The sequence below is a fragment of the Leptopilina boulardi genome, unplaced genomic scaffold (assembly GCF_019393585.1).
Source record: "Leptopilina boulardi isolate dan_hultmark-lab unplaced genomic scaffold, ZJU_Lbou_2.1 LbouV2_273, whole genome shotgun sequence".
NCBI lineage: Eukaryota > Metazoa > Arthropoda > Insecta > Hymenoptera > Figitidae > Leptopilina > Leptopilina boulardi.
Window position 1 is genome coordinate 4,679,930 of NW_026137833.1, and position 216,083 is coordinate 4,896,012.

A 216,083-nucleotide genomic window follows, 5' to 3' on the forward strand; every position below is an offset into this window, starting at 1 on the left:
TACATACATATAAAATCTCTCTGATCAACCTGTAAATGCACTTTTTTTTTCGTTAAGAAACAATTGGACAAAAATAGTTAAAACATATATAAGGTAAATGCACTAGTAATCGTCATCTTAAGCCGAATTGACAACTTTAATTGTGTATTAAACAATGTTAAACGGTATTTCTAAACTAATAATTAATATTTAAGAATAAATTATAGTCACAGTTTTCCTAAAAGTATCAAATTGAGACGAAAAATTGCATCAAATCTTTGCAACGTTTTGATGCACATAAGTTATATCAAAAAGAGATCGTTTTGTGTATCATTTTTAGAAATGATACACGAAACGGTCTCATTTTTTGATGCAAAAAATTTAATCAATTTATATCAATCATGGCCGAATTGAATCGACTCAAAATTAAACGAATTTTTTTCAGATATTTTGGTAATAGTACAATTGCGGAGACCATTTCACTATTTAATTTGAAAATGAAAATAACAGAAAATCAAAGACAATGTGCAATTCGATAATTAAAAAGTGACAGCTTATAAACATAACCTAAAATGCATGAGAAAAAATTTCTCGATAAAATCAATATAGCCGAGCGTTTTAGAAGGTAGATGACAGCACTCATCTATTTTCTTTCTTTAAATTTTTTCTGAATCGTTTTTATAAAAAGCAAAACTGCCATCTACCTTCTAAAAAGCTCGGCTATATTGATTTTATCGACAAATTTTTTCTCATGCATTTTAGGTTATGTTTATAAGCTGTCACTTTTTAATTATCGAATTGCACATTGTTTTTGATTTTCTGTTATTTTCATTTTCAAATTAAATAGTGAAATGGTCTCCGCAATTGTACTATTACCAAAATATCTGAAAAAAATTCCTTTAATTTTGAATCGATTCAATTCGGCCATGATTGATATAAATTGATTAAATTTTTTGCATCAAAAAATGAGACCGTTTCGTGTATCATTTCTAAAAATGATACACAAAACGATCTCTTTTTGATATAACTTATGTGCATCAAAACGTTGCAATAGAAAAAGTTACAACCAAGTTTACTGTGCGTCTAAAGAAGCATAATTAACTCTTGTTTTTTAAAAATAGTATTATTGTTAATAATTATTTATAAATAAAGTTCGTAACATGCAAATGTGTTAGTTATCGGCTAGGATGAAAACTAATTGCCTTAGTGATCGTCAAGTAAAAGCATTAGTAATCGTCAGTAATATTAAAATATGAAAACAAACTTTTTAAATTGATTTTCTTATATATTATAGTATAATAATTATAGCAATTCACTGTTAGAAAAATCTGTATTAAATTTAATATATATTGTATATGAAGCAAATATGCAATACTAGAAATTGAAATTTAATATACATTTACATTCAATTTAAGGTTATGTGACTGTTAGGTATGTAATGTTAATTTTCAGTAACTTTTCTCATAAAATACTGAATGAATTGAGTTGAAATTTATAATTTGAAAAAAATATGAAATTATGAACAAATTTTTAATATAATAAAACATATTTAACATTAACAAAAATATTTTTTTTAATTTACTTTTTAATTAAATTTAATAATACTTCTTTTTAAATTAATTAACTAAGAAATACTACACAAAACCTACATGTTTTAGTTTTCGACAGCCTCCTGCTTTAGTTATCGTCATAAAAGAAAATATAAAATAACTTTCATTTCATCCAATTTTCGGTTGACGATAACTAAAATCTATTAATATTATAATATACAAAATTTATTTTTACATTGAAAACAAAGGTTTTTAACATCACTCAATAAAAGAAGTCAGTTGTTTATGTACTTAAAAATTTTTAGTTATCGTCATCTCTGACAATTACTGACACACGATGAATTTTGAGTTTTAGTTATATCGTTTTCCTTAATAATAAAATAATAATTTAAATGTTAACTTATTTTTTTTAATCCATCAATAGTAGTTTCATTACTTTATGATAAAAACATAAGCTTAACTTTCAATTCACTTTACACTACTAATCACAAGTTACTGTAAGATTACTGTAATATTACGAATCTTACATGTAATATTATCTTGATATTGAGGTTATATTACGTGCTTCTTGGAAAGTAAGAATTTTTAAACAAATTTTCTGTTTCTTTATTATATTTTTTAAAAGTTCTAACATTTTTTTAATTGTTAAAAATTAAATAATATTGTAAGAAAATTAATTTTAATGAGAATAAATTAATTTATTTAATTTATCTAATCCAATTTATTTAATTTATTTAGTAAGAGATTAGTTATTATATTTTATAATTAATTAAAGGAAATTAACAATAAATACAGCTCTAAGCTGAATTGTCTGAGTCACAATACGGACATTCGAACCAGGATCCGCAGATTTTGGCGCAATTTAAGTGCACTTCTCTCTCTGACAGATTCCAATTCTCTATTGATAACAACACAATTTCAAAGTAAAAAAAGAAAAAAATTTTAATTATGAGGCTTAGAGCATTATTAAGAAACTGTAACATTGAAAATAAATAAAATTAAGAAATTAAGGTGTGATGTCAATCTTAGGGCCAATGACTTCATTTTTTTGGCGTAAATAAAAATTATTTACAACACACAGTGTCAACCCAATCATTTTAGAATACTATTATACGATAAATAAATAAGGTTATTACGTTATGCATCCATTCGAAATCAAAAATATAGATAATTTTACCGACTGAAATAAAAACTGTTACAAAACTTTTTAAAACGAAAAATCCACGTGATATAGTTTCAAAGAAAATTTCTTTGATTTAAAGAAATGTTCTTTGAATGAAAAAAATTTGTGCATTTAATCAAAGAAATTCTAACATTGATATAGGATCATAGAAACATTTATTTGAATTAAATAAAAAATTTCCTTTTGAATCGGAGATAATTTTTTTTTTTTTAATCAAAGATAATTTTTTTGAAACAAATAAATTTTCTTTTGTATCAAAGAAATCTTTTTTCTGGGTGTAAATCATAAGGACCCTAAAAACCACTAAAGATTAAATTAAACAATTTTTAACATAGCAATTGAAAACGCATTAGAAAGACATTTATTAGAGGTTTAGAAAGATCAATAAATTCGTTGACATACTCTCTAAATCTGAATCAGTGAAAATTTCGCTGATTTTCTCAGTGACAAAGATTTTCACTGAGAATCAGCGACTATCACTGACGAAACAGTGACTTTACTGAAGTTGCTTCTGCGCCGACGCAGTAAATTTCAGAGCGTCATTTGGTGCAAGAGAAATCTGGGCAAGTTAGGTTAAAAGTTATATCAACATTTGCGTTTTTTAAGTGAAAAAATTGTTTAAATACTTAGTAAGTACATATTATACACTATTATTTACCTTCTGGATCATAAGTTCATATACAGTAGTTGAATTTATATCAAAATTTGATCAAAGATTACTTTGGTTTATACAGTGTTATTTTTAACTACTTTATAATAAATTTAACAAAATACGTAATGATTATAATTAATTAATTAAATTTTCTTTGTTTTATAGATGGTTTCGATTATATAAAATTCATAAATTGTTCAAATTATCATTTGAAAACTAATTCGTTTTCGTTTGACACGAAACATAACCTCACTTATATTTTTCATGCGATATTAATATTTATCACTATTTTTGCGCATAATTTTAACTATATCGACAATTGATTTTCCCTTTAATTACTTCTGCTTTGTATTTTGTAGATTACACTTTTACTCGGAATCAGCAATAATTTCAATAAGATGGATTTATCGAATATATCTACATTGCCCTTAGAATTGTACACCAAGTTAAGGGACAATAATATTCCAGAGGAAATATTTCAAATTTTAGAAGGTTTGTGTAAAAAGATTTTAGTTAAATCTTTTTACACAAACCTTCTAAAATTTGAAATTTTCTATAATTTCATTGAAAATTATGTTTATGATCTTCACACGGGAACTCGCAGTGTAGTTACATCGATGCACATCAATGTGTGCAACGTTATCAACGAAGAATCGTCAAATTAGTTTTATAGTTTATCAAACAAGTCATTGAAACTTCGATTAATGTGTTTTCTATTTATTTTCAATGGATGTTTCATTTTTTATATTTTTGTGTTTTTATTCTACGTTTTAAACTTACGTTTTCCTAATATTAATTTACGAATAATTACTAAATAATGTTCAGTTTTCCTAATTGATGTACGTGTTTCAATAAATATAATATTTTTCATTAAACTAATATTTTATCTTTTGACACAGAAAAAACTAAGAAATATTTAATTCACTGAAAAATCAGTGAAAAACTACTAATTAGATCAGCGAACTTTCACTGTTTAAATCAGTGAAATAATTCCTCGCTGATTGAAACAGTGAAATTCCACTGATTCCCAGTGGTATACTTATAGCTATTTCAATCAGTGACTATTCACTGAGAATCAGTGGGATTTCGCTGATTCAGATTTAGAGAGTAACTTCGAACTAAAAATTCTTTTTATTTAGGGTAAGTGCACCAATTACGGCGCGTTCATAAAAAAATAACTTTTATATTTATTATAACTATTGCAAAATGATTTTAAAAAATTATTATTTTAGTCTTTTATGATTAGAATTACTAATAAAGATGCACATTTAAGCAATGATTAATTAAATTATTTTCTGAGATCAAATTTTTTTCCCTCGCCGTATAGTTGAAACATTTTTAAGATTTCCATTGACTCCAATTACGGTGGGCAAAGTATCTTCAAAATACGCACGTAATTTTGGTCACTGTAATTGATACATCGAAACTGATACAAACGCGCCGTAATAGAAAATTACGGTATTAGTTTTAATTTCTCATATTAGTTTAAATAATCGATTTTTATAAAGTTCAAATTTTTTTTTAATTTCTAAATAACATATAACCTTTTAGTTTAATAAGTCTTAAATTGACTTCATACAATATAGAAATGTCGAATTTTCTATTCACACTTGGCTTCAAGTAGATTTAGGTTTTGCAAAAATGGTGACGAAATCGGGAAGTGGCATGTTATTCCTCTTTATTTAAAGGTTTAAAAAACGTAAAGACCAAAATCTTAGCTGATCCTTTTCTCAAGTTATTGTCAAATTAATATTTTTTTAACGAAATTTATATAAGATAATAAGAGAATAATTATTGCACATTAGTTTAATTAAAAAATTTAATGTTTTAGTAACAATTAACTATCTTAAAAATAACAACGAAGATATTTTTCTTAATTATTTCAGTTTTAATTAACAAATTTAATACATTGGAATCATCAAAAATTTTCTCAAAGGTATTTTGAAGAGAACTCGAATACTGCTTTTTTGAATCGAATTAAATAGGTAGGATCGTCAATCAAATTAATTTTCTAACGCTCCCAAAACTTTAAAAATTCTCGGTGAATTGATTCACCAGCCTGTTCTGACCACAAACCTAAACCACGATTTCCTAAAAAACTCAAACTTTCTTGAATGTGTGAACTGCGACATGGATTTTTAAAGTTTCGGTAGCTTCCGTACCTCTAAGAGCAGTTTTAAACTCGTGGATGTGTTTATCCAAATCAGGGCCAACTGTTTTTGCAGAAAAACAACAATTAACCACTTTATCCATGGCCTTAAAAGCAGATATTAAAGGCACTAAACGCAATTGACCTACATCTTTATAAATCTCACAATCCAAAAGTTTGTCCGCTTCTTTTAGGAGCTTTCGACAAGCATTGCCCTCAAAAATTTCACCCTGGTAATTCTTTGGTATCAATTTCAATTTTTTTGGCCAAAGAAGCGCTCTTTCGCGACCAACGAGTGGTACTAGAGAGTTCAAAAATAAATGATTGACGACACCTTGTAAAATGTTTAATTCAGGAACATCACATTTTTCAATTACGTATGTGTCATCTTTTTCGTCAAATAAAGGAAGCCAAAGAATTACCAGGGTGAAATTTTTGAGGGCAATGCTTGTCGAAAGCTCCTAAAAGAAGCGGACAAACTTTTGGATTGTGAGATTTATAAAGATGTAGGTCAATTGCGTTTAGTGCCTTTAATATCTGCTTTTAAGGCCATGGATAAAGTGGTTAATTGTTGTTTTTCTGCAAAAACAGTTGGCCCTGATTTGGATAAACACATCCACGAGTTTAAAACTGCTCTTAGAGGTACGGAAGCTACCGAAACTTTAAAAATCCATGTCGCAGTTCACACATTCAAGAAAGTTTGAGTTTTTTAGGAAATCGTGGTTTAGGTTTGTGGTCAGAACAGGCTGGTGAATCAATTCACCGAGAATTTTTAAAGTTTTGGGAGCGTTAGAAAATTAATTTGATTGACGATCCTACCTATTTAATTCGATTCAAAAAAGCAGTATTCGAGTTCTCTTCAAAATACCTTTGAGAAAGTTTTTGATGATTCCAATGTGTTAAATTTGTTAATTAAAACTAAAATAATTAAGAAAAATATCTTCGTTGTTATTTTTAAGATAGTTAATTGTTACTAAAACATTAAATTTTTTAATTAAACTAATGTGCAATAATTATTCTCTTATTATCTTATATAAATTTCGTTAAAAAAATATTAATTTGACAATAACTTGAGAAAAGGATCAGCTAAGATTTTGGTCTTTACGTTTTTTAAACCTTTAAATAAAGAGGAATAACATGCCACTTCCCCACGGAGAGAAGAGATTTAGTCTATTCTACTAAACACGTTTAGTCCAGATTCTACTAAACAGCGTAGTCAGAGGGACTACTATAGTTCTGTCACACAAAAAAATTTACCGACAGAATAAAAATGCACAAATCTGATTGGTTGTTCACAATTAACCAGATTGCGGACATCCAATCAAATTTCTACATTTCGTTTCTGTCGGTAAATTTTTTTCTATCGATAATCGTGTAAATTTTTTTACTAAACAGTATCGTTCATTTAACTGAATGTTTAGTCAGTCCAAAATGAACGACACTGTTTAGTAGATTTAACTGAGATAGTAGTAAGATCTACTACGCCCTTCTCTCCGTGCCGATTTCGTCACCATTTTTGCAAAACCTAAATCTACTTGAACCCAAGTGTGTATTTCAAAGGTGTTTTGACTCGAATCGCACCGCAATTATTGCATTTACCCTATTTATTTTTTATTCCTTTTATAAAAGTATTTGTTTTTTTCTTTTTCTTAAATCAAATATTATTTAACAAAAACTAACGAACCAATTTTAAAATTAATTGTCAAATTCGTAATCAAAGAGAAGAAAAATTTTATTTTTTAATTCATGTTTACATGTATATTTATTTAAGTATTATATCTTTTTAAAAAAAAAATCGGTTATTATAATCTAAATTAAATATATTTGATATATTTGGAAAATTATAAAATTTACATCGTCATTAAATAAAACTGCATCTTCAAGTTATAAGTTAAAAACATATTTAAAAATGTTAAAGCAAGTTAGATATTATTCAATAAACAACATTTTATTTGATATATAAATTATATTCGAAATTGCATAAAAATTGAAAAGTGACAAATTCGAATATTTATATAAATTTTCAAATACGTATCATTTTATGGTGATAGTGGTCATAAAATTATTTTAAAGCTATATATATATATATATGTTCCGGGAATTGAATCACAGAAACTGGTACATTTCAATATAGAGAAAGTAAAAAGAAACAAAACAATCTCTCCTGTATTGAATGTATATATATATATAAGATTAGTGTTTTATAATCATAATAAGGTTACGAAAAGTTTTGTCATTCAAACTTTTGAAAATTAATATTAAATAAATTAAGAAGGAAAGAAAATTATTAATAAATTAAAATTGAATTCTACTACATATAAATGATAACACACAGGTCAACACAGATTTTGGTGCAGCAAATGACAAAGCTGCGTTTCTGATAGGTTTTTTCATGCTGAATACGAATCCATAAACGAAAAGTTTGACAAACTTTCAGTACCTCTTGCACTGAAAGAAAAAGTCGTAGAACCTTCCACTCGGGCTTAAATTGAAGCTTAATGTTTTTACTACAATCCCCAAAAGCACCATTCACCATGACCTCAAAGTCATTTGTATTACATTTTTGAGTCGGAAAATTTAATTTTGGAAAAATTTGTGCGCATACCTTTAGCAATGAAACAAAAAGGCCATAGTACCTTTTATTTGGGCTTAAACTAAAGTTTAAACTTTAGACTACAATCCCTAAAAATTATATTGATGCAACAATAACCTCAAAAATTGTTGGTAACCATTGTTAAAATAGCTTCCTTTGTTAAAAGTAAACAATTTATTACCAATGACTTTGAGGTTAAGGTACTGGAAATTTATTTTCAGGGATTGTAGTCTAAAGTTTAAATTTTAGTTTAAGCCCAAAAAAAGGTTATATGACCTTTCATTTCATCGCTGGAGGTATACGCACTCAAATTATTCCAAAAATAATTTTTGCAACTAAAAAATGGATTACAAATGACTTTAAGGTCTTGGTTTAAGAAGGTGATTTTTGGGAATTATAGTTGAAACATTAAGCTTCAATTTAAGCCCAATGGGAAGGTTCAAAGTTCTTTTGTTTCAGTGCTATGGAGGTACTTAAAGTTTGCCAAAAACGCGATGTCTTGACAATTTTGAACCGCAGTTATATTCAAAAACTAGAGCTGATAACTTTTCGTTTACGGATTATCGTGTTCAGCATGAAAATACCTATCAGAAACAACTTTGACATTTGCCGAATCAAAAAAAAAAATTCCAATTTTGTTGGCCAGTGTAATAAATAAAAATATATTATTGTTTGGCCTAGTAAATTATGCATATTTTAATATTTAAATATCCAAAATATGACGCATTTCGATTCAGCATACTGCATCTTCATTAGATCTACAAAGATTCCCCCACAGCACCGAAACTTTCCTAAAGATTTTCTAAAAATTTATTTGAAATGTTCGGAATATTTAATTGCAATGTTTAGTGAAAATTGTGTAAAGACTTAAATGTCCCACTTGAATAAATATGTTTAGCGCGAAACTTTCCTGAACATTTAAATGAAACTTTCGCCTATAATTATAATTATAATTAGGCGAAAATTTAATTTAAATGTTCAGGAAAGTTTCACATTAAACATTTATTTAATCGGGACATTTAAATCTTTACACAATTTTCACTAAACATTGCAATTAAATATTCCGAACATATTTCAAATAATTCTTTAGGAAATCTTTAGGAAAATTTCGGTGCTATGGGAGTTATAAATTTTACAGAAATTATCAAACTTAGGACCAGTTTCACCAACTCTGGTTAAAAGTTAATCAGCGATTAAATCCCTAACCGACCAATCATAAGCGATTAAATTGGCTTTAATCGTTGATTAACTTTTAACCGGAATTAGTGAAACTGGTCCTTATAATATCTGTAAAATTTATAATCTTATTTGTATATATGATGAGGATGCAGTATTCTGTATCGAAACGTGTCATTATTTAATACTGTCTTTTTAAATTATTTTATTAGTAATTAAGAAAAAAATCGAAAATAAATTTCTATAATTGTTTAAGTCACGTGACAGAAATCTATATAATATTCTGAGAAAAATCACAATTTTTAGGGCCCAGTGTAGAATAATTATCTAATTACATACATATTACACAATCTATCTCTCTCTCTCGTTAATTGCACACTTGGTACCATAGGTAACGCGAGATTCCTCTTTAGTTAATTAGCATTTCATGGCCCAAGTAGCGTGAAAAGCACGTGAGTACTGGAAATAGCTGGAAATACTTTGGAGACGCGGCCTCCAACAGCTTTAACATAATTTGTGAAAGTGCTCTTCCGTGTTTGGCGACGAGTGAAGTTTAAAAAGGGATTTTAAACATCGCTTAAATAACAAGCGTCATATTATTACTTTTTTCCTGTTACAAACTATATATATATGTATATATACAAACATTTTTCCGTCGATTCATCCGTTAACCATATATCTTTACAATTTTTAGTCATTTCTGATGATTTTTTTTAAACTTTCAAAGCACTGTGTTATAACTCATAAAAAAAAATCTTGTAATAAAATTTAAGCATATTATAAAATTTTTTTACAGAATTCAAATGGAGACTTAATTATTAAGGACTGATTGATGTAAATTCCATATCTAAATATTTTCCGTATATTTTCATTGTAAAATTTAGTATTAATATTTAAGAGTAACAACACAGAAAAATTATAAGGCATTAAAATAAGCTGCAACGCTTATTATTTTAATCCAATTTTGCTTATTTGAATACCAAAATGGATTAAAATAAGCAAAATTGGATTAAAATAATAAGCGTTGCAGCTTATTTTAATGCCTTTTAATTTTTTGTGAACACAACAATTAAATACCAACACTGAAAAAATTATGGTGCAGCAGTTGTCCCAAAAGAAAAATTTCTATATTCACTGAAAAAAATTCCTAACCCCCGTATACCAAGAATTGACTAATTTGCCTGGTTACGAGAGGAACCCACTAGGCAATCTTGGTCACAGTTGATTTCAACAATTAGTTGGAATGACTAGGGAAGCTTATCAGAATAACCAGGTATCTTATTTACATTGGCTAGAATAACTTTAACTAAATAAACTTTAGCAAAATTGACTATAGATACATATCATATTAACCAAAAATCTTAGTTAATATAACTATGAAACAAGGGGTCAACACAGAAAATTAAAAGGCATTAAAATAAGCGTTGCAGCTTATTTTAATGCCTTTTAATTTTCTGTGAATTCTACTACCTTTGACAATATTAACCTTGCTACATAACTGAATTGACTAGGATTCTTGGTTACGCTGACTAGATTTAAAGTTACTATGGTTAATAGTCATTAATGCGAAGTAAATTTTTTTCAGTATTCAATTAAATTCATATTTAATATTTACCATATGAGTTTTTTATGAGTGAAGTTAACTGAATATAGAAATTTTTCTTTTGAAGCAGCTGCTGCATCAAAATTTTTTCAATGTACTCTATTTACATACACTGTAAAAAAAAGGAGTTGAATTTCAACTCCCTAGGGGATGCTATAAAAGTCCCACCCTTTTAGAGTTGAAGCGAAGGGAGTTAATGTTTTACGAGTTAATTTTATACCTAGGGAGTTGGTTGTAAGAAGTTAATTTAATTATTAACTCCCTTTTTGAGTTGATTTTTAACTCCCTAATTTTTTTACAGTGTATTTAAAGAATAAAAATTTTGACAACATTGAATTAGAGGAATGTAGTCACGAGTTGACCACGTTTTGTTACAAGTTATATTGCATACTGGAATATATCTTAGAAGAAAAAATTGATACTTTGTACTTTATTAAGTGTTACAAATATATTACATTGCTATAAATAAAATTGAGACATCTTCAGGATGCTTGTAATCAAGAGACGCCTTTCTGACATTAGTATTGTGAAAGTGTGTATATATGAAGGTATGTGCGTAGGATATGAACAAGATTGCAAAGTGGGAAGGTAGTTCTTATATATATATAAGTATGCGAACGAAATTTCAATCGTAACACTGGGTTGTTCCTTTTAACAATAGAATTGTTTCATTATAGGAGACGATTGCGCAATAATTATATTTAATGACGTAGAAAATTAGACGTTTAGGATTATTGAGGCAAGACCAAAGTGTATCATGTTTTTCAACAATGCATCGCAGGAAGCTTATTTGTTACAATTTGTTTGTCACTATTTTCTTTAAACAATATATATATATATATATATATACTTTTCTTAACGCGCTGCAGCAAATATATAATACATTTTATCAATTTTTATCAAAAAAAGTACATTTAGAAATATTTTAAAAAATCCTTTAAATACATAAAACTGGTAGAGATCTAAAATTATGTAGAAAGAACATATATGTATTTGATTCAAGCGATTCCAATTCAAGTGTTATTTAAAGAATAATAATACATCTTTTAATATGAAATATATGTTGATGCTGTTATTTTTACGCATTTCAGTTAATTTACGGATTACATCAACGACAAACGATGTGGCTACAATCCTATTGCTAAACTACAAATGTTTTTTAGAATGCATAATTAATAATACGTTTCCTGTTTCATAAACTTTTTTTTTCTAACATTTAATATCTTATTTACAAGGTAATCTATTTAAATCTGCAATGCACATTTCTGGTCAAATCAAATTTGAGTCAAGTGATAACATTTGCGCTTCTTTAAAAACATTATTATTTTATTAACACTGTAAAAAGAAAGGTATTAATTTAATACCGACTTCAGGTACTAAATTGTTATTTGGTTCTATTTTGATACCTAAAATCGGTACTGTTTTAGTACTTTCTTTTTACACACAGAAAAAACTTAAGTCTCATTTTGATATGCAGCAAAAATGAGTCAATGCTAAACGACATAGACAGTGGCGCCACCAACCTGACTCATTTTTGCTGCATATCAAAATGAGTAGCATAAGCTATCATTTTGAGTTCAGTTTTTTTCTGTGCAGTGAACCCTTTTACACACTAACACTCTAAACTTTAAAACACAGGGTGTATAACAAATTACGAAAGAACAATTCCCTAACTTTTCCATGTCATACTTAAAAGGTTAAAAATTAAAAAAAAGAGGTTAGAATCAAAAACGGTGCCATTTTAATTTCTGCTCTAGTTTTTTTTTTTTTTTTGTAAAAACAGAGCAAAAACAACGTGATTTTAATTTCTGTCCTATTTTTATGAAAAACTAAAACAGAAATTAAAATGACTTTTTCCTGACCTAATTATTGTTAAATTCAATTTTAGATTATGTTAATGGGAGGCACCATCTTTATTTTAAGTCCTTTAAATTTCAGTGATGACTGCGGAAGTTATTTTTTTTTCTTGCATCTTTCAGGTTCTGAAAACATAGAGAATGGTCAAGAAAACAAAATTTTAATTTTTTTGGCCATCCTGTATGTTTTTAGGATCCAAATGATGCAAGAAAAACAATTTAATTTCCTGCGATCATTAAATTTAAAGGACACAAAATAATAAGGTGGTGCCTCCCCTTAAAGTAATTAAAATTTCAGGTAACTAATTTAATTAGTCAAATTTGATTATTTGTTCAGTTATTTTTCTATACTGAAATTTAGTTACTTTTTTACAAATAATAATTTTTTTTTACTAATTGATGAAGCAAAAAGTCAGCCAAGATTTTACTATAACAATTAGTTATTTTTAAATAATTTAAATAATTTAGAGATTTTTTTAATACAATGTCATATGAATGCCAAGAGTATAAAATACAAAGTATGATATAATAAAAATATATTCTGTTCAACACTTGTTTATTTACAATCACGTTGATCACGTCTTCACAGGTCAATACACGAATTGCAACTAATTAAATTATCTTTGAGATATTATGACCTTTATAGCTTAAGGTATCCTTTGCGTATTACTTCAATGTAAACATAGATCTCGGGATGCAGGTATAAAGATAATTTAAAAACCACTTCGACACATTTTAATATAAATATATATTTTTGAATTTTAATTTTCAATTAAAATATTATTTCTATTTCCTTATCTGTATAAATTAACTTACTACAAAAAACTGACCAACACTGTGTTTTTTGTTTTTATCGCAAATTAAAAAGATTAAAAGTTTCGAGTACTGCTAAAACTATTTTGTTTTTAAAATTAGCAAATTTTCATTCAAGATAATATTATCACCACTCAACAAGCGAGGACACGAATTTCAAAAATACAAAAGTAAAAGTTTTATTAATTAATTATTATTATTATTTAAAAAGAAAAAAAATTTGACAGTACCTATATGAAATAAAAAATAATAGTATAGTTAAAAGTAAACAAAATTTAGTACAGTACGGTTTGAAATAAAATGCCCCTTTTTTGTACCATATTTTCTGAAGATTTTAATAGAATTTGAATTTTTAAGATAAATATAGGTAATTTAAAAAAAATATATTATGACCATCAGAATAACGAGAAAGCAAAATGTTCATGAATTGAAATTTATAAAAGTTACCGTCAACTGGGGCAATTATACCCACAAAAAAAACCCCAGAAAAAATTTAAGACTTAAAAAAATTAACAAGAAAAACATGATTTTACAAATATATTTAAGGAGCCATTTATTAATTTCACTATTGTAATTAATAGAATACTTATATCACTGGATTTCGCCTTTTCTTGATTATCACTGTAAAAAAAGGAGTTGAATTTCAACTCCCTAGGGGATGCTATAAAATCCCACCTTTTTGGAGATGAAGCGAAGGGAATTAAGGTTATACGAGTTAATTTTATGCCTAGGGAGTTAATTTAATTATTTACTCTCTTTTTGAATTTTGATTTTTAACTAGAAAAATTTAACTTCCAATTCCCAGTGCTGTTAACTCCCTAATTTTTATACAGTGATATTAATCTCCAATTGTGTTGAAAAAATTAACGCAATATAGGCGGATCTTCAGCAAACTGATGTTCAGCATTTCCAAAATAAAAGCCATCATCGAGAGACTATATCCAATACTCAAAACATAACTAACAATCAGAAACAATTTTTCCTCAGAAACATTGTCTGGTGGAGGCGGTGGATTTCTTAGTTCAACTGTATCATTTTTCAACAATCTTTTCAATACGCCAGATTCTAATGCACGCAGAATTATTTCATTGAAACGATCAACGTATGGCGAATTCCATCTTGAAAACCAGGTCTCTATATAATAAGCCAATGGTTCTTGAAGAATTTTTAAGTTCATTTTTTGTGTTTCAACCTTAAAATTATTAACATACTCTTCCGTTTTAACTAAAATGCAAGATACATTTTCATTATCAGCCAAGTATTCAAGACAGGTAAATTCAACTCCATTACCAAGAATTGGAATGGCTTTTTTGCCTAATTGCCGAATTTCAGATGCTGGACTAGTTTGTATGAATTCTATTATATATGGACGTGCCATTGGTATCAAAGATGAGTTCAACAGTTCTTTGAGTGTAGTTATTTCTGGATCAGAACGCAGACTAAGGTCCAAAATCACTGAAAAAAAGTAGCTTGAATAGGCGATGCATGTCAGCATTAGGACACCAAAAACTATTCTTTCGGCCAACTTTTCTGGTTCGTTGACAATAGACATTCCCATTATAATTTGACTGATATTAAACGTTTGCCATGTGTTTCTGCTGAATTTTAATAACAAGACTGTAATTTCAATAAAAGCAATTGCAACAGTGGTTATAAGTAGCATGGCAATCAACTCGTGTGAGATTACGATAACATTGCTTAATCCTTTAATTTTTGGAATTGCAGCTTTCGCAGAACTTAATTGCGTGATTCGCAACAGTGGATTATTCTGAATTCTACTACTGTGGGCTATCAACAATACGGGTTTTAACGATATTTCCATTCGGTTTTCATAAAGAATTGTAGGAATCAACAAAATGTTTAAGTTATCAACATAAATTATTTTCCGATTACAATTCATAACATTTGAAAATAGATCTGCAAATTTTTCAATCTTTTCCATTTCTGTTTTAGTAGCAACAAAGTCAAATGACTTAAGGAACAAAAATTTTAATTCGTGTCCACGAAGATTTTGCAGTTTATTTGAAAACCATTTTCTGACGTTTGTTATTTCTTGTGTGGAATAAGTCCTGGCAAAAGGATTTATCTCGTGCAAAATAAATTGATTAAAATTGACTACAGTTAAAATTTTTGGGTATTCATTTGTTTGCGTCATTATAGAAATATCGAGAAAATCATTATGCCAAAAAAAATCATACATTTCTTTGATTAATGACTTATTGCTTGGCATAAAAATGTTTAACAAACATTTTGGTTTTGACTCTCCTCGAGACAAACGATTGAATTGTTCATTAATTGCTTTTAGCTGAATCCATATCTCAATAGGATTGTCATTGAGAAAAAGAATAAATAATGTTGTTTTCCTAGGTCGTTGTATTTTTGACAAATATTTAGTTTCGTTAATTTTTAATTGAAAATTTTCGAAACTAATGCTCAATGTTGGAAAGTGCTCCGATACTTCTTGGGCAAGAGAATTTAAACTTGAGCTTGAATTGGTCAAGTGATCATCATAGACAAACATTACCTAATACAATTATAGTAATTAGTAATCAACATAAATTAATAGCTCAATTATTATTATTATATTGTAACAATAATTTTTATGACAATGCAGGACAAATGTTTCTTATACATTTTAAATTACCTGATACAATTTGGATTCTTTTTTTAGATATTTTATTAGTCCTCCTAGGTTATCATTTTTGGATGCATCTCCCAGACAGCTTAATCCAATAATGATTAAGCACAAACTGTACTTTACAAACTTCATGTGGATTTGAAAATTTAAACTCACTGAACGATCAATTCCATTAGGTTAGCTATAATATGCAACATTTACCGTCAAAGGTCGAGTTGTAGCTGTAATATAGATTTGAAAATGGAAATTGACTGAACGAACAATTCCATTAGGTTAACAGTAATATGCAACATTTTACGTAGATGACATTGTTTATATTGTGAAAATAAGGTTTAAACAATATTCAAAGAAATCAATTCCTTTCTGTTAGTTTTCTATGCCCTTGGAAAGTTAAAATTGTAACTTTTACTTACACTGGGCAACAGAATTTTATTTTTTTTATTTCTGGGACCGCATAAGAGTGATCCTTATAGGTTTATTGTCACTAAACACGAAACCGTAATCAGAATTGCTCCATCACCCTAGGTTTTCGAGTAATTTGACCATGAAAATTAAAAAATGCCGTTTATGTTCTTTCTGTTTATATGGTACTTTTTGATTTTTATAACAGTACAAAAAATGTTTTTGTTGTTTTCCTGATATGCATATGAAAGTTCATATCCTTCCTAACAATTTCCAATTCAGACCTTTTAAAAATATTTGTTTTTGTATGAGTTATCCTTGTTTGAATTTTGCGTTGCAACATAAAACCAGCTCTATTGCGCTGTAGCGGGAGTTTTATGTAAATCTTTTTTTAAAAGTCTCTGCATGTGAATGAGGAGGAGGATATGAGCTTTCACATGCTTATCAATGAAAAGTGAAATAAAATTTGTATACCGCTATAAAAAATAAAAAAGTACCCTAAAAATGGTTTTTTTTCAATTTTCATGGTCAAATTTCTCGAAACCTAGGGTAATGGAGCAATTCTGATTACGGATTCGTGTTTAGCAACAAAAAAACCTATAGGAATCACCCAATGCTGTCCCAGAAATAAAAATGCTGTTGCACCGTGTTATTGCTAAGGTTTGTCAAATTTTTCAAAAATAATATAATAGACAATAATAACTAAAGAATATATATGTTAATAGATGGGTTATTAACATCACTAATTATAATAATTTTAAAATGATAAAGATTTAAAAAAAAAAATTTTTTTAATCAGGTTTTTTAACACTTTTAATTTTTAAAAAGTTAATTTTTGATAAAATATAAGTAGAGTATTTTGCAGGTTAGTGAAAAAATAAGTTTAATGAAACTGAATAAAATAAAAACTTTAATAATAATTACCCTGTTCTATTGCTCTATATATGAGGACAGCATGATCCAATAATTATTAAGCACAAACTGTATTTTTCCAACTTCATGCGGAATTAAATTTCATTCCGATGAATGTTACCTTAAATCCTTAGAGGACGATGGTAGAATACATTTAACTTCGTAGTTGTAAAATAGATTTGAAAATGGAAATTCACTGAACGATCAATTCCATTTGGTCGGCTGCAATTTTCAACATTTTACATAGATGGTATTGTTTGTATTGTGAAAAGAAGGTTTAAACCACTGAAAAAAAAGTCTGGTTAAAATAACCAGAATTCTGGTTAATCTAACCAGAATAAAAAGTTATATATACCCTTACTACTTTTTCTGGTTAAAAGTACTAGAAAATTTGGTTAAAAAATTCTGGTTAATTTTACCAGAATTTCAAGTTAATCTTACTAGAATTTCAAGTTAATCTTACTAGAATTTTTCTAGTTAAAAATTTTTGGTAAAAAAATTTCTGGTTGATCTTACCAGAAATTCTAGTTAATCAGAGAATTGATTAAATTTATTATTATTATATTATATTATAAAATATTATAAAATATGAATTAAAAAAATTTGTATTATGTACATATAAATGCAATCAAACAATAACACCTTTACACTGCAATTCTCTTAATAATGTTTATTTAAATATGATTATTCAGAACTAAAATTCTGATAAAACGTGTCGAGCACGTTTTCAACATAACCTTTAAACTATTTTTCACACGAACGGGTTTGCCGTTCGTCAACAATTTTTTCACTTATATTATAAAATTAATTAACCAACCTTTAAACAGATCTTTTAATTCTCCCAAACCCCAATTTTCCAGAGCTTGCATGGTTAACTTTTTCATCCATTCTTGCGATCCGCACGATAAACTATTCGAAAAAGAACAACAGACGCTATGCAGTGTCCGCGAACGCGCGTTTTTAACCAGAATTATTTTAACCAGAATAATTTAACCATACTTATTTAACTAGAACTGTTTAGTCTTTTTAACTATATTTTCTTGTTAAAATAACTAGAAATTTTTTAACCAAACGCATCTAGTAACTTTAACCAGAACTTTTTTTTCAGTGACAATATTAAGAAAAGGCAATTCCTTTCTGTAAGTTTTCTATGTCCTTGAAAAATTTTTTATTGTCACATTTACTTATTGCTAGGGTTTGTCAATTTTTTAAATAAATAATATGATTGACAATAATAATTCATCTAAATATGTCAGTAGATGCGTTTTTAAATATTCCAATTACTATGATAATTTAAAAATTACAAAGATGACAGTAGAAAATTCTTCGGTAGATAAAAAATGAGTTTAAAAATGTCAATAAAATAAAAATTTCAATAATAATTCTACTTGTTCTATTTTTGTTTCCGATTTTTCTTTTTTTTTTTTGTTTATTAAATTTTTGGTTTTAAATAATTGTAGGTACCAAATATAATTTTTTTTTTATTATTCTTCAAGATATATAAGTTATAAATTAATGTTTATTTTTAATATTTAAATGTGTGCGCAATCAGATTTTGTTCTAAAAAAAATAGTTTTTCAAACTTTAGGACCTCATTAGAAATTAATGAAATTTTAAAGATGGAATTTGCTCTTGTTTTTAAGCAATAAATTTTTAAAGTTGAAAATACATTGTTGGTTCGTCGGCAGCAACACTATTACGCTGAGACACAAAGCAGATTTAATTTATTTCTGCGGCAATGTAATTTTTACTTTGACAATTTATTGTTTAAAAGAAAAACAGATGCCATCTTCAAAATTTTATGGTTTTTTTAATGACGTCTAAAAGTTTGTAAAAATATCTTTTTTAGAATAAAATATGATTGCGCACACATTTAAATATTAAAAATAAACATTAATTTATAAATTATGTATCTTGAAGAGTAATAACAAAATCTAATTTACATTTGCTACAGTTATTTATATGACCTAAAATACAACTTATAAACAAGAAATAAGAAAAATCTGATACATGAGCCATAATTCTCCGGCGAAATTCCAAATTCTAATTAGTGTCTTCGGAATATTCAGTGAATTTCAACTGCCAATTCAATGGCACTTCAATGATAAAATTATTCTCTAATTGCGTTGAAAAAATTGACGCAAAATAAACAAATTTTCATCAAACTGATGTTCAGAATTTCCACAACAAAAGCAATCATCGAGAGAGTATATCCAATAGCCAAAACATAACTAACAATTAGCAACAAGTTTTCTTTAGAAATGTTTTCTGGTGACGGTGGACTACTCAGTATAGTTTAGTTGAATCAATTTCCACCAATTTTGTCAGTATGCCAAATTCTGATGCACTATTCAGCAAATTTTACTGGTTCGTTGACAATCGACATTCCATTTATAATTTGACTGATTTTAAACGTTTGCCATGTGTTTTTGCTAAACTTTAATAACAAGGCTGTAATTTTAATGAGAGCAATTGCAATAGCTGTTATAAGTAGCATGGTAATTAACTCATGTGAGATTAAGATACTGTTACTTAATCCTTTAAGTTTTGGAATAACAGCTTTCGTAGGCATTAAATTTCTGATGCTCAAAAGTCGAGAATTCATAATTTTATGATTGCGGACTGGCAAAATTATGAGTTTTAACGATATTTCCATTCCAACATACATTATTTTCCGATTACAATTCATAACAATTGAAAACAGATTTGCAATTTTTTTTAATCTTTTCCATTTTTGTTTTCGTAGCAACAAAGTTAAATGATTTAAGGAACAAAAATTTTAATTCGTGTCCACGAAGATTTTGCAGTTTATTTGGAAACCATTTTCTGATGTTTGTTATTTCTTGTGTGGAATAAGTCCTGGCAAAAGGATTTATCTCGTGCAAAATGAATTGATTAAAATTGACTCCAGTTAAAATTTTTAGGTATTCATTTGTTTGCGTCATTATAGAAATATCGAGAAAATCATTATGCCAAAAAAAATCATGCATTTCTTTGATTAATGACTTATTGCTTGGCATAAAAATGTTTAACAAACATTTTGGTTTTGACTCTCCTAGAGACAAACGATTGAATTGTTCATTAATTGCTTTTAGCTGAATCCATATCTCAATAGGATTGTCATTGAGAAAAAGAATAAATAATGTTGTTTTCCTAGGTCGTTGTAGTCTTGACAATAAATAGTTAGTTTCGTTAATTTCAAATTGAAATTTTTTGAAACTAATGCTCAAAGTTGGAAAGTGCTCCGAAACTTTTTGGACAAGAGAATTTAAACTTGAGCTTGAATTCGTCAAGTGATCATCATAGACAATCATTGCCTAATACAATTATTGTAATTAATAATCAACATAAATTAATAGCTCATTTATTATTATTATATTGGAACAATAATTTTTATGACAATGCAGGACAAATGTTTTTTATAAATTTTTAATTACCTGATACAATTTGGATTCTGTTTTTAGATATTTTATTAGTCCTTCTAGGTTATCATTGTTGGATGCATCTCCTAGATAGCTTAATCCAATAATTATTAAACACAAACTGTATTCTTCAAACTTCATAATGAATTAAACAACAATAGCAAAACTGTAATCTTACATAGTCAAAGGAAGAATTATGTATGATTTTTATTTTTCTATGTCTTTGGAAATTTAAAAATAATACAATTAATACTTATTGCTTAGTTTTTTCAAGTTATGTTTAAAATTAATATGGACATTACTAAATAACACAAATAGATCAATCGATGCATTGTTAAATTTTGCGTTTATAAAAAGTCTAAAAAAAACTCAATAAAATAAAATCGTGCACAATTTTTCTACACTTTATCTTGAAGATTGTATATAAAATTCTTGTAGAAATTCTATATAGAATTGTTCTAGTCATATTCGTGCAGAATTTTTTTTTTGACTGGGCATGGATAATATTACTTTGTTCTATTTCTCTATATAAAATAGAACTTGACTCTGAATACAACTGAAATATTTCACTGTAATACATGTGATTCCTTTCCTTGAAATATACATAAAATAATAAAAATGCTATACGATATAACATTGATTGAAAAATTTGCATCTAAAGACACCAAAAGAGCATAATAACTTTGACTGGAAAATATATGGGCATATCTCTAAAACTTTTAAACTTTGCGATAGTAGAAAAATTAATTTTTTTTTCAGGGCACATTCGTGAAACAATTTTATTGTCTTTAGTATTGATCAAATACTATAAAAAAATTTGCGTAACTCATTTTTACACATTGTTACGCAGCACAGTGGGCCTTAATGCAAAAAACCTGCCCAAAATCTCTAGATGTGTTTAAAACTGACTGAAATTTGTAACTCGCGGATTTTTTTGGTCGCTGATTACAAATCCGACGTTAGTTTTTCAAAATTCAAAATGGCGGACGACTTTTAAAAAAATTGATCGAATTTGTCTGAAATTTGTTACTCAGGGGTTTTTTGGGTCGCTGATTACGAATCTGAACTTAGTTTTTCAAAATTCAAAATGGCGGATCCAATATGGCGGACAACTTTTAAAAAATTGATCCAATTGGCTTAAAATTTGTTACTTGGGGGTTTTCGTAGCTTAGGTTTTGTAACCATGTACATAAAATTTAAAGTTTCATTACTAATATTTAAAATGGTGTATCAAATATGTCAGAAAGATATTTTTCAATTATTCAATTTTTATAAAAATTTATGCCTAAGGTTTTCTGAGGTCACTGATTACGAAACTGAACTTATTTTAAAAACCAAATATATTATTATAATATAAACTAACACTTTATGTTACCTTTAAAATGATTTATTGCTACAGTTTCGAAAATTTTATGTCCTATGGCTTATTAAGTCATAAGTAAATGTAGTTTATAACAATTTTTGAATTTTTTAAAAAAATTTTAAAAAATTTTGTTTGCAATTTTGGATCCACCATTTTGAATTTTGAAAAATTAAGTTCAGATTCGTAATCAGCGACCCTATGAACCCCCGAGTAACAAATTTGAGGCCAATTGGATCAATTTTTTTAAAAGTCATCCGCCATATTGGATCCGCCATTTTGAATTTTGAAAAACAAAGTTCAGATTCATAATCAGCGACCCCAAAAACCCCCGAGTAACAAATTTGAGGCCAATGGGATCACTTTTTTAAAAAGTCGTCCGCCATATTGGATTTGCCATTTTGAATTTTGGAAAATTTTTAAATTCAGATTAGTAGTCGCAGCGACCCCAAAAACCTTCGAGTGAGAAATATCAGCCAGATTTTAACACATATATTAGTTAATACTTACTTTTCTTCACAAACTATGCGTCGGACAGTTTAGGTTTACATTCATTATTAATTATACAGTTTTAATGAAGTGTGCAAAGGTTAACGATTTTTCTGTATACTTTTATAATGCATGAGAAGAGATAACAATGAGTTAGGAGCATTTAGCAGCAAAATTCAACATGTGCTTTTCAAATATGTGGTTTTTTGATATGAGTTACGTTTTAAAATTTAATGTTTAAAGTCATTGCATTCTTTGTGTAAAGGAGGCACACATTCCTGTATGGGTTCAAATTACTTCTTATTAGGTAGATAATATAATCCCGTTGTGCCGTTACTCAAAAACCTTCGTTAAAAAAGTTATATCAGTTTAACTGCTAACTTGTAGAAATTTTGAAAAAGTTGTCTCGCAAGTGTGAAGCTACATAGTTTTTATTCAATTTGAGGCACATCATTGTTTCATGGATTTTTTAGTTCTTTACACTCCCACCTACTTCTATTGCAAGCCACAAGACACACAATGTTTCGTTAAAAAAGTTACAGTCTATAAACTAAAAACAAACAGTCAATATCACACAATAGAAACTGTCGATGTCACTTCTATAACTTACGTTCGTCATTTCCTACATAATTAAAAAAATTATATAACGCATGATACATTTAAAAAGCCCTACAATTGATCAAATTATGGTATTGAAAAATTATTAAAAAAATTCTTAAGGTATCATAATGAGCGATAACATAAAGTTTAAAAGTTCTAGAGATATGCCCATATATATATATATATATATATATAACTGTTCAAAATAAATAATTCATGATCAGGCATACTTATGTATTGAAACAAGAAATAACTAAAGTCTATAATTTCTCTATGCACTAATTCTAGGTTTTGAAATTATGTACAATATTTACAAGACAATGTTTAGCCCCAAGGACAATACTTTTTTTTCTACATTTACCAATAATTTGTATTTAACGCGAAACGTCAAACACAATTTCAAGAATACAAATAATATATATATAAATATATATATATATATGTGGAAAAAAAATAAATATTAAAATTATTTTCCTCGGGGATTTCTCTGTCGTTTATATAATTTTCAATAAATATACTTCTGCGTTTCTCGTGAGAGATTTATTACATATGCAAAAACATTTTTTTTTTTTTTTTTTTTTTTAATTTTAGAAATAAACAAATCACTATTTGGCTATCATCCAAAATCCACTTTTCTAATTCAAGAATAAAATCTTCTGCAATCTTTCTTTTTCTATTTATGGCAAAAATAAGACAAACGGTCATTAAAAAATTGTATTCTAATTAAAAGAAAGTATATAAAAATTAATATTGAAGATTTGCTTTTTAATGAGTAAGGCAAAGAAAAATATATCTTAATTCTAATTAAAGGATAACGAACTATCAGATAAGAATTTTGATTTCTTAAATGAAGTCAAATTGTGATGAGTTAAATTTTTTTTTAAAGTTTGTCCATGAATTATTAATTTTCATAAAAATATAAAAACATAAAAATTTGTTTACGCATTCATTTATCATGCCGTCTATATTCATGAAAGGCCTACGAATCGACCCACACGTATTAGACAAGATTTTGTACCGACATAATCTTTCAAGGTAGAAAAGATAGGATTTTTTTTTTAATAAAAAAAAAAAAATGTGCGTAGGTTTTTCTTTCGTGTGCCGTTTAATGCATCTATCTTTAGTGGGTGTAAAAAACGTCTTTAAAGATTAATCGTATTTCATAGGGACTCATTTGCCTAGTGACTGTCCCCTTTTTTTTCTCTTGTTTTCTCTTATTGAACAAAAAGAAGAAAAAAATAAATTCAAACTCCGGAATTAGAATTACTTTTACTTTTGTAACACTTAATTAAATTAAAATTATAATTATTTTTTAAATAAAATATTATTATATGGTACAAATTATATTAATAATAAAACATTTTTAGGACACAATTTTTATCTAATATCTGTCCAAAAAAAATGTTATTTAAATTAATTTTGTATGTATTTTTTAATGTTATTTTATATTAATTTTTTTAATTAACTGAAATTAATTATTCTAATTCATATTTAATTTACTTTCTAGGTTTATGATAATATGTAACCAAATTAATTTTTTTAATTGTAAACAATTATTTTTAATTTTTGAAATTTTGCATTTGATTATAGAAAAAAGTTATTTGCTTTGCAACAAAAGAATTAGTTTCAGATTGATTTCAACACTGCGTAGTAGCAGAAAATTAATTAAATATTCAAAGTACTTGTAATGAAAATAAAAATTGATAAATAAAAAAAAAATTATACTATTTTTCTTAATGAAGTCATATAGTATTATGAAAAAAAAAACTTCATTACAATCAGTAATGAGATTATGATAAACCGAAAAATAACATCAATTATTAATTGCATTTCAAAGAAGAAGAAAAAAAAAAAGAAATCAAGCAAACATAAAAAAAGACAAAGATATAATTGAAAGCGGAATCTAATTAAGATATCGAATATATTAATTGATTAATAAATTTTAAAATAAAGTTGAAAAATACCTGTTACACATTTTTTGAAGCCTAACTTCCACCGTATCACTTGGAAGTGCCTGATTCGTTGAACTCAATGTTGAAACAGGTTTCGGTCCCATTAAACAACATCCCACACCATATTCTTCTGAAATAAAAAAATTTCCATCAATACAGATTTTATGTGTAAAAAAAAAAAAAAAAAATTTCTGCATTAAAGGAAAACAATAATTTCAAACTGTTTATAGATAAACTAATATGTCTTTAATGAAAAATATATATTTGATTTTAATTAACAATATTGGCTTATAAAGATGTATCTGTTGATGGAAAATTATATCATTTTATACTTACTCTCTCATGTTATACTTGAACTCCAAATTATTGCACACTGTATAAAGGAATTGACTTTCATATTTATCCATAAGATGCGAGAATGTGCACTGTTTTCCATTTTAAGAAGAGCAAATGATGCAAATCTTTTATCATCAAAACCATCAAACAAATGAGTACAGGGAAAAAAAAAGATTCCACTGATTGGATTACTCGTTTCCTGTATTTTTTTTCACAATTTTTCGAAATTTTCATTTTCCCATTCAAATTAAACATTTTCTTTTAATCAGGGCCGAATTCTCATCTACGGGGGTCCTAGACAGAAGTTACCAAAAAAAGGGGCCCTAAGCACTCAGCTCTTTTCAAATTTGAGATAAAAAAAATTGACAACTTCACATCAAAAACTGACGAAAATTTTATTACAACGTAATAAAACACTTTTTAAAACAAATGTATTTTCTATACCTTTAATTCAATATATATATATCACTTTCTATATTATAAAAAGATATCGCCGCAGCCGCCGCCGCTGTTTCAGAAATTTTGACCTAGGAGTCAAATTAGAATTAGATTTTATATATTATTCAGTATCATAATATTGTGGCAAACAAGGTATTAAGAAAATTTTCTTACACCTAAAAAAAATTTTATTTGAGTCAATTAAATGGTATTTGTTTTAAATACAGAAATTATTGGTCCAAATATAGTTTAGTTAATTCAAATAAGAATTATTTGTTTCAAGTAAATATTTATTTAATAATAGCCAAGTAACTGATTATTTGAATCAAATAAATTTTTTTTTTTAATGTAACCTCTAAAGAAATCACTTCAATAACATTTTAATTTATCATGTATTTACAATTTTATAAGACTACAATGATCAAAAACAGGAAAGCTGCCTTATAAGAACTATTAGCAATAAATAATAAATCTTAATTAAAATGATGATTAGTTCGAATGTTGTCAAGGTATAAATACAGGTAGAACATGTTATGTGTGTGGTACATCGTTAAACTGGAGTTTAAAACCCCGTTAGTTGAAGATACTTGAGGACGAGACCATAATGAAGCCTGAGGCTTTATTTGTGTACTGAGCACTTGAAATTTTTGGTAAATTTAACCAATTTACGGTACCGTCAGCCGCGGTTATTATGATACAAAAATTATAATTTTTTTTTGTTCTATGCTTAACTAAAATTTGAGTATTTATATGAAAAATATTTCAAATTATTAAGTTGTGTTATGGACATCCCCCTAAAGATTTTCACTAAAAGTTTTATTGAGGAAAAAAAATTTTTTATATCTGAGTTACGTAAACTCAAAGTTTTTACCATAATAGCTCCGCGGTTGGGGCTATATTATGGTACAAAATTTGTTTTTTGTTCATAAGATAAAGTAAATTAATTTTCTTCGAATTAAACTGCAATGATTTTTGGTATTCGTTTGATTGCGTGATTATAGCAATGTCGAGAAAATCATTCTTCCAAAAATGTATCAGCAATTTTTTCATTGATAAAGACTTGTCGTGCGGAAAAATGTTAATCAAACAATTTGGATTTGATTCTCTAAGGGACAAATATTTGAATATCATAATTATGTTGTTTAGTTGAAGCCTAATTTCAACATTGTTGCCATTGAGAAAAAAAATAAATACTGTTGTTTTCCTTTGCCGTTGTAGTAATTGACTGATAGTTAGTTGTGATAAATTTAAATTTATCGATACTAATGCTCAATGTTGGAAAGTGCTCCGAAACTTGTTCAACAAGAGTATTTACTCTTGAGTTTAAATTCATCAAGTGATCATCATAGATAAACATTACCTAATACAATTATTGTCGTTAATAATCAAAATAAATTCCCAGTATAAATTACTCTGTCCAACAAAATTTCGTCATCTAAAATGTTACAAAAATATTAATTTGTAATTTTAAAATTTTGAAAATTATTTTTCCGTTTTTCTCCACAGCGACTTTTATTTTGTCGGTGTCTTGTTTTACAAACGTTGAAAAAATATCAAAATTCTATTCGAATTGACTGTTACATTTTTGAGCAACATAAAATTAATGAAATTTTGTTGGACTGTGTAATTATTATATGTTTACATTCTTATAATATTAGGTGTTTTTTTATAAATTCTAAATTACCTGATACAATTTGAACTCATCCTTCAGATACTTTATTAGTCCTTCTAAGTTATCATTATAAGTTGCAACTCCCAAAATTCCTGTTCCAATGATTATTAAATACAAAATGTATTTCGTAAACTTCGTGAGGAATTAAATTACATTAAAGAAAGTGTAACTTTTCCTCTTTCAAGGAGGAGTTATGTATGTATGATAGAATCTTATTCTGTAGAATAGTTTTACTTTTGCAGAATGTTAAATTGTTAAAAATATTCATTTTGCAAAATTTTCATTAAACCGATTATTACATATCAATGTTGCAGAAATTTTATTTAGACGAACATTATAATTTGGCAGAAACGTAGAAGTATAAAGCTGGAGTAGAAAAATACGTATAATTTTTACTTTACAATTATAAAATTCCTTTCTTTCATAAATTTTCAACAGAGGAAACTTTCATTGAATTTTCAATCGTTGTAACGTTGCAATTTTATATCAAACGTTGTTCCTTTAAAAATTCAATAAATATGATAAAGTTACAAGGATTGGCCAATTAAATTTCCTTAAATTTAGTAATATTCATAAATCGTTCCTATATTAAAGTTTTACACATTGCATGCAAAATTTAATATAAATTTCTTACAGTGCAACTAAATTTAGGTTAAGGTACCGCCATGGCAGTTAAGCTTACAGAGCCAGGACCGTAGTTAGATTTTTCTCTGGGGTACTTTAGTACCCCAATTATATTACCGTGGATGTCCCAGTTACCGTCCACCTAAGACCTAGTTTCCGTCCAGTTTAATTTTCAAAATAACATTTATAAAAAAAATTATTTTCTTTTATTTGTTTACTTAAACTAATAAGTCGATTGTGTGCCAAAAGGAATAAATTATTGTTAAAAAATAATTTAAATTACTATACGAGATATTTGTAAAATGGACGGAAACTGGGACATGGACGGTAACTGGTACATCCACGGTATATGGAGTTAATTTTGTTAAAAAAAAAATTAGAATATTAATTTTGCAGAATACTTATTTATTTGAATAGGGGAATAGTGTCAGGGTTGGACACAGTTTTGGTTTTTTGTTTATAAATATTTTGTTTAGATAAATTCAGTCAATTGTGGTATATAGGTGGAAAGATCTACAAAAGAGGAACACTTTTGCTGTGGACCGTAAATTGATTGGTACAAAATTAAAAAAGTTATAAACATTTAAAAAAAAAATCTAGTCAGGGTTGGACACTTTTTGAAAATCGAAACGCATTATTGGTAAAAACGTAAAATAACATTTGTAATGTTTTTTATTCTTATTTTTTCATGTTTATCTTTACTTATTGTTTGCAAATTGTAAAGCTTCATGGGTTTAAAAAAGGAATGAACTCAAATTACAAAAAATAACGCTTTATTGTTCCAAATAACTCAATGAAATGATGAACAAAATTTATACAATTTAAGTATTATTTTTCTAATATCTTTGGCACAATTTTGCACTGAAATATCAATAAAATAAAATTTATTTATAAATTGTGTCAAATTCATAATTAATATGGGTGTTCAACCCTAACTGTATAAAGTGTCCAAACCTAACTAGAAGCATCATTTTCGAATTCTGCTAACCATAACCAGACATGTGTCGCGATTCGATTTTTCACTTTTTTTCTTCTTAAATTATGTACCCCACAATACATTCAATAAGCTTACCTTACCGAATTCTTGCGTTTTTTACACATTTTTTAGGTTTATTCACAAGTCAAACAAAACTTTTTTTGTCTCTTCGATTGCACCGAAGTCACAGGAGACGCTACTTTTGATTCTCCAAAAATGTAATGCCACAAAAAGTTAGGTTACACTACTAGAAGATTCGTCACGTACGCACACAGGTGGCGCTAGTGTTCTTATTTAAAAAAAGCCAAGTGTCCAACCCTGACACTATTCCCCTATTAATGTTCTAGAAAAAATTCAAATGGTCAAAAATCACTTAAACAAAATTTTTATTTAGGCAAAAAATTAATTTTTGTCTAAATAAAAATTTCTCCAACATTTATAATAATCGGTTTAATGAAAATTTTGAAAAATTAATAATTTAACAATTTAATATTTTGCAAAAATAATATATTCTACAAAATCAGATTCTATTAAATCATAATTTTGAAAAAATTGTTTTAAGACTTTATTCATGCGTCCCAATTCATATAGCAAAAAGTCATTGATTGAAAAGTAAAAAAAAAAAATTTTTTTTACTAATTTAAATTAAGAATGATAGGAAATCGATCAAAGAGAAGGTATCATAATTGCGTTATGGTGATTAAGAGAAATCTCCCACGAGTATTTCCTTCTATATGCTAAGTATAAAAACCTACACGTATATTCATTGGTCAACGTGCGAGTTACCGTTGTGACGTCACACAGACACATACGTTTCCCCTTAGAAGGATCGTTGTGAAACATATATATATATATATAAATAAGGTGGGTGTAAATGTTATAAATTATCATTTTTTTCATTATTTTTTGCAATAACATTCTATCACAGTGCATCGTAGGTCTGCGAGACCTTCCAATTTCTAAATGGATCGTGTGCCACCTAGATCAATGAGAGCGTGGGTGCAATACGTATATATATAATGCGTTTACTGTCTACCAGCAAATTCCTGACGAGGACTTTCAATTTCGAGGACGTACAAGGGCACGTACACGTATATACAATCAATTATTCACATTTGCAATTACTCTGAAAATCTTGATCGTTTTTTTTTTTTCATTTGTCTTAAAAAAAAAAGAAAATTTTTTCGTAGCTCTATGGTCAAGTGTTTTTGACCTTGTAGGTGGAAATTATGACCGGTTAGAATAAGACTCGCACCTATCCAAAATCAGCTGGTAGTTTCAGCCCACACGTCAAGATGACTGATTCTACATAATTTGTGTATTATTATTATTTTTTAAAACGACGCAAAATTTAATTTTCTAAAAACAACGCAAATTATTTATAAAATATGCGTCAAAATTCTTTGACAAGAGTCAATAAAACCGCAATATTAATATACACAATTTTATAGTTCACTAACCATTTTAAAAACAAATGTCAAAATAATGTTTAACTTACTTTGAACGTAAAAAAAAAAATAAATTCAACTCATAAAATTTCCTCAGTTGTCACGCGTATATAATACAAAATGCATTTTCACAATATTCGTATATATATATGCGCTATGCACACTCAAAAAGTGAAACAAGGAAATGTTCAATGAATTCAATCGATTCTTATCTTCTTATATATGACAGCTTTGACACTTTAATGGAAGATATAATTTCACCGTCACTTGTGTGGGTGGTTAGAGAATTTCGAAATTATTTCTAGTTAGAATTTACACTGATTTTAATGATCAGCTCTCGTCGTTTTTATTTTCATTTTTTTTTTTTTTTTTTTTGCGTGGGCTCATTATTATACTGAAATTTTTTTTTTTTCCTTTACTTGGAACAACACTCGAGATCCGGTGTGTTACCAAGAAAACACAATTATACGTTTATAAAAATAAAAAAAAAAGAAATTTCTTTTCTATACTAAATAATTCTTATTTTTCTCTAAAGAGATGAGAATTCGTTAAATTCTTAAAATTTGTTAAAAATATATTTTAACTACAATCAAATTTAACAAAATTATTAATATAATTTCCAATTATTTTGTGTTCAATAACAAAAAAAAAAAAAAAATGTATATTAATAATAAATTTATTTCTATTTTTACAAATTGTAACAAAAAATGTTATTTCTCGAATTGGTGATAATGAAATATTATCTTGAGAATTGTCGACCCTCATTACCACGTTTTCCACCTTGATGAAAAATTTTTTTACGATGCATCTGCTTTCCACCATTGGGATTGTTCATATTTTTAAAATATCCAAAACCACCACCTCCAAGTTTTTTTCGTGGTCTTGTATCTTTACTCAATCCCACTTCTATAGTAAATTTTATTAAGGAAAATAGAAATATTATGGATGAATCTTCAGAAATTAATCACTATCAAAGGAGAAATATTTTTTTAAAAAAGTAACAGACCTCAGATCGACTTTAAGGTGCAAAAAAAGTCGATTTCTTTATTTTAATAAAATTTAAGGTACCCGTAGACTCTCATTTTTAAATTTTCAAAATTCCCTGACTAATTTTTCTTCTTCCCGTATTTAAGAAATTTTTTAATAATTTAAAACCTTGAATTATTTAAAGTTTAAAAAAAAAGTCTTATAATCCGAGGCCTGAAGTAACTGTAAATTTCGAAATTAAAAAAAAATAATAATTCAATTATTTGATATAAAAACAAAAAATTGTTTTCTTTAATATTAAAAAAAAGGATACTTAAATCTACTGCTGGTGGATTAAGAAATCCAAATGATTTTGCCACAGCAGCCAAATCTAAAGTTTCAATATCAAAAATCTGCTTCAAATGATGTGAATCATAAGCTCGCACATAAGCTTTATATGCTTCCTTCGCTGACATATTTAAATAATAATTTTTTGCAACTAATTTCTCCAACTGAAATAAATGGTAAAATTTTTAATTATTCACCTGTGAAAAAGAAAAATATTCTCAAAATAAGAGGAAAATAATAATAGATTTTCAGGTTCCTCTCAAAATAAGAATATTGTAAATATTTCTCTATCTATATATTTTCATCGCATAAATGATAATGCGTTTTATGTGCGATTTTTCACTTCCACAGTATTTTATGTGTGAATTAATTGAATATTTAAGAATTTTTTTTTTTATCAATAAATAATTAATTAAAATCATTGGAAGTAGATTTTCGGTAAAACTGTAAAAGAAACACATGAATATTCTCCAAATTTCAAATATATATACTCACGAAAAAAAATATCTTCACCTAAAATAGAGATACTTTTCACTAAAATAGGGAAATTTTTCAATATTCTAGAGAAAAATTTCGCTGTTACAGATAAAGATTTTTTTCCGTGTTTAATTAGAATTCAATGCCCACAAACATCATGTGGTCTAATATTTATTTAATCTAATTCCTATTTGATCTAATAATTCTGTAAACTAATTTTTATTTGATATAATCTTGATATCTAACCGAAGTATTATTTGGCATAATATTTATCTGGCCTAATTCTTACATAACCAAATTTTTTTATGGTTCGTTCCCACTCGCCAAATTCCCAACTTGCCATTTGTCATAATTCTCGTCAACTACCGCACCCTGCTCTAGTGAAAATTTAGTAACTTTATACTAACTTTCAATTTTAACAATAAAATCACTAAATTTTCATTAGTGCAGGGTGCGGTAGTTGACGAGAATATTATGTCAAATGGCGAGTGGGGACAAAGGAAACCAATCTTTATATGAATGCAAAATAAGCAGCTGCTTAAGGCCCCCAAATTTTTGTAGGGCTAAATTTTTTTTCAAATTTTTAATTGCAATTATGTCTCGCACTCACTTCAATAATTTATTTGAAAATAAATAAACAAGAACATCAATTTTTTCATTATAATTAAAATTGTTTGCATTTTTCTATACAGACTTCTGGTCCTCGATTAATTTCAATGCAATTTGTATTTTTCTTCTTCTTATAATCTCATTTCTCCTTATAATTCAGCAAAGAGAACATTAGTATATAATGACATCTACATTGGTAACGAATAACTATTTCAAAGCTTACGCACCAAGATAGCTCAGCCCTGCCATGACTATGTTGATCAGCTGGTATCAGAAAATCAACATGGCGCATCAGTATTAACATGAAAATAGTTTATGTTTATTTCAATTATAGTTCAATCGATTAGAAATTAGTAACAATAAATTAGTGTTATTCAAACGCTTACACTTTATTTTTCGTATTGGTTACTTAGTCAAAAATATCTTTGTCAAAGACAACGAAGCGGGTAAGAGGCCCATTCTGCAATTCGTTTATAACCTGAAAAGACTCATTTTGTATATAAAAATAGTTCTTACTTTTGATCTATTTTTCCGACTTTAATGTGACACAATTGCAAATCACTCAGTTCTTTTTGTTAATATTCATTATGTTTTTTACATAATTTGTAATAGAATTTGTTTATAATAAGTAATAATTTGTTCGGAATTTTTCACAGGCAGAATTTTGGTTATAAATTTCGATCCTAAGTAATCTTGTAAAAATACAAGTTTACTGCATCATTTTAGAAGCAGTGTTGTTAATTTAAATATACAAGGTGTTCCAAAGTTATGGAAACTTGCAATTATCTCGAAAAGTACAAATTTTCTTAGAAAATTGTTCAACACAAAAGTTGTTCCAAACAAAAAGATGTACATTTTTGAAACCAAAAAATTGGGCCCGGAGCCCAACGTTGGGCCTTAAAATGAAAAAAGTGTTTTCTTAAATGAGACCACCAATTTTTAGTATCAAATTCGTAATCCCCATGAAATTCTGCGTTCAGACATGTGGTATAAGTGCCCAAAATATTGGGCCCAATCTAAGATAATGGGCTCAAAAATTTTCTACAGATAAATAAATTTTGAAAAATCAAACCTTAGGGGGGGTTTATGGAGTCACACACTGTAAAAAGAAAGTACTAAAACAGTACCGATTTTATGTAGCAAATGACAATTTAGTACCTGAAGTCGGTATTAAATTAATACCTTTCTTTTTACAGTGCAGGAGTAGAAATTCGAAGATAATTTTCAAATTGGGCACAGAGCCCAATGTAAGATGCCGCGGCACAATGTGAGGCCCAATTAAAAAAATTTGTTTTCTTAAATAAAATCCTCTAATTTTCAGTATCCATTTCGTAATCTTAGTCTCATTCTCACTTCTTTACCCACCCTTCTCTCTTTATCAGATTCACAAACTTGATACTAATTTTAGTGATGTCATTTTAAAAAAAAAATTTTTTTTACAGTGGGCCTCAAATAGGGACGAAAAATTTTACATTTAGCTCTAAGCCTAATTTGAAAATTAGCTTCGAATTTCTAATTCTGTAACTCCAAACCCCCCCCCAAGATGAGATTGTTTTAAATTTATTTGTAGAAAAATGTTAGGCCCAATGTCTGGGATTGGGCCCAATATTTTTCACATTTGTACAACAAGCTTAAACCCAAAATTTCATAACGATTACGAAATGGATACTGAAAATTAGAGGGTTTTATTTAAGAAAACAAATTTTTTTAATTGGGCCTCACATTGTGCCGCGGAATCTTACATTGGGCTCTGTGCCCAATTTGAAAATTATCTTCGAATTTCTAATCCTGTGACTCCAAAAAACCCCCAAGGTTTGATTTTTCAAAATTTATTTATCTGTAGACAAATTTTGGGCTTATTATCTGTCACGTCACCGTAACTTTTACATTCATAATTATAAGAATTCTTTTTTTTAATCGATACTGAGTTGTATGTCTCTGCGACAAACACCCGTGTTTTTGTTACGCATCTAAAATACCTTCCACTTAAATGTAAAACTCCCACCCCTTTATCGCGTGGCTAAACATATTTTCTTTCATATATATAAAGACCCTTGCGTTTTGTATCCTTCTACGTTCATATATTGTATTTCTAAAAATATATAATTGGAAGCGAGAAACTTAGTATTTCCTTAAAAGGGCATAAACGAATGTCCCTTTTTTTGACACGAAGGCGCTATCTTTCTAATATACTCATATACTACCCTTGTAGTGTTTCTCGCTTACACCTGCGATTTCATGACAGAGGTGTGCTCTTTCTAAATTATGTATTTTAATCAGACAAACCCTCTTTGTGGGTAATAAAAAAGAAAGAGATAGAACTAGCGACACAAGACAATGGAATTATATAGTCTCCCTTATGAAAATTTGATATAAAAGAACTAAAATTACCACCGATACCGCCAGTTCAGAAATTACCACCGATACCGCCAGTTCAGAACTTTTCATTATACACGTTACTTCTACTTCATATTTGGTACCAGTTCACATACGAAATCTAGTACAAGCATTGTTACTCTGCTCGATTTCATACTCAAGTTCGACTTAGAAGAAAAACTGTGTCAAGTGTTAAAAGTTAATACGTCAAGAAGAGCTGATTCAAGTATTCAAGGATTTGACTTCCCATAATGTTTGGAAATCATTTTTTCTTCTGGAAGAATTTAACTGTTTGTGTTTCATTACGGTCAACTGAACTCCGGACCTGTGGTCATCACCAAGGCCCGTCAACACAGCAGTGGTCCTTTTTCATACATCTTACATCTAAATTTTCAAGGTAAGTTGTAATACTTTTTATCTAACTCCTTATAAAAATTTTTAGTAACCTTTACATTCCTTGTTGCAGTGGAATGCTGACTTCCCCTTATTTCAAGAATAGTTGCTTCAGGATACTCTCTCTCAAAGATCAATTTTATAACTCTAAATGTTTGTCTAAATAAATTTGTAACCTTGTCATTAAAAATCACTATTCTCTTTCTTTCCTGTACCCTTAGCTCAGAGCCTTCTAAAACAGGAATTCACTGAATCACCGAGCGGCTATAAATAAAATAAAATATTATTTCGTTAGTTATTTCTCTATTTGAGACGTAACATATCTTAGATTGGGCACAATATTTTAGGCACTTATACCACATGTCTGAACGCAGAATTTCATGGGTATTACGAATTTGATACTGAAAATTGGTGGTCTCATTTAAGAAAACTATTTTTTTCATTGTAGGACCCAACGTTGGGCTCTGGGCCCAATTTTTTGGTTTCAAAAATGTACATCTTTTTGTTTGGAACAACTTTTGAGTTGAACATTTTCTACGAAAATTCGTACTTTTTGAGATATTTGCAAGTTTCCATACTTTTAGAACACCTTGTATATTTAAATTAAAGGTATACAAAATACATTTGTTTTAAAAAGTGTTTTATTACGTTGTAATAAAATTTTCGTCAGTTTTTGATGTGAAGTTGTCGTAATTTTTTATGTCAAATTTCAAAAGGGATGAGTGCTTATAGGGTCCCTTTTTCGATAACTCCTGTCTACGTTTCCCGTAGGTATAAATCCGGTCCTAGAATTTCTTTTTTCTCAATTTTGCATTATTTCTAATTAAATAGATTTCTTTTTTTAGTAGACAATTAAATACGATATTGTAAGTTCGAAACGGAAATCACCTTTAATTCTCCTTGCAAATTGTGTGGGCTATTTTATGACTTTATTATTGGTCGATATATACGCGATGATTCAATATTGATAATATGCGCAGAAAATTTTCATGAATTATTTACCTGCGAGTATATACTTAGGATAAGGAGATGATTCGATATTGCGCGTTTAATAAAAAAAATATATTATTTTATTACTCGATTTTTATATCCTTTAGTAAAAATTAATTTAGTTATTATTTTTATGTATATACGACGAGTGTCAATTATGATGTTGGAACATTTCAGATAATGATATTTTCAAAAGTGACAATAAATTGAGAAAATAAAAATTTTATAGCCAAACCGGGATGTGGAGATTAAATAAATGCAAGTTTTTCTTTTTTATTTAAAGTAAGTTTAAAGATTTTTGAATAATAGAAATATTGTAATCTATTAAATTTTCATTTTATTACCACTGATTTTAGAATTTTGTTCGCATTTAAAATTTTTTACTATCTATTAAAAGTGAAAATTTAAAATAAATAAATAAGAATAATAATAAAATCGAAAACAATATTAAATTAATATAGCTAATAATTATATTTACAAAAAAAAATTGTTTGTTAAGAATCTACAGCAACAATTTCCTGGTTAATTGTTGAAAAATTTTCGTTTTCTATAAGATACAAAATCTCACTTTCTGCATTCTTGACAATCAAGAATAATTACCGGTAATTTAGACTTTATTTCCCATTGCAAAAATGTGTCTCGAGAGTAAAAATATATTAAAAAAAAAGAAAAAATTTATAATTAAAAGAATACATGTAATGTAGGTGTTTATAGTGGAAATGAAAGTAGAATAGGAAGAATACAATGATTACATAAAAAGAGAAATAGAATTCTTGATAAAAGTGGTTTTTAAAAATTTTACAAATCTCTATACAGAAAGTTATAAGGTATTAAAATAAGCTGCAACGCTTATAATTTTAATCCAATTTTGCTTATTTTAATACCTTTTAATTTTCTGTGTATGTCAAATATTTGAATGGTTTTTTATTTTTATTTATTTCAAAAACAAATAATAATAATTATAATATTATTTTTTATATTATATAAGTAATTAATTTTCATTGTTTAATCGCGTTTTTTTTACTCCTACTCTCTAATGAGCGAAAAGACGAAGAGGACAAAATAGTATATTTGTGCGTGTATTATGGGGGTGGGAACTTGAACATTCTTTACATTTTACACGCTTTAAGATTTCAAGGCTTTCACCTATAAGTGTAGATGTATACAAAGCCTCACCTTTGAGACCTTCTAGTTGTGCTGTTTAGAAAATTATTTAACTATTTCACGGATGAATTACATTTTACTTTTTTCTTCTTCTTCTAAGATTCTAATTGAGTTAAATTGATCCTTAATTTGTATGTGAATTTAATGAAAGTTTATACTTAACACGCATGATGACGTAAATCAATCTGATAATAAAGGTTCCTGATAATCACATGTAATTAAAATCTTATCCTCTACTATGTATATTATATATTCTTGAGTTATTTCGCATCGACAGATTGAGATAAAGCGTCATGTTTTGTCTTAATTATACTGTTTATTTCTGATCAAGCTGGGTGTACCTATATTTATTAATTTTTTTTTTTAAATATATTACTGTTAATTAAAAAAAAAAAGAAAAATTATTTTATCTGTCATTATTTTCAGGTGATTTATTCAAAATTTCAGAATTTAATTTTTTTCAGTCTAAACAGAATCTATTTATTATTTGTCTGTATCTTTTATGTGGACTAATATTTATTTTAACCTAATTCTTATTTGGCATAATTTTTATCAGGTCTTACATATTTGGCCAGATAAAAATAGGGGCGTAGCTTTACACCTACGGGGGCCCTAGACAGGAGTTACCAAAAAAAGGGGCCCTAAGCACTCAGCCCTTTTGAAATTTGAGATAAAAAATTAGATAACTCACATCAAAAACTGACGAAAATTTTATTACAATGTAATAAAACACTTTTTAAAGCAAATGTATTTTGTATACCTTTAATTCAATATATATATATATATATATATATATATATGTGTGCTTTCTAAATCTGAATCAGTAGAAATTTTACTAATTCAATTAGTACTTTTCATTTTAACTGAAGTTTCAGTTATTTTTTGAAATTTACTAATATAAATAGTGAATATACAAGCAATATAAAATAACTTATGTAAAACAGTAATTTGTATATATATCATAACCTTTAAAATTAACTATTAAATCAGTAGATTTTGCGGCCGCCGCCATATATTTATATTTACTGATTCAATCAGTAATTGGTATTTTACTAATTGAATCAGTAAATTTCTACTAATTATCAGTTGTTCAATTCTTGCTATGGCAATTAGTAGATTTCTACTGCTAATCAGTGAAATATGACTGATTCAGATTTAGAGAGTGCGATTCCAGGTGAGATTTTGACTTCTTCAGAGTAGGTTAACCGATTGCAATGAAACTTTGGAATTTTGTTAAATATAGTAAGACTAATCTTTAACGTAAATTGCAGCTTAAAATATTTGTTAATTTACAAGATTTGCAATAATAACAAAAAAAAAAATTTAAACTGCTATACACAGTAAAGTTGGTTGTATCATTTTCTATTGCAACGTTTTGATGCACATAAATTATATCAAAATGAGAGCGTTTTGTAAATCATTTTTAGAAATGATACACGAAGCGGTCTCATTTTTTGATGCAAAAAATTTAATCAACTTATATTAATCATGGCCAAAATGAATCGACTGAAAAATAAACGATTTATTTTCAATTATTTTCGTAATAGTGTAATTGCAGAGACTATTTCACTATTTAATTTGAAAATGAATATAACAGAAAATCAAAGACAATGTGCAATTCGATAATTAAATAGTGACAGCTTATAAACATAACCTAAAATGCATGAGAAAAAATTTGTCGATAAAATCAATATATCCGAGCTTTTTAGAAGGTAGATGGCAGCACTCATCTTTTTTTCTTTCTTTAAATTTTTTCTGAATCGTTTTTATAAAAAGCAAAACTCTTACTTGCTAAACGGAAATGTTGGTAAAAAAAAAGATGTATTATGTTATCAAAAAAAGTAATATTGTAATCAATAATATTGGTTTAAATAAGATATTAATTATTTTCAACAATATTTTTATTCAAATATTTAATTATTTTTTATAATATTTTTAATGAAAAAATTAATTTTTTCACAAATATTTTTGATCAAATAATAAATATTGTTTTCTTTAATGTTCCAAAGGAATCCAATTGTAAATGCAAGTTTAACTTATTTAATTTTAATAATTCTAGGACCGGATTTATACCTACCCTACGGGGACCCTAGACGGGAGTTATCGAAAAAGGGACACTAAGCACTCAGCCCTTTTGAAATTTGACATAAAAAATTACGACAACTTCACATCAAAAACTGACGAAAATTTTATTACAACGTAATAAAACACTTTTTAAAAGAAATGTATTTTGTATACCTTTAATTTAATATATATTTAAATTAACAACACTGCTTCTAAAATGATACAGTAAACTTGTATTTTTACAAGATTACCTAGGACCGAAATTTATAACTAAAATTCTGTCTGTGAAAAATTCCGAACAAATTATTATTTATTATTAACAAATTCTATTACAAATTATGTAAAAAAAACACAATGAATATTAACAAAAAGAACTGAGTGATTTGCAATTGTGTCACATTAAAGTCGAAAAAATAGATCAAAAGTAAGAACTATTTTTATATACAAAATGAGTCTTTTCAGGTTATAAACGAATTGCAGAATGGGCCTCTTACCCGCTTCGTTGTCTTTGACGAAGATATTTTTGACTAAGTAACCAAAACGAAAAATAAAGTGAAAGCGTTTGAATAACACTAATTTATTGTTATTAATTTCTAATCGATTGAACTATAATTGAAATAAACATAAACTATTTTCATGTTAATACTGATGCGCCATGTTGATTTTCTGATACCAGCTGATCAACATAGTCATGGCAGGGCTGAGCTAGCTTGGTGCGTAAGCTTTGAAATAGTTATTCTTTACCAATGTAGATGGCATTATATGCTAATGTTCTCTTTCCTGAATTATGAGAAGAAATGAGATTATAAAAAGAAGAAAAATACAAATTGCATTGCGATTAATCGAGAACCAGAAGTCTGTATAGAAAAATGCAAACAATTTTAATTATAATGAAAAAATTGATGTTCTTGTTTATTTATTTTCAAATAAATTATTGAAGTGAGTGCGAGACATCATTGCAATTAAAAATTTGAAAAAAAAATTTAGCCTTACAAAAATTTGGGAGCCCAATTAAACAGAATAATTATAGAAAAGAATTTTTATTTTACAAAGAGAATATATTACAAAGAATTATTATTTCCTATAATAATTTTCATTTTTTTGAATTTTCAATTTACAGAATTCTTAAAACGTCGAATTTTTATTTTACTGAATTTTCATTTATCTGAATAAATATCTGGCAGAAAAATTTTGTCGCAAAATTCGAAAATTGACTAATCATAATTTCATTGATATAACATTTCACTAATTTTAAAATTGTCTGACAATTGTAAATTGTAAATTCGAACAAATGCGAAAATTCTTCTGAAAAAGAATATTTTTGTAATATTCTTTCTGTAAATTAAAAATTCTTTTAAATGCGACTATTAATGAAAATTGGAGTAAATAATAATTCTGTCAAATTCAAATTCGATGAAATAAAAAATCAGTAAAATGAAAATTCATTTAACGGCATGTGGGAGAAACCCACGTGACCTAGTATGGGAAAATGTGTTTTGCAATATTCCAACTTTCTCTAAAATGAAAAAAGATTTTAGGCTAAAATTTTGAGGGTTGATAGATTTGGGTACAATGCACCGCGCTGTTCTCCTGAAAAAACTTAATTTTGCGTTAAATTATTTAAAAACTAATTTTAAAAAGTGACATTTTTAAACGAAAATGACAAAAAAGATGGCGGCGCATACACAGACGTTGCTTGAGTGTGTCAGTGCTCCAGTAAACAGCGCCAATTCGAGCGAGTGGCCGCTGAATGAACTATGATTAAATACATTATTTTACTATTTATTGCTTTATTTTTATTACTTTTACGTAAATGAGGAGAACAGCCCTATGCTTTGCACCCTCCAAAATCAAGTCTTGAATATTTTAACCCGAAATCATTATTTATTTCAGAGAAAGTTGGAATCCACAAAAAAACGTCTATTGCCCACATGGCCTTAAGTAGCAAAATAAAAAATTCGATTGAATGAAATAATTATTAAATAATAATTCGAATAAAAATTCGGTTAAAGGTAAATTCCGCTAAATCTGTTAAATGAAAATTCTAACAAATTTTTTTTTAAAACTTATTAATGCATTCCAAAAAATAAAACTTTATAAATAAATATGATAATAACGTGCAATAAAGAAAAATAGAAATAAAAGCAATTTTTTTTACGTGCTAATTAATTAAACGAGATTATAATAAATAATGGATTCGTTTATGAATTAATCAACGCGTTATAATTGATTTTTAACAACAAATTACGCAAATTTAATTATTATCATCATCAATGTATATCATGTGTGTGTGTGTGTGTTTATGAACACGATAAGAGAGCATAAGTCGTTTAATTTCGTATTGAATTGAAGTAAATCGAGTTTATTCCATTAGGGAGTGGTGTGTGATTCACACAAACATGTAGGCGGTTCTGCCCTCTTTTCCCACTTTATTTCATTTCGATGCTTCCCATATCGTCTTTGCGGAGTAACTTAAACACGAGCACGCGATCACATTTAATGTTAAAGGACCCACCATGGAACCAGTTGAAAACGATAGAAGTGACACAAGTGAAAGAAAGGAGAAAGATAAATAAAAAAAGAAAAGTTATCCTGTTAAAGAGGCTGCGGGATACAGTTATGCGTAGGTACACACACAGATATTCGTATATATATGTGTGTCGTGGATAACAAGACTGATAAAAATCATCATTTTTTTAAAAAAAAACATCAATTTCTTTTTTATTTAAATCTGATTGTTTTATTTCAATCAAATTCATTTTTATTTATGTAATATTTTCCAAAAAGTTTATTTTTGTGTAGTTTAATCTTTAAAACTAGTTTATCTTTAAAAAATACGATAAATTTAATAATATATTTATTTATTTATTTAATATATATATTTATTTAAAATATTTATATTTTCATTAAAAAAAAAAAAAAAATAACATTTTTGAATTAAAAATTAAAATTGTCGAATAATTTTTTCCTAAATAACTCGTTTTGATAGTTTAGATGTAAAAAAAAATTTTTAATTAATTTTTTAACAAATACTTCAAGAAGTCGTGCTTTTTATTTTTTTAAATAAAAAGTTTTTTAAATAAACTTTCAACAAAATATATCAATATATCGATTATATACGCCAATAGATTAAAAGGTGAATTTTAAAACTAAGGATATATACAACATTGTATGTAAAAAATATATTAAATGTAAATTTTATAATAAATATTTTTAAAAAATTTCAAAATTTTAATATAGACTCTTTTATTTAAATGTAATTGACCTTTTTTAATTAAATTGTAATTCAAGTAAAAGTCCATCATATAAGGCATCGAATTAACTTTAACGCGCAAAAAAAGTCGATTTAGAAAAAAAAATTGATTTTATTATTTTAATTAAATTTAATTGTTTAAAAAATATTTTACTTTAAATAACTAATGTTTATTAGATACTAAATTCATTTTATTAATTCTTTAATAAGAATATTATCAAAAAAAATTTATTTCGAATAATTCAGAATCGAACAAAAAAAAAATTTTCAAAATTTTAATTAAGTAGGACAAATTTCTAAAAAAAAAAATTCTTAAAGTTCCATTTTTAACATTTTTTTTAATTCTAATTTAAGGAAATTTATTCAAATTTAAAATTTGGGTACACTTTTAAGTTTAATAATCAAAAGAATTTTGGATAATAATTAAGTTTTACAGATTTTAAAATTAACTTTTTTTGAAATAAGTTTTTTTCAAATTTAAACTGCTATCGTTTTTCTTTTTTAATTTCTGACATTTTATTTTTTTTTTTAATTAATAAATATACAAACAAACAATAAATAATTAAATAAATAAAATTATTATTTTGTTTTATAATCGACAATAATTAAAATTCTTTAATAGAGACTCTCAACAGAAGAATGTACCTAATTCAGACTAATTATTAGTCGACACTTTTTTTTTTTACTTTTAGAAAGAATATTACGATTAAACGAACCATGGTTTTTTTTGGACCCTCTACCCACATACTACTACACATTAATGCACTTATCCAATAAAACGATCGATTATTTGAACCCCAGACTAAAAACAATTGTCTCTAGTAACTGTTCCAATTAACGAGTGTCTAATTTGTCCTAAATGACTTTTAATACACAAAAACTTGAGTAATTTTGTAAAATGAATCAAATCCAATTAATTTTTTTTTTTATTTAGATGACTTTTTTCTGTTTCTAATCTTCTTTTTAGAATAAAAATTATTTCAACATTAATTCTATTTTAATTAATTATTAAATAATAATAAATTTAAAGAAACAATTGCAAAATTTACTAATTGTCAATAAAATTAAATAATTATTTACTAATAAATTGTTTCCATTACTCAAACACAAAAAAAAAAAATAATAATAATAATAATAATAATAATTGTTATGATTGAATAATCAGTCATGAGTTTTTTAAATTCAAGGTTCGCGAATGTGATACAAATTTTTATAACATTAAGTGCACGGAAATAGAAATAGAATAATTAGCATTCAATGTGAATTAATATCACGATTCATTGGTAATTTAACGACATTTAATAGAAAAAACATTACTTCGTTTCAATTAATATCATTTCTGAGATATTTTTTACGATTCCAAGTGTTCAATAATTTCTTCATAGTTTACAATATATTATAAATTGTGAAATTTACGTTTAAAAATGTTTTTGTATTATTTTACAATTTTCATCGAATTAATAGAATATTTAGTGGTTTATTTTATTAAAAAGTAAAAGATTTTTTTTTAAAATATTATAATATTAAAAAATTAAAAAACTTATCTTTATATAAAAATATATTATTTATATAATTATTAATTTTTTAATTAATATTAATATTAATAATAATATTTGCTTCACTAATTTTTCTGCTTCTCTAATAAATAATTTGACTGATGTTAAACATTTCTTATGTATACTAATTTTTTTTGTTCTTTTTTTTTACTATTTACCAACTATCTATTCCAATAATACTTGTCCTTTGTGACTTATAAATTTATTTTCAATCAATAAATCAATAAAATCAATAAAAAATTTTCAAACATTGAAAAAAAAAAAATGAAACTCACGAATAAGCTCTAAAATTAAATTCCATAGAATTTTTGTTTGGCAGAATTTTTATTTTAGTTATTTGTTATTTGTCTGAATTTTTAATGAATAGAATTTTTAAGACGTCGAATTTTCATTTGTCTAAAATTAAAAATGACCGAACAAACAATCGACAGAAAGATTTCGATGCGCAGTTTTAAAAATTTAACCAATCACGATTTTCTTGATAATTTCTAATTGTTCAATTTTTGAAAATTCCGCCAAAATCTTTCTGTCGATTGTTTGTTCGGTCATTTGTAATTTCGGACAAATGAAAATTCGTACAAATAAAAATTCAGTGATTTGGAATTTTTGTCATTTAAAAATTCGAATTATTTAAAATTCGATTGAATGAGAATTCTGTTAAATTAAAACACAATTAAATGAAAATTTCCTGAAATTAAAAAATCATGTAAATTAAATGACTATATGAAATAAAAATTCTTACAAAACAAAAATTTGGTAACTAAATATTTTGATAAGTAAAAATTCGTATAAAACGAATTTTCTGTCAAAAATGCTAATTCGAAAAGTGAAAATTCTTTTTTTAAAAAATAATTATATTTCTAATAAAATTCTTTAAAATGAAAATTCTAATTAATATGACTTTTATGGGAAATTACCCCAGAAATTACATTAAATAAAAATTTCTGTTAAATAATAATTCGAAGAAATAAAAATTCGACTCTAGAAGTAAATTCTAGGTAATTTTTTGTCAAATAAAAATTAAAAAAAATTAATTTTAGAGCTTATTCACGCGTCTAAAAAAAATATATATATATATAAATTTGACTCACCTGGAGTTGAATATTTTTCACTTTATTCCATGAGAATTCAAATTCATTTACAGGAACTCGTGCCTGGCTGAGATAACGCAAAAAACCAAGTTCCTCAGGTCGCAATATCAATAAGGCATGACCGCTACTGCCTTCTCCGCGAGCTGTTCTTCCCACACGATGAATGTATTCCTAAAATTTTTATTATACATATTAAACAATTTTAGTAAAACCAAAAAATTAAATTCCTATTAATTAACTTTTTGTTTTAAAGTTGATTATAGAAAAATGTCAATGTATAAAAAGGGAAAAAAATAGTTTAGAAATTTATAAACATAGAATATCAAATCAGAATTTAATTCTCTTGAAACCTATGTCAGAGTCATATTTATTTTGATATTTAAAAAATTTTTTAATTCAGTTGAAAAAAATTTCTTCATTATTGGTTTTTGTCAATAAATTTAAAATGGAATTCAATAGTATTTTTTTTATTCAAACCAAAGAATACAGTCATAGGAAAACCATTATTGGCACTAAAGAATTTAACATTAAGTAAATTCAAAGATTGGAAAGAAAGGAAATTTTTTACATATTATTCTCAAAAAAAAAAAATATAAAAATTTATTAACAAATCATCTTGTTTAATTTTTCAAAAGTTAAAAAATTAAAAACAAAAAAAATATATACATTATAAACATTGCATGACTTTGATTTTCAAATTTTCAAGGCCACAAGAAACTTACAAGCATGAATCGATTTCAGAATTGATACCCTATATGCTACTTTGTACGGTGTTTAAGACTCATTTTCACCTTTAAAAAGATGGTATCTTTTGTAAAATGTGAAAAATTATGACAAGAATACAGGAATAGAAAGTTCCGTGAATTTCCATTTTTCAAACTTTTTTACAACAGAGAAAACTTGTCCTCCGACGAAGGTACATTTTACTTCAAGTAATGACGTGGAATGTCAAAATTTTAATATAACATTCCTGATGAAGTTTGCAATATACAGTTTGTGTTTAATAATCATTGAAACTGTCATTTTGTCAGTCGCACACAACAATGGTAACCTGAGAGGATTAATAAACTATCTGAAGAAAGATTCCAAATTGTATCAGGTAATTTAGAATTAACAAGAAATTTTGTTTAATAATCATCCGGAATTTTTTTACAAACCTTTAATAATAAATCAAAAAAATTAAAATTAAAAAATAACAAAAAATAAATTTTTAAAATAGAATGCTTTTATTATGGCGTTTTAAAAAGTGGTAAATAAAAAAAAAAATTTATATAGAACTACTGTTTAAAAGTTCAATAAAATCTCAAAAAATTTCAGGATTGCCACAGAACACTGATTTCAAAATTCCATGACTTTTCAAGGTTTTCCAGACCATTTTTTAAAAAATTCCAGACCCAAATATAAATTTTAACAAAATTAATTTTTAGCCAATTATGACAAAAAATACAAAATCCTTTAATTAAATTATTAATAAAATAATTTATTAGGGTCAGTTGGGGTAAATAGAAACAAGGGGTAAATCGAAATAGTAGTTATTTCAGTTAAATAACAAATTTTAAAAATAAATACAACCTTAAACCTTCAACCTTAGATCATCCCCAATAGGTTCTAAATATTCTCCCATTTTCCGTTTGTCAAATTTATTACTAAACTTTTTATTATTTTTTTTTTTAAATAAATTAAAGTTATATATCTTACTATAATTAAATAAATAGCTACCACAAAAATTATATAAAATAATATATTTAGTCAATAAATAGGCTTTATTTGGGGAATCAATTAAGAGTAATTTTATACTATAAAAAGATTAAAACTCTTTCACTTTTCTTAAGTTACTTAATTATATTTTGAACTGTATCAATAAAGTTTAAAAAATTTCTAATTGTTGTTGACTCCATTACAATAGGTATAAATCTATGAGCAATCCCACAAATTTCTGAACATTGACCATAATGAATTCCTAGTATCAAAATATTAACTATTATTTGATTCAACCGACCAGTCCTTTCTTTCCTAAAAACTGGAAATTCGGGGTAAATAGAAACAGAAATTTCAACAATATTTCTTATATTAGAGAAAGAGAAAATTGTTTTTATCAATTTCAACATTATTTTCAGCATTATAAGAATGCATTGAAAATAGTATTCATCTATATTCTCATCAGTACATAGTATTTAACATGGTTTATTTTTAAACTTATGTAATGCATTATTATTTATTAGTTTGAATTATTTTATAACTAACATCATTTTTTTACGTAATTCTTTGTATTTTTTAACATTTGGATACTTCAAATTAATTTTTTCTTAAATTTTCTAAGAAATAATGACTGTTTCATATTTACCCCTAAAGAAAAAAGTTGAAAAATTTAGAGATAATTAGAAACAGTTGATTATTGCGAATTAATGATAACCATATTTTCTACTATCCCATAAAATTGTTCCACGGAAGTTAAATAATAACTCAATAACACAAAAAAAAAACCGAAAGTATAGCGATTTAAAAGAAAAAAATTTATATTATTGGTGAACTTTAGCAAATCTGTTTCTATATTTACCCCAACTGACACTAATAATTTCATATTCATGCTCGATACAAAATATTTATTTAAAACCGAAAAGTTAAAATCACAACTTGAGATTTTTTGATTCACATACTGTGGAAATTAAATTTTTAGGACGAGATTTTATAAAATTCCCTGACAATTACAGGTTTTCTATGACTAAAAAAAAATTCCATGACAATTCCAGGTTTTCCAGGTCCGTGGCAATCCTGAATTTTAAAGAAATAATCCTCGACAAATTATTTTATATTATTTGTAAATATTGTTTAATCCAGATCCAAGTAAAAAAAAATAAGAGAGTTTTGAATGCTTTTATAAAATATTTTTTCTTGAACATAAAATCATTAAAATTATTAGAGATTTTAAATTCTAATAAAAAAAACGGAGTGGCTATTTCGTCCGTCGCGGGCGAATTAATTCATTTCTCTTATTTCGCCCGCGACGGGCGAAATAGATACGATTGTGTGAAGTGGCTATTTCGCCCGTCGAAATAAATGTGTTTTAGAAGACGGTCGAAATAAGAAAAATAGATTATTTCACCCGTCCAAAAAAATCAAGTATTTGCAAGACGGGCGAGTATATTATTTCGCCCGTCAGGTGATAAAACAAAAACGAACGAAATAATTAAAGTACAATATTTCGCCCAACATGTATAAACAGCTGTTTGATATTTGTTATTAAAAATTATTTTTACAATTAATTTGAAGTTTTGAAAAATAATTATTATATTAAATAAAAACTTGATTTAAAAAAGGTTATAAAATTATTGGTTTTTTAATAATATGTGTTGTTAAATTTACATGCACTGAAAAAAATTTATTTGTTTCAAATAATCAATAATAATTTATGTATTTGAAAAAAATACCATTTAAGTGACTCAAATAATAATTATTTAATATAAATAAATATTTATTTGATAATAGTCAAGTGACTGATTATTTGAATAAAATAAATCTTTTTGCATGTATTTAATATTTTTATTTGAATAAATAAAATCAGATACGAAAAAACTATATTCAATTATAAATTGTACAATTAAAAATTAGCGTACATATAATATAATAATTAGGTTAAATACATTTTAGCCAATAGCTTATAAAAATATTTTATTATTTAAAATTCTGAAAAAATTGATTATTTTATGATTCAAGTCAATTAAAAAAAATTACATAATTATTTTTATAAAATTTCTTTAATACACTCACATCTCGAATCAACTTTAAGGGAAAAAAAAGTTTTAATCGTTTTACATTACAAAAAATGTCAGAAACAGTCGATTTCTAAATTTATTTCAAGGGAAGGGACTAGTAAAATTTCAAAATTTATGTAGTCTATTTAATTTTTTTTCTGGCATTATTTAGGGTTTAAAAATTATTCTTAATTATTGAAATTTGAAAAAAAATATTTTTGTCAATTTTAGAATTTTTTTTTTTTAATTAAAAATTTTTAAAACCAGAAAATTATATACTTACAATTGATTGTTAATAATCATAAAAGAAAGTATGTAAAAAAATTGCCCATGAAAAATAATATAAATTGTCGAAGAAGTTGAATTTTAAAAGTATTAACAGTAAAATTTAAACCAATAAAAATTTAAGTTTTTTTTTCATTTTTATAATTATTTTATGAAAATAATTATGTAATCTTTTTTTTTTTACTTACTAGTAGCATAAAATAATCAATTTTTTTCAAAATTTAAGTAATAAAATATTTTTATAAGCTACGGAATATTTCGTCTAAAATTTATTCAACCTAATTATTATGTATGTGCTAATTTTCAATTGAATCTATTTTTTCGTATTTGATTGTTATTAATTCAAATGCGAAAATTAACAACACGTTATATTAACAAACCTTATAATTTTTTATAACCTTTTTTAAATCAAGTTGTTATTCAATATAATAATTATTTTTCAAAACTTCAAATTAATTTTTAATAACAAATATCCAACAGCTGTTTATACCTGATGGGCGAAATATTGTACTTTAATTATTTCGTTCGTTTTTGTTGTATCACCTAACGGGCGAAATAATCTATTTTTCTTATTTCGACCGTCTTCTAAAAGTAAAACACATTTATTTCGGCGGGCGAAATAGATGCAGCCTAAAAAAAAATTATAACCTCTATGAGGAAGCAAAGTATTCATAAAATAACCCACAAAATAAATGTACATCTATTAGAAAGAAAATACTAAAACAAAGAAAATTCAATAATCTAACTTAGCAGTGTTATTTTAATTATTATAATTCTATCAGGTAAGGTTTATCTATGACGACCATTTGATGAATTCAAACTCAAGAGTAAATACTCTTGTTAAACAAGTTTCGGAGCACTTTCCAACATTGAGCATTAGTATCGATAAATTTAAATTTATCACAACTAACTATCAGCCATCACTACAACGACAAAGGAAAACAACATTATTTATTCTTTTTCTCCAAGGCAATAATGTTAAAATTCGGCCGCAACTAAACAAAATAATTATGACATTCAAATATTTTTCCCTGGGAGAATCAATTCCAAAATGTTTGATTAACATTTTTCCGCACGACAAGTCTTTATCATTGGAAAAAATGCTGAAACAATTTTGGATGAATGATTTTCTCGACATTGCTATAATGACGCAATCAAACGAATACCAAAAATCATTGCATAAAGTCAAATTCAATGAATCTATAATACATGAGATAAATCGTTTTGCTAAAACATATTCCAAACAAGAAATAACAAGCAAAAGAGAATGGTTCCCAAATAAATTGCGAAATCTTCATGGACAACAAATGAATTTTTTATTTGGAACGTATTATAAAGAAAATAGTAAGCAAATTGCAAACTTTGTAAAATTTGCTGATCTTTTTTCAAAAGTTATGAATGGCAATTGGAAAATAGTTTATTCCAGAAATATAAACAGGAAAATGAAAACAGATATTTTATATCAAACCGAACTAGAAATGAATTTGATACCCGTAATTATAATGAACTACAATGTTACAAATGTGAACATTCCATTAATGCGCGTCATGTATTTAAGTGCTGTGAAAGCTGTGATTCCATTAAATACAAGATCAACTAATAAAATTGTCGTAGTCTCGCAGGAATTGATTACCATGCTCTGCATTACCGCCGGTGCAATTGCTCTAATTCGAATTACAGCCTTGTTGTTTAAATTCAACAGAAACACATGGCAAACGTTTAAAATCAGTCAAATTATAATGGGAATGTCAATCTTCAACGAGCCAGAAAAATTGGTAGAAAGAATTGTTTTTGGTGTCCTAGTGCTGAGTTTCATTGCATATACAAGCTACTTTTACTCAGTGATTTTGGATCTTAGTCTGCGAGAAGAACCCGAAATATCAACACTGAAAGAACTGATTAGCTCATCTTTGACACCTATGATAGATCCATTTTTAAGAAGCTTTCTGCAGACTAATCCTCTAACTGAAATTCAGGAATTAGGCAGAAAAGCTATTAAAATTCCTGGTATTGGAAATAAATTTGCCTGCCTTCGTTACATGACTGATCATAAAAATGTAACTTGTATTATAGAAGAAGTTGAAAGTAATGTACAGCATTTTAAGACTGTAACACAAAAATTGAATATGAAAATACTTCAAGAATCGTTGATTTATTACACAAACACCTGGCAAGCAAGAATAAATTCACCATACATTGATCGTTTCAACGAAATAATTTTGCATGCATTAGAATCTGGAATACTGGAAAAATTGATAAATGTTGATGTTGTTAAGCAACGGAGTCTTCCGCCACCACCAGAAAATATCTCAAAGGAAAAATTGTTTCTAATTGTTACTTATGTATTGGCTATTGGATACACATTGTCGTGGATTGCTTTTATTGTGGAAATTTTTGGCAACATCAGTTGGCGAAAAATTCGCCTGTTTTGCGTGAGATGTTTTAATTCGATTAGAGAAAAATTTGAATAAGAAGAAATCACACTCTAAACGGGTTTGTCTATTACAATTTTTGTTAAAAATTCGTACTTTCTTCAAAATAATTGCAACAAAAATTGAAATTAAGCAAAACAATAATTAATTTAGGGTGGCCCAAAAAAAATAGTCATGCTGCCGCCCCCCAGAATTGTTCAAAATGGAAAATAAAGAGACCCGTATTTTTTTATTTTGAAATTATTTAATATTTAATGGCGCCGCCAGGCCCTTGAAGTTTCCCATGTATTTTGTATGGAGAAAAGCTGTTTTTTCGCAAAATTGCAATAAAATTGTTAAAAATTAATATTTTTCAATCGGCAAACAATATTTCTTTACAGGAATGCCCAAACTATAAAGTTCTAATATTTATTACAAAAAAAAATTAATTTAACTATTTTCTACAGGGCCGCAAAAAATCCCATAATTGCAAAAAAAGGTAAAGTTCGTGTTTAAAAGTCAGGGTGGCCACTATTTTTAGAACTTTTTCCTCCCGGTTTTCTCCCGATTGAAATTAGAGATTTCTCCCGGTTTTAAAATACATTTTTCCTGTACATTGAAATAAAATATATAACAAATTTTATTAAGTATAGTAGACATTTTAGTAAACATTTTTCAATTTAGGGAAAACGTGTAAAAATAGGAAATATTGATACAAAAAATAATATACTTCTGAAAATATTTTTCAGTCTTTAAGAAATGTATTTCAAATTTTAGTAAATATTTACGAACTTCAACATAATTTATAGTAATTATACAAAATCTTTACTGAGATTTAATATATTTTATATCATTTTTTTCCAGTTTGACACGTTTTCCCTAAATTGAAAAGTATTTACGAAATTTTGTTATATATTTTCTTTCAGTGCAGAATTAAAAAATGTTGTATTGTGAGAAATAAAAATAGTTAATTTTTGTTGATGATATATGAGCAATTCCACCTGATATTGAGGGGTCTATCCTCCGATTCCTTCTATACTACGTTTTTGGGTAGATGTTATGGGTCTAATTGAGTAAAAAAAATTTGAAAAAAATATTTATTATTTTTCGAGATATTTGCATTAAAAAATTAGTGCAACTTTTTTTTCAATTACTCATAACTTTTTCACTTTTAGTCCTAGAAAAAAATTTCCTAAACGTTTTTTGCTCAGAAAATATTGAAGTTTAAGAGAAAAAAAATAATTTTGAAAAATTAAAATTTTTTAATTTATTTATTTATTTAAAAATTAAAATTTGTTTTTAATTTTTAAAATTATTATAGGGCTCCGTTTACTTAGCGGAGGTTTCATACCTTCTCGGCACGGTATTTTTCAGTCTTTCTCTAAATAACATTTTATAATTAATTTTCGATTTTTAGTAATACTTAATATTCTTTTTTTGACACAGAATTAGATTACACGTAGTATAGATGGAATCGGAGGATAGACCCTTCAATCTCACGTGGAATTGCTCATATATTTTACATAATTAACACGAAATTTTAGATGGTTTAAAGTTGAACAATTTTTGAATAATTGTGCGAATCACAAAACCCATAAAATCATGAGCCAAAAGTTTTGAACGTTCAAATGAACAAAATTTGTTTTGTAACTTCTTTAAGTACGAATTTTATTACAAAATATTGTTTTAAATATATAAAAAGAAGTTATTAATTTCATATTTGTTTAATTTACTGTTTTATTTTACATTGACATTATAATTTCTAAATAATTTATAGATTGAAAAAAATATTTTGCTCATTTGAACGTTCAAAACTTTTGGCTCATATAAAATCTCCCGGATTAATTTTTCAGTCCCGGCTTTCTCCCGGTTTTCTCCCGATTCAAATTTCTCCCGGTTCTCCCGGTTGGCTGGCCACCCTGAAAGTGTTTCTAACGATTTTATCGCTTTGTTTTTGTAGGTTTTATTTGTTATCGAGATACTCATTATAACAGATGATTTGATGAACATTTAAAAATTGTTTAAACAAATTATTATTGTTATTATTTAATTTTTCAAAATAAAACTATGAAGATGCAGTTTTTTCAAAATTTTTCAACTTACCTTGCTGACTAACATAATAAATAAAAAGTAATTGTCAAAGTTAACAATATCATTTGTTTAAACAAATTATTATTGTTATTTATTAATATTTTAAACACAAAGCTAAGAAGTCAAAGTTTTTTCTCAATAATTTTAAAACATTCGTTGCTGGCTACAATTACTAGTGATGAAAAATTATCAAAGTGTTAGATTAAAATTTTTTTAAACTAATTATTGTTCCCTCTTAATTTGAATCAGTAAAATTTTCACTGATTTGGATTCAGAAAACGACTTCTGCCTGTTTCGATGAGTGAAATAGCTAGAAGTCGGTTACTGAGCCCAAAATAGTGAAAATTCCACTGATTCAAATTAAGAGAGATGTTATTCATTGATTATTTAAAAAGTTTTTTCTGAATTTTATATTATATTTTGACCTGTTAAATACGATTCTGGCGCATGAAATTTTAAAAGATTGGTTGATTATTATTAGAAAAGCAATGAATAATAACAATAATTTGTTTAAACAAATTTTAATTTTACACTTTGATAATTTCTCAACACTAGTAATTGTAGCCAGCAACGAAAGTTTTAAAATTATTGAGAAAAAACTTCGAGTTCATAGGTTTGTGTTTAAAAGAGTAATAAATAACAATAATAATTTGTTTAAACAAATGACATGGTTAATTTTTGACAATTACTTTTTATTTGTTATGTTAGCCAACAAGGTAAGTTGTAAAATTTTGAAAAATCTGCATCATCATAGTTTTATTTTGAAAAATTAAACAATAACAACAATAATTTTTGTAACTATTTTTAAATGTTCATCAAATCATCAGTCATAATGAGTAACTCGATAACAAATAAAACCTATAAAAAAAGCGATAAAATCATTAGAAACACTTTTAAACACGAACTTTACTTTTTTTTGCAATTATGGGGTTTTTTGCGGCCCTGTAAAAAATAGTTAAATTAATTTTTTTTTGTAATAATTATTAGAACTTCATAGTTTGGACATTCTTGAAAAGAAATATTGTTTGCCGATTAAAAAATATTAATTTTTAACAATTTTATTGCAATTTTTGCGAAAAAGCAGCTTTTCCCCATATAAAATACATGGGAAAATTCAAGGGCCTGGCGGCGCCATTGAATATTAACTAATTTCAAAATAAAAAAATACGGGTCTCTTTATTTTCCATTTGGAACAATTCTAGGGGGCGGCAGCAAGAAAATTCTAAAAAAATAATTTCCTGGCCACCCTAATAATTATTAAAACAATAGTTTTAATTCTATTATAAAATTAGGTAAAGATATAAACCAAAAAATGGGACAGAACGAATGTTGTATATAAATTTGATTGTAAAGACTGCCCTGCAACATATATATAGGAGAAACAAAACGATCTTTACAAACTTGCATCAAAGAGTGTAAAAAAGTCAATGATAATTCTGTAGTTTATCGATATCGAATAGGTTTTAATTATGACTTTAATTGGGTAAATTCTAATTTCTTAGTTGCCAGTGAACTGTTCTCTCAATATAATTTCTGTATGTCTAAATTTTATTTCTATAAAAGTGTGGAACGATTTTTATATTCTTTGACAATGTTTAATTTATTTTTGGACCTTTATATAATTTGAAGTGTAATTTATATATATTTAATAAATTTTTAGCCTGATGATATTGGCAAACCTTAGCCAACGAAATGTCGCTTCTTTAACGACACACTTTTGAATTTTATTCAAATTTTACCTTCCCAAGATCATATTAATTAATTTTTTATCTTTTTAAAGAAGAAATAAATGGAAATAAAAAAGAGTTTTTTTTTTTTTAAATTTAATTCGAGATAATATTAAATAACTTACTTTAGGATCATCGGGTGGATCATATTGTACAATCCAATCAACATCAGGAATATCAAGTCCTCTCGCGGCAACGTCTGTGCACAAAAGAATTCCCGAGGAAGCGTTACAAAATTGAAAAAATGTTGTCGTTCGTTTCGTTTGTTTTTGTTTGCCCTGAAAATTAAAGTTATATAAAAAAATTAATTTAAAAAAAAAAGAAAATTACAAATAAAATTTTTTTTCATTCTTATAAAAATAAAAAAAAAAATTACTATTTTTGTAAATATAAAAAAAAATACTCACGTGAATACAAAGGACTTTAAGATCAATATAATTTAGAAGCTCGTGATGATATTTAACAGACATACACGAACTAAAAAAGACCATAACTTTTTTATTTCGATTTTTGCAAAGAAATGTGAATAATAGAAGAAATCGCTTGTCACTTGGTGCCATCACGTATCCTTGCTCTAAACCATCAACTGTTGCTTGTAATTTCTCATCGTCCACACCAACATAAATTGGCTCTTTTTTTAAAGCTAATTTTGTCAATGCTTCCGTTTTTTTTGTTTGTGTTGCACTGAAAAGCATTGTTTGTCTTCTTTCTAAACAAAAAAAAATAACCGGAAAAGTTTTTATTTAATTTTTTTTTTCAAACATTAATATTAAAAGAAAAAAAACTCACTTGGCAAAAGATTGATTATTTGCTTCATTTCTTCTTCAAATCCAATATCAAGAATACGATCAGCTTCATCAATAATAAGACATTGTAAATTTTTATACAAAAAATCTGTAGTATTTTGAAGATGATCCAATAGTCGTCCGGGTGTTGCAACAATAATATTAATTCCTTTTGCAATTTTTTGAGCCTCTGCTTTTCGATCAGTTCCACCCATTAATAATCCATATGTGTGAAAATGATATTTCATTAATTCTTTTAAAACACCAAATGTTTGCATTGCCAATTCACGTGTTGGTGAAATTATAATACATCCAGTTCCTGGAAAAAAATGTAAATTTTCTAATTATAACAAAAATTCTAATATAAAAAAATTGTTACATAAAATATTAATAAAAGCAACAAAAAAATTTTTTCAATTATTCATTTCATTGTATTAATTAATTTAAAAAGAAAAGTTATTTTAATTAATTTAATGAAACAATAAAATAAAAAATTATCAAAAAAAAATCAATGGCGATAAAAAAAAATAAACTAGTTCCTACCGTTTCGAGGCATAAACTTGAGTTTATAAATGAGATCAATTGCGGGTATAAGAAAAGCTAAAGTTTTTCCAGATCCAGTTTTTGCTGCTCCAACAAGATCTCTGCCTTCAAGTAACGAAGGAATTGAACGTGCTTGTATTTCTGTCATTTTTGTAAAACCCATATCACTAATTCCCTTTAATGTATTCTCACAAATTTTATCCTCCAATGATGAAAATTCTGGATTTTTAAATACTTCTAAACCAACTGAACAACCTGGCACTGTGCAACAAAAAAATAAAGTTAAAAAACGAAAAATAATTAACAAAAATTTAAATTGAAATATTTTTTTTTTTTTTTGAAATACTTACAAGTAAAATTTTCAAATTTATCTGTATTATTTTGTTTTTCTAAATTTTCATCATCTTTTTCTTCATCCTCGGTAATTTCTCCATTTTCTTCTTCCGTCTCTTCTTTTTCCTCCTCATTTTCTTCTTCTTCATCACTTATGGATTCCACTTCTACTTTATTCTTTTTAACCTTTTTCTTTTTTTCTGCAAAAGAAAAAAATAATAATTTAACAAATGAATAAACAAAAAAATTATTTGCATTTTTCATTAAATAAATTTAAAAATAAATTTTCATTAAATAAATAAGACAAATAATAATAAATATTTAAAAGGTAGATTTAAAAAATAAATTAATACTGACTTTTAACTGGTTCAACATCTTCTTTCTTTTTCCTTTTCACTCCAAGTCCATTTGTCACTTTGACTTCTTCTGTTTCGCTTTCAGTGTCTTTAGATTTTTCTTTAAAATATAAAACAATTTTTAGCAAAAATAAAATTTTTTTTAACTACAATCAAAGTGTCCACAAATTTTTGCAGAAATAAATTTTTTTTATTTAAAACAAAGGGAGAATTCATTTTGTAATCTCTTTAATAATCGGTTTCAATTTATTTCCAAATGTTAAATATTTTCAAAAAGAAAAGCAAAAAAAAAATCAGTTTCACAAAAAATTATTATTTTATTTATTATTATTATTCTTGTTTTTCCCGTAGACACCCTGATAAAAAAAATTGTACTTCTTATTACGTCGGTGAAATTCGCAACGTTTATAATCAAGAATTGAAAAAAAAATAGTTTTCATTTGGAAAATAATGAATTTTTTGCCTATAAATTTTTCTATTGAAAATTAATGATCGAGAAACGAAACATTTTTTTAATACAAAAAATTATAATAATTTGAAATATGATAAATTTTTTTTCTAAATCGTTGATAAGAAAAGTTGCGAACTTCACCGACATTTTTTTTTTTTTTTATTAATATGCCTGAACGTTTAAATGAAAAAAAAATGTTGTTTTACTACTTTTTAAACTTCAAATTTTATTATAAAATATTGCTTTCTGTATCCAAAAATAAATTTTAAATTTATTAAATGTTTAATATATATTTTTTTTTATTTTTCATTTTAGCAAGTATTTTTTAAAATTATTTATTGACCAAAAGAAAAAAAAAAATTTCCTTGATCTGAAAATTCAGAACTTCAGGCACATATTTTACGAAATTATAAATTATCAAAAATGAAAAAAATTGTTATAGCTTTAGTAATAGTTTTTTTTTTTAATTTTTAGTAGTATATAAAAATTACTTACATTTAAAATTAAATTAATTTTCGATTTAAATTAATAAAAAATTATAAAAATAATACACAAAAGACGAATATAAACAGAATTCCAAAATAATCTTGTAAAATTGCAAAATATATTTTATATAAATTCACTAATTCTCCTTTTTTTCAAAATTTGTCACATACTTAAAATCAGAACTTTTACAATTTGATAATGTTGAAAAAAATATAAAATGTAATTTTTTTTCAAAACTTTTTAATGAATTAAACAAAATTTTCGTATAAGAATTCACGTCATTTAATTTTTCACAACGCGGTAAAAAAAATATTTTTTCTTTTATATTTAACAAAAAAAACGATAAAAATTCCATAAATTAAATTTCAATCCTTTTTAATATAAATTTATATAATTAATAGGAATAATAAACATTTAAAGGACGAAGAGAATTAACCTCAAAAAAAACATACCATTCTGTTGCTCCTCGGCACGTTGTTTTAAAAATTCTAATTTTTTCTTCTCTCGTTTCTTAATTTTACGCATTAACACTTTTTCAGGGACAGACATTTTTTTGTACAATTTATTTCTATATTAATAATAACTATATAAGAAAAACAATTTCTTAACAAAAAAGCACATGTGACACACGATCAAAAATACATTGATCTATACAACAATGAAGAATGGAAACTGTCTGAGGCATATGATATGACAACAAGCTTTGTTCACATGTCATTTTTGCTGGACAAGTTCTCTGATTGGTTAATTTTCAATATTCGCTCATTTGACTTCAGTGGTTTTCGTATCGAAAATATGGGAGAATTCAAATATGTACGCATATATTAATTTAATTTAAAAAATAACATTATTATTTACATGTCTATCTTTAGAACTAAAAAATACATTAAATAAACTGTATTTTGCATATAAAATGTTTTATCTCTTTATAAATGTTTTACAAAAATATACACATCAATAAAGCCGCGTATTCGACAACAATAACATAACCTAACTTTTCAAAACGTTTTTTTTTTGTTTACATAAATAAGCATGACATGTAAACATTTAAGTTTCACGTGTATTATTTATTTTGTTAATATTGAATAATTTATGAAACTTTGTTTGTAGATAAATAAAATATGGATAACGATATATTTATAAGAGAATTAGAATTGGAAACTTGTAAAAAAACTTTATCATTGTGTCAAGAAAAAATTGGCGATGTTAATTGTGTTGTTTGGGATGCTGCTATTGTTTTAGCAAAATTTATTGATTTCACATGTCGTGATAAAAATTGGTTGTTAGGAAAAAATGTTTTGGAACTTGGTGCTGGACTTGGTTGTGTTGGAATGACCGCTGCATGTTTTGGGTATAAAATTTTTCTTTGAGAACATTTAAATTATTATTATTATTATTATTATTAATTTTTTAATTAACATAAATGTACAAATAATTTAAGAAAAGGGCTGAAATAAATAAAGACAGCCACTGAAAATATTTTCGTCTCTGATTTTCAAGTTTTTTTTTTTTTCCATTTAAATATTTTTCAAAAACATTTTTTTATTTTCGAAGTAATAAGGGATTTAATTTTTTGTTAATGAATTTTTTATAAGTATTTAACAATTACTTGGAAACGAATAAAAATTGTGTAGATATTTTTTTTTAAATTAAAACTTTACGTTTAAATTTTATAATGCAATTAAAGCGATTGTGAAATTAAAATTTTTTTATTTATATTAAATTTTTTTTTAATTAAAATTTTTATTATCTAAATTCTTTTTTTAAATTTAATCTTTAGAGTTTTTTTTGTATCAAAAGAGTATAATCTAATTTTTAAGTGACATTGAAAACATATTTTAAATCGTAATTATTCAAAAAAATTTTTTAATAAAAATTACAAATTTTAATTATACGATTGTGATATCAAATATGTTCTCAATGTCACATAAAAATTAGATATTTGATATGCAAAAGTCTAAAGATTAAATTAATAAAAAAAAAAGTAAATAAAAATTTTAATTTAAAAAAAAGTTAATAAAAATAAGAAATTTTAATTTTACAACAATCACTTTAATAGTAACATATTTAAATATTTAATAGTACAAAATATAAACGTGAAGTTTTAATTTTAAAAAATATCTTTCATTAATTTTGACCCTATAATATTGAAAGAATATTTTTATTTTCAGAGCAAAAGTTTTAATGACTGATTTAGAAAACGCAATGCCAGCATTAAATAAAAATGTAAAATTAAATGAAATTCACTGGCTAAAATCAAATGGTTTAGTTAAAACTGAAGTTTTCGAATGGGGAAAAGAATTGCCAAAGGATTTCATTCCTGAAATTGTACTTGTCACCGATTGCGTTTATTATGAGGAAGTAAGTTTTTTTTTTTTATTAATATAAAAATAGAAAATTAATATTAATTATTAAATTAAAATTTGTTAAATTATTTTACCAAAATAGAAAATTTGATAATTTAATTTTTTATTTTTTATTTCCTGTATACATATAATCTTTTTTTTTGTACGTAAAATAATACACAATTAACTGAGTACATAAAAAATAAAAAAAAATTTCCCATTATTTAAAAATTAAAAGAAGGAAAAATTAATTAATTAACGTTTTTCAGTCCACAAAACCATTATTGGAAACATTAAAATCACTATGCAACATTGAGGGTACCTATATATTAATGACCCAAGAACAAAGGGATACACCAATTCAAATAAAAGTTTGGAATAATTTTAAAAAAGCGTTAAAAGAAAATTTTAACGTTAAAGCAATTCCTCTTGAATATCAACATCCAGTTTATTCTAGTTCGGACATTGATTTATTAAAAATTACAAAACTTTAAAATTTCATCAAAGGATCAAATAAACTATATGGGCAAATCCACAGAACCGGCCGATTTTTACTTATCAAGATGAAAATTTTCCAAATAGCAAGCACACCTTTTATTTATGGTTTACTTTCTTTAAAATATATTCAAGAACAATTATCTTCTTGCGTGATTCATTTTATTTTAATGCCGTTTGAGTTAAAAGCCAAAAACGAAAATATTATTTTTCTTCTGGAAATTATAATTAAAAATGGCATTTCTTTGTTTTTTTTATATATTATTTGAAATATGTGCAAAACATTTTGAATAATAAAATATGATAAAATACAAATAATTAATTTTTTAATTATCAAAAATAAATTATTTATATTTTATCATATTTTATTATATATTTTATTTATTAGCATTTAATTTTTTATTTCTGTAAATTAAATTGTTTACTTACTAATTTTGATATTAACTATTTTAACCAACAAACTGACATTATTGACATCGATTTTGATATAACTTTGAAAATAAAACAAATGAAAGGATAATTCATTTTTCACGATTAACTAGTTAAATTTCGATAAATTTTTTTTTATTTTAATTTTTAGACGTTATAAATTGAAAATATAATTTGGCGTTTGCATACAAGAATTATAATAATGTCTTTATATAATCACACATGTTTTCAACTCATCATATTTTATCCTGTAGTTGTGCTACTGAAAAAAGGCTAAGTTGAAAATGGTTCACGCTTAAACATAGAGTGATAATTATTGGAATATTTTCTTTAATTCTGATTGCACTCTATTCTATGATACATACATTTGTTCGTCTGTTCACAAGCAATAAGCTCCAATTTGAAAAATTCAAATCGAATAATCGCCGCAAAAGATATTTACAAAAATGTATAGACATTTCATTATTATAAAATAATGAGTAACGCTACTTTCAACGACTATCATTTCTTTTTATTTAAGAGCACATATTTTTTATTACTTTCAAAACATTCTTCAATAAGTAAACTATAATTCACCACAGTTTGGAATTGTTCGGATCTATGCCGAACAAGTTATACCTATAAGAATTAAAATTTATACCTGGAGTAACACCGTAAATTTCATTTTTTAAGTTACTTAATTCGATTTTATTTTTTATAAAAGACTAGAAGGTTCACATTTATTCAATTTTCTTATTTCAATAGGTTCTCAGAGATATTACAAAATGGTTGAAGTATGAAAATAATTAATATAATACTTCTAAAATAGAAAAATATATGAGTAACATGAAATCGGCCGGTTCTGTGGATTTGCCCATATATTATATAAAAATAATGTTGACAAAGTGATAATTCAAATGTAAAAAAAATCTGTATTAATAAGATTAATAATATTAATATTAAATAATTACCAGAAGTTAATATTTGATTATTAATAATTGACTTATCATTTTAGTATTCGATATTCATTAATGTCGAGATTAGTTTTATTTTAATTTTGAAAAGAATTATTATCAACAATCATAAATTCAGTCAATTTATATTCCAAAAAAAGTCGATTTTTTTATTTGAACAAAATGTAATTGGCCAATGAATATTTTACTTTAAATAACTAATATTCTTAGATATTAAATTCATTTTATTAATTCTATAATGTGAATAATTTTATAATGAATATTATCAGGAAAATTTATTTTAAATATTTTAAAATCGAACTAATTGTAAGGCAAATTTTCAAAATTTTATTTAAGTAGGACAAATTTCAAAAAAAAAAAAATTCTTTAAGTAGCTTTTTTATAATTTTTTTAAATCTGATTTAATCAATTTATTTGAATTTAAAATTTTGTCATAGTTTTTAGTTTTTATGGTCAAAAAAATTTCAGGTAATACTTAATCATGTTTTACAGATTTTTAGATAAATTTTTTTTTTAATAATAATTTTGGAAGAGTTAAAGTTGAAATTTTTTAGAAATAATTGAATTTTAAAAGATTTTGTTAATTTTCAGAAAATATTTAAATTTTACAGAACTAAAAATAATTTATCAAATAATTTTATATAACATTTTTCAAAAGTAATTGAATTTTCAAAGATTTACAATTTAGATTTTTAAAATTAATTGAATTTCAAGTGATTTTTAATTTAACATTTTCGATGATTTCACTAAAACATTTATTAGAAATTGCAGACAAAAATACAATAATTTGAAAACTTTTTAAGTGAAAAATGGTTTCAGATAGTTAAATTTTTTACGAAGCTGAAGTACACAACGTTTATATAAACGATTTTTAAAGAAATAATTTTTTAAAATAAAAAATTCTTTAATTTTTTGCCTAAAAATTATTTTTTTATAATTTGTTGATTAATAAAAACTACAAGAAATATTTTTTAGACAAAAAATTATAGAATTTTTCATTTTAAAAAATTATTTCTTTAACAATCGTTTATATAAACGTTGCGTACTTCAGCTTCGTAAATTTTTGAAGAATATTATAAAAATCATTAAAAATTATTGAATTTCAGGATAGTTATAATTAAAATTATTAAATTTAAAAAAAAATTTTAAGGGAAATTTTAGAAATAATTAAATTTTAGAAGGTTTTAAATTGAAATTTTTGAAAATAATTGAATTTCAAAAGATTGTGTTAAATTTCAGACAATAATTATAATAAGAGAAATTTTTAGTGATTTTTGTCGATAAAGAATTTATTAAAAATCACATAAAAAAAAATTGAATTCCAAAAATTTTTAATTGAAAAATGCTTTTAGATAATTAAATTTTCAAAGAATATTATAAAAAATCATTAAAAATAATAGAAATTTTTTTGCAAATAATTAAATTTCAAGTAATTTTGAATTAAAAAATTTTTGGTAATTTTATTTGCTAACTTTTTTTAAAATTATAAACAATTATTTAATTTCGTAAAAATTTTAATTGAAAAACAGTTTAAGATAATTGAATTTGTGAAGAATTTCATTAAAATTATTAAAAATAATTAATTTAGTGAAGAATTTTAGTTAAAAATTTGTTAAATAATTGAAATAAAGAAGATCTGAAAAAGATCTGCATTGTATAGTATAAAAAAACGTATTTTGTTTAAAAATTTGGTAAAAAAAGTCGGAAAAAGTCGTATAATTCGAGGCCTGTAATAAAAATAAATTAAAAATATGTGAATAAAAATTAATAATTTCAAATTTAATTAATTTATTTATTCGAATTTAAAATTTTTTTATAGTTTTTAGTTTTAATTTTGGAAAATAATTAAGTTTTACAGCTTTCAAAATTAAATTTTTTTTTCTATAATTGAAATTTTGAAGGAATTATTAAAATTATTAAAAATAATTGAATTTTGAAAGAGTTACAGTTGAAATTTTTAGAAATAATTGAATTTCAACATATTCTGTTATAAATTTTAGACAATCATTAAATTTTATAGAATTGAAAATAATTTATTAAATAATTTTAGATAATCTTTTTTTTAAAAAAAAAAATAATTGTTTATTTTCAAAAGTAATAATTGAACTTTCAATGATTTTTAATTGAAATTTTCAGTGATTTCTGTTGATGAAGAATTCATTAGAAATTACAGTCAAAAATTGAATTTTAAAAATTTTTGATTAAAAAATGTTTTCATATACATAATTAAATTTTTGAAGAATATAAAAATTATTATTAAAAATAATTGAATTTCGAAAGAATTATAGTTGAAATAAATAATCAAATTTCAAAAAGTTTTAGATGGAAAATTTTAGAAATAATTAAATATTAGAAGAAATTTTTGAAAATAACACAATATTTCAATTTATTCAGAATTAAAATTTTTGGTAATTTTATTTTCTGTTTTTTTTTCTTTAATTTTAAACAATTATTGAATATCATAAAATTTTGAATTGAAAAATAGTTTATAATAATAATTTTATTATTGTTTTAAAGTTCAAAAGTAATTTTTCATTGTAAAATAATTTTAAAAATATGTGTCAACAAGCAGATTAATGTTTACGTTATATCATTATTTTACCTAATTATTATTTAATTCTTAGACATTAAAATGTTATTTAATTAAAAAAATTATAGTTTACAAAACTTACTTCACGTTGTACCTATTGTTTGTTTGAAAAATTGAAAAACAATGTAATATAAACATAAAACCCGGGTTAGTCGTTAACGTCTTTAATTTTAACATTGTGATTTAAAAGACCCTGGTGGCATTTTTAATAACTAAAAAGACATTTCACTTTACTCAGCGATTGGTAACTCACTTCTCTAAAAAAAAAATATCATCACTGGGTAACATAGTCTAACGTGCTTCTCTCACCACTCTCAAGATGTCGTTACCAATTTTCGATATTGACAGGTGATTTTCAATATGGCGCCCTAGTGTTTATGACAACTGATTCCTGATTGTGTCCCGGGCTCTTTTTTCATCTCAATAAATGTTTTAAACTAATTACAAATAAAATTTACACATTACTAGATTCAATTTCAAGTTTTGATTAGTAATAGTAAATTTGCAGTCTTCTTTTCATTAAACATCACACTAGTGTGATCTTTATTAAGTGCATGTGACATTTTTATCATCGAAAAAGTGAATATTATATATACATATATATATATATAGTGAATTGTGTTGTGTGTGAATCTGTATAATAACTTTTCGTCTCCAAATTCCTGTTCAGTTACGAGAATTTTTATTAACATCACAACTGCTGTTATAATTGTAAGTAAATTATTTCTTTTACTATATATATTATAATAATAATGATAATTATTTGTATAAAAAATTGAATGACACACGTAAGTTTATTTTTTTCGTGCGTGCTTTTTTTTGACAACAAAATATGTGTTATCTCTATCTATCTCTCTCTCTCTCTTGCTTTTTGACATATACGATAAGAATAAATCGAGGCCATTTTATATAGAAATATATAATCACTTTGCCTGTAAAGCCGGGAAAAGAAATTACACGATTACGAGAATCTTGTTACGTAAAACGTTACCTTTACAATTTTTCTCGAATTCCATTCTTTTTCTCCCTTCTATACATACATATGTATATAAAAGCCGGTATTTCTTTTTACCTGCACGAATGCTATATATTCTTTGCTTACACATAATAATATCTAAACAAAGAAGCGGCAGGTAGCGGTGTATTTCAGAAACTCGAACAAGAGTAAGTGTGTGTGTGTGGGGGGGGGGGGGGTGCTTCACTACTGATTGATTTTTGATGGAAAGAAGCTGTGAGTTGATACACATTTTTTCTTTCTTTGATTTTTTATTGACATTTTATTTTTTCACACTAATTTAAAAGTATATCTGTATAAAATCATAAAACAGGAATTCGTTAATTCCTTTTTATATTTTAAATTGTCGGTTTATAATTTTTTAAAATTAATTATTATTATAATGAATTATTTTCTATTTATAACTTTTTTTTTTTAACAATAGTTATATTAAATAAATAATAGTTTCAATTTATAGGTTAGGTTTTTGAAAATTTTTCAATTTTATTTCTTTATCATTCTGTTTGTGATAGATAATAATTAAGTTTTAATAACTATTTGTAACCAAACTGTTATTCATTTTAAATTGACAATTAATTTAATAATAATATTTTTCTAATCCCATAGAAAAATTTCAATTTAACAAAAATTTCCATTTTAACAAATTCACACTTAACATAATTTTTATTTAACCGACTTGCCATTTAAGCTAATGACTATTTAACCGAATAGATCGTTAAATTCAATTAAATAATTAATTAACATAATAAACCTCAGTAAATTAAATTTCTTCTTAATAGTCATTAAATTTCTAAAAAAAAAAATGACAATTCGGTTAAATAATAATTTGGTGAAATTGCAATACGTATAACATTCGGATTGAATAATTTAAAAAAATTTTTAATTAAAAATTTTCGGTAAATTAATTATTTTAAATAATTTTAATAAAGTTCTTTACAAATTCAATTTTTTATTTAAAAATTTTAAAATTCCATTTTTTTCTTCAATTTTTAATAAATTCTTCAGCAACAGAAATCTCTAAAAATTTCAATTAAAAAACTCATTTAGAAATTCAATTACTTTCAAAAATATTCAATTATTTTTTTTTTTTTTTTTGATGTTATCTAAAATTTTATTTGATAAATTATTTTCAATTCTGTAAAATTTAATTATTATTGTCTGATAGTTAACAAAATCTTTTGAAATTAAATTATTTCTAAAAATTTCAACTGTAACTCTACGAAAATTCAATTATTTTTAATAATTTCAATATTTCCTTAAAATTTTAATTATTTAAAAAAAAAAACTTAATTTGAAAAACTGTAAAACTTAATTATTTTACAAATTTTTTTTGTGAAAATTAAAACTAAAAACTATATCAAAATTTTAAATTCGAATAAATAAATAAAATAATTTAAAATTAAAATTTCTTTAAAAATTCAATTATTTAAAAAATTTTCAAGTAAAAACTCTAAATTTGAATTGTTTTTAGAATTTTTTTTTTTTTTAGAAATTTGTCCTACTGAATTAAAATTAAGAAACTTATGAAATGGATTTAATATCTAATAACATTAGTTATTTAAAGTAAAATATTTATTAACTAATTAAATTTAAAAAAATCGACTTTTTCGACTTTTTTGGAATATAAATCGACTAAAACGACTTTTTTTGTGCCTTAATGTCGATCCGAGGCTTGTAATTTAATTTTTATTTGTTCGAATTAGTATTTTGCAGAATTTTCATCAAAACGATTTTCTATATTACGCAATTTTTATATAACCGAAAATTCACTTTACAGAATTTTTATTTATTCGAATTTTTATTTGTCAGAATTTTTAATTGCTCGAATTTTCATTTAACATAATAGGCATTTAAAGAATTTTTATTGGATAGAATTTCATTGCATATTTTCATTTTATTCTTTCAGATGAATTTCCATTTGTTCGAATTATTATTTGATTTTATTTCCATATAACCGATTTTTCATACTGCAGAATTTTTACCTTACCGAAAAAATATTTAACAGAATTTCTAATTTCGTATAATTTTCATTTGTCCGAAATTGCAAATGGCTGAACAAACAATCGATTTCGGCGCGATTTTTAAAATCAACCAATCACAATTTTATAGATAATTTTTGATTGGTTGATTTTAAAAATTGCACCGAAATCGATTGTTTGTTCGGCCATTTGCCATTTCGGACAAATTAAAAATTCTATCAATTAGAAATTTTGTTAAATGATTTTTTGGTTAAGTAAAAATTCTGTAGTATGAAAAATCGGTTATATGTAAATAAAATCAAATATATTCGAACAAATGAAAATTCATCTGAAAGAATAAAATGAAAATTCTATTCAATAAAAATTCTTTAAAATGCCTATTATGTTAAATTGAAAATTCGAGCAAATAAAAATTCTGACAAATAAAAATTCGAACAAATAAAAATTCTGTGAAGTGAATTTTCGGTTATATAAAAATTTTCTAATATAGAAAATTGTTTTGATGAAAATTCTGCAAAATATTAATTCGAAAAAATAAAAATTCGGCTCAAAAATAATTATGATAAATGAAATTCCATAAAATGAAAATTTTAACTAATGATTTTTAGAATATAATCATGCGTCCCTATTTGATTTATTATTTAAAATTTATTTTAAGATTTATTTATTATAATAGAAAATAGTAATAAAACGAAACATGTTTGGACCGTTATATTATATATATATAATATGTATTATATCGAAGGTCATATGAGGAACTGTTGAAATGCTTTGTTCTTGAGATATTAAATCATTTCACTTGCACTACTACTGCATATCAAGAATGTTTTTGATCCAAACAATAAGATAAAACAAGGTATACTCTCACAATTTTCATGTACATAAACATATATTACTCTCTTTGGGGGGCTTTTGACGATATAATAGTTTGACATTTGCGAGAATAACGCTCATGGGTATAATATGAATAAATTAATATCTGTTCATTGTACTGCTATTTTGCACCTCGTTAAGGTGTCTTCTACAGATATATATCTTCTCATTATATTATTATTATTATTATCATCGAAACCATTACCTTTTCCTCAACTCTGATTCCCAGTGTGTTTATATACACAAGGTTATAGTGTGCACTCGACATTTGGCACGCCTTTATCTGATTCGACTATTTGATAATAAAATAGGATGCAAATTTAAAAGGAATAGAGGAAAAATATATTTTTTTTTTCTTAATCTTCAACTCAATAAATAGAATTCCCGAGGTGATTTATTATGATAAGTATCCATCTCGATTATAGCCATTTATAGTAGGTGTTTTTGTCTGTTGTATATTTGCAAAATATTCCTTTTTAGATTTATGTATTATTTTAAGTTGCGATTGTTCAAGTTATATATAAATATTTTTTTTTATTTATTTTTAAATATTTCTAAAAATTTTACTGTCTATCTTTTAAAAATTATAATAAAATTATATAAATTTTTTATTGTACTCTCTAAATCTGAATTAGTAAAAAAGTTTACTAATTTGAATTAGTGACTCACTTTTTGCTTTAGAATTAGTTAAATTTTACTAATTAAATATTAGTATTATTTTACTATTAATTAATTTTTACTAAGTAAAATTTAATTAATTCTAAAGCAAAAAGGGAGTAACTAATTTAAATTAGTAAACATTTTTACTGGAATTTGAAAATTTTTTTAACTGAATTAAGAAAAATTAAATTTTTCTATAGGGTCAACCGGGGTAAATCCGAACGCTTTTAGTAAGTTTCAACAATAACATAAGTTTTTTCTTTAAAAAAAAAATACTTCCGGTATTCTGGTGCATGAAGTTGTTACTTTACTTCCATAGAACAATTTTATGGGGTAGCAAAAATTTTTGATAAATTACAATCGCAGGAAACTTAGCGTTCGTATTTACCTCGATACTTTGCAACTTTCCTAAAATATGGCGGTAAATACGAACGCCACTGTATTTCAGAAAAATCTTAGGGAAAATAAATTTAAAGTATTGCAATTGTTAAACTTATATAAAAACTCAAAAAATACGATAATAAACCTATTATGTAATAATGCATCATATATAAATACAAAAATCAAACAGGTTAAAAATTAAAATGCATTACACAATTAAAACCTTCAATAACTTTATCAAATCATAACGGATTTTTGCAAAACTTGGTACAGAAAGTATTTTGGAGTGATTGAATGTAAATACAAAAATAAAAGTCAAATTTTTTAAATTCAAAATGGCGGATTCAAAATGGCGGACTTTCTTAAAACTTATTTTTAAAAATGATCAAATTTGCTAACTCCAAATTCGTAATCAGCGACCCTGAAACCCGAGTAACAATTTTCGAGCGAATCCAATGAATTTTTTAATTCTCGTCCGCCATTTTGAATTTTGAAAAACTGACTTCAAATTGGTAATTAGCGACTCCAAAAACCGTAGAATACCAAATTTCATTAAGATCCTGAAAAACTTTTTTCAACAAACCATTTGGCAAAAAAATTGAAACACTCCTTCGAGAGAACAGAGATTAAGTTTCTGCTTATTAATTACTAACGAGGATACGTATAGAAAGAAAAACTTTTTTCTATGTACTTTTATAATGTTAAAATAATAGTGTAATGAAATAAAAACAATTTTGTGTGGCTCTGATGTAAAAAAAAAATGATTGAAAATACCGTTCGGATTTACCCCGGTTTTCCAATTTTCCTGGGTAAATACGAACGGTCTGAAATTATTAATAAAATTTTACAGAAGGCAAAAATCAAAAATAGTTTCTGTTCTAGTATTCATAACAAACTATTATAAATAATAAAATAAATTTTTAGCTTCTTTTTCTTCAAATACGAGACAAAATACTGAAAGAGTGTCATCTTTGATTTTCAATCTTTTTTGCAATACTCGTTATCTTTGTTTATGCTGTTGCTAATTAACAAACGAAAAATGGGATAATACTTAGAATCTCTTGAAGAGGATCTGAGGTAAAAATTCTCATATCGAACTTATTTTTAAAAATTTTAATTAAGCTGAAATAATTAGCGTTCGGATTTACCCCGGTTGACCCTAAATTATTTTTTTACCAAGAAATTAGTGACATTTTTTTTGGAAACTACTCTCTAAATCTGAATTAGTAAAAATGTTCACTAATTTAAATTAGTGACTCACTTTTTGCTTTAAAAATTAGTTAAATTTTACTAATTGTTCGTTAAAGTTACTAATAATTAGTAAAATTTTACTAATTGAGAAGCAAAAAGTGAGTCACTAATTCAAATTATTAAATATTTTTACTAATTCAGATTTAGAGAGTAATTTTCTGATAGTTAAATTTTACTAATTGACCATAACCTTAAATTAAAAAGTAGATTTTTAATCTGTAAATTATTTAAAAATTACTAGAACAATGAAAAATAAAAAAGTACATTAGAAAAAAATTAATATTTTATTATATTATTAATTTATTTTTCCATACAGAAATTATTTCTATTTTTTTGTGATATAAAATTAAGATGATTTTTTTTTTTTTGCAAACATTTCTAATAACAGTTTCTCTTCAAAAGCATCAATATAACGAAGAAAAGAGGGATTCAATCTTAATTACTTTTATCGATCGCTTGACAGAAATTGAAATAACGTTCGCAATTTTCTCTTCTTCCGTTTGCGAAACGAAATAGAAAACAAGCATGTGGATTAAATTCACTTGATTGTGTTTATCATAGTGTTTAAAGAAAATTTTTCATTTCAAACAAATATAAATATATATTTAGCTCTATACTTTGAGGAAAATATTAATTTTTTTATTTACATTATATTTGATTTGAATAAAATTTTTTTCTTCATACCAGAATTATTATTTGTACAAATTGTCATTTGATAGAAATTTTAAAAACTCCGAATTTTCAATTGACCGAACAAATATCCGACAAAAAATGTTTTGGCTGGAATTTTAAAATTAACCAATCACAATTTTTTTGATTTCTGATTGTGGTTAATTTTAAAATTCCCGCCAAAACTTTTCTGTCCGATATTTGTTCGGACATTTGTAATTTCGGTCAAATGAATATTTGCAGTGATTTAATAATTCTCTCAACTGGAAAATTTGTACAAATGAAACTGTCGTGAAATAAAATTTCGATAAAATGAAAATTCTACTATTTAAAAAATTCGACTAAGTAGAAAGTCTATTAAACGAAAAACCTATTAAATAATAATTCGTTTAAATAAAAACTTAAACCTAAAAAAAAAATCCTCAAAAAGTTCAAATTCCTTTTTTGATAAAAAAAAAAATCGTGAAAATAATATTTTATTTGCGAATAATAATTAACAAATTATCATTTAATGATGCGTCTTGGAATGAAATAATACTTGGATGTTTTTTTTAATTTTGTTAATTAACGATGAATTTAAATGCCTATATAGCCTTTGTAAGAAAAAAAAAAGACTTATAAGAATTACGAAACACAATACATATACACTTGCTGACGCTTTTATTAAATGTCTGACCTACCGAATGGCACAATGACTCACTTCGTGTCTCTCGATCCGGCTTTCTTCAATCGAACTCAATCTCAAATTCCGTTCATAATTCCAAACATTCAGCATAATATTATTTTAAAAATTAAAATTTCTATCCCTCTCTATAATGTAATCAAAATTATATAATAATTTCTTCCCGCAAAGAAGTCGGTAAAATTCCACTGTTTCAAATTTCGATGACTTGTGTTCATTTTCTTTTTTTTTTTTTTTGCATACTTCTACTTTTTTGTATTCTCAGTCCAGTTTTTTTTTTTTGCATTCTAAATATTTTTCTTATTTACCTGTAATTAACTTATTTTCTTGTGGCTCATCGTTTCAAACCTTGTTTAAATGGAAAAATATACGAACGCACAAAGTTAGAAAAGAAAAAGTTTATGTATGAAAAAGGTAAATGAAAAAAAAAAAATTGTTTGAAGCCTACATGCAGAAGGCGGTGAAGCACCTACATATTGAAGAGGAGAGGAGCGATTATATGTATACATACGTGGTCGCCAGTAGTTCGCAACTTCTTCCGGTCACGCGATTACCTTTACCTTTAATTAATCGAAGTGGCGTTCCGACAGTAACGCCGAAGAGAGGAAGTTATCGCAAATTCAAAACTCGTTTTCTCTTCAACTTTATACCAATACAAATTAAACTGCCAGAAACTAAAACTGAACAGTTTAACAGCAATGAAGCATACAATTTATATATATATATATATCGTATATTTGAAACCTATATCATTTAGAGAGTGTTTTGTTTTCTTCTTTAAGTATAGTGTATACATCAAGGCTTCAATTTCATTTTTGCAATATATAAATATGAAGTTTCAAACAATGCACGGAAATACATTATGAATTTTATATATCATATCCAAAAGCAATAGCTTATAATATTAATGGATTATTCTATTTTTGTTTTTCCGATAGGTAACTATTTTCAGAGTTACGGATAAGACATCAGAGATGCAATTTGAAATTTTTGTTGTTCATTTTTACTGATTATACAATATATGTACTTATATATTAAATTATCTTTATACGCATTTAGGTTTTAAAAAATATCTTCTGCCATTTTGAATTTTTGAAAACTGAAATCGGATTCGTAATCGCAGCGTCCTCGAAAACCCCTGAGTAACGAGTTTTAAGAGAATTTGATAAATTTTAATAAAACTTCGTCCGCCATTTTGAATTTTGAAAAACTAACAGTGGATTCGTAATTAGCGACTCCAAAAACCCCCGACTAACGAATTTCAAGTGAATCTGGTCAATTTTTAGAAAAGTCGTCTGCCATATTGGATCCACCATTTTGAATTTTTAAAAAGCAACGTCAGATTCGTAATCAGCGACCCCGAAAACCCCCAAGTAACAAGTTTCAAGCGAATTTGATGAATTTTAATAAAATTCGACCGACATATTGGATCCGCCATTTTGAATTTTTTAAATCCGAATTCAGATTCGTAACCAGCGACCCCGAGAACCCCTGAGTAATGAGTTTCAAGCGAATTTGATTAATTTTTTAAAAATCTTCCTCCATTTAAAATTTTAAAAAACTGATACCGGATTCGAAACATAAGCGACCCTGAAAATTTTTTAGGCAAGCGAATTTGATGAATTTTAATAAAATTCTTCCGCCATATTGGATCCGCCATTTTGAATTTTGAATTACTGTTTTATTTGACAATAAAACCTATTTGTAGTTTGAGGTTATGTTAAGAGATTTAATCACTGTAATTCAGTAATATTTCTTAAATTTGCATTCAATGTTCCTAATTGAATTACGTAATAAAAGTGAATTTTAGGTTAGGACATGCGCTCTTTAAAAAGGGACCAAAGAAGCAAAAAAAAAATTATAGATTATGTTTACCATAGTTTGAAGTGAAAATACATACAAGAAGAAGATTAATTCTCAATACAAACCATATTAATATTTAAGTATTTCTTACACCCTAATAATTCAACAAAAAAAACTGATTGTGCTTTCACATATAATTAAAAGGAAACTTAAAATCAATGTAAAATTAAAAACATAACCTATAACTTTTTGTTTCTTAGATCCCTTTCTTCATTACGTATATATAAAACTTCCGTAAAATTTATATAATTTATTAATATATAAATATCAGGTGGAAAAATATAACGTACTTTATAATTTTACTTCTTTAAATGAAAATTGTAATTAGTGATAGAAATTATTATTTTTTTTATATATATATATATATGCGCTAATGGAACTTTCGGTCAATGACTAAACAACCTGTTATCAGACGTAGCCTCATTTTCTCTACTGTAAACGGAAGCACAAAGCGTGTTGGCATTGTTAGTCTCAACTCTGTTTGTCCTTTCTGATAGTTTCTTATCTTATCCCTATATAGCAGAGTGTACACCCGTTGTTAAATACCACAAGGCTTTCATCTTCCATTATCATTTTTTCTTTTTTTAATTTTACTAATTTATTGCAACGACAGCTATTTAACAAAAGCGATAAATTCTCCATTTTTCTAAGAAGATGATTGAAATGCTTGCTATATTATAATAATATATTCTCAAATAGTACTATATATATATAAACACTCTTTTGCGAATGACGTTCTTTTTATTCAAAAATTTTCCATAAATTAGTTTTGCATCCAAGGAGCTTTTGAATTCAAAGAGAAAAATTAAAGGAATTTTTATATTATGTGCATATATGAAAATGATTATGTATATTTAAGGAAACAAACTTTTTCACCTCTGAGTTTTTCCAAATTGAATTATTTTAGTGGTTTCTTTTAATTTTAAGAGAATGTGATTTAAGTTGATCTAACAAAAAAAAATTTGGTAGAACTAACCGAACATTTTTGTCATGCCAAAAAAAAAACACTGAACCAAATCTTTTGCGGTTGATCCAAACAAATAGTTTGGTTGCTTAAATACCAACAAAATTTTTTTGTTGGCCCAACCAAATTTTTGTTCTGACTAAACATTTTTCTCAGTGTAGATCCACAATTCGATATAATAGAAAATTTGCATTTATAAAAGTTTAGTTAAATAGAAATTGTACTAAATCAGAATTTAGTTAAATACACTAAAAAAATATGCTATTGAATCAATAGCATTTCTGTTAAGGGCATAAAAATTATTGATTCAAAAGCATTTGCTATATAGAATCTATATAATTTACAAATTCTATGCAGCATATGCTTTTGAATCAATAATTTTTATGCCCCTTGGCAGAAATGCTGTTGATTCAATAGCATATTTTTCTAAGTGTATTTAACTAAATTTTGATTTAGTAAAATTTCTATTTAACTAAACTTTTATAACGAAGCTGAAGTATACGCAACGTTTATATATAAACGATTTTTAAAGAAATAATTTTTCAAAATGAAAAATTCTATAATTTTTCGCCTAAAAAATATTTCTTGTAGTTTTCATTAATCAACAAATTATAAAAAAATATTTTTTAGGCAAAAAATTAGAGAATTTTTCATTTTAAAAAATTATTTCTTTAAAAATCGTTTATATAAACGTTGCGTACTTCAGCTTCGTCTTTTATAAAAGCAGATTTTCTATTACGGACCTGCACTAAGAAAAATGTTTAGTCAGAGCAAAAATTTGATTGAACCAACAAAAAAATTTTGTTGGTATTTAAGCAACCAAACTATGTATTTGTTTGGATTAACCAAAAAATTTGGTTGAGTGTTTTTGTAAAATTTCAAACACAAAGTCTCTCCTTAATACATCTGTATGTGTATAAAAGTTGGTTATATAGACTTCAATAAAGTAGAATCTTGCACTCTATAATTAATCGGGCGTCTTGACTATTTGAGTTGATCGTCGAGATTCACATATATATTTGCCACTATACAGTCTGACATTGCATTGATTGAATCGATTGTATATATATGAAGACGATTAGTAATTGTCAGGATAATAATGTACCGCGCATATGCTTTGACAATAAGTGTATCTCTCTCACACGAGTAGTATTATGCGCGGTATATAATATTGTATATATATTCCTAACCGGAAAGACATGCCGCATCGTCAGTAGGTGCAACGCTTCTATGCCTACAGACGGATTTAATTACCGTGGTAAAATTACTGATATCATCTTTCTAACGTAAGCATCAAAGTTTCAAGTTCAACTCGCCACAGTTAATGCTTTTCACATGAAATTTGACACATCCAATCCCCCTCGATTTGGAACGTTGAAGAAAAAAAAAAAATTGTCAAATATTTATCCATTTTATATAATTACTTTTTACTTAACATTATATACACACTGAAATTATTATTAAATTAAATACAAGGAAATTAATTAATTTTACCATCATATTTCCGGCTATGTATTATGATATTATTTACAATTTATCATTTCTGTTTAATAATGTGACGCATGAATAAGTTCTTCTAAATTAGAATTTTCATTTAACAGAATTTTATTGGATATAATTTTTATTGAGACGAATTTTATTCGTACTGATTTTCATTTGTCAGCATTTTTATTTTTGCTCAAAATTTCATTTAACATAATTATTATAAATTTTTATTAGGTAAAATTTCTTTTTTTAATTTTTAAAATTCTGTTACATACGCGCCAGTTAAAATCAAAATAAAACAGCCATTTTTTCTTTAGCCAAGTTAAAAAGAAAATAAAAAAACTTCTCTTAACTTCTATGAAGTTTTTATAGTGATGATGTTAGAATGTGGATGATTTCTAAAATTACCAGAGTATCTAAAATTATTTATTTGCTACAGGAACCACTTCTCCTAAACTGAACAGATGAAAATCCACTAGTTAGAGAAATTATAAAAATTGTTTTTCCCAAAAAAAAATAAATAATGCTTTCAAATCCGACAAGGCCGAAAAAATATATTTATGTACATAATAAAAAACCTTGAAGTTAACTCTACATATAAATCAAGTGCCAGGCGCGTCAATTTTATACTAAAAAAAAAATTATTTAACAAACGACAGTGATAAAGTATGGAATGAAATTGAACTCAATTGAGTTCATTTGACAGTCTGAAGTTAACATCGCAAGATCAAATAGGTCTTCAGTATAGTTCAAGTTGCGCTATATATGTATAACATTCTGATTCCTATTTCAATAAATTTAATTTTAGAATATATTCAGTTTTCTGAAAAAAAAATTGTTTCAACAGTCTGTTATTATTTTATTATATTTTTTTTTTCTTCGTGCATGTGTGTGGGTTTAGTGTCCGGTCAAATAGTATATAATTCCCTTTTCCTCAGAGCGAGAGAGATGTATATAATAGGAGACTGCATTAAATTGGTATATAGTTCTCTTCCCCTTTAAAAGATAAGTACAATGTGTATGCCCACTGCCCACATCTAGGCGATGTAGTTAACAACCATCTTCATCATTATCATAGCTATATCATCCGACAAGCACCTTTCTATGCGTGTGATATGCCGCATTCACCTTCACCCCTATTCACTTTGCCATCTTACACCTTCCGTGTATGCTTCTCTACACCTTGTGAATGAAGAGAGAAAGAGAGAGAGAGAAGAAAAAAAGCTCGAGAAACAAGAATCCAACGAGTCTGTCTCGTGCAGCTATTCAGACATTCAGGCCACTTATTACATACAATTCAGTTCTATATATATATATATAGACATACACATGCATTTGAGTTTCCTTCTGCTTCCCTAGATATACCATTTCCTTCAATTTTTTTCTCTTTCCTTATATTTACAATGCATTCATACTTTTTTTCCTGTCAATTCTCACACTTTTGTGCATTTCAATTACGCTTTGAGAAATACAAACTGCCTTTTACAATATATGTTCAAAACATTGTTTTTTATAAATTTTTTGTTACGTCTCAAAAATAGAGAAATAACTAAGAAAATAAAATTTATATTTATTTGGTCCGTTTCGGTGGTTTAATGATACTTTCTGTTTCATTTGTAGAGGTAAAAGGCTTTGAGCTAAGGGTACAGATAAGAAAGGAGAAATATAATTGAAATATAGTTATACATTGAAAAAAATGCCTAGGCGATTTAGCTAGGCTCCTAGTCACGAGAGAAACCCACTAAAAATCAGAGTTACATTAACTAGAATGTTATTATGAGAAGGAATTTATTGGGATAACTAGGAATCTTAGAGGCTGGCTATACCAAGAGCCAATCAGGAGGGTTAAATTTAATCCTCTGGTGTACTAAACAAGTGGACTAAATTTTACGTCTGCGCAGAATATTTGTGTACATCTGCGACCATGGTTGCGATAGTGACAGGTTAGAAAAGTTCGCTGGCTTTGGCGACCACGTGATTGGCTTAATGTTTCAACTATAATCCCCAAAAACCACCTTTCTGACATCATGACCTCAAAGTAATTTCTAATCCATTTTTGAGTTGCAAAAATTAATTTTGGAATAATTTGAGTGCGTACCTGCAGCGATGAAATAAAAGATCATATACCTTTTTTCTCGGCTTAAACTAAAGTTTGAACTTTAGACTACAATCCCTGAAAATTAATTTCCAGCACCTTAACATCAAAGTCAATGGTAATAAATGGTTACCAAAAAATTTATTGAGATTATTGTTGCATCAATACAATTTTTAGGGATTGTAGTCTAAAGTTTAAACTTTAGTTTGAGCCCAAATAAAAGGTACTATGGCCTTTTTGTTTTATTGCTAGAGGTACGCGCTTAAACTTTTCTAAAATTAAGTTTTGCGACTCAAAAATGTAATACAAATGACTTTGAGGTCATGGTGAAAAGTGCTTTTTGGGAATTGTAGTAAAAACTTTAAGCCCAAATGGAAGGTTCTACGACCTTTTGTTTCAGTGCTAGAGGTACTCAAAGTTTGCCAAAAATGCGACACTTTAAACCTATTTTTCTCAAAAACTAGAGCTGATAGAACTTTTCGTTTACGGATTCGTGTTCAGTATGAAAAAACCTATCAGAAACGGATTTGACATTTGCTGTAACAAAATCAGTGTTGACCTGCGTGTTCAAAGTCCAATTGACCGTGACGAAACCCAAATTAGAAGAAAATAGTTCTTCAAGAAATAGAGTAAAGATATTCCTCAAGGATTGTAGAAAAGTAGAGTTAAATCCAAGAGAACTTGAATGGTTTTCTTCCAAACTGTTGATGGAGAACTTCTTCTTTCCGTGATAATAGAAATTCTTCTAAGTCCAAACGAATATAAATTTGGGCAGATTAACAGTACTTGGAATTTTTAATAATTTGTATATGGTGATGATGCGCTGGTACTAAAATCTGAACTGACTTCTCTTGGCATATGTGGTTCTTTTATAAAGGATTTTCACAAAAGGAGAAAAAAATTCTCATCTTTTCGACCTTTTGAAAAAAGAGTGACCACCTGAACGTCGTAAATTAGAGTGACTTTCCTCTCGAAGTGGTAAGAAATCGTGAAGATAAGGGAAGATCAAAGGTAAACCCTCTCAATAAAACAATATAGTCTATTTATAAAAAACCGATCTTATAGTTTTTATTTTCTGAATTCAAAGAAAATCTTAGGGCTGGTATGAATATATTGCCTCATTACAATTGCGTGAGAGAAAACAAAGCATGAATTATGAGGTCATAAATGTTTTCCACCTCATTTGGTATTTTTAGGAAATACAGAATTTGTTAGAAAAGTCAATGTATTGTAAGAGAACTGATAAAATTTTCTATCAGATTAGTAAACCACTTTAAAAAAACCCTTTACAAGCTGATGTTATATAATAATAATTTTATATGTACCTCCAATACAAAATGTCTTCATTACCATTTTAGGTAAAATTTCTAGCAAACTTTAAAACTCGTTCAATACATTCTTTTTTTACTGCGTAAATGTTGTTCTCGGTGTTTCAGGAACCTGTATAAAATCAGAATTAGTTTTATTATTTTTACGTATAAATGGTAAATACATATATACATTTATTTTTCATATACCTATTATTGAAGTTTTTTCTTCGTGCATATAAGTACTCCACAAAATAAACGAAAATTGAAATTGAAAATCCACCAAACAACAACCAAAGAAGAAGGAAGCGTGTTTTTAAAGAATTTGATTTATTACTATCTTGAGTAATTTCTTTATTTGCTTCTCGACTAAAGTCGTTTTGAAATTTTAAATAAATTCCAGATTGATGTAGTTTGTTCATAAGTCTATTAAATTTTTCCACATAGGGCAAACCAGGTTGTATTAAATAACCTTCTATTGTTGTGTATAGAGTTTCTGGTATCAATTTCATTATTGGCCGACCATTAGAATCCTTGTATTTATTTATCCAACGTTGAAGAATTGATTGTCTTCCAATGCATGCCACTTGCATATTTTGTACTGCCAATTTCTCCAAACATACTTCTTCAACAACACTGGTTTGAAATTTTTTATTCTTTTTCAACATTTCAACAACAGATGCATCTCCAGATTTTACTATTAAAGCAAAAGTATTGCCTGGTACAACGACTTCTAAATCGGATTCTGATAATTCTTTTAGCGACTTAATTGCATATTCTATTTCATCATGATAATGGATATCTGTTAAAGCTGCATAAATACATGTTGTGTAGAAGATACTGACAAGAATTATAGTCCCATAAACAATTCGTTCTTTTAATTCATTTGGGCCTTCTGGCATTGTAAGACCCAAAACAGCTCTTAATGTATTTGTATATATCCAAATTTTATCAACAAAGTGAAAAAGTTTTGCAGTCACATACAGCACAAACATAATAATAACTGTTGCAAGTGTTGTGACAATAAATTGATGACCCAATGAAACGTGATTATCACTTCCTCTTGTAATTGGTACTACAGTACTGTAGTATGTTAATCCAAATAGAATAATGTCATTTGCTTTATTATTACATGCAGCACTAACATGAACAGAACGAACATTGACGAACTGTATCAGGTTGTATAACATTTGATAAGTTAAACCTGTTGATTTACTTTTGTCGCAATCAAATTTTCCAAATTCTTCCTTAAAGCTTGGAACTAGATTCATCCTAAAATTTAAAGCCTCGGAAAATATTAGCGAAATACGTACATCAGAGCCATCAATTCTTATAGGATGCCCAGTCGCATTTCGTTTTACAATGGCATAAGAAGGTCGATGGAATGTTCCTAGTTTTATTGTATACTCTTTCATGTCTTGCAGTTTGTTTGGAAGCAAATCAATATTTGATAAATACTTTAGTCTTATATGTTTACCACTGAACGGATTCCAGTAATGCAAGATATGATCTTCAGTACCTTTTGTAATTGGAGAAGGATATATTTCAATGATGCTGAAATCTAGATACAGATCATTCCATGTTTGTAGTAGAAATTCCTTATACTTTGGCGACTGCTTAATGTGATATAAATGAATCACTAAACATTTAGGACGCATTTTTGAATCTGTTAAATTTTTTATCAGTATCGTTGTTTCAGAAAGGTTTGTCGAATTGAATTCCCCTTGAAAATATTCAATTATGATGAACAGTTTTGAACTCCTGGGATTCTGCATTGAAGTCATAGTTTTATTGTCATATTTTCTTAAATTCTTGAAATCAGTAATAGTATTTGGAATACGCCTTCCAATGGTGCTGAGAATTTCTGAAAATCTTATATCTTGTTCATGGGAAATGCAGATAAATAGTATTTCATGTACTTTATATTTCTCCAAATCTGTTACCATTGTTTTCATCCATTTCGAATTTAGATGATCTTTGCAATTTACTTCAATAAAGAAGTATGGTATGAGTATAAATATTCTACACAAAAACATAGTTTACTTTAAAAATATATTTGTTTATTCTTTATTCAATATTATGGTAATCCTTACTTTCCCAATTTTGGTAACTAATTATGTTGTTCAGTTTTTTTTAGTAAGAATAAATTTTCTTTAGCTGAACTGTTGTTATCAACTGTCACTAAGCAACAAATAAATTTTTACATATAGAAACTTTAGATCGATATGAAATTATCTGAATTACGTAGTTTACTTACAGTTGAAAAAATTCTACCCTGTTTTCTTTATACTAATAATGTAAGATAGAAAAGTGTTTGTCGCAAAGTTTTTACAAAAAATTGGATAAATAAGAAAATTATATATAAAAATACATGCACCTTATGGTTTATTTATATTTAAAGAAAATAACCACAAACATTAAACTATTACTCCTCATGTATTTAGTATTTACAAGATTTTAATGTGCAGTTGTACTCAATGACAAATGCGACAAACGAAATTGAATATCCTCCAATCAACAACCAAAGCAGCAGAAGGACTGTACTCAAATGATTTGATTTATTACTATCACTATTAACTTCTTTATTTGAATTTTGACTAAAATCATTTTGAAATTTTAAATAGATTCCAGATTGATGTAGTTTGTTCATAAGTCTGTTGAATTTTTCCACATAGGGCAAACCAGGTTGTATTAAATAACCTTCCATTGTTGTGTATAGAGTTTCTGGTATCAATTTCATTATTGGCCGACCATTAGAATCCTTGTATTTATTTATCCAACGTTGAAGAATTGATTGTCTTCCAATGCATGCCACTTGCATATTTTGTACTGCCAATTTCTCCAAACATAATTCTTCAACAACACTGGTATGAAATTTTTTATTCTTTTTTAACATTTCAACAACAGATGCATCTCCAGATTTTGCTATTAAAGCAAAAGTATTTTCTGGTACAATCACCTCTAAATTGGATTCTGATAATTCTTCTAATGACGTTATAGCATATTCTACTTCATCATAAAAATGGACATCTGTTATACCTGCATAAATAAATGTTGTATAGAATATGCTGACAAGAAGCATAGTTCCATAAACAATTCGCTCTTTTAATTCCTTTGGGACATCTGTCATTGTTAGACCAAAAACTGCTCTTACTGTGTTTGTGTATTTCCAAACTTTTTTATTGAATTTAAATAGTTTTGCCGTTAAAAATAACAGAAGAATAAAAAGGCCTGTTGCAACTATTGTGACAATAAAATTTTCTCCTAACACAAAGTGATTATCTCTTCCTCTTGTAATTTGTACTACAGTACTGTAGTGTGTTAATCCAAATAAGATAATATCATTTGCATTATTTCTACATTCAGCACTAACATGAACAGAACGAACATTGACGAATTGTATCAGGTTGTGTAACATTTGATAAGTTAGACCAGTCGATTTATTTTTGTTGCAATAAAATTTTCCAAATTCTTCCCTAAAGCTTGGAACTAGAATTATTTTAAAATTAAAAACCTCGGAAAATATTTGCGAAATACGCACATCGGAGCCGTCAGTTCTAATTGGATGACCTGTTGCATTTCGTTTTACAAAGGCATAGGGAGGACGATGAAACGTTCCTACCTTTACTGGATACTTTCTCATGTCTTGCATTTTGTTTGGAAACAACTGAACATTTGACAAGTACTTTTGCTTTATATGCCTACCACTGAACGGATTCCAGTAATGCAAGATATGATCTTCCGAACCTTTTATATTTGGAGATGGATATATCTCAATAATACTGAAATCTAGATACAAATCGTTCCATGTTTGAAGCAGAAATTTCTTATACTTTGGTGACTGTTGCCTTCGATATAGATGAATCACTAAACATTTAGGACGCATCTTTGAAGAAGTTAAATTTTTTATCAGCGTTGTTTTTCGAAAAATGTCTGTTGAATTGAATTCTGCTTTAAAAGATTCAATTATGACAAACAACTTTGATCTTGTGGGATTTTTACTTAAAATCATGCTTTTCTCATGTATCATTAAATTCCTGAAATCTGTAATAGTATTTGGAATACGTTGTCCAAGATTGGTGATAATTTCTGAAAATCTTTGATCTTGTTCATGGTTATTGTAGATGAATAATATTTCATGCATGTTATTTTTTTCTAAATCTGTTACCACATTCTTTATCCATTTTGAATTTTCTTGTTTTTTGCAATTTACAACAATGAACAAGATGGTTAATAATGTAAATATTGTTCCTCCGAAAAACATAGTCATTTTGAAATATGTAGGTTGTTTTATTGTTTCTTTTGATTGTATTATTAATTTGTTAACAATAATTTTATTTTAACTTGATAAGTCATGAATACCAAATAATTTAGGTTCTATTGGCTTTGGGGTGCAATAAAAATATAGATGAGTGATTTCTTTTATCAAAAATTTTGTGCCTCATTTATGGGTTTTCGTCAGTGATATGTTTTATTATCTGCAATAAATTTAAAACATATCTGTACAACTCTTGTCATGGGAAAAAAAAATAAAATGGGAAAAATGTGTTGACAATAAAATATCTAACTTGTTATTTAGAAAACACTCACCTTTACATCTGCAAACAGAATTCTCATGCTGCTAAATTTTTTTTTTTCACTCCACTTTTACATTATAGGTATGTAATAATATTCTAATATGCTATGGAATCACGAAATTCACTTTTGTGAATAAGAATAAAGTTTTCGCAAACTGACTTGTTTTAGTTTCTGTTGCTAAGTAACAAAAAAAAATATGAATTTTCAACATAAACTTAAAATGGAAAATACTTTGAAAATCAAGTGAAGTTGGTTCCAATTATCTTTGTAGATAAAAACTGATATTTCCTTTTGTTTCTGATCAACAAGTGCGATACAACAGAAAGTCTATTGTTTATCGATCAAGAATAGATAATAATAGTTCAGAACTAGAGAATAGTAATTTAAAAGAATTTTTATGTTTTAAAAAGATTATTAGAAAGAATTTTTTTCTAGTCGAAATCTGATTTATTCAAATTTACATTTTACCGAATTCTTGAAATGAAAATTATAATTAATTAATAATTGATTTTTCAAAACTAATTTTTTTATCTAACAACTATTTTAGCTTTTTTTTTTGTTCATTTTAACAAAGTCTTTAGGTAAATTGCAAATCTCCCACGTAGTCATTAGGTCATATTCAAAGTTCAACCACTTGCTTAACCCTTTCCGGGTTTTGGCCGTCCGTTTTCCCGACATAATCATTAGGAACATCCTTTTTAGAAAGGCGAGTCCACAATTGGTGTAAAGTGTTCTTCGCACGTGGCTCTCTCTCTCTCTCTTTCTCTTTCTTTATCGCCATTGCTTGTCATCATTATCCGTTCTCGCGATGAAAGTTGCTTGTGTTGCTTGTGGGTGTTAGTTTGTTTTAAATACATGACTCAACCCTGAATACCATTGTAATGTCACAGCAGCTCCCTACTCAAGACATGTAATAACCTCGGTGACAATTTGTCCCAGAGTTTACGATTGTCATAAAATATTTTTTCAATCAGGTGTTCACTGACAGTTAAATTGGTGAGAAAAAATTTCCATGGAAATTGTCAAGAAAATTTTTAAAATTAACTCTTTGAATATTTTTATTTACAATATGGCAAAATATTTCTTTTAATATAGAATTCACTTTTAGTCGATTATATATTTATTTAACAGAATGTTTGCAGGTTGTAATATGAAACCTGTATGGGGTTTTGACTTTTAACCTAATTTTGAGGTTATGTTTTCTGATTTTAACCTCAAACTCAGTGGCATTTTGACTTAATATGACCTACAATTTTGGGCTTATGTTCTCAGGTTTTAACCTTAAACCAAGCTGTATCTTGAATTATGACGTAAAATTTTGAGGTTATGTTCTTAGGTTTTAAACTCAAACCCAGCAGCATCTTGAATTATGACCGACAATTTTAAGGTTATGTTTCCAGGTTTTAACCTATATTTCGAGGGTACGAGAAAAGAAGTTATGTCCATTTTTAACTTATATTTTTTATATCTAACCTTAAACTTTTAGGTTATTTTTGTATTTAACCTATGATTTTGACATATGACCTTGAATTTTGAGCTTATGTTCGTTTTTAACCCATGATTTTGACATTTGGCCTTGAGTTTTGAGATTATTTTTGTTTTAACTCATGATTTTGACATTTGGCCTTGAGTTTTGAGGTTATGTTCATTTTTAACCTATATTTTTGACATGGTTAGTACAACTAAAACCGGCGGCATCGAAATCATTTTATTAGATAGGAAAATGAATATAAATAAAAATAAACTGAAAAAAAAATTTATTTCATCCTAATAATCGGTTACTTGACTATTAATAAATAAATATTTACTTGAACCAAATAATTTTTACTTAATCTAAATTATTTTTATTTGTTTTTAATAATTATTATTTGAGTCTAATTAAATGGTATTTGTTTTAAAAATACAGAAAATATTTGTTCAAATACAATTTATTTAATTTAAATAAAAAAAAAAAAAATTTGGTTCAAGTAAATATTTGTTTGTTAATAGTCAAATAACGGATTATGTAGAATAAATTTTTTTTCAGTGTATATTGTAATAAATATTCTTAATTAGAAATTATTATGAGCGAAAAGTGCATTCTCTTATTAATTTTTCTAAACTAGAGCACATATTTTTTAAATAAGAAGGAATTTTAATTTTTTGAAAAAGTTGAGGTCAATTTTTTCGTACAACATGACATAAACAAATTGATCTTTTCGGTTACGTGAGTGTCAAGGAAGTTCGAAAATAATAGCTCTCAGGAAAACCCACACACTTTGGTGTCAAAGACCTTTTAGTATGTATACATTTCGCAGTATTATGTAAATTTTTTTTCTTTTACATTTTTTTTATTAAAAAATTTATTTATTATATAATTTGTTATTTTATTTTCTGAATGCAAAAAAAAAATTAGGTATAATTGTGATGATTCTATTAATCAAACTAAGAAGAAAAATTACATTAAAAACAAATCACAATTAAAAAAAAAAAAAATTATTTCCTGTCTCTATTATTTTTTTAAACAAATAATATTTGTATGATGTTATTGATAATTTTTTTGGGTCCTTAATTATGGTCCATATTTTTTTTTTTTTTTATCAAAATATAATATATATATATTTAAAGGGAGTCTTTTATTTTGTGCAGACACTTTGTCATTGTTACGTGCTTGAAGCTATAAAAAGAAACGAACTTTATATCACTTAAAAGATAATATGGTTAGTCTGCGCGCCTTGAATATATTCCTAGGAAAAAAAAAGTATTCCTATATATATTTCTAGAAAGTGATTAACTTGAGATCGTTAATCATTTCTTTAACACATTGTGTGTATAGGCAGTTTTAAAAAAAAAAATATGAAAAATGCATCATTTAATTATACTTAGTAATTGCGAAGTTCATCAATATGTATTATAATAGTAGTAATGTATATGTATATATATATATACAAGGTAAAATTGCTAACAATGGTCACACCTTTAAATTACACCGTGAAGAATGGGGCTTTTATTATGTTACATATTGGGGGCAAAATATTATGATTTTATTAATGAGTTTTATAATGAGTATTTAATAAAGAAAAAATTAATTTTTATATTAAAAGGAAATTTTCTTTTTCAAATAGACTCTCACTTTATCCTTTGAAAATATAAGAATACTCACCGTTTAGATTAAATTTTTATTTTATAGTTATTGTAATTATTGCTATTGTTATTATTATTATTATTATTATTATATTATTATTAACAAAATAAGTACTTTCGCCTCTTTTTAACTACACAAAATTTGTTATTTTAATTATTTTTTTGTTATTTTGTTAAAAATTAGTTTGTATATAATAAAAAATAGTTTGGCATAGTAACGTTTGCCATAGTAACGTTTACCATAGTAACGTTTACCATAGTAACGTTTACCATAGTAACGTTTACCATAGTAACGTTTACCATAGTAACGTTTACCATAGTAACGTTTACCATAGTAACGTTTACCATAGTAACGTTTACCATAGTAACGTTTACCATAGTAACGTTTACCATAGTAACGTTTACCATAGTAACGTTTACCATAGTAACGTTTACCATAGTAACGTTTACCATAGTAACGTTTACCATAGTAACGTTTACCATAGTAACGTTTACCATAGTAACGTTTACCATAGTAACGTTTACCATAGTAACGTTTACCATAGTAACGTTTACCATAGTAACGTTTACCATAGTAACGTTTACCATAGTAACGTTTACCATAGTAACGTTTACCATAGTAACGTTTACCATAGTAACGTTTACCATAGTAACGTTTGCCATAGTAACGTTTGCCATAGTAACGTTTGTCATAGTAAAGTTTGCCATAGCAACGTTTGCCATAGTAACGTTTACCATAGTAACAGTTGTCATAGTAACAATTTGCCATAGTAACGGTTGCTATAGTAACGATTATCATGGCAACGATTGCCATAGTAACGGTTGCTATAGTAACGATTGTTATGGCAACGATTGCCATAGTAACGGTCACCATAGTAACGTTTACTATAGTAACGGTTGTCATAGTAACGTTTGCCATAGTAACGGTTGCTATAGTAACGATTGTCATGGCAACGATTGCCATAGTAACGGTCACCATAGTACTGGTTACCATAGTAACGGTAACATTAAAAAAAACATTAAAATTTAATTAAAATTTGTTTGAAAAAATTAGTTCAGTGTATTTTTGGTAGCTTTTCTTGAATGTGTAAAAAATAATTTTTGCATTTTGTGTGCTCCTACTGACATCAAATATATATGTATATATGTTTAAAAAAAGAGGAGAAGAAAGAACGGCAACTTCTTATCTCACATTTAATTTTTTTTTTTTTTTTTAAAGCATACTCGTGAACTCACGCGTGTGGTCTTTTCTGAGCCCTCTACTCTGCCAGTTGATCACTAAACTCCTATATACACTCCCACTGAGAACTTCATGCCCTTTATTTTCCTTCGTATATACTCTGAAGTGCAAAAAAAATTTAACGTTTCGCGATAATGTGTCGTGTGCAATATGCAAATATATATATATATTCTACATCAGTGTTATTTTAATGTAAAATATATATCTATTTTTTTTGCACAATATATGGGTCAAAATTTCTAAAATGATCGAATAGCAAAAATGTTTTTTTCTGCTTCAATTTTCATTTTTTTCTCATAAAAAAAACTTCAGGTACATGGCAAAATGAATTAAAAATAATATTCTAAAAATAAATCTAATTAAAATTTAATAAAAAAAAAAAAAGTGAAAAGAATAAATGATTTTTCGAATAAAAGAACATTTTTTATCCTTCAATAGAAAATATATATAATATTATATAAAAAAGAAAGGGAATATACACAGATGTTACGTCGTAGAGTAGTTCGTGTTTTTTTGATATTAGGTAATAATGTGCGTGTAGGTTACACCCTTTGATATAAAGTTGATGCCATATGCGAACGGCCTTGGCTCACGTGCCTGCACAAAAATTAGTCAGCCCACTTGTTCTAAGTTATACGCTTTCGGATCTTAGATTAAATATCCATTTTAATTATTATTTCGTTCACAAATATAATAATAATAAAAACAATATTTTTTATTTACAAATTTCATAATTTTTAATCAATAATGGGTTTTATTATTATTATAAGAACAATTTTCATTATCAGTATTATCCCAAGTAGAAATATCCGTAGCTCGCCGTAATTAAACACCGGCATGGTACTGATCCAATACTGGCTGTCGGTATTGACTTTCAGTACTGGCAGTGTACTGACTAATACACCGAATCAGTACTATGTCGGAGGTAAAAAAATATTAAAACCAGTACTGGCAGTACACTGTCATTCACACCGAATCAGTACTATGTCGGTGATAAAAAACATTAAATGAAAAAGTCTTTAAATTATTCCAATAGGTAGAAAACGATGATTTTTTATTTAAAAAAATGTATATTAATTTCTTTCGAATACTTTCCCTCAAAATTTTGGATGTAATTGTAATGTATTATTATATACCTATATAAAATATATTTATGTTTTTTTAGTTATTTTAGTACTCATATGTGCATTAAGTTATTTATCATGCATACAATAACAATAAGTTGAGAATTTTTTTCTAATAGTTTTAAAAATAAAGCAAATGTAACTTTTTTAACTGTAATTTTTAAATATTATTAATAATTAAATATTAAATTTAAAAAATTTTTCACCATTCATATTTTACAGTCGTCTTTTATTAACTTATTTTTAATTATGTAATTGATCAATCATTTTTGTCTGTTTTAATATTATTTACGGTAAAAATAATTTATTAAAAATATTTAACTGAAATTGATATCCAGTTTTATTTCATTAAATCTTTGTAAAAATTGAAAAAATTTTATGAGTTTAAAAAATTTAAGAATAAATTCATTTTATTTTCGTGATCAATAGATAATACAAACTTTGAAATCAAAACTTTTGTATTAGGTAAACTACTTTAAGTCAGCACTTCAAGCCAGCGCGGCTGTGCGGTATGCGTATCTGACTTGCGTTCTAAGGGTTTAGGGTTCGATCCCCCATGCGTGCGAGATTTTTCGTTCTTAGTTTTAAGTGTTATAAGTACAATATTTGTTCATGTGTAATATCAATTATTAAATAATTATTAAATTAAGTATAAGTGCAAAGTAAAAAAAATTAAATATTATGAATTTAAAAAAATAAAAAAATTTACAACACAAATTATTTTTTGTAAAATAATTTATTAAAAATAAAATAATTTAATTAATATAAATGATCATTATTATTTTAATTATTTATTGTTAATAATATTTTATATATTCTAAATAACATTAACTATTATTGGCTTCACATTACCTGTTCGTGGTAAAAATGGGAGTAATAAGCTAATAAGGATGAAATTTGCATTGGAAAGCGTGTTTTAGCATTTTGTAAAAAAGTGAGATTTTAAGTCCGGATGAGTACTTTGCCAGTATTATGCCAGTATTATTCTAGTACTACGTTAGTACTGGTGAGCGGGACAAAATCAGTACTGGACAGCGTTACCAGCCAGGGTTGGTCCACTACTGGCCCAGTACGGCAGTCAGTACCGTTATACTAACTGGCAGTGTTGGGTCAGTACTATGCCAGTGGCACATTTCTACTTGGGATTATACTCTCTAAATTTGAATTTATGGAAATTTTAACTAATTTTTAATTTTTAACTAAACCTTTAGTAAATAAAATATTACTAAATTAAATAGTAATCCCTACCAAACAGTGTACTAACGCCAGTACTCCATTATACACCCACTTGGAAAGATTCCACCGGAACTTCCAACGTAATTCCGTCGGAATTCCATCTGAGTTCCAAAGAATTTCCGATGGGATTCCGACGGAATTCCGGCAAAATTAGGGCTCAAAAAAGTTTGAAAAAAAATTAATCGGAATTCCGTCGGAATCCCATCGGAAATTCTTTGGAACTCCGATGGAATTCCGACGGAATTACATTGGAAGTTTCGGCGGAATTCTGATAGAACCTCCAGGAGGCACTTTCCGGGGAATCTTTCCAAGTGCGGGCAGTTTATTTAATTTAAATAAAAATTATTTGGTTCAAGTATAAATATTTATTTTGATAATAGTCAAGTAACCGATATTATTTGAATCAAATAAATTTTTTTTGTCAGCGTAACGAAAAAGAAACTTTTTATCATGGTAAAACTATCACTAAACATAACCTAAAAAATTTTTTTGACATAAGGTCCCTTCACTCGTGGAGCGTCGCATATGTATATATATACATTATAACCTCTCATTTGATTTTTATATAAAGAGTTCAAAAGGAAACGTCTCCTCTGACAACAATGGTCCCATTTGTCAACGGAAATTTCTGACTGGTTTGAACCTTTCGTGACAAGAGTTGCCCCAGATTCTTTACACAAACACACATACACACACTTATAAACTGTGTTAATGCATGAAGTGACTAAAATCTACCCCCTTGAGAATCACTCGAAAGTACAATATATATGTATACATATATGTATATAGTGAAAGGGTAAAATTAACTCGAATGGATGACTAACCGCAAGTATATTATACGCACATATAACACAGGAAAGCATAATAATAATAATAATAATAATTTTGCAGAGAGTAATTATTATTCCATTTTTTTTCAACAGTAATAAAAATTTTAAAAATAAATTATTGCAATTAGTATTGAAATATCGTCTTATAATATTATTTTAAATAGCTAGAAATTTAAAGACTTATTCAAAAAAAAAAAAAAAAAGGTCGGGAGTTAATGCTATGATTTCGCTTCAGATGAACCTCCCTGAAGTTGGCGTCGACGCTCAGCGTCGAAAATATTATTTTTCATGGGACCAAATATATCAAATTATTTTTATAAACGTTTTGGGTCCACATAATACCTTAAAAAGTTTTTCTCAAAACACGGAGAAAAATAGATGTTAAGAACTTATGATCTTAAGATGGTAAAAAGTAGATGTTATCCGGTTTTATCATTATGCTACTCGGTACTATCAAAGATGTTACAAAAAGTATGGTTATATTACCCACTACAATCAAAATGTTACTCTGTACAATCTGGATTGTAACTGATAGAATCTAGATTGCTGTCCGTAAATGTAAGTTCAAATATGATATCTGGTACTATCTAGATAGTACCCCGTACCATCTATTTCTCTCCATGAAGATATTATTTGTACTGAAAATACTTTTTTAATAAAATAATTTGACATTTTTAGTCCTGTAAAAACAATTTTCGGCACCGAGCGTCGACGCCAACTTCATAGAGGTTCAGATAAAGCTGTCGAATGTTTACATTTATTCGCCATAAATACAGTTTTCAGTTTTCTGTGTCATACAAATTTATTTTATTACACATTAAAAAAAAAGTAGAATTTTTACCCCAAAATCGGTATAAGAATTAACTGTAACAAATTTTTGTTTATTGATACGGAAAATGTTTTTATCAGCTCTAGTTTTTGAGAAAAACGGGTTTAAAATTTTTAAGAAATCGCGTTTTTAGCAAACTTTAAGTACCTCTAGCACTAAAACAAAAGGTCGTACAACCTTCCACTTGGACTTAAATTGAAGCTTAATGTTTCAACTATAATCTACAAAAATCACTTTTCTTACACTATGACCTCAAAGTCATTTGTAATCCATTTTTGAGTTACAAAAATTAATTTTGGAATAATTTGAGTAATTTGTATATAACATAACCTTTAAAATTAACTATTAAATCAGTAGATTTTGTGGCCGCCACCGCATATATTTATATTACTGATTCAATCAGTAATTGATATTTTACTAATTGAATCAGTAAATTTCTACTAATTGTCAGTTGCTCAATTCTCGCTATGGCAATTAGTAGATTTCTACTGCTAATCAGTAAAATATGACTGATTCAGATTTAGAGAGTAATACAACTTTGAGTTTATGGTGAAAGGTGCTTTTTGGGGATTGTAGTAAAAACATTAAGCTTCAATTTAAGCCCAAGTGGAAGGTTCTACGACCTTTTGTTTCAGTGCTAAAGGTACTTAAAGTTTGACAAAAATGCAATTTTTTGACATACTTTAAACCCGGTTTTCTCAAAAACTAGAGCTGATAGAAACTTTTTGTTTACGGATTCGTGTTGAGCATGAAAAAAAATTATTAATCAATAATAATATCCTGATAACAATTACTTTAATCTTGGTACCCATTTTTATTCGTAATCTCTAAATCTGAATAAGTGAAATTTCACTTAGAATGTTTCAAAAGTCACGAAGCTGAAGTACGCAACGTTTATATAAACGTTTTTTAAAGAAATAATTTGTTGCCTAAAAAATATTTTTTTATAATTTGTTGATTAATGAAAACTACAAGAAATATTTTTTAGGCAAAAAATTGTAGCATTTTTAATTTAAAGTTGTCAAAATTGCAAAGAACGATCAGAATTTGCCATTTTTTTCTATTTTAAATTTTATCATTATTTTGAATTATAAAATAACATTATAATAATAATTTAAAAAATTTTATACAATCAAGTTGACCAGTGTGATGTGTTGGTAGCGCGCATTTTCGCGCGCGTGTGTTGCTAGTAGAGTAATATACACTGTAAAACAAAAGGTATTAATTTAATACCGACTTTAGGTACTAAATTGTTATTTGGTTAACTATATTTTGATACCTAAAATCGGTACTATTTTAGTACCTTCTTTTTACAGTGATAAGCGTATATCTAAAGAAGTGAAATTTCACTTAGAATGTTTCAAAAGTCTTCCAGGTAGAAGAATAAGTGTATAATGCACTTAAAAATAAGTGAAACTTTACTTATTTTTGAGTAAAAATCATTTTCTTTTAAGTGCATATACACTTATTTTTCTACGTGAAAGACTTTTTGAAACATTCTAAGTAAAATTTCACTTATTCAGATTTAGAGAGTAGGGATTTTCATTGTACAATTTTTCGACCAGTAAATTTCCCTTCGATATAAAATAATAAAAATAATTTCCCCCTTAAAAAAAAATGTAACAATTTTCATATAAATTTTATTTTTCAATCGTTAATCATCGTTTAGTCTTGACAATCATTGAGACCCACGTGGTATTATTATAAAGATGTATAGATATATATACATTATTGGAATCCTCAAATTTGAATTTATCTCAACTCTCAAATAATAATAATAATAATAATCTTTACGTAAGAATATAAATATATATATATATATATATATATATATATATATATATAAGTATAGAAAATCTCTCATTTTTATAAAGTGCTAAAAGAGAATCAAGCGGGGGCGGATGAGGGCGTATATATATATATGTATATGTGAAAGAGGAAGAGAGAAAGAGCGACAAAAAGCATTGAGAAGTGCGTAAGTGCGTGTGAAAAACGGTAGCTTCTTAGAGACTAAGAGACAGTCGCTTGTTCGCTACAAGCCCGCTCGGAACGAAAGCGAGAGAGAATATTATTTTTATTGCCCTAAAAATTATAACCAAAAATTTTTATAGTTGCATTTATTTTGTTTTTTTTCCCCTCTTTTATCTGTTATCAGTTCATGCACCGGGAATTTTCTCTATACAACTTTTTTTTACATTTCCTTTTTTGTAGATATACATATATAGAGCCTCGAAAAATCATATCTTATTTACAGTGTGTGTGTGTGTGTTTGATTGAGTGTGTGTTTATCAATTTGTTGTGTACATATATATATATATATATAGTGTTTTTTACAATACTATATTAAATACTATAATGAGAAATATCTACTGAAAATTAATTTTTAGGTGACACAAACTTTTTTTAAAATATAGTAATTTTTCTATTCGTACCTGTTAGATCGGGGCTATTATTATGATACAATAGGAAATGTGATTTTTCTATTTTGTATTTTATTGTAAATAAATTATAATAATTTAATAATTTGATGCTCTCAAAGGATTATACATTAATTTTTAATTTAAAAATAAAAAAAATGGAAACTTATTTACTCTCTAAATCTGAATTAGTAAAAATGTTTACTAATTTAAATTAGTGACTCACTTTTTGCTTTAGAATTAGTTAAATTTTACTAATTGTTAGTAAAAGTTACTAATAATCGGTAACATTTTACTAACTGTTAGTAAAAGTTACTAATAATTAGTAACATTTTACTAATTCAGAAGCAAAAAGTGAGTCACTAATTTAAATTAGTAAACATTTTTACTAATTTAAATTTAATTGCCTTGCGGTTTGGGCTATCATGGTACAAATTATTATAATTATTTATTATTATTATTATTGCTATTATTATTATTATTATTATTAGTTTTTTATTTTATTGTATTTATACTAAACAAAACTTTTGTTATAAAAATTCCGTATAATAGAAGAAAATTACAACATTATTTTAAGGTTATGTTACAAGCTATATTTTGCAAAAAAATTAAATTATAACACTTTCTAAATTAAATATAAAGAAATAATTGTTTATTTAATAATAAATAATTAATTTATTATTATTATATTATATACAATTTATTAATTGTAATAAGACAATCTTTATATTTTTTATTTATAATAAACGTTTAATAAATAACATTAAGTTAATAATTTATTTATTTACAAGGTATGCGGGCTTAAAAAATATACCTAATAATAATAATAAAAATTATAATAAATAATAATAATAATAAGACATAATAATATTACAATTTACTTTTGTTTAATTAAACTCAGAGTAAAAATAAATTAGGTTAAAAAAAAAATCAAAAATTTTAATTTCATAAAAAACGCAAAATTATAAATATTTTATACATATAAGGGAATAAAAATTATTTAAAAAAAAAATTTTTTTTACTTGTAGCATAATAAGCCTCGATCTACAATAATTTTATATCGTTTTCTATTATTATAATTTTTTGATTTTTTTCTAATTTTCGTAAAAAGAAGGGTGTGACAATGAAAATAAAAGTCACGTGGCGAAAAATGATGTGTTTTTACAGTTCTGTTTATGAGGAAGAGAAAGAGTTGAAGTAGAGCTATGTTAACGATTGGTCGTGCTTATATATATGTATATACTGAACGAGATGCAATATGGGGTGGCATACAGACCATTCCGAAAATACTCGTATGTATTTTTACCTTTACTTTATGCTCACTTCTCTCGCGTTATGCCGCGAACAAAGTAAGTTTTATACGCACGCAAAACAGTTATCAAAGAGATGTCAGTCAAACACACTCTTGTGATAAGAAAAAAAAAAAAAGAAGGAAGAATTAACTCAATTTTTTCTCTCTACTTAAACGAAACTTGTCCTGTATGAAATTTTGGATTTTTTTTTATTATTCTGTTTTTATCGTCTCTCTAATATTGAGTGATTGTATTTTAATTAATAGTTATTATAATTATTGTATTTTTTAATTTTTTTAATTTTTGTAATTAGTATTTTTGTAGTTTTTATAATTATAATATTTTTAATTTTTGTAGTTAGTAGTATTGATAATTATTATTTTAAAATTTTTTGTAGTTAGTATTTTTTATAATAATTATTTTTTAAAAATTTATAATTAGTATTTCTAAACTATATTAATGTAGAATGAGGACAAGTTTCGGTTGAGAGCGTCAATATTGTTTAAGTTGAGAACACGGGGCGGGCGGCGTAAATTGAAGGAGTGGGAGTAGCTAGAACCAATCACTATGCACTTCCCCTCCACATAGTCGATGCGCGCGCACTGTTCTCAACTTCTACCTCACGCTGTACTAATATACGATACATTTTCGAATATATCGACCTAATATATTAAATATATTTTTTTTTATCAAACCTTGTGGTTGAATCAACAAAAATTGCATTTGACTGAATCAATTTTTTTTTCATTCGTAAAATTTATTAAAATAAACCAAATGTTGTGTCTATTAAAATCACAATTAATATTTATTTGAATCAAATATTTTTTTGTTTCAATTTCAAAAAAAAAAAAAAAAATTGGGTTAATACGAAAGAAACGTTATATTCAAAGAATATTTTTCTCTGAGAATTAAAATTTTCGAATTAAATTCGATTTAATAAAATATTATGTAAAAATGTAATTATTATATTGGAATTAAATGAAATTTTTACTTTGTTGTGTTAGGATGTGTCAAAGTTAATTAGTCTGTGTGTTGTGTGACACGCTATTCATGCAACTAACATTTATTTGTGCATGTAACATGCAACGTTCGTTCTTTCGGAAATATGGGAAGAGCCAAGTTATATATAAATAGACAAGTTAGGGTCGACGGACAGTCTAAAGAGAGTAACATAAACCGTGAGAAGATTCATTCACCTGCCCTGTTCAATCGATGGAAATTTATCGGAATTATTTTTATTTTGCATAATTATCATTTATTTATATATATCCACAAGGAAACCATATAATTTATTAGAACAATAACATTTGGCTTTCATTTTTTTTTCATCCCTTTTTTCTATATTTAAAGGCGAAATCATAGTTTAAAAAACTTTATTTAATTATGGATTTAATAAACATATTTATATATTATATGAATATTTAAATATTACATAACAAATTATTTAAATACTGATGGAAATATATTTAGTTATTACATTATATATATATTATTACCTTAATATATTTAGATTAAAATAAATTAATTTTCTTTCCATAAAATTATATTAAATTTTATAGATTCTGCAAATATTTGCTTGTTGTTGATACAAAATACATATATAATAATTAATAATTATTGTAAATTAAAATCCGAAGTAGTGTTGTTTTTTAAAGTGACGGTTGAGAATACTGCGCGCGCCGAATGTAATAAGTGGGGGCAATGATTGCCAATCAGAAAGCGCTACCCCCACTTTTATATGTTGCGCGCGCAGTATTCTCAACCGTCACTTTATAAAAGAACGCTATTCCAGATTTTAATTTAGTGCTAATAACCAGAAAAAATTACAATTTGGTAACAACAAATCACGAGACTAATAATAATAATATTATAATATAATATCTAATATATTCTAATATCGAATAAAATTTCACCTTTAAATTAAAATTCATACAGATTTATAACAAGAAAAAAATTCAACGGATTTATTTCGTCTAATCATTCTACTTACTGACTAATTGAATGAACAATGATTTTGATTTTAAACAAATAGAATTATTTTAATATTTAATTATATGAAATTAATTATCTAATAATCGTTGATAGTTTTTGTTGGATTATTATTTTCGAAATCAAGCGGTTTTTTTTTTTTTTTTGGTTAGAACGTTTACAAATAATAATACCACTGATTTTCACTGAACAATTGAATTAAATTTTTATTATCAAAAACTGTTATGAACACTTTGATGAATTTGGATTAATTAAATTAAGTTTTGTTTCGCCATCCTAAAGAAAACGATAAAGATGCGTCGAACTTACATGAACTAAGAAAAAATAGTAGAAAGGACTCTCACGTCCTCTAGCAAAACTAGTTCTGCGCAACACTATTCGCAGATGGCGCCACTAATAAACGCCCGCGTAAATTTAAAATTAATAAGAAAAACTCTCTAATGTTGACAATTTTTTAAACTAAAATCGTATAAATATTATTACTATTATTATTATTATTATTATTATTACTATTATTATTATTTTTATTATTATTATTTTTTTTATCTGTATTAATATTATTTTTATTTTTTTAAATTTTATTATAATATTTGCAAAAAAAAAAATTTTAACAATCTAATTTCTATTTGAAGAAGAGTTGGTTTTAATTTTTCATAAATGCAAGATATATATATATATATACATTTATAGTGTAAAGGGAGGGGTTATCATTTAAGATTGAAAAAAAAATAAAATGTGTTTTATGGTGTAGAAAACATTTACAAGATGGGTTTTGACATTGATTTATGAGTTCAGTTATAGATCTTTGCGAGTGAAACTTTAATGAAAACGAGCTCAAACTAAAAGGAAGTGTGTAGATCCTTCGTTTGTATTGTTCATGCACTTGATCGATGATCATTATTTATTCGTATACATATATATATATATATTATGTTGAAGGTCAAAGGTTAACTCGTTTATAACAAAAAAAAAAAATTTATTGTCCTTTACTTATTTAAATAAATGTCTCTCACGTCCTTTTGCGCACGTGTATTGTTTTTATAAGTCTCATCTTCTTTTTCTTCCCATATATCAAAACTTCATAATCGGAAAACAATAATTATTTTTGTAATTTGTTTAAAATTTGCTTTAAATTTTCTTCGTCAACATAAAAATTAGATAAAAATGATTGTAATAAATATAAATATTCTTCTTTTAACATTTTTTTTTTTTGAAAAATTTTTGTGTACTTTTAATATCGACTCGAGATTAAATTAAAAAATGGATAATTTTTTTTTAAATAAACCGCAATTGTATCTATGTATTTTTTGTCATGAAACAAAACATCCGGTTTTTTTGCGCGATAAAATATAAAATTTATCTGCTCGTGAGAAATGAAACCGAGTCTGTTGTGTGTGTCTATTTTTAAATATATTATCCGATTAGGAGAAAAAAAAAAAAATTCTTAACCGCATATATTATAGAAGAGTCATTTGTAATTTCTATTAAAGATTCTTGAAATTATATTGTGTTCGTGCCATCCGGGCATGCTTTTGATTCCCGTTAGTCGTTTTATCGAAACATCAATCACACTATACATAGACTTTATCGACACTCTAGGGCATTCTTTGAGAATACTTAAGGACCTCAATGTCGTTGTCTGTCATTGAGTCATCAAGTCACTATCATTCTAGACTTATATCCAAGTGCTCATAGAGAGAGAGAGAGAGAGAGAGAGAGAAAGAGAGTGCGATGATCTAAATTACTGGCACACGCGCCCTATAATCATCCACTAAATAGATTTAATCTAACAAATTACATGCAATTTTCATTGAATATAATTCATCATTAGCTGTTATCAGTCATAATATATATATACTATATATGTACATATATATCTAAATTGTTTTTGATTATTTAAATATTATTTTGAATATTTCAAATAAAAATAGCAAAATTTTTATAAACAAATTAATTTTTTTTTTAATTTTAATACAATTTAAAAAAAAATTCTTTTAAAATAACTGGAACTTTTTTGTTTTTGTCAAAAATTTGCTAAATTCAATACTTTCCAGTCAAAAAAGTTCTATAGAATTTGATTAAAATGATTCTATAGAAATTTACTATCATTGAAAAAATTATATTCTAAATTTAAGAATATCTGCTTCTTGGCGCTTATTTAAACATATTTTCCATATGCATTTTATAAAGTTATAATATTCTTAAAATAAGAAATATTTTTTAAATTAAGAAATATTCTACAGACAAAAGAAAAAATTTTTAATATAAATGTTTCTTTTTTTAAGAATATTATATTCTAACTTTAAGAATAAAATCCCTGCCAAATATTCTTAAATAGGCGCCAAGAAGATATTTTTTAAATTTAGAATATAATTTTTTCAGTGACAAAATGATTCTATAGAATTTCTATAAAAATACATACTATAAAATATTCTGTAGAATTTGGCTAGAAATATTCTATAGAATTTCTACATGAAACTTCTATACGATTTTCAAGAGGAACTGTACAATTGCTTTACAGTAAAATTTAAAACATTTTTAGCAGTAATTTTACTTTAATCGATTACTCCAAATGTGCTCTTTAACAATTTTTAACTGACCCTAAATCTGAATTAATACCAATTTTAATTAATTTGAATAAGTGACTAACTTTCTGCTTTTGAATTAATAAAATTTAATTAATTATTAGCAAAAAAAAAATTTTGTTTACTAACGAATTACTTAAATTTTACTCATTTAAAAGCAAAAAATTGAGTCACTAATTCCAATTTTAGTTAAATTTTTTACTATAATTCAGATTTAGGGTCAGTTAAAAATTGTTAAAGCACACTTGGAATATAAGTGATTAGGGTCAACCGGGGTAAATCCGAACGCTTTTAGTAAGTTTCAACAATAACATAAGTTTTTTCTTTAAAAAAAAATACTTCCGGTATTCTGTTGCATGAAGTTGTTACTTTACTTCCATAGAACAATTTTATGGGGTAGCAAAAATTTTTGATAAATTACAATCGCAGGAAACTTAGCGTTCGTATTTACCTCGATACTTTGCAACTTTCCTAAAATACCGGGGTAAATACGAATGCCACTGTATTTCAGAAAAATCTTAGGGAAAATAAATTTAAAGTATTGTAATTGTTAAACTTATATAAAAACTCAAAAAAAAAATACGATAATAAACCTATTATGTAATAATGCATCATATATAAATACAAAAATCAAACAGGTTAAAAATTAAAATGCATTACACAATTAAAACCTTCACTAACTTTATCAAATTATAACGGATTTTTGCAAAACTTGGTACAGAAAGTATTTTGGAGTGATTGAATGTAAATACAAAAATAAAAGTCAAATTTTTTAAATTCAAAATGGCGTACTTTCCTAAAACTTATTTTTAAAAATGATCAAATTTGCTAACTCCAAATTCGTAATCAGCGACCCTGAAACACCCCGAGTAACAATTTTCGAGCGAATCCAATGAATTTTTTAATTCTCGTCCGCCATTTTGAATTTTGAAAAACTAACTTCAAATTGGTAATTAGCGACCCCAAAAACCGTAGAATACCAAATTTTATTAAGATCCTGAAAAAGTTTTTTCAACAAACCATTTGGCAAAAAAATTGAAACACTCCTTCGAGAGAACAGAGATTAAGTTTCTGCTTATTAATTACTAACGAGGATACGTATAGAAAGAAAAACTTTTTTCTATGTACTTTTATAATGTTAAAATAATAGTGTAATGAAATAAAAACAATTTTGTGTGGCTTTGATGTAAAAAAAAATTATTAAAAATACCGTTCGGATTTACCCCAGTTTTCCAATTTTCTTGGGTAAATACGAACGGTCTGATATTATTAATAAAATTCTACAGAAGGCAAAAATCAAATATAGTTTCTGTTCTAGTATTCATAACAAACAATTATAAATAATAAAATGAATTTTTAGCTTCTTTTTCTTCAAATACGAGACAAAATACTGAAAGAGTGTCATCTTTGATTTTCAATCTTTTTTGCAATACTTGTTATCTTTGTTTATGCTGTTGCTAATTAACAAACGAAAAATGGGATAATACTTAGAATCTCTTGAAGAGGATCTGAAGGTAAAAATTCTCATATCGAACTTATTTTTAAAAATTTTAATTAAGCTGGAATAATTAGCGTTCGGATTTACCCCCCGTTCGGATTTACCCCGGCTGACCCTAAAGTAAAATTACTACTAAAAATGTTTTAAATTTTATTGTAATGTTGTTGTACAATTTCTCTTGAAAATCCTAATAGAATTCATGTAGAAATTCTATAGAATGATTCTAATCAAATTCTATTGAATTTATGAAGAAATTCTATAGAATCGTTCTAGTGAATTTCTGTAAAATCATTCTTGTCAAATTCTATAGAACTTTTTTAACTGAGTTTCAGAGTTATTTATATATTAAATAAAAAGGTCTACATTGAAAAAACAAAAATTTTGGACATTATTTAAAGAACAAATAAATACGTATATCTATGGAGAAAAATATATTTAATTGTATTTTTAATTAAATTTTGATTTTAAAATTTAAAAATTTTGAATTAATTTTTTAAAATTTTGATTTTCATAGAAAAATAAATAATGATAAAAAAGGATTAAAATTTTTGCATATTATTTATAAGATTAGATATATGACGAAGATTGTGTGCCTACGTACATAGAGAATATCGAATTTTTCATAATAAAAATATAGGCATTTCCATATCTAGACACGGATGACAGAAATCGTAAAAATCATGTGGGACTGAAGGGGTCTTTCGTTTATATTACAAAATTCTTTTCTATCACTCTATATAGAAGTGTCACACCTGAGTCGTGCATAACATTCTATGTACATGTATAGCAATCTTTATGTGTCTGACATATACATCATTTTTTTTATAGTACTATTTCAAAATTAATATAATATATTAATAATATTATTAATTTTTTTCGTTTTTAACGTATAATGTATAAAAAGAAATCTATAAAATCGGTTAGTCTCAATGTCAAATAAATATTTATTTGTTTCAAAGTAATTTTATTTGAGCTAAAAGAAAATTGTATTTCTGACAGAAGGACAGCATTTTGGCAATTGTGTGTATATAATTTTTCATTAAATACCTAGTGGATTTGAACAATTTTTAAATTTCGTACCATTTCACAGGTAAACAATGATTTCGGTGAGGCAAATGTCAAAGCTGTTTCTGATAGGTATTTTCATGCTAAACACGAATCCGTAAATGAAAGGTTATCAGCTCTAGTTTTTGATAAAAATGGGTTTAAAATTGACAAGAAATCGCGTTTTTGACAAACTTTAAGTACCTCTGGCACTGAAACAAAAGGTCGTAGAAACTTCCATTTGGGCTTAAATTGAAGATAAAGGTTTTTACCAAAATCCCCAAAAAGCACCTCAAAGTCATTTGTATTACATTTTTGAGTCGCAAAATTTAATTTTGGAGAAATTTAAGCGCGTACCTCTAGCAATGAAACAAAAAGGCCATAGTACCTTTTATTTGGGCTTAAACTAAAGTTTAAACTTTAGACTACAATCCCTAAAAATTATATTGATGCAACAATAACCTTAAAGTCATTGGTAATAAATTGTTTACTTTCAACAAAGAAAGCTATTTTAACAATGGTTACCAACAATTTTGAGGTTATTGTTGCATCAATATAATTTTTAGGGATTGTAGTCTAAAGTTTAAACTTTAGTTTAAGCCCAAATAAAAGGTACTATGGCCTTTTTGTTTCATTGCTAGAGGTACGCGCTTAAATTTCTCCAAAATTAATTTTTGCGACTCAAAAATGTAATACAAATGACTTTGAGGTCATGGTGAAAGGTGCTTTTTGGGAATTGTAGTAAAAACATTAAGTTTCAATTTAAGCCCAAGTGGAAGGTTCTACGACCTTTTGTTCCAGTGCTAGAGGTACTTAAAGTTTGCCAAAAACCTATCAAAAACAGCTTTGACATATGCCGCACCAAAAAAATATTTTTTAATTTTGTTAACTTGTATTATCCATAATAGTTTTTTGTTGCATGCGGTTGGCATTTGCGCTTGTCAGGTTACAAGATTCCTAACCTAAAACTTGTTATCACTATAATAATTTACACTTTAATCTTAAGCATAAAATAAATTTGATACAGAAGTTTGTTGAAGAAAGAATGAGAATTTTCTTAAATAACCCACATGTTTATAAAGATTTTGCAATTTCGGTGACGCCCCCTTAACTCTATCGCTCTTGTCATTTTGTTCTTCGTCTCTTCGTTTCTAAATCTGTATAGTTAAAACAAGTATATACATATAAGAGTCCTCTTCTATATAGATATATATTAGAGGATCGAGAATGAATTTGGCGCAAAGCTGCTAATCTTGAATGCCAGGGCCTCGTTACGTTTTTGACGACGCGAGTTATCGCACTTTTCTTACTTTTCCTTCTTTTTCTCTTCGCAACATTATTTTCTTCTTCTTCTTCTTCGTCATCATATTTATATATATATATATATATATATATATATATATATACTTTCCCTAGACTACTATGCTTTGATCTCAGGCCACTCGTAAATCTCGATTCTATAAATAAAATATCCCTAAAAACAAGAAGAAGATTGTTCCACATATCTTTCTCTCTTGTCGAGAGTGGTCCTTTCTTGGGAAAGGGAAAATTTATTACACAATAATCACCAAATTGGGAATTAAATCTCATTTCATGCCTAGATGAACCTAGAAAGATAATAAGCAACTCTTGTAATGATCTTTTTAAAACTCGACTCCTATTATTATATATACATTGCCTTTCTTTTTTGAACTCTCTGCTTCTGCTATTCTAATTATAATTCCATATTGTAACAGGGAATTATTTTCGTTGCTTTAAAATGAATATACAATTAACTGCTTTTGTCTGAACATCTGTGTAAGGACGTGAAAGAAAAAAATTTTTTTTTTAATGATAAAAAATTAATATACCTAAACTAAAAACTTAAAATTTGAACCAATAAATAAATACAAACTCACACTGGGAATTAAGTAACCATTTGGGTACTTATATTATTTTAATTAAACATTTAAATTAATAATAAAGGTCCCACTTTGTCGATTACAATAAGGATTATATTCGCAAATTAATGTTCATGCAAAAATAATCCTTATTATAATCGACAAAGTGGGACTTTTTCATGCGGACGTCCACATATAATATATAATATTTATTAATATTATAATTTATAATACTATAATTTATTAATAATATAATTTATAATATTATAATTTATTCACATCACCTATATATACTCAAATATTATTATTTTAAATGTTTAATTAAAATAATTTACTTGGTAACCGAATTTTGATTATTCAAATATTTTTCCCCGTGTGACATTTTATTTCTAGCTTTAAGGCCAGGTCCAAGTGAGGCAGCGCCATCTACATTAAAACTATAATTTTGGAAAATTTTCAACAGCCTTCTCTCGAAAACAAGAAGGTAAAATGCGTTTTTCTTTATGGATAAATTGATTATTAGCAAGAAATACACCAGCTAAAACTTTTTTTGGGTTAAAATGATGAAAAAAATTTCATGTCGATAAATTAAATATGAGCGCAGTTTTTTCACAAAAACTGTAACAGTACTTTCTCAGAATTAACAATCAAGAATACAATTTCCATTTGGAAATTAATAAACGTTAAACAATACACCAGCTAAGATTCACCAATCACAAAAATAATAACAAAAAATTTTATTACATATTTAACATAAATGGACACTGTTTTACTGATTGTGACAGCCCTTTGGTAGATTATGCGTAGTTCAGGTGGTTAGCAACAGCGCCAATCTCTTTCTTTCGGCAAAATCGCGAAACGTCTGGTGACATATATATAACCTGCCAAACGGCTGTCATAATTAGTAAAATATGTTATGTTAAAAAACGTTTTTTTTTTTTTGTTATTTTCGTGATTGGTAAATCTTAGCTGGTACGTATTTTTTAGCGTTTATTAATTTTCTAAATGGAAATTGCATTTTTGATTGTAATTTCTGAGAAAGTACTGTTACAGTTTTTGTGAAAAAAAGTGCTCATATTTAATTTATTGACATAATATTTTTCATTATTTTAACTCAAAAAAAAGTTTTAGCTGATGTATTTCTTGCCAATAATCAATTATCCATAAAGGAAAAAGCATTTTATCTTCTTGTTTTCAAGAAAAGGCTGTTGGAAATTTTCAAAATTTTTAGTTTCAATGTAGATGGCGCTGCATCACTTGAACCTGGACTTAAAATCTAACCTATAGGTTTAGTTTTAAGTTTTTAGGTTAGGTATTAATTTTCTATTATTAAAAATTAAATATAAATACCTTGGTATTCAATTTTGACCTTAAAAATTAAAGTCAAAATTTTAATTTGCATAAAATCTCTGAATCGAAAATTGTTTTTTCTTTTTTTTTCAACTGTCTCAATGGAAAGCTTGACTCATTTTCTTCAAGATATGTAATTTTCAGAGTGGGGGATGTGTTTAAAGTTTTTCGAAATATTAATAATTTAATAACCGAGCGCGCTCTAAACGGTGCGGCAGGCAACGCTCTTTACTTGGATAATTAATTGTTAATATCTCAAAAACTGTAAAAGATCCCACTCTAAAAATTACATATCTTGTAGAAAATGAGTCAAGTTTTCACAGAAAATTAAAAGGCATTAAAACAAGCTGCAACGCTTATTATTTTAAGCCAATTTTGCTTATTTTAATCGATTTTGGTATTAAAATAAGCAAAATTGGATTAAAATAATAAGCGTTGCAGCTAATTTTAATGCCTTTTAATTTTCTGTTTTTCATTGAGACAGTTAAAAAAACTGAAAAAACAATTCGATTCAGAAATTTTTATGCAAATTAAAACTTTGACTTTGATTTCCAAGGTCAAATTTTTCTATATAACTTCAAAAATATTGTAAAATTCGTTAATATTTGATATTTAAACTTCCAGTAACCATAACAACATTTTGGCAAAGAACTAATTTTGATTAATTTTAAATTTTTGACTTGGAATTTTGCCCCATATGAAGTATACCTTCTTTGTCACTAATTTATATAAATATATATATATATAAAGTGAATCGAGTTTAAGTGGTTGAAGACCCCGCGATGAGCAGCGGATCGAGTTGCTATGTTTGGTAGTCAATATCAGGTGCAAAACATGCGGGTTGCATAATTATGAAGGTGCAGGTGCAATAGATGGCACGTCTGCATTTTTTTTCAGGCTAACTGCTTATAAGCATAATATGTGACCAGAAGTGCATCACTTTACCTGTATATGCGCATGTGTCACTACGTACAATATATATTCTGTAAGCAAAAAAAAAAAAAAAAAAAAATTATCATCCGTATAGTGAAATCCACGCAGTCAATATTTCCGTTTTTTTTATTACTTCATAAAACATGTCTTGAATACTTTTTTCAAAAAAAAAAATTTTTCAAAAAATATTGATCGTATATTAAAGATGATATAAAAGAAAGTTGAAATTATGTTTTCATGTATCTGATTTTATATATAATATTAAAAATTCAATATAATTAAAAAGAAATTTTTCTTTTCTCTAACATGTTTTTCTGTATTTAGGAAAAAAAAAGGTTAGAAGCATAATAAGCAGAGAGATAAATATATAGATTAAAAAAAGTGAGAAAGCGTCAGCTAGAATTTTATTATCTTTGGAAATTTCTTTTGGTACATTATCTTATTATTTTGCACTTCCTTTGCTGTGTATGTATATATATATATATATATTTATTGTCAAGTTCAGACTGGTAAAACAAAAAGTTTTTTTTTTGTTTAGCACGACTTTGAACTTGCGAACCTGTCCGAGTGCACGTTTAACAATTTAAGTATAGAGTAAGGGCAACACCATTATCCGCGCTCGAGAAAACCGCAACTACATTATTTTCGCTTCTTTCTTTGGTCCAATTAACGAATTATTCCCTTATACTCTTCTCTGACAATAATATTATAGAAGTTCACCAACACAACATTTATCGCTATATATATAATACCTACTTCTACATTTACCAATCATGTGCTTTTAAAAAAAAGACATTGTTTCACGATATTTATATTTTGTTATTTGGATGTAAACACAAATAATTTTGATCAGTTCTTGTCATTTTAGAATTATAATTACGTGTTAGAAGTTTGTTTAAAAATTCAAAAGGAAACGATTTTTAAACTTAGAAATATGTTAAAAATTAATTTTTTTTCAAAAGCAGGTGCTGAATTGTGCTATAGTTGGAGAAGAAAAATTTTTTTACCCTAAAATTAATTTATTAGAATTATTTGCCTGAAATTCTGAATGTATTAAACCCAAATGATTGTTTAAAAAGCATTAATAGCACAGGCATACAAAAGAAATTCTTCTTCTGAGTTCGAGGTCAAACCATGCTTTATGTTTTTGGAATCGCTGAAACCGAATTTAAAGTCAGTTTAACCCTATTATGTCAGGTATTTGACATAACCTCAAAAAATCTTAATATCTAGAAAAATTCGAATCTATAAGTCTTATCATGTCTACTTTGTATTTTTGGGGTTGTTGAAACCAAATTTGAAGTTTGTTCAACCCTAGCACGTCATGCTTTAGACATAACCTCCAAAGAATCACAAAATTTGATTTTTTCATTTTTTTTTTATGTTATGTCAAAAGCCTGACGTGATGGGGCTAAATAGACTTTAGATTTGGTTTCAACCACCCCAAAAATACAAAGTAGATATGCTCTAAGACTTATAAATCAGAATTTTTTGAATTTCAAAATTTTTGGGTCAAATTTTAGAATTTTTTGAGTTTGCTTCAAAAACCTGACGTGATGGGGTTTAATAGACTTCATAGATTTGGCTTCAGCGACAAAATAGACATTGGTAAGACTTATAGATCCGAATTTTTCTATAGATTTAAAAATTTTGAGGACGAATTTTGAGGATTTTTGAGGTTATGTCAAATACCTGACATAGTGGGGTTAAACTGACTTGAAATTAAGTTTCAGCGTCCCCAAAAACATAAAGTAGACATGGTAAGAAATAAATCAGAATTTTTTTAATTTCAAAATTTTTGGGTAAAAATTTTAGGATTTTTTTAGTTTGCTTCAAAAACCTGACGTGATGAGGTTAAAATGACTTCAGATTCGGTTTCATTGACATCGGTATAGTTATTTGTTTCGTACCCTTTTGTTTCGAGCATCTAAAAGTAAATACAAGTTTATTATCACAAAACAGTTGAGAAAAATAATTGTCACATTTTATCATCGGAAACAATTGTCATTATATAAACAATAAGAACAAAAAAGAAACCACATTATACACACAGTATAAAACACTGATTGGAGGGAAAAATATATATATGACAAGATTGTAAACAGCTGCAAGAAATGTTACATCATTTCTGTTTTGATAATAAGTTATATAGCTATATATGTAATTTGAATGGTTCTTTTTTTTCTTCAACTAGAAAATTACTACAAATTAACAGGCGGTTAATTTATTGGTGTGATTTAATCGTCGAAGAATATATGTATATGTGTGTACCTAGAGGAAGGGGAACGATGAGATAGGAAGAGTGTAAAGTGCGATAATTATGTATTCTATTCTCAAACAAAAGTATCACCAAGTTCATCGAACTACACATATATATGCAAGCACAACAGCTTGCGATGCAATAAAAGCATATTGAACAAAATTAAGTTTTAGTCCCTTTTTTTCTATGGGGAAAAATTTTAAAAATTTGTAACTATTGAGACAAATGTCGAAAATTTAGATTCTATTTTGAACCTAAATTAACAAGAGAATCTTATCAGAAGTAAAAATAACTATTTATATTTATTTATATATTATTTTATAATTTTTTTGAATTGATTCGATTTTTTTTAAGCTTTAGCAAGTCAAGAGAACATTGAACATCTTTTAAGAAATATTTTCAGGTCATTAGTGATAAAACTCTATAAGCGATAGTGCAATTTAGGTGCTTGTGATGAGCTGCACTTCGTACATATATGGAACTCTCAGATTCCTCCGTATGTATACAATAATAACACATGAGAAATCTCACGAGTCACTGAACTTTTCATTTGAAAAAGTTATCGTTCTTTTCAATATATATATATATGAGGCTTCCACCTTATTTATTCGACACTTTTATTATACGCAGCCTTCCATGGAACACTTCAATATAATAAAGACTCAATTCAATTATAAATTCTGCAAAGCTTTGCAATTTCTCTCATTATATATATAAAAAAAAACTCTTTCATCACCAGAAAACTGACACACAATTCATGTAAAAATGCATTAATTGAGAAATTTAATTTAAATTCAAAATAAAGAAATTTTTACGCTAATAATTGAGGGATTTAAATTCTTGAGTTTTTTTTTTAAACAGATCTAAATTTTTAGCAGGCTTTATAGCAAATATTTTAGTTGCTGCAACAAATTATTTCAGCAAAAATTCGTTAGAATCTGTAGTTAATTTTCCATGAAGTTAAGGGTAGAGTAATCTATTAGTTAAATCTGTTAAGAATATTTTTTTTTATTATAACTCGATATAGATTGGTAAAAATAAATTTGTGCAATGTTGTGTCATATGTTTCTTTCGGCAAATTACAAATTGGTTGGAATTAAATCGAAATTAAAATTCTTGATTACTGTTAGCGAATGCTATTGATGGTAAAGGCTAAACAGCTGAGGTCAATGGGGTTCAAACAATGTCTCATGCCAAATGAGACACGACCCTGTAAATTTAGAGAGAGAGAGGCCTCAAAGATTCGCAACCTTTATTCGTCATTTTCAATGTCGTTTCTTTTTTTGGAATATCAGCATTTATATTAGGCAATTATTTCAATTTAATATTAATAACTTCTCGCAAGTAAAAATATTGTCTTCTGTTTTCTTTTTTTATCAATATAGTTTGGAAATAAAAACTTCTGTGGTTAAGAACGTTCCTTCGTCTATACTGCTTCTAATGAGTAATTAATTGATTCTCCATAAGGTTTTAGATTGAAGTTCGCATTGTAATTCTATGTAAAAGTGGAAATTTGAACCTGAGCAAGTCGATTAATACGAAAAGTGTGTGAAAAAAGTTTTAAAATGATCTGCATTAGGGCGAAAATATTTCGTAAATTTCTATGCAATCAGTTTGCAATTAATCAACAACAATTCGAATTTAGTTATCCTAACGGGAAAATTTAATCCGTAATGAATCGGTGAATTTTTATGTAGAGAATCCTTAAACAGTATATGCAACAATCTGGATTTCGTCAAGTTAAAAAAACACAATCGAAATTTAACCTGAAATAATTTGTACTGTGTGTAAAAAAAAATCTGGTATTACTACGCAGCAATCCGGAGTACAGAAATCCGCAACAAATACAGATTAGTCAGAATTCAATTAGTTGGATCAAAAAAACGAATCCGAAATGAGTATACAAAATTATCCGAAATCTTTATGAAGGAAATCCGCAACAATACGGATTTAGTGCTATAGTCAAAATTGTAATTCAAAATTTGTATGTTGTACAAATTTAGTATTATAACCCGTAGAAATCCGAAATCAGATAGATCAAAATTTTTCTCCATTTGTTCTAAATAAAATCCTGATTGTTGCGGATTAATACCGGGTTTTTTTTTCCACATTAAAGTTTCAAATTATTGTGTACTCATTTCTCGTATTATTTTTCGGCTGGACTAAATTCGGTTTGTTGTGCACTAATTATAATTTGATTTCATACGAATTTCGCAACAATCCGGATTTAGTGCTGATGATCAAAAATTGTAATTCGAAATCTGTACGTTGTACGAATTCAGTATTAATTCCCCAAACAATTTGGATTTAGATAATAAACCAAACTGTCTGCACTTGTTCTAAATTGTTGAGCACTAAATGTGGATTTGTAAAATATACAGTTTTTCGATTATTTTCGACTAATTTTTGTTTTAGATTTTTATACGTACTGATGATTTTTTACATGCAGATTTTGAATTTTTTTGGATTCATTTCTTATTAGGATATTTAAGAAAATTAAAATCCTAATTGTTGCGGACTAATACGGAACTTTTTCTCATAAATTTTTTAATTATTTTAGACTCATATCGGTTTATATTTTTTGGGCCTGACTAAATTCGGTTTACAGTGGACTAATTAAAAATTGATTTCATAGAAATTTGGAAACAACTGGATTTAGTGCAAGTCTAAAATCGTAATTCAAAATCTGTATGTTGTACAAAAGCATTAATCCACAGAAATCCAGTTGCTGTACCAGTTCTAAATTGTTGAGCACTTAATGTGGATTACTAAAATATATTTTAAAATCCACATTCAATGCAAAATTTTTTTATTATTTCGATCTCATTTTGGGGTCAGATTTTTATACTAACTTATTACTGATTTTTTACATGCAGATTCTGAGTTTTCCATCAAGGATTTCTTTCCAATTAGAATATTTAACAAAATTAAATCCTTATTGTTGTGCATTAATACCGGATTATTTATCCGTAGTTTCAAATTATTCTGTACTCATTTCGTATTATTTTTCGGCTGGACTATAAATTTGCTTTGTTGTGCCCTAATTATAATTTGATTTCATATGAATTTCGCAACAATACGGATTTAGTTCTGGTAAAAAATTGTAATTCAAAATCTGTACGTTGTATACATATTGAGTATTAATTCCCAAACAATTTGGATTTAGATAAAACAAACTATTTGCAGTTGTTCTAAATTGTTGAACATTAAATGTATAGATTTTTTTAACAATACGGATTTTTAATAGACAGGTATTTGTATAGATTTTTTAACGGTACGGATTTTTAATTATTTCGCACTCATTTTAGATTCAGATTTTTGTAGCCAATTTTGTACAAATATAATATTTGTCGTTTTACTATATTATAAACTGTACTTTAATCTCGATATGAAAATAATAATACGATTTTATATTAGTATAAATTTTTAATCTAATACTCGTATCATTGTAGCTCAAAATGCATATAATATATAATGTTAATTTTGATTCCTACATTTTTTCTGTACAAGTTGAAACATTCCTCGAAACGTATTTTCTGAATGAGACACTTGGGGTGTCAGAAATTCCCCCTCATTTTCTCTCTCTCTCTCTCTCTCTCTCTCTCTCTCTCCCTCTCTCTATATATATATGAGAGTGTGTAAATGCGGGTTTGAATACACCATCGCGTTTATCGGCGTTGTATGAAGTGTCATCTTCTATTCACATCTTGGTGCCTCCATAGAGTAATCGTAATAGATTACCGTTGAGCCGGATTTCTATAGGACGACAGCAACCTATATGTCGAATATTTTATGTCGAATGTCGCGCTCCATTTCAACTTTTCTCTCTCTCTCTTTCTCTTTAGATATACGTATATACAAGTTTTGTTCATGAAAATCAATATCAATCGTTGCACCTATAACTTTTATTTACATTACAATCCTTAGTGGATAAATTGATAGTCACCTTTCTCCCATTTATTTTTATCTAACATTTAATACACATGCAAAACAAAAATATAGATTCCGTTTTAATAAAACATGTTTTTGTTGGATATCAAGCTTCTTTTGTTATGTAAATTCAACATTGAAATTCACTCGAGATTTATTGGCAAGAACGAATGATTTTTCATTGAGAAAAAAAAATAAATGCAACAATAATATAACGACTGATATTAAATTACATATACGTGTGCGACTATATTATAACTGTAAAATAAATGCAAATTTATTTAAAAGGTAATAATTATAAATAAATTATTTAATTACCTTTATTATTTTTATTATTATTATTATTACTAATTTATTAATTATCAATATCAATAATTAGTAATAATTTTGAGTAATAATAATAATAAATTAAAAATAAATATTGATTTTAAATCATTTTGAAAAGTACATGTGTTGATTGAACACTTTTATTATTATTAAATGAAAATGGAGTACACGGGTATAAAATAAACAGGGATGAATTAATATAAAATATAGAGAGAGAGTGAGGATATGAATTACATTAATGAATCTAGTTTGCGACAAAGCTTTTATGTAGTATTATATATATATATAGTTGAAATCTATCCCTATTCTCAGCTAGAGGGCCATTCGTTGTGAATCAAGGGGGTCCTCTCTTTTTCTCTTTCTCTCTTGGTAAATGGCTCCCATGTGATGCGTCGTCGCTTTTACGTTAGTCATCCTAACGAATATTCCTGTCGCACACAAAAAAGATTTTTAATGCTCAGGGAGCTAGTATATACTATAAAGTATACACAACCAAGCGCACAAAGGGGGAACTTTTGTAGAGATTTTTATTATCAAATCCATATTTATATCATATATATATATATATATATATAAAGGAGCTTAAATTTTTTTTTTTATATTGAAAAACATTTCCTGCCTTCTAATATAATGAAGAATTTTTTTTGAAAAATTTGTTGTGGGGTCAAAATAGTTTACTGTGAGGGTAAATTTTAAAAAATTAAGACTGATATATTGTTTATCAGAGTAAAATTTTTCGTTGTTATAGGAAAAAATTTAGTTGTTAGTAATTTTAATAGATAGCAAACATTGGTTAGTATCTGTAAGCAATTCCTTTTTTTCCGTGCAATAATAAATTCAGAGGTTAGGATTTATCGAAATGCTATTTTTTCGCTACAACCTGACGAAAGTTTCAGATTGATGCTTTGGTAAGTATTATTCCGAGGCATTTTGAAATTGGTTTCCAAGCCAATCAGTTTTTATCTGAATCAAAATTTCTAAGTATAACTCAATAAAAAAATTCTTTCCAGATCATTCCGAATCAATTTGTTTCACTCTGAATAACTAAATTTTAATCCATATTGAATCCTGAAATGAATTGATTCTGTTTTAGTTAAAACGAAATTTCATGATTCAAAAAAGGATTCAAAACTTAAGCTTTGGATAATGAAACGGATTGGTTTGGAATGATACGGAAAAATTTTTTAATTGAGTTACGTAGAAATTTTGATTCAGATAAAAACTGATTGGCTCGGAAACAAATTTCAATATGCCTCGGAATAAGATGAAAACTGATTGAACATCAATTCGAAACTTTTGTCAAAGTGTTAAATGTTATTTTTCACTAAATTTATTTAAAAAATTATAGTTTTCTATAAGGTAGCATAGTTAGCGGATCTTTAATGCAATTTTTGTCTAAAGCAATAAATAACAGAAATTTTGCCCTACTTCAAAACCAAGAACCTGAATATTTATATACTTTTCCGAAACATTTTCTCGTGCTAAATCCGAATATGATCACAAAATTGACCTAGCACGTCAAGTTTTCTATTCTAACCTAAAAGTGCAAAAAAGAGGTTTTTTTTAACCATATTTGAGGTCATCAATAAAAATTATCCCTTAATGTTTCAAGAGAGATAATTTTTTTTTGATAGAAAATTATTTCTTGAAACATTAAGAGATAATTTTTTTTTTGATGACCTAAAATATTGTCAAAAATTTGCTGCAGCAGCTGCCCCAAACAAAAAATTTCACTCATAAAAAAACTCCTGGTAAATACATATTAAATATTATGAAGTTAATTGAACATAGAAATTTTTCGTTTGGGGCATCTGCTGCACCAAAATTTTTTCAGTGTGTAGGTTAACGATTTCTTGATCCAAGAAAATTTCACTAAGTTTAAAGTAAATTTTCTTGAATCAATGATACTTTTTTTTTTGCATCGTACGTGTAACTGATTTTTTGAAAGGCACGAGGGACATGAAATTGTGCACTATGCGCGGAGAATCACCCACATATATATATATTTTCTATTCGAGAGATCAATTTGCATTTTTCATGTACAATTGTCACTCTGAAAATGTCGAGACGGATTTCCCAGCGTGTGTGTTCGGTTTTTTTTGAAAGACATTATGTGTAGCGCCTGCTTTGCTATACTCGAGAATTAGGAACGTGTTGAGCATTCTCAAAGTGAAAAAAAAGAAGAAGAAGAAGTTCGGTATGCATTCATGAAAAGTGAATTCGTTCCATATTGTTCAGACATACCTCTTTTGTATTCGTTTATATATATATATATATATATAGAACATGAATTTTAAGATTCAAACCATCATTTTCTGCCTCGAAAAAGAAAAGACATAAAATTTAAACAGGGAACACGACAAGAAATACGTGTCGAGGTCGACACATATCCCCCCCCCCTCTCTCTCTCTCTCTCTCTCTCTCTCTCTCTCTTTTATTCTCTTTTGAACGAAACTCTCGTTTCGTCTTCCGCGTAATTAACCACTTTGAATAATCCTAGCTTCGAGGATCCTGGCAAAACCAGTTTCATCCATCGAACCCAAGAGAGAAACTGGTTCGAATACACGACTAAAGTCGAAAAAAAAAATAAAGAATCAAAGAATAGGGTTGCAAATTTCCTAGATTATAAACTATATGTATATATGGTGAAAAAAAAAAATTTCTAATTATGTTTACACAAAATTTTATATGCATGGAATTCATTACATACAAGCAAGAGTCAAAAATTTTTATATGAATATTGATCATTCTAGAATTAATGATAGATGATACGATCTGACGTATATATATATATACAAAAATAAAAGAATCTGTAGAACTATTTAACATTCGTAACTGTTTGTTCTTTCAAAATTATATACCGTATATGCCCTGATTTGAATTTACGAATGTTCCTGGGGTATTATATTATTACTGATACTGATTTGTATAATATTATATTACAAATGATGCGGTGATTTTAATATATAATAACGATTCTGCCATCCGTATAAAAATATGCTCAACAGCATTTCTGACAAAAGTATAAAAAAAATTTATACTGTAGAATTTATATCATATTTTACAAATTCTACAGATTTTTATGCCTTTGGGGAAAATGTTGGAAAAAAGGGTTTGGTTTTGACAAAACGTTTGGTGTTGGTATTTAAGGAACAAAAATGTTTCCATTGCGTCAAAAAAAAATTTTAGTTTGTCCAATCTTTTAATTAAGACAAATTCTTTTTTTTTTTATTTTGGTTTGTCAACCAAAGTTTGATTGAGGCAGTCAAAATTTTGAGGCAAAAAAAAATTATTTTTTCTTAAATACCAAGCAAACGTTTTGTTTGTCAAAATTAAATTTTGCAATGCATGGACAACATTGTTAGTATTTGCAAATGGACTCTATTTTGCAACAGGAAAATATCTTCATTTTGACATCAACCAAAAATATATAAATTAACTGTTTTAAATAATTTAGTTGATAGGGCGTACAAAAAAAAATCTAGTTTCAATATTCTTAAATCAAGGACCCTAAAAAATCACTACAGATTCTATTCAACAATTTCTATCACTTGGATCGTAAAATAGGTTTCAAAATTGTTGTATCTTTTTACTTTCTACCTTGCAAAATAATAATACCTAATAATGTCAATAATAATAATAGTAATAATAATAATAATAATGATAATTTTCCAACCCTTGATGGAAAAGTTGCATATGTAACGGTTAACAGTAATTTGCATCAAATGCATATATTCCTTTAGTTAGTTAACAGAGAATTATTCCTATGCGTATATATGTAGTTAGGTATGCACGCAAACAGGAAGAACGTTCGTTCCATATCGTGACTATAATGGCCATTGGTCACTCTAAATATTTCAGACACTGTATACAATTTACATGTACCTTATATGTGTCTGTCTAGTTCCTGGAATGATAAACTGAAGTTGAATAGTGTGTAATTTTTTTTTTTTTTTTAGATAATCTTGTGATTAATTTCAATGAAAAGAATTCCAAAGGAAGGGGGAACTATTCTTTAATGCCTCTTAGGGATTCATTATTATTTAATTAACTCACTGATAAACTTGTTCTAATGATATATATATATATATATATATACAGTATAGTATCTAATAATAACGTTCACAAATATTCTTTTTTTGAAATACAAAAATTCTCAATAGGGTAGTAGATCTGTAATGATAAAAAAACTTTCAAAAGAATAAAATTGTTGACCCCATTTTTCCAAGTGCGCGCGGTAATTCCCAAGATGTCAATTTTAATGAAGAAAGCCTGTCAATCATTTTCTCTTTCATTTATGTATATCTAATCACATTAATCATATTAAAAACATCAATCAACTCGTTTTTCTGCATTCAATCCTTTATATATATGTGTATAAAATAGAGCCTCAGGAAATTGTCATCATTATCCTCATTTTTCTCACAATGAACGTTTTTTTTTTTTTTTCGTTTCGTCGTCATGTGAACATGAGGTAATTTTTGCACCTGCTTGTATATAGACATGATGAAGATGAAAAACTTCTTCATCCCCCTTTTTCTGACCTTATAGCACGAAAGACTTGAGGAATTTGAGTATATACAACTTTTTCTTAATGTTTTTTTTATTGCCTTTTATATTCTTTCTAAATATATAATATACGTATGCGTACACGCATGAGAAACTTGCGCAGCGTTGCATATCTATATACAACATTGCTATACCAAGTAGAACCTTTGATGTCAAGAAATAAAATCTTTTTAAAACACACACACACATGCCGTATATACTGCGATATGTATCAGAAATTATTTTGTTAAAAATGGACGCATGATTATGTTCTAAAAATCATTAGTTAGAATTTTCATTTTATGGAATTTTATTTGTCATATAATTATTTTTGAGTCCAATTTTTATTTGTTCAAATTAGTATTTTGCAAGAATTTTCATCAAAATGATTTTCTATATTACAGAATTTTTATATAACCAAAAATTCACTTCACCTAATTTTTATTTGTTCGAATTTTTATTTGTCTGAATTTTTATTTGCTCGAATTTTCATTTAACATAATAGGCATTTTAAAGAATTTTTTTTTGGGTAGAATTTCATTGCATAGAATTTTCATTTTATTCTTTCAGATGAATTTTCTTTTGTTCGAATTATTATACATGGAGAGAAATTTCTAGGAATATTTACCGTGCTGCCCCTACAATTTTGCATTACAGATTGTAGAGGCAGCACAGTAAAAACTGTCAGAATGTAATTTGCACTCACTTTCAGGTGACAGCACGGTAAATATTCCTAGAAATTTCTCTCCATGTATTTAATATAATTTCCATATAACCGATTTTTCATACTACAGAATTTTTACTTAAACAAAAAATCATTTAACAGAATTTCTAATTGATAGAATTTTCATTTGTCCGAAATTGCAAATGCCCGAACAAACAATCGATTTCGGCGCGATTTTTAAAATCAACCAATCAAAAATTATCCATAAAATTGTGATTGGTTGATTTTAAAAATCGCGCCAAAATCGATTGTTCGTTCGACCATTTACAATTTCGGACAAATGAAAATTCTATCAATTAGAAATTCTGTTAAATGATTTTTTGTTTAAGTAAAAATTTAGTAGTGTAAAAAATCGGTTATATGGAAATTATATCAAATACTGATTCGAACAAATGAAAATTCATCTGAAAGAATAAAATGAAAATTCTATGCAATGAAATTCTACCCAATAAAAATTCTTTAAAATGCCTATTGTGTTAAATGAAAATTCGAGCAAATAAAAATTCTGACAAATAAAAATTCAAACAAATAAAAATTCTGTGAAATGAATTTTCGGTTATATATATAAAAAAATTCTGTAATATAGAAAATCGATTTGATGATAGTTCTGCAAAATACTAATTCGAACAAATTAAAAATTCGGCTCAAAAATAATTATGACAAATAAAATTCTATAAAATGAAAATTTTAACTAATAATTTTTAGAACATAAGCATGCGTCCTGTTAAAAACAAATTTTACTTGCATCATATATGCGATGATGATGTACAGAGAGACTGTGATTTCAACGAATTTTATAATAATTTGTATGAATTTTTATTTAATAGAATTTTTAAAACGACGAATTTTCATTTGCCCGAAAATATAAATAGCCGAACAGAAAGAATCCACAGAAAAATTTCGGCGTAATTTTTCAAATTATTGACCAATCATGATTTTTTTGATAATTTCTAATTGGTCAATTTTTAAAATTACGACGCGACGGACTCTTTTTGTTGATTCTTTGTTCGGTCATTTCTAATTTCGAACAAATGAAAATTGGGCGTCTTAAAAATTCGTACAAATAAAAAGTAGGGCAAATTAAAATTGGATGAATTGAAATTTCTGTCATTTTTTGATAATTTAAATTTTTAAAAAATTGGATCATTTGGAAATTTGATTTTTAGAAAATTCGGATTTTTAAAAATTTAGTTTTTCAATAATTCGAACTTATAAAAATTCAATTTTTTGATAATTCGTAATTTTGGAAATTCAGTTTTTTAATAATTTTTAGATATTTGATCTTTTGCTAATTCGGAATTCAGAAATTCAATCTTTTTGTTATTTACACTATTAAATATTCAATTCTTTGATAATTCTAATTTTTAGAAATAAGATATTTTGGTAATTCGGACATTTAAAAATTCGATCTTTTTTAAATTCGAGCTTTTAGAAATTAAATCTTTTGGTAATTCGAACTTTTAAATATATTATCGTTTGGTAATTCGGACTCCAGAAATTCAATGTTTTTGTAATTCGGACTTTTCGAAATTTGATCTTTTGGTTAACCTTTTAACTGCGATGACAGAGATTGGATGGCCAAAATCTTCGTCATCAACAGTTAAGGGATTAATTCGGACTTCAGAAATTCGATTTTTTGATAATTTGAACTTTTAGATATTTGATCTTTTGGTAATTCGGATTTCAAAAATTCAATCTTTTAGTAATTCAGATTTTTAAAAAATCGTTCTTTGATAATTCTAACTTTTAGAAATAATATATTTCGGTAATTCGGACGTTTAAAAATTCGATCTTTTTTAATTCGAACTTTTAGAAATTAGATTTTTGGGTAATTCGAACTTTTAAATATATTATCTTTTGGTAATTCGATGTTTTTGTTATTCGGACTTTTAGAAATTAGATCTTTTAGTAATTCGAACTTTTAGAAATTAGATCTTTTGGTAATTCGGACTTTTAGAAATTAGATCTTTTGGTAATTCGGACTTTTAGAAATTAGATCTTTTGGTAATTCGGACTTTTAGAAATTAGATCTTTTGGTAATTCGAACTTTAAAATATATTATCTTTTGGTAATTCGGACTCTATAAATTCGATGTTTTTGTAATTCGGACTTTTGGTTAATTCGGACTTCAGAAATTCGATTTTTTGATAATTCGAACTTTTAGATATTTGATCTGTTGGTAAATTCGGATTTCAGAAATTCGAACTTTTAGAAATTAGATCTTTTGGTAATTCGAACTTTCAAATATATTATTTTTTGGTAATTCGGACTCTATAAATTCGATGTTTTTGTAATTCGGACTTTTGGTTAATTCGGACTTCAGAAATTCGATTTTTTGATAATTCGAACCTTTAGATATTTGATCTGTTGGTAAATTCGGATTTCAGAAATTCGATCTTTTGGTAATTCGGACTTTTAAAAAATCGTTCTTTCAGTTAAAATTCGAAATTTCTTTAATTTTATATTAAAAACAAAAATAAATTTTTTTTTCTAAATTACTTTCAAGAAATATAACAAAGTGAAGTTGTTAGGTTAAAAGGAGGTGGGGGGTGGGGGGGATTTTTGCGCATAGTTGTTGCACGGAAAGTGTGTGTTAGCGATGAGGGGGTTATGGGATTTGGTTGTTGGATAAAGGGCAGAAGGGAGAAAATAGTAGCCGGCTCTTCCATGTATCTCAGGGGTGCCGCCGCATTGAGGGGGTGAAAATAAAGGAGAGAGCAAACAGAGTAAGAGAGGGAGTGAGAGAGAGAGATAGGAAAGGACGCCGGGCGTCGCGGCGCGTTTGCCGCACCCAACAGAGCGCCTGCTCCCCTTAATGCCGGCACACAGTGTTGCTAGGTGCTTGTTTTCCCGGCGAACCTTCTAGTCCGTCCACGCCATGGCGAGATCCTTTTCTCTCTCTAGAGAAGTCTAGACTCTCGTAAGCAGTTTATCCTGCAGAGTCAAGGTCATTTCGATAAAACGCCCGCGGGGCTCTCTGGATACCGCCCAAAATTCCCAAAACTATATATACATATATATATTTATTCTCTCTAGATATAGTTTTCGAGTCATTCGGAACGTGTTTTTTTCAATGTAAAACTTCGCCTGCAGTAAGTGAATTAGAAAAAAAGAAATTAATTGTGAATTGTGATTTTTTTTTTGGGTTTTATATTGCGAGAGTGATTTTTAATTTTTTTTTTTTTTTTATAGTGTCGGAAAAGTTGTGCTTTTCATGGAAATTATATTTGGCGAGTCTTTGAGTTTGTTCCGCGTGTGTATAGACATTGCGCAACTTAATTCTCACTGACCACTGTCAATATTGTCAATTACTTTCTTTTGTCTCTTGTTTCTTCTTTTGTTTTTATTTCTCGAGATGGAAAAATTGTTGCTTTTATTTCAAAAAAAAAAAAAATAAATAATTTTTTTTTTCATTATTTGATTGTTGCAAGTTTGGGCAAACTGATTCTTCCGATACCATATTGTTTGTGTCATTGATTTTTTTTTTCAAATTTTATTTAAATTAAAATATAGAAGAAATAATTTTTTTTTTACTTACAGTTAGTGAGAATTCGTTTGCTAATTTTTAGTAAATTGTTACTATTTTAGTAATACTTTTTTTTCACTAAAGTTTTAGTTAAAAATGTCTAAAAATTAGTAGAAATTTTCAATAAATTTTAGTAAAATACTACTATGTGATTTAGTAATATTTTTCTCTACTAAAGTTTTTGTAAAAAAAAATTACTAAAAATTAGTAGAAATTTTTTACTAATTTTTTTTAGTCAAATATTACATGATTTAGTAATATTTTTTTCTACTAAAGTTTTAGTGAAAAATGACTAAATATTATAGTAGAAATTTTCACTAACTTTTAGTAAAATAATTATAGGTAGTATTTAATTTAGTAATATTTTTTTTTTTTTTACTAAAAATCAAATTTTAACAAATAATTGATAAATTAATTTCTGATTGAATTTTATAAAAACTTTATAAATTCAATTTTCGTAATATTGAGACGAAAAATTTTCTTTTTTATCTCTTTGTTATTATATTGAACGCGCGAAACATATTAAAATTGAAACTTTATAAATGATAATATTATATAGTTCGTGGAAAGATTGTAAAATAAAAATTTTGATGATCGTTTGAACAATCTGTTAACTTTCGAGAGGAGAAATGAAACTTTATATATTATTGGAGTTAAGGGAAAGTTTTCAAGAATATTACCAAATTTTCTGGAAAACTTCACACACTGAGGGCTCTCGAGTCAAGCCAATGACCTTAAAACTCTCGAGAGCAGAGGGAAAATGAGACCCTTATCTCGTTCTCTCGAGTGGTGGATATATACTTATATGGGAGATTTTGTGCAAATTATTATTTTTTTTTTTTGTCACCCTTATTATTATAATTATCTCACATTAATTTTAAAAATAATAAAAAACAATTTTCTTCAACATTCAAAATTTTCAATTAAAATTTAATATTTATTTATTTATTTATTTTTTTAAAATATATATATAATTCTAGGATTTATAATTGATTGTAAAAATAATTTTATTATTTTTTAATATCATTTGGAAAACAAAATTAATTTATCTCTAAAGTAACTTAACTATTATCGAATAAATATTTATTTGTATCATATAAATATTTATATGTGCATAATAATTTTTATTTGAATCAATAATATAAACTGTATTTAATTAAACCAATAATTTTTATATTAAAAAAAAAAAAATTAAATTTATTAATTGATTTAAATAAAAATTATTTCGTTTAAAGAAAAATATTTATTTGATAATTATACATATAGTCAAGTAACCGATTATTTGAAACAAATATAAATTCTTTTTTCAGTGTGGTTATTAATTAAAAATTTATTGCACATAAAATAAATTTGAATTTTTAATGAAAAATTTTTTATGAAATTTTTGTCTCAAAAATATTTTTTGCAAATACTGGAAAAATTTCAAATTTCTGAAAATGCATGAAGTTGAAGTATGCAACGTTTATATAAACGATTTTTAAAGAAATAATTTTTTAAAATGAAAAATTCTATAATTTTTTGCCTAAAAAATATTTCTTGTAGTTTTCATTAATCAAGAAATTATAAAAAAATATTTTTTAGGCAAAAAATTATAGAATTTTTCATTTTAAAAAATTATTTCTTTAAAAATCGTTTATATAAACGTTGCGTATACTTCAGCTTCGTGAAAATGCTACTAAAATTACAAATTTTTGAAATTTTCAATTCAAACTTTTTGCTTTTAAAAATTATTGTATAATTTGTTATAATTGCACATCCAGAGAAATGTTTTATTTGAACAAAATATAATATATTTGAGTTAAATTAAACGTATATTTGTCTCAGAGCCTACTAGCCCATTTATTTGGCGTAAATAAAATTTTATATTTGGTCCAATTAAAATTTATTTAAATCAAATATTAATTTATGTAAATCAAATATTAATTTATTTAAATCAAATAAATATTTATTTGGTTCTGAAACAAATATTATATTATTTCTCTTGGGTGTGAAAACCTCTTGAAATATTTTCATTTGAGATAGGGAAAAAAAAATTTAAATTCTGTCTGGAAATAAAAATATTGTGGCAACCCTGTTATTATTTTTTAATAAAAAAAAAAAAATTTAGAAAAATTAAATTTTTAATTATAATTTAATATTTTTATAGAATATGCCTTTATTGTGTACGATGCAATTAAAGTTCTGTGATCATTTATAACTGAAACAATACATCTAATAATAAGTGAGTCAAGACATTAATAAAAAAAAAAAAAGAGAAAAACACTTTATAATATCCTCAAGTTCATAACGGTTGAAGAATATAAATATTTCATTCAAGAGAGATATTATAAAGAAAATAAAAAGTTTTTTTGTGAGTGTTACTTTGTGGTAAGGAAATCAGTTAATGGACTTATCGAACCGTGGTTCAGTCTTGTACGAGTAATCGATCCACTCCGGTAATGCAGTAACCACGGAGATATAACCCAGAGAGAGAGAGAGAGGAGGAGAGGCAAAAGGATATATACAAAGAAATACAAAATTACAAAAAAAAAAAAAATTGAAAACCAAACACTTTTTTTACAATTATTTTGTATAAAAAGTGTCTGTGCGTGTGTGTGTAAAATTTTAATACAAAAAAAACTGAAAATCTAATGTGATTAATTCAAAAGGAAAAATTTATTTTTCTTGGAATATATAAGTGAAGTGGTTTTATGGGAGTTTGTTTATTGTATTGAATGAAGAGATTATTAGGATGATGGTGGAGCGTGTCGAGGGTCACCTCTTCATGTATCGACGCCCTATTTACAGGGTCTTCCAGTATCTCGAAACCTCTGAGTAAGTAGTTTTTATTTTAATTGACTTTTATGAAAAAAATTACAAATTGTGCCAAGAAAAAATTAATTACAGTTTATATAATTTTATATACGTAAAAAATTTTTTTTTAAATTTTTAAAGAATTTTCATTTTATGGAATTTTATTTGTCATATAATTATTTTTGAACCGAATTTTTATTTATTCGAATTCGTATTTTGTAGAATTTTTATATAACCGAAAATTCACTTTACAGAATTTTTATTTGTTCGAATTTTTACACTCAGAGAAATGGTATATATTTGTCTCCGAGCCAACTATCTCGTTTATATATTTGTTGCAAATATATTTTATTTCATTGAAATAAAAAAATTTATTTGAGCGAAAGAAAAATTTATTTCTGACAAATAAAATTTTTATTTACGCCAAATAAATAAGTTAGTAGTAGGCTCTGAGACGAATATACGTTTATTTAACACAAATATATTTTATTTGATTCAAATAAATCATTTCTCTGGGTGTATTTGTCAGAATTTTTATTTTCTCGAATTTTCATTTAACATAATAGAAATTTTAAAAAATTTTTATTGTTTAGAATTTCATTGCATAGAATTTTCATTTTATTCTTTCAGATGAATTTTCATTTGTTCGAATTATTATTTGATATAATTTCCATTTATAACCGATTTTTCATACTACAGAATTTTATAATTAACCGAAAAATCATTTAACAGAATTTCTAATTAATAGAATTTTTATTTGTCCGAAATTTCAAATGGCCGAACAAACAATCGATTTCGGCGCGATTTTTAAAATCAACCAATCACAATTTTATAGATAATTTTTGATTGGTTGATTTTATAAATCGCGCCGAAATCGATTGTTTGTTCAGCCATTTGAAATTTCGGACAAATAAAAATTCTATATCAATTAGAAATTCTTTTAAATTATTTTTCGGTTAAGTAAAAATTTTGTAGTATGAAAAATCGGTTATAAATGGAAATTATATCAAATAATAATTCGAACAAATGAAAAAAATTCTATGCAATGAAATTCTATACCCAATAAAAATTTTTTAAAATGCCTATTGTGTTAAATGAAAATTCGAAGAAATAAAAATTCTGTGAAGTGAATTTTCGGTTATATAAAAATTCTGTAATATAGAAAATTGTTTTGATGAAAATTCTGCAAAATATACGAATTTGAACAAATAAAAATTCATCTTAAAAATAATTATGACAAATGAAATTTCATAAAATGAAAATTCTAACTAATGATTTTTAGAATATAATCATGCGTCCCCTTTTTTTCGTATTAATCAGTTTTATTTCGGAATAAAATTAATTATTAATATCTATATAAAAAAAATTAATATTATAACAATTCTCTGTTTCAAAAATTATTAGGGGGAAAGCGTGTTCTTGAAATGTAATTTATTGTGACTTTCTAACCGCGCCGATGATATTTCCTGTGATGGGAAATATTCTCTTTTAGAGCGCGAGCGTTACTAAATCTTTTGAACAATTCTAATTTCAACCGCATGACTTTTCAAAAAAAAAAAAAAAAAAAGTTTTTATGAATAGAATGCGATAAATATTTTCCTTAAAAAGTTAAATGCTACGAAAGTTTCACTTACAAAAATGTTGTATTGGAAAATTTTGAAAGAGACTCTTGAAACAGTTTTATATTTGCTATTTCTTTAATAAAACAAAATATATATATTGTTTCGTAAATGTTGTTACAGAAATATTTTTCAGCTTATTTAAATTTAAAAAAATATTTGACTTGAAGTAAATGTAAAACAGAAAATTTTTCCACTTTTGCATTTGTTGTATTTTGAAATTTACTTATTATAATAAATTATAAATCTTTATTTATGTACTTTTCTGTCTTAACGGCATATATTTTCTATGCTTATAACATAGTTAAATTTTTTACACTGATAAAAATATTGTATGATTTACAATATATATTGTAATATTTGCGCAAAAGGCATAGTAACTTTTAATATAATTTTTATTGTAAAGTTTGCCTTCACTGAAAAAATTATATTCTTGATTTAAGAATTTCTTCTTAAATTGGCACCAAGAATATATTACTTATTGTAAGAATATTTCCCACTTAATTTAAGTGGGGGAATATTTTTTGGCGCCTATTTAAGAAAAAAATCCTTTAATCTATAGAATATAATTTTTTCAGTGTTGTGTTTTGACATACATATAATCTATATTGTAACTGTATGTTTACAATCTGCATTATAAAATTACAATTTGTATTTAAAATTTTTTATCTGCATTATAAACATTACAATCAGTATTGTGATCATTACAATCTGTATCGTAAAATTTTCAATCTATATGGTAACCATTATGGAGTGTATTGTAAAAGTTTCAATCTGTATTGTAACCATCACAGTCTGAATTGTACAACTTTCAATTTGTATTGTGATCATTACAATCTGTATTGTAAAATTTCTAATCTATATGGTTACCATTACGGTCTGTATTGTAACAATTAAAATCTATTATGTTTAATTTTCTTTCACTTAATTTCTATCCAAAATAACATTTGATTGACAATTTAACTCACCATCTTTTGGTGAAGAACACTTATTTACCAAAACTCGAGGACTCTCATTGTAATTTCTTTTGTTTAATAATTTTTTTCTATCTGACTTTTTATCATTATTATTACTATTATTATTATTAAATAAAAATGAAGTAGAATTCTTATTTTTTTAAAAATTAGTTAAAATTGGTTTAATAATATTTTGATAATGTCGTCGTTTTTTATCTGTTAATTTTAAATTTGCCTGTTGATCTTTTTTAAATCTTTCATCAACATTGTCTGACATATATGTCGATCCATTTTCCTCTTCATCGGAATATTTATTAATTTTCTCATCATCATTTTTTTCTGATTCTTGTAAAATTTGAACATTATCATTATCGTCATCGAATGTTGATTGCAATTTTGTAAAATCATTTTTATGCCCTTTTATTGTGTTTTTAATCCAATTTAAATTTTTTTCAATATTTACATATTGCCATGGTACCCAACTTTGAAGATCATCACATGTATAGGCAACTAATCCAATCTAGAATAAATTCAGAATTCATGAATATTTCTCATATACATATACATTATATCTGTCGAAATTTTTGTGGTGTCCAATTAAAAATTATTGAATTTTTATTTGGCAAAATTTTCATAAAAAATGCTTTTTTTACTCGGAAATATTCGAACTTAAATTTTCTTTTAAAATTATTATTATTATTATTACTATTTTTATTATTTTTATTACACAGGTCAACACTGATTTTGGTGCGGCAATTGTCAAAGCTGTTTATGATAGGTTTTTTCATGCTGAACACAAATCCGTAAACGAAAAGTTTCTATCAGCTCTAATTTTTGAGCAAAACGGGTTTAAAATTGACAAGAAATCGCGTTTTTGACAAACATTGAGTACCTCTGGCACTGAAACAAAAGGTCGTAGAACCTTCCATTTGGGCTTAAATTGAAGATAAAGGTTTTTACCACAATCCCGAAAAAGTACCTTTCACCATGACCTCAAAGTCATTTGTATTACATTTTTGAGTCGCAAAATTTAATTTTGGAAAAATTTGAGCGCGTACCTTTAGCAATGAAACAAAAAGGCCATAGTAGGGGAATAGTGTCAGGGTTGGACACTTGTCAGGGTTGGACACTTGGCTTTTTTTAAATAAGAACACTAGCGCCACCTGTGTGCGTACGTGACGAATCTTCTAGTAGTATAACCTAACTTTTTGTGGCATTACATTTTTGGAGAATCAAAAGTAGCGTCTCTTGTGACTTCGGTGCAATCGAAGAGACAAAAAAAGTTTTGTTTGACTTGTGAATAAACCTAAAAAATGTGTAAAAAAAGCAAGAATTCGGCAAGATAAGCTTATTGAATGTATTGTGAGGTACATAATTTAAGAAGAAAAAAAGTGAAAAATCCAATCGCGACACATGTCTAGTTATGGTTAGCACAATTCGAAAATGATGCTTCTAGTTAGGGTTGGACACTTTATACAGTTAGGGTTGGACACCCATATTAATTATGAATTTGACACAATTTATAAATAAATTTTATTTTATTGATATTTCAGTGCAAAATTGTGCCAAAGATATTAGAAAAATAATACTTAAATTGTATAAATTTTGTTCATCATTTCATTGAGTTATTTGGAACAATAAAGCGTTATTTTTGTAATTTGAGTTCATTCCTTTTTTAAACACATGAAGCTTTACAATTTGTAAACAATAAGTAAAGATAAACATGAAAAAATAAGAATAAAAAACATTACAAATGTTATTTTACGTTTTTACCAATAATGCGTTTCGATTTTCAAAAAGTGTCCAACCCTGACTGAAAAGTCCAACCCTGACTACATTTTTTTTTTTTTAAATGTTTATAACTTTTTTAATTTTGGACCAATCAATTTACGGTCCACAGCAAAAGTGTTCCTCTTTTGTAGATCTTTCCACCCATATACCACAATTGACTGAATTTATCTAAACAAAATATTTATAAACAAAAAACCAAAACTGTGTCCAACCCTGACACTATTCCCCTACCTTTTATTTGGGCTTAAACTAAAGTTTAAACTTTAGACTACAATTCCTAAAAATTATATTGATGCAACAATAACCACAAAAATTGTTGGTAACCATTGTTAAAATAGCTTCCTTTGTTGAAAGTAAACAATTTATTACCAATGACTTTGAGGTTAAGATGCTGGAAATTAATTTTCAGGGATTGTAGTCTAAAGTTAAAATTTTAGTTTAAGCCCAAAAAAAGGTTATTTCAAATTAAAAGATGTTTTTTTCATTTTGGCCTAAATTTGGCCATTTAGGCCAAAATGAAAAAAACATCTTTTAATTTGAAATATATTGGCTTTAACCTAAAAATTTTAAAAAAAAGGTTATATGATCTTTCATTTCATCGCTGGAGGTATACGCTCTCAAATTATTCCAAAATTAATTTTTGCAACTCAAAAATGGATTACAAATGACTTTGAGGTCATGGAGTAAGAAAGGTGATTCTTGGGGATTATATAGTTGAAACATTGAGCTTCAATTTAAGCCCAATTGGAAGGTTCTACGACCTTTTGTTTCAGTGCTAGAGGTACTTAAATTTTGTTAAAAACCTATTAGAAACAGCTTTGAAATTTGCTGCACCAAAAAATTTTTTAAATTTTGTTGGCGTGTGTTATATTTATAATTTATAGACTTAGGATTGGGGATTTAGATATTTAAAACTTTGAAACTTAGGGAATTAGGATTTAGAATTTAAAAGCTTAGGATTTTAAGACTGAGGAAATAAGGATTTAGATCTTATTGGTTTTAAGCCTTATATGCTTTAGAAATTAATGTCATAAAGACTTAGGATTTAGATAATAAGAATTTAGAAATTACTAGCTTAGGATTAAGGATTTAGATATTTAGAAGAATGAAACTTAGGAAATTAGGATTTAGAATTTGAAAGCTTATGCATAGAATTTAAGGATTTAGGAAATAAAAATTTATATCTTATAGGTGTTAAGACTTACATGATTAAGAATTTAATTAATTTAATTTAATAATTAGAATTTAGAATTTCCAGGCTTAGAATTGAGGATTTTGATTGTAGACATATTAGGACTTATAATTTAGGTCTTAAAAACATAAACATTTAGGATTTAGATAGTTAAAATTGAGAATTTTCAGATTTAGAAAATTAGGATTTAGACCTTAAAGACGTTAAGTTTTAGGATTTAAAAGCTTAGGATTTTAAGACATTGGAAATAAGAATTCAGATCTTACAGATATTGAAACTTATGATTTAGGATTTAATCAAGTAAAGATTTAATTTCCAGCATCTTAACCTCAAAGTCATTGGTAATAAATTGTTTACTTTCAACAAAGGAAGCTATTTTAACAATGGTTACCAAAAATTTTTGTGGTTATTGTTGCATCAATATAATTTTTAGGGATTGTAGTCTAAAGTTTAAATTTTAGTTTAAGCCAAAAAAAAGGTTATATGATCTTTCATTTCATCGCTGGAGGTACGCACTTAAATTATTCCAAAATTAATTTTTGCAACTCAAAAATGGATTACAAATGACTTTAAGGTCATGGTGTAAGAAAGTTGATTTTTGAGGATTATATAGTTGAAACATTGAGCTTCAATTTAAGCCCAATTGGAAGGTTCTACGACTTTTTGTTTCAGTGCTAGAGGTACTTAAATTTTGCCTCACCAAAAAAAAAATTTCTAATTTTATTGGCCTGTGTTATTATATTATAAATTACCAAAGTTTTGTTTATAATTATTGGTGTTCCAAGTGGTGGACAATGAATATATTTTGAACTTGGCTCTGAGAGTGTATTATTAAATAAATTTCTTGGACTTAGTGAGCCATCAATTTCTCGTAAAACATTATCCTTAACTATCTGCGCAATATTGTCCACAAAATTTTCACCAATTTCTCCTTCTTCCTTTGAATTTGGAAAAGTTTTATTCTTTTTTGCCTCGTCTATAACTGACAATACTCGTGACATGGCTTTTTCAGTAATTACTTTAATAAATTTCGAAATTGCTTTCGTTTGCTCTTCAGATAGACCATTATTTTTATTATTATTATTATTTGTATCAATATCAAAATTTCCTCTAAAAAATCCTCTCATTATCTCTTCAGTATTATTCATTGTGAGTTTATTTGAATTATGACTAAATTTTTCTCTAAATAATCCTCGCATTAATTCTTCTGTAATTTTTTCCATTAGTCCATTTTCTGAAAAAATGAAGTTTTCTTCTATGATTTATTTATTTTAGTTTTTTTAATGTTATTAAAATTTATTTTATCTATATAAAATAATAATAATAATTATTATTTTTTATTATTATTACTATTAATATTATTATTAATCTGAATTTTCAGTATGCAGAATTGTATTTAATAGAATTGATTTTAAATGAAATTAAAATTAATTAAGCCGAATTTTTCTATAACAGAAAATGTAAAATATAAAATAAAATAATAATGATATATAAAAATTCTGTAAATTAAAATAATCTCATTACCTGTTAAATTTGTTAGTTGTCTAATTGTTTTATTATCACTATTTTTTTTATCTGTAACATTAAGAAATGTAGCTATAAATCAAAATTCTCTCTCTAAATCTGAATTAGTAAAAATGTTTACTAATTTAAATTAGTGACTCACTTTTTGCTTTAGAATTAGTTAAATTTTACTAATTGTTAGTAAAAGTTACTAATAATTATAGTAAAATTTTACTAATTCATAAGTAAAAAATGAGTTACTAATTCAAATTAGTAAATATTTTTACTAATTTAGATTTAGAGAGCTGTTTTTATTTTTAAAAATCGAATTAAAAATTCTCTTACCGACAATTTCGGTATTTTTTGATGATTCATTATTAAGAAAAATTGGAGGTGGTGCAATTTTATTTTCTCTTTTAACTTTTTTCACAATTGAAATTCCCTTTTTTCTTCTCTCCGAATTATTTATTTCCACAATATCGTCATGCACTGCTCGTGGAATGTACTTGGCATCCATAAGCTGGATCTTGTGTCTATTCTATGGAAATTTTTGCAATTTATTTTAAATTTCGAAATATATTTTTTTATTTATTGAATATTTTTATTTTCTTAAATTTTTAAAAATTAAAAATCGACCACCATGAAGTTGGCGTCGATACTTAGCGCCGAAAATTGTTTTTCACAGGACTAAAAATGTCAAATTAATTTTTTTTATTATTTTCGGTCCAAATAATATCTTGAGAAATACTTTTCAAGGTATTATGTGAACCGAAAACCTTTTTAAAAATAATTTTTGACGCTGAGCGTCGACGTCAACTTCATGAAGATAAAAATCGTTTAATGTATAAATTTTACTTGCGAGAGACTAAATTTCACTTACAGTTGGTGTTTGTATGATTGTCAGTATTTTACAAGTATCTGAACAACACATATGAGAGACATCTTCATATCTAGCCGGAAATGTTGGAATGCTGAGAACTTCCGTTGGTATACTGAAAATTAAACCTTTTTCTGTAACCACTGATAAAACAATTTTTTTTTTCTATTTACAGTTATAATTTTAAAAAATCTAATTGAAACTAAAAGTACCAAATTGATACAAATTTTTACACCCAGTGAAAAGATATATATACTTGTCTCAGAGGTAAATAAATATTTATTTCAAATAAATTTTATTTGAATTAATTGAAAATTTTTATTTGCGCTAAATAAAATTTTATTTGTGTTAAATAAATTTATTTACTTTTTTTTATTTATTTTAACAAATAAAAATTTATTATAGTCTCTGTGATAAATAATATATTTATTTGCTTTAAATATATTTTATTTGCGTCTCTAATAAATGCACAGTGGGGTAGAAACACGAAAACATGCCGAAAACCATATAATATTCATTGCTTTATTTTAAAACTTAAAGTATTTTTGTTATGCCAACAAAAAACACTCAACTAAATTTTTTTTTGTGACTCAAATAAATAGTTTGATTGCTTTAAATACCAACGGAATTTTTTTGTTGGCCCAATCAAATTTTAGTTGCTCTGACTAAACATTTTTCTCAGTGATATATACATTGTAAAAACAATTAAATACACAGTTTCAGAAAAAATATTTTATTTATTTACATACTTAAAAAATCAAAATCAGATATACAGAATAATTTGATTTTAATTTTTTATTCACACAAAGTAAAAATCGAAATACATACAGTTTGATTTTAATCAATTTATCGCAAAACATTAAAAATCGAATAAGCTGCTTTTAAAATCTAAAAAAAAAGAATAGTTTTAATATGTGGTTTACGGTGAAGAAAAAAAAAATTTTTCTTTAATTTTTTAATACTAATTTAAACATACCACAACAAACGTGTGTAACGAAAGTGTTACAAATGGTCCGCCTACAATTTTCATTGGTTTTGATGCTCGTATCATCATAACAAACAATGACTTTCTTGAACTTTTACTGAACATATTCCAATTTAAATTATAATAGGAATTTACAATTTGCGTGCTCTATAAATAAAAGTAAATCATTTTTATTATTTTTATTTTATTTATTTATACAAGGACGGATTTATATGCATGCAAAATAAGTAGGGGAATAGTGTCAGGGTTGGACACTTGGTTTTTTTTAAATAAGAACACTAGCGCCACCTGTGTGCGTACGTGACGAATCTTCTAGTAGTGTAACCTAACTTTTTGTGGCATTACATTTTTGGAGAATCAAAAGTAGCGTCTCCTGTGACTTCGGTGCAATCGAAGAGACAAAAAAAGTTTTGTTTGACTTGTGAATAAACCTAAAAAAATGTGTAAAAAAAGCAAGAATTCGGCAAGATAAGCTTATTGAATGTATTGTGGGGTACATAATTTAAGAAGAAAAAAAGTGAAAACTCGAATCGCGACACATGTCTAGTTATGGTTAGCACAATTCGAAAATGATGCTTCTAGTTAGGGTTGGACACCCATATTAATTATATGAATTTGACACAATTTATAAATAAATATACAAATAAATTTTATTTTATTGATATTTCAGTGCAAAATTGTGCCAAAGATATTAGAAAAATAATACTTAAATTGTATAAATTTTGTTCATCATTTCATTGAGTTATTTGGAACAATAAAGCGTTATTTTTTGTAATTTGAGTTCATTCCTTTTTTAAACCCATGAAGCTTTACAATTTGTAAACAATAAGTAAAGATAAACATGAAAAAATAAGAATAAAAAACATTACAAATGTTATTTTACGTTTTTACCAATAATGCGTTTCGATTTTCAAAAAGTGTCCAACCCTGACTGAAAAGTCCAACCCTGACTAGATTTTTTTTTTTTTAAATGTTTATAACTTTTTTAATTTTGGACCAATCAATTTACGGTCCACAGCAAAAGTGTTCCTCTTTTGTAGATCTTTCCACCCATATACCACAATTGACTGAATTTATCTAAACAAAATATTTATAAACAAAAAACCAAAACTGTGTCCAACCCTGACACTATTCCCCTAACTGCTTAGGACCCCGGCTTGACAGGGGCCCCCAAATTTTTGTAAGGCTAAATCGTTTTTTCACATTTTTAATTGCAATGATGTTACACACTCACTTCAATAATTTATTTCAAAATAAGTAAACAAAAACATTATTTTTTTCAATATAATTAAAATTGTTTAGATTTTTCTATACAGACTTCTGGTTCTCGATTAATCCCAATGCAATTTGTATTTTTCTTCTTTTTATAATCTCATTTTTCCTCATAATTCAGCAAAAAGAACATTAGCATATAATGCCATCTATATTGGTAGAGAATAACTATTTCAAAGCTTACGCACCAAGATAGCTCAGTCCTGCCTTGACTGTGTTAATCAGCGGACATTTTATAATAAATAAATTATTGATAATTATTTGAACCATAAAAATAATAAAAAATTTCCAAGTGTTGTGATTGTCAACTTAACCTTAAATCTTATGTGATAAATATAAATAAAGGTTAGTGTATTTCATTTTATTTCGAAATAAATTTTTTCTTATTTAATTGCTCGCAATTTATAAGTTTTCGCTTCTCTCTTTCTTAAAATTCATAATAAAAGTATTTTTAATATCTGCATATTCAGTGCAGTGAATAGATTAATTAATAAACTTGTCAATAAGAGCATGCCAGCCATGACAGTTATACTTTGATACCAATTCAGGTATCAAAAAATGATCCCATATTCTGGATCATTTCTTGAAAATGATTCAAATATTTGGATCAATTTGATACCTTATATCGAATCAAAACGTTGCATTCCAAAATGATACCATCAAGTTTACAGTGATTCTGATGCGCCATGTTGATTTTCTGATAGCAGCTGATCAACATAGTCAAGGCAGGGCTGAGCTATCTTGTTGCGTAAGCTTTGAAATAGTTATTCTTTACCAAATGTAGATGGCATTATATGCTAATGTTCTCTTTGCTGAATTATCAGGAGAAATGAAATTATAAAAAGAAGAAAAATAGAAATTGCATTGCGGTTAATCGAAAACCAGAAGTCTGTATAGAAAAATCCAAACAAGTTTAATTATATTGCAGGGTGTCTAACGGTCAGGGAAACGTCATGGAATTTTAGTTGGTCAGGGAAATGTCAGGGAAAAGTCAGGGAATTTTAGAAAATTTCATTCAAAGTCAGGGAAATTTCTGTAAATTTCTACAAAAATTAAAATTTTTTGTGAATTTAAAAATTTTTTAATCTAAAAAAACTTGAATGGTTTTTAGTACCATTTGTTACTACCATTAGAAATAAATTTATTGTTAAATATGTCAGTAACCAAATTTTTGTCCAAAGAAAGCAGAAATGAGGTTATTATAAAAAGTCAGGGAGGAATCATGGAAAAGTCAGGGAATATTTTTCTCAATTCTTGTTAGACACCCTGATATTGAAAAAAATAATGTTTTTGTTTACTTATATTTTGAAAGAAATTATTATTGAAGTGAGTGTGTGACATCATTGCAATTAAAAATTTGAAAAAAAAATTTAGCCTTACAAAAATTTGGGGGCCCCTGTCAAACCGTGGTCCTAAGCAGTTGCTTATTTTGCTTATCATGCATATATGTATAAATTTGGCCCTGCTGTAAATAAGTAAAATATTTATTTTTATTTTTTGTACCTTATCAATTAGTTTCTCTCCATTGTAACAAAACATAAAGATTTCAGCAATAAAATTGAACAAATAAACGCACACATACCAAAAGTGTTTTGTAAATAGTTCCACTTTTGTAAAATGAAAAATTATTATACCCAAGCTACAAATTGATATAAAAAATTGAACAAAAACTATTAAATTAAATGTTTTATTGAAATTGTGGACCATTCTGTGAAAAATTGATAAATATTATAAATTATATAATATAATTTTTTATATTGTCTTAATTAATATTTTGTTTTGATACTTACTTGATAAAATGCAAATGAAACTGTAACCAATCCTCTATAATATATAATTCATATTGACTTTTTTCTAATTTAAAATTGTTATTTATTTCTCGTGGTAAAATAAATAAACGGTGATGGAATACTTCTAATTCTGAACAAATTTTGTCAATAAAATGATTTATGTAAATGTCACATTCACAAATAATAACTGATGCAAAAAAAGAAGCCATCACTTGATATAAGTAAATAAATCGATAGTATATTGTACTTTCAAAATTAAGAGGGATCCACACATTTGGAAATGGTAATGCCATTTTATCAGAACTCATTAAAGGTATGAGATATAAATACAGAATGCTAAGATAACATCCAATTCTAAGTGCATTAAATTTCTTTCTGTTAATCAAATATTAAAAACTAATTTATTAAATATTAAGAATTTATTAATTAATTTATAATATTGATATATAACCTGTTAAAATCCTCAGATTCTTTTAATATTAAATTTTCCTTTTCATTTCGTGGTAGACAAATGTTTTCTAACAACATTTTGTGAACAGAAATAATTTCATCTTGTCTGAATTTAAATTGTTGCATTTTTATAATTCCTAGAACAATAGTGATGAATTCTAATAAACCATGTGTAAAAGAATTCACGTCTTTGGAGAATTTAAAAATGTAGATCAATATATAGACTGCAAATGATATTAATAATTTTAATATAAAATAACTGTAAATTGTATAAAATTGTCCCAAAAATTTTGAATTTATTGATTTCGGTCGCCAAACACCAGCTAAACTAAGATAAACAATTTCATCATTATTCACTTTCATTTTTAATGATGATTTTTGTAAATATGAATTTTATTTTACTAGTATAAATTAGAAATTTCACTTCAATTTTCAAAAGAGAAAATTGATATTTCACAAATCGTTACATATAGGAGCGAGACTTCAAACCCGACTAAATATGTTTATATCCCCCACAGCTAGGAACAATGATATACTTAAATTAACTTATAAACATTAAGCAAATATTTATTTTCTAGTTATTAGAACTATATCATAAGGTATCGTTCACAAACTACGTCACACTTCAAGAGGGGAGGGGGGGGGTCAAGTAATTTGTGACGTGGGGGAGGGGGATTAAAAAATGGAATAAAATAGCATGATGTAGTTTGTGAACGACCTCTAAGTTATTAGAATTGTTTTAGTTCTATTTATTTAGTTATTTAAACATATAATTAAACGATTATATTCTCATTTATACTGGTTTATCCCGTTTACTGAAATAAATAAATAAATAATTAAAGGAACATTAAAAACATTTTATATGGGGAGAATATAAATACCAAATTCATTTCAAATCAGGCAGGCTGAAACGTCGTTTATCTAAAATTTAGGGGAAAAAAACTTTAAATTGTTATAACTTTTAAAGTAATTTAGATGTCTTATTTTTTCTTTTTGCATTTGAAAGAACTTTTTTTTTTACTTTCAATATCCGTTGGAAAAATTCAAAAATGTTCAAAAATAACAAAATGGCGGCCATTTTAATAGCGGTAGCTAAATCTTTAACCGGTCGGTCGGTAATATAGAAAGCTATAAAATTTTTTATTTCCAACTTTAAAAAAAAAAGTGTTGCATCTAAACTAGATCGAAAGTAATCGAATAACATAAATTTTATTTTAGGGTTTTCGGTACGTTTTCAGATTTCTGTTCCATTGTGAAACGCCAACAAAATATTTCTCTCGGTGGTATTAACAATTTGAGAATTTTTTTGGTAGATATCAATTTGATACTTATAAATTAATTGTTTTTCTTTAATGGACAAGAAAAATGTGTAATTTTTTATTGATTAAATTAAAAAATGATAATAATGCTATTTTATACTCGCATGCAATTGTAATAATGGCAAGATTACGAAGAGCATAATCCATTGATTCGGCAATATTTTTATATTCCGGATGCATCTCATATTTTTTTACTTTAATAACATAAGCCTGGTTGGACACGGCTCCAATTAAAACTGATAGATTCGCTTCAATGTGATGTCTAAAAAGAAAAAAAAATGCTATATTACAAGAATTGTTCAATTTTTTTTTTTCATCATTTTTGTTTTGATATTAATAGAAAAATTTGTATTGGTGATATTTTTACAATTTAAAAAAAAATATTTATTGTTTCGAAGGAAATTTTTCCAAAATATAAAAAAAAATTGTAAAAAATTAAAAAAAAAATAAATAAAATTGAGAAAAATGCGTTGCGGCTATCGATCAGGAGTGGGGGTAGAGTGACGTGATTGGTCCTTTAGTATTTCTTCACTTTTCGACTGTTGCGCGCGCACTTTTCTCCATGAAAACATTTAAAAAATGTTAAACTGTATCAAAATTATTTTACATAATTTCTCTTTACCCAGTTTTTTATGTAAAAAATTCTAATTTAACCGAATATTAATTTAGCAAAATTCTCATTCAAAAAAATTTTAAACGATTTGAATTTTTAATTACCCGGAATTTCTAATTCACCGAATTTTTATTTGTCCGAAACTACAAATGAACAGTAAACAAAAATGATTTCGGTGCGAATTTAAAAATTGACCAATCACAATTTTTTTTTTTTTTTTTTTTGATAATTTCTGATTCGTCGAATTTTAAATATCGCGGGGAATTATTTTTGTAGGTTATGTTTATTCGGTCATTTATAGTTTTCGGTGAAAGGTAAATTCTCCGTTTTAATAGAATTCAATAAATTGGAAATTTTGGCATTTAAAAATTGGAAAAATGAATTCACTTACTCAAAAATATCCGCATATTGAATACAGGATGCTGTTGTTAATATAAATTTTTTCGTTAAAATAACTCCGCTGCACATGAAGTAACGTGTATTTCTAAAAATGTACAAAAAGAAGGCATGAATTTGTTGAAAATTTCTACAGTGTCGAAATTAATAACCTCGAAATTCTGTTTTCGAATTTTATATAAATTAAAATATATATTAAATTAAATTTTCGTATTTAAAAATTTTTATTTAACTGAACTATTTTTATATGTAATTTATAATTTTCTATTTCTAATTCCAGATAAATTTCAAGTAAAATTGTTTTTGACAAAACTAATAATGACATTTATTTTTCCTTTGTTTCAGGTGAGTTATATTCTTCAGTACAATTACTTTTGAGAAACATATTTGTGAGTAAATATTCCGTAAAAAATTATATTATATGTTTTTAAAAATATGAAATTTTGAAAATCGTAATAATTCATTTGGAAAAATATTTTTTCCTTTACTTTTTGAACAATTTTTCAAAAAAAAAAAAAAAAAAAATTTAGGTCTTTTTTCAAGAAATTAACTATGGTACAAAAATCGCAATTTTTTTTCTTCTATGCTAAACCAAATTTCTAATCTTTATAGAAAAATATTTTAAACTTTTTTTAAATTTTAAGTTGTTTGAATTTTTATTTGTACGAATTTTTAATTGATAGAAATTTGAAGACGCCGAATTTTCATTTGTCCGAAATTACAAACAACACGGATCGATTTTAGCGCAATTTTTAAAATTGCCCAATCTCGTTTTTCTTGATAATTTCTGATTCGTTGTATTTTAAAAATCGCGCCAATTTTTTTTTCTAGGTTATGTTTCTTCGGTCATTTGCATTTTAAAAATCAACTCACGTAAAAATCGATTGAATAAAAATTCTGTTAAATTAAAATTCTTTTAAATAAAAAAATCATCTAAAGAAAATGACTGTAAAATAAAAATTCTGCCAAACAAAAATTCGGTGGCTAAAAATTTTGTTATATGTAAAAATTACGAAGCTGAAGTAAGCAATGTTTATGATAAACGATTTTTAAAGAAATAATTTTTTATTTGGAAAAATTCTATAATTTTTTGCCTAAAAAATATTTTTTTATAATTTATTGATTAATGAAAACAACAAGAAATATTTTTTAAGCAAAAAATTATAGAATTTTTCATTTAAAAAAATTATTTCTTTAAAAATCGTTTATCATAAACGTTATGCGTACTTCACAGCTTCGTTAAAAATTCGTATAAAAAGAAAATTTTAATTCAAAAATTGAAAATTTGTTTAAAAAATAATTATTTTTGTACTTTAAAATAAAAATTCTATTTAATGATTATTATGATTAATTTTACAAATTAAAAACTTGTACCATAATAGCCCCTTGTGTATATATATACCAAAATAGCCCCGTTTGACGGTATTTTACAAAAAGCGAAATTTATATTTTTGATTATTTCTCTGAAAATTTAAATTTTCGAACAAAAAGAAAGTAAAAATACCCTTATGAGAAATGGAAAAAAATATAAATGAAAATTATTTTTCTCATTATGACGGTTTTAACTTTTTTTTAAAAAAATATTACTTACGTGATTTTATTGGCAGAATTTCCACACTGTGGTATCTCTTCATCGCGAATAATGAATGCATGCAAATTGAGAATGTCATCGTAACCATGAAATTCTCTTTGTATCCATAATTCTTGTGCTTGCCTCTTTGCTCTTGTTTTAAAGTGAAGTGATTTGACCTTCCAATGATTTTTTTGATCTGAATTTGTTGAAACAAAAGACAATGTATTTTTCTTTCGTTCATTCATGACAGTAATTTCTTCTTGGTATTCTTCTTTTTTTTCTTCTTCTTCTTCTTCTTCATCATCATCATCTTCTTCTTTTGCCTCAAGTTCATTGGCACTAACGGTGCGCAATTTCTTACTCTTCCGGTCGGATTTTTCCGCCTTATTCAAGATTGACGCCTTGCGTTTCATCCAAAGTGACTGTATATTTAAAAAAAAAAAAAAATTCAAATCACGCTTAGAATTAAAAAATTTCTCTGAATACGCATGATCAGATATTTATACATGAACAAATTTTCATAAGAATTATATACTTGTCGGTATTGATGATTGAGAGGTGTCATTATTGTGGAAATATTTAAATATCCATGTCTGTCATCTTCTTGAATTGCTTTTGGCTCTAAATCTTGAAAATTCTGGAGAATTTGAAATTTTTGCATTATGTATGAATAATTTGGATTTAAAAATAGGGAATTAAAATTTTTTTTATGTTTTGTAAGAAAAAAAATAATTGAATTTATTTTCTATGTAAAATTCGATTTTTTTTTTAAAAGAATTTTATCAGCTATTGAATTTTAGGAACTTTAGACTTAGGATTTCAATTTCACAGGATTTGGGATTTAGAGCCTCAGTACTTAAAGATTTAGAAAATTATAATTAATTAGTATTTCGAATTTGAGGACATAAAAACTTAGGATTTAGATACTTAGAACTTAGAAATTACTTGTTTAGAATTAAGAATTCAGATTTTAGATATGTTAAGACTAATAATAATCTTGAATTTAACAATGTAAACACTTAGGGTTTATTTAGTTAGGTTTTTTTTTTATTTTTATTCAATAACACTGATTTTGGTGCGGCAATTGTCAAAGCTGTTTATGATAGGTTTTTTCATGCTGAAATTGAAGATAAAGGTTTTTACCACAATCCCCAAAAAGCACCTTTCACCATGACCTAAAAGTCATTTGTATTACATTTTTGAGTCGCAAAATTTAATTTTGGAAAAATTTGAACGCGTACCTTTAGCAATGAAACAAAAAGGCCATAGTACCTTTTATTTGGGCTTAAACTAAAGTTTAAACTTTAGACTACAATCCCTAAAAATTATATTGATGCAACACTTACCTCAAAATTGTTGGTAACCATTGTTAAAATAGCTTCCTTTGTTGAAAGTAAACAATTTATTACCAATGACTTTGAGGTTAAGGTGCTGGAAATTAACTTTTAGGGATTGTAGTCTAAAGTTTAAATTTTAGTTTAAGCCAAAAAAAAGGTTATATGATCTTTCATTTCATCGCTGGAGGTATACGCTCTCAAATTATTACAAAATTAATTTTTGCAACTCAAAAATGGATTACAAATGACTTTGAGGTCATGGTGTAAGAAAGGTGATTCTTGGGGATTATATAGTTGAAACATTGAGCTTCAATTTAAGCCCAAGTGGAAGGTTCTACGACCTTTTGTTTTAGTGCTAGAGGTACTTAAATTTTGTCAAAAACCTATTAGAAACAGCTTTGAAATTTGCTGCACCAAAAATTTTTTTAATTTTGTTGGCGTGTGTTATATTTATAATTTATAGACTTAGGATTGGGGATTTAGATATTTAAAACTTTGAAACTTAGGGAATTAGGATTTAGAATTTAAAAGCTTAGGATTTTAAGACTGAGGAAATAAGGATTTAGATCTTATTGGTTTTAAGCCTTATATGCTTTAGAAATTAATGACATAAAGACTTAGGATTTAGATAATAAGAATTTAGAAATTACTGGCTTAGGATTAAGGATTTAGATATTTAGAAGAATGAAACTTAGGAAATTAGGATTTAGAATTTGAAAGCTTATGCATAGAATTTAAGGATTTAGGAAATAAAAATTTATATCTTATAGGTGTTAAGACTTACATGATTAAGAATTTAATTTAATAATTAGAATTTAGAATTTCCAGGCTTAGAATTGAGGATTTTGATTGTAGACATATTAGGACTTATAATTTAGATCTTAAAAACATAAACATTTAGGATTTAGATAGTTAAAATTGAGAATTTGCAGATTTAGGAAAGTAGGATTTAGACCTTAAAGACGTTAAGTTTTAGGATTTAAAAGCTTAGGATTTTAAGACATTGAAAATAAGAATTCAGATCTTACAGATATTAAAACTTATGATTTAGGATTTAATCAAGTAAAGACTTATGATTTAGATAGTTAGAATTGACTAGTTAAGGATTAAGGATTTAGATTCTAGATATGTTGAGACTAATAATCATTTAGGATTTAACAATATACACATTTAGGATTTAGTTAGTTATGTTTTATAATTTATAAATTATAGGATTGATGATTTAGGGACTTTAAAGTTTACGACTAAGGGAATTAGGATTTAGACCTAAGGATGTTTAGTTTTAGGATTTAGAATTTAAAATCTTAGAATTTTAAGATTTAGGAAATAGTGATTTAGATCTTATAGGTGTTAATACTTATATGAATTATAATTTAAGGATATAAAAACTTAGGATTTCAGTAATTAGAATTTAGAATTTCCAGGCTTAGGATTAAGGATTTAGATCTTAGACATCCTGTGACTTATAATTAAGAAACTTAACAACGTATAGACTGGGAATTTTAAATTTATAGAATATTAATTTTAAATTTAAGGGTAGAAATTTATATATTTTTATATACACAGGATTTAGAATGTATAGAGTTAACTTTTAGGATTAAGATACTCAGAACTTTAAGTTTCAAGGAATTTTTATTTACACTTAAGATTTAAAACTTAAGGATTTAGATACTACAAATTTAGAATTTAAAGGTTTAGGAGTTAGATACGTAGAAAATTAGGATTTAAACTAAAGATATTAAGACTTAGAACTTAGAAATTTTCGGCTAAGATAATTAATTGTAGTTTAGTGCAATTTTATTGAATTGAAGTGAAGTATAAATAAATATTTCTTATAATAATAATAATTGTAAATGACAAAAAATAATTTTACCTCTGAAAAATTATTTTGCACAAATCGATGATTCTTCTTTATCCCATTGGCTAGTTTATCTGAAACGAAATAATTTTGAATATTTTTGAAAGAAATTCCTCCAAACATAATTCACGTTAATCAACCTTTTAAAATCATTATCATGCAGTTTATTACCATGATTGTCAGCTTTCTCCGACAGACTGGAACGCATCACTAGTAACAGTAAAAGTATTAACAGTTTTAGACCCATGACGATATCGTTTTTTTTTTTTTTTTTTTTATTTTTTGTTATCCCGTAACTTCATTGGAAGAATAGAAGTTGGTAATTTATCTTTAACAAGTTGGGAAAAATACTGAAAAGCCTATTATATAGTTGATGCTTGTTTAAACCAGCATAAAACATTGTTTCTTGCTGTATATTTTTTTTCCATCAATAGGCATAGTATTTTTCATTGTAATTTTGTTGTTGTTATTATTGTTGACAAGAAATGCTCGTGTGCCACCCTCGAGATATAAAACGACTTTTAATCAATGGTCATTAAAATGTTACAAGTTTGATTCCTTTGGTGTATTAGGAGATATTTACATTTCACTAATGTGTGTGTGTGTGTGTGGTGAAATGATCGTCAATACTTGATAAAGTTAGTGGAAAAGAGCTTTTAACAAACCCGATTAGATGATTGAATTCTTAATATTAAAGAACAGTGCACCGCAGATTTATATATACAGATGTGGATATAAATGTGTGTGTGTGTGTGTAGTTATCAAATGAATGCAAGGCGTGTTTCATTAGCTGGGAACTTTTCTGTAACCTTCATAAGAAATCGTGATTATTTTTTTTTTTTTTTTTACAAATTATCAATAATTTATAGGAAAATATGCAAATCTCAATCAATGTAATGTTATAGTAAATCACGGTTTTTTAATTATAATTGTATCAAATAAACTTACACATAAAAGAGATTTTATAAACAAATGAGAAATTCGGGACGCATGATTGTTCCATAATGTGAATTATTTAGAATTTTCATTTTATAAAATTTTTATTAAATTTTACTTTTTTGGAATTAATGTTTAATTGCATTTAAATTAACCATAATTTATACTTAACAGAATTTCTAGGTAATCAAATTTTTATTATATAATTTTTATGGGTTAATCATGCGCCCCATTTATTCAGCTCCTTGAGACTTTTATTTGAAATTGTATTTTTTGAAATGTAGCGGTAAAAAAGATTGAAATTACCTACAAAAAAATTAATTTTTTGTACTTAGGAAAAAATTTTCTGAAACGTAAATGAAAATTCGCTTTCAGTGCAAGAAATTTATTCTATGTATGAAAAAAATCTACACAAATCGAAGAAAAGTGAATTTTAGTGAAAATAAAAAAGGTTGTTTAATAAAAAATCTGAGCTATACATAATTTAAATAGGTATTTGGAATTCAAAATGAATTTTGTGTTAATAGAAATTCGGATAAATGACGATTTGGTTTAATAAAAATTTTGTCATTTAAAAATTTGACGCAGACGAAATTTTGTTTAATAAGAATATTTTGATAAATAAAAATTCGCGTTAAAAAGAATTCTTTCGAATAAAAAAGTTAGGTGTTAGGGATTTAGGATTCAGAATTTAGGAATTATGGACGTTAGTAGTCGAAATTTTGGAAATTAGGAATTAGAGATTTAGGATTTAGTAACTAAAATAATTAGGATTTAGAGGCTTAGAATCTAGGAATTAGGAACATTATAAGTTGTAATTTAAGAAATTAGAATTTAGTAACTAAGAAATTTAAGATTTTATGGTAAAAAGACACAAGATAAGAGAAATATTTTTTTAACCATATAGATTTTATTTTATTTATTTATTTTGTACAATTATAATGTACATTATTCCACTAATTTCCCCTTTTTTTTAATCGTATATTAAAGTTATTATAAAATTTATTCAATTTAAAGGAAATTGTGTTTTTAATAAAAGAAACTGTTTTTTTTTCTAATAAATAATTGAAAATAGAAGTGATTTTGATTTCAATTATAATTTGTGGTTTCAGAATAGAAAATTCCCAAATAAGCGCTTCTATATTATATTATTAGGAAATGGAACTTTCTATTCACCACTAAATCCATATGTGAAATTAAAGTCATCTATCCTTTAAGTTCTCATTTCCTTTTTCAAATTATACACTCAATGTATGCTTCTCTTTTAAGCAAAATGAAAGGGTAAAAATGTAAATTCAACAATAATACACTTCAATTATTATTTTTTTATTTAGCAATATAAAATTTTTTTCTGAGTGGAATTATTTACTGTATTTATTTACAATATAAAAATTCGTTATTTTAAAAATTCTATTAAATAACAATTTGTACAAATAAAAATTTGGTGAAATGAAGATTCGGTGAATTGGAAATCCTAGCATTTAAAAATTCGAAATAACTCTTAAAATATTCTATATTGAATAAGAATTCTGATAAATTAAAATTCGGTTACATTAAAATTTTTCCGTAAAATGAAATTCTGTAAAATAAAAATTTCTTCCTAAAAATTCTATACAGTAAAAATTCGTTTTGAAATGAATTTTTTTTTCATTTTTCATGAATTTTTATTGGGGGATTAAAAAATCTTCCATATGGCAGAATTTCTATTGGTTTTCCAATCATGGGCGTTTGCCTTATTTCCTGATGCTTGTCTGCCGTTGACTTTTGGAGACGTGCCAGGAACATCCGGAGGTTGTGGAACTTCTTTACTAATGGATTATTATAATCAATACTCGGTTGTGAGTTGATCATCTTTTTTATCATTGAATAATCAAATGCATTCATTGGAGTTTTATCAATTTTTGATTCATGTTTCTTTGATAATAAATTCTCATTCTTGTTTGGTTCATTCATAATTTTTTCACGATGACTGTCTAATTGTAATTTCTTTTCTTTATTATCATCTCTGTAAAAATTTTTCTTTCCAAGATAATCATTTTTATTTTCTATATTGTGAAATCCTTTTTGATTTGTCTGTGAATTTTTATTTCCTATGATTTTTTTCAATTTCTTACTTTTAGCTTTTGAATTTTTGTAATCATTGTTCTTTTGAAATGTTTCAATTGTTTTTCTAAAATCTTTACTCTTGAGATTTTTAACAACTGTATCGAAAATTTTAGCTGGAAGTTTTGCGTTAGCTTTGGTAACATCGGCATCAAAATTATTTTTACTATTTTTGTTAGTGGAATCACTGTTGTGTCTTGTTTTGTTATTTAATTGATTATCAAGGGATTTCTTATTTTTTAGGGTATTTTCGTAAAATTTGGAAAATTTTTCACTCAATGAATTATATAATTTATTGTCTGATATTGAGCGTGAATAATGATTTTTCATATTTTCTTGTTGATAGTTTGATGCACAAATTTTGTAATTGGTTGATTTGTCGTTAAATTCATTGAGATCAGTGCAATTATCTGTTTCATTGGGTCCAGTGAGATCAATAAAGAAATTATAAATACATGTAGTGCAACCCAATGATGAATCAGCACGACTTTTAGTATCATTGTGCCAAGTGTCCGTTTCTTTTTCAATCCAATCGAGATTTGAAAAAATGTCGGTATACTTCCACGGTGTACCTGGTTGTCTATCATCACACGACACTGACACTAAAGCTGCCTGTATATTTAAAAGAGAAAAAAAAATTAGGGCATTGCAGTCATAAGTGGACCGTCTTCATGAGTGGACCACTTCCTGGTTTTTTTAATGTAAAATAAATCTGTGCATAAAAATTTCCAAGTGTTTAAAATAAGTATCTTTTTGCTTTTTGGAGGTCGATTTTTTAATTTGGTCATTTGCAATAATGAAGATTTGATGGTTTAAAAATTTTGTCAAATAACAATTTGTTTAAATAAAGATTCGGTTAATTATAAATGCTGACATTTAAAAATTCAAATCACTTAAAACATGAGAATTATCCTAAACTAAAATTACAAAAAAAAAAATTAATTTTTTTGTAATTAGGAAAAAATTTTCTAAAACGTAATAATAATTCACTTTCAGTGCAAAAAATTACAACTTTATAAAGAAAAAATCAACACAAGTGGAAAAAGTGAATTTTTGTGAAAATGAAAAAAAGGTTTTTTATTAAAAAATCTGAGCTATACATAATTTATTAGATATCTGGACTTCAAAATAGATATTGTACTCTAAATTACTTATGTAATTTAGGCAATGAAATTAATCATGAAAAAACGGATTAGCAAAAATTTTAATGTTTTTTCAAAAAAAGTGTTCACAAAAATGCCGCGTCTATGTTCATAAATGGTTTGATTTTCATTAGTGGACCACCTAAGTTTTTCCCAATTACATATTTGACGTTTGAATAAATATAAATCACTAAATTTAATTCACAATAATTTTTTCTGCATTTTAAAAATTGTTTTTTTTAATTTAAAAATAGGAAAATGTTTTAAACCGTCACGAAACTCCAATATAACGTAATTTAATGATTACAATTTTTTAATTTTATCATGTTCATTAAAAAGTATTTTAAGTAAATAATTATTCAATAAATATTTAAATTCTAAGATATTTAACGAATTTTAAGAAGTTTTAAAATGATTTTTCTAGGGTGGTCCACTGATGACTACATTCCCCTATACTTTTCCAATTTAGAAAAAAATTATATTTTTATATATATATATATATATAATTTTAAAGATTTATTGGGAGGATTTTATTTTCTATTTCTATTCAATTGTTTATAAGCTATTATTAGAAAGAGTTTAGTCATTAATGATATGGTACCTGAACCTTTCCGAACATAACAGGTGATCCGGACTGCGGACATCCTTGAAATCCATCACTGGCTCTTGTAGAAAATAATCGTACTTTGTCATTTCTATCAGAATCGCCTTGAATTGCGTATTCGTCAATAACACTATTATTATTTTTAACATTAGCCGTTGAACTTACTGTAAATTTTTTTTATTTTATTTATTTAAATTTTGAAAACACTAAAAACATTTATAATTTTAAAGTTTATAATTTATTAGTTATAACTTTATAGTTTACTAAAATTTTGTATAGCCTAAAGTTCTAAAATCCTTAAGTTTAACATCTTACAGTAGGTAAATTTTGAATCTTAAGTCTTTATAAAGTACACCATATTTTTTCAAGTTGAAAATTTCTAAACTAATTTGATACTTGAAGTTTAGGACTCAATATGACGTAAACATTTAGGATTTAAATAATTAGAATTTAGAATTTACTGATTTAGGATTTTAGACATATTAGGACTTATTTAGGTCGTAAAACATAATTTATAGAGGATTTAGGGGCTTAGAAATTTAAGACTTAGGAAATTAGGATTGAGGGTTTAGGACTTAGAAGTTTAAGACATAGGGAATTAGGATTTAGACTTTAAAGATACTGTGCCATAGGATTTGGAATTTTTAAGCTTAGGATTTTAAAACGTAGTACATATGGATTTTGATCTTACAGATATTAAGACTTAGATTTAGAATTTAATGACATCAAGTCTTAAAATTTAGATATTTAGAATTTATAGGATTAGGATTAAGAGCTTCTTAGTTCCAAATCACCAAGTCTATAACTCCACGAGACTTAACTGCCTAACTCTAAAATCTCGTAGTTCTTAATTTCTTAATCCAAATTAAAATCCTAAATTGTTAAATCTCTAAATCCAAATTAAAATCTTAAATTGTTAAATCTCTAAATCCAAATTAAAATCCTAACTTGTAAAATCTTTAAATCCTAAATTTCTAAATCCAAAATACTTTAATAGTTCTAATACCAAGTCTTTAAATTCTCAAATTTAAACATTTTAATTTTTTAATTCAAATTCTTTTAATCCCAAGCCTTTTGAAACACAAATCATTGGGAGAAAAAAAATTAATCCAAATTACATACCTTCAGGCACATTTTGAAGGGAAAAATTGCGTTTTTCTTTCACATTGTTTTTTACTGCCATTGATTTTGTCATTTTAGACAATTTTTTTGTAATAGTAGTCTGGCTGATGTTATTGGACAATATGTCTTGCTCTGCGTTCAATTTAAGTGGACGTGGATTTACTAACGTTTCCCTCAATTTTTCTTGAATATTGACAGGTGGTGTTTTCAAATTGTTGTTATTTTGTAATTCTATAGTCGTTTCCGTCAATCCTCGTTTTCCTCTGGTTACGGGTGGTATGTGCTTTGCCCATGTATCGTATATTACATTTGATGTCTAAAAAAAAACAGAAATTTTTTTCCAAACAAAACAAATAAATTGACAAGTTATGAATTAACTTTTTAACATACACAGGCTCTTTTTTTATTTAAATTACTAATTATTTATATATATTTATTATTAATTTAATTTGATAATAAATATTTCGAGGACTTTAAATAATATAATAATAATATTATAATATTATATAGGTGTATAACATTATGTTATTATTATTATAAATATTTAACTAGAAATTGTGACTCTTATTATAGAATTTAACATTTAATTTCAATTGAGTTTAATTAGTAGATAAATTATTTAAATTACTTTCCCAACTTTCCTGATTATAGCCACCATGCAATTATCATTTGGACAAAGTTCTGTAAATGGAGCTCTTGGTAATTCAATCGGTGTAAAATGTTCCGTAGCAATTCTAAAAATTGGATAACAAAATATATTTTTCATAATAATATAATAATAATATAATATATAATATAATATATAATAATATAATACTAATATAACATTATATTATTATTATCATTACTATTATTCTTTTTATTATTATTATTATTATATGTATTAAAATAAAAAATTAAAATTTTTAAAAATTCACTAACATTATAAAAAAATGTAGTAAATTTTATTTATAATTTTTTGTTTTTGTATTAAAACAATACCTGCAGGCTAATTTGATTACAGCAATATTATGCATTGAATGTTGAGAATTGTAAGGAAAGGCGATATGTTGAGGATGAACTTCATAATTGTTAACTCTAATCACTTGCGGTTTTGGCTTTAATAAACCAACAACCACAACAAGTGGAGCTTTCAAATTATGTCTAAAAAAATAAATTTTCGAATTCTTAAATATAATATTTGTAAAACAATTTTACATAATGAAATTTATTTTATTTTTTTATAAAAAAAAAAACTCATAAAAATTTAACCGTTCTTAATTATTTATAAACGAAAAAAAAAATTTAATTAAAAAAAAACAACATTGATTGATTAAATAAATAAATAAAAAATTATTTAATGACAAAAAAATATTTTTATATGTAAAAAAATTATATTTAATAAATTTGTTGTATAAAATTAATTAATTTATTTAAAATTGTAATTAGGATATTAGAATGTTTTTTTTTAATTTTTTTAATAATATTATAAAATTTTATATTAAAAATAATATTAAAAAAACATTTTAACATCCTAACTACAATTTACAAATCCAACAAAAATTTATTTATTTATTTATTAACTATTATATTAAATATTTATTTAATAAAATTGAAAATTGATAAAAGGTTAATTTTAGAATAATAATAATAATTTTTTTTTGTTAAAAGATAATAAATAAAAAAATTTTATTTATTAAAAGAATAAAATTGATATGCTAGACTTTAGCTGGCATGCAAAACCTTGAGGACCAACTCCATAAATGTCGAATCATACCTAATATAAGTAGCTTCTTGAATACAGGTAGCGGATGTTAAGACGTGCTGAACATTCACTATTGAACCAACGCACATTAAATGTCTTTTATTTCTATAATTAAATGAAAAAATCCAAAACATTTTTAAATTTATAAATAATTATTTTTTTTTATAAACAAACTTATTTTTTATTATTAAATAATTAAAACTTACTATTTTTTTATAAACACTTATAATTGTTATATTGTTGTGTTAAAATTTAAATTTTTTTTAATTTTTCATTTTACATTAAATAATGTAAATTAAAATAATAATGAAAAATGTTTAAAAAACAAAATAAATTAATTATTTGAATTTAAAATTAATTTTGTTTAAATTATCTATAGTTATTTCAATTAATTTAAAACAAATTGGAAAATTAATTAACTATTTTTATTAATTTTGGAAAACATATATATGTAAAAACAATACCGTTAACTAAGATAACATTTAAATAATAAAAAAAAAAATTCGCGGGAAATTTTCAACTCATTTTAAATTATAAAAATGAAACTAATTAAAAAGTTTCTCACGTTTTTTTTGTGCCCATCATACAATTGGTCGTTGATTCCTCGTCCTTAGCAATTACAGCATGAACGTCTAAAAGTTCTTTATTAACATTTAAAATTTCCATCATCCAATCTTGACTAACTTGATTAATTTGTCTAACTGTTTCACGTGGATTTCTTTCTTCTCCCATTACTTGTTGGGAAATAATAATAACAAAAATGTATTTGTAATTAATAAAAAAAATTTTAAGAAAAAACATTAAAAATAAAATACAATGACACATTTTTGTATTTTTTTTTATTTTCAAAATTTTTATATTATTACCAATTTTTCTTTCTTGAAATAATAAAAAAAAAGGAAATTAATAAAAAAGAAAAAAAGAATGAAATAAAAAAAAGAGTCGAGAAACAATGAGAAATTTTCAATATCGGATCAAAAGAACCACACGAGTTTGTTGCCACATTTACTGATTAGATCTAAGCAATTGGTAAACCGTTTTGATATTACCATTAAACGCCTTTCTCGTGATAGGCGAATCGTGATTTTCGATTGGCTGTGTCAAAAGTTGAATGCGCGACGACTGAGGAAATTTCATTTTATTCGCAAAGACGATAATCAATTTTTAATTCGATGAATCTTTTGCTTTCACTCAATTTTTTTTTTATAGAATTATATTTTTTTAAGAAATTGGAAAATAATTAAAATTTTTATTTTATTATTATTAATTAATTTCTTTTTCTATCTATTATAAAGCAATTAAAGAAAAATTAAAAAAAAAATTGAAATAAAAAATTAAAAATATCGAATTTGAAAATAACATTTATGTTTTGTTGAATCTAACATTTTTTTTGTATAGTTTTGATACCGAAACGAAAGAAAATTATTATTATTATCATTATTTTTCACCTTGATCTCTTCACTTGAAATCCTTCATATAAAATTTGTAATTAAAAAAGAAATTGTTTATTAAAAATGAAAAAAAAGTGATACATTAATTAAGTAGATAACAATAATATTCTCTCCCGAGTGTGCCACTCAATGTATATATATGAAAGATAAGAAGAAAAAGAGGCAACAATGTGTCAGTAAGTTAATTAAAGTCATTTTTTTTTTGCACAACTGAAAATCAGAGTTTCTTTTAAAGCGATTACAAATTATTTTTAATTCCCACAAGAGTGAGCGTGGACGAATGAAAAAGAAATTACAGTTTGATTCGTAACTATATGGTATACATATATATATATACACGTTTTAACGCGCTCTCAATCAAATTTACGATCTGGTAAAGATTCGAAAGGTCGGTATGTCTTCTGCTGGTGCAATTGGAATTCAGGACGAGCAGGAGCAAAATTCCGGCTCTCTGTTTTTCAGATTGAGAATCGTGCGAGATTCACGAAGTACGATTATACAAATTTTCGCCTCTCCAATATAAATATATATATATATATAACTTTCTCTCTTGATTCGAGCAATATACACAAACAAAAGTTTTCTTCACTGTTACCTGGAAAGTTATAATGATAATTACGACTTCAAATAGGCAACCTTTTTGTTCTTTTCAAATGGCAAAACTCCACTCACCTTGCTTCTAAATGTCGCAGCCGCGCCGCTATATATTGCCACAAGGAATGAATTGTATAAGTGTATATATAGTATTTTTCAACTTTTCTATATCGTTCGCTTTTCTTATACGCGGTGAAATTTCTTAATTGATCAAACAGCAAAAATGTGAGCATTTGATATTTTTTTAAAATTATAACTATCGTCAATTGGGGTTATTTTACTCAATCATCTGGGGCTATTATACTCAGTGCCAGGGGACGGTTCAAATACTACAAATTCTACAATATTAAAACCCTACACGTAAAATTCTACACCGTTAAACAGTACAGAATTTATTTTTTAAATTCTATATATTTAAATTGTACAATGTTAAACTCTACGCAAAACTTATATTATAATATTTAAATTTATTTTTATTAAATTCTACACCGTTAAACACTTCACAAATGTATTTTATAATAGTGTTACGTCTCAAAATAGAGAAATAACTAAACAAATAAGATTTATATCTATTTTGTCCGCTTTGGTGATTCAGTGATACTTTCTGTTTCATTTACAGAGCAGAAGGTTTTGAACTAAGGGTACAGTATGGAAAGAGAATTTCGTCTTTAATAAATTAAATATTGTAAATGCAATTAAAGCAAAGGAAAAGGAAGAAAGAATTGCTAATAATTAGGATATGATAGAATAAAAGGTTAAAAAACGTTAAAAGGATGGTATAAATCAGATCAAAATTTATAGTTAATTTTAGAATGTACTCGAAATATTAACCTCTAGGTTTAGATACTTATTTAAATTGTGTTTAATTTAAAGTTAGGTTTGATTTGTTAAATTCTGAATAAGAGATAAAGTGATCTTTGGCGAACAGTCTTTGTAAACCTAAAGACGAAAACATTTCACAAGGATAAAATTTAAATCACTAAGAAAATAATATAGAGAAATAGAAATGTTCATAAATATTTTAAATAGTTCTTACTTCTATTTGTTTAGACGAAATTCTTACGAAACTGCACTTTAAAACTTGAGGTAAGGCAGTTGGGCCACAGAACCAATTAATGTTGAAGTTTTATGATTTTATCTAGATAGTTTTCGGGCCTCTGGATAACAGTAGGTACCAGTGCTCCGGACTTCGAATTGTCCAAGATTTATTTAATTCTCGCCAAAAGTAGATTATTGTACCAATAGGTTTATTCTGTGCTGTGGGGGTACTTATTTATTCTGTGTTTATTCTCACTTTATTTTGTTTAAATAATAAATTCACGTATTAACAAACCAACTTGCCAAAGTCGTCAGATTAATAGTCGACTTATAATAAATAAATTCGATTCTGATGTCAAATCAGAATCGTTCTGTTATGAAAACTCTCGCGAGGCATTGAGGATTCTCGCCAGGTCACGAAGACGTTGAGGACATCACTATCTATCATTGAAATTAGAAGTCATCAAAGGAAGAGCTTCCTGATGTATACATATATTTGGATGAGAGTCCCGAATATTTAAGAACACTACGAGAACACAAGGAAGACGAAATTGCTGTTTTATTGACGATCTGTCAAATCAATACTGGCAGTCAATTTCTTATGAACTTTTCGCATCAATCAATATAACATGGGATAGTGTAGAGATCTGCGTTACCGACAACTGCGTATCGATTATCGATCACGGGTATTATATTATTGAATATTAATTGATCTCAATGAAACTAGACACTAATACACGTTGCTGTTTAGCGACGCTTTCGAGTTTGACTCGTCAGCCATTTTACTCTCATTCTCATCCTGGTGTTTGTAGAGTCAAGTTGTGTTCTATTCTTTTTCGTGTAAAATAATTAAAATTTAAAATTATAAAAATGAGACGAGGAGGTGTCATCGTCGTCGTCAAATGGACGGTGAGTCTCAATAAATTAATTAGGAGTTGTTTCCCTCAGAATCGATCTCATTATTATTATTAAAGTATAATTGAATAAATAAAATATAAATCTTGTCTTTCGGCCTTCTGCCATTATTTAACTTTTTCTAAAATTTGAAGTGAATATTAATGAATAGTGTTATTGTTATAAATTTTGTCTAATTAATGGTGTTTATCCTTATCCTAAAGACCCTTTCTCACACAGATTATATAACGAGCAGATCAAACTCGGGTCCTAACTATAGATGTTATCTTCATATGTAAATCTGACAAGATGTTCTGTTGTTAGCCTTAGGTGTGCGAAAATTTTTGTTAAGAAAAACTTACGTTATCTAAAAAAATATAAAGAAGCCTTATCTACTAATGCTCTGAGTATTCGGAGCATTTTTGATTCAGACCTTTCATACCTAAGTACTTCAGTAAATTTTAAGAATCGTTCGTATTTCTCCAATGCTATAACCAAGCTTTCCAATCATACTTTAAACGAGAGGGTTGTCAATACTGACATATTTATTTTGGCAAGAAGTACATTTAATTGAATAACCCAATACTTGGTAGCAGGATATGAGCTTTTCATTAATTCGATTTGTCTTATAAGGCAGATTCTTGGTAACCGGAATTCATCTATTTTTAATATTTTAATTACGTAGAGCTATGCAAATTTAAAAATTTTTAATTCCATACTAACTAGACCCAACAATTTTATTGTGTAGAATTTAAAAAACAAATTGTGTACGGTTTAACAAATTTTATTTTCTATTATAAAATAAATTTGTGAAGAGTTTAATGGTGTGCAATTTAAATGTGTGGAATTTTACGTGTAGAGTTTTAACGTTCTAGAATTTAAATCTGTAGTATGAATTATTACTGTCACAAAAAGGTTAGTTTATGTAAGAATTCGTTAGTTAATATATATAAATATATTTCTTTATTTGTTTTTCTAAAAATCAGAATAAAATTTCAAAATTTATCGAATTCAGTTAAATCTCGTCACTCGGGAGTTTTTGAGTCTCTGAATACGAATCTAAAGTTAGAATTCAAAAACGCGAATGCAATATGACGAACAAAAAATTAAAAATTTATTACTTCGATTAACAAAATTATTTTTTTTTCGCATACAATAAATTATCTGAAGCGTTCAGTCATATATTTTATAAAACGGGAAAAGAAACTTCTTTTAAACTATGTATATATACACACATAGTGTGCACAGGAATTTATCGAGTCATCCACTCAAAGAAAGTTGTTATCCATTGTTCCTATTTCCTGGGAATAAAAGAATTGTTTCGTATCGTGAAAACACGCTCGCGTTTGTAATAAATATAAACATACATACATACATACATACATATATTTAAGGGGAAATAATATACCTCCTTGAGTCTTTACCATTTGGAAAGAAAAAATGAAAATTGTTGATGTGATTATCAACGACAGAGAACGATTAATCGTAAACTGTGCTGGATGAGTCAATGCGCCTGATGGTAACACTTTATATTCAGTGTCGAGAATAAATTGTCTTGCGTCTATGCACTCGATATATTGTGAATTCGCACTCTCATCGCCAGAGGGATTGAAGACAAAAAATAAATAAAAAAGAAAAAATGATAAGAAAAAAAACGTCTTTGCTGCTACGGACACATAGGGATGTTACATCGAATAAAATTACCCGTTGCGACACCTGTTTATACGATTTATTACATAGCTGTCTTACAATTTATCACAATTGTTACATTCGATATATAAATAAATAATAAAAGCACACACACACACAAGCGCGAAACGAAATTATTAATGGTAGATTTTCATAATAAATCCCAAGTTAGTAACATTATTTTCATTTTGCAATATTCATTATACTTTTTGCATTTCTGTATGCGAAAAAGCGTTATTTTTTTTATTACTACTTGCAATTAATTTTTAAATTCTTGCTAGTTAAACGAAAAGTAAAGTGAATTATAATTTTTTGTAAAGAGAAAAGTTATATCTTAACTTTTTTCTTATTCTCGGAATAACGCTTGCGAGGAGTGGGGATAGCGTTCATGCGCGCGCCATTTTCCAAAAGAGGGGGACGGCGCAAACACCAATCACAGCGCCTTGCTTGTCCCACTTCCGCGCGCAATTCTCGAATAGTGGGGATGCAAATCTTAACAACCGGGGCTATTATTAAATAAGGAAATAAAAAATGTTATCAGTCAAATAATTATTTATTATTTAACTCGGGGTGAATGATAAAATTTTTTATTTTCATTATTAAAATTAATTTATTAATAACATTTTTATCTATCGAGAATTTTTAGTACGGAAATAAAATTTTTTAGTGAAATTTTTTTTTTGAAATATAACATTGCCCGGTGTAATATAATATGATCAGGTGTGATATTTCATACATTTCTCATAATGTGACGTATATATTCGAGTCGTCGGAAAGGTGGGACAGTCCTTCGTTTTTCACGCGTGTCAGAGGCAATTATTATTTTATTAAAATTAATCGAGTTTTAATAAGACATACTTCTTATTTGTTTTTTATAATTTTTCGATTCAAAGTAAATTCTCATTAAATAAGCAACAATCTTTTTTTAATCAAGATTCTTCTCCGATTAAGGATGGAAGAAAGTAATTTGATACTGCGTTAACTTTTTGAAATTTCCAAGAATATAAATAAATATAAAAAATTAATTAATTAAATTTATAAAAAGAATATAAATAAGAAAATAGAATAAAAAAGACAATTATATTCAATAAATTATAATATAAATACAATATGATAAAAATATAATATTAATTACATAACGAAAATTAATTATAACATTTGCTTAAATAGGATTATCATTTTTTAAATCAAAAATTAATTTATTTTACAATTAGGTAGTAATAATTGCAAGGTGTTTCAAATATATATTTTAATTAATTATTATATATTTTTTAAATTATTATTATTAATTGCACTAATTTGAAAAATTAGTCAAAAATAATATTTAATTAAATAATTCCCATGAGTAATTAAAATAATCGTTCAATTTAATTAAAATATATATTTATTTAATAATATTTATTTGTTTTGTGGCTAATAAGCCAATACAAAGAGGTTGTCGCAGTGTTAGTATTAAATTTAAATAACAAAATTATATAGTTACACATGTAGTCAAGCTATTTTTTTTCTAGAACGGTTTTCATGAATAAGTACAATTTTTCGACAGAGTTGATTTGTGGAAATTCCAATGTGTTTAAAAAGTCTGTTTTTATCGTGTCTTCAAGTAGCGATGAGGATATATACAATGCTCTCTCTAGTGAGTGATTTAGACAATTCATTACTAAGTGATAGAACAAATCCGAGGTCTCTTTTCCACAGTCATCACAGAATCCCAACGCTCCAAGTCTTTATGTTTCCTTTTGGATTGTAAATATTGAGCGAAATTTATTTAAAAGACGGATTTGAGTTATTAATCGAATAATATCTAATGGGATTTTTAGTTTCAAATATTTTTATATATTTATTTATTGTAACGCAGCATTTTGTCCCGTACAAATGACATAAAAATAATAAATTTAAATAAATTGTGTAAATAAACGACGCCATTTTATTCTCATTATCATCCTGGTGTTCGTAGAGTCAAGTTGTGTTCTATTCTTTTTAGTATAAAATATTTAAAATTATAAAAATGAGTCGAGACATCGTCGTCAAATGGACGGTGAGTCCCAATAAATTAATTAGGAGTCGTTTCCTTCAGAATCGATCTCATTATTATTAGAGTATAATTGAATAAATAAAATATAAATCTTGTTTTTCGGCTTTCTGTCATTATTTAACTTTTTCTAAAATTTGAAGTGAATATTAATAAATAGTACTATTGTTATAAATTTTGTCGAATTAATTATGTTTATTCTTATCCCTCCCTCTCTGCCGTCTAGTCTATTGTTGCTGTAAAGTAACAATAAAATTCCTGAGCTGGTTTTAGTTTTTCCTAATTATAGAATTATAAAATTTATTTGTCGGGTTATTTAAATATTTTTTTGGTTAAGTTATTTTCCATAAAATAACTTGGCGTCTTGGCAAAAACAAATAATTGAAAGGTGCAGATAACGTTGATTGTCTTGAAAATATAATAACAAATAATAACAATTTAAAAATAAAATCAATAATAAATTAAATTCAACGTTATATTATACATATATATTTATATATATATATATATATATATATATATATATATTTATTTATATTTAAAAATATATTTAATTATCTTTTAAAAAACACGAACAATAATACTAACAGTAACTAATTAATAATTATCAGTAACTTTATTTCTCTATTTACGTTTTTTAAATATTTACATTTTGAATGTTATAAAAAAAAATTTACAGTCAAATTAAAATTTTTCACGTACACATTGTATTTAATGTTTCTTATTATCGAATTAACATAATATTCCGTTTTCTTATCATACATATATATAAAACATAAAATTATTGTAAAGTTTTCTTCTCTCTTTCATTTTGTTTAACTATAAATGTGAAAATTCTAGTCTCACTTTTATAGGAACGCAAAAATCTTATCTAAAGCATCCGCTTAACACATCTTCAAGGTGAATGCAACGATTTTGTTTTATACGATCAAGAATTTATGACCGTTAATAAAAAAATAATTTACGTGAAATTTTCATGGTTGTCCATTACCGATTTTATTAATTGAAGTATATCATCGTGTTATATAGACTTTTTATCAAAAGCAGAATACGATTATATATATATATATATATATATATATATATATATATATATATATATATATATATAAACAGAAGATTTTTGATAATTTCACGCGACTCTATATCCATAAGCTAAATGTATATATAAATATAAAAGTATTAAAAGTAATTTTCATCAAGACAAAAAGAAGAATAAAAAGAAACATATATATATAGAGTTAGAGTGAAGAGCATATCTACTTCGAGTGAAGCTTCCAATTACGCCACTGGAGCTGAAGAGATTCCTCTCTGAAATATAATATAAAAGGAAAGCTGTTAAGTATGCGGCGTTCCTCGCAAAGTCCAACTCTATCTCCTTATTGCGGTTGCTAAAATATTTTTTAAAAAACACAAAAATACAATAATAAGACTGGTTTTCTTGGCAGCAAGGTCAAATGCATAATGAACAACTTCTTGTGCTTGCTCACAACGTTTAGTCGGCTTTTCACATTTTCTGTACAATCTGTGTTTTTTTTGCAATATTTGCTATATATATATAACTTTAATGATAGCAATTGTTATCCAATTAATGATCACTAATTAATTATTATGCTACAGGGATTAAAATAAAGAAATACAATTCAAAAAAGGAATTAAAAAAATAAAAAATTTCCCTAATAATTTTAATTTCTATTTTTAAATTGTTTTATTGAAATTTATAAATTTTAATTCATTAATATGGAGGAGAAAGAAAAACAAAGTATTTATCTTAAATATTAAAGAAGTTATGTATTTGTTAATTAATATTGCGCTATGGTTAAATAATTATTTTAAACAAATACTCAAAATTGCAAATTTAACAACAATATCTCATTTTCTTTGCCATTTTACTAATTCTTTTCAAGAGGAAAAAAAGTTTTTTTTTTGTTAACAATTATTATTGTTATAAACAATTTTATAAACAAATGAAAACTTTTTACACCCAGTACAATGATTTTTAGTAACTAAATATAAATTATTTAATTTGTACATTTTTTTTCTAAATTATTTGGTTTGTAAATTAATAAAACCAAATAAAAATTTCGTTACTTAACAATAACTATTGTTATTGAACTATTTTTATAAACAAATTATAATTTTTTTCATCAGGAACATTATTCATTAACTATTAATAAATGATTTTGTTGATTAAAGTTATAAACTAATTAAATAATGATTTTTAAATAATCATTATTGTTTACAACAATTGTTATAAACAATTGATTAACAATAACAATAGAAATAAATTAAACAATGGTAAAAAAATTATGTTGTGAATGTGGATGTAACAATTTGGAATTTGTTTATAACAAAGTTTATTATAATTATTATTAATAATTGTTTTTGTTGCATTATTGTTTGTTATTAACAATTATTTTTTAACCGATTATCAACTCATTTATAATGACGAACAAATTACTACAAATAAGAAAGTTGTTTATAAAAATTTTATTTTATTTATTTATTTTCATGAAAATTTGTTTATAACAGTTTTTGATAACTATTGATAATTAACAATAATTATTTTGCATATTATAAAAAATAAGCAAATTTTGTTTTAAAAAAATCAATTTAGTTGAGTATTTGTTAATAAAAATTGTTTATAAAAAATAATGACAAATGTTAATTGAATTATTATTACTTATAATTATCACAAGATGTCAAGTTTATATATGAATTTATTTGTTTGTACTCTATATATTTTATTTAAGTATTCTTTTATTTTATTATTTATTTTATTTATATTAATATTATTTTATTATTTATTTAATTATTTATTTTGTCGTTTAACGTTATGTAAAAAATATCTTCATAAAAAATAATAATTTAAATAAGGATTTAAGTACTGTAAGTGTTTTTAAACACAATTTTTACGTATACTATAAAAAAATGATGTCTGAATTTAAAATTTCAAGATGGCGGACCCAATATGGCGTTGAATTAAAGTAATTATTAATATAATCAATATTAATATTAAATTAAAGTAATTGTTTTATTAATCACAAAAGTGATGACAGATGTATGTCAATAGTTTTATCCAAGGGTTTTGAGGATCGCTGCATACGAACCTGTAGTAAGATTTTTAAAATTCAAAATGGCGGAACCAATATGGCGACCGAAAAAATTAAAATCCATTAAATTCGCTTAAATCTTGTTACTCGGGGGTTTTTGGGGTTGCTGAGTACGAATCTGATGTTAGATTTTCAAAATCCAAAATGGCAATTACAATATGGCGACCGAAAAAATTAAAATCCATTAAATTCGCATAAATCTTGTTACTCGAGGGTTTTTGGGGTCGCTGAGTACGAATCTCATGTCAGTTTTCAAAAATTCAAAATAGCGGATTCAATATGGCGAACTAAAAATACCGAAATCCATTAAAATTGACTAAATTTCGTTACTGGGGGGTTTTTGTGGTCGCTGAATACGAATCTGATGTTAGATTTTTGAAATTCAAAATGGCGGAACCAATATGGCGACCAAAAAAAATTAAAAATTCATTTAATTAGCTTAAATATTGTTACTCGGGGGTTCTTGGGGTCGCTGAGTACGAATATCAAGTTGTATATTCAAAATTCAAAATGGCGGAACCAATATGGCGACCGAAAAAAATTAAAAATTCCTTAAATTTGCTTAAATCTTGTCACTCGGGGGTTTTTGGGGTCGCTGAGTACGAATATGAAGTTGGATATTCAAAATTCAAAATGGCGGAACCAATATGGCGACCGAAAAAATTAAAAATTCATTAAATTTGCTTAAGTCTTGTCACTCGGGGGTTTTTGGGGTCGCTGAGTACGAATATGAAGTTGGATATTCAAAATGGCGGAACCAATATGGCGACCAAAAAAAAATTAAAATTCATTAAATTCACTTAAATCATGTTACTCAGGTTTTTTTTTAGGTCGTTGAATACGAATCTGATTTTAGATTTTTAAAATTAAAAATACCGGACAAAAAAATTAACAATTCATCGAATTCGCTTAAATCTTATTACTTATGGTTTTTCTTAACTTGGCTAAGTTTGAATCTGAAGATAGATTTTAATAATTAAAAATAGTGGCCTTAATATAATTGTAAACAAATTTAATTTATCGAATTCGTCTAATTCTTGTTAACTCAATTTGTAATCGATAATAGTCCACAATTATTATTATTTTTTTTTTTTAATAATTTTTAACTAATTATTTTAATTCCATGAAAATGATAATAATTGATTACAATAAATTGAATTCGTTTTCTTTTTTGTTAAAAAAAAACTTTTCTATTCAATCCCTTGGACAATAAAATATTAATTAAACATTAAAATGAAGAATTATATACATATGAAATTTATAATCGCAACAAGAATTTTATCATTTGAATTATGTATTGTAAATAATACGCGGAAAATAGTGGAATCGCTTTTCTCTAGAAAACAATGACCCTGTTGGCACTTGTCGAATCGGAAATCCGCAACTAACATCAGCAGCAGTAACAGCAGCGTGAGCATCATCCCACGCAGTCATTGACGAGAAAGAAAGAAGGCAAATGATATAGAGGTGACACAAAAGAGAGGGAGAGAGAGAGAAAGAGAGAGAGAGAGTGAGTTGAGAATAGTTCCACACTCTTGTCTCTGTGTGTACGTCGCTGCTGATCAGTTTCTGCTTGACAGCGAATGAGTTCACTCGTATTATATGTATATACATATATATACATACTTAATATTGAGCGTGAAAGAAACTCGGATAAAAAGTTTTGTAAATAAAGTGAGTGTGAGAGAAAAAAAAATTAATACTAATTAAAACAACCAATTTGCGTGTAATTAAATAATTATTTTTTTATTTGTGTGAATAATTATTTTAAGTGATATATTTTTGGTTTTCAGTGATGATAATAATTTACAGTGATTTTTTGTTGTTTGTCAAGTGTCCCCTTGTTAATTAATCTCGAAATTAATTAAAATAATAATACCTAATAATTATAATATTAATTAAAATTTGAATTTTTTAAAATTTTGTTATTAAATACAAATGTGAAAAGAAATTAATTATTTGAAGTAATTTTTTTTTTTAAATATAATATAATAATAGAATAATTTTATAACAATTAAATTTATAACAATACAATTTAATAATAATTAAAATTTTTAATTAGGTATTGTTTATAATAATTTGAAAATTATAATTTATAAAAAATAATAGTACAGGAGAAATGAAAAAAATAATTGAACTAATGAATAAAAAAAAATTAATTAAAAAAATAGTTATTAAATAAACAATAAATTATAAAATAAATAAATAAACAAAATAATTATTAAATACAATGAAGAGAATTTTTCATAATTTAATTATAATTATTAATTAATTATTTATTTAAAAAAAAAAAATAAAAATTTGTTCTAATTAATTATGATGATGAAAAGAAAAAAAAATTTGCTTTCTTGATTTTCTTTTTCAAACGACAATCGTGTTTGACTTGTAAAAAAATTTAAATAAAAATTTGTTTTGCGATTAATTTATATTATGTAAAAGCATGACGAACAGGTAATTTAAAATTTTTTTTTTCTAAATATATTAAATATAGCGATATATTTGTAATAATTTATAACTACATGTCATTGAGCGAAAGGCCAATTCAATTTCACTCTATGTTTAAATATATATGTGTGTGGATTTACAACTAATTCAAAACGGTTAAATTAAATTATCCCGACAAACACGAACAATAAATATTATCAGCTAAAATTACAGATCCTTGTTCATTATAAATTGCTTCAGTAATTAATAAGTACATTCATTAATACTAAACTGAATAATTCAAATAGTTCACGTTTTCAGATTATATATATATATATATAGATTGTGTGAACTCGTAATAGAATTAATCAAACTGTTTTAAATAAAAAAAAAAAATTTTTTTAACAACTTACCTTACAACATTTAATTACAATTTAATAAATATTTAATTAATTACCTTAATGAATAAAATTTAAACATATGAATAACATTTTAAAATCTAATTAACTTGAAATAACTTAAAGTTTATATAAATTAAGTAAAATAACTAAATTGCAATATTAAATTATAAAAAAATTAATTATATATTTGGAAAAAAAATAATTAATCTAAATATTAATTGTATGTAAAAAATTAATTTGAATTTAATATTAATTTTATTTAAAAAATTAATAAAACTAAATGTTAATTAAATTAAAATAAATTAATTAAACTAAATAATAATTATATTAATAAAACAAATAAATTTTTAATCAGGAAATAAACACTGGATAAATGTTTATTTATAAAACATTATATAATCTAAATATTAAATTAATCTAAATGTTAAATTGTATGTAAAAAAAAACTAGCTAAACTAATTATTAATTGTAAATAAAATAAATATTATTAAATAAAAAATAAATAATAATAATATACTTAATAATAATAATATTAATAATAATTATGACCTAATTATTATTTGATTTAAATTTTTTAATTATTGAAATATTTTTCAGTCAGTTTTTTTTTCTGGTAATGCATATATATATTTATATTTCTGTTAAATTATCTTTCTCACATTCTTTCCGTTCTTTGTTATGCGTTTTAATTTATTTTATTAATCTTTATTTTCATTAGTATAGCGATTACATGCGGGATTTTATGAATATATTGATCCCAGGTGTCATTGACTGTCGTAAGCGTCGCGACGCCCACGTTTTAGAATAATATGCATTGACCAATTGATAAATAGTTATATATTATAACTGGGTCCCGGCGCCTGTTTAAAAAAAAAATTGTGTCACTCCAGTTATAAGAAAGAAAAAAAATTGTCCCAATAAAATCTTAAAAAAATATTTGCCATATTTATTTATTTATTTTTTTTTTAATATTGAAATTGATTTAATTCTTTTTATTTAATTAAAAAATTGTTATTTTTATTTTAAAATAAATCAATTAAGGCACTATTATAACACATTTATTATAACTATCGAGACTTAAGAAATAGTCGCGTGGGTTAGGCGGTAAATTTTGAAATAGCGATCATGTGTTCGATCCCAGAGGAATGTGAATTTTTTTTTATAATTGAGTCTTAATAAATAAAATAATTTTAATTATTTATTTAACAAAAAAACAAATCTTAATTATTATTATTATTTTTGTATTATTAATTAATGACAAATAATTAAATTATTAGTATTATTACAAATTATATATGTAGTGAATTATTAAATTATATTGTTATATTTTTTATTTTATTTATTATATAATTTTTTGTATTTTTGAAAATGAAGAGAAATAAATATTATTGACGAGGTCGAAAGCAAAAAACACCGGTTTGATTTTATATATATATAGGACGCGAACTGATAACAAAACTATTGTCTTGAAGGGGAAAAGTAAAAGTTTGTTGATGCAGATGATTCTTTTAATGGATAAATTAATTACTCACTTGACACTACAATTAATCACGAACTGCATTCATTAAGATAAAAAAAAGCAAATGTCATTTTGAATTTCTTAGAAGCGATGACATTATTTATTTTCAAACTTTAACAACTTTATAATTCCATTGTTTTTCAATTTTTTTTATTTATTTTTTTTTTTTTTGAAATATATTTTTTTCAGAAATTAAATTATTTGATAGTTATTTAATTATATAATTTTTTTTCGTTTTTTTTCAAAATTAGATGTTAATTATGATTAATTAAATATATATTTAAATTGTGTAGTAAAGTTTTATAGCCATTTTGAATTATAATTTACTGACACATAATTATATAATTACAATAAGTTTTTAAATAATTAATTTTATTATATAAAAAAAATATTATTTTACTATTTTAATTAATTTTGTTGGAAATGTATAATTATTATTCAAATCAAGTGAGTTTCTCTTTCTTTTGAGATGCTCCGAAACTATAATTCGTTTTCATAAAAAAAGAAACATTTTTTTTTAATTCACACATTTTATGAAGAAAGTCTATAAAATTAAATTTTAAAAATCAATATGATAATCGTTTTCCCAAATAGATGAGATAAATCATTAATTTGAATAATTAATAAGGCTTAAATAGATATCTAATAAGAGAAACACAATTTTCAATATGTAGGTATATATATATATATATATACAATTTGAAATTTGAAAAAAAAACTTTTAAATGTCAAGAGAGACTGAAGAGACTGTGTTCGATAAGATAAAAATAGATACTATGAATTATGTGAGTGCGCGAATGAATATATTAATATATAAAAAAAAATATATATATATATATGTGTGAAAAATGTTGGAACTCGTCGTCGATAATAAAATTCACGGCAATTTAAAGCCATCGATGATGTATCATACGCCAAGTTTGGAAAATTTCGGCAAGGATCCAAAAGATGCTGATTTTTTTCGAAGAAAAATTACACGATCATTTCGTGAGAAGAAATGGAAACGAAATAGTAAAGGATTATTGTGTTCATTGGGTCAACTAGGCTGTCACGATTATTATAGTCCTGACACTATTGGCACGTGGAAATTTCACAGAGTCTCCCGTCAAAGGTACAACTCTCTCTCTCTCTTTTTTTTAATTAAAAAAAAAAAAAAAATACAGATCTATGATATATAAAACTGTAGATCTATTTTTAAACTACAGAATATATTTTATTAATAAAATATATTGCCTATAGATCAATGATCTATAGATCACTGATCGATAGATCATTGATCTAAATTGATCTATCGATATAGGATCTACAATATTTAAAATCTATGAACTGTAGAATATCCTAATCTATAGATCATTAATATATGGATCAATGACCCATATATGATCGATACATCAATGATCTATATGTATATATAAATGATCCATAAATTCTTGACCCTTTGTAGGCCTATCAATTTAGTATCAAAGAACTACAGAATAACCAAATCAATAGGTATTTAATATATGAATCAATGATCCATATATCAATGATCTATGAATCATTGATCCAGCCGTGGATCTATCGATTTAGGATCTATAATTTTTTGGATCTCGGAACTATAGATGTTGCTCATCTATAGATCTTTAATGTATAAATCAATGATCCATAGATCATTGATCTAACTATGGTTCAATGAATAAATTTAGACTTTGTTTAAATTATGGATTTAACTGTTTAACATGATCAATATATCAAAAACTAATATTTCAATGATCCATAGATCATTGATTCAAGAATAGTTTTATCGATTTAGAATAGATTTTAATTATGGATTTAACTATTTAACTATGGATCAGTAAATCTATGAACTAGAGAATATCATAGATCTTTAATGTATAAATCAATGATCCATAGATCATCGATCCAACTGTGGATCTATCGATTTAGGATGTATAATTTTTTGGATCATTGATCCAACTATAGATCTATCGATGTATGATCTATAATTTAGTGAATCTGAACTATTGAACATCCAAAACTATAGATTTTTTATATATATATCAATAACTCATATCAATGATCCATAGATCATTGATCCAACTGTGGATCTGCTGCTTTAGAATCTATAATTTTTTTTGAATCTGTGAAGTAAAAAAGCTACTAATCTATAGATCTTTAATGTATAGATCCATGATCGATATTGATCTATGGATCATTGATCAATCTGTTAATCTATGGACTTAGGATTTGTAATCTTTTGGATCAATGAGAGTATCAGTGAACTATAGAGTTATAGATTTAAGATCTATAAATATTCAATATGTAGATCAATGTACTATATAGATCAATATATTATAGATCAATTGTCTATAGAGTATTGCTTTATAGATTAATTATATATAGATCGCTAATATATAGATAATTGATCCCTAAATCATTGATCTATGAATCAATTATCTATGATCTGTTAATCATACTATCAATGATCTAGAAATTAATGATCTACGGATCTTATAGATCTATTATATCTTTAGGCCAATATATACATGATTTATGATCGCATGGATCAATAATCCACAAAAATACCAATTAGAAATAGTTCTATGATCCACGTTTAATGATTTACAAATTAATGATGATCTATGATATAAGCGGATCAATTAACTATGGATCTATAAATCATTTATTATGTTTGATTCAATGATCAGTGATCCACGATATAAGAATTTTTTTTTATTAAAAAAATATATTTATATTTTTTGTAACATTAACATTTTATTAACATTTTGTTTAAAAAATTTTTATTGAATTCAATTAACAGTTCGAATTTGATAAACAAAATGTAATTGAACAAAAGATAGAAAAAGAAAACAATTAAATAATAAAGAAAATTTTTGTTATTGTTCTAGTTAAAAATTACGACCGTGATGATAGTTGTAATTTATAGTAATTTTTTTTTTTTGTGACAAAAATAAAAAATTACAGGTATTATAGTGACTTTAAAAATAATTTAGAAAAAAATCCTACAGTAGACACACTAATAAGATAAATTTAAGAGAATTTTCACTGGAAATTACTTTGGAGATTTACTTGAAAGTATAATTATTACTGTGGTCGAAAGTTCGAAATACTTAATGTCTTAATAACAGTTATTTACACTCGCTGAAGCACACACTACTATATATATATATATATATATATATATATATATATATTATAAAATTGCCATCTTTAAAAAAAAAATTTCAACTTGCACATATTTATGTCTTTATTAATTGAATTTATTTGCAGTAAAATGAAATTCAAGTTTAAAATTAAACACGCTAATTATTATTAAAGTGCAAGTTATATGGATTTTTTAACGTGGTAAAAAAGTAATATTTAAAAAAAAACAATAAAAAAAAATCATTTGAAACAAATAAAGTTTCATTGCATTTAATTTCCCTGAGTGTATTTAGCTCTGTGACAAATATATATTTTTTTATTTAATTTAAATAAATTTGATTCGAATAAAAAAATTTCTCCATATGAAGGTAATTTAATATATTGTGTAATTTAATAATGATAGAAGTTTTCTTTTTTTTTTAAATTAAAATCTATCTTTCAAGTGATGAAAATTATGAATTTTTGAAATATCTAATTCATATTTATGTTCGAATGGTTTATTATGTAAATTTCCTCAATTTATTTAGAAATAATCTATTTTTTTGAAAATTTCTATTATTATTTTGTAATATATTGACGATGTGCAAAATTGTATTAGAGAAAGTTAGTTACTATATGAAAAAGGTTACATAGGTAAGATGCGTAGGCGAAAATACAGGTGCTCAATTCCAATATTATAGAAGTTGAAAAATCAAATAGAAATTAAAAAAAAAAATTATTTCGATTTTTAAAATCGAAAAAATTTGTTTAAATTTTTTTTTTCATTTAAAAACGATTTTAATAATTTCTTAAACAGCTTTTAAATTAAAAAACATGTTAAATTTTTTTTATCAATGTAAATTTTAATATTTTATTTTTCTAACTTAAAAAAAAGTTTTTAAACGCAATTTATTAACACTAGATTTATAATGTTTGTCATTTTAGATAACTTTAACATTACATGTTTTTTTTCTATAGTCATTCTAGTCTAAATAATACACAATTCATTGCTTTGCAGTATTATAAAAAAATAAGTTTCATATATTTATTTATTTACAAGTTGTATCTGTATAGGTATAAATAAAATGTTGATTTAGAACGTTAATTTTAAATAAGCTTTGAAAAAAAGAATCATTGTTAGAAACGTGTCTTTTGTATTTCGAGAATAAAGATGCTCAGTAGGCCTTTTCAAATGTCATTGTCAATCATTATACTCAAAATAGAAAAGTCACATAATCAATGAGAATTATTGTTGCTATATGCATCGTGTCCTATATTACATCATCATATATATAGATATGAAATACTTTCAAAGTCATACGGTTTTTTTTTGTACCTTAGAAAATTTCCATTATTTAGATATACAAATGACTACAAAAAGAGATCTATGGTTGAAAAAAAACGGTTTTCACTTTTTTTTGCCGATTCCGATAGAAAAAAAATTACATTATTGCGCGTGTATATATTTAAAATAGTTTTTGGGTCACTAATTTCAATATATTTTAAAGATAAATTTAAAAAATTTTAAATGTTGGACTTTTTCAAAATTAATTGGATTATTTTTTTTATCAAGAATTATGTTCATTACGTTTATTTGTTACCTTTGATTACGAATCTGACATTAAATTTGTAATCAGTGATCACGAAAACCCAGTAACGAGTTTTAAGAGAATCCGATCAATTTTTAAAAAAGTTTCCTCCATATTGGATCCGTCATTTTGAATTTTCAAAAACTAACATCGGATTTGTAATCAGCGACCCCAAAAACCCCTGAGTAATGAGAATTAAGCGAATTCAATGAATTTTTTATTTTTTTCAACCGCCATATTGGAGCCGCCATTTTAAATTTTCAAAAACTGACACCAGATTCATAACCAAATTCATTTAAGTTCTGAACGTTTAAATGAACGAAAAATTTGTTTATAACTTCTTTAATTTTAAAATTTATTATAAAATAATGTTTTTGTTTCAAAAAAAAAGTTAATAATTATTATAATTAATTAATTATTTCGTTGAAAATTCGAATTCTATAATTTTTTCTAAAATTATGGATTCTTAGATTCAGCACATGTATTATATTTTTCTATATCAGGTAGACAGGATGAAACAATAGAATATCACTTTTAATATAAACTTGATGCATCAACAGTTTTCAGTAATTCATGACGCGCGGATCTCGACAATATATGTACAATATGGATTGAAAAGAAAAAATTGTAATAAAAAAACTCAATACAATTTAATCATATATTTAAAAAAAATGTTAATAAATTAGATTTAAAAAAAAATTTAATTAAGGATCAGTATTATTTTGACACAAAATTTTGGGTATTATTTTGATAAAAAAAATTTCGTAACAATTGTTATATTGTACTACCGATGATAATTTTATTTTGTACAAAAATCAAAATGTTATTTTCTATACAACTAAAAATTTTTATTTAATTTATTCTTAAAAGTAAAAATATAAAAGTACAAAATAACATTTTGGATTTTAACAGTAGTACAAACTATAACATTATCACCATAATACAACAATTATTACCAAAAAATTTTGTTTTAAAATAATAGAACCAAAATTTTTTGAAACAATTGTTATCTATATTGCACAATATAAAAAAAAATTATAATTGTAATTAAAAAAAAATTTGTGTTAAGAATAATACTGTCCCGGTTTTAAAACTTTTTTTGAAAATCAGATTTAAAAAATTTTAATAATAAATAGTTTAATAATAATAATTTTACAAAAATTTAATAGTCGTTTAAAAACGTTTTTTAATATAGTAAAAAAAATATATAAAAATAAAAAGATTAATTTATTATAGAAACAAAAATTCCGCTATACGTCTAAGCATTAAGGGCCGTTTTTCGGGAATTTTTTTTGGAACTGATAAAATTATTTAAATGAAATGCAAAAAATGACATTATGTTGTACATATATTTAGCTGTCTCTCATAATTTGTTTAAGCTTTTTTATTAAAAATATTCCAAGTTAGCGGCTATTAATTCAAAAACTGCGCCGCCTGAGTTTATGATTGCTGTCCAGTGTAGAGTCCACAAATTTGATCTGAAAGCAAAAAAAAAAAAAATGTTATATTTCATAAAAAATTAAATAACGTTTTTAAAAAACATTTTCCTTCATTAAAGAGGATTTAACAAATTAATAGTGAATTAAAAAAATATAAAAATATTTTAATCCGCAACTGCTCTTTTAATTAGAATAGATTCCTAAATATTGCCTCACAATACTGCAATAATTATGAAAATTATTCCACTCCTTTAATAACGAAATATATATTTTAATACAAAATTCCAAAGATAAAATGAAAATAATAATAATAAAAAATAAATAATACAATGAAAAAAATTATTAAATGATAAAATAATTTTATTACATTTATATATTTTCCCAAGTTCAACAAATATTCAAGAGTTGTATATACTATATATATATTATAAATAAAAAATACTCTCATATTATCTCTCTGAGAATCAGATTCTTTCTGATCAAACTCTCATTAGCATTGCTTATAGCATTTTCACTAATTAGAAAAAAATCGGAAATGTGAAACGCACATATAGTAATTAGGTCGATCTTCCTGGGCAGAAAATAGTTGATCGTGTGTTCTATGCGTTTTACAACACATTTTAAACTTTTATATATATATATATATATATATATAAATGTACATTCTCCCCGCGTACAGTTTGTGCACTGAGTTACGCGTCTCACATTTACTGTAATATTATACCCCATGTTCGTTAATCATTAACGACACGACTATGCGGACACCTGTATATACCGCATTCACTCATCGCGTACAGGTCTATTATTATATTCATTATTATCCTACATATATATATATATATATAGGTGCACCCGTTAATTATACTTGCACTCGAGTTATATGGGCATACAATGATTATTTATATACATACACATTCTGTATCTTTATCACCGTGGCATTATGAACATAACCACTTTTTGACTGCAGGCAATAATTCATTTCAATTTAAATGTTTTACATTTATATATGCACCTTTTGCGCACTTCAACTTATCTCCCTTTTTTTATGAGGGATTTCAGGTGAATTGATCAAGCAGGTGAAAATAAAAGTTAGGTTAAGTAATTTGCAAATTTTCGAATATTTAAATTTATTGTTATTATTATTCAGATTAAATGTATAAAAATAGTTGCTTTTAAAATATAATTATTTAACAATTTCTTCATATTTATAAAATTTGTAATCAATAAAGCAAATTTTTTTTTCAGGTTAGTTTTCTAGAAAGTAAAATATTGAGGAAAATATAAACATATAAAATTTTGTGTCAACTGTATCAGTTTCTAAATATTGTATATTAATTAATTTACTAGTGATATTTAATTCAATATTATTATTTCTATAGTTATTGTCGTTTTTAATAGCAGGTGTCGTTCACTGTACCTTTTACCTTATGTATATAGAAATGATGAATATTATACTGCAGACGACACATAAGCAAAGTTGGGAATGTAAAATTACTATGTTTCAGTAGAACGTCCAAAATGTGACATCTTTTTCAGTGAAGTTTTTTTAAAGGTGCTTCCACACCTGTACTACGAATTTTATGCTTACAATGAAGTACAAAGGGTATACCGTATGCCAAAGATTATAAAATCCCTATAATTAAATCAGTTGCAATTCGTGTATTGACCTGTTTAGACGTTACCAACGTCAATGTAAATATTATAATTATAAAAGAAAAAAATTTTTTTTAAATAAATTTTTTGTTTCGAGAGTGTTTGAAATTCTTAAAATTGCGATCGCTTAAGTTTATAATAGTAAATTTTGTTTCCTAATATTTTTTTAAACGTACTTTCGGGAGTGTTTGTCAAATCTTATCGTCTGAAATTCGCAATACAACGATTGCTGACTAAGATTAGAGATATATTTTTTCATAAATAATAATTACACATTATTGCTTTTTCTAACTATAAACAATTTAATTACATTAACTTTTGATTGATATATTATTTTGTTATCTCGTACATTTATTAAAATTCAAAGTTTTATTTTGTACCTCGTTATATACAACTTGCATTTTCGGGCAAATAAAAATTCGGTCAAATGAAGATTAGGTGAATTGAAAATTCTGATATTTAAAAATTACCCAAAAATTTCGTTTAAACAAAATTAGTTTAAAATGAAATTCTATCAAATGCTGATTAGAAAAATAAAAATTGTTTCTAAAAAAATTATAACATTGACCCTTGAAAATCGTAAACGTTAAGAAAAAGTTAATTTCCACGGAAGTTGCAATTTAACATTTAATCTTTATTTATTATTACATTAAGCTTGAAAAATTCTTCAAATAGCCTCAATTACAAAAATTTCTATCTATGAGAAAACTTATATATATAGTATTATTGTAGTTGTCATTTGAAATTTACTATTTTACCCATTTAACACAAACTAAATCTACTCTAATTATCTAATAATACGCTTATTTAATTTCCCAACAATCATGTAATTGATTATAATACAAATATATGTGTATATATATATATATATATATATGGGCACAATCTTTAAAATTGTTTCGAATGTAATTGTGAAATCAGAACAAGAAAAATGAATGAATGAAATCAAATGAATGAATGAATGAAAAAATTGACCAATCAGAAGCGCCGCATATCCTGTCTGTGATATATAGCATATATTTAACACATAGACATATACCTATATTACATTTATATGGGGCGATGCTTTTTGTAGTCACATATACATATGTGAATATTATTGTCAATAGGATTGGGCACACGTGACACCATTTGTCGGTCACGCTTCGCGGACACACCATAAATGCTCTTTTTGAAAGGACTACAACAGTTTGCTCGGCACGAGGGGGAGAAAAAAAATCTTACATGTGTGTATGTGTGTGTACAAGAACTAATTTATCGTAACGGATCATTTAAGTCACCCGTCAATTATACGTGAATTTTCATTTTTCGATTGTTATTTAACGATTTTACGAGACCTCAAATATATAAGACATATAATATAAATCAAATATAAATTCTCCTCGTCATGTTATAAGTTACACTCTACTGTTCAATTGTTCACTAAGAAATAACGTTAAGTTCTAAATTTTAATATTGTACCTAATAAAAAAAATTGTTTAAACTCATATACGATTAAATTTAATTTCCTTAGTTTAAATTAATTTAATTTTATTAAATTCTACACCAATGAATTCTACCGGGGCTAAATTGCATTAAAAAAATTAAATAAAAAATTATCAAATTCTACACTTTTTAATTACTTTTACTTTCTTAAATTCTACGGACAAAAAAAATTTTTTTTCAAATTTTTAATTGCAATGATGTCACGCACTCACTTCAATCATTTATTTCAATATAAGTAAACAAAAACATGAATTTTTTCAATATAATTAAAATTGTTTGCATTTTTCTATACAGACTTCTGGTTCTCGATTAATCGCAATGCAATTTGTATTTTTCTTTATTTTATAATCTCATTTCTTCTCATAATTCAGGAAAGAGAACATTAGCATATAATGCCATCTACATTGGTAAAGAATAACTATTTCAAAGCTTACGCACCAAGCTAGCTCAGCCCTGCCATGACTATGTTGATCAGCTGGTATCAGAAAATCAACATGGCGCATCAGTATTAACATAAAAATAGTTTATGTTTATTTCAATTATAGTTCAATCGATTAGAAATTAATAACAATAAATTAGTGTTATTCAAACGCTTACACTTTATTTTTCGTTTTTGGTTACTTAGTCAAAAATATCTTTGTCAAAGACAACGAAGCGGGTAAGAGGCCCATTCTGCAATTCGTTTATAACCTGAAAAGACTGATTTTCTATACAAAAATAGATTTTACTTTTAATCTACTTTTTTGGACTTTAATATGACACAATTGCAAATCACTCAGTTCTTTTTGTTAATATTCATTGTGTTTTTTACATAATTTGTAATAGAATTTGTTAATAATAAATAATAATTTGTTCGGAATTTTTCAAAGGCAGAATTTTGGTTATAAATTTCGGTCCTAGATAATCTTGTAAAAATACAAGTTTACTGCATCATTTTAAAAACATTGTTGTTAATTTAAATATATATTCAATTAAAGGTATGTACAAAATACATTTGTTTTAAAAAGTGTTTTATTACGTTGTAATAAAATTTTCGTCAGTTTTTGATCTAAAGTTGTCGTAATTTTTTATCTCAAATTTCAAAAGGCCTGAGTGCATAAGAAGGTTCAACCCATTAACATAACCTCAAACTAAAAAGTATTTTTTAACAGAACTAAAAATATATTTAAAATTTATTACACCCAAATTCAACAGGTCCAATTGTACAATTTTGGAAAAAAATTATTTTGAGTTAAAATTTGTTGTTAAATAATAATTATTAATAAACATTTTGTATTTTTTCTTAAAATTTAGTGAACAATTGTAATTTTTATGCAATTCTTACAAACAATAGCTCATTTTGCTCTTTAAAAGATTTTCTACAATTCTGTATGTTGAATTTTATTAAAAATATTTTGTTGAAGAGTTAATAAATAAATAAAATTTTTATTTTTTATATTCTTTAAACAAATCATTATTAAACAAAAACACAAAATCAGAATTGTAGAGAATATCTTTCAAAGAGAAAAATAAGCCATTTTTTTAATAAAAATTAGAATTGTTCACTAACTTTTAAGAAAAAATATAAAATGTTTATTAATTATTATTTAACAACAAATTTTAACTCAAAATAATTTTTTTCCAAAATTGTACAATTGGATCGGTCGAATTTAAGTGTAATAAATTTTAAATAATTATATATTTTTAGTTCTGTTAAAAACTACTTTTTAGTTTGAGGTTATGTTACACGCTAAAAAAAACTTTGTATAAACTAGCGAAAATAATCTCTGGAATAGTTATAAGTATAGTTAATATTGCCTTAGCGAAATTTTCTACGAGATTTAACTATACAAGTCGACCGCCTCGCCGCGCGCGCCGATATAAAATCTTTGATATTTTTTATCTCGAAAACAAAAAAAATCGGCATTCTGAAAATTTATATACAGATCGGAAAAAACTTCAGCTTTCGTTTGCAATTATTTATTTTAAAGAAAATCGGACCGATTTTAGTGAAAATATCAAATTTATGTTTAATTATAGAAAATCAAGGTGAAAATTCAAAAATTTTAAAAAACGAAATTCACCATTGGAAAGAGCATGAAAAAACCTTCAAAAACATACCTGACAAAATTTTTTTTATTGCATTTATATAGATAGAAAAAATTCAAATAGTAGGCGGTGTCAGAGAAAATAAAATTGACCCCCCTCTATCTCCCCCAAAATTTCAAAAAAGTCAAAAAATTTTTTGCGGATATTTTACTATTAGATAGGACAACAATTTCCCCAAATTTCACTTTTTTTCGTGAAATCAATTTTTTAACTCAGGACATAACACGTAAAATGCCTCATATATATTATGAATAGAATATAAATACAATATCTCTGAAACAGTATTTATTTTAACTATCATAGGAGATATTCAATTTTCTTAAGAAAATGAAAATAGTAATATGACTATTTTAGATTAAACATGTATTTAAACTTGTTAAACGATATAAAGTAATCAATTAAATAGATTTCCTTATTTTATAAATATTGTACTTTTGCTATGTCACTGTTCATAAATTTTTTTAGCCTGTAATATGTTGAACCTCATTATGTAAATAATTATTAAATAAATATTTAGCAATTATTTATTTTAAAAACGATGAACTTTTTATGGTAAAAATTACAGAATTTAAAAATTTTTAATTTTATCATTGCAAAGGCAACAGGAAATTTTAATCACACAGTTAATGGATAATTTTCTTTAAACAAAAATTTTAATAAAATCGACATATTTTGCAAGAATAGAAATAACCACGTTAGAACTTTCTTAATTTATATATATATATAAATGATTTTATAAATCATTATGATTATAAAAATAGAAACATTAATCAAGGGTTCGAAAAATAAAATGCTCACGTTTAATGAATTTTTGTAAAAAAAAAAGCTCACGCGCGCAAATAAACGTTGAATCTTCCGCATTGAAAGTTTAATCTTGATCTAAGATATTCTCATATAGACTGTGAAGCGCGCGCGCACCTATATAGGCGAGTGCAGTAATTATAATCGAGAGAGTCAGATGATGATAACGCCTAAAAATTATGCATTCAAGGAAGAAACTTGTCGGGTACATAACGCTTCGTTAATTACAGGACTAGTCCCTCTCTCTCTATATATATATATATAGAAATATAACTGCACATATTACTACTCTGAAACCACGAAGGAATGACAAGGTATATATAGAAGTGAAGGTATATATATATACAACAAAATAATAAATGCATTATGCAAGTCTCGTATTACCGATGTGAACCATTCAACTGTTACAAATTAAACAAGCCCATATAAATCACATTTATATATATGTATATATAATAATTTCAAAAATGTCTCATTTATATATATATAGTTACATAATTACAAATTACACATAGTTAATATCGTCTCATCATAGATCGATTGCTTCTTTGTAAATACAAACCGCACTCATTAAATTTATGTTAAATACATTTGTTATATTACATTCATTCCATTAATATGTACTATTTAAAAAGTAATAATTTGAACAAATAAAAATTCGGCTAAGAAAAATTCTTAATGAAATTGGAGGCGCATGAATATCCCATAAAAATCATTAGCTAAAATTTTCAATTTTGTATGAATTTCTTTTTAGAGGAATTTTTATTTTTATATATTAACATATTTGAGTTACTTTCTTTGTAAACGAAATTTTATTTAACATAATAATTTTTAGGTACTGAATTTTTATTTAACATAATTTTTAGGTACTGAATTTTTATTTGACATAATTTTTGTATTAACCCATTAACGCCCATGCTTAGACACATGGAAATATCTGCACAATCAAAATTGAAAAGAGGACTGCGGTCTAAAAAATGATTTTTGACGTTAAAAATTGTTAAAAAAAAAATAATTTATTTAAACAAATTGTTATAAACAACTTAACAGAATTGCTGAATTTTTAAAAACTAACAGCGCCATTTTCGATTCTACGGGAAAAATTACTAAAAGAACAAGTATGACTTTTTCGAAATTTTCACTCGCCATTTGTTCACATAATTTGTTTAAACAAATTATTTTTTTTAACAATTTTTAACGTCAAAAGTCATTGTTTGGATCGCAGTCCTCTTTCCACTTTTGATTGTGCAGGATATTTCCATGTGTCTAAGCATGGGCTCTGATGGGTGCATCACAGTGCATTTTTTGTTTATAAATTATTTATAACAAATGGCGTGAAAATTTTGAAAAAGTCATACTTGTTCTTTTAATTATTTTTCCCGTAGAATCGAATGGCGCTGTTAGTTTTTAAAAATTCATCAATTTTGTTAATTTGTTTATAACAATTTGTTTAAACAAATTTTTTTTTAACAATTTTTAACGTCAAAAGTCATTTTTTGGACCGCAGTCCTCTTTCCAATTTTGATTGTGCAGGATATTTCCATGTGTCTAAGCATGGGCGTTAATGGGTTAATAAATTTCTTTTTATTCACCTATATTTATTCCAAGGGTTCAAAAATTGTTGTTTTCGTCCCTAGAATACAAAATGTTTTTTAGTTAAGTAAAAAAAAAAAGTTGAAAAAATAGCTAAAAAATAGTTTTATTCCCTAGGGAGTAAAATAGCCAATTTTAGCCCTAGAGTGCAAAAATATCTTTTTAATCCCTAGAGTAGAAAACGATTTTTCCAAAACTCAAATTAAAAACAATGTATAAAATAAAAAAAAAAAAATAAAAAAAAATATGTTTAACTCTAAAAAATAATATAACATTTTGCTGTTTGTTGGTAATAAAAATAATTACAATTATTATTTTCCGGTCTAATCTAAATAAGTCAACCATGGAAAATTGTATTTGTGTTTTTCCTCCTAACAAAAGAAAAATTATAAAGTTAATATGAATATAACTTGAGTTTTTTTTTTTTTAATATTAAAGTGTTAAAGTTTGAAAATGTAATTTCTTTTTTATATAATGAATGTTATTAACCACGTATGACCTCTGATTCATGATTGGTATAAGATTTTTCATACGCAGACATATTGAAATATATGTTGGATTAAGAAAAACTGATATATTATATATTATAGTCTTACGTAAAGTTGCAATTTTATTTCCTGGGACCATATATATATTCAACATTACGAATCAAATCGTGTTTATTAGATCATCGAGGCGCTGACTTTTGCATCATTGTCCTTCGGTGCAAAAAAAAAAAAAAAAAACACAAACAAATTGCCACGAAGCATGACAAATTATATCCTTCGAAGAGTGTGAATGCCAACGTTTGTTCTTTCAATTATTATGTTGTACTGCATGACAAGTTGAAAAAAAATACAAACTACACTTTCCGTTATTAAAAAAATTTTTTTTTAAATTTCTATTAAAATCGTCAAAATTTTAAGTCATTTTGATTTGAAAAATTAAAAAAAAATAATTTTTATTTGAATTAAATAAATAAAAAATAAATTTTATTTGAACCAATAATTTCTGTATTTGAAAAAATACCATTTAATTGACGCAAATAATAAAAATTATTTAATACAAATAAATATTTATTTGTTAATAGTCAAGTAGCCGATTATTTGAATATTATAATTTTTTTTTTTACTCTAAAATAAAAGTTAAACAAGGTCATAATAACGTAATAACTAATTTTTATAATCATATATATTCTACACTTATGTATTGAAGACTTTTTTCCATCTTAAACAACAAAAATGGAATAATTTCCACATTTATAATTATTGTAATCCAATTAATGCAACAGAATAAGTTATTCGAATTAAATATTAATGTTTCATATTTCAAAATACAATTTTTTTTTTATAAAAAAAAAAAAATAAATAAATTCACTCTTTTTTTGTCTGTATAATTATATTCTAAAAATGTGAATTTTTCTCACTTGTTTTTCTAAGACAAAAAAAGAAATGATCATAATGTCATTTTCTTTTAGAAAGAAATAAAATTATGTTTTTTAATAAACATAATGAATGGCAAAAAAATAAGTGAAAAACTATTAAGAATATTCGTCTACATATGGGGCATTTCACGTGAGATTTTTATCCAAAAAAATTTTTTTTGGACTGAAACATTTTTTTTCGAAATTTTTATGAAAAATAAAAAAATACGTATTTTTTTATTTTATGATTTGATAAAAATTGTGGAAGTTACGATTTTTTTAAATTTAACGGTAAGTCAGAGGCCGATTACTTTTGAAATGCGTTTTTCTCTATCCTACTAATATATATAAAAAAAAAAAAAATTTTAATGCCTCCGTTATTTTTTTCTATATTATTCAAAAAAAAACTGAACAAAAATATAATATTATTTTTTATCCCTTATTAGAACAGAGAAAAATGCATTTCAATAATATTCGGCATCTGAATTACGTTTAATTTAAAAAAATCATAACTTTCATAATTTTTATCGAATCAAAAAAATAAAAAAATACCTCTATTTTCTTATTTTTTATAAAAATTTAGAAAAAAAAATGTTCAAGTAAAAAAAAAAATTTTTTTTTTAATGAAAAACTCACGTAAAATGTCCCGTATACAAATAATTGAAAGAACGCCTACGCAAGTAGACAAAGCCGTGAGTCTTTAGCCGTTTCTCTCATTCTCTATCTTTTTCATATAATCTTAATAATTATAGAAAATAATAATAGTGAATTCTAAACAAATACAAATATTTAAATATACTGAGAAATATTGTTTTCCACATTTTATGATTATAAATATTATAATTTTGATTCAAAAAAATTAAAAAATTAAAAAAAATTCAATAATGACAATTTACACTTGATGTATAATACAAAATTACCTATATGTATTTGAAATTTTATCATCTCTAGAGTCTTTGGAGTTTGCCAATTGGTTAGCTTTCTTATTTTAATGTCACAGGTATCTTCCAATCAGATCTTTAACCTTTTATCTTTTATTAAAAAAAAAAAAAAAAAAAATTATGAAAAGAAACCGATGGATGTTGCTTTGAAATTTATTTGTTATTAAATGGCAAAACAAAAAAAAAATTGAAAAAAAATTTATTTTTGAAGATTTACATAATGATTGATAATAATTTTTTAAAATAATTAATAATAATAATAATAATAATAATAATAATAATAATAATAATGATAATAGTAAAAATAATAATGAAAATAATAATAAAAAAATAATGAAAATAATTTAAATAAATAAATAATGATTACAATAATAGATAATTAATAATAATTATCATTCTATTTATTATTTATTATTAATTAAATTATTAAATTAATTACATGAATTCTTTTCTATTTTACAAAAATTAAAAATTAAAATTTTTAATCATAACTTTCTATTATAGATTTATAAATAGCTAATTGTAAGAGATATTTCTTAAGAGAGAAAATTATTATATATATATATATATATATATATATTATGTATATTTGTTGGATTATTATTTCAAAACTGTTGAAATAATCAATAAATCCTTATAATACAACATTGCCACATGGACTTCGCTTTTATCACGAGAGCAATAACAAAAGATTGCAGAACTAATTTTTTGCATCATTTTCATCTATCTATTCGCAACAATGATATTAATCATAATCAACATTATTATTATCATTATTATATTTATCCGCATTCATTTATAAATTGCCAATTTTAATAAACACATCAAAAATAATTAAATAATTTTAAATAAATTTCTTATTTAAAAAATTTCACGATTATTATAATAATCTAAAAAATGAAAAACAAAAATTTTTACAAAATTTTTTTACGGAATTAATAAAAAAAAAAGGTATTATTGATAATAAATATTACAATAATAATAATACCTAATTATTATTATAATTGAAATTTTAATTATAATTGTAATAATAATTACAATTGTAATACTAATTATAATAATATTAAATTCTACATTTTATGATGATGAAAAATATGTTTTTAATTTTGTTGGAATATTTTCAAAAATATAAAATTTGTATTTAATTACAATTCATTAAGAATTTTTTTTTTTTTGTATTTCCAGCCATGAGGGGATGAGCACTGGAGGAGATGGAGGTGGAGTTGGTGGAGTTCAAGGAGGGGGTGGGGGACGAAATACTCCTCCACATGGGTCACCCACCCCAATGGATAAAGCAACATTAAAAGTTCATTTACCAAATGGTACGTTATAATTATTTTTAGAAATTCTTATTTTTTTTCCTATTTTTTTATTAAATTTTTTTTTTTTTATTTTCATATTATAGCAAAATTTATATTTACCATATTTTTTCCATGTACGTAAAATATTTAAAAGTTTTAAATTAAATTATTTATAATTATGAATTAATTCTATTGTAATTAATAATTTAAAAAAATTTTAATTCATCAAAATATTTATTTGCCTTATTTATTTTTAATTATCTATATTTGAATTAGCAGAAAAATTCGAATTGGAATTATTAATTTAAAATAATAAATTATTCAATGTAAATTTTATTTAATAAAAATTCAGATAAATAAATCTGTTTAACGAAAAAAAAATCTTTTGTTAAATAAAATTTGTCAACTAAATATAAATTAATCTAATTAAAAAAAATTTTAATTAAAATATGTTTATTTAACAATTTTTTTTTCGAATATTCAAATTTTATATTATTAAAACTAATTTTATTAAAATTCGTAAAAAAAAAAAAATTTTTTTTTGTTTGCAGGAGGCTTTAACGTAGTGAAATTCGGAGATGCTATTGACGTTAAAGGCATTATTTCTCTGGTCACAAGTAGATTAGCTGTCGGCACGAGACATTATAAACAACTGTACGCTATGAGACTTCATCATCCTGGCTCTGGAGAAAGTTATTGGCTCCATCAGGACACAACAATGTACCAGGTTAATAAATTATTCAATTTTATGTTCAAAAAATAATTACCAAAAAAAAAAAAAGATTTTTTTTTCTTTTAAATTGCTGAAATTTGAATTTGAAAAATTTTAATTTATAGAAATTTTCAAATTTACGAAAATTTTTAATTTGAAAAAAAATTTTAATTTATGAAAATTTTTAATTTGAAAAAAATTTTATTTTATGGAAATTTTTCATTTTTAAATCCATAATGTTTTATTTCTATTTATTTTGTTAAATAAAAAAAAATCTCTTGCTATTTTTAGGTTCAAGAAAAATATGAAAAGAAACATCCACACAGTGAATGGAGGTACGAATTAAGGGTGCGCTATCTACCTCAAAATTTAAATGATCTTTATGAAAAAGATAAAGTCACCTTCTTCTACTATTACGATCAGGTAATATATATTTTTTAAAAAAAAATTATTTTCATTAATTTTTTTCACTTATTTTAATTTATTTTTATTATTATTATACGTGAATATCTCTGGATTCTTTAACTTTTTATGTCTCTCTGATATATTTTATTAATTTCAATAAATTTTTACCTTATTTTTTTTTTAGGAGATATTTCCAATTTTTTCATTTTTTTTTTATTGCTGTAAAAATTTAATTATTGTATTAATATTCTATTATTTTATGAACAATTGCAAAATAATTGAAGTTTTAAATTGAATTAAATTTTAACAATTTATGTTTTCAAAAAAAAAAAAAAAAATTATTGATTTTAAAAATACACAATTAAATTATTATATTATTTATAATTAATAATTTAATTTTTGTATTTTAATAAAGTTTTTCGAATATATATAATTTGACTTTTTATGTATTAAGAAGGAAATTGTAAAGGTCCTTGAAAAGAACATGCAATGAAATAAATTATTATTATTAAAATTTTTCGAAAACTTATACAGAAAAATTCATATCTAAGAAATTAAAAAGTATAAAAATTTTGTTGACTAAATTTATTTTAATTTATAAATCAAAAAATTAAATTAATTATTATTATTATTATTATTATTATTATTAATTAAATTATTTTTTATTTATATTTATATTTATTTTATATTTACTTTTTTACTAAATTTTTAATTTCCAATAATAAATCGATATATTTTACAATCTTTAACGTCACATAAATATTATTTCAATTTTTTTTTTCTCTTTTTTTTAACATTATAATAATAATAATAATTTAAAAAGTAAATCAAATTAAAATAATTATATTCTAAATAATCAAATTTGCATTGTTAAAAATTTGAATGAAATTCTTTTTTTAAAAATTCAATTATTTTCAAAGCTTTCAATCAAAATTTCACGACAATTTCAATTACTTGCAATTATTCATTTAATTTTGATTTTAGTAATGAAATAGATAAAATTGTCTCGATTTTTTAAACGAATATATTTTGTTTACAATTTCAGGTTCGAAACGACTATTTAAATGCAAATCATTCGACGTTAGATCAAGATGTTGCGGTTCAATTGTGTTGTTTAGAAATTAGGTATTTTTTTAAGGATATGCCACAAATTGCTTTGGACAAGAAAAGCAATTTGGAATATTTGGAACGAGAGGTACGATTATTATTATAATAATATTATAAGAAACTTATATATATATATATATACAAAGAAATATTATTTATATTATATATAAAATTAAGAAGTTAATTGTACTATTTTTTTTTGAAAAAAATAATGAAATGAATTTTCTTTTTTCTTCTAAAAACAGGTCGGTTTACATAAATTTTTGCCACGCTCCGTACTAAATGGAATGAAACCCAAAGCTTTGAGGAAACTGATACAGCAGCATTTTAAAAAAGTTGCTGCCCTTTCAGAACTCGAGTGTATGTTTAAATTTTTCGATCTCCTTCGTTCGCATTACCGATTTGATCAGGAACGCTTTATCTGCGCATTGGGAGTGAGTAAATTATACGTCTAATAATAACAATATCTATTAATTTATGTAAATAATCATTAATTTTCATTTATTTATATTAATTATAAATTTTAAATATAAAATTCTTTTTCGATTTTTTTCTCTTCAGTTTACAAAAAAAGAAAAAAAAAATTCAATCATTCTCCACTTTCAAATGAATGAAATTTTATTGTTTTCTTCATTTGAATATTTTTTTTATTCAAATTTATTCTTTGGTACAAAAATATATGTAAAATGGAAAAATAATTTTTTGGAAACATGAAGAGCAATAGTTTACAATAATATTTGAAATCAAAGAAATGAATGAATAGATTTTAATGGAAAAGTTGGTCAATAATTTTTTTTTTTATTTGAAATTATGTGTTAAAGAAATTTTGCAAAATCGTTTAATTTATTCTTTATAATTTTAGTCGAGTTGGTCGATTCCCGTGGAACTAGTCATTGGTCCCGACCTTGGAATTTCTTATATGGCTCACAGAGGAGGCACTGTTGTAAGTTTCGAAATTTCGAATAATTAAAAAAAAAAAAAAAAAAGAAATACTCGAAATATGACATTCATTCACGCGAAATATTATTAATCTATTTTTTAATTTTTATAATTCGCCAAAAATTTTCCAATTTTTTTTTTTTAATTCTAAAGATATAAAATTACAAAAATTAAATCCTTTTTGAATTTTAATAATTTAGTTTTATTTTAATAATTTCATTTTTAATATTTTTTTAATTTTTTTTTTTTTTATTTTGTATTTCAGCCGACGAGAATGACGGAATTTTCGCAAATTCAATCAATTCAAACACTTGTGTCGGATTGCAAGGAACACACAAAAGCTTGTATAAAATTACGAGTCGCAGGAGCAGCGGAAACGTTAAGCATCACTTGCTCGAGTTTAGATCAAGCCGAAAGTTTAGCGGATTTAATTGATGGATACTGCAGATTAGTCACTGGTAGTAATACTTCTCTCTGGAATAGAAAAGGTAAAACAATTTTTTTCAGAAAAAAAAAAATTCGACATTTTTTTTTTTTTTTAGCTCAAATTCTTCTACGAAAGATGAAATTTTAATTAAAAAAAAAAAAAAAATAATAATTTAGAAAAAGAAGAAAATCAACTATTCTGGATTTTTAGAATAATTTTCTAGAATTCTTTTTTTTTCTATATATAACTATTATTATGAAATGAGAAAAATAAAACAAAATTCACTAACACTACGACAATTTCATTCTTATTACAAGCTGCTTCATGGAAAAATTATCCCTGCCCTTGCAAAGGTTTGTATATTAATTTCTTTTTTTTGTTTTTAAAAAAAAATTCTCTCTGTCACTCTCTCTCTCTCTCTCTATCTATCTTTTTTCTCTTGATTATAAAAATAGACACTTAATAGAAGATTTATTTTTAGATGCACATCCACCCAAGTACCGACAAGAGGGCAACGAAAGCCCCGAGAAAAATGCCGGCAAGACGGGAACAATTTTGTCCGAGGATTATGCGGAAATTGTTGACGAGGAAGGCGATTATTCCACTCCTGCGAGTAAGTTTTCTTTTTTGTTTTTCAAATCAAAATGATTAATTTTTTTTTTTATTTAATTATTTCAAATATTTATTTATAGTTTATCTAATTATTTTAAATATTTCTAGTTTATTTCAATTTATTTTGTAAATTGATTTTTCAAAAGCTTAAATATTTTTTTTAATATTATTATTGTACAATTGTAATTTTTTTGTAAATTAATAGTTGAAAAACAAAAATTATATAGAAAATTATTGAGAAAAGATAATTTTTTTTTTTATTTTTAGCGAGAGACTACGAGATAGTGAGAAATCATGTTGAATTGGGCGAAATAATAGGCGAGGGACAATTTGGAAATGTTCATAAAGGATCGTATAAAGGACGCGATGGACAAACAATTGCCGTTGCTGTCAAAACTTGTAAAGTCGACGCTGATTTAGCGACTGCCGAAAAGTTCCTTGAAGAAGCATGTAAGAATTTTTTTTTTAATTTTCTCACAATAATTAGATCATAATTCATAAATATTAGTCATAATTTTCCTATTTTTTAGTACATTTCAAAAAAGCGCTTTTACCCGTTTGCTAATAAATAAATAATACACGAAATTATTTTTTAAACAATAATTTATACTACAAATAAATAATTTATTAATAAATTAAAAAATAATAGCATCTTTTTCGTTTTTAATTTTTATTACTGTGATTGCTATTATTATTAAATAATAATAATATTAATAATTGTTATTATAATTATTAATAATAATTTTTATTATATATTTATTTATGTTAATTATTTCCTTTTTGATATTTTTCGTTTCAGTAATAATTTTGTTAAATAATTAAAATTTACGCTATTTTGTGAAACATACAAGAGATAAAACAATAAAAAAAAATGCCGTAAATTTGTAATTGATTAATTAATTTTTTGTCAGTTAATTCAAAAAAAAAAATTTGATTTATTATTTATTTTCAGATATAATGCAGCAGTTTGAACATCCACATATTATTAGATTGATAGGCGTGTGTTCGGAGGCACCAATTTGGCTGGTTATGGAATTAGCGAGGCTTGGAGAAATGCGTGCCTATCTTCAATCGAACAAGCACCGGCTTGATTTGGCAACACTTTTACTCTATACTTTTCAACTTAGCACCGCTTTATCCTATCTTGAAAGCAAAAAATTCGTTCACAGGTAATTAATATTTTTATTAAAAACAAAATAAAAAATTTTCTTTCGAAATTTTTCAATAATTCTCTAAATAAAAAGGAATTTTTATTTTAAAATTGAAAAAAAAAATTCTAAATTTATTTAAATATTGCCAAACAAAAATAAAAGATCGATAATTTTTTATTTTTTTTGGGTATTTTTTAATTAGGTCTCGAATCGAACTTTAAGGCGTTAAAAAAAAAGTCGTTTAATTCGAGAATTAAATAGAAGAAAAAAATTCAATTCACACGGGAAACAATAATCAATTCCTTTCTTTTTTTTGTTATTGATTGTTTATAAATTAAATTCACAGAGATATTGCAGCGAGAAATGTTCTTGTTTCGGCTCACAATTGTGTGAAATTAGCAGATTTTGGACTGAGTCGTTGGGTGGAAGATCAGAGTTATTACACGGCGAGTAAATGTAAACTTCCAATAAAATGGATGGCGCCTGAAAGTATAAATTTCCGAAGATTCACAACATCCTCGGATGTATGGATGTTTGGTGAGTTTTTATATTTTCAAAAAAATTTTTTTCTATTTAATAATAATTCGTTGTAAAATTAAAAAAAAAATGTTCTCTCTTGTCTCTGAATGGAATTTCTTTTTTTTTCTTTTCCTTAGGCGTTTGTATGTGGGAAATTTTGATGTTGGGTGTAAAGCCATTCCAGGGTGTCAAGAATAATGAAGTTATTCGCAAGCTGGAAAATGGCGAGAGGCTCGCTTTACCAAATCACTGTCCACCTCGATTATATTCATTAATGTCCCAATGCTGGAGTTATGAGCCAAGCAAAAGACCAACATTCAAAGATATTCGTGAAACGTTACAGTGAGTTTTATTTTATTATTAATTAAAAAGAAATTTTGTTTTTCAAATATTTTTTCTCAAAAAAAAAAAAAAAAAAAAATTTCAATTATGAATTTTAATTAGAAATTTTTAGTTTTCTAAAACAAAATTTTTATAGTAAGGAGAATATTTTTCAAATTAAATTTTTATTCTCAATATTGAAGAATTTTTTTGGAAATATAATTTTTTTAATATTTATAGCGAAATTCTGTTGGACGAGAAACATCAACAGCAGGAGACAATGAAGAGGGAAAATCGAAGAGTTCAAGCAATGTCGTGGGGTATGTTTTTATTTTTTGAATTTTCTATTATTTTTTACTAAACCAAGTACAAAGTAAAATTTACCTACATTGTTTTTCGTTCCATTATTTTACGAATTTTTTTTTTTTTTATCTTCTTTTGTAGGAAATTTTTTTTTTTTAATTATTTTTTGTTGTTAATATTTTTTGAATGCCTTTTTTTTTATTTATTTTTTTTTATTAAAATTTATCTTTTATTTTCATCAGTTTTTTTATTTTTAAAAATTCTATTTCGAATATAAGAAAAAAATAGATTCTCATTTTCAGATCTAGTTTTCATTTGATGAATTATTTTTCTTCTTCTTTTTGTTCATCAATTTTTTGTAATTTTTCTCTACCTTTTTTCATTTTTATTTATTTATTTATTTACAATGTACGGACTTAAAATATAAAAAAAATTTAATTTTTTCCTTATTTGCACTAATTTAATTGAAAATTTTCTTTTTATAAAAAAAATGAATTATTTATTTTACAATTTAGTTAATTTTCTAATTTTTCTTCTTTCTAATTTTCTAATTCGATTTTTTTTTAAATATTCTTTTTTTTTTATTTTAATCAAACTTTTAATTTTTCTAGAAGGGAATTTTGTTTTTTCATATCTATTTATTTAAATTAAATTAATGTCCTGTTAGAGAAAAAATTTTCTTTTTTTTTCTTTTTCCTGTAATTAATTAATTTTCATTCTTTTTAATTTGTATAATTAATTTTCTTAGTTTAAAAAAAATTTTTTTTAATAAAATAAAATAAAAATTTGTTTTTCTCTACTTTTCCCATAATAGCCGGAGCCGACGATATTCCACCGCCAAAACCATCGCGTCAACCTCCAAATGCAGGCGATCAATTGCAAGTAGCACCCGTGTCAACGTACATCGTGGCTCAAAGTCCCGAAGTTCTGGCTCAACTACTCAAGGATAATCAAGCCCGGGGGGTATGTCCCTCAGTCTATACAACGCCCGCCACTCCATTCAATAGTCTCGCTGTACAATTCCAAGATGAAGATCAAGTTCTAACAACCGGCTCGGTTACAGACTTGCCCTTCTTTGATCCCACAATTGTCGAACAACCATCATCATTAACAACAACAACAACAATTTCCCATCATGAAAATCATTCCGCCGATTCCACTTTATCCGACATAACAAATCTTGATTCCTTTGATTCATCCGATACAATGTCATCGTCACACATGTCCAGTCTCACAATATCCGAATCCACACAAAATCAATCGCCCGCATCAACTCGAAGCCAAAGGATTAAAGAGATGCAGAATTTATATTCAGTCAGTTCAAAAATCATTGGCAATGTAACTGGTGATTTATATTCACCAGTGCAAAAATTCGCCCCAGTTACCACTTCATGTAGTGGAGAAATTTATGGACCCGTTGCTAATTTTTCTCAAAGTTCAGCAATTATTGGCAATCTCAGTCAAAGTCCAAGTGTTGGTGGTAATTTTGGTGAAAATCCAGGAACACAATTAGTAGCTAGCTTAAGTAATAATGTCACACACATTTCATCATCATCCTCTTCATCCTCATCATCATCATCAGTAATGAGTCAATCATTTTCGGGTCAAAATTCTAGTAATATAATTTCATCGAGTGTTGAATGTCTTTATGGACCGGTTCTTAAATTTCGTGCGCAAACAGCTCAAAATCAATGTGAAATAAAATCATCAACACCGCCTAATGTCTCGCATATACAAAATTCAAGAGTCTATAGTCCAACGCCAATGCAAAGTTATCAAACACAATCATTGTATCCACAAAATTATCAAATTTATTCAAATCTACCTGGACAGGATCAACAGGTTTATATTTCGCGTGCTCAATGTGTGCAACGGCAAAATTCACAAAATTCCTATCAAGCGCAACAAAATTCATATTCACAGGCGCCAATTTATACGGTTCATGCGACACCAACTGGAATTGTTCAAGCGCAAAAAATGCAAATGCAAACTTGTAATTCGCAACAACAAAATCAATTTTGTGTTCCGAGTGTTCAGCATCATTATCATCATCATCAACAGCAGCAGCAGCAGCAGCATCATCATCATCTTCATCAACAGCCAATTTGCAGACAAAATTTGCCAATTGGCAAAATGACGAATTTAATTACACAAAAGACAGACGAATTATTGACGACATCCATTGACGGAACATTGTCCGGCTCGTTAATGTCGTCGGCCGTCAGCGACAGTACAGTGTCATCATGCAGTTCAATGACTGAAGAGGTTCAGCAAGAACAGGTTTGCAAATGCCTCTCTACGAATGACAAACAAAACAAAAAATCCTTCCCCGACACCTTCCAATTTTATTTTTTTTTTTTTACACTGGTTTACAAAATAATTTTTTTGTAAAAATTTTTTTAGTCCACATTTTTAATGAAAGGAAATTTTATTGGATTTTCATAGAACCAATAATTTCATATCATAGAATTATTATATTCACATTTTTAATTAACAAACTTTAACGGGGTGTCTAACGATCAGGAAAAGTCAGGAAAAATTCAGAGAATTTCTTTAATTTTCTGTAATTTTTTATGAATAAATTAAAGTAACTATTAGTTTCGAAAAAATTTTTTTTACTCTTTTTCCCCAAAGCAAATGCAAATTAAAAAGTTGGCCTTCACACTCAATTATTAAGCATTTGATATATCTTATATTCATTAAATAAATAATTATTTACTACTATTTATTGAATCTAATAAATGATTTTTTAAACTTGAATAAGAATTAATTAATTTTTTTCAGTGAAATATTTGGGTTTTTTTTAATATAAATAAAAATTATTTGATACTAAATTTCATTTTCGCGGTTCAACATCAAATAAAATAAATTATTCATTAATACGAATAATTTATTATTTAATGCTAATACCCCACATTTAACTTATTAAAAATTTTACGACGTCGAATATTAAATTATCGAATTTCTATTTAGCAAAATTGTATAAAATTGGATTTTATATTATGCAAAATTTTCAATTTACATTTAACTAAAATTCGATTTAAAAAAAATGTCTAATTAGCAGAATTCTTATAAAGCATTTTTTCTAATGCTTTTAAAAAATTATAAATTAATATTATAATTTCAATTTAATGAAATTTATGTCTATAAAAATTGACAAAAAAAAAAAAGAACGAAGTAGAATTTTTTTTAAATGAGAATTCTGTTAAATAAGAATTAGTTGGAATTAAAATTTTCATTAATAAAAACTTTGTTAATTAAGAATTTTGTTAAGTAAATATTTTTATAAATCAAAATTTACTAAAATAACAATTCTGTTAAAAAAAAATTTTTTCTTTATGCAATTTTTCTTTGACATAAATTCCGTTAAATTGAAATTGTATTAATTTGAAATTCGATGTACTAGAAAATCTGCTTTATATAATTTTACTAAATAAAAATTTGATTATTTAAGATTTAACGACGTGAAAATTTTTTTAAATTAAATGTTGAGAATATTTATACGTTCACAATTATTTTATTTATTTCACTTAAATATTTTGTTTTTTTTTACGAAACATTATTTATTTGGCTCAAATACATATGAAATTAGTTGATAATAGACGCGGGTAAATGATTTAATTGTATCAAAATAAATGTTATATGATCAAAAAGTCAGTGAAAAGTTAGAGAATTTTTTACCTAGTAGTTGTTAGACATCCTGATTTCTTTTTATATGAATTTTTATTTAAAAAAAATTTTTAGTTACCGAATTTGTCAGAATTTTTATTATTCCTATAATTTACATGATTATTAATTTAAAAGAATTTTAATTTAACGAAATTTTCAATCAATAGAATTTTATATGATTCAAATTTTTAAATGACAATTTCCAATTCACCGAATTTTCATTTATATGAAATTTTATTTATACGAATTTTTAATTGATAGAATTTTTAAGACGTCTAATTTTCATTTTTTCGGGAAAATTTATAATTACGGGACAAATAAAAAATTCGGCGTCTTTAAAAATTCTGACAATTAAATATTTGTACAAATAAAAATTTGGACAAATTAAAATTTAGTGAATTGAAATTTTTCTCACTTGAAAATTTGAATCATATAAAAATTCGATTCATTGAGAATTTAGTTAAATTAAAATTTTTTTAAATAAAAAATCATTTAAAAAAAGTGACTGTAAAATAAAAATTCTGTCAAAAAAATTCGGTAGCTAAAAATTTTGTTAAATAAAAATTTGTATATAAAAAGAAAATCTGTTAAATTTTAATTCGAAAATTAAAAATTCGTCTAAAAAATATAATTATTTCTAATAAAATCCTATAAAATGAAAATTCTAATTAATGATTTTTACAAAATTATGAGCGTTGAAATGGTTAGAAATTTAATTTTTTATATAATTAGAGAAGCAAGTTTTCAAAAGTTAATCATTTAATTTTTCTAAAAAGTGTATATAAACTCAAATTTTACAATATTAGCTAAACTTTTTATTTTATCTCTTAGTACTCTACCAAAAAAAGTTTCATTATTTTTTTCCAAATTTTTTTATCAAACAATTTATGAGATGTGAATTTTTTTTTAAATAAAAATTCAATAATTTTTTTATTTTTGAAAAAATGCATCAATTTCAAAAGATTTCTTTTCTTTTATATAGAAATTGTGTGCTTTTAAATGAAATTTTTCCAAAATTTGATGCAAATATATTTTCTATTTTTTTCAATTTAACCATTAAAATTTTATTTTTGAAACTATTTGTATTCTTCAATTTTGTTTTTTTTTTAAATCTTCAAAAAAGTAATTTTTTATTTCATTTATAATTGAATTCGTTAAAACGTTAAATGCAAACTTTATTTTTATTTTTCATACAAAAATTTTTTTTTCGAGTTTAGGAGGGGAAAATAAAATTAAATGTATATTATTAATGTATTCCAGTGTACAGGAATTTTTTTTCTCAATTTGTAAACCAGTATATTATGCAAATTAAAATATTACTACTTTCCTTATTCTTTTCCTCATTACAGACGAGCACTTGATTTAGTCCTCAAAATTGTAAATATTTTTTCTCTGGCTGCTCTTTAGGAGTATGGCACTCACCAAAAATTTAGTTTTTTTTGGCTTAAACTAATTTTTATTATTATTATTATTTCTATTATTTATTATTATTTTTAATTATTTTTATTTTTAATTATTTTTATTTTTAATTATTTTTAATTATCATTATTATTTCCAAAGAATTGACAAAAAAATTGTGTTTTTCTCTTATTTTCAAAATGTGCAAATTTGGGTCAGTAGGTTGTGTTGTTTAAATTTTTTTTTTTTTTTTTTTAATACAGTTGTCTATTTTTGGCATAGACAATGACCTTGCATCTTTGTTTTAATAGTTCATTTATTTTAGTCACCACCTTTCAGATGATCGTTATTGTTAGATGAAAGCAGAACAATTTATAATTTTATTCAATTTTGACATTGCACTGGGGAAATAATAAATTAAAATCACGTATTAAATCTTTCTGATCATGTTTTTTTCATTTGTAAGTATTTTTTTCATACCGCACTAATATTAAAAAATTTTCTTTTTTTTCAAATTGATAAATATTATTTCTTTTTTTATATAACATTCACTAAATGTAATATATTTTTTTCAATCTAATTCAATATTTAAATTAATTAATATCGTGAAAAAATTATTTGATTCTTTTAATAAATTTTATTTATTTAATTTATTCAATTTATTTACTCAAATATTAATCGTAACTATTTACTATTATATATATATATATATATATATATATATATATATATAATAGTAAATAGTTACGATTAATATTTGAGTAAATAAATTGAATAAATTAAATAAATAAAATTTATAAAAAGAATCAAATAATTTTTTCACGATATTAATAAATTTAAATATAATTATTTATATTTATATTTATATTTATAATATAATTTATATATATATATATATATATATATATATTAATTTTATTATTATACATTTTTTTTACTTTTATTTTAATTTTTTAATTATTAATCTTCCAAAGTGTACAAACATAATTTTATAATAAGATGAAGATAAAATTTATTGGTACATTTTTTTTAATTTTATTTTATTTACTTATATTAGAAATTAATTTAAAAAATATTAATTCATCCCCATTTAATAATAAAAATTAGATAATTATTTATTTTTTTATTTAATGGAAGAAATATTTAAATTAAATTTTTAATTTCAAAAATTTGATAAAATATTTTGTTTTTTTTGAAAAAAATAAAAGTACAAACTAACGGGCTATTGGCGCAAATTTGCATATAATTATTTGTTATTTTATGTTGTTTTTTTTTTTTTAAATGTTACAAAACTAAAAAAAAAAAAAAATGAAGAAGCGAAGAGGAATTATTTTTTGTCATGTAGAAAAATTCAAATGACGAAATTATTATTATCATATATTTCGTAATGAGCGCACTTAGAGAAATAGAAAAGCTTTTTGGAGTTTGTGACACGATAAATAAAAAAAAATTGTATTTAAAGCACAAATTCAAGTGTACAATCCCCAATCATACAATGATTAATTTTATGGATTTTGTCATTCTGTTTAATGTAGTTGATATTATAGTCGTAGAGATTGTCGGTATATCGTTGAATAATTGGTTGATTCTTTTGTGGTTTGTTAGGATAAATATTTTAAGCGCATGGAGAATGAACAATGACACTGCATATAGAGCCCTATAATATATATCAATAATTTCCGTAATCACATCGTTTGCATGCATGATGTATGTATTATATATATATTTACATAAAAAAATTTAATTATGATGTACATTTTATTATTATTATTATTATTTCGAATATGGTTTGCAAGGAATTATGCATCTCTTTAATTTTTGACTCTTGTGTACATATTGCAAAAAATAATTTCCATTTTTTTCAATCATCACCTACATATATATATATAGTTACTGGCCTGGATTTATTTTATCACAATTTTATAAATTAATATAATAATTTTATTTATTAGTTTTTAAGTTGCTTCTTCATAGGTTCAGTTGTGGAATTATTTTTTTATGATAAAGAGAAAAAAAAAATGAAATATTTCTTTTCGAAAATAATTTGAATTTTTTTTTTATTTACTATTTCTATTTTTTGAATTTAATTTTTGTATTTATTTATAAATTTTCCCGCGATAACATTGTACAATTAAATTTTTATTTTCACTTTTGTATAATGAAAAAAATACGAAATACTTGGAAATAATTTGTTTTTTTTTCTCTCTCTCTCTCTCTCTCAATTAACGTCGTTTGACCCATTTTTTCGTTTTGATATTTCAATTTAATAACAAAATAAATACATTCTTTTTGCATTTTTTAATTTAATTTACAATAATAAATTTATTTATAAATAATAAAATTTTTATTTATTTTTTTTAATTCATTTAAAAAGTAACTTTTAAATTTTCAAACACAAAAAATATAGACGAAAACTGGGAACAACGACGATTTGAAAACAAAAGAAAAAAAAAAAATTTGGAGAAATTTTTTATATTAGCAAAAAAAAAAAAAATAAAGTGGAATTGGGAAAGTTTACAAATTTTTTCTTTTCGATATGTTAAAAAGAAAAGTTTTTGTTTACAATTTTTAGAGAAACGCACAATCGCAAATATTTGAAAGTAGTGGAGAAATTTTCAATACCGGACTAGAGGAGGAAGCGAAACTTTTGGAGAAACGATTATTGGAACAGCAACGTCAATCTGAGGAAGATAGTCGATGGCTTGCACGTGAAGAGGTAGATTTTTTCTTCTTTTTTTTTTTTTGCATTTTAATAATTATTAATTGTTTTGAATTTGAATGAAAAATTTTATATTAATTTAAAATTTTTATGGAAGTAAATAAATAAAATTGAAAATAAAATATGGTATTACAGAAACGACTTTCAATTGCAACGAGTGGAGATGAAAGTGCAAGTCCTCCAATTCCACGATCAGTGACACAGTCTCCTAGTCATGAACCACATACAACAAATACTGGATCTCTTGGATCAGACAAAGGATCTGAAAAAGTTATAATTGTCAAGGTAATATATATTTTCTTTTTTTTATTATTAATTTTCGATTTAATTGCACAAATTTTTTTTTTTCAATTCAAAACAAAATTTTTCTTCTATTTATTCTTTATACGTAATTTTTTTTATTTTTATTTAAAATCTAATTTTTTGTGTTATTCATTTGTAATAATTATTATTATTATACTTTTTATTTATTTTATATTTCCGATAATTTTTTTCTTTTTTATTAATTAATTTGTTATTTTTAGTTTATAAATTGACTTTTTTTTAGAATGCAAAAAAAAATCCTGTGATACAAAAATTGTTTGGTAAAAAATTAATTGTTATTATTCAAAGGAAATAAAATTATTTGTTCGTGACTGTTATTAATATTTATAAATATTAGTAATTACAATAATAGGACGTTAATTTTTAAATTAGGATTTTTTTTTAAATTCGTTAACCTTTTTTTTGCTCTTAGAAAATGGAACCAACACCAACAGCAGACCTCGATAGAACCAACGATAAAGTTTATGACTGTACAACATGTGTCGTTAGAGCTGTGATGTCATTATCGCAAGGTAAGAAAAAGTAACATTTATTAAAATTTTCCATTTCGTTTGTCTTCTTCATAATTAAATCTATATTTTTTTATAGATTTTTTTTTTCTATTTTACATCGATTTCCAATTTTCCTAATTATAATGAGTAATTTTTATAATTTTAATTAATTTTAATTTTTATAATCTGATATTTTTGAAGGAAAATAAAATAATTGAAAAAACAATTTTGAAAACAGTAAAGTTTTCAAAAAAAAAAATTCATTTTTCGAATTTTCAAGGCTAAAGACAGTAAAAGTCTGAATTAACAAAAAAAATTATAATTTTAATAGCATTTTTAGAAATTTTTGTATCTCTGATTTCTTCTATCTATTCTCTGATTTTTTCTGTTTTTTTTCCCCGTGCGGCAAATGTTGTTTATTGATAAAAAAAAATTTTCTTTTTTCAATTTTTTTTTTTTTTTTCTGTAGGTGTTCAACAAAGTAAAGCGGACCAATATTTGGAGCTAGTTAGACGTGTAGGAATTGAATTACGATCGCTTCTTTCATCAGTGGACAGTCTAGTCGAAATTTTGCCAGTTTCTGCTCATCGTGAAGTTGAAATGGCCCATAAAGTTTTGAGCAAGGACATGTTGGAACTTGTTTCATCATTGAGACTCGCTCAAAATTACAGCGCAACAACTCTTGACGCCGAGTATCGAAAGTATGTTTGATTTATCAATTATTATTATTATTATAATTAGAATATTATTTTCCTTTTTAACCAAATAAATATAAAATAATTAATTTTTTTATTTTGCTAATTAATTAAAAAACGAAAAAATTATAAAAAATATTTCGTCTTCTTCACAATTATTTGGATAAAATTATTCAAAGAAAAAAAAATATATTTTAAAAATATTTAGAATAAATTATACAAGTAGTATTGGAATTTTTCTTTTTAGTTTGAATTTATTTTTTGAAATAAGATATTTAAATTTCTACTATTTTCCAAAGGGGAATGTTGTCAGCTGCACACGTTCTTGCAATGGATGCAAAAAATCTTTTGGACGTTATTGATTCAATTCGAATACGTTATCCATATGTTGACAATCAAATTTGTCAAAGGCAAAATAATGATACATTCATTCGTGGTTCGACGCCTGAAAATCGAATTCGCTCGAGTCAATCGGGTGAACATCTTCTCAGGAGAAGTCAATCGAGCGAAAGACAAGTTCACACCTTTCGACAAAGTCAAAGTGGTGATGTTTTACATCGTATGGGACAATCTGTTGATCGCTCACTCCAGGTAATGAAAAAATTGGTTTCTTAATTTTTCCCAAAAAAAAAAAAAAAAAATCAAAACGGAAAAAAATTAAATTTTATAACTAGAAAATTTGTATTCATAAAAAATAATTAGAAATTTATTATTAATTTTTTGAAATTGAAAACGAAAAAAAAATAATTACAGGACAGTCAATCGGACTCGAGTGCTGTTTCAAGTTTAGAAAGACGTCATCACATGGTGACAAATAGCCTCGAGAGAAATTCAACGACACGACGACAAATGGCGACAAATAGCCTTGAAAGAAAACGTCCCTCACTATCAATAGGCACAGGTAATTCCGTCAATCTTCCACCAATGATTCCAGTCTCTTGTAACATAGTCCAAACAAAAGCGCCAATAATACATCCAAGCACAACACTATCGTCCGAAGTTGTGCAAACCGTTTTTGCAAATAACAAAGTCATCAATGAATCACAACAGCAACAACAACAACAACAACACGAGAGCTAGCAATACGGAAACACGCGTTGAGTACAATTTTAGATTTCCATTTTATATGGTAACAATTTCGTTACCATTTTATTTTATTTTTTTTTTTTTTTATTAATTAAATTCGATTTTTTTACAATTTTCGATAATTTCAATTTTTTCTCTCAAATTTAGATATTTTTTTTTTTTTTTTTTTTGGAGACGGATAAATCGGAAAATTTGAATTTTTATCAAAAAATAACTTTTTACATTAAGAAAGAAAATATTTTTTTTTATGTACATTTTATTTTTCTTTTTTTTTTTGAAAACGTACTTATTTAATAGGACAGTATTCGTTATTTGTAGATCGTGTCTCTGTAGATTAAGTTATATACAATATATAGTACTGTATATCGAGATCAACACTCCAAAGCTTTAGGAATACAGTGTTATTATTATTATTTTGTTAACACAATGATGTACCAAACTCGAATGCGGGTTGACACAAACGAGTCTAGTTTAAATATTATATAAATATTGTGTATGTAAATTTTTGTGGGGGGAAAAAAAACAAACTTTTTCACACTTTTCTGATTTTACAAAAAAGAAAACAAAAAAAAAAAAAAATTGTTGCTATTGAAAATTTTTATGCGCTCTGTGTCATCCCCCCTAGGTTGATTCTATATTAGATATTTATCGAAAGAATGACAAAAAAAAAAAAAAAAAAAAAACAGTAATAATGGTATATTTAATAAAGCAGTAATGCGTTTTGTTTCCAACTTAGAAAAAAAAAATTGTAATCTTTATAAATTTCGAAATTTTTTTGTTTTTAAATTGAAAAAGAATTTTTAATTGAAAAAAAAAGTATTTTTTCGATTTTTTGTTAAGTATTACAATGTCATTTTCTCTGGGCGAAAACATTTTTTTTTTTTTTTTATTTTGTTTTGCGAAACATGTAAAGTGTAAGGAAATGGGACTGAATGTTATTTTAGCTATTATTAGAACGATTTATATATATATTATATACAAGTTTGTGGCGTTTATACAGAATGTTTTGTAAAATGTGGAAAATGTTCTTTGACGCGTTAGTTCCTATGAAATATTTTTCAGCTATTTTATAAAATTCACTTTACATTTTCACAGTTGTCGAAAGAAAAAGGTAAAAAAAAAAAAAAAAATAGAGAGTGAGAAAGAGAAAATGTTAATTAACAGATTTACAATTTAAGAAATCGATTTAGAGATGTGCATTTCAAATTTTTTTGTTTTCAATTTAATCGAAATTTAATCAATTATTTATTTTTTAATCTACTTTTTATCTTTATTTTACAAAATCGGTGATTTTTTTTTTTTGAAAAACAAATTTTTAACATTGATTTTCCATTTTATTTAACAGTGAAATTTTTATTTTTACTAAAATAAATAAATAATAAATTAAGTACTAAATTTCCATTGAAATTTAATTTAACTTTTAATTTTTTTTATTTTTAAATAATTTCCTTCGGGAGAATAATTTAGAAAAATAAAATTTTCGATAACAAAAAATAAAATAAAATAAAAATTGCACATCTTTAGTCGTTATTGTTCCTGTGTAAAACGCCTTTTTGTGCAGTCTATTCTTAGCATATTCGTCTCGCTAAATAAATAAAAAATAAATATATAATGTATCGTCTTCAACATTTTTCTGGAACAACATATTTTTTTTTCTTATTTATTTTGTAACGAAAAATTAATTTATCTCTTATTTTTAACAAAAAAAAAGAGTAAAAAAAAATTCGTTCTAGAAAAATGTGAATAATTCTAATTTATAAAAAGCAAAATCGAGGTTTTTTTTCTATAAAATATATATATATATAATATGCTACACGCACACACTATAGAAAATATTTGTGCCAAGTCACAAAAAAAAATTTTTTAGACTACATAAAAATATTTTTCTTTTTTTTTTTCTATATTATCGTAGAAAAATAAACTCAGAGACTTAAAAAAAAATGTCAGGCAGCATTCTTCCTAATTAGACGCTTAACAATTTTTCATAAATAATATTAACGCTGCTATCGTGTTAAAGGATAAAAAAAAAATATTTCACAAATTTGTAAATATTCCATTTTGCAAAGCATTAAATTTTACAAGTTTTCATGCAAAAAAAAAAAAAAAAAAAAAAAATTAAAAATAAGGTATTCAATTAATACTCAAATATCATTCTTAGTTTTCATTAGATTTTATAGCATTTCTTTTTTTTTACTAGGAAAAAAAAAGACACACAAGTCATTTTTTATTAAGTTTCTATATATAATTGCTCAGAAGAATGTATATGTAATATTTTTTGTTAATATTCGATTTTTATTATTTTATTTTCAATTAATAGTTAAAATTTTTATTTATAAATTTTTTTTTAATTATTTACAATAAAGAAAAAACACTCATATTAAATATTAATTTTTTTGATTCTTTTTTTTTTTAGAAAATTTTCTCAATCTGTTATAATTATAGTAGATATTTGGATATATAAAAAATAGTAATTTAAAAAGTAGTCATATCAACAAGAAATTTTTTTTTAAACTTATTATATCGATACGTCTTTTTATTTTGAAAAATTGTAAAAATTATTTTTCTTTTAAATAACTAGAATTTTAAGAAAGTTATGTTTTTTTTTTTTTTATTTACATATTTCTAAAGTCATTACATCTATATTTTGTAAAAATTGAGTTGGCTGTGGCAAATTCAATTGATGCTATTATTTAGACATCAAAAAAATGACTGTAATTTTATTTTACAGACATATATATATATATAGTTATTAAATATTATTATTGGATTTCTTCTTTACTCCCTATCGAAATAAAAAAAAATGGGAGAGTTGAAATGTTTAAGTGTATTCTCAATTAACGACAAATATTTGTAAATTTGTGTAAATGTAACTATATTATAAACAAAAATAAATTACATGTATGATTTCATCAAAAAAGAAATTTCGCCTTTTTTTTGTTTGAAAAAAAAAAACCAATAATTTATTTTCCATGTTTTGAGCTGTAAAAGCGAATACCATTTTTCGTGGACATTCTTCCGTATTTTGTCAAGAGTGCGTTCACATTTAATTTTTCAGTTGCTAAATTTCTAAACAAGAAAAAAAAATTATTTTTTTAAAAAAATATTTCATATTTTCCAATTTTATTAAATTAATTGAAAATTAATATTCTTTTTTTTAAATTAAAAATATAGTTTTTTTTTTCTTTTACAAGAACAAGAATAATTTAAATAAATTTAAATATTTCAAATAAAATAAAAAATTAGATGTAAATTAAATTAAGTTTGAAATTTAATTTAATTTTTGAAAAAAGCTATTTATTGCACTTACATAATGTAAGGCGTTATCTCCTCAATGGTCCATTTGTCTTTGATTTTAAAAAGTTCCTCAAATCTCTTTTCAATATTATCCGGTAAATTTGATTCTGGAAATGAAACAACTTCTTTTCTATTTTTCTCACTGTTCCATTTAATAATTGCTATTCCATATAGATATTTTTCCTGCGATTTCATTCCTGAGAACGTAATTAATTTTAAATTATTATTATTATTATTATTATTATTATTATTATTTTTGTTACATATAAATGAGTTTATCACTTATTATTTATTTTTTCTTTCAATAAGCAAAATTTCTATATTTTCATTTCTGAGAAAGTAATTTTTTCACAGTGGTAAAAATTCAATTAAAAGCAACAATTTTTGTAGCAAATAAATAAATAAAAATAAAAAATGTAAAAATCACCCTCAGGTGTTCCAATACTCCAAGCTTCCATGAATCCAGTATATTCAGTAACTGGCGATGCTGTGAGTAAAACATTAGCCAAAAGTCTACAAACTTTTTCCTCAATATATCTGTAAATAAATTGAAATTACAAAAAACATATGTAAAAAAATTAAAAAATTTGATTTTTTTTTTCTTTTTCAACCTGTACAAAATTTCTCCAGTGTCTTTAAATTTGCCACTTGGTTCGGTATATTTATCAAAAATTGCATTAAATACAGGTTCGGGAATTAATTCATGTAAAGCTTCCAAACTTGCTTCTTTATCAACTTGATCAGGTTCTATTGAATTGTAATCGACAAATTCTAACATATTTGTCAATGCTTGTGTTTCATATTCAAATGATACAATTCGATAATATCCTGAAAATTCGAAAAATGATTTTTTTTTGTATTAATTAATAAATTATTAAATTGAAAATTTTAATTTCTAAATTATTATCATTATTATACGTAATTTTTTTCTAATTTTTATTTTAATTCCTTTATAAATTATTAATTATTAAAATTGAATGATAAATCTTACCATTTATATTTACAACTGAATATTGTGAAAGAGCATTAATTAGTTCTTCATCACTTGCTTGAATGTGAGAACGAAGTTTATTCCAATTGTACAATTCTTTTTTATCTATACGTTTTTCATATTCCGTTCCGTTAAATGTAGTTGGCCCTAATATTACAGGAAGTTTACTAAATCTAGGTTTACATTGTCGCACCTAAAATATTTTACGCTATTTTAATTTATAATTAAAAATCATAAAAAAAAATACAACAATTCAAAAATATAACATCAAAATTAAATTTGCAATTACAATAAAATTTTTAAAAAAAATTTGTTAATTATAATTATTAATAAATATTCTTAGAAATAAATAAAATTACTTCAAGATAAGAGTGAAATATTCCTTTTACTTCTTGTGCCACTATGGATTTATTTTCTGGTTCCGAACCATTTAATTTAGAGTGGAATTTTAAATTTGGTACCAGAATAAGAGAATTTGATGTTTCGGCATCTCTCACATCGTAAGTTTGATTTTTTGTACATAAAACAACGGATTCGCTTTTTTCGCCTCGAAACGATAAACTAATGAAATTTAAATTGACATTAAAAAAAATTAAGTGAAATTAGAAAATAATAATAATTAAAAAAAAAAAATATATTCTTACCTATCACCTACTTCTATTGCATTCAACAAATTTTTATCCAATTCAATTAATTTAATATTTGAATAGTCATTTTCCTTCTCTGAATATAAAATTTGTGTTACATTACTAAAATCCAATTCATTTAATTTCGCCAATTGAAATAATTCACTTAATTCATCTGGAGTTCTCAATAATCTAGATAATAAAAAAATATTAGAGATTATTTTTTATGTTTCAATTAATATATATGGGCGAAATCACGTGAGATTTCCGTCGACCCTTTAAATTCGGCCAAATATATTTTTTTCTTGTTCTGTAGTAAAAAAAAAGAGATACGTATTTTTTTATTTTTTTTTGAAAAATTTTCGAGTTATGAATTTTCAAAATTTCAGTTTCTTCAATGTAGACCTATTTTCAATGGCTGATAACTCGGGAAAAAAATAGATTTTTTTAATTTTTGATAAGAAAAGAAAAGTTTCAGTTTTTCTTTTACTTTTCAATAATGTTAACAAAAAAATTTATTTTTTATTTTTAAAAAACAACAAATTAAGTTTTTTTTTAATTTGGATATGATATTTTTTTTATTTTTTTTTTTTAAAACAAACCTGGAAATAATTATGAAGATTTTGCAAAAAAATTTAGAGTGGGCCGATAAGTTTTATAGATTTAAATAAACATTTAAACACCGCGCACAGCATTTTTCGCATTTTTTAAAATTAAAAAAAATTGTAAAATTGTTAAAAATTATTTTTTTTTTATTTTTCATAGTGAGAAATATGATTTCAGATTCCAAACAAAATGAAAAAAATATTTTTTATAACAATTTTACAATTTTTTGTAATTTTCAAAAATGCGAAAAATGCTGCGCGCGGTGTTTAAATGTTTATTTAAAATCTATAAAACTTATCGGCCCACTCTTAAATTTTTTTGCAAAATCTTCTTAGTATTTCCAGGTATGTTTTTAAAAAAAAAAAAATTTTTAAATATCATATCCAAATTAAAAAAAAACTTAATTTGTTTATTAAAAAATTGATATTTTTATAATGAAAAATGAAAAAAAAATTTTTTGTTAACATTATTGAAAAGTAAATGAAAAACTGGAACTTTTCTTTTTTTTTTAACTTCAGGAACATATTTCAATAACATTTTTACTAGTAATAATATTTTTGGTTTTTAAATAATAATAATATTAATTGATCATAATCGTAAACTACAGCATCGTAAAAAATTATAAATAAAAAATTTAAAAACAGTTATAAAATTAAATTTTAATCTCAGAATTTCAAAAAATCTAGTAAATTATTATTTTTTTTTTTAGAATTTTTGCAACAAATTTTCGAAAAGTTCACGTAAAAATACACGATTTAAAAAAAAAGACTTAAAATTTAAAAAAAAAGGTTATGGAGCATTTACAAAAATATATTTAAAAATCTGATATTTTGATAACTTAATAACGCTTATACCTTCACTATAATGTAATTTAAAGCTTATAAATATTATATAAAAACTTACTCTGTATTCATTGTTTCCATATTTAAAAATGACAGAAGACGATTTAGAGGTTATGTATATATACAATTTATAATTTTCCCACACTTTTTTCACTATAAATAATATCCATTTAAAATAATATCAAGTTTATAATATTCAATAGAAAATAAAATATTTAACCTTTTATAAAAAGAATGAGAAAGTAAAATAATTAATAATAATGTAATTTAAATTTTTATAAATTTCATAATTATGTAAACAACAACAAAAACAAAGAAATACAGGGTTGTGTTGTATTTTCTCAAAAGAATGAAGAATTTACGATAAATTACGTACATAATGAAGTTATTCATAACTACACAACTTTGCACACATAGAAATGCACCAAAAAGAAAAAAATAAGCTGCACTTTCTTCTACCTTCTCAACCCTGACGAGAATGGAAAACTGACAAGTGTGAGTGCATTTGTTAATTTTTCTGCCACCATTCGCACCATAAATTTACAACTGCAGTGATTGCTGATTGCAGTAAAACTGCAAATAAAGTTATTTGCAAAAAAAAAACAAAAAAAAAAAGAAAAGGAATTAAACAAATTTACCATCAAAACAAAATAACGTATTTATTTTACTCTGCATTATATTCAGGTATGTAAATAAATTTTTATTTATCAGTTTCTTTGTCAATACCTTTAAAATGATTATATTCAATTTCAAAATTTGATGATAATTTATGGATATATATATATTGTGTGTGTGAAAAATGGTTTTGATTGAATATTATTTAATTTCTAAATTGATTACTTTCAAACATTATTGTTACAATGTCATTAATATTGTTATAATATTACAAAATTTAACATTTTTAGTCTGTTTTTCTCTTATCATTTTGGCATAATGTAAAGCATTTTGTTTATTTTCCGAAAATTGATTGTTTTATATATACAGAGAGAAAAGCATCAATGTAACATAACCTCACATATGTCTTTCAAAATTGATGAGTAATAATAACAATATTTTAAACCAATGAAAAACAATTATAAATAAGAAATTTTAACTTGACAGTTTCAGAAGATTTTTCACATTATAAAATGTTAATTAACTGATATTTAACGTTATTAAAGTTTGTTTATAAATGAAAACCAGTTATTTAAAAAAAAAAAAAATTGTTTTAGTAAAAGAATATTATTCTATTCAAATATAATTAATAATTTCGTTTAGAGATGAAAATATACTAACATTAAGATTTAAAGGCTTCAAATTATACAACTTTTTTTCGAAAATACACTTTTTTTCGATTTATTTTAATAAAATGCGACTTTTTCGACTTTTTTTTTACATTTTTTTTTTAATAAAAATTTTTAACAAAATACGTTTTTTTTTATTATACAATGCAGATCTTCTTTATTTCAATTATTTAACAAATTTTTAACTAAAATTCGTCACTAATTAATTAATTTTAATAATTTTAATGAAATTCTTCACAAATTAAATTATCTTAAACTATTTTTCAATTAAAATTTTTATGAAATTCAATAATTGTTTATAATTAAAAAAAAAAAAAAAAAATTAGCAAATAAAATTACCAAAAATTTTTAATTCAAAATCACTTGAAATTTAATTATTTTACAAAAATTTCAATTATTTTTAATGATTTTTAGAATATTCTTTCTAAAATTCAATTATCTAAAAGCATTTTTTGAAATTAAAAACTTTTGGAATTCAATTTTTTTTTTTATGTAATTTCTAATAAATTCTTCATCAACAAAAATTACTAGAAATTTCTCTTATTATAATTATTGTCTGAAATTTAACACAATCTTTTGAAATTCAAATTATTTTCAAAAAAATTTCAATTTAAAAGCATCTAAAATTTTCCATCGGAAATTTTTTGAAATTTAATAATTTCAATTAAAACTCTCCTGATATTCAATTATTTTAAATGATTTTTATAATATTCTTCGAGAAATTCAATTATCTGAAAGCATTTTTCAATTATAAAGTTTTCAAATTTTTTGTCTGCAATTTCTAATAAATTTTTTATTAACAGAAATCATGAAAAATTTTTAATTAAAAATCACTTGAAGTTCAATATTAATTTCAAAAATTAAAATTGTATATCTTTGAAAATTCAATTTTACTTTTAAAAAATCTTATCTAAAATTATTTAATAAATTATTTTTAGATCTGTAAAATTTAATTATTATTTGAAAATTATGAAAATCTTTTGAAATTCAATTATTTCTAAAAATTTCAACTTTAACTCTTCCAAAATTATTATTAAAAAAAATTTCAAAATCTGTAAAACTTGATTAAGTATTGTCTGAATTTTTTTTTGACCACCTAAACTAAAAACTAGGACAAAATTTTTAATTCGAAAAAATTAAAAAAATGAAACTATAAAATTTTTTTTTTTTTTTTTTTTAAATTTATCCTACTTTAATAAAATTTTGAAAATTTGTCTTACAATTAGTTCGATTCTAAAATATTCGAAATAAATTTTCTTGATAATATTCATTATAGAATTCTTTTCATTACAAAATTAATAAAATGAATTTAATATCTAATGACATTAGTTATTTACAGTAAAATATTTATTAACCAATTAAATTTTGTTAAAATAAAAAAAAATCGACTTTTTTTTAGAATATAAATCGACTAAAACAACTTTCTTTGTGCCTTAATGTCGAACCGAGGCCTAGATTTAGAAAAGATTAGAAAACAATAGTTTGATAATTGCTTTTAAATTGTAAATTTAAAATATATTTGCAACTAAATAAGAGTTTAAATGACTTCTTTTATTAAGAATTTATTTTCAAGTAATGACTCTCATTAACGTTGATTTTGATTATTGTCTCATAGTAAAGGATTAAAATTTTATTTTTTTTAAAATTTTATTTTTAAAGGCTTAAGTTAATTTAAATTTTGATTTTTATTAAAAATTTTAATAGAAAATTTTAAATATAATTAAATAGACAGAAAAAATAGAAATATTTAATGATAAAAAAAAATATATATAAATAATATGCAATAAAATTTTAATTAATAGGCTAAATATTTTTGCTTTCTTTTATTAGGACAACTTAAATAAAAAAAAAAAAATACAAAAAGATGTCTTCAGACGTGAACATGCAAGCTGAGAAGGTATAAAATTTTTTATTTTTTAATATTGTATTTTGCATGTAAGCACTTTTGCATGATGGTTCTTTTTTTGGGCAAATTTGATGTTCTTTTTAAGAGAATTTTTTTCTTTCTTTTTTTTGTCTTTAAAGAATAGGCTGTTTAAGCCTCTTTTTCTCTCTAACTTTTTCAGTACCTTTACTAATCAATAATCACTTCATCAGAATTTCATACCTAGCTAAAAAAAAAAAAGATTTAATAATCTCTCTAAATTATTAAAACTAATTAACAGAAAGGCTCTTTTTTCATACCAAGCATTCAGCTTACGATGAAGAAAGCGACGGTAAAGCTGAGGAAGAAGGGAGCACGTCATCTAGTGACCTGCATGTGGTACCTATCATTGCCAATCAAATGATGAAGCTTTGACTCATCTATTTTAAACATCCTTTGAAAAAATAAACTAACAACAGTATTCGACTAAAAAATATTTCTGAAAATTTCAAAAAATTTAATTTTAATATTCGATTCTAAAATTTAATCTTTAATATTCGATTTTTAAATTTAATCTTTAATATAAATTTAGTTATTAATTAATGAAAAATAAATTTTAATTGTTTCTCATTTCACTTTAAATATTGAAATAAAAAATTTATTACATTTTTACATTCTCATTAAATGGGATAAATAAAATTTTCTTTATTGTATGCGTAAATTTGTTTTTTCTTTTATTTCTTTTTTTTTTTGGTGGAAATAATTAGTCGAATACTATAATATAACGGATGGTCTTAACTTGCATTTCTTTTGTGTATTATACCTTTAGCTTTGGTTGGTCAAATGGTTGTGATTTAATAAATTAAGTCAACATCAATTATATTGTTGACGTTACGAAATAATTGAAAAATAAATTAACAGGAATCGGGTCCAGTTTATGGTGGCTGTGAAGGACCAGACGCAATGTACGTGAAACTTGTAAGCAGCGATGGTCACGAATTTATAGTCAAGAGGGAACATGCATTGACAAGTGGCACGATTAAGGCCATGTTAAGTGGTCCTGGACAATTTGCTGAGAACGAAGCCAATGAAGTTAATTTTAGAGAAATTCCGTAAGTAATTTTTAATTCTTTTTTTTTCTTCTATTTAAGTAAACATTCACAGGTCACGAATTATACGTACTTAAATATAATTTGAGAATGTCAGGGAAAAAATAATGAAATAAAAATATATAATAATAATAATAATAATTAATTGAAATAGAATTAAAATTATTAATTAAAATTAATTTTACAGTTCCCATGTACTGCAGAAAGTTTGTATGTACTTCACCTATAAAGTGCGCTACACGAACAGTAGCACGGAAATTCCCGAATTTCCAATTGCTCCTGAAATAGCTCTTGAATTATTGATGGCTGGAAACTTTTTGGATTGCTAAATGAAAAATCTCATAAAAATAATAAAAAAAAAAACCTACGAATTAACGAAAGCACACACCGAAACAAAACATGTCATCGGTATAATTGTGCTGTTAAAACCACAATCTCAGGACAAAAAAAAATGTTGGCTTGGTTTTTAAATGACTTTTTGTGAGTGCAAAAACAAATTAGAAAAATGAAAAACTTAATTTTCAATTTTATTCAATTACCATCTGCCTTGCCAGCGCGCAATTAATTCGAGTGGAATATAAAAATATTATTATTATTATAAAACTCGATATTGTGCGAAACACCAGCTTCAATTCAGAAGTATAATAGTCTAATTATTATAAATGCAATGATTTATTTAAGAAAATGGTTTTGAAATTGAAATATTTTTCCCGCTTTTTTTTTATCTCTAATGTAGAAATTATATTATATTAATTACAATTTAATTTATTTTTGTTGCATTTGTTATTTGGAATTTTTGCTACAAAAAAAAAAGAAAATAGACATTGGTTTTTATTGTACATTTTATTTTTATTTTTTTTTTTTAAAGACGTAAATATTTGAATCGTTATTTTTGGAAATTTAATTATTATTGTCAATAGTGAAAGGCTTTGAAATTTTCCAAATTTTATATAAACAATATTTTAAATCTTAAATTTTATGGAATATCAAAATTTTTCTTTGAAATTCAAAATAGAAAATAAATTCCAAAGTGCGATGTGCGTTATTTAAGTTGATCTTAAGCTTTTGCAATCGACAAGGGAATAAGCGTTACATATGTGAAATTCATTTTTTTTCGTCTGGTATTTATAAAATGTATATTATTAGCTTGAAATAAAACTAGGTAACATCTAATGGTTTATTTGTTTTTTAAATTTTTCTATTTTGGGATCCGTTCACGCAGTGAACAGAAACCGAACCCTTACGGTTTCTTTCATGTCCGTCCACAAAATCCTGTCCCCCCCTATAAAAACTAGCCATTTTCACCAATAAGGCACAAACTTGGTCAATTTTTTTCTACACTTTTCGGTGTATTTTGTGCAAGAAAATGCAATAAAATCGTCTGCCTAAGAAAAATTGAATTTTTTTGGAGTGTTT

At 25.3% G+C, this 216,083-nt stretch overlaps 7 protein-coding genes across 13 annotated transcripts; 3 read left to right on the top strand and 4 right to left on the bottom strand.

The window, feature by feature from the left end:
* Nucleotides 1-31,483: 31,483 nt before the first annotated feature.
* On the bottom strand, nt 31,484-59,986 carry LOC127281612 (probable ATP-dependent RNA helicase pitchoune). The gene is made up of 10 exons (XM_051305398.1): nt 59,783-59,986; nt 58,395-58,493; nt 58,055-58,237; nt 57,705-57,965; nt 57,166-57,480; nt 56,784-57,085; nt 56,502-56,654; nt 46,111-46,281; nt 32,124-32,301; nt 31,484-31,729 (listed from the first exon to the last, which is right to left on the bottom strand). The coding sequence occupies exons 1-10, from the start codon at nt 59,877-59,879 to the stop codon at nt 31,563-31,565; spliced, it is 1,926 nt and encodes a 641-aa protein (XP_051161355.1). The 5' UTR covers nt 59,880-59,986; the 3' UTR covers nt 31,484-31,562.
* Nucleotides 59,987-60,337: 351 nt separating this feature from the next.
* Nucleotides 60,338-63,559, top strand: LOC127281615 (protein N-lysine methyltransferase METTL21D-like). The gene is made up of 3 exons (XM_051305413.1): nt 60,338-60,681; nt 61,502-61,691; nt 61,945-63,559. The coding sequence occupies exons 1-3, from the start codon at nt 60,452-60,454 to the stop codon at nt 62,167-62,169; spliced, it is 645 nt and encodes a 214-aa protein (XP_051161370.1). The 5' UTR covers nt 60,338-60,451; the 3' UTR covers nt 62,170-63,559.
* A 2,934-nt stretch (nt 63,560-66,493) lies between these two features.
* On the top strand, nt 66,494-206,310 carry LOC127281608 (focal adhesion kinase 1). Of its 6 annotated transcripts, XM_051305392.1 has the most exons (23): nt 123,985-124,195; nt 126,776-127,443; nt 187,059-187,195; nt 187,726-187,901; nt 188,178-188,309; nt 189,337-189,486; nt 189,644-189,832; nt 190,261-190,341; nt 190,603-190,825; nt 191,082-191,117; nt 191,246-191,377; nt 191,644-191,826; nt 192,329-192,545; nt 192,874-193,064; nt 193,184-193,388; nt 193,608-193,687; nt 194,485-195,950; nt 201,310-201,453; nt 201,592-201,741; nt 202,193-202,292; nt 202,741-202,972; nt 203,266-203,557; nt 203,720-206,310. In XM_051305392.1, the coding sequence occupies exons 2-23, from the start codon at nt 127,361-127,363 to the stop codon at nt 204,044-204,046; spliced, it is 4,926 nt and encodes a 1,641-aa protein (XP_051161349.1). In that variant the 5' UTR covers nt 123,985-124,195; nt 126,776-127,360; the 3' UTR covers nt 204,047-206,310. The 6 variants fall into 6 exon arrangements, with proteins under 6 accessions (XP_051161350.1, XP_051161349.1, XP_051161346.1 ...); XM_051305393.1 differs by lacking the exons at nt 123,985-124,195; nt 126,776-127,443 and adding an exon at nt 66,494-66,853; XM_051305389.1 differs by lacking the exons at nt 123,985-124,195; nt 126,776-127,443 and adding an exon at nt 170,387-170,870.
* LOC127281611 (uncharacterized) lies at nt 129,372-147,582 on the bottom strand. The gene is made up of 11 exons (XM_051305397.1): nt 147,125-147,582; nt 146,969-147,027; nt 144,294-144,395; nt 143,777-144,180; nt 142,181-142,273; nt 141,277-141,438; nt 135,364-135,475; nt 134,829-135,021; nt 134,505-134,555; nt 133,733-134,214; nt 129,372-130,517 (listed from the first exon to the last, which is right to left on the bottom strand). The coding sequence occupies exons 1-11, from the start codon at nt 147,198-147,200 to the stop codon at nt 130,158-130,160; spliced, it is 2,094 nt and encodes a 697-aa protein (XP_051161354.1). The 5' UTR covers nt 147,201-147,582; the 3' UTR covers nt 129,372-130,157.
* LOC127281610 (putative uncharacterized protein DDB_G0286901) lies at nt 149,195-155,824 on the bottom strand. The gene is made up of 7 exons (XM_051305396.1): nt 155,170-155,824; nt 154,617-154,709; nt 153,842-154,003; nt 153,489-153,594; nt 152,861-153,176; nt 151,736-151,902; nt 149,195-150,604 (listed from the first exon to the last, which is right to left on the bottom strand). The coding sequence occupies exons 1-7, from the start codon at nt 155,427-155,429 to the stop codon at nt 149,537-149,539; spliced, it is 2,172 nt and encodes a 723-aa protein (XP_051161353.1). The 5' UTR covers nt 155,430-155,824; the 3' UTR covers nt 149,195-149,536.
* A 589-nt stretch (nt 206,311-206,899) lies between the features above and the next one.
* LOC127281613 (sister chromatid cohesion protein DCC1) lies at nt 206,900-210,724 on the bottom strand. 2 transcript variants are annotated; one of them, XM_051305400.1, is made up of 9 exons: nt 210,632-210,650; nt 210,473-210,564; nt 208,982-209,155; nt 208,697-208,898; nt 208,338-208,530; nt 207,958-208,174; nt 207,774-207,883; nt 207,360-207,543; nt 206,900-207,118 (listed from the first exon to the last, which is right to left on the bottom strand). In XM_051305400.1, the coding sequence occupies exons 2-9, from the start codon at nt 210,490-210,492 to the stop codon at nt 207,013-207,015; spliced, it is 1,206 nt and encodes a 401-aa protein (XP_051161357.1). In that variant the 5' UTR covers nt 210,493-210,564; nt 210,632-210,650; the 3' UTR covers nt 206,900-207,012. The 2 variants fall into 2 exon arrangements, with proteins under 2 accessions (XP_051161357.1, XP_051161356.1); XM_051305399.1 differs by having other exon boundaries at nt 210,473-210,724.
* Nucleotides 210,725-210,876: 152 nt separating this feature from the next.
* LOC127281616 (elongin-C) lies at nt 210,877-215,841 on the top strand. Its single transcript, XM_051305415.1, has 4 exons — nt 210,877-211,095; nt 213,525-213,591; nt 214,480-214,670; nt 214,855-215,841. The coding sequence occupies exons 2-4, from the start codon at nt 213,559-213,561 to the stop codon at nt 214,994-214,996; spliced, it is 366 nt and encodes a 121-aa protein (XP_051161372.1). The 5' UTR covers nt 210,877-211,095; nt 213,525-213,558; the 3' UTR covers nt 214,997-215,841.
* The last annotated feature ends 242 nt before the right edge of the window (nt 215,842-216,083 follow it).

Coding starts and splice junctions, on each gene's coding strand:
- LOC127281612 (XM_051305398.1), bottom strand. CDS start 59,879: ATGTCTGTCCCTGAAAAAGTGTTAATGCGTAAAATTAAGAAACGAGAG. Junction 57,086..57,165: donor AATAATCAATCTTTTGCCAA/GTGAGTTTTTTT, acceptor TTTTTTGTTTAG/AAAGAAGACAAACAATGCTT. Junction 31,730..32,123: donor TCCACCAGCAGTAGATTTAA/GTATCCTTTTTT, acceptor AATTTACTATAG/AAGTGGGATTGAGTAAAGAT.
- LOC127281615 (XM_051305413.1), top strand. CDS start 60,452: ATGGATAACGATATATTTATAAGAGAATTAGAATTGGAAACTTGTAAA. Junction 60,682..61,501: donor ATGACCGCTGCATGTTTTGG/GTATAAAATTTT, acceptor TTTTATTTTCAG/AGCAAAAGTTTTAATGACTG. Junction 61,692..61,944: donor ATTGCGTTTATTATGAGGAA/GTAAGTTTTTTT, acceptor AACGTTTTTCAG/TCCACAAAACCATTATTGGA.
- LOC127281611 (XM_051305397.1), bottom strand. CDS start 147,200: ATGGGTCTAAAACTGTTAATACTTTTACTGTTACTAGTGATGCGTTCC. Junction 144,396..146,968: donor TGCAAAATAATTTTTCAGAG/GTAAAATTATTT, acceptor CAAATTCTCCAG/AATTTTCAAGATTTAGAGCC. Junction 141,439..142,180: donor CAATATGCGGATATTTTTGA/GTAAGTGAATTC, acceptor TTTTCTTTTTAG/ACATCACATTGAAGCGAATC.
- LOC127281610 (XM_051305396.1), bottom strand. CDS start 155,429: ATGTGTCATTGTATTTTATTTTTAATGTTTTTTCTTAAAATTTTTTTT. Junction 153,595..153,841: donor GTAATCAAATTAGCCTGCAG/GTATTGTTTTAA, acceptor TCCAATTTTTAG/AATTGCTACGGAACATTTTA. Junction 151,903..152,860: donor CCTTCAAAATGTGCCTGAAG/GTATGTAATTTG, acceptor AAAAATTTACAG/TAAGTTCAACGGCTAATGTT.
- LOC127281608 (XM_051305389.1), top strand. CDS start 170,608: ATGTTGGAACTCGTCGTCGATAATAAAATTCACGGCAATTTAAAGCCA. Junction 201,454..201,591: donor GATGGCTTGCACGTGAAGAG/GTAGATTTTTTC, acceptor ATGGTATTACAG/AAACGACTTTCAATTGCAAC. Junction 203,558..203,719: donor CTGTTGATCGCTCACTCCAG/GTAATGAAAAAA, acceptor AAATAATTACAG/GACAGTCAATCGGACTCGAG.
- LOC127281613 (XM_051305399.1), bottom strand. CDS start 210,492: ATGGAAACAATGAATACAGA. Junction 209,156..210,472: donor ATGGAAACAATGAATACAGA/GTAAGTTTTTAT, acceptor TTTATTATCTAG/ATTATTGAGAACTCCAGATG. Junction 208,899..208,981: donor GCAATAGAAGTAGGTGATAG/GTAAGAATATAT, acceptor AAATTTCATTAG/TTTATCGTTTCGAGGCGAAA.
- LOC127281616 (XM_051305415.1), top strand. CDS start 213,559: ATGTCTTCAGACGTGAACATGCAAGCTGAGAAG. Junction 213,592..214,479: donor TGAACATGCAAGCTGAGAAG/GTATAAAATTTT, acceptor ATAAATTAACAG/GAATCGGGTCCAGTTTATGG. Junction 214,671..214,854: donor GTTAATTTTAGAGAAATTCC/GTAAGTAATTTT, acceptor TTAATTTTACAG/TTCCCATGTACTGCAGAAAG.